Below are 286,416 nucleotides of genomic sequence, written 5' to 3' on the forward strand. Positions count from 1 at the left end.
AGGCTTTCGGGATTTTTTTTCCCTTCTCCTCATGGCTGTCCTTGTTACTATTTTAAATGTGACTCCATCTGGATAAAAATGTGGGCCGCCAAGACCTCTGGGTGGTTTTCGCCTAGCTTTATCTCCAGCCGGAGCTCCGGATGGCCTAGAACGGGCAAGACAGAGGAGGGCAGCTTAAAGGCTGACCACAGGCTCAAGACTCTGTTACACAGCCGAAAGTCTAGTATTCCTACGCCTGATGAGTTTCCTTGTGATACTGCACAGCATGGAGATCGAGGCCGTACACGTTGGGGCAGAGGGTGATGAGAGTACTGCCTCCCTCTGTCTACATTCCCACCCCAACGTTGATGTTGTTTTGGAGGCATGGAGGAAGTGGTGGCGTGTTTACAACCCAGATCCGGTTTTGAAGCTAGGCAGAACACCCCGCTCGATTGCACAATTCAGCTCCAACCCCTCGTAGGTGGCCTCACCTGTGGCTGCTCCCATCTCACGCTCAGGTGGGGGTCCTGAACAATCAGGGCTGCAAAACCTCTTTTCATGTGGCATATGAGGAAACCAGCGCCCGGACAGGCGAGATGACCAGAACAAAAATCACATGGTCACTTGGTTGCAAAGCCAGGACTAGAATGCATGTCTCTAATGCCACTCGTCCATAATACTCCTTTCTGCGGCCTTTACAACCGTAGTTATTTTATTTTATCTATGTGGTTCTACCTGATACTCTGAGCAGTCTTGTGTGATAGATACGGATTAAGGTCCTTTTTTTGTAGATGAGAACATTGAAGCTTGGGGAATTTATTCGGCCAAGTCCTCCAAGTTAGAAAGCAGATTTCCTAACTCAAAATTCAGTGTGCTTTCCATCGTGCCCTGTGGTTACGGGGCATACACAGTCTCTGGCTTTGCCGATTATCCACCTGAGAACGGCCTGGAATGTGGATAACGACCACAGAGGAGGGCTTTCAAGGAGTACATTAACCATGTTTGAGCATTCTTGCCAGGCTTCCTGCATCCAAGTTGCATATCAGAATCAAAATCAGCAAGTAGCTGGCCCTTGCAAATTGCCATCTGAGCCTCAAGCCGGCAGTTTTGTGTGGGAAAAGCGGCTCCTTATCTTCAAATCCACACTTAAGGGACCTGTGTCTCTGTTTTCTGCTGCCATCCTCATGCTGCTGGGACTCTGACACTTGTTCTTGTAGAGAAGTTCTCGTTAAATGTAGGTGGAAAAAAAAACAATAATTGAATCATCTGCACGGTGTTGTGACTTGAGCTGTGTTCTGCTCGTTTATCCTTGGGGGTTAAATGGGGGTAGCAGTGCCTTTGCTGTTGGTCCGGGGAGGCCACAGGGTGGTCCGCTTCTGGTAAGGTGGTCCTGACATCACTGGTCTAGATTGGGGGTGGGAGCTGGCAGTGGTTCCGTGGCTTTCCCAGAGGATAAGTGATCTGCTAGGTGGGTAGAACCAGGTGGTTCTGTGATTGTATTGAGATGGACGGAAAGATGGGGTTCGGGGGGGAAACTGCTTCGGGGAGAAAATGGGCTGGGAAGAGGTAGGGGACTGCAGAACCTGAGGCCTGGTCCCCAGCAAGTCTGGCATGGGGTGGGGAGGGTGGCAGAATGCTGGGTTTAAGGAGGTGAGGAAAGGCTGTCCCTCCTTTGGAAGGGTGATGCTTGGCAGGGGAGGGGGGCCTCTGTTAAGCTAACTGGAGAGGACTCTAGGGCAGGGTGGAGAAATCAAGCTACTGTGGTTTGTTGAGAACAAGGAGCATTTTGGGAGAACTGAACCGATCACCCCCTGCTCCCTCTAAACCAAGGACTGGACGACCGTAGAAGCGGCCTCATCTTTAGCCTTGCTCCTTCTGTCTTTGGTCTTATCGAAACCCAGGATCTGAGACCTGAGCACAGTGAAATATAAAATGGAAGAGAGGAGGCCACAGCGGATTAGGTCTTGACTGCTCCTACGAACCCGCAAATCCATGTTTACCTTGGGTGTGCCTCCATAGTTCCAACAGCGGGAACTGTATCTCCTGGTTCAAAGAGGGTCTGGATCTTTAAGCTGAATTGAGCTGTAACCTGTGTCCTCCTCCCTCTTTTGAGTGTCTGTCCCCTCCCACCCCCAGTGGCAAGCTTTAGAGGCTTGCGGCAGGTGTCGGCCGCCGGCTGAGAGGACTGGCATATTGTGCCCGTTCGGCAGCAGCGTAGGTAGGGTGGCTCAGTGCTTGGTCACCCTGGAGGGTCACAGGCAAGCCGCTGTGCCGGGGCCCAGTGTCAGGCACAGGCATTCACGTGTGCAAGGAACCACTGTATAACTGTGTGCTTGTCCCCTTTTGGGATGGTCCCTGGCTCTTACTGCCTCTGTGCGGGAGCGTATTTACTGTGCTCGGGGCCTGGGCAGTTGAGCTTGATGGAGGGTAGTTTTTGGCTGTGGCCACTTCAAATACGTTTTGATGCCCAGAGTAGTAGAAACCGTGTGAATTTCACAATGGGGGCGGGTTCATCTGGACCGTAATTTGCCGGCTGCAGTGTTCTGCCTTCTCAGAGCTCGTTTTCTTTGGCTCCGGGCTCTCCCTCCGAGGTGGGGATGCGGCGGGGGGCCGGGGGAGGTGGTCGTGCGGCGAGACAGGACCGGGGGCTGTGCAGTCAGGGAAGGAGACCGGTTTAGGGCGACCTCGACGCGACCCTGCGGAGGAGGCAACTAACTCCGGGGAAGACGAGCGAGCCCCACACAACTCTCGACCGCCGCAGGGAGGACGACGCGGTGCGCCCGCCGGCGGGCCAAGGGGACGCACGCTCGCGGGCGCTCGCTGCCTTGACTTCCCCATCCCCGCGCGGGGGAGGGGCCCGAGTGGCGCCGAGGCCGCCGAGCGCAGAAAGTGCGCGAAGGGGGGGACGCGGCTGCGAGCCGCACACGTGACGGCGCCGCGCCAAGCCGAGCGGGACCCGGCGGCGGCGGCGGGCGCAGCGGGGCGGCCCCGAGCGGCGCGGGCGGCCTGGAGCCCCGGGAGCGGCGCGCGCGGCCCCGGCCCAGCCGCCGTCCCGGCCTCGCGCTGCACATTCTCTCCTGGCGGCGGCGCCACCTGCGGCAGCGTTCGCCCGAACATGGCGACACGGAGCAGCAGGAGGGAGTCCCGACTCCCCTTCCTATTCACCCTGGTCGCGCTGCTGCCGCCCGGGGCTCTGTGCGAGGTGTGGACGCAGACGCTGCACGGCGGCCGCGCGCCCTTGCCCCAGGACCGGGGCTTCCGCGTGGTGCAGGGCGAGCCGCGCGAGCTGCGGCTGTGGGCGCGCGGGGGGCCCCGGGGGGCGGACGAGAAGCCGCTCCGGAGGAGACGGAGCGCTGCCCTGCAGCCGGAGCCCATCAAGGTGTACGGACAGGTGAGCGGCTGGTCACCCGCCTTTCTCCGGCTCTTTCCTCTCCCCGCACTTCCTCAGCCCCGCATCCATCCTCTGCGGTGGCCTCCCAGGTGCAGGCACCACTGGGGACTTCCCGGCTTGCATTTGTGTTTTCCCCCCCTCGCACGAGTACAACCGTCAGCACTTGAATTGCATTGATCTTTCCTTCTTCCTGTCGATTTTAGCAAACGTCTGCCAGGTAAACTCGCGGGGTGCTGTGCACATTTCCCCGGGGTGGGGGCACACCGGCGTAGTTTCCAGCAGGTAGAGGAGGGGTGCAGCTTCATTTTACATGTGGCTGAAAAACGGGGTTTCTTTAGTGTGTATCGTCAGTTGGCAGTGGAGGCGAGGACCCTGCAGTTGCAGGATACTTACACAGAGCAGGCAGGGGAGGGGGTTTCTGCACCACAATTAAGGTGGGCCAACCTGAAAGCTGACTATCTTGCCGTGGTCAGAGCAAGGGGTGTGCGTGCGTCTGTGTGTTTGTGTAAGGGCTGAATTTTGTTGTTGTTGGTTGCGGGGGGTGGGGGGGGTGGTCTATCCATTCCACCTCCCCCTTTGAGATACTGACTTTATTTTTGGACAGGGATATTAACTCATGACACTTAGGGGTTTGAAAGACTGCAAGAATTCGGTGGGCATTATTCAGTAACTGATTTATGTCTATCCAGGCAATGGGTTTATTAGCTCGTAAGTAACATGAATTTCACTTTTATGGCCAGACTTACTGCTAGGAATAGCAAACCGAGTTTGTGGGGGTTAGTATCAGCATTGGCGAAATTAATTTGACCATGTTCTTTGCCTCATGAGACTCCCAGCCCTGTGGTTAAGATTGACATCAGAGCTGGAAGGTCAGTGGTGGGGTGGGGGTGGGGGTGGGGGGAAAGTGGGGCCAGAGGAGATGGCAAATTGCACGATTTCTAGAGTCAAAATGTTCCCATTTAAAGTAGAAGTTAAAAGATGAGTCCGAGTTCTGCCTCCCTTCACTGATTTTCTTTAGCCATGTCTTCAGGAAATAGAGAGAGTTAAATATTCAACCCTTGAAGCCAGGAAGAACCTTATAAACCACCTCACTGATTGTGCCATTTTGCCGATAAAGAAACACAAGCTGAGAAAGGTGAAGTGACTAGCCCAAGGTCACGTGGGGCAGAGTTGCCTGCTGTTTCGTTTTTTGTTGGCATTGTCCCGGTGACCTTTGGGTGATCAAATAGTTGTGCTCTCTTTATACAAGGCTTCTTAAATAACTGCTTTCTAAAATTAAAAAAAAAAAAAAAATACGGCTCCAAAGGGGCTTGGGATGGTGGCAAGTGGGTGGGAGCATCTGATTTCCATCAACCATCAGTCCCTGGGAAAGAGTGTGTGCCAAGGGGGCATGTAACTGCTGCGGGCAAGGGCTGCCGGAGCGCGCCTGCTTGATTCGTTTGTGGGTCCTGACCTTCTTCCCCTCTCCACCCCCATCTGAAACTTCTTTTTGTATGTTGAAAACAGCAAGGTCCTTGCTCTCAACTGGGACAGCAGCATCCCCACGTTGGGTGGGGGCGGGGGAGGGGAAACAAGAGATACTGCCTTGTTCATTGAGTCTTAACAGCCACCCAGCTCTGCTGTCTTGAATCAGCTCTCTGGGGGCTGGGAGTGGGGAGGGGTGGGAGTCCATTCTTTCTGGAGCTCATGTCCCCCGCAGCTATAGTTTTGGCTGAGGGAAGAGCTTCCTAGGGGGCGCCCCGGTGGCTTAGTCGGTTAGGGTCTGACTTCAGGGCTCAGGTCACGATCTCGCGGTTCATGAGTTCGAGCCCCAGTCGGGCTCTGTGCTGACAGCTCAGAGCCTGGAGCCTGTTTCAGATTCTGTGTCTCCCTCACTTTCTCTCCCCTTCCTCCGCTTGCGTTCTGCGTCTCTCTCTCTCTCAAAAATAAACAAACATTAAAAAAAAAAAAGAGCTTCTTAGTCTCAAAAATATGCATACAGGTGCCATTTCTTGCTGGGGTTTGGTTTGTGAGGGCTCCTGGGGATGTGGGGCAAGTTAAAGATGAACTGTGTTCTCATTGGGAATGACTCTCAAACCCTCCGCTTTTGTATTTCTGAGCCAACCAGATGGAGTTTGGTTCAGTTGAGGAATGGAGAGCTAGCAGGCGAACTCATAATGAGGAATTCCTACCACGAAGGCCCAGGGCAGTGTTTTTCTCTTCTCTGAGGCCCCGAGGTTAATAAAAGTGGGATTAACTCGAATCTTTAAGGATCTGAGTTAGGTAGAAGGAAGAACTTCCCGGTACTGGGCTATCTGCCTCAAGCATGTTTGGCACAGCCCCTTCAGGCTGAAAGCATGAGAGTCGGTGACTGAAGGGCTTTGGCGCATCCCTCTTGGAGCTCCGGAGTCCCTCATCTATTTGGAATGACCTTTCTAGCAAGGGTGACCATTCGCCTCTGTTTTCCCTGGGACAGACCTAGTTTGTAAGTTGTCTGTGCTGGTTATGAAAGCGCTGCCTTCACTCTCCAGTGCCAGGATGCGGACTATAAATTATATGTCCCTTCTGCTTCTAGCTCTAAGCCAAGTTCACTTCATTCCTCCCCTCCCCTCGCCTTTCAGTTTTTTTTAAACGTCTATTTATTTTTAATATAATTTATTGTCAAATTGTCTAACATACCGTGCGTAAAGTCTGTTCTTGGTTTTGGGGGGTAGATTCCTGTGGTTCATCGCTTACCTCCAACACCCAGTGCTCATCCCAACAAGTGCCCTCCTCAATGCCCATCACCTGTTTTCCCTTCTCCCCCACCGCCCCATCCACCCTCAGACTTTTCTCTGTATTTGAGAGTCTTATGGTTTGCCTCCCTCCCTCTCTGTTTGTAACTATTTTTTTTTCCCCTTCCTTTTAACCTGAGGAATTGCAATATTTTCCCACAGTAGCCCGTGGAAGAGAGTGCAGTTCTAAATCGAGACGGGCGTGCAAATGAGGGAGGGCAGGACATTGTTCATCTCTCACCCCCCACACCCCAGAAAGTTTTCAGTTTAAGGGAGTAGATACAGCAGATGCAAATCCAGGCGTGTGGCCGTGCTGGACAGGAGCAAATACACAATAAAGCGGCTCCAACCCTAAGGTCGGATGTTAGTGGGTTGTGTGATATGGGAGGGCATGGGAGATGGAGGGATAAAGGGTCATCGGGCTCAGCCACTGCAGCTTCTTGCCCTCTGACCTTCGAGTGAGGTTAAGTGGATGCCTGGCAACACAGATTAGGGCTGGAAGCTGAAGCTGTCTGACCGGAGAAGCTGTAGGGGTGACGTTGAGGCCGCCGGCTTCGGGAACAGGGGAAGGAGAGCTTCTGCAGGGAGATAGCTGGCCTGCAGCTGAGAAAGAGCACTGTGTTGGAGGCAATGCCGGTTCTCTTTTTCTCCGGCTCCACTCACCTACGGAGCAAACTAGGCGTGGTTCCTGTGACGATATTCCTCCTCATGTTCTGGAACGTGGGAGAGTGGTTTCCGCCGTGATCCCTTGCGGGCATGTTTGTAATAATAAAATATGGTAAGAGCAGTGAAAACAAGCTGCTCTCAGATATTAGGACTTTTCTGTTCCGGGTTCAGAGTTCCGAGGTTGAGCCCCGCCGCAAAAGCGCCAAGTCGAAGACGGGGGCCTCCATCGTTCTTGCCACACTGACTTTCTTCCAGACTTGACGCCTGCTCCCTGCCTCTGTGTCGTCACGCTTGCTTTTCCTCTGCCTGAGATGGTCTTCTCCCACTCCTGTCTTTGCTCGCAAAGCCCCTGTTCCCTTCTTCGGCATCCAGGGAACACCTCCAAGCATTCCCAGGCAGGCGCCAGTGGGAAGAGCTCTTTTGAACTTGGTTGCAGCACTTACTGCCTTGTGTTATAATTGCTTGTTTGTCTCATTTCCCTGTTTGCTCCTTGAGGGCATGGACCAAGCCTTTCTCTTCTCTGTGGCTGGCACTTGGGAAGCCCTTAATGAATATTTGTGGACCGACTGCCCGCTTGGAAGAGGAGGAGCCCAGAGGGTAGGAAGCACATCCAAGTTACAGAAAAGGTATTTAGGAGGAGGACCATGGCGAGCCCACAAACGGAGAGGGAAAGTGGGTTGGCTCTCTCCGTGGTGAGGGTAGTGAAGTCCTGATTTTGCTGTGCTGTCCTGGGGGTTATGTGGAACAAAGAGCTGGGATTCTGTTGTACAGAAGCTTCCCTTTTAGGGCTATCATGGTATTATTGCTAATGGTATTGTTTTGGGGAAAAAATCCTTTGGAATGAAGCACAAAGCCTAACAGGATTTACAGGTTTATTTTCCTTCCAGTGAGCTCTCTCTTCATAATTCCTGCTTTTTAGAGGCCAGGGAGTATTCAATGTCCTGATTTGAGACTGAAAATAAAGTGTCTGTTACAGCACAAGACCCTGGGACAAAGAGCCTCCTTTGGGGGTGGGGTACTTGTGGCTTTAGATCTCTTTGGAGTAGATCCTTGCATGATACACTTGCTTGGGAAAGAATCGGCGGGTTGATTCTGACGTTAGGAAGCTTGACCTGTTTGCTTCCAAAAGATGAGAAGGCAAAGCATTTGTTGTTTCACGGGGCCTTCTATGTAGGTGAAGAGTTGGCCTGGGGTGTTGGGTTGGGTCGGTAAAGGCCGTGACCTTGAAAAACTTCCTGGTTCCACTTGGCATCTCTTCTTCTTGCGGGCTGCTCTTTGCTCAGGCTCTGGCCACCCTTTAGTTCATTAGGGGCTTGTACATCTTGGGGCACGGTGGGTGGAGGCTGTGGGAGGTGGAAGGAATGGGAGGAAGAAGGGATGGGGGAGGGGCGAGGAGACGGAGAAGTAAACAGAGAAAATGAAAAGCCCTCCAGTGGGTTCATTTAGCCTTCAGTGGGTAATACATGTTTATAAGATACGATTTGTACAAGAATATAGCGAGAAGTAAATTTCCCTCCTTCTCGCGTCCCCTTTTTATGTTTATGTGCTGCCACTGTCCTCAGTTTTTCTGTATGTCTTTCCGGAAACATTCTACCCACATGTATGGCATGTATGTTCAGAAAATTTGGAACTTGCAATATCGATGGCTTTCTGTTATCCATAGCCGCTGATACCATGAGTAATGAGATTCGCTCTGGCTCCAAAATGTTATTTATGACTATTAATGTGCAGTGTCAGAGAGTTAGATAGGTTGTTACTTTTTCTCCAGGCCAGGTGAAGGAAAAGGCAGTCTCGTTTCACTCAGGGCTCCTGCAGGCCAGGAGAGCGGCATGGTAGCTCTTGTTTCTTGGCAGGCTGCTGGAGAGCCGTTCCCTAGGGGGGGAAGAGCCCAGATTTGCGAGAACGTCAGAACGTGGACATCACGGATGTTGGTTTTGCTCATGTTCTTTTTGAGACTATTTTCTTTATATTCCGCAAAATGAAGTCAGTGGTGTGTTTAATAAATTGCTCTGGGACCTGGGATCCAGGAGGCAGGTCCTAAGAGCAAACTAATATCCCACAGCCAAAGATGGATGTTGTCAGGGCATTTCATTGTCATATTTGGGTCTGTTCCTCCTTAGAGGTGACAGCCATCTTTGTATTGCCATCGTTCAATCCCAGGGCCGGAGGTAGATGGAGCCAGTCATGGGCAGACACGGGAACATTCTAATAACCTGGAAAGGAGGTAATCCAAAAAGTAACCGGTTTACCTTTGCTCTGTATGTATTTATTTATTTTCATTTAAGGCACCAGGTCACCCTCCTGGTTAAATTTTGCTTAGGTGAATATTAAAGTGAGTTTGCTTTCTTGAGTAGCTGATCTGTGAAATGGCTGGCATAAACGTGTTCAGGGAAAGCCAGTTTGGCGTATAGAATTTTCGACAAGTCAGATGCCGATAATTGAGAGTTAACCGCACAGAAATCTCTTCAAGCTGAGGTATTACGTTAACTTTTCAAAACATTTAAAAAAAAGAGTTAGTTGTGATGGCAGTAAAGGAGAGCTCGCTACCTTTTGGTTTGAATAATCGAGGGCTAGTATTTCTTCAAAAGTGGTCTGGGCTGCTAGGGGTAGGGCGTTCACTTTGTTGAGCATAGAACCTTCCCGTGTATTCTCGAGGTACGCCCGAATCCATTGGCACATGGCATATTCAGTCCAGCCACGTAGATGCAAAAATCAATTTCCCTCAGTTTAAAATGAGCCACAGTTAATTTCGACCTAATTGATTGGTTTATCGACCTGTGGACCTGGGGCCTTCGAAGAAGTGGCATGGGCAGCCTTCTGGCATTGAAGTGGCTGATGATGCTATAAATCAGAGAAGGCAGGGTCGGTGGCTGATCAGCATCAAGATTTGGATTGTCTCTTACGTTACTGTGAGACCTTGAGGTCTCGATTGTCACGCGAGGCATGCTTTGTGCATTTTGGGGCGGGTCCCCTAGAAATAGGACTTCATAACGATCAGGACCACGGTGGGGAGTCAAAAATAAGCACAAAATTCTGTCATCCACGGGGTCATTGTTAGCAACAGTGGTGACGTCCACGATCATGTCACTGCTCCCAGCCAAGAGCCGGAAGACCCTGTCTTCCTGGCCCCACGGCAGGTCTTCAAACACAGCGCTCTTTGCTAGCCCTTCCTGCGGCGACGGAGACGTTCTGTGGCTGTGTGGTCCAGCGTGTCAACTGGCACAGGACTGGTAGGACTGAGAACTGAATTTATTTTCTTTCACTTACTTTTAGTCAATTTAAGTTTAGGTTGAAACGGCCACTGTTTTAGAAGGCATAGCTTTAAAAAAAAATTTTTTTTTTAATGTTTATTTAGGGGGAGACACAGACCCTGAAGCAGGCTCCAGGCTCTGAGTTCCAAGCTGGCGGCACAGAGCCCGGTGCGGGTCTCGAACCCATGAACCGCGAGAGCACGGCCTGAGCCAAAGTCGGACCTTCAACCGACCGGGCCACCCAGGCGCCCCTTAGAAGGCACAGCTTTAATGGATTGAGGGAGGCCTGCCTTTTGCAGTACTGGGCAACCTCTGCCTCACCCCGGAGAGAAGCCGTGGTGACAGCAGAGGCCAGCACTTGTTTCCGCCACAAATGGCGGGAGCAAAGCAAGAGCCGAGGGCTGTAGCCTAAAGCCAGGATTCGGTGGCCGCCGACTGCCAACTTGGATGTCGGGAGACAGTGGCCTCTCTTCCCCAGGTCGGAACGCATCAGCGGCCACGGGGCGTGCAGTGGGTGCAGTGTTCCTCTGAGAGGGGGGCCCCTCTGGGCATTAGCCACTTGGGTTGTGAAGGCTGACCCCTGGGCCTTCACCTGTGACATGGCCTTGCACACCCAGCTCCCTCGTACCGGGCTTTGCCGGGGTGGTGTTGCACACACCATGCGTGTCTGTTGAGCGGTGCAAGATGCAAGCCGTGCCTCGCCGGTGGGGCCGTCTCCTCCCCGCCCCTGCCCTCCGCTTCCTGTGTGCTTATTGATTTACCTCCGCGTAGCTGGGTCTGTCTTTCATCCCTGCGACCCTGCAGGCTGGCACGAAGACAAACATCACGGGCGTGTGGTCTTCATCACTGCATGCGGCCCCCCCCCCCCCTTCCTGGCCGGCCCCTTACCTTAGCATGCCATCGCTGTTCCTGCCGCTGCAAGCTCTTGGCTCGGAAAATCGGGACCCTTCACGATGATTTATCTCCAGTCCCCGGAATTAGATTAAAAACACAGCTACGAATTCTCAGAAAGGCAGGCTGATGTGATTATGTCCCAAATCTGAATGGCAGACAAGGGCAATAAAAAGATGTACTTATAGGCGTTTTGCGCCGCGCGGGGGCCGACGTGCTGTTTATTATTTATCCAACCCCCTCCCCCCCGCCCCCTTGTTGGTTTTTTAAATGAAGAAAGTAACGTGGCTTCCGTGTTTTAGAAAAGAGACTAGCCTGTTCAGTAGAAACTTTCCTTCCCCAAATAACTGTGGATCAGAGTGTGGGGGAGGATGGCTAGGGTGATTCTTACGTAAAATAAATGTGGGTTTGAGCCAAGGAGTGGGTCCTGAATTTAAGACGCTAGCTGGTACTGGGGTGAGATCCATTTCACTCTGCCGGCGGCGGGGGAGGGGGGGGGGAGGCTGAGGAGTGTTGTGATGGATTTGAACTCTTAGGAAACCTCTGTGCCCAGAAGAAATCCGGAAAAGCTGGGATGATCTCATTGAACCAGGAGGGCCAGGGTTCAAAGCAGCCTTGGGTCGGGGAGCCTGGGTGGCTCAGTCGGTTAAATGTCCGACTTTTGCTCAGGTCATGATCTCACCGTTTGTGAGTTCGAGCCCTGCGTCGTTGGGCTTGTGCTGACGGCTCAGGGCCTGGAGCCTGTTTTGGATTGTGTCCCCCGCCCCCCCCCCCCAAATAAATAAACATTAAAAAAAAATTGTCACGGCAGCCTTGGATGAAAGGCTGGTTTGGAGACTGTCACTGTGGACACTCAAGTGAGTGCCTCTGAGATGAGCTGTATATGGAGTAGTGGTCCAGGTAGTGGAGGACCCTGTTTCTCGTTAGCCCAGGGGATGTGTGCAAGGCAGTTCCATGAGGGTCTGCCCCGGGGACCTGGGAAGAAAGGCCAGTGCTGGCCTGCCTAAGGATCCCCGCAGAGGAACCTGCTGACAGCAGGGTGTGGGGACAGAGTGGAGGTGGGAGAGCAGCCGGTGACACCGTGGGAGCTTTTGGGGAGACGGGAAGCGTTTGAAACCTGTGCTCAGTTTTTTGCATCACAGGAGACGGTGCACCTATGCCTTACCTCATCTGTATATATTTAGTCCCCTGGGCTTGGACAGGGGTGAAAGGCTGGTTGGCTCTGAGCTGGGGCATTGAGCTCGCAGAGAGATGCCTGGGGGGCTTCCCACGGGCGCCTTGCCCTCCTGTGAGCTTAGGGGGCATCTCATATTACCCTGGATCACATCCCTGGATGGGATGTGTTCTCTCTGTCAGCTTCCCCAGTGTGGTAAAGGAGCCACCGGTAAGGTGAGAGCTTGATGCATGATTTGAATGTGGTCCCTTTGGGGCAAGGAAAGTTCTAGAAATCAGTGCCACCTCTGCACTGGAGCCTCGGGAACGGGAGCTTGGGTTACCCCACATTGCGGTGAGGAAGGCTTCCTGGCCGCGAGCTCTGAGCTAGGCTCAGGCGTGTGGCGTTTTCATCATTGTCCTATGTACGATGTCACCGTTGGCCCTTGAGGCCTCAGGATTCCAGCCTCGGTGATGCTGATGTTCATTTTTTTATACAGAGCCATTTTGTGAAGAATGGCTTATTTTGGTGTAAATAACGTACCAACAAGAGGAAATAACGTTTTAGCATTTTGCAGGTTATGAAGCGTATTCACGGGTAACATCTCGTTTGATGCCTCCCTCCCCCCCCCCTTTTTTTTTCCTGTTTGATACTTCTAACAGCCCCATAAAATTAGGAAGATAAGAATTCTTCTCATTTCACAGATGGGTATTTGAAGGCTCAAAAAGATATAGCGACGTACCAAACGTCTTGCCGCTATTAAAATCGTAGAGACCAAGACTGAAAACCAAGCCTCTGACTTGTCTCCAGTTTACTGTGGCACATTTGCCTCTTGTAAATACTCCAGCGAAAGCTTCGCTTGCAGCCAGGGATCCACAGCCTGTTTGCTGTGAACTCTCTTTTCCTCCTGTAAAACCTAGAGATTCATAGAACTCTCCCCTCCCCTTGGCTCTCCTGGTTGTGCTCATTTTCTTCCAGCTTTTCAAATGGGACGGTTCCCGTGTCCCTCCCAGCTCCTGGCTTTTGCTCTGCTCTTCCCCCGGTGTGGATCTTTCTCCTCCATCCCGTTTCTCTTAACTTCTCTCTCTTCATCTTTGTGGTCCCCACTGTAAGTCATGTCTTCTGGGCACTCACATCCTCTCCCCGACCTGAGGTTACGCCCCACTCCCAGAAGTCCTCTGTTTCCTAACACTTGGCATGGCGTCTGCTATATAGTAAGTGCTCAATAAACATTTATGAATGAATGAGGTGGAGGGCGATTTGTGGTGAAGCTGCCAAACCAAAGAGGCAGGGCAGGGTAAGTGCATGTTGTTGAGCCATCCTAAAGAGCTCTTAGAAATGACTTGGGTTCCTAGGTGAATCCTCATTTGCGGTTAGCCCTGGCTTAGGGGGGTCAGCAGCCTGTCCCGGCTGCTAAGCTGGCTCGCTGTAGCCTCTCCCTGTAATGCCCTGCTCTGGGGGCCTGTGGAACAGCACCTCTGACTCTGTCTGTGGACTTAACCTCATCTGCAAAACGTGCCAGTTGGTTTAGATGTTCTCTGAGGTTCTTTGTGGCCTGATATTTTCTTCTTTGTCTTACCACCTGGTAAATTAGGGGCTGCTAATTTTCATGACATTTTTTACAGTTTCTTAGAAATTTTAATTCATTCATTCATTAATTCATTATTTAGAGAGAGTAGGGGAAGGGGCAGGGAGAGAGGGAGAGAATCTTAAGTAGGCTCCATGGTCGGTGTGGAGCCCAACACGGGGCTTGATCCAAGGACCCTGGGGTCGTGATCTAAGCTGAAATCAAGAGTTAGACGCTCAATGGGCTGAGCCACCCAGGCGCCCCTCACAGGTTCTTTTTAAGAGGGAGCCCTCCTGGAATAGCGGGGCTGCTATTGGCCAAATGACAAAGTGGGGTTCACCAGGAGGGGGTGCCACAGATAGGTCAGTGGTGGATAGATTCTTCTAGCCAAGGATCAGTCAGAAATACAGGTCAATCTTTCTGAACTGGTATTGTAAGTCATTGAAAATATGATTATTACCCTTTTGGTAGAGGGAAAGCAAAAGATATCCCCCTACTGACCGACCTACCTACCTCTTTTCTAAAGCGAGCTCATGACCCCGGTGAAGGAGGTGGTAATGAAATGTGTTTTTTTCACCCAGAGTCATTCTTTCTTTGTTTGCTCATCTGTAAAGTGGGCAGCTGAATTTATCAGCAAAGTCATTGATGAGTTCTGTGGCTGAAGCGTCTTGAGCCGACGGAGAAGTCAAATGTGTGAGCTGAGCAGGGGCTCTCTGCAGGGAGTTCTTAAACTAGATCGTAGCTCTCCTTCCGAGGTGGAGCGCCCAGGGAGGATAATGAGCTTTGCTAAATATAGTGAGGACACCGTCCTGAAAGGGGACACTCAGGACACGGAGGGGCCATTTGCACACCTAGCATTTAGGTCATGCAAATGGATGGTTTGACAAAACCTTGTTATTCTTGGGCCTCGGGAGTCTGTCTTTGGTTTCCTCAGGCCTGTCCTATAGTCCAGGGGATTTAGCAGGCTCCTGTCCTCGAAATTGAAGGACAGGGTATTTGCTTTATCCTTCATTGTAGAATTTAAAAAATCCTTCTTCGCATTTCGTTGCTGCTGAGGCGGAGGAGTGAACCAGACTGCCTTGTTTGTCCTCCTCATCCTGCGAGCTGGAAAGAAGCTGTGTAGGAGTGGTGAGGACCACAGGCTGTGGGTGTCCGTCTAGGACATCCCGATCTTTGGCTTTGACCACTTTGAAAGAGGCGATGGCAGAAGAAATGAAAGGAGATGACACGGGGCCTGTTCCATTAACAGCCCCCATCCTCCTGAATAAGCTTCAGCGAGTCTATGTATTTTGACGGTTCTTCGCACCGGTCAGACTTGCAACACTGATTTCCCCCAGAGGGGCTGTGTGTCCTCTTGATGGGGGAAGAAACCATTTACGAGCCTCAACGAATGCCTGGCACCTAGTAGGCCCCGGTGCCTTCATCAGTAGGGGAAGGCCGGAGCGGTCAGGGCCTCCATACAACAAGCAATTTATTTGTCCTCCTTTCTATTTATAACAACCCAGAGCTTGGGGCTGGGGCGGCAAATCATTTAACCTCTTCCGAACGCCAGGGCACCCCAGGGGCCGGGCGGAGGGGGCTGAGAGACAACGTGGGGGTGGCTTGCACTGAGGTGTGCGGGGGTCCTGAGGATTGTTGAGAGCTGGAAGTGGATGCTAGCTCGAGGCTGATTCTCCAGCAGGGGACTGGGGACCCTGGGAGCAGGGACCAGGAGGCCTGTGGGGATGCCGCGGCTCTGCGGATGCTGCTGACGGCCCTTTGAAGGATTGCTTTGGCCAGAGACCCACTCCTCAGCCTGCCTCTTCTATGACTCATCTGACTGTGTATTTTGGTAGCAGGAAAGAAAGAACGAGATGAGTCGAAAAAGCAGTTAAGAGTGGGAGTTCTAGGTATTAGATCAGCACTTCGGAAGTATGATGTTCTTCACAGGTCACTGATACAGGCTTAACAAAAAAATGATTGAGGTGAGGGTGCCTGGGGAGCTCAGCTGGTGAAGCATCCGACATCGGCTCGGGTCATGATCTCGCGGTCTGTGGGTTCAAGCCCCGCGTCGGGCTCTGGGCTGACAGCTCAGAGCCTGGAGCCTGCTTTGGATTCTGTGTCTCCCTCTCTTTCTGCTCCTTCCCTGCTCGTGCTCTGTCTCTCTCTGTCAAGAATAAGTAAAACCATTAAAAAAATAAAATAAAATAAAAAATTATTGAGGTGAAATTCACATAACATAAAATTAACCATTTTATTATTAATTTTTGTAGCGTTTATTTTTTAATGCTTTAATGTTTTTATTTATTTATTTATTTATTTAATTTTTTTAAATAATGTTTGTTTATTTTTGAGACAGAGACAGAGTATGAACGGGGAGGGTCAGAGAGAGAGGGAGACACAGCATCCGAAACAGGCTCCAGGCTCTGAGCTGCCAGCACAGAGCCCAACGTGGGGCTGGAACTCAGGAACGGTGAGATCATGACCTGAGCCGAAGCCGGTTGCTTAACTGACTGAGCCACCCAGGTGCCCCATGTTTTTATTTATTTTTGAGACAGGGAGAGGAAGAGCATGAGCAGGGGAGGGGGAGAGAGAGAGAGAGACACAGAATCCGAAACAGGCTCCAGGCTCTGAGCTGTCAGCACAGAGCCCGACGCGGAGCTCGAAGTCACGAACCGCGAGATCATGACCTGAGCCGAAGTCGGACGCTTAACCGACTGAGCCACCCAGGCACCCCAAAATCAACCATTTTAAAGTGAGTAGTTCAGTGGTGTGTAGGACATTGACAGTGTTACGTGGCCACCACCCCTGTCTAATTACAAGCCGTTTCCATCGCTCTAAACGAAAATAAAACCCCTCACCTAGTAAATGGTTACTTCCTGTTTCCCTTTCCCCCAGCCCCTGGCAACCAGCAGTCTACTTTCTATCTGTATGGATCTACTCATTCTGCATATTTCATGTAAATGGGCTCATGCCACGTGTGACCTTTTGTGTCTGACTGCTTCTACTAGTGTAGTCTTTTTTTGAGGTTTATCCACGTTGTGTCATATATAGGATCATAGAATTGTAACAACTACTCCAGATACCCAAAGACGGCCTCCTCCCAAAAAGAGTGAGTCTTTTTTCTTTTTCAATGTTTACACGTTTTTTTTTTTTAAATGCTTGAGTGATTTTTTTTTTTTCAACGTTTATTTTTTTTTGGGGGGACAGAGAGAGACAGAGCATGAACGGGGGAGGGGCAGAGAGAGAGGGAGACACAGAATCGGAAACAGGCTCCAGGCTCTGAGCCATCAGCCCAGAGCCCGACGCGGGGCTCGAACTCACGGACCGCGAGATCGTGACCTGGCTGAAGTCGGACGCTTAACCGACTGCGCCACCCAGGCGCCCCTGTTTACACATTTTTGAGAAAGAGAGAGAGAGAGAGCGCTCACGTGCCTGCGAGTGAGCATGAGCGAGGGAGGGGCAGAGAGAGAGACACGGGGACAGGGGATCCAAAGCAGGGTCTATGCTGATAGCATTGAGCCCGATGCGGGGCTTGAACTTGGGAACTGTGAGATCACAACCTGAAGCCCAGGCGCTCCAAAGAGTGAGTCTTCCAGTTACCACGAGTTTGGTCGCAGGTACTAGGAGGGGAATGGACTAGATTCATTGCTCCCCAAAGAAGCTGCATTATGGACGCCTGGAGTGTGTCTTTTAAAAAGATGAATTCCTGGGCCCCAGTCAGGGGATCTGAATCCCAGAGTCTGGGGTGGGTTCTGTCAGCTGGGTTTGGGAGCCCCTGATCAGGTGACCTCTCGGGCCTGAAAGAGCTGTCTGTGAGCCTAGTGGAGGTGCGGGGGGTGCTGAAGCACCTCCCAAGTGCTGTTGGTTGTTGATGATGCTGTTTCTGTGTGGGGAGATTTTTCTGGCATGCGATTTTTCTCTGCTTTATGAGGGGAGACCTCAGCCCCTCCCTGCTGCTTTTCCAGCTCCAATTAACTGTGTCTCATTTATCAAGTCTTTTTTTTTTTTTTTTTTTTTAAGGTGTTTCTGCAGGTTTGCCTTTGACTTCCTTTGTAAGAAAGCCCTTGGACGTTGTGATGCTCGTCCTTGGTGCCGCTCTCACCCCTTCACCGCTGTTAGGACTGGTGGAGGGGGCCTCATAAATCTTACGTCCTCTGAGTAGAAAGACTTCAGCAAGGAGCATTGAGACCTCTTTCCTACTCTCCTCACTGAAGGCTTTGTCACCTATTCCCAGTGTGATTTGATTGTTACCTGCCACAGGGGACCGTGCTGAGGTTGCCCAAGTTAAATATTGGTGGGCTCTTTCATCCAGACCCTGAGAACTTGGGTGATTCTCGTAGGTTCCGAATCCTTTATTGTATCGATGTTTGCATACGTTCTGTGTTTATTCCCCTCTGGTTCTAAGGGTGGGAATGTTTTTGGAGGGGAAAGGCTTGTAGCCTGAATTCCGAGGGCACCTGTGTTAGTGGGCTTCTGATCTGTAGATGCTTCTAGATTCTTCCCAGAGGCATGAGCTGGAAGGGGAGAGGTGGGGGACCAGGAAGGCTGGAGGTAAGGCATGAGTTGCTGGTGGAGATTCCAATCTTAGCTGCTTTTTTCCCCTCTAGCATTCTGGGTTAAATTATTTACTTCTTTCTTTTTTTTATTTGTACCTCTCGCTTGATGGTCGCCTGGACTTACCTCTGGGAATGAGAAGGGACATTTTGGAATGACATGTTTTCCTAAAAACATATCAAAGGTCTTTTCTTGAAAGAGGTCTCATTTCCGATAGATCCAATTAGACGCGGGCGCTCAAGAGCCAAAGCAAAGTAGTTAAGGATTAGCTCCTTTGTCATCTTGTCTGCCGGGTTTATGGCACTGTTGTTTTCTGTCTCCCCTGTGACATCTGGGAGCACCTCAAGGAGGGGGTGGGAAAAGCTAAGGCGGTGGCGGGGTAAGGAACAGAAAGGAGAAAGGAGGTGTGGGGAGGGGAGGGTTTTCTGCTGCAGAACCTTGATAGGAAGACAGCTCAGAGGGCACCGCAGCTCAGGCTTGGACTTTTCATCAGCCCGAGAGGTGAGGGTGGTGGGGTGTGTGTATAGGTGGGCTATACAGAGACTACCCAGAGCCCAGGATCCTTCTACGCGCCCAAGACAGCTGAGGCTGCAGAAGCAAGAGGCTTCTCCACGACGTTGCTCTGCAAGAGGGAGCATGCACTCTCCTGACTGTTGGGGGCCGGTGGGGGGGAGGCGGGCGGTGGTTTGCCCTGATTCTGACCATTAACACGAGCTCACGGCATTTTTGTTAGTACGATCCTTGGTTTGCTCATCACACGGAGGGGGTGAAAAATTAGCTCGGGGGTTGGGAGATGCCAGCCCTTGAACGATCCATCGGTGTCTGGTGAAGTAGGACAAATAAAAGTTAACGTAGTTGGTTTTTCATAAAGCGGGACTCTCGGACGAACTGTTCTTTGTTCTGAGATAGATCCTTACTCTGTTTTCGGTGTGAAACTGTCCTTCCTTTAAAAAATGGCAGTGATTGTAGATGGTGGTTATGTTGCTTAAGAGGGCTAACTGCATAACGGACGAGTCCCGGCAGTCCCAGTGGTGTCATTGGGTTGCCCAACTGTGGGGAGTTCAAAATGAGTGTGACTGATTAGGGGAGGGTTTTCTCCTCGGGGACGTGGGCTCCTTCCTGCTTATGGTTCCGCTCACCTTTGGGGCTCTGGAGTCCCGGACGGAGCCTGTAGATGGGGAGGAAGCAGAAGGCTGGGAGGGGGCTGGGGCTAGTTGGCACTGCCACCTTCAGTCGGTCCCAGGCCACACCCCACTGCAAGGCAGCCTGGGCAACAGTCTGCAGTGTCCTCAGGAAGCAGAAAAAACCGGTTCAGAGACCAGCAAGTCAGGCTCTGACTGCTGTTTTTGTTAACGTCCCTACCTGGCAAAACAGAGTTGGCCAACCAATCGTCTGTTGGCTTTTCTAATTTATTTTCATTTACTGGTTTACAGAATCCAGGAGTCTGGGAACTACTGCTGGCAATAATCCAAAGGTCATTTCTGGGGAGTCCTGGAAAAGATTTCCTCACCTGGGACACTCTAAAACTAATTAAATAAAACTGTGCCATGATGTTTTTCTCTTGTTCCTCCTTGTCAGGCCCTAAGGGTGAGCAGTGGCCCCTCTAGGCCAGCCAGCCGGAGCACCCGGGGGCACAGATGTTTGCAAGCACGTGGTCTCTCGGGGAGCCCGGGTGGCTCAGTCGGTTAAGCGGCCGACTTCGGCTCAGGTCGTGATCTCACAGTTTGTGGGTTCGAGCCCCACGTCGGGCTCCGTGCTGACAGCTCAGATCCTGGAGCCTGCTTTGGATTCCGTGTCTCCCCCTCTCTCTGCCCCTCTCCTGCTTACACTCCTGTCTCTCTCTCAAAAATAAATAAAATATTCAAAAAAAAAATTGAAAGCGTGCGGTCTTTCTGGCCTTAGCACTTTTTCTGAATGAGGAAGATATTCCAGTGTTTTGGCTTTAAGCCTTAGGGGGTGCATGTCCTGTGTATGGGTTGGGGATGAAAGTGACCAGAGATTGATTACGCAGAAGACAAGAATAAGCGAAGTCATTGGTGATGCCAGAGAGAGCCTGAGAAGAAGTTTTTTTTTTTTTGCAATCCATTTATATCTAAAACAGCAAGGAATTCGTGTTTCTTTTTGGGGAAGTTGTGTCTGGTGGCATCTGCATTGGTGGAAAAATAGGCCGCCCTGGCCCAGTGTTCCAGATCTAAGAACCTTAGCTATTTGTGAGTGACAAAGGAGTCTTGCTTTAGAACATTACGGCCTTCGCTCCTCATGGGTCCTAATGCCTTTGTTGGTTTGACCTCTTTCAGGTTAGCCTGAATGACTCCCACAATCAGATGGTGGTGCACTGGGCCGGAGAGAAAAGCAACGTGATCGTGGCCTTAGCCCGGGACAGCCTGGCACTGGCGAGGCCCAGGAGCAGCGATGTAAGTATTGGTGGTGTTCTGCACACTCCTGTGCCGCCAGCATGCCCTTTTGGAACCTGGTGGGGTTATCCTGCCAGAAAAAACAGCGGGTAATCAGAGAAGGGATGGGGATACGTTTTACAACAGGGGAGAGACTCTAGAAGGTACTAAATACCCCCTTGTTGGTCGAACAGAGGGCGGTGCGGTCAGTTTTGCAATGAGATCCACGGGATGTGTGATTACTTTTGTGAAGTGATAGGGTATGATCCGGCTCGTTGCGTCTGCTCCACGAAATGCCAGAAGTGCATTCCGGGCGGGGCTGCGCGTCTGCCACGGAGCCCGAGGGAACCCCTTACGGTTGGGTGAGCGGTGTGGAATCCGATTCTTTCCACAGTTGGCTTTCGGTAGCGTTTAATCGTCCAGGTGCTTTGGATGTGTGAGACCAGGGGTCACAGACCCAAAGGCCCACGAGAGACCAGGTGGGTGGCCTCCACATTTACAACACTCTCATGTCCCCCGAGAAAAACGATCTCTCCCGTTTTTCTTGACGTGTGTGGCCTCCTGGTACCCTGTGGGTCGTTTTCCCGCTTCGGTAGAGATACGGGTTCAAGAAGCATTCCCTCATATGTTAATTTGAACATGGTGATTGATCCTTGGTCTCCGTGTCCTAGAGACATGAGGAAGTAGAAGGGATTTGCGTGCTTTGGAGGGGCCTGCTGTCATCGGCCCCGCTATGGTTGCCGTGGAGGGCCCGGCGTCGCCAGATCTGATCTCCGAGAGAAGCTCAGAGATCGGGCTTTTTCTGTGAAAACTGCTGAGTCTTACCAGTTGGCAGCTCATGTGTGGTTTTCACAAATAACTTGGGCGGGTCAAGCACAATGTATGTGAGGGCCAGAGCTCGTCCTTGAGTCCCAGCAGTGTGGCCCCCGCTCCAGACTTCCCCGTGCTGGAAGAGGAACAGCCCCTGCCTTGGGTCAGGGACCGATGTCACCACAGGGTAAATCTGTGGACAAAGAAACACAGTGTGGAGCTTTGTTTCCTGTGCCCCCTTGGCCAGAGGAAACCTCCTGCTGAATTTGCTGGTACTGTCCCATCGGCCTGAAGGATACACTTGTAATTCTTTTTTTTTTTTTTTTTTTAATTTTTTTTTCAACGTTTATTTATTTTTGGGACAGAGAGAGACAGAGCATGAACGGGGGAGGGGCAGAGAGAGAGGGAGACACAGAATCGGAAACAGGCTCCAGGCTCTGAGCCATCAGCCCAGAGCCTGACGCGAGGCTCGAACTCACGGACCGCGAGATCGTGACCTGGCTGAAGTCGGACGCTTAACCGACTGCGCCACCCAGGCGCCCCATGTAATTCTTGAGTATAGATTTGGTCTCAGTGAGGTCCCTCTCTGGGTGTCCACTGTCTGGGTCACATGAGCTCCGAGGTGGGTGACTGGAGGAAGCACTGGGGGCTGTTTCCTAGTGGGTACAAGCAAGGCAGCCATGGACAGGGAGGGCAATAGAAGGGCTGTGATGCATCGCTTTGCCCAGGGTGGCTGCTGGGCAGGGGTGGGTGGGAAAGCACTGTATTGACAGCCAGGTTGGGTGTAGTGCTCTGGAGGACAGCTGGACTTACTTGGGGGCAGGGGCTTCGGCCCCTTTGTAAGTGTGATCAGGGTTTGCAAACACAGATGGCAGCGTATGGATGCCGTCGGTCCCGTGAGGCCCACAGGCACCTGTGGATATATGTATCTCACAGGAAACAGCTCTCTGCCCTACTGTGTTGAGAAGTCCTCCTTAGGGTTTTTTACACATTGAAAACATTCTTTATCTAGATTATTGTTATTATTGTTATTTTTGTAAGGTAGGTAAAAGCCCTTGCTGGACAGACAGGAGCCTGGAGACATTAAGTGGCCTACATGAGGTCGCTCGGCATGTCTGTGGGAGGAGAGCGGCGGCTAAGGAGGCCCGATCACGCGCTATCTGTGTGAGAGTGTCGTGTTTCTGGCATGGCCAACTTGTCTGTGCTTCGGCCCCCAAAGTCCCACATCCTGGGAGCCTCCTCAGTCCGAGGTGGACCGGGATGGCCGGTCACCCCACGAATTGCCACTCTGCCCAAACCCGGGTTCTCACGCTAAATATTTGGGTGTATCTTTCCAAGAAGCCATTGAACAGTCCAAGTGATAAACTATTCTGTAATGAAATACGTGATAAGATTCAATGGAAAGGAAACGCAATGCTTGGAGGTCATAAATAGGAGTGGTAGAGATTTCCCCCGTCTGTATACAGGCTACGTTGAAGCCTTGGCAGCTGGCAGTGAGATGTTCTGATGTGAAAAGTTAATGCAGAAATAATGACTCAGAGGCTGGAGTCGGTGGTGGCGGGATAGGAACGATCCAGACTTTCTTCAAAGAAGACTGGGAACACGGCTCATAAGGCCCCGTCAGCAGGGCAGAGGGAAAGAGCCTGCCCAAGTGAGGGACTGGGTGGGTGTGTCGGAGAACGGCCAAGTCGTACATATTCAGTATATAAAAAAGGGCCGGATCTGAAATCCCGGAAGGTTTGCTTTTAAACAGATTAAAAAAAACAAGACAAAACAAAAAACTGTCCTGATGAACTTGTAGCAAGTTGCATGAGGAATGACAGCTGAATGCCGTCCTTTTCTCTGATAAGTCCGGTCGACGAAAGGAAACACTCGGTGTTTAGGTGTTGTTTCGGTTCGTCCTTCCCACCTCTTTGTTTCTGCCCCGTCCTGACATAGTTTACGACGCACTCGGTGCAACGTCATTGGCCAAAGAGCTCTCCAGAGATAGTGTCCGAGGGAAGATCAGAATCCACCAGCTAAGGTTTTAGCAATGGTAGGACTTGCTGCCCTTGTGCCCAGAGTGGTGCGACATGATCGGTGTCCCCCAGCATTGTCCGAGGAGCGGGGCCAGTACTTGCTAGCTCGGTCACAGGGCAGAACTTGGTAGCCCGTGGAGCTGGCGTGTGGCTGAGCTCTGGCTCTGTAATCAGCCTGCCTGGGTTTGGATCCTGGCTCTGCCGTTCGTGAGCAGTCTGACCTTGAGCCGAGTCATTAACCTTCTTTTGGTCTTCTCATCTGTCAATGAGAGAGTGCTTGCAAAACCTTGCTCCTCAAAGTGTGGTCTGTGAATCAGCAGCCAGGAGTATTTTCTTTTCAAAAGGAAATTTTTTTTTTTTTTTACCGTGTGTTTATTTTTGAGAGAGAGAGAGAGAGAGAGAGAGAGAGAGAGAGTGTGCGCAAGTTGGGGAGGGGCAGAGAGAGAGAATCCCAAGCAGGCTGTGCGCTCACAGCGGGGCTTGAACTCACGAACTGTGAGATCATGACCTGGGCTGAAGTTCGATGCTTAACCGACTGAGCCACCCAGGCGCCCCACGTTGTATTCTGTTCCTTAGGGAGCAGTGCCTTAGAGAAGTCAGAGGGGACCAATCAGTGCAGAAACCTGTGCTTGGAGAAAGACCATGCTGTAGATGCACAAGATGAGTGGGCACAGGGTGTTTGCCCGGATTCGCCTGGAGATCATAGTGGGCAGTGAGTCAGCAGCCTGGTACTACCTGGGGACAAGACTGAACCAGAATGTACCGGTGGGGGTGCTGTGCGGAGACCATGAGGCCATCAGCCTTCTTGGCGTTATCTGTGTGCTGGCAGAGGCCTTTTCTGGGCTTCCTGGGTGGAGGAGGGTGGATAGCTGTGCACAGCCCTCAGCCTGGGCTTTGCCCTATGGAGCTTAGTGTCTAGGTTAATGCAATAGAAATAAGAATTATGAGGACAGGATCGGGGCTCCTGGGTGGCTCAGTCGGTTAAGCGTCCGACTTCGGCTCAGGTCATGATCTCACGGTCTGTGAGTTCAAGGCCCGTGTCAGGCTCTGTGCCGACAGCTCAGAGCCTGGAGCCTGCTTCGGATTCTGTGTCTCCCTCTCTTTCTGTCCCTTCCCTGCTCTCACTCTGTCTCTCAAAAATAAATAAACATTAAATATTAAAAAAAAAAAAAAAGAATTCTAAGGACAGGATAAAAAGATCGTGTTGGGATTGTTCAACCTGGAGAAAGGAAGAAAGGTTGATGAGTCCTTTACAAGAGCCTGGAGGTGTAGGAGGGACCCTCACATACTTAGTCTTAACTTCTAAGGAGTATAAGTCCTAAAGAGATGGGGTTTGTTTGCAGGTGTGTATTAAGGAAGAGCTTTTTGGTAGTGAGGGCTGTTGTACCTCCGAGTATGAAATGGGGCTGAGAATCCCAGAAAGGACCTGTATTTTGTTAAAGTTGGTGTTTTATCCCTTCTCCTGCACTTCTACTGCCCGGCCTGGAGATTCAGCGTATGATCTTCCTCTTGAACAGAGCAACGTAAGTACGTAGAAGAGAACGTTCTCTTAGAAGAGTAACTTGCAAGAGTGGAAAGACCACTGGAACCGGGACTGGAGGAACCCGTTAAGTTTTGTCACTTACTAGCTGTATGACCTTGGGCTGGTCGTGAACTTCTCTGAATCTTAGCTTTTGTGATCTCTTAAATGGAAATAATTCTTCATTCACTCACTGACTCATTGCTGTCATTCTTTTTTATTCATTTATGGGATCCATTCATTTACTTCGCTCTGTGGTATATAATGATACTTACTAATTCGAGAAATCTTTACCAAGTACCTGTGATGTTTCGGGTATGCCGAGGGAGGCTAACCCACAGAATTTTTTTTTTTTTTTTATTTTTTTTAACGTTTATTTATTTTTGAGACAGAGAGAGACAGAGCATGAACGGGGGAGGAACAGAGAGAGAGGGAGACACAGAATCGGAAGCAGGCTCCAGGCTCTGGGCCATCAGCCCAGAGCCCGACGCGGGGCTCGAACTCACGGAGAGTGAGATCATGACCTGAGCTGAAGTCGGACACTCAACCGACTGAGCCACCCAGGCGCCCCAAACCCACAGAATTTTTAAAGTTGAGCGAGAATTTATATTGAAGAATATCATATACTGAAAAAATGCTACCCTAATATGACTTATCATCACGTGTGCTTCTGAGGAGGTAACACATAGGGGATTATCCATTTTTGGGATGTTGGAGCTGGAGGGGGCTGAGTTCCCTTTTTGAGAAGCCATTAGTTTATTACATGTGACATGGGAACCTAACGGGGAGTCTCAGTGTCCATTGTGGGTCAGGAGAATGGAAGGGAGAAAGAACTACTTTATCTTTTTACCCACTCAAATTATCTGCGAACTTCTCAACCTGCTGCATTTCTGAAGCCATTTTTATGGTGGCCCCTTACTGTGGTGCTTGGTAGTTGGGAGCACACATGTGTAAACATGAGTGTTCGTAATAGGGTTTCTTCCACGGTGGCCCAGATATGGGCACAGGCTCTATCTGTGCTCTTCTAACCTTGACATCTAATAAATATTAACGCCCTGTATATACTCTCCGTTCCTTTGTACCTGCCTTGTGTAGTTCATTGTTTCCATGAGTTATTGTTTGCAAATATTTGTATGCTTACATCGTGTGTAAAGGGCCTGTCTTTGTATATCTCGTGCTTAGCACAGTCCTTGCCTCCTGTCAGATCCTTAAACCGTGTTTGCTGTTGCATCAATGGGCCTGGTGGCAATACCCTTTATGGGATTAGTCCAGTCCTTCCTGTTGTTGTTGGGACGCACCTGTCATTTTTCTTCAGCGCTTACCCCAATGCTCACTAAGTATTCTTAATATTGGATTCATCAGCCAGCCTTGTTTTGAATCCTCTGATTATGTTAATTTCACGTTGCATAGGTAGCAAGCCTAGGTGCAAAATACCTGCCGGCTTCTCTTCTGCCATCTATTACTCTAGTGGCTTTGGGATTTCTGGCTTTGGAGGCAAGCAGCCTGGATCACAATTCCACGCTGCTGCTTACTATCTCTGTGGCTTTGGCAAGTGACTAATCACGTAAGCCCCCCCCCCTCCCCCTATGCCTTATCTGTAAAGTGATTTCAATCATTGCATTTGCCACGCAGGGCTGTGGTAAGAGCTACCTGAGATCTTTCACGGGACGGTGGTGCAGGATCTGGCACCTCGTAAGCACACGGCGAACGACAGTTATTCTTCTGTTTTATTACTGTGGTTACTGGGTAGCCAGAGACCCGGAAGCAGGAGAGAAGAAAATACCGCTGGCACGGGCACGGCTCCTGTGGCTGTTCTCCCGAGCTGTATGTAGCATTAGCAAGCGTAGGCCAACTGGGCCAGGGATCTGGTGCCTATGCATTTAACCTCCCTGCATATTTAATCACTCAGCGCTTTCTTTCTCATCTCTGGGGCTACTCTGCGGAGGCCCCGGAGGGTTTTTTTTTTTTTTTTTTTTTTCTTTTTTTCTTTCATCTTCCTCGGTGCTGTAGGAACAGAACTTCCCAGCAGAGGATTGAAGGATTAGATTACCTTTTGGGGACATTTCGACAGATGGCAAAACAAGTTCCCAGTCCCTCCCCTCCCCTCCCCAGACAACCACATTCTATCTGCCGCTGGATGTAATTTGTTAAACACTTAACCCGGCCGTGGGGAGGAGGTCAGCCTCGTCGCCATCCGTGGGTCTCCCCCTGCAGGGGGGTCGTGTCTTGGCCGCAGAAAGGAGCCTGTGTAGCAGGCATTGCCCTGCCGTCCGCCCCCCCAACGTGACTGGACGGAGAGGTGCCCCGCTTCTCCTGTGTGTGTCATCCCTTGGCTTCTGTCGTTTTGTGACACCGGGGGCCTCTCACCCACACTTGGGATCCAGGGCGGGATGTTCACAGGTGGGGTCTTTTCTGCGGCGTTTCTCACCAGCTCTGTCTTCTTTGCCCTCTCCTCCTCCCTAATCCAGGTGTACGTGTCTTATGACTATGGAAAATCATTCAAGAAAATTTCCGAGAAGTTGAACTTCGGCGTGGGAAACAGCAGCGAAGCCGTGATCGCGCAGTTCTACCACAGCCCCGCGGACAACAAGCGTGTAAGGAAGCGCTGTCCCACCCGTTGTGACTTCCTGGGGCTTGATTCCATCCGGGACGACTGCTCTGCTAAAGGGGGGCTGGCAGAAGGACTTCCTTGTCATCTGTTTGCACCTTGGCAGTGACTGTTTTTCTGCCAACCTTGGGAGAACACGGTTGTCAGGGTGGAACTGTGCATAATCAGGCGGGCCAGGTGCCTGCCAGGCGGGATTTCTAGACAAACCTGTCGGGCTAATGCGCAGAAAATCTGCCAGCTAATGAGCTGCCCTACTCACAGGTGGCAAACGCGTCACCCATGTGCGCCCCTCCCTCCCCCCAAACCTGCACCAGTGGAGGAAAGAAAACCAAGGCTGCAGACCTGCTGTGCCTCCTGATTTGTTTTCCCAGCTGGCTGGCCTGGGGCTTTGTTTCTGCAGCAGAACCCCAGGCAATTAGATTTGGAGGGAGCATTGATTTGAGATTGTCCCGGGTCCCAGAGAGGCGGCTGCAGAGGTGGGGAGGACAGGAATCAGGCACCCTGCAAGGTTAGGGAGCTTTAGCTCAGAGGCTTGTATTTGATTGCTTTCTTCCCCACCCTGGTGAGTCCTAGCTCACTTCCAGAGTTAAGACCACTGCTTCTAAGGATGCTCAGAAACCTCTGAGGTAAGCATAGCTGCTGCTTTTTTTTTTTTAATTTTTTTTTAATGTTTTATTTATTTTTGAGACAGAGAGAGACAGAGCATAAACAGGGGAGGGGCAGAGAGAGAGGGCGACACAGAATCCGAAGCAGGCTCCAGGCTCTGACCTGTCAGCACAGAGCCCGATGCAGGGCTCGAACCCACGGACCGTGAGATCATGACCTGAGCCGAACTTTTTTGTGCATCCAGAAAGGAACAAGATCCACAGGCATCTCGGCCAGGTTACACCTCCTCCCTGCCCACCCCCCAGCGCTGGCTTCTCCCATTGCCTGTATTCAAAATATTTAGCCACTGGAATGGCACTGACCAATCAGAACAGACCCAGTCTGGAGGGAGCTGGGTCCTGAAGGCCACGCTGCTGGGCCAGGCATTAACCTTTTAGTTGCTGGATTGTGGACAGGTCCTGGGGAAGGGTCCAGGCCACTGGTCCTTAGGAGGGACCACTCCTGGGTTTCAAGGAAGCAGCTGTTTACTAATGGGTATAGAAACAATGAAAAAAAAATTTTTTTTTAATGTTTATTTATTTTTTAGAGGGGGTGGGGAGGCGCAGAGAAAGAGGGAGCCAGAGTCTGAAGTAGGCTCTGAGCTTTCTGACGCGGGGTTCGAACTCATGAACCGCGAGATCATGACCTGAGCCAAAGTCAGACGCTTAACCTGCGGGGCTACTCGGGCGCCCCTAAAAACATTTTTTTAAGAAAAAAATTTTTTTTAACGTTTATTTATTTTTGAGACAGAGAGAGACAGAGCATGAACGGGAGAGGGTCAGAGAGAGGGAGACACAGAATCTGAAACAGGCTCCAGGCTCTGAGCTGTCAGCACAGAGCCTGACGCGGGGCTCGAACTCACGGACCGTGAGATCATGACCTAAGCCGAAGTCGGACACTCAACCGACTGAGCCACCCAGACATCCCTATTTTTTTTTTTAAACTAAAATAATTATTACCGGTACGTCGTGGTTCCTATCAGTCCTGCCTGATCTTGAAGAAAAGCAGCAGTTAGGAACAAACTCACCTCTTCCCTAACTCCCTCCGCGCTGAGAAACAGGAAGGGGTGCTGGAGGGAATTGGCTCTGTAGACAAGATTGCCGGCCCTTTGCACCACGCTCCCCACTGCACTTGGCCAGGCAGCCCTGGTGCTCGGGGCTCCCACAGTTGACTTCCGTGAGGTGAGGAACCCTGCCCCAGGGTCCAGCTTGCTGGCTGTGCCACATCTCCCACGGAGAGATCCGTATGCCCCCCCCCCCCCCCCCCCTTGCCTCTGGGAATCAAATAACTCTCAGATTACTCACTTTGTCAGGCTGTGCCTGTTACCATGACTTTTTACACATCGCCCCAGAGCTAACTCTCACTGCAGTTGTGGCCTTGGAACCACCCTGTTGTCCTCTGGAATCTTCCTTTTCAGCTCTCTCTGCCCCCTCCTCACCTCCCACTGCAAGGGCACAGAGGTCTGCAAGCAGGTTCTGACTTCCTTCCTGCTTGTCATGGGTTGTGGCGAGCGGCTGCCGGGCCCGCATGCACGTCTCAGCAGTCAGAAGACAGGAAGGATGATGTTCTGGGCTCGCGAAGATGGTTTGGTGCAGGGGGGAGAGGGGCTTTTGAAGCAACAGGTCTGAAGAAGGAGCAGGGCAGGGGCCAGGGCGCTGGGGCGAGCGGGAAGAGAACTCCAGGGGTGGTTGTCAGGGAGTTTGAAGTGCCGGGAGGACGGGGCATGCCCGCGGCCTGGGTGCCCCCTCCCTGGAAGGTGGTACATCTTGGGTTTCTCGTGGGAGAGAGGGACGTGCTTTGCAGTTGGTGGGGAAACAGAAGAGGAACCGCCTTCTTGGAGAACCTGGTGACAGGTGGAGGCCGAGCCTGGAGCAGACTGAGTGGGTTGGAGACACAGCCTTCTCTGCTGAGTTTCTAGTTCCCCAAAGAAGGTGGTCACCCCTCCCCAGACTTGTCAGGAAGGAAACCGTGACTCTCGTTGTGCCCGTTACTTCTGTTACTTTTGCCTTTGTCCCTTGGAAGGCAGATTGCCCCACCAGACCCACCACTTCCTGAGAAAAATCACACAGGCTGGGTGCCTTACTGTTAAGTCCTGGGTGCGGGGCCCAGGCACGTCCCCTGTGTGAAGATGTTAGGGGGGCTGTCAAGGAGTGTGGTTTGAAATGGCTGAAATGACCATCAGCAGCTGCCTGGAAAGGTGAGGATGTCACACAAGGGCCACGTGGAAGCCCGAGGGGCTGTGCACCTGTGCAAGGGGAAAGGAGGTGCTGGGTAGGCGAGCAGCTGTGGTCCAGTGGTTTTGCTTCACGATGGAGATGGAATGGCTCGGGGGGTCATGTGAGTGTCTGGGTCTATTTTTGTACCTGCCAACAGCCCCACTTCCTTCTTCTCAGCCTTGTGTGCTGCCTCCCTGAAGCAGTGCACAGCCCTGGCCACCCGCCAGTGCTGCTGGCCCCACAGTGCCCCTGAGGTCAGCCACGCAGTGTCTGCATACACCTGGGGCTCCTTACAAAAGGCCCCCGAGTGTGCAGCCAGGCTTCCCGGCCTCGAGAGCTGGTCCTCTCTCTTTCCCTTCCGGAGTTATGTTTCTTCATTGCCTCCTGTGTGCCCTTTGTCCTGTCTTTGTGCTCTTGGTTCCTCCCCTCAGAATTGGAGAGAATCACTTGTGCTAACATGGAGGTGAATTCTGTAGCTTTTTTTTTTTTTTTTTTTAAGTGTAAAGTGAGAGAGCGAGCGAGAGAGAGCAGAGGAGGCACAGAGAGAGAGGGAGAGAGAGAATCCCAAGCAGACTCCGCACTGTCTGCAAGGAGCCTGATGCAGGCCTTGAACTCGCAAACCGTCAGATTGTGACCCGGGCCAAAATCAAGAGTCAGGTGCTTATCCGACGGAGTCACCCAGGTGCCCCTTCTGTAGTTTATGTTTCTAGACTCTGTACTTTAAAGAGGAAACATAGGTGTTTGTTTTAATACATTTTTCCAAAAGAGTTTATTTTGAGAGAGAGAGGACAGAGAGAGAGAGAGAGAGAGAGAGAATGAATCCCAAGCAGGCTCTGCGCATGTCAGCGTGGAGTCCGACACGGGGCTCGAACTCACGAACTGTGAGGTCACGACCTGAGCCCAAACCAAGATCTGGATGCTTCACTGCCTGAATCACCCAGGCACTCCACGAAGAAACATAGTTGTAAGCCAAGAGCTGAATATTCAGTGACTGCCGACAGGGTGGGGAAGGTGGGGATACGTGAGGAGGCTCCTGAAATCACATCGCCCAGGAAGCACTTGGTAGGTCAGGTCAGCTCTTCTGGCAGATCTGTGGGGCTGGCCTCGGGCAGACTTGACAGCCAGGCAGGCTGGGGACCAAAGGCAGAGTAGGATGTGCTGTACTTCCTGTCACGTGCACACGCAGCACGGTTATGTAACCACGTGAAGCCACATGTGCCCGAGTGCTGGCTGGAACCCACGGGTGTGTGTGGGGCTGGGGATTCAGCGAGGTTGGATCAGGGAAGTAAAGGCCTCACGGGGTGCTTGGGGTTGGAAATGGAGCTTCAAGGACAGGCATGATTCCAGTAGCTACGTGGACCTGGCAGGAGTCGAAGAGGGGGAACAGGCCACGGGCCGAGACTTCAAGGGGCCGGCGTATGTGGTTCCTGTGCAGGCGGTGGGGAGATTCACTTCTCAGGGGTGGAGCGTTTGCACCGCGGTGCTTTCGGGTATTGGGCAGGTGCTCATCTGAAGATGGTCGTGTTGGCTTTTGGCCTTGAGGACAGTAGGGAGCCACAGCAGGGTCTGAGTAAGGGGGCTTGCTGTAAATAGTGTCTTATAGGGAAATGTGTGTCCTGGCAATATGCGGGATGCATTAGAAGGGGAAAGATTAGAGAGGGGCCGGGAAGGGAACCGTCGTGGTAATACAGGCATGAAGTTGCCCAGTTGCTCAGCCAGACCTCGAATCACCCGCTGAGCGTTTCGCACCCTGCCAAGCCCTAGAAGGCACGAGAAGGACCAAAACCCAGTGCCCAGCACCGGTTTGCTAGTGGGCTCCACCAGTAGGAAGTGGGCCACGCTTGGCAGCACCGGGGATAAAAAAAAAAGGAGAGCGGAGAGTGTAAAAAGGAAAACGTGGCCGGCTGGGTGGCTGATTGGGAGTGGGGGCCGAGGGAAGGCAGCGGAGTGCCACCCGTAATGGTGAGAACTCGGGCCGGGGGACGGGGTCGCACGCACAGAGCTGGGGACGTGGCCGGAAGGTGTGGGAGGGCTCGGTTTTGGACCCGGCGAAATACCTCGGCGCGTTAGAGGGGAGATGCCGAGGAGGGCAGCAGTCAGGGTGAGGCCGTAGATTAAAGGTCACCACACGCCTGATCGTGCCAGAGGAGGGGAGTCGAGGATGGGGTGGTCAGGTGTGGGGCGTGCAGGCGTGGCATGATTCAGCGTTGCCACGGGGCAGGGGAAGGGAGCTGCCCGCAAAAGCTAGAGGAGCGGAGTAAGAGAGGAGGCGCAGGAATGAGCCCCGGGGAACAGTGTGCGACCTCGGCATGAAATTCAGGAAATGCTGCCTCTGTTGGAGCAGGAGAGGGAAGGCTTGGTGGATGGACTGTTCAGGGACGGGCTCTGAACCAGCCAGACACCGATGTAGATGCTGCCTCCTGGGTCACCTTGGCCAGTGAACTTCTCTGTGCTTCAGTGTCCTCGTCAGTAAAGGAGATGACACGAATAGCTAAAGCCCTGACTTGCCGTGAGTACCAGAAGGATGGAATTTGGTAAGGCAGGCACACGTTTGCAACTCAGTGCCTGGCGCACGCTGAGCTCTCTTGACACCTTTTGTTGGATTGTTTGTTTAGAGTAAACCCCGTGCCCCACGTGGGGCTCGAACTCACGGCCCTGAGATCAAGAGTTGCGTGCTCCACCACCTGCACCAGCCAGGCATCCCTGTTCTTGCCGCATTTAGCTGTTATCAGGAACGATAGTAAGCTAATTTTTATTTTTTTTAATTTTTTTTTCAACGTTTATTTATTTTTGGGACAGAGAGAGACAGAGCATGAACGGGGGAGGGGCAGAGAGAGAGGGAGACACAGAATCGGAAACAGGCTCCAGGCTCGGAGCCATCAGCCCAGAGCCCGACGCGGGGCTCGAACTCGCGGACCGCGAGATCGTGACCTGAGCTGAAGTCAGACGCTCAACCGACTGCGCCACCCAGGCGCCCCAAGCTAATTTTTAGATAATGATCTAATAAGCTTAGATAATAAGGTAATTTTAGATAATAATCTAAATTTTTAGATTTTTTAAATGTGACACCTGTTGAAGCCATGGAGTAGATTTCTAGAGGAGTCTTTTTATTTATTTTTATATTATATTTTAGTTTTTGAAAGTTTATGTTTGAGAGAGACAGAGCTAGCATGAACAGGGGAGGGGCAGAAAGAGAGAGAGAGAGAGAGGGAGAATCCCAAGCAGGCTCAGTGCTGTCAGCACAGAGCCTGATGCAGGACTCCAACTCGCGAAACCACGAGATCATGACCTGAGCCAAAACCAGGAGTCGGATGCTTAACCAACCAAGCCACCCAGGTGCCCCAGAAATCTTTTTAAACCGAGAACACTCCCTACCTTAGGAACCAAGATGGTTTCGGAGCAGGAAGATGGGCTCTGTTACTTCTAGGGAACACCTTCGTGCCAGAAATCATGATGGTCCTCTTAGGATCATGACTGTTGTTACAACATTGCATTTGCTTATGGTAGTTTTTGGTTTCAAAACGTTTACTAGCCTCTCTGGTTAGATTGAATTAGGCTCCTGCAGACTTTGGAGTTTTGCATTAGATGCTGTGGAGGAAACAGAAAAACACATAGAGCGTGTTCTTGGGAATTGGGGAGGGAAAAGCCAAAGGGAAAGGAGCAGAAGCAGCGTGCAAGCGAATGCAGAGCATTAGGACGTGCCTGAGCTGTTAGCACCAAAAGGATTCTGAACAGAAGATTGATCTGGGTCAGATGCAGCCAATTAGGGGGCGTGTGCTTGAACGGATTCCTTTGGGTTGTTGATTTCGGGGACTGGCTGGCGCCCGAGGAGCTGGGTCCCTCTTGCTCCGGTTCACGGTGACCCTCTGAGCCGCCCTTGCCCTTGTGGGAGCAGGGAGGCTTTCCTTCAGATCTCTCCTGTGCGTTCAAGGCCTGCCACCGTCTGTGCTTCATGATCCGTTGCCTCAGGCCCTCAAGTCCAGGCTGGACTTTTTTTTCCGCCCGCCCTTGTTGCCAAGCGCAAACTGCCTCAGACTCGGGATGTTCTTTCCCTGTGGACGTCTTGCCCGCCTTTTGCAAGGGCCGGCTCTTCCCTGGAGTCCTTTCTGGTCTCCCAAACTGGAACTAATCTGTGCTCTGTGCTCCTCGTAGGACTCTGTCCATGGTGTCTCACTGAGTCGCATTTTCCCTCGAGTTATAGTTATCCACGGTCGTGTCTTTCTTTCTGCCACTTCGGACCCTAAGGATTCTGTGTTTTCACCGTGGCATCGTACCATCTGGTCCTTGGTGAACATTAAACGCACATTTGTCAGGTTGAATTGCCTCCGTCCCTTCCCCTCGAGAACTCTTTATTTATTTATTTATTTTGAGAGAGAGAGAGGAGTGTGAGTGCGTGCAAGTGGGGAAGGGGCAGAGAGAGAAAGAGAGAGAGAGAATCCCAAGCAGGCTCCGCACCGCCAGTGCAGAGCCCGATGCGGGGCTCGAACTCATGAACCGTGAGATGGCGACCTGAGCCGAAGTCGGACCCTCGACCGGCTGAGCCGCCCAGGCGCCCCTCCCCTCGAGGACTCTTTGGGTTGGCCGTCACTCTACAGTCTGGCTTGTGCAGGGGCCAAGTGGGGTGCCGCCCCTGCTCCCCCAGGCTGTTTCCTGCCGTGCCCCACAGTGAGTCTGCCGTCCCCACTGGCTGCACGGTCCTCCGAGCTGCCCTGTCACCTGGCCTCGTGTCAAGGAGAAGCTCATCTTCCTAGATGGGTGTGACTTTAGGGATTTTCCTGGGAAGACATGCCCCATAGCTGCTCAGAGGACGGAGGGGTAGTGGAAACAGTCCTGTCTGTGTGCAGCAGGTCTGAGGAGCAGGACTTCTGTGTCCCCGCTGCCGGTAGCCACCCTCCGATTGTGACCGAGTGACCTGCCAGAGAGGGAGAATGGCCAAGTCAGCTGAGAGAAAAGAAAGGAAGGCTTGACTCGCACCGTTACCTGGTTAAAGGAGAGCAGTCTTTGGCTCTGTCCCAGCCCGTGCCGCACCCCTTCCTTCCCTGAGCGTTGCTTGGCAAGCACCGGCATCTCCTGGCCCGGGGATGGCGAGGAAGCCGCACGGAGGCCCCACAGGCCCCCAGCACCGCATGCGCTGTGAGAAGCGGGGCTGTGGGTGGCCCTGGCCAGGTCTGCTCTGAACTTGCCTTTTTTTTTTTTTTTTTTTTTTTTTTTTCTTCTTGCAGTACATCTTTGCAGATGCTTATGCCCAGTACCTCTGGATCACGTTTGACTTCTGCAACACCCTCCAAGGCTTTTCCATCCCATTCCGGGCGGCCGACCTCCTGCTGCATAGCAAGGCCTCCAACCTTCTCCTGGGCTTTGACAGGTCTCACCCCAACAAGCAGGTAAAGGAGCTTCTGGAACATAGTCAGGTGGGGCTTCTCGAGTTTTCTGCTCTGCCCGTGTGGATCGTGTGGCCTCTGAGTGACCTCCCCCGGCCCCTCCCTCCCTCCTCCCCCCAAGCTTAGCCTTTGTAGCTATTATTTCACTTCCCATGGCTAAGGAAAACTAGATCTCCCTGGCACTTTCAGAATGCATCCCGGCCAGGGGGTGACGCCAAGCACTTGGCAGGCCCTGTTAAACATCGTGCCTTTCTTGGTGTAGATGCACCTTTGTGGGTTTTGGGGGTAAATCGAAGCTCTAGAAATTAACCAGAGAGAGCCAGCTAAAGAAGGGTGGAGTCTGAGCTCTGCTGGGACCCCTTAGTGAATTTCTGTTCTACCTTTCCCATCTTCTACTGTAAACACACTGATTTTGTACCATTTAATTGAAATGACCATTAAATTTAAAATTTTTCCTCTTCGTGCGTGTGCGTGCATATGCATATGCAAATATAAATGTGTGTGATTTTTCCTCCTTGAACCTGGATTTGAAGGAAAGCAAGATGGGGAGAGAGCCCCTGTAGGATTTATATCTCAAGGTTGAAACTTGCCAAATCGACAGCATTGGTCTGGTCTAATCCTGTGAAGCCTGTAGACCCTGTGGGTTTGGATTAATGATGACTTTTGAATGGCTTTGCTCAGAGGAACCTTGGAACCTTTCTCTTTCTTTGCTGGTTGTTTAAGGAAAACATGATCTGTTTACACTTAACTTGCCTTAGGGAGTAACCTAAGTAAGGCTGGGTCAGTTTACCAGTATAGGTGGATTATTGTTTTTTTGTGGTCCCCTGCTGCTGCTGCTGCTGCTGCTGCTGCTGCTGCTTTTTCTTCTTCTTTTTTTAAGTTTATTTATTTATTTTGAGAAAGAGAGAGAGAATCCCAAGCAGGTTCTGCTCTGCTGGCACGATCTGTGAGATCGTGACCAGAGCTGAGATCAAGAGTCGGATGCATATCCGATGGAGCCACCCAGGCGCCCCTGCTCCGTAATACATGGTCACTAGGGCCAGAGGGGCTCAGGTTCGGTGTTTGGAAGTTCACGGGCTTTGGCAAAGATCAAGATCGGCAAGTTAATTACTCATGGCCATATCCTTTGTATTCAAGGTGTTTCCCTTTGGTGCTCTTTGCCTCTGTGCCTAGCCAGTGTTCTCTCTGTTCCCCTTTAGTCACCATGACCCCTTATGGTTTTCTTTGTTTGTTTCTATGAATATAACTTGTTGTCAGATTGGCTTACATACAACACCCAGTGCTCATCCTAACAAGTGCCCTCCTCACTGCCCATCACCCACTTTCCCCTCTCCGCCCCCCATTAACCCTCAGTTTGTTCTCTGTATTTAAGAGTCTTGTGGTTTTCCTCCCTCTCTCTCTCTTTGTAACTATTTTTTTCCCTCTTCCCTTCCCCTATGGTCTTCTGTTAAGTTTCTCAAGATCCACATATGAGTGAAAACATATGATATCTGTCCTTCTCTGCCTGACTTATTTCACTCAGCAGAATACCTTCCAGTTCCCTCCATGTTGCTGCAAATGGCAGGATTTCATTCTTTCTCATTGCCAAGTAGTATTCCATTGTATATATAAACCACATCTTCTTTATCCATTCATCACTTGGTGGACATTTAGGCTCTTTCTACAATTTGGCTATTGTTGAGAGCGCTGCGATAAACATTGGGGTACAAGTGCCCCTATGCATCAGCACTCCCGTATCCCTTGGGTAAATTCCTAGCAGTGCTCTTGCTGGGTCATAGGGTAGATCTATTTTTAATTTTTTGAGGAACCTCCACACTGTTTTCCAGAGCGGCTGCACCAGTTTGCATTCCCACCAACAGTGCAAGAGGGTTCCCGTTTCTCCACATCCTCTCCAGCATCTATAGTCTCCTGATTTGTTCATTTTAGCCCTTATGGGTTTTTAAGGACACTGTCTCCTAAGCGGGAAGAATGGAGTGTTATCCTTTTGTTTTTACTCTACCTGAGGGCTAGTCTTGAGTAAACTGTAATTTCTGATGATCTGTAAATGGAAGATAAGCCCCAGTCATTTTTTTCTTGTAGTTCTTGAGGTCTTAGTAACTATGGGGAGGAACTTCCCTCCCTGCCCTTGTTTGTATTTGGAGTAATCGAGCTGGCCCTGGTGATCTCTGTCCCTGTCTTCACAGCCAAAGTGTTATTTAAGGTGGGGTTTGAGGGCCAGGCCATTCAGGTGGTGGGTGCTGCTTGGATCCTGATTCCTTCTTGTCCTTTTGGTCTTTACAGCTGTGGAAGTCGGATGATTTTGGCCAGACCTGGATCCTGATTCAGGAACACGTGAAATCCTTTTCTTGGTAAGTCGTCCATCGAAGGAGTTAGAATTACATAATCACCTTTTTTGAGTTCTGGCTCCTTCGTGGAGGACACACCTACCCTCACCTGAAATGCAAAGCCTGTGATTCAGAAAATGCACGCTCCAGACCTGGGAATTAGAGGTGCCAGTATAATACACCCAGTGTGGGAGGTGGTGGGGGATGAGAAAGGAGGGCTATTTGTGAGAAAAGTGGCAGAGCTTTTGCGTTTTTCAAGCCATCAGGGGACTCAGGGAATCTCCAAGCACTTGCATGGATTAGAATTTCTAAAGACCTTCACTCTTCGAGCATGATAACAGAAGTGTGGATTTTTCTGTATAGAAAATTCATTCACTTGTTCATTCATAACTTTTTTTTTTTTTTTTTTTTGGCGTCTGCTGAATATAAAACATGCTAGATGCTTTAGGGTAGACGTTGAATAATTTATGGCCAGAGTTACTAAGGAGACCGCAGCTTAGGAGGTAAGAAAAGACATTTCATGCGCAGAACACGTTTGGAAAGAAGCACGGAAGTCATGGACGTAGCAGGAGAAGCCAGAGGAGGGACACGGTTCTTTCCAGATGGGAAGGCCACAGCTCCGTAGAAAAGCTTGCTGTCGACTGAGGACGTGTGCGGCAGGCTGGAGGTCGCCGGCGGGCGTGGAGGTGTGCGGGCTGGGATTCCAGGCAGGAACAGAATGGCCCGAGGCAGAGATGAGACGCTGTGGTCTCCGGTGGAGAACACCGAGTCTGACTTGTGGACCGTATGTTGGGTGAAGTTTGGGGGAAGGGATGTGGGTATCCGAATCTGCAGTGCTTGGTAAAGGAACTTGGACTGAATTCTGAAAGCGTCGTGGAGCCATGGTAGGGTTTTGGGAAGGGAGAGTGAAGTCAACGGAGCCGCCCTTCAAGAAGTACAATTGTTTCCAGTCCTACTTGTTCCTGATCCTTCACAGTTGCAGGATGCGGGACGCAGCCTTGAGTACATGGATTTGTCCCCGTGTGGGCGAATGTGCAGAAAAGGTTCCCAGAGAAGGATGTGCTGGGTCAGTGGGTCACTCCACCGGTTCAAAGTTGATTCTTCCCAGATAGATACTTGACCTTCGCTGCCCCAGTCAGCTGCTCCTGTAATCTTCCCCGTTTCACTTTCTGGTTGTACAGGGCAAGAACTTTGAGTCGTCACTGATTTCATGTGTGTTTCACGTGTCACATCCCACCTACCAGGAAATCCTGTCGTCTCTTCCTTCGGTTTATATCCAGGATCTACTATGTGGCTGCTACTTTACTCCAAGCCACCATCGTCACTCATCAGTTGCCCACCTGGTCTCTCTGTTGCCACGCCTGTCCTTCTGCAGTTAATTCTCAGTACATGGCCTGGTTGATCTTCCTAAAAACAGGTCTGATCTTGTTCCTCTCTCTGCGTTGAACCTTTTAATATGCACCAACGTTTCTCTCAGGTTAATACCAAGTACGTTCCTACCACGGGGCCTTTGCACTTACTTTCCTCCCTGCCTAGACAGCTCTTATTCAAGATATACGTATTGCTCACTCCCTTACTTCATTCAAGTCTGTTCACATAACACTTTCTAAATGAGGCCTATCTTAAGGATCCTACTAAAACTGCACCTCCTCTCCTGTCATTGTCTGTACCCTGCTCTGTTCTTTTCTTGCGTAGCATTTACCAAGATTTTTAGGCTTATCATTTGTCTTTCTCTCAATAGAAAAAAAGCTCCACAAGGGCAGAGGCTTTGGTCAATTTTGTGGACAGCTATATCCCCAGTGAATAAAGCATTGAGATTGTGACTTTGGTAGAGATTGCCAGATCTTCTATAGAGAGTACCAAATTTTGCTCTCCTCTCAACCACATAGAATGGTGCCTCTCTCCACAGCCAGTATGTTAGGTAAGACATGCTTACCCTTAGTTTGCGTTTTATTGTGAATGAGCTTGAACATCTTTTAGCCTGGTCAAGAGTCATTTTTATTTCTTTTTTTTATGACGGCGTGTCTGTTCACGCCCTTTGCTCTTTTTCTATTGATCGGTTAGTCTTTTTATTGATTTCCAGGTGCTCTTTACATATGTAAGGTTAGTCTTGTGAAACGACATATCACACATGTATGTTCATTTGTATTTATAATTCTTGGTTTATCATTTCTCTTTTGACCTCTCCATGTAGTGTTAGTTATCACTAAACGCAGAGTGGCACATACTGTTTGTGCTTCTGTTAGCTCTTTATTTGAAGAGGAATGTCTTCGAGTTGGTATTGCTTCCTTGGCGAAGGAGGTCAGTCAAGATGGAAGGAGGGGTCTCCCAGCTGAGTATCTTCAGGCGCCCCTGGACTTCCTTTTCAAAGAGGGCAGCTGTTTGTGGTCCTTTTGTTATTTTCCTTGGGCCGCGGTTGTGGCGTCTCAGTGAACTTGTAACCACAGTCTTATCCAAGTATAACCTCTACCCCAGGAATATCACTAGAGCCTTCTTTTGCCGCCTTTGAGTTTTATTTTTATTTATTTATTTAGGTTTACTTACTTATTTTGAGAGAGAGGGAGAGAGAGAGAGAGCGAGCGAGAGCGAGCAGGGCAGAGAGAGAGGAAGAGAGAAAAAATCCCAAGCAGGCTCCACACTGCCAGCATGGTGCCCGATGTGGGGCTCGAACTCACAAACTGTGAGATCATGACCTGAGCCGAAATTGAGAGTCGGACACTTAACTCACTGAGCCACCCAGGCGCCCCTGCTTTGCTTGAGTTTTAAAGGGACGCATTGCCCTTTGATCTGTTTAGGTAACCGTATATCAAGAGGGCAAACCAGCAGGATGACCAAATAAAGGAACATCACACTTGGGAATTTGTATGTTGTACCTTTTGCCTCCGTGCAGATACGCAGATATCTTAGGGGAAAGGACCGGCTTATCTTATTTTAGATAATTACACGTCTGGTGTCAGGGAATTTCAGGCTATTTGGAGGATTTCCCCCTAGGATTTCCCACAATATGTGAGAGCGTAATCTGACCTCTCTGCGAATAATGGCACATACATTTGTTCAATAACGCGTGGCAGCCTGGGAGCAGCAAGAGTCAGGAAGACCAATGATCTATGTAATCCAGAGCTGGAGACGGGCAAGACAGGACAGTGGGAGGGCTATGGGGGAGGGACTCAGAGGTTCCCGGTAGAGCATCACGAACGGGTCTTCCGTGAGGCCGGGTGAGGCCAGGTGACCGCGCTCACAGATGGGAGCAAGCCTCTGCATTTTCATTCCAGTGAGGGCAAAGAGAACCGGAAGTAGTGGAAGGCAAAGGAGCGGAAGCTTGTAGGTGGCCTGGCTTTCGGAAACGGGAGGTCCAAGGATGGATTGTGAAAGAGAATTGGGAGAAGAGTCCCGGCTCGTTCTATCTCTAGATACCGCCTGCTGCTTTTGTTTAGGAAAGAATAATAGAGGTGAGCTCTGTCTCAAAATAATCTGAGTCAAGGTCCCTTCCTCTCTGCCTTTTTAAAAATATCTAGCAGCTTTGTTTTAATTTGCATATCCTCTAGGGTAGAGGAAGTACTTTAATCAGTACTTCTAATTGTGGAAAAGCAGAGAACATGCCACAGCACCCCCACACATACGCACCCGGAGCAGAGCGTCTGATGATCCCACATTGGGACCAAGGCTGCTGGCTTCTCCAGTGCCCTGCTGAGACTCTGGATTGTGGGGCCAAAGTCAAGTCTTCTGTTTTTTTCTCTTGCTTATCTCCTCCTTCCTCCCTTCCTCCTCCCTGCTTGCTTGCTTGCTTTCTTTCTTTTAACATTTATTTATTTTTGAGACAGAGAGAGACAGAGCATGAACGGGGGAGGGTCAGAGAGAGAGGGAGACACAGAATCTGAAACAGGCTCCAGGCTCTGAGCAGTCAGCACAGAGCCCGACGCGGGGCTCGAACCCACGGACAGTGAGATCGTGACCTGAGCCGAAGTCGGACGCTCAACCGACTGAGCCACCCAGGCACCCCTCTTTCTTTCTTTCTTTCTTGGAGCACATACTCTTGACAGTTCGTCTCTGAAGGAAGTCTATATCAGAGACTTCATTATCCTGAGAGCCATTGTGAATATGGCCCTGTGCAAAGACAGGTACAGAAGCGAGTCCTGCCTTTCCTTGGCCATCACTGCGTCCTCCCTGTGAAGCTCTCGTCCCGGTTCTTCTAGTTATTTCCCCCACATGTTGAATGGTCTGCCTGGCCTGGGGTCTTGGGAGAGTTAGGAAACCTGGGGCAGGTTCATCGTCCTTCCAGCTGTTGTTTGGGGCCTTATTTGGGGCGGGGGGGGGGGGACCCCGGTTCAGAGATTCTTCTCGAGGGAGTTTGATCTAGTCAGCGTTACAGTTTTTAAATAGCCTTTGTACCGTGGTCCACAGGTTGCATGCAGCAAGGTTCGGGTCAGCTGGGAGCCCTGTAGGACAAAAAGAAATCTAAGACGTGGCCTTTACAGCATCTGTACTTTCTCTAGGAGGCTCAGACACGTTATGGTGAACAATAGATTACAGTGAATAAAAGGCACCACTGTAAGAAGCACCACTGTGTCAAGTCACGAGAGTGATTCCAAAATCCACCCACCCAAAGCAGCTTTGTACCTTTGTTTGAAACTCAGATAAAATTCATACGAAAGGCTTGAAATTGAACACTGCGCGGATACGTTGCCTGGGTTGGGAGAAGGGTGGAGAGCTTTGCGGGGGAGGGCTTCCTGGAAGAGGTGCCTTGAACTTGACCTCAGAAGATGAATAGGATTTCGGAGTGCAGATCAGAGTGCATGCAGGGAGCATCCCTGCAGAGGGGTGCTCTGTTGACAGGGCACGGGGAGTGGGGGAGCAATGAGCTCTGTGTTTCTGAAGGACCTCGGCGAGATCAGTACGCGTGGGAAAGAGTTTGTGAAGGACCCTCACGGAACGTGACTTTGCACTGGTTGGATGATTCCCGATTGCATGGACGGGTGACAACAGCACCCGATGGACAGAAACGGAAAGGGCAGGGTCCGTTAGCAAGGCTAGACTCACTGGTTCCTCACGTGGTTTCTTCTAGAGCTGTTCTTCTGAGCACGTACCGTCCTGGGGACACACAGTCTTTCATTCTCTGGGGTTCATAACTTGGGGCCAGAAACCGCCTGACAGCCTCAAGCAGTCCATTGCTTATTGATTCCGAAATAGCCCGCCTTTTACTTTTTCTTGTTTTCATTCTTCTCAAGCATGGCCAAGGCTTGCCTGGAACCAAACCCAGGGCGCCTTAAAGAGAGCAGTGAAAAACTTGACAAAAGAGTATCCTGGGTAGATCCCCACCTTCATGCCCTTCAACTCCCGTTGGCTGTCTGCACAGAAGAACCTCCGTTTCTCCAATGGTTAAACGTGGAGATGATAGCAACTGCCCTTTTTCCTCTAGGGGTGTTGATCCCTATGACAAGCCGAACACCATCTACGTCGAGCGGCACGAGCCCTCTGGCTACTCCACGGTGTTGCGAAGTACAGACTTCTTCCAGTCCCGGGAGAACCAGGAAGTGATCCTGGAGGAAGTGAGAGACTTTCAGCTCCGGGACAAGTACATGTTTGCTACCAAGGTGGTGGTAAGTTGAAGGCACTAAGGAATAAAGTCCCTTTGAGTTTCCTTTCTGAGGTTTGGCATGCTGTGGTCCAGCAGGTGAGTTTACGCAAGCAGGGACTGGATTGGGGCGCCCACGGGAGCTCGACTGAGGGGCACCGGACGTAGATGGAACCTTCCCGTGGGGCTTGGACGGTCCCGGGAGGTTGGAGGAGGTGGAGACGCTTAGACAACCACTCAGGGTGTCTGTGGGGCCTTGGAATTTGTCTCCTGGTAGCAAAGCCTCCTTGTGAAACACGCGCTTCTTTGATGGGGCTCCTGGGTGGCTCAGTCGGTTAAGCATCCGACTTAGGCTCAGGTCATGATCTCGCGGTTCATGACTTCAAGCTCCGCGTCGGGCTCTGTGCTGACAGCTCAGAGCCTGGAGCCTGCTTCGGATTCTGTGTCTCCTACTCTCTGCCCCTTCCACACTCAACGTTCTGTCTGTCTCTCTCTCTCTCTCCCAAAAATAAACAGTTAGATTATTAAAAAAAAAACAAACAAACACAAACCTAAACACATGTTTCTTTGACATCCCAATTAAAAGAACACAGAAAGGAGAGGTGGGGCTCAGTGGTGATTTTCTTTCATCTCGCTGCCTGATTCCTTTCACATTAGGGTGATGTCTTTGGGAATTCTGGACACATGTTAATTTCCATGGCTAATAGAATGTGTAGTCACTGGCTAGTGGGAGTTAATGCTCCAAGAAAAGCAGTGATTAAGCTTCCAGCTGTCAGTAAGTAGCTTAACTTCTCAGCCTTTGGGAAGATCGTCCCCTTGATTTGATGTGTTGGATGGAGCCAGATGCTGGAATGGAGGGCTTGCTCATTTAAAGGCAGAGTTGATTATTTAACAGGGCTTGCTTTGCCTCTGTGTCAAATTGTAGGTTGCAACCTCACTGCCCTTGTGTAAAGGAAGAACCTGCCCTGCCCCAGAGCAGGCTGGGCTGCTCTTTCTGGAGTGCTATAAGCTTATTTTCTCAATGGCGGCCATTCCCTCCTTGACCTCAGGCTCTGAACATGGCCTCTGGCAGGCGATTTCCTTTCCATCACACTTGACCTTAGGGACTAAGATCAGGTGTAATATTTTCCTCCAGGTTCTCACTTACTTGTATGATCGGTAGCTGGCCAGGCAGAAGCAGGCCACCCCACCTTGGGAGGACTTCGGGGTGGAGAGAGGACTTCCCCCGCAAGGAAAGCAGAGAGTAAAGGTTGAGGTGAGAAGATGTGGGGGGCTAGAGGCAAGAAAGAGTCCGCATTACCTACTTTGCAAAATTTATTTTTATGTTTTTAAACACTTACTCATTTTTTTGAGAGACAGAGACAGTGCAAGCAGGGGAGGGACAGAGAGAGAGGGAGACACAGAATCCAAGGCAGGCTCCAGGCTCTGAGCTGTCAGCCCAGAGCCCGACGCGGGGCTCGAACTCACAGAGTGTGAGATCATGACCTGAGCCAAAGTCGGATGCTTAACTGACTGAGCCACCCAGGCGCCCCTGCAAAACCGCTAAAATTATGGCAGTTTTTCTTCTGTCAAGCTGTTTGCATTGGGTCACTTGTTGGTCCTTCCTTTCCTGCCTTGTCTGTCACTTTCTCTCACACACGCACAGTGGCCATTAGGCAGGCACCCTTGGATTGTCCTGGGCAGAGGTGTGGTGAGGGGAGCTCAGGGTGAGAAACCAGGCCTGAGAACTGATTCCTTGTGACATGTTCTTGGCCCTCCTGAGGTCCCGGATTGTTCCCAGTCTTTCAGGGCTCCTGGATCTTTCCTGTGTGAGTTCCTTGGGCCTGAATTTATTTATATGATTTTAATTTCCTTCTATTGACCGAGTTGGGGCTGAGGTGGAGCGCTATTTTACGTCCCTCTCACCCCTATTATTTCTGGGTCTCACACCCAAGAGCTGAAGTTATATCCCAGCTGGAACTTTCTGTGCCCTCCACGCGGACCTAACAACTATGTCTGTTCTCTCTCGACACAGCTGCTTTGCAGACTGCTGGCAGCAAGTTTATTGTTAGTCCTGGCCAGTGGTCAGATGAGAGGCCGTGTCTGTTTTGTTCATCACTGATGTAGTACCCAGCATGCTGCTCGGTGCTTGATCCAGAGCAAGCGTACAATAGTTGAATGAATGCCATCTTTGACTGTCTAGTTTAGAAAGCATAGGCCAGTAGATTATTGTTGGTGGGGTAGGGGGTGTTAAATGATCGGTGTTTTCATTGTCAACTCTCAGCTGTCTGCATGGCTTGATGGTGAGCCACCAGGTTCCAAGGTCAGTGGTGTTAGCTCGAGGCTCTAGGTCAGAGGCAGATGAGGTCGGCCACCCCATGGAAGCGTTTCTCAAATGGCGGTCTTAGGAGCACGCACAGCACCGTCACACAGGGGCACGTATTCCAAATGCAGATGGCAGGACCCAAATGCATTATTTTCTGAGCATTCCTAGGCCGCCGAAGAATCTCCAACATTCGAGAAGCTCTTCCCTGAGGCCTTCTGTCTGCAGATGCTTTCGCTAATAGTCCATTCTGTTGTCCAAGGAACATTGTAGATTGGATGGGTTGATGAGGGAAGAAACACAACTGGCAGTGGATGATAAAATGAGTGTTTTCTTCCTTTGAATTCCTTCCTTCTTATTACATGAGACTGTTGAGCCATGAGGATAAGCAACATTGGACTTGGTTGGATAACCCTATCAGTGGGAGTGTTGAGGTCTGCAAGTATAACTTCTTATCTGGGGTGTACTTAGCACTCGGGCTGCCTGGGTGTGGGGAATTCTGAGTGACCTTAATATTAAATTGATTCAAGTCAAATCACGGAGCTAATTGGAAAACCACAGAAAATTGGTCTTGGATGATTAAGTCTCTTGCTTTTCTCCAGTACCATGAATGATTACAATTCTCTGCCAGTTAGCTTTTTAGAACACGTGGGGACAGCCATCTGGATTCTGGACTGAAGCTGGTATCTGACTCTTCAGCATCCCCTGGTGCCCTGTTGGCCTGGATCTTATGTCATATGTGCTTTTGGTCTGATGGCCTTTGATGTATGTATTTTTATAGTTTACGTATTTATTTTTTCATTTATTTTTGAGAGAGAGACAGAGACAGTGTGAGCAGGGGAGGGGCAGAGAGAGAGGGAGAGAGAGAAAATCCCAAGCAGGCTCTGTGCTGTCAGCGCAGAGCCCGATGTGGGGTTCCAGCTCAGGAAACCGTGAGATCGTGAGCTGAGCTGAAACCAAGAGTCGGACGCTTAACCGACTGAGCCACCCAGGTGCCCCTCCTTTCATATCTTTTTTAACCTAAGTTTAATTTTTATTCCTTGTTTTTTGGCGCAAAGTTCACTTACTTGTCTTCATAGTCCACCTCACAATGATAGGCCGTTAAAGCAGCATCGAGATACTTCTGCAAACCAACTTTGGTTTGTTAACTTGGCAATCTGTAGCTGTTAGGCTCTTGCCGGAAGATATCAACAGTTGCCAGAATGTCGGAGGTGGGTGACAGCTAGCTGCTCCTCTGTAGGTTCACCACCAGCTTACCATGGTCCAAGCCAGGTTCAGACCTTTCTGGCACAAATGTGTATCAGTAAGCAAAGACCCGCTCTGTATGGGCTTGATGGTATTTCCTCTGTTCTTACAGGTGATGCAGACACAATGTTCTAGAGCAGGGATTGGCAAACTATGGCCCTTCCCTTGTTTTTGTCAATGAAGTTTTATTGAAACAGCTATTTCATTTGCCCCCATGTTGTCTGTCACTGCTTTCATGTTACAGTGGCAGAACTTAATAGTTGCATGGAGGTAGGATGGCATACAAAGTCTAAAATACTTCTTTACAGAAAACCGACCCTTGTTGTGGAGGCAAGATTCTGTTACCCTTTGAGTTGGCATCAGGCAACTGGAATCCTCTAGCTTGATAAGTCATAGGCATTACCCCTAAAAGTTTAGGTTACGGGCCTCCTTAAATTGTTATGTCCTTTTCATGCCAACGTATATATCTTTAGGATATTATCGCCAATTCAAATATCTTGCATGCTGCTGATCTCCCAAGACGGCTCATTTGTACTTTCGCTATTCTGACCAACCAACCACTAATTTCACGATTCAAAACCAGTGTCTAATGCTCATTGTGCTAATTTAAAGTCTCTAAGGATGATAGAGATAATGAGAAAACTTAGGAATTGTCTCAGGATTGTGGGCTTCTCTATGAGAAGTTAGCTGACCATAGTTGCGGCGTGAATTTTAGGATAACTGTCCAAAACCAAGCTATCGACAAATTGTTTTAATCATAACATTACTTCAGTGCACGTAAACATAACGCTAGGTATAAGCACTTAATGCTTATAACTTAAGCGCGGCAGTAAAACCCAAACACATTTACAGATTGTAAATAAAACTATAATACCAAGAAGTTTAAAATTAATTTTTTATAACACCTTTATTGAGATATAATTCTATGCCATAAAATTCCCCCTTTTAAAATGTACAGGTTGTCAGTATATTCACAAGGCTGGGTAATGCTTATTGTTACCTGATTCCAGAACAGTTTCATCACCCTCTTACCCCCATTCTATTCTCCTTGCCTCCCAGCCTCTGGCAGCCACATATCTATTGCCTGCCTTATAGATTTGCCTGTTCTAAACTTTTTTTTTAAGTTTTATTTTATTTCTTTGAGAGAGACAGCGCGAGTGGGGGAGGGTGGAGAACTCCGACCAGGTTCCCTGGAAAGCCTGAAGCTCGAATTCATGAAACCAAGAGTCGGGTGCATAATCGACTGAGCCACTGGGCGCCCCGCCTGTTCTGGACGTTTTGTGTAAAGAGAATCTTATCCTATGTGATCTTTGGTAACTGTTTTCTTTCCTAGTATAATATTGTCAGATTTCATCTGGGTTTATTGAGGATGATCAGAATTCATGTGTTTTTAGGTTCATTGCCAGTTCAAATCTCTTGTTGAGCCCCTCTGGGGATTTTTTTTTCTTGTGAGTTACTGTACTTTTCCACTCAAGAATTTCCATTTATATAATTTCTATATCTTTATGGATATTCTTTCTTTGGTGAGATAGTGTTCTCATACTTTCCTTTAAGTTTTGTGACATGGTTCCCTTTAATTTTTAAAAAAAAATTTAATATAATTTATTATCAAATTGGTTTCCATACAATGCCCCGTGTGCATCCCAACAGTGCCCTCCTCCATGCCCATCACCCACTTTCCCCTCTCCCCCCCACCCCCATCAACCCTCAGTTTGTTCTCAGTATCCAAGAATCTCTTATGGTTTGCCTCCCTCCCTCTCTGTTTGAAACTATTTTTTCCCCTCCCCCTCCCCCATGGCCCTCTGTTAAGTTTCTCAAGATCCACATATGAGTGAAGACATGTGGTATCTGTTTTTCTCTGAATGACTTATTTCACTTAGCATAATACCCTTCAGTTCCATCCACCTTGTTGCAAATGGCACGATTTCATTCTTATTGCCAAGTAGTATTCCATGGTATATATTAACCACATCTTCTTTATCCATTTGCCCGTTGATGGACATTTAGGCTCTTTCCATCATTTGGCTCTTTTTTTTTTTTTTTTTTTTTCAATGTTTATTTATTTTTGGGACAGAGAGAGACAGAGCATGAACGGGGGAGGGGCAGAGAGAGAGGGAGACACAGAATCAGAAGCAGGCTCCAGGCTCTGAGCCATCAGCCCAGAGCCCGACGCGGGGCTCGAACTCACGGACCGCGAGATCGTGACCTGGCTGAAGTCGGACGCTTAACCGACTGCGCCACCCAGGCGCCCCATCCATCATTTGGCTCTTGTTGAGAGTGCTGCTATAAACATTGGGGTACAAGTGCCCCTATGCGTCAGCACTCCTGTATCCCTTGGGTAAATTCCTAGCAGTGAAAAAAAATTTTTTTTAAGTTTATGTATTTTTGAGAGAAAGGCAGAGCAAGCAGGGGAGGGGCAGAGAGAGAGGGTGAGAGAGAATCCCAAGCAGGCTTCACATTGTCAGCATGGAGCCCAATGCAGGACTTGAGCTCATGAACCTGTGCCGAAACCTGTGTCAGATGCTGAACTGAGCCACCCACGTGCCCCTCCTTTCATTTTTTTGAATTTATTTATAATAAGGATTTAAATTTTTGTCTCTAAATCTGGCCTTCCTCAGGAATGGTTTTCAGTGACTGTTTTGTGTGTGTGTGTGTGTGTGTGTGTGTGTGTATGGGCCATACTTTGCTATTTGCTTGTCTTGTCATTTTTTTGGTTGAAAGTAAGACATTTTAGATGATATAATGTGGCAGCCCCTCAAAGCAGGATTGTTTTGTTGTTGCCTTTTGCTATTGTTATTGTTGCCTATCTTTGTTTTGTTTGTGAGTTCCCTGCATTCATTTTGTAGTGTTGGTATTTTTCATTGTGGAGGTCTGTGAAATGTTTGATAATTAGGCTTAGCGATCTGCTAATGATTGAATAGAGATTTTTTTTAATGTTTATTTATTTTTGAGAGAGAGATAACGAGCAGGGGAGGGGCAGAGAGAGAGAGAGAGAGAGAGGGAGAGAGAGAATTCCAAGCAGGCTCAGCACTGTCAGTGCAGAGCCCGACGCAGGGCTCGGACTCACCAACTGTGAAATCGTTACCTGAGCCGAAATCAAGAGTCGGACACATAACCAGCTGAGCCACTCAGGCGCCGCTAGAGATTTTCTTAAATTCTTTGGACTTTCTGGTGGCTTTTGCCAAGGGCCTCTGAGCGTGGGTTGGGGGCCTGCTTTCAGTGGCATCTACAACTCTGCCTTAGCCTTTGGTTCCTGTTCCTGTAGAGCCCAAGGTTACTAGCCAGCCGCGAGAGATCAGGCCCTTTTCGCTTCAACCCTCATCATACTCACAGCTCGCAGATGCGTGTGTGTGAACTCGTAGATGCCCCGGGATATTTCACACCTTATCAGAGCCTCTTACAGGCATCTGCTTCCCCCGTTTTTCCTTCCACGCTTTTTAGTTAGCCTTTCGGTAGCTCCGAGTGGTCATGCTTCTCCAGCAGCTGTGATGTGAAACCTTTGCCAGTTGTCACTGTTTTCCGTAAATGACCTGGCTGTAGGTGTGTTTGTGCAGCGAGCGGAGTCAGGTGATATGAACAGAAGGCCTGGGGATGCAGTTTTGAAGCAAGCCATGGGAGCGCTCTGTGCGTCTGTGCTCTCCGGGGACCGCTAGGCTGCTGGTTTTCACAGTTAGGTTTCCACGGCTACCACAGAGAGAGAAGGGGGCGGGACTGAGGCCACGAAGTCGTCTCTATCGCTGTGCTTCAGTCACGCTTCTTGAGTAAGCGCCCCTTGTGTTTTGGTGAGCCTTTATTTAATTTTTAGAACTCTGAGAAAGTTGACGTGGAGAGTTTTCTGTCAGCGTTCCTGCTGCCTTTCGGACACGAGTGGAGTTTGAGAGTTCTTCCTCTGACATGCCGGACGTGCTTCTGGTGAATATTAGCTTCGTGAAACTTGTTGTAATTGTGGGCGTGTTCAAACGTGCACGAAAGAACAGTTTATACCGATAGGATCTCCTCCGCAGGTGCCGTCACTCGGCCTTAGGATTATTTATATTTTTGCGATGTTTGCTTTATTACATTTGCTAATCTCTTTTCGTGGGTGTCTTGGAATATTTTAAAGCAAATCTTTTTTTTTTTAATTTTTTTTTTTCAATGTTTATTTATTTTTGGGACAGAGAGAGACAGAGCATGAACGGGGGAGGGGCAGAGAGAGAGGGAGACACAGAATCGGAAACAGGCTCCAGGCTCTGAGCCATCAGCCCAGAGCCCGACGCGGGGCTCGAACTCACGGACCGCGAGATCGTGACCTGGCTGAAGTCGGACGCTTAACCGACTGCGCCACCCAGGCGCCCCAAGCAAATCTTAAATATATGTATAAAATATATATAAACTCTTATCTGTAAATATTTCAGGATAAACAACATTAACGTGGACGATGATGTTTCCCTGAAACTTTGTTACTGCTCCGAAGGAGAAGGTGGCCGTAAATGCTGTAGCCCGAGAGCTTCTGAATTGGTGTCCCCCGTGTGCCTTGGGGTCCCTCATTCTCTGGCCACTTTTCTCTGTGAAACTTTGAATTGAATAGCTCACTGTGACATCCTTTGGGCTTTACTCAGCAAGAATGCATCATTTATTTAGATCTTTCCTTGCTCTTTTCTCCTTGATGTCTCATTTCCTTTTTTTGCTTTTTTTTTTTAATGTTTATTCATTTTTGAGAGAGAGAGAGAGAGAGAGAGAACGAGTAGGGGAGGAGCAGAAAGAGAGGGAGACACAGAATCCAAAGCAGGCTCCAGGCTCTGAGCTGTCAGCACAGAGCCCGATGCGGGGCTCGAACCCACAAACCACGAGATCATGACCTGAGCCAACGTCGGACGCTTAACCGACTGAGCTGCCGAGGCACCCCTCCTTTTTTTGCTCTTGACCTAATCTCAAACATGAATGCAAGTGCGCCCTCTGAAATTCAGATTAGTCAGATACACATTTATTTTTCCTTGTCAGAATGAAAACACTAAGTGAAAAAAAATCATCGTAAATTCTCAGACCCTATAATATTGGCAATAAATTGAAACATTCAAGTAACCCCGGATGCTGGTGAAAGTGTTTGTGTTGCGAGATGCATTAACTGTGGGCTTTTCAGGAAGGCTATTTCTTCTGTCAAAAATGAAAATTTTGACCTAGGAGCTTTAAGAATGGCATCCTACATATATTCTTATGTAGTTCTGAAAAAGGGAATATATACAAGCATAGTCACCGAAAAGTACTTCTGGAGATAACACCAGTGCCCGTGAGCTGTTAAATGGAAGATGTCTAAGAGCCTCTGTTAACGAAAAAAAGTTGAATTGCGTAACAGTATTTCTATCACAATCTCCTCTGTATATAGAAAATAAAATTGCATGTATCCAGTTTGCACTGTGTTTGGATACTGGTAACAGACTAGAAATGAAAGTGGCTTAATGAAGACAGAGGCTTCTTTTTCTCGCATCCGTGCTGCCTCGAGGTTGGCAATCTAGGGCTGGTATGTCGGTGCCCTGCTGTCCTGGGGGACCCAGCCCTCTCTCTTCCTTTTCCACCAACCTGCCTAATGATTTCCATTCTCAAGGTTCCCTCTTGGTCCGAGACATCTGTAGTAGCCTTTAAGTCTTTATGGGAGTTCGGAAGAGTGAGGACAGGTAGAAAGGCCAAAATAAGACCCCTTCCAGCTGATTCCATCCCTTTAAGCAGACTTCCGAGAAACCCAATACCACATTTCTGTTTATACCCATCGATTAGGACACAGTCACATGGCCACATGAGATTACACAAAAGGCAGAGAACCCTAGTGGTTTATTTGGGGTGGCAGTCAAGGTCCTGGTGCGAAGGAGAAAGGAATCATGGGTGTTGGGTAAATGTAGCCGGGTCTGTCACTATATAAATATGCTTTCAGGCATGATGGCACAGAATACTTCTGTAAGCACCCATGAGAGCCCGTTACCACTGGGTACCCTGGGGAGCAGAGTAGGAGGAGAGAGTGAGGGGAGGGAGAGCGTCTGCATTTTACCTTATATCCGGCTGTACTGTTGGATATTTCTTTCTCAGGAGCACGTTTTACCTCTACAATTGTGGTAAAGAGAAACTCAACAACCACAGAAACCCATGGTTCACTAAGGGAAGTATTAGATCATCTATCTGATAATTCATAGTGTGCCACAGTTTCATTGTTAATGTGTTTCTTGGAGGGAGGAAAGTATTACGGTAGTTCCTTAAGAGGACCTGAGGAGCAAGCCTGAATGTCCAGGGTTAGGAATCATTATGGTCCCAGAAGGAAGTGGGACAGATTTGTTTTGAGGTTTCTTGTGACCTTTGTATTCTGTGACTTACTGCATTTATGGAGTAAGACTGGGCTTGGTATGAGTTCTCAATTCTCCTGCTGACCAACAGTGTGCATTAAGGACACTTACCGGGGGCACTTGGGTGGCTCAGTTGGTTAAGCATCTGACTTGGGCTCAGGTCATGATCTCACAGTTCGTGGGTTTGAGCCCCGCGTCGAGCTCTGTGCTGACGGCTCAGAGCCTGGAGCCTGTTTCAGATTCTGTGTCTCCCTCTCTCTCTGCCCCTCCCCCACTCACTCTCTGTCTCCCTGTCTCTCAAAATTAAATAAACATTAAAAAAAAAAAAAAAGAATGCTTACCTGATGATGGGCCCTGGTGTCACTGAAAAAAGTGGCTCCTTTCTAAGGTATAACCACAGTAGGAAGTAGTAAAACATAAAGCATAAAATAAAAGTGTGTGTTTCACTGACATCTGTGTATTCATGTATATTAATAGGGATTTATATAGGGTAACTTAAATGAATCCTCTGACCTTTATAAATAGCTATAAAATTTTAGTGACTCAAGGAGGGCTTTTGGAATTTATGCCTAATGGTTTTGCTGGGCACTGTTTCCTCGTTCAGGTAATATGTTCTGCGCTTTTAACGATCCTGTCGTTTCCTGTGGCCCCATACGGAGTCCAAGCCATTAACATGGTTTCCAGTGTGCCATTTTGGAAAGGCGGTGTGTTGCGCCTCCGTACCTGGCTTCTGTAAAACAAACTATTTTCAACCATTTGTTCGGTGTGGTTTGAACATATGAGTATATATATGGCTCCGATGAATCAAGAATAACTTCGTGTCCAGCGGCTTGCTTTTCCAGCGGTGTTTATTGGGCATATATTGGCACAGGGGATTCAGTTGTTACAGTTAAGAGTAATTGGTATGTTTCTTACTCTGTAGGAGTTTAAAGTCTGTAATAAACAGTAGCAACATAGCCAAAGGTAAACGAAGCCAAATTAACCCCTTCTGGCTGGGGAATCCCACCGTTCCACTGAGCTCAATCGTCATCTGCGTGATTACGTCCGCACGGAGGGCGCGTCTCCATTTCTGTCCGGATAGATGTGCGACATTTGCTGTCAGTGCTCAGTCCCGTGCTTTGAGAGCTGGGAAAAAAACCCACCTTGAGCCTCTACAGTGGTCCTCCTTTTTTGAATCATTGACTCATTGGAGAACCTGGTAAAAAGCGTGTATCTCCCTGGTAGAATAAATGACAGCATCTACACAAACTATTCGCGTGTGGGTTTACTAGGTTCCTGGACCATTGAATCCCGTCGACAGAAAAATCCTGATGCTGAGCAGCTTCTCATTTTCATAGATGAATAAGCTGAGACCTGGAGAAACTGAGTGAATTCCTGATAGTGATTTCATGCACATTTTCAAGATTCCACAGCTGCACTTTGGTGTCTCTAAAACACAGTGCGTTGGGGCCAATGTCTTGTGGAAATGCCCGGTGCTCTACCCAAGAAAACGCATCCCGGCAAAAACGTTCATCAGTGAGAAGTGGTAAAAGATTGAAAACTAGGAGCAGTGAAGAGTTCCTCAACTCTGTGCAAGTTAAAGCCAGGTGTCACTGAGAAAAAGTTACTTTCTTCTTTTTTCTTTTCTTTTTTTTTTTTAAAGTTTGTTCATTTCTTTTGAGAGAGAGAGTGAGAGAGCTCAAGCAGGTGAGAGGCAGAGAGAAGGAGAGACAGAATCGTAAGCAGGTTCTACGCCATCAGTGCAGAGCCCCATGTGGGGCTTGAATTCATGAACCGTGAGATCGCGGCCCGAGCCGAGGTTAAGAGTCAGACACTTAACCGACTGAGCCGCCCAGGTAGCCTGAAAAGTGGCTCCTTTTTTAAGGTACAACCACAATGGGAAGTAATAACATATAAAGTGTAAAAGGGTGTGTTTCACTGACATCTGTGTATTCATATATATTTATAGGGGTATAAATAGGGTAATCTAAATGAATCCTCTGACCTTTAGAATCTGTAACCTGAAAATAGGGAAAGAACAGGGAATAAGTTAAAAAAATTTTTTTTTAATGTTTAAGAGAGAGAGAGAGAGGGAGAGACAGAGCCTGAGTAGGGGAGGGACAGAGAGAGAGGGAGACACAGAATCTGAAGCAGGTTCCAGGCTCTGAGCTGTCAGCACAGAGCCCGACATGGGGCTCGAACCCACGAACCGTGAGATCATGACCTAAGCTGAAGTCGGACACTTAACTGACTGAGCCCCCCGGGTGCCCCAATGTGTATTTATTTTTAAGAGACAGAGTGCGAGCGGGGGAGGGGCAGAGAGAGAGGGAGACACAGAATTGGAAGCAGGCTCTAGGCTCTCAGCTGTCAGCACAGAGCCCGACGCGGGGCTCGAACCCATGAACTATGAGATCATGACCTGAGCTGAGGTTGGATGCTTAACCAACTGAGCCACCTAGGCGCCCCAGGGAATAGGTTTTATATGCGTGGTGTGTGGCTGACCTCACCCTGTGCTGCACTGGGGAGCTGTCGGGGTTAAGCCTCCACCCCCACTCCCAAACCTAGGTTCAGCCGAGGGACCATCTTCCCTTCCTCCTTATCTGGTGTCAGGGAGTATCTAGTACCTGTCGGAGACCAGTTGTCTGGGATGAAGGTCATGCAGCCTGAGCCGTGGCCTGAAAACAAATGTTGCAAAAGTGTGCATTTGCAGTCACACTGTGTTTTGTGCTTTTGGTAGAAATAGAGGGGTCTGACTTCTCCGTTTTCCTTCTTCACTTATTTTGAGAGGCCAAAACGTGGCACAATTGACATTTCCCCCCTCCTTTTCCTTGGCAGCATCTCCTGGGCAGTCCGCAGCCGTCTTCTGTCCAGCTCTGGGTCTCCTTTGGCCGGAAGCCCATGCGAGCAGCCCAGTTTGTCACAAGACATCCTATTAATGTGAGTGGGGTCTGCTTGGGGGTGGAAAGAAGTGTATCGTCCCCGTGTAGGGTTCGGGGGAAGGGTGTTGGAGGAATGTCCTTCCGTGTAGGCGTTGGATGGAATCCCCCTGCATTCACTTGCTAGATGGGTCTCTGGAAAGAACCATTATGCTTTGGCCATCTTGGTCTGTTTTCTCCCTCTTCCCTGTTTGAAGCACAACTCAACGGGAGCCTTCATTTGCTTTATGTGGAGAGGGATTGGCAGGGAGGTTTGGGACCGGAGTCCGTGGGCTCAGTGTGCCAGTACTAAAGGATTGGGGAGCTAGTGACCACAGTTATTGATGAGGCACCTGCTGTGTTGCTTACAGATGGCCGGGTTCCAAAACAGGATAAGATTTGGGTCCCACCCTTTTAGAAACACACAGGTTGGACATGCGGAGAATCGAGCCGAGGAAGAAATCATATGTAGTCAAACGCTTGACTCCCGCATGTGTGTGTTAGCACGTAGAGATCAATAGGGATGATCAGCGTCGGCTGGGGTCATCAGAGAGGTGACCACAGGCAGGAGGTGGCGTTTAAAAAAAAATTTTTTTTTTTTTTTACGTTTATTCATTTTTGAGAGAGAGAGAGAGAGAGAGACAGAACATGAGCGGGGGAGGGGCAGAAAGAGAGGGAGACAGAATCTGAAGCAGGCTCCAGGCTCTGAGCCATCAGCCCAGAGCCCGACGCGGGGCTCGAACTCACGGACCGTGAGATCGTGACCTGAGCTGAAGTCGGACGCTCAACCGACTGAGCCACCCAGGCGCCCCTTTTTTAATGTTTATTTATTTCGAGAAAGAGAGAGAGTGCATGCGCCTGAGTGGGGGAGGGGCAGAGAGAAAGAATCTCAAGGAGGCTCCATGCACAGCCCAACGCCAGGCTCAATCCCTGGAGATCATGACCTGAGCCGAAACCAGTCGGACACAACCAACTGAGACGCCCAGGCGCTCCGGGAGGTGGCATTTGAAGGCCTTGCCTCTAGCAGCGGGCGTGGTGGCAGGCTGGTAGCTCAGGTGGAGAACATTCTTAACAATTCTTTGCTTTTTATGGGTTCCGCCTTCCTTTGGTACCTTAGAGACAATGCAAGGAAAGGAAATGCACATTAATGTGTATCGTGCTTTGTACTAATGATAGATCTCCTGGGAAAAAGAGGGAGGAGACATTATTAACTACAAAGAGGTTCTAAGGTCATTTACGGAGTCCGGCGGCCCACTCTTTCATGCCCCATTTGCCCGTAAGGGGCTTACTCCAGCTACAGGGCATCCTCAGCCCCTCGAGAGAGAAAGCTGGCCAAGCCTTCACCAAGCTTTGGAGGCTGTCCATGGGCTCCGGGCCTACACCTGTCCTTGGGACATTTGGAAGTCATTACTTTAGCGTCCATAAGGAAAGCCCACTACGCGGGTGTGTTTTTTGACTTGTGCGTTTTTTGGTTCTTGATTCCAAAGGAATATTACATCGCAGATGCCTCCGAGGACCAGGTATTTGTGTGCGTCAGTCATAGTAACAGCCGCACCAACTTGTACATCTCGGAGGCAGAAGGGCTGAAATTCTCCCTGTCCTTGGAGAACGTGCTGTATTACAGCCCAGGAGGGGCGGGCAGTGACACGCTGGTGAGGTAAGATGATGAGTCCCTCCCCTGCTTTCTTACATCGCTGCAGCCCCCACCATCACGTTGGGTGTTCTTCAACGTTACCTGAGCATTTGGACTCACCTGGTGAGTTTTTGGAAAGCCCGATGCCTGGCTTGTGGTGCTGTTTAACCACTTTGGGGTGTGGCTGGGGTAGGGAGATTAAAACAATTTTTGGGTAATGTTTATTTATTTTGGAGAGACAGAGCACAAGTGGGGGAGGGACAGAGAGAGAGGGAGACACAGAATCTGAAATAGGCTCTGAGCTGTCAGCACAGAATCCGATGCGGGGCTCGAACTCGGGAACAGCGAGATCACGACCTGAGCCAGAGTCAGACACTTAACTGACTGAGCCACCCAGGCGCCCCTGGGGTATGAAGATGTTAAAAAGCCCTCGGGGGGATTTGGATGTGATGCCAAGGCTGAGCATGTGTCAACCCCTCCCTGGGTTCCTGTCCTTCAGTTGTCTGGCTTTGTGGTCTCTGAGTCAGTGGGAAGAAGCACTTGGAAAATGTCAAGCTGTCATGGGTAGGCTGGTGTGGGTAGCCATGGGGCCTGGCCTCCAAGTGACTCAGGTTAATAGACATTTTTTTTTTTTTTTTCTTACTGTAATTGCAAACATTACTCTGTGGGTGTCTATGGAAAGGGACCCGTCTGGTGAAGCTGGCTGGAGGGCAGCAAGGTCTGGCTCTGAGGCCACGGCCACCAGGTCAGAGGGCTTGGGATTGCCGTCCATGGTCTCTCATCAGGCTGGTGATTGATGTAGTCACCACTTCTCTCAACAAGGACACTGCTGCTCTGGGCGAGAGCTTGTTCCAGGCACCGCAGTGAGATCACGTGACCAGTGACAAAAAGCCAAAACAGGGCCCCCGTTCCATGGAGCTTTTGTTCTCACTGGGGGAAGACAGAACATAGGCGGATATGTGATTTGTGGGGTGATGGTGAGTGCTGGGAAGCAAAGTGAAGCAAGTTAAGAGGACGGGATTATGAGCATGTTATTTCGTATAGGCTGGTCATGGAAGGCTGTTCTAGGACAGTGACATTTCAGCAGGTGCCTGAGTTATGTGAGGGAGGGAAGAGGCAGACAGCTGGGGAAGGGCACTGCAGGGAGAGGGAACAGCATGCACAGAGGCTGTGAGGTTGGGCGCCGTTGGTTTATTTTAGGAGCGGTGAGAAGGCCAGACTGGATCCAACAGCTGGAGGAGGAGGGAGAGAACCCAAGATATGGGATCTAAGAGAGCAGGGCTCAGATTGTAGAAGGACTTCGAGAGCATGCAGAGAACTTGCTTTTTCTTCTTTCTAAGCGGAATGTGGAGGGTTTTGACCGGAAGATGGACATGGTCTGATTTAACCCAATTACACTTTTTAAATGTAATTTATTTTATTTTATTTTATTTTATTTATTTTATTTTATTTACCATTTTATTTTGTTTTATTTTATTTTTTTTATTTTTTTATTTTTTTTTTTCAACGTTTATTTATTTTTGGGACAGAGAGAGACAGAGCATGAACGGGGGAGGGGCAGAGAGAGAGGGAGACACAGAATCGGAAACAGGCTCCAGGCTCTGAGCCATCAGCCCAGAGCCCGACGCGGGGCTCGAACTCACGGACCGCGAGATCGTGACCTGGCTGAAGTCGGACGCTTAACCGACTGCGCCACCTAGGCGCCCCTTAAAACCATTTTAAACACTGTGAATTGCATTATATAAAGGAGAGCACACGAAACAGAAATGGACAGTGTTATCAATAATTTCAGGTGAACACTCCTGTGACTTATCTTTGAAAGAAGCCATCTGGATGCTGCGTGCAGAGTAGACTCTGGAAGGATTCTGGGAAGCAGAATGGGAAGATTCTGGGAAGCAGTGTTAGAGAAATCCAGGCCAAGTGGGGATTGCTGTGGGCCGGGCCCAGGGCAGTAGTGGCGGAGATGAGGGAAATGGGCAAATTCTGATCCTTTGCTGGTAGATTTGCTGCTCGGCTCTGGAGAGTCAGGGGCCCACTGCTGCCCGGGCTGGGCCATTGGCAGAATGATGCCTGGTGCGGAGTCAGGGAGTCAGGGAGGGCTGGGTGAAGGGCAGGTGTTGGGGAAAAAAAAAGCAAGACTTGGGATTTGGACTCACCAGGTTGGATGTGCCTGTTGGATGCCCACGGGGAGAACTTTCTACGTGGTCTCTGATAGTGCTTTTCCACTCGCTGTTTCGGCTCTTTTGGAGGTGTGTCCTATTTTATGCCTTACTTCCCGCCCCCCCCCCCCCCGCCCCCCAGTACAAACTCACGAGTCATTTATTATTCAGTGTGTGTTAATGTGTTCTAAACCATTCCTACCATGATTCAGCCTCAGATTTTTCTGGTTTGGTCAGTGGCAGGCTCTTTGGCCTGGTTCCTGTGTCCTTTTTGTTTTCTTTTTAAAATAATTTATCGAGGTGAAATTCACATAACATTAGCTTACGTATTACCTGTTACATATATATCAGATGTATATATATCTGATATATATATTAACGTTTATTTTTGAGAGATAGTGAGTGGGGGGAGGGGCAGAGAGAGAGGGAGACAGAATCCAAAGCAGGCTCCAGGCTCTGAGCTGTCAGCACAGAGCCCGACGCGGGGCTCGAACTCACGGACCATGAGATCGTGACCTGAGCCGAAGCGGGACGCTCAACCGACTGAGCCACCCAGGCGCCCCTCCTTCCTTTTATTATAATTAAAACTATAAGCCATTATTCCTCAGGCCTTTTATAGATTCTGGTTTTTTTTTGCCCCCTCACCTTTGAGAGCCTCTGGCTGTGGAGCAGGTAAATCACAGCTTGCGGAAGGTTTCCTTATCCTCCACATTCGTCAGGTAATCAGGATAGAGATCTCAGGGCAGAGCTGAAGCCAGAAGCCGAGGAGAGCGGCTCCCCAGGAGGCAGTAAGCTCAGTTATGTGACCATATGTCCCTGTCATATACACGCACGGTCCTTTATTTGGTCACAAAGGTCACTACCGCCCTGCCTGAGCATACGATCCAGTTCGGAAATTGGAAACAGATTTATGTGTACACTCACAGACCAACACAGGCTCAGCCTTCTGGTCGCTCTCCTCAGATTTTTTTTTTTTTTTTTAAAGTTTATTTATTTTTGGGACAGAGAGAGACAGAGCATGAACGGGGGAGGGGCAGAGAGAAAGGGAGACACAGAATCGGAAACAGGCTCCAGGCTCTGAGCCATCCGCCCAGAGCCTGACGTGGGGCTCGAACTCACGGACCGCGAGATCGTGACCTGGCTGAAGTCGGACGCTTAACCGACTGCGCCACCCAGGCGCCCCTCTCCTCAGATTTTTATCTCATGACTGGAGATCTTCAGAGAAGCTCCTTTGAGTCCAGTTTTGTCACCCACTTCTCCATCTCAGCAAGATGAAATGGGCTAAGGGTGAGTGAGCGGATTAGGTGGGCAGGCTGATTAAGAAAAACAGCACAACACAAAGGAAAACAAAACACTGCACTTCCGTGGTATTTGAAATGAGTTGTTCTTTGAACGCAATAGGAAAAGTGCCAAAGAACCGATCCTAACTTGCTTTGAGAACTGGAGAAGGAGTTCCTAACGGGGTGACCCTGGCACTGGGGGGATGGGCAGGGCAGAAATGTCATGGAAAGTGATGTCTGGGTGGAGGACCAGGTGTGGAGAGGAGATGTCAGGCCTGGTGGGGAGCAACTGAGGAGAACGTCAGATGAGGGCGAGGTGGCCTTGGGTTCTGCAGGGAGGGTGGTCGAGTGGCCCTGGTGCGTGGCCGGGGAGCAGGGGCAGTTGCTGTCGTGAGGGCTAACGAGAAGAAATGTAGGAAAATGGATGAACAGAGGGCGCTCGGGGAGAGGTGAGTTGTCGCAGGGCCAAAGGGGAGCCGACAGGACAGTCTGGGGAGCGTGTGAGGCACAGAGGACAGGTTTCTGCTTGGATCCAAGAGCCAAAAATTCCAGGGGAATGACCAGAGGGAACAAGCAGGGCTCTTTTGATGAGAGAAACCCAGACCTCCCGTATGCGTGAAGGAAGCCAGTGGGGCTGACGGTGGCAGCTTCATGATGATGGAATCCAACACCGTATTGCTGAGGCAAACCGAGAGCAGGTAGATGAGAGATCTTGAACCGATTTCCGAAGCAGCAACCAAAACGTAACTCCAGTAGACCTAAGGAAACCACATGTCAGAATATGTGGTCTCAACGCCCGTATCTTACTTAGGATTGTGCTCCGTCTCTCCCCCTGAGGTAGCTTTGTCAGTGCTTTTTAAAAATGTTCTTTTTCAGGGGCGCCTGGTGGCTCAGTCGGTTAAGCGTCCCACTTGGGCTCAGGTCATGATCTCACGACCAGGGAGTTCGAGTCCTGGATGGGGCTCTGTGCTGACCGCTCAGAGTCTGCTTCGGATTCTCTCTCTCTCCCCTCTCTCTCTCTCTCTCTCTCTCTCTCTCTCTCTGCCCCTCCCCCGCTCACACTCTCTCTCTCTCTGTCTCTCAAAAATGAATAAACATTAAAAAAAATTTTTTCAAAAATGTCCTCGTCTGCCTCAGAGCCTGGAGCTTGCTTCTTTCTGTCTGAGGAGGCCAAGCACCCAACCAGCTCAAGATTTATACAGCAGATCATGGAAGAAAGCACTTCTGTGTTTTGTTTTGTTTTGTGTTTAAACAAAGCCCAGTGGCTCAGAACCCTTCTAAATAAAGGGCACACTTCCAGTTTTGAAAGCCACGTGTGAAGTCTGGTTAGCGCTTCTCCGCGATCTGTCGCATTTGAATCCTGTGGTACCATTTCAGTGCAGAACTGCTTTCCAGTGAAATCAATGTCCTAGCATGGCAGTTCAGGCCTGGGAGGGCTTATTCTCTGCATCGCTGTTACCAAGTAGAACCTCAAGTTTCTAGAACCATCCTCGCTCTGCATATGGCCTCCTTGGGTAGGGATTCTGCTCTGCTTTCTGACAGAAACCCTATGGGCTTCTGTCCGATCAGCGTGTTGGATAATTAGTTGAAAGTGTAAGGCTGTGTAATCTGTAACACCGTATTCCTGCAGATTGGGGTAAAGCCCCAGCTCTTCTGTTAGCGTCTGGCAAGACCAGCTTATTGTTTCCCGTTGGCCGAGGCTCACTGAAGGATTTGCGGTGAATTTGTTAGTGAAGAACTGGGTGGGACCCTTTCATCAGCTTTCTGCGTTGTACTCAGCATTCTGAACTCCCTACCGAGGGGATCAGCATCCTGGCCTTCAAGGTTAAAAAACAGTCACATTAAAAAAACAAAAAACAAAAAAACCAACAGATTATTCAACTGTGACAAGGGACGGGGTGCTGTTACGTGCTACAATATGGGCGAATGTTGAAAACATGGGAAAGTAACCATAAAAAAGGCCACATGTTGCACGATTCCGATGATAATGAAACATCCAGAATAGGCAAACCTGGAGAGAGGAAAACTAACTAGTGGCGAGGGCTTGCCAGGACCTGGGATGGGAAGGAGACGGGGGATGCTTGCCAATGGGTATGGGGTTTCTTTCTGAGATGCTGGAAAGGTTCTGGGACCAGATAGTGATGCTGGTACAACATAACGTTGCAAGTGTACTTCATGCCATTGAGTTCTGTCCTTTAAAACGGCTAAGTTTTATGTTATTTACAATAAAAACATACCAAGGAAATGTCAATTCTGGTTCGCAGCTGTTTATTTTCTCTTACGCAGGTATTTTGCAAATGAGCCATTTGCTGACTTCCACCGAGTGGAAGGGTTACAAGGAGTCTACATTGCTACTCTGATTAACGGTTCTATGAATGAGGAGAACATGAGATCGGTCATCACCTTTGACAAAGGGGGCACCTGGGAATTTCTTCAGGCTCCAGCCTTCACAGGATATGGAGAAAAAATCAATTGTGAGGTATCGAAGCTTTCATCTTGTTTGGGCTTTTAATACAAATTTTTATGTGGCGATCTGCCCTTACAGTTCCCAAACTCAGCACCCAGGCACCCAGGGCTGCCGTGGTGAACTCCCAGGGGCACCTGGGATGTTTTTAAGTTTTTAAGGGAAACACAGGACACCTGATATTTGTTCGTCACCCTGTGAAATACTGTTTTGAGTTAGTTCCTAGTTTCAACATTACTTCATGCTGTATTTCTTTGGGAGGCATCGTTCCTTGGTGAAGCTGGATTTTCTAGCAAGTGGGAAAATCAGGGTGGAGCAGGAAATGACATTGGTATGATTCTAAACTTTGAGAGGTTACGTAGTACCTATCAGGGGCACATATCCCGTATTAAGCAAATGTGGTTATTTAAGAATGAAATAGAAATTTTGTTTTCTTTCTCTTTCTCTTTCTGTGTATATGTATATATGTGTGTGTGTATATATATGTGTGTGTGTACATGTATATATACGTATGTATATGTATATATTTTTTTGAGCTGCTACTAAGTTATTAGAACATGTATACTTATTTAAGTTGCTTGGCCTTAACTACTTAAAAAACAAGTGTTGGTATTTCTTCTGGCCTGAGGCTGCTATAAAAAATTCGTGGGGATACTAACTATGTTGTGAACCAGAAAAGTTTTGGAAACTCTGACATTTAAAGTCCCACATTGATGTGGAACTTGAAAAAAAAAATGCTTTCTTGAATAGAATTTAGGATTCTACAATTTTCCCAATCAGTGGCTCCATCTGAAAAGCTGAGAATATGAAAGGTATTAGTTGGTCTCACTAAAGGGTTCCCCCTCCCCTAGGTGGCTCCTTTCATGTCCCTTGGAAGAACAGTGCGTTCTTGGCTTTGACTTCCTTGGCCTTAGGTGACATCCCACACCTCCACTTTCGCCTTGTACAAGGGATCTGGGGTATATAAAGTAGGTGGGCGGAAGGAACTCAGAAAAACTCGAGTGGCAGCAGTTCTCGGAAAAACCGTAAGAGTTAGACAGTCACCTGGTCTTTTGGGTTTTTGAATTTTGTTTGTCCACGATTGTGTCGACTCTACTGTATGCTGTATCTGTGGCCATTGGGAAATTTGTTTTGGAGGCTCTTGCTTTCCCCAGGCTTCTCGGTTACTCTTCCCTATTTGGCAACAGGTTTCGGCTTACCGCATGGAGTCTCACTTGGGGAAGAGGCAGGATAGAAGTAGATAAGAGACAAACATACAGGTGGTTCTTTATTCAGGAGTGTCTTCTAGATTTGGGGAGTGTTTCGTGAGTCTGTGTGGATGGGGGTGGGCTGCTTTTGAGTGTCCGCTGGGGGTCTGAGCCCTAGCTGTATAGAATTAATGGTGTTGTTGAAACTCAGCTTATTCCCCTGACTGATCTGTTTAGTTATGAGTTGTACAACAGTCGGTCGAGCTTTTCGTTTCTGTTTGTGAGTTTCGGTGGTCAAAGAACAGGTTGGTCGGCACATCTTTCTTTGAGACCCAGCCTAACTTGCTCCAGTTTTCATTTGCGAAACTGCGATGCCAGCAAGGTGGACGTTTGTTAGATCCTTTTTTTTATAAAAACCAGCGTATCTTGCAGACCATGTCAACTTTTACCTATTAACGTGAGCGCACCCAAGAGTTACCCCGTCTAGAACACCAGACGTGGCCGAATGACATTCGACCAGCACATTCTGGCCAAGGGAACCAGGCCTGACCACACAGCAAACGGCTTTGTTTGCAGAACTATTAAAATCCGAATGTGAAGGGGTGGAGGCGAGTTTGAGTAACTCGTTTTGCAGTGGACGTTCATCGCAGGGCTGGTTCTTTGGACGAATGCAGACTGCATCACAATTGTTTTCATGTGGATTTTTAGATCTCATGTGTTGTACATCTGGGAGCTTTATGACTTCTGATCCTTGGTGTTTCCTCTGACGGCGTTGCGTAAATCCTATTTGCAATTGATCTCTCCTGACTTAAACGACGAGTGCCCTGAAATCATTTCATTTCTCTTCGGTCCCAAATCACGTGAGAGTTATCTCTGGGCAATCTAGAGGGAGTGATAGCTTTCGATCTATTTGAGTTGACACTGATTTCTAATGGCCATTCTCCGAGAGTCTCCGAAGGAATGTTTTAATTTTATTTTTCTCTTTTCTTCAGCGGGAGGCATTTGTGTGGTTCGGATAATCGCATCCACCTGGGGTGGGAGGGGGGATGGTGTGGGGACAGCTGGGGCGTGAGTTCTGGTTTCCTCTGGGCCAGATTCCCTTTTCGCTGTGTGTGGCTGCAGTGTCCTCACACGGGCCTCCGTGTTTTGGGGGAGCGGGAGGCATCCTGTCACGTGCTGATGGGGTCTGGAACTTGTGTCCCGTAGCTCGCCCAGGGCTGTTCCCTCCACCTGGCCCAGCGGCTCAGCCAGCTGCTCAACCTTCAGCTCCGGAGGATGCCCATCCTGTCCAAGGAGTCCGCTCCCGGGCTCATCATTGCCACTGGTAGGTCTGCTTTGCTGCTTCTCACTGAGGCCCTGAGCTCTTTGGTTACACGCAGCTGAGTACGCGGTGACCACGGACACCTGCAGTGGCAGGTGCCGTTTGTGGTTTTGAGACGTTCTCAGTCGCTAAATACCACTTCGGATTCCTAGCTGGGCAAAGGCGGGTATCTGACCTATTCTTGAAATTGAAAGTCATTATTCCTCTTGCATTTCAGGGTCAGTGGGAAAGAACTTGGCAAGCAAGACGAACGTGTACATCTCCAGCAGTGCCGGAGCCCGATGGCGAGAGGTCAGCTCCACCCTCTCCCCCCCCCCACCCCCCGACCCCAACCCTGCCCCCAGCCTCAGCCCGTGTTCTTGTTTGTCTGAGAACACGATTGGGCCTCAGCATTTCAGGAACACTTGTGGCCTCAGGTGGAGGTCAATGGCACCAAGTATGACTATGAAATAAAGAGGGGAACCCAGAGCCACACATGAGCGCCCGCTGCGCTGACTTGTGTCCACACCTTGTAATGGGGGCTCGCGATTTTGCCGAAAGATAGCCCTTTGAATCAAAAACAGACCTTTTCTTCCCCCTGCCTTGTAAATGTAACTAAATATCCCAAGAGGACAAAGCAATGCCCAGTTTGCAGGGCCTGGCATGGGGCGGGTACTCAGCATAACGTTTGCAGACCCTGTCAGCAAAGGACGGTGTGGTCGTAGTGGTATCTGGTGTGAAGCTGGCTGTTTTATTTATTTTTGTATCTTTTTTTCATTAAAACTTTTTAAAAATGTTTGTTTATTTTTGAGAGAGAGAGAGTGCAAGCGAGGGAGGGGCAGAGAGAGAGAGAGGGAGACACAGAATCCGAAGCAGGTTCCAAGCTCTGGGCTCTCAGCACCGAGCCCGACGCAGGGCTTGAACCCGAGAACTGGGAGAGCGTGACCTGAGCCGAAGTGAGTCGCTCAATCGACTGAGCCACCCAGGTGCCACAGAAGACTGTTTTTACCTTAAGTTCGTAGAGCTACTTTGGGTCCTTAGGCACTGATCATACCAGTTCTGAAAGTAGAACTCGCTTTATAGTCCCAAAATATTCATCCAGCCTTGGACATTAGAGAATTGCCAAACCTGTTTAAAAAAAAAAAAAAAAAACGAAAAACAACGCTTTCAGCAGCCTCCCATGCCAAGGGGTGGCTTTCAGGGGCACTCTCCTGCCCGTGTGGGGAGCCACCAGGAGATCGCAACAGACTACTGGGCAAGAATTTAACTGAGTATGTCCCGCATGATGTCAGGAGGGATGTAGCGTTCTCAGAAGAGCCAGCATCCTCACGGTGCTTCTTATTGGGGAATGTGATATGTACACGTTCATATTTACTTCTTTATTTATTTTTATTGCTTTTTCTTTGAGCGAGAGAGAGAGGGTGCAAGTGATCCAGGGGGAGACTGGGGCAGAGAGAGAGAGAGAGAGAGAGAGAGAGAATCCCAGGAGGGGCAGAGGGAATGAGAGAGAGAGAGAGAGAGAGAGAGAGAGAGAGAGAGAGAGAAAGGCAGGGCTCACCCAAAGTGGGGCTCGTGTTTATCCAATGAGGGGCTTGAGCTCACTTGATGTGGGACTTGAACTCACAAACCATGAGATCATGACCTGAGCCTAAGTCAGATGCTTAATGTCTGAGCCACGCAGGCGCCCTGTACACATTTATATTTAAATATGTACTATGTGAAGCATTAATAATACCCGACGTTTGTTTGGCTTCTGTACAGTTTACAGAGACCTAGCACCTCTCTCCTACGAGGTAGGGCTTACCATCCTTCAGGCTGAGGGATCTGGGACCGAGACGTTGTGTGTGCGCGTAAATAAAGAACCATCCAGGATGGTGGAGAACATAACTCCGTGTTCGGGTGAAAGATGTCGTTCAGGCCCAGGAGTCAAAAAGCGTGAACAGTTTGGAGTGTGGGGGGCATCCTTGCGCCGCCCCCTTGGGAAGGATTAAACAGCTGGCTTTCCTCTTCTGGGGAGCCAGACCTTCCTTTTGAAACGGGGTGTTCTGTCCTCAGCGGATAGGCTCGTGGTTTGTTTTGGACCTTCTGATGTCGGTGTCCTCTGGGATTTGAACATCTGCGAGTGCTCTCCTTCAGGGTAGAAAGCAGTGGCTTGTTCCTTCTCCAGTGAAGCAGTGTCATCCGGCTAATGCTGGGGCCACTCTTGTGCCTCCTGCCAGGCATGCTTCATGCCCACCAAGAGCAGCCATCGCACAAGGGATCTTATTTTTGGAAGGAGGGGAGAGGAGGGTGGAGACTGCGTCTGTGCGAGCAGGCATCTGAGTGCGCTCAGGCGGTGTTCGCATGGGACAGTCTGGGGGTTTGAAGGGCATGGGTGGTGACAGGGGAAGTGTGAGATAGAGATGCGGTGGGTAGAGGTTGCCCAGAAAATTGGTGATTCCCCTCCCGGTACTCATGAGTAGCGTAAATTCCCCGATCCCGAGTTCTTTTCTGTGCCGTCTTTCCTTACCTTTATTTGTTGAGGACAGTAAACTCTGCATAGGAAAGGGTACGGTTTGATCAGAATTGGTCATCATCCCTAAACCGTCGCCGACCCCACCGTTAAGACAACAAGCGTTTCTGTCCCTCCCCAAAGTATCTTTCTTCCCCCTTCGCAGTCAGTCCATCCTTCTCTTGACCTCGTCCCTGCCAGATTATTAGTTAGCGTTTTCTAGAATTTTATATAAATGGATTCATAATATGCCACCCGTCTGCCTGGCTTCTGTCCCTCGTCATGGTGATTTTGAGGTGTATTCATGCAGTTTCATGTATCAGGGGCTCTTTCCCGTTTTGTTGTTGATTAGCGTCCCACCGTAGGGGTATTCTACAATTTGTTTATCCATTCGTCTGTTGATGGGCATTACAGTTTTTGCCGATTATAAATTATAGCGGTTATAACATTTGATTACGTGCTTTTTTTTTTTTTTTTTAGCTACATATTTCTATTTCTTCCGGGCTGATACCTCAGAATGGAATGACCGGACAGCTTAGTGGGTCTTAAGTTTAACTTTTTAAGGAATTACCAAATTGTTTTCCCAAGTGGATGTAGCATTTTACATTTCGACCAACAGTGTGTGCGAGTTCTGAATGCTTCAGGTCCACGCCAACAGTTGGTATGGTCAGTCTTTTTAATTTTAGACAGTGTGATGAGTATGCAGTGATGTCTCATCACGGTTTTTATTTTATTTTATTTTATTTTTTTTTAATTTTTTTTTTTTCAACGTTTATTTATTTTTGGGACAGAGAGAGACAGAGCATGAACGGGGGAGGGGCAGAGAGAGAGGGAGACACAGAATCGGAAACAGGCTCCAGGCTCTGAGCCATCAGCCCAGAGCCTGACGCGGGGCTTGAACTCACGGACCGCGAGATCGTGACCTGGCTGAAGTCGGACGCTTAACCGACTGCGCCACCCAGGCGCCCCTCATCACGGTTTTTAAAAAATGTTTATTTAGTTTTGAGAGAGGGAGAGAGAGAGAGAGAGCGTGAGCAGGGTAGGGGCAGAGAGAGAGGGAGGGCATTCCAAGCAGGCTCCTTGCTTTCAATGCAGAGTCCTCTTTGGGGCTCAAACTGTCAGACTATGTATGGCCTGAGCTGAAATCAAGAGTTGGCCACTTAACCAATGGAACCACCCAGCACCCCTCATGGTGTGTTTAAAAATTTTTTTTAATTTAATTTATTTTCTAAAATTTATTTTGAGAGAGAGAGAGCATAGCAGGTGAGGGGCAGAGAGAGGGGGAGAGACAGAATCCCAAACAGTCTCCATGCTGTCAGCACAGAGTCCGATGCGGGCTTGAACCCATGAACCATGAGATCGTAACCTGAGCCAAAATCAAGAGTCAGGCTCAGTCTGACTGAGCCACCCAGGCATCCCCCTCATCGTGGTCTTAATTGGCCTTTGCTTGGTGACTAATGATGCTGAGCTTCTTCTCATATGCTCATTGGCTATTTAAAAATCATGCTGTGCAGTGTTCACATCTTGTACCTGTTTTACTTTAGTTTGTTTTAATTAAAAAATTTTTTAAAAATGTTTTTGTTATTTTTTAGAGACAGAGAGATCATCACGCGTGAGCTGGGGAGGGCCAGAGGGAGGGAGGCAGAGGATCTGAGGCAGGCTCTTTGCTGACAGCAGAGAGCCCGATGCTGGGCTTGAACTCCATGAACCATGAGATCATGACCCGAGCCAAAGTCAGACGCTTAACCAACTGAGCCACCCACGTGTCCCACTTGCCTTTTTTTTTTCTTTTTTCTTTTTTTTTTTTTTGATGATTATAGTGGACACCATGTATTGTTGGCTGATAGATGTTACTCCTGACTGTCGAGAAAGTTAGATGAGTCTGGGAGGTCCTGGGACCTTTTCTTTGTGAGCCTGGATAAATCTTCTGTGCCCTTTGGAGCTGAGGTTTTCCCCATCTGAAGTTGGGTAGTTGATTTAGAATTATAAAATGACAGCCTGTCAGAGCTGACCAGGGTCCTTATGTGTCAGCATCGATGATGAGACTGAGGCCCCCGCACGGTGGCTGGACCGGGTCTAGGGCCAGTCTCCTGAGCACCCGCCACCCCTCCTTGTCCTACAGAATCTGCATGAGTGGGTGGGTTTATGGGAGAAGATGAAGTGGCAAGACGGAGCAGGGGCAGCACAGGCTGTGGGCTGGGATAGCCCTGGAGCCATTACTTAATTGTCGAACGGAATTCAAGAGTCGGATGCTTAACTGATTGAGCCACCCAGGCGCCCCTCAGAATACTGGTGACACCCAATGTTGGGGGAGTTTCCCCTCACAAGGAGCAATTCTCCAATTCTCTGGACACCAACTGGATGTCCTACACTTGAGTCATGTCCTACACTTGAGTCCTACACTCCAGCTAGCTGGAGTCAGCACAGACCCCACAGGTTAAGGGTTCAGTCTCGTGAGACTGAGCCCCACCCCACTTCACCTCTCATGCTAATTGCAAGGTACAGGTTGTCACTTATTCTTCTGACTGAGCAGCTTATAAATAGGACGTTCCTATGAATCCCCCCCCCCTCCCAGCCCCGCAAGCTTCTTGGGTTCCATAATTTGCTAGAATGGCTGACAGAATTCAAGGAAATATTTACTTACGTCCATCAGTTTATTATGCAGGATATTACAAAGGCTATAGATGAGTAGCTGGATGAAGAGGTACATAGGGCGAGGTCCAGAAGGGTCCTGAGCTAGGAGCTTCTGTCCTCATGGAGGTGAGATGTGCCAGCCTCCCAGCAGGTGGATGTCTCCATCAACCTGGGAGCTCTTCACATCTTTCAGTTAAGGGGATTTTTTAATTTTTATTTTTGTTAAAAAAATTGTTTTTTTTTTAACATTTATTTTTGAGACAGAGAGAGCGAGAGAGAGCGCGCGCACGCGCATGAGCAAGCATGAGCGGGGGAGGGGCAGAGAGAGAGGGAGACACAGAATCTGAAACAGGCCCCAGGCTCCGAGCTGTGAGCACAGAACCCGACGTGGGGCTCCCAACTCATGGACTGCAAGATCGTGACCTGAGTCGGATACTCAACTGACTGAGCCACCCAGGAGCCCCAGGGATGTTTTTTTTTTAATGGTGGCTTCATCATTTAGGCATGATTGATTATGAACTTAGACTCTCCAGCCCTCTGTCCTTTCCCCAGGGGATGGGGTGGGGCTGAAAGTTTCAGGCTTCTAATCGTGTTTAGCTTTTCTGGTAGCCAGCCCTGGTACTGTCCAGGGGTCCACCGAGAGTCACCTTATTAGAACAAAGGACTCTCCTATCATCTAGGAAGTTCTAAGGGATATAGGATATATAAGATACACATCACTCCCATCAGTCAGGAAGTTACAAGGTTTTTAAGAGCTCTGACCAGGAGCTGGGAATGAAGACCAAAGTACGCAATTTTTTTCATTATCGTACCATCACATGTATGATATGGTATTTACATTGTTTGATTCTTGACTATTATACTAATCTCGAATTACTGGGATAAACTCGATTTAATTATGATATATTATCCTGATTAAAAATTTTTTTTAATGTTCATTTATTTTTGAGAGAGGGAGAGACAGAGTGCAAGCTGGGGAGGGGCAGAGAGAGAGAGAGAGTGAGACACAGAATCCGAAGCAGGCTCCAGGCTCCGAGCTACCCGCACAGAGCCTGACGCGGGGGGTCGAACTAACGAATCGTGAGATCATGACCTGAGCCAAAGTCAGACGCTCAACCAACTGAGCCACCCAGGTGCCCCGATATATTATCCTTATTATATAAGGTTAGGTTTGAGTCGCTAATACTTTGTTACAGATTTTTACATTATTCATGAGAGAGATATTGGTCTGCTTTTTTTTTTTTTTTTTTTTTTGTAATGTCCTTTCAAGTTTTGGTGTTAGGGTTGGGCTGGTGTCATAGAACAAGTTGAGCAGTGGTTCCTCTTTTATGTAAAAGTGGTGTTATTTTTTTTCTTGAATAATTAACCAGTGAATGTATTTTCACTTTTTTTCTGTTTTTTTAAATTATTTTTTATTTTTTTAATTTTTTTCAAATTTATTTTTAGTAGCACATTTTTATTCTTGGGAGTCTTCTTGGGAATGTTTTGGTTAGAAATTCAGTTTCTCTGGCAGATAGAGAACTATTCAGATTTTCTACGACTTGTGTCTGTCTTGGTGAGTTTCATCTAAGTTATTGAATTTATTGGGTTAAAATGACTCAAGGTATTTTTTAATTTTTTTTAATGTCTATAGGATCTGTGGTGATAACCTGTTTTCATTCCTGATATTGATAATTTGTGTGTTTTTTTTTTTCTATTTTGCTTTTATTAGTTTAGTTACTGGTTTGTCAATATTATTGATCGTTTTAAAGAACATGCTTTTGGTTTTGTCTCTGTTCTTTCTTTTGTTGACTTCTGCTCTTTAGTATTGTCTTTAACGTTATTTACTTTGGATTTACTTTGCTTTTCTTCTGGTAGTTTTTTTGGTGTAACTTTAGGTCACTGATTTTAGATGTTTTTCCTAATAGAAACATTTAAAGCTGTAAGTTTTCCTCTAAATACTGTGTTAGCTACGGCCACAAATTTTAGAGATGTTATAATTTTGCTGTCACTCAGTTCAGAATATTTTTTAATGTTCCCCTTTAAAGTTGAGATGTAATTCACATACCATAAAATTCACCATTTTATTTATTTACTTATTTTGTTTATTGGGTGTGGAACCCAATGCAGATCTTGAACTCATGACCCTGAGATCAAGACCTGAGCTTAACCGACTGAGCCACCCAGGTGCCCAAGACTGTTACCATTTAACATAATTATTGATATAGTTGGATTTAGGTCCAGGATTTTATATATGTATATATGATCTTTATTTTTTATTCCTCTGTTCTTCCTTTACTGCCTTTTTAATATTATTTAGATAGTTTTGGCATTCTACTTTTATTTAGGTATGGTCTTTTTTATTATATTTCTTTATATTTTTTAAATAATTTATTCATTTTGAGAGAACATGGGAGGGGCAGAGAGAGAGGGATAGATAGAATCCCAAGCAGGCCCCACCCTATTAGTGTGGAGCCTGACGTGGGGCTTGAACCCAGGAACCATGAGATAATGACCTGAGCCAAAAGCAAGAGTCGGTTTCTTAACCAACTGAGCCACCCAGGTGCCTCTCTTTGTATTTTTTTAGCGGTTACTCTGAGGATGACAACACGTATATTTAATCTTTCATGGTCTTTTTTGAATTAACATTGCTCTTAACATAATGTTACACCTAACCTAAAATTTAGAAACCTTGCAAGCACGTAAGTCCCTTTCTCTTTTCCTGACCTTTTTGTTATTATTCTGTGTATCCCATCCATATACATTAAAACACTATAAGACAGTGTTTTTGCTTATGTTTTGCTTTACCTGTTTTTAAATACCAGTTTTAATGCCAGTTTTAAAGAGTTCAAGGGGGAAAAAAACAGTCTCTCATATTTACCCAGGTTATTTCTTTTGCCCTTTCTTCATTCCTGAGAATCCCTGTAAGCCCCTGATAGGTTTCCCTATGGCCTCAAGAAACTCCTTTAGCATTTTTTGTTGAGCAGACCTATTGGCTACGCATTTTCTTGGTTTTGCTTCATTTGAGAATCTCTGTATTTCGCTTTCCTTCCTGGAGGATATGTGTGCTGGATATAGAATTCTGGTTTGACAGTAATTTTCTCTCAGTGCTTTAAGGACGTGCTACTATCTTCTTGCCTCCCTGGTTTCTTATGACAAATCTGTGGTCATTTTAGTTTCCAGTTTCCTGTATGCAATGCGTCATTTTGTGTAAATGCTTCAATATTTTTTTCCTTATCTTTGGTTTTTAGCAGTTTTCTTGTGATATATCTAGATGTGGTTTTCTTTGCGTTTGTCCTGTGTGGGTATGCTGTTCTTGAGTATGTGAATGTATGTTTTTCACCACATATGGGAAAGTTTCAGCCATTATTTCCTCAGTTTTTTTTTTCCCTGCTCTAGTCCCTTTTTCCTGTTATTCTTGGACTCCAGTTACACATGCTTAGACCTTTTATTATTGTCCTCCCTGTCTGTGGAGCTTTTTTCTTTTCAATCTTTTTGTGTGTGTGTTTTTCTTTTTTTAATTTGAAAATGTTTGTTATGTTTGTTTATTTTTGAGAGAGAGACAGAGTGCGAGCTGGGAGGGGCAGAGAGAGAGGGAGACACAGATTCTGAAGCAGGCTCCAGGTTCTGAGCTGTCAGCACAGAGCCTGCCAGAGGGCTCGAACTCACGAGATGTGAGATCGTGACCTGAGCCAAAGTCGACTGAGCCACCCAGGCGCCCCTGGTGTGCTCTTTAGGATACATAATTTCTACTCTTCTATATTTATTGCCAAGTTCACCAATTCCTCTGTCATTTCCATTCTGTTGTTGAGCCCATTAGTGAATTTGTTACTTCAGATGTTATATTTTTCTGTTCTAAAATTCTTTCCTTAAAAAAGAGTTTCCACTTCTCTGGGAAGAATTCATGCCTTTTGTTCGTTTCGAGTGTGTTTTCCTTTAACTCATGAGACAGAGTTATGATCGTTATTTAAAGTCTTCGGTTATTCTGGCATTTGAATCATCTTGGTGTTGGCCCCGTTGATTGTCTTTTCCCTTGAGAATTGGACACGTTTTATTGATATGCTTGCATGTTGAGTAATTTTGGATTGTGTGCTGGACATGTGAATGAGATGCATGGAATAAAATCTACTGGAGGAATGTCGATATTTTTGTTTAAGCATGTAGTAAATCTGCTCAGATTCAGACTTGAGCTTCCTTTTTGTATTCTGAGGGTGGCAGTTAAAATCTCAGTTCTGTTCGCTAAACCTTTGCTGTGCTGGTTTAGGTCCTGCTGCACACATGTTTGGTTTAGGGGTTGGGCATGAGTTCATATACACAGAATTAGAGGATTTACTTGTTCGACACTTTCCCCTCTGGGATTTCATCCACATTCTCCCAGGCCTGTAGGGGCTTTGTTTCCTGATTCCTTAAGCAGAAACAGTTTCTCCTGAAGGTTTAGCCATCCATCTGGGACTGAGGTATTCCATGACTGGGACTTTCCCTTGGGGCAAAGCCATACCAGGGAACCCCAACCTTGTGGTAGCTTCTCAGGTTTTTAAGTCCCCTACACAAGCCACCTGATTTTGTTTACTTTTCAGCATCCTTGGGCAGCTGATTTTTGTATCTTGTTCAAAGTTTTCAGTTGTAATTGGCAGGGACGATGGACTGCTGTGGGTTTATATAATTACGGTAGAATTCGAACTCCAGTTGGTTAATTGTTAAATTTTTTTAAATGTTTATTTATTTTTGAGAGAAAGAGAGAGACAGAACGTGAGCAGGGGAGGGACAGAGACAGAGGGAGACACAGAATCCGAAGCAGGCTCCAGGCCCTGAGCTGTCAGCACAGAGCCCGACGCGGGGCTCGAACTCACAAACCGCAAGATCGTGACCTGAGCCGCAGTTGGACGCTCAACCGACTGAGCCACCCAGGCGCCCCTCCAGTTGGTTAATTTTTAATCTCTGGTTGGTGAGAGTAGATTTGGGTTTGACTCCTGCCTCTACTGTTTATAGTCAGCTCCTTTAATATGAACCCTACTTTCTTCATTTGCGAAAAAAAAAAAAATTAGGATATGAGAACTTGCTGTCCTATCCCAGGGTCGTGTGGAGCAAACGAAGTAATGGATGTGAATGTGCCCTGAAAACCAAAACATTGTATTCAAGTGGTTGGTGTTGCTGCTGCGTTTTCATGTGTGTGCCCGTGTATGTGTGTGCCTGTGTGGCGTGCATGGTTTCTGCCCAGTCACCTCCACAGCGGTGGCATCAGCGCTGGCTTTTCCTCTTTAGGCACTTCCTGGACCTCACTACTATACTTGGGGAGATCATGGCGGCATCATCATGGCCATCGCCCAGGGCATGGAAACCAATGAGCTGAAGTAAGTGTTTCCGATGAAGCTTTTTCTTTTAACGTTATGCTGTACTCCCCAAAATTTAAGTCTGTGAGTATAAGCGGGTTATCTCTTTACAGCCCTAGATTGTTGACGGCACAGTTTATGACCTCAGCGTAATAACCCCCCATTTCTAATAGGGGGATGATAATCTGTCCTTCCTATCTCAAGGGGGTATCATAAGGAACAGATGAAATAATTTTATTGAGCCTACAAAGGACAGCTCTCTATAAATGTAAATTAATAATGACCAAACAATTAACTAGGGACTTTAACTTGTCTTTCTTTGCTCTGTGTGTGACATAGAGTGAGTGATAATAAAAACAGTCGATAAATGATAATAGTACCTGAGTAATCATTTCAGAATGCATTCTACGTGGTAATCAGTTGACTTCTGCTGTGATCCATTTGGGTTTTGGGATTCATAGGAACAGACCTGGAAGGGACATTTGGGGTTAACTGCTTCATGTTATAAATGAGAAAACTGAGGCTTAGTAAGGTAAGGTAACTTGCCGAGGATTCCCACATCTGTTAGTGACAGGCCGGACTGGTACTCATGTTAAATTGCATTCTGTACTCTTTGCAGATGTATTGCTCTGAAAAGCAAAAATGTCAAGGGTCTGTAAACTCTGCCTGCGTAAGTCTGCTTTTATCGGAACCACTTTGATTATTATTTTTTTTTTTTTTATTATTTAAAAAAAAAATTTTTTTTTTCAATGTTTATTTATTTTTGGGACAGAGAGAGACAGAGCATGAACGGGGTAGGGGCAGAGAGAGAGAGGGAGACACAGAAACGGAAACAGGCTCCAGGCTCTGAGCCATCAGCCCAGAGCCTGACGCGGGGCTCGAACTCCCGGACCGCGAGATCGTGACCTGGCTGAAGTCGGACGCTTAACCGACTGCGCCACCCAGGCGCCCCCACTTTGATTATTTTTGTCTGAGTTAGGACAAAAGTTAGTTTTGTTAACGTTACGTCAGGGCACACGGGCTGTCACTTCTCCCTGTTTTTTAAAAAAATGAGCCTGTGGCTCAGTTGGTTGAGTATCCGATTTCAGCTCAGGTCATGATCTCGTGGTTTGTGAGTTCGAGCCCCGCATCGGGCTCTGTGCTGACAGCTCCCTCTCTCTCTGTGTCTCCCTCTCTCTCTGCCCCTCTCCTGCTCATGCTCATGCTCCCCCTCTCTCTCTCAAAAATAAATAAATGTTAAAAATTAAAAGAAAGTTTATTTATTTTGAGAGAGAAAGGGAGAGCTAGAGCACACATGCACGCATGCTAATTGAGGAGTGGCAGAGAGAGAGGGAGACAGAGAATCCCAAGCAGGCTCCTCTCTGTCAGCACAGGGCCTGACACGGGGCTTGAACCCACAAACCGTGAGGTCATGACCTGGGCCAAAATGAAGAGTTGGACGCTTAACCATCTGAGCCACCCAGGCGCCCTCCCAGTTTTGAGCTGAACCCACAAGATGTATTACTAACGGAGGTGGAGAGGCTTCACTAATCATCTTGTTTAATGCAAAGAAGAAAGCCTTCTTTTCCTTTGCTCCTTTTAGAAACAGGGTTCAGCAGCAAGAGAGAGGTGGGTGGTTTGAAAAAAGAGGTCTTAGCATCTGGTTTCCCCTGTGATGAATTTGCCCTGTGCTGAGGAGCCTGGCCTCAAAGAAGCAGAGAGAAGCCAAGTCCTGGCGTCTGGCTGTTCTCCAGTCCGTATGGCCCTGGTCAGCTGCTTCTCTCGAGCCAAGAGCCAGAAGCCCTGTTTGTGCACAGCACTGTATTCGCATTCCGATTGGTGTTTGCTCTCATGAGGACAGTCACCGAGCGCTGTGCTTCCCACATTTGAGCTGCCATTTATTTACCTAATCGTCCACTTATTTATTTATCCATCAATTATCAGTTCGCATCTCACGCGCTTAGCAAACCTGAATCGTGCCGGGTACTGAGTCTCTAAAAACAAATAAGATGTTTCCCCTCACTCGGAAGGAGTCCATCCTCCAGGACTAAGATCCCCAGGCCAACAAACGGTGTGACGGTTGGGGCACTGCTGTGTGAGACATATGGTAGGGGGCACAGTTTGGCTTCCTGTGCATCCCATGCCATCGTTTGAGTGGCATTCCGATCGTAGAGTCAGTTTCTGGTTCTCCTAGGTTAACTTCTCTGCAGATTCCATTTGCATTCCGGGCTGGCTTCACGGAAGCCGTTCGCGTGCCTCTGGTCCTCTCGCACCATCTGTCGGTGCACCCGTGCTCCGGGAACGCAGTGTCATTGCTGCACCAGCAGGAGCGGCACACGGTCAGGAAAATAAACCTGCTGCCAGAAAATCACCGTGCCTTCCCCAGACACTTAAAAGTGACCGCGGGGTTGTGGACTTGAGGGTTGGTGGGCACTGTGGCACCTTTGTATTGCTCCGGGTTGTTTGGAGGCATCTGTATGGGTGGCTCAGATAAAGCACTTGCAAATACGAGAATATTTTCAGGCCTCCTAGTGACAGGTGCATGTGTCCCGAATATCAGGCTGAGCTTGGCCTAAATCTCTGTAGCCACCTGGCATTTACCTAGTATGTTGCTTTCAGAGGTTTTTGTTTTGTTTTGGTTTGGTTTTTGGGTTTTTTGTTGTAGTGGTGGTTTGGTTTTGTTTTCTGCTCCTCCTGCTTCTTTGCTTTTGACCTGTCACTCTGTGCCATCAGCTTCATCAGAAGAGAAGCAGGAAATAATACTAGAGTGAGTTCATATCCTCAGACTGCGGTGTGGACTTACTGTGATACGTGAGCACGAACAGAGGATTTCTGTTGCAGGTCTCGATGTGTTGGGCCCCTTCAAGTCTGGCCTCCCCGACCACCGTGATCACTCTCCTTGAGTCTCGCGGCATTTATTGGCTGTCTTATTATTTGGGCATTGATCACATATGGACGTCCCTCGCTAGTTACCCTGTCGTTATATGCCTGACTTTTTCAACTCATTAACAAGGTCTTTTGCCCAGTATTTCTATTCTGTAAAGGCTAGCAGGTGCTTAGTCAGTGTTTGATTGTTCAATAAATAGGTCATGCACACTTAGTCTTGCAAGGTTGCCTATTTCTTTACCGATTTATTTAAGCATTTGTTTGTTTTTGGGAGACAGAGCACGAGCAGGGGAGGGGCAGGGAGAGGGGAAGGCACAGAATCCGAAGCAGGCTCCGGGCTCCAAGCTGTCAGCACAGAGCCTGACACGGGGCTCGAACCCATGAACTGTGAGATCTGAGCGGAAGTTGGACGCTTAACCAACTGAGCCACTCCGGCGCCCCTCTTTACTGATTTATAAAACCAGAAGGGGTGCAGGACTGTGGCAGGTGCGCGGCTCTGAGGGGACCGCTCCCACAGTGCTCTGCCTAAATGGCAATGGCTGGAACTCAAGTAGGAGTGGCAGGGGGTGGGGGTTGGTCCCCCAGATATGTGCAACCCAGAGGCATCAGGGCTAGCCCAGCCTACCTTCCTCACTTTTCACATAAGGAAATAATGTGACTTGTCAGTAGTTAGGGCCCAAGCTGGAACTCGAGCATATTTCTGTTAGATAATCATTTCGCGTCAATTACGCGAACATTTGTTGAACACGTGCAATGAACCAGACGCGGTTCTAGGTACGGAGGATGCAGAGGCGAGTGAGGCATCATTCAGGAGCTGCCTGTGCCCACTGTGGCTCTGTTATGTCTCTGAGCCAGCTACAAAGAGAGGCCAGGGGAAGGACCTGTTTCGAAAGGGTGCTTCCTGACACAAAGCCTTGGGGAAGAAAGCCATCATCAGGAACAACAGGAACTCTCGTAAGAGTTTCAGTAGGGACAGAGGTTGGAACATTGCTTAATGTAAGAGTTAGGTTTTTGTTTTGTCTTGTTTTGATGGTGGTTCTTTTAAATTATTCACATCTGGGGTGCCTGGGTGGCTCAGTCGGTTAAGCGTCTGGCTTCGCCTAGGGTCACGATCTCACGGTTCGGGGGGCTTGAGCCCTGCGTCGGGCTCTGTGCTGACAGGTCGGAGCCTGGAGCCTGCTTCGGATTCTGTGTCTCCCTCTCTCTCTCTGCCCCTTCCCCGCTTGCGCTCTGTCTCTCTCTCCCTCTCTCTCTCTCTCTCAAATATAAATATACATTAAAAAAAATTTAAACTATTCACGTCTTTCTTTCCCTGATTAGCACAGATAACTAAGAGTTGGCCATTACTTGTTCAGCTTCTGCCTGGACTCTCCTCTGAGGCTGTTACCTTTGTTATTGTTAATTGAAACTGAGAGCGAGAAGTGGAACCCTATATTTTTTTTTCTTTTTTTTTTTCTAACGTTTATTTATTTTTGAGACAGAGAGAGACAGAGCATGAACAGGGGAGGGGCAGAGAGAGAGGGAGACACAGAATCTGAATCGGGCTCCAGGCTCTGAGCTGTCAGCACAGAGCCCGACGCGGGGCTCGAACTCACGGATTGCGAGATCGTGGCCTGAGCCGAAGTCGGCCGCTTAACCGACGGAGCCACCCAGGTGCCCCTGGAACCCTGTATTTTTTGCTCTCGTGTCTGCACGTCTGAAATGAATAAATCAGAACCCCTTCTGGGGATTCAGCTTCATTCGATCAGCACGTAGTCACTGTGAACCTGCTCAGGGGATGCACGGTTTTCTTGTGTATAATCGGTGTGTTCTTCAGAGAAGGGGCTGCTGTGTTCTTCCACTCTGATAAAACAAAACAAAACAAAACAAAACAAAAACCCAAACACAGGCTTGCTGACTTGATCATGAAGGACAAGATCATTTTCCATTTCTTCTAGGCAGGTTTACCTGCCAGCAAAAGGCTATTCTTGATAGTTTACTAATAATATTTTGGACTCGCCCAAAAGTGTCTTTCCTCACAGGAGATTTTTTTTTAAATTTTTTTTTAAACATTTATTTACTTTTGAGACAGAGGGAGACAGACCATGAATGGGGGAAGGGCAGAGAGAAAGAGGGAGACACAGAATCTGAAGCAGGCTCCAGGCTCTGAGCTGTCAGCACAGAGCCCGACGCGGGGCTAGAACTCACGGACCGTGAGATCATGACCTGAGCCGAAGTCGGAAGCTTAACCGACTGAGCCACCCAGGCGCCCCTCTCGTAGGAGATTTTTGATTGAATAGGGCTTTCCTCCTGGAGCCCCGAAAAGATAGTGCAAAGATTACATCCGGCAGTGCAGCTGTCTTTCTGGACCTGAGTTCTGGAAGCGGCCCCTTGGTTCCAGAATGTGGGAGATGGCAGTTAGCCCGCACGCTTGTGGCAGCATTAAGGCGGGGGGGGGGTACCACTTACTGGGACGGTTGCAGAGAGAGAAATCCCTACCTGCTTCATTTTAACCCTCATGTGGTCTCTTCGGCCTTTGGGTTATAGTGAAGCCGGTGTTATCACCTGTTAATTGTTAAGAAACTGAGTGATGGGGTTCAAAAAACACAGTGCAGTTCATTTACTTTCCTTTAGCAAATGTTAATTAATGCCCCTTCTGTGTGCCAGGAAAGGTGCCAGCTGCCAGGGGCGGGAAAGTGAGGAGGAGGGCTCGTTTCTGACAAAGGGCAGTCTGCTCGAAGATGCTCACAACATCAGGTCATGAAAATAGAGTACGGGGTAAGGTAGAAGGAGCATACAGTGCTGTGGGAACACAGAATGGGGGCCAGGGAGAAGGAAGGAGAAGGAAGCCAGGAGAAGGAAGGAGGAGGAAGAGGAAGCTTGAGCGAGGTTGGTGTGCCATTTCAGGGTTAGAAAGACCTTGGCCAGAGAAGGTCTGGCATGAACCAGGGTGGAAGGTGTAAGCTCGAGTAGTCATAGAATGCAGACTGCAGGGAGGGGGCCGTGAGACATGGGGATTGAGGTCGGCGTAGGTAGGGGCTGGGGGCCGGAGGACCTCCATGCCTCCCCGGAGCGATCAGACTTGCCTTTCAAAGTCGGGGGTCCTAAAAACGCCTAGAGGGTTTTCAGTAGGGGAATGACAAGGCTAGATTCACGTTATGGAAAGGATGGCTCTGGCCAGCTGAGGAGGATGAACGTTAAAAGAAGCAAGAGTGGATGTGAGAGAGGAAGCTGGTGGGGGGACTGAACATTTTGGGGGACAACGTCTGCAGGACTGCTTTTTTTTTTTTTTTTTTTTCCAACGTTTATTTATTTTTGGGACAGAGAGAGACAGAGCATGAACGGGGGAGGGGCAGCGAGAGAGGGAGACACAGAATCGGAAACAGGCTCCAGGCTCCGAGCCATCAGCCCAGAGCCCGACGCGGGGCTCGAACTCCCGGACCGCGAGATCGTGACCTGGCTGAAGTCGGACGCTTAACCGACTGCGCCACCCAGGCGCCCCTGCAGGACTGCTTTTGACTAGGATGACGGGGGACGCTGATCAGACCCTTCGTAGAGGCGCAGGGGACAGTGAGGGGAGCAGGCCCTGAAAGGCCATCAGAGGAATGTGGGTTTGGACACCGTGGGCTGAATTGCTCTGGGCTGTCCAAGGGGAGATGTCCAGCAGGAATCTGGACGTAGTCCGTCATCTGGGTTGGCCTTTCGCGAGTGCTTGAAAGCATTTTTATGGAAGTCCACCAGTCTTTCCTTGAATAATTTGAGTCACGGGCAATCTACCAGATCACGAGGGGCTTCCATTTCACTTTGGGACAGTTTGTTCATGTCTCCATTCGCTCACCGTTTTTATCCATTTATTCCTTTACGAATGGAGGTTCTCAGGTCGGAGAGAGCCCCAATTCTCCTCCGGTTTCTAGCGAGTAGGCTTAGTTCTGCCCCCAGGAGACGCACACAGAGGCCCTTTCCTCCTTCCCCTGAACACCTTTCAGGATCTGAGGCCCCTCCCTGTCCTCCTGTGTGTCTCCCATTCCGTGGCAGGTGGCTCCGGTTCCTGTCCTCTGATGCTGTGGGATCCCGACCCTTCACCATCCGGGTCTCCTTTAGCCCACCTCACGATGTCAGCGCTTTCAAATGTGGGGCCCAGATCTGACCCCAACATGCAGGGATGAACACCAGCGCAGCTCTGGACACCCAGTTTCTGCCAGTGAGAACCCAAGACTCTTTTTACACTTCTGACCGCCTCCCTACCTTTCTAGCTTCTAGTAAATCATCTTGTAGAAACTGAGATGTCCATTTACACGCCATGAGATGCTCAGATTGTAAATCCACCACTCAGTGCTGGAGGATGCCTCGTCAAGATGCAGAAAATTTCCATCACCCCAGAAAATCCCTCTGTACCCCTTCCTCCAATACCACCGCCCCACCCCAGCTAGAGGCAACTGATGGTCCGATTATATTTTTATCACTGTAGGTTACTTCTGCCGCTAGCAGAATTTCCTGTGTTTCTTATCTGGCTTCTGCTATTCAGCATCATATTTTTGAGATACTATCTGTGCTGTGATCTCTACCAGTAGGTTAAGTTCAGTGTCACCGTGAAACCTACAGATCTTTTTTTTTTTTTTCTTATGGATTTTATTAAAGGCATGATTTTCTTTTTCTTTTTTTCTTTTAATTTTTTAATTTGAGTATAGTTGACCTACGATGTTACATTAGTTTCAGGTGTACAACGTCGTGATTCAGCATCTCTGTATGTTCTGTGCTCACAAGTGTAGCCACCATCCATGACTATACCACACTACTGTAATATCATTGACTTGAGACTATATTTAGTAGTAGTACTTTTATTTTATTAAAAAAGTTTTTTAACGGTCGTTTATTTTTGACAGACGGAGAGAGACACAGCGCGCGAGTGGGGGAGGGGCAGAGAGAGGGAGACACAGAATCGGAAGCAGGCTCCGGGGCTCTGAGCTGTCAGCACAGAGCCAGACGCGGGGCTCGAACTCACAGATTGAGCCGCAGTCAGACGCTCAACCGACTGAGTCACCCTGATGCCCCAGTAGTAGTAGTGGTATTTTTAAAGTTTATTCACTTTGAGAGCGAGAGAGTGAGCATGCGGGCAAGCAGGGGAGGGGCAGAGAGAGAGAGGGAGAAAGAGAGAGAAAATCTGGAGCGGGCTCTGTGCTGTCAGTGCGGAGCCCAAGGTGGGGCCCGGCTCGAACTCATGAGACGTGAGATCTTGATCTGAGCTGGAATCAGGAGTTGGACCCTCAACCGACTGAGCCACCTAGACGCCATGAGATTTTATTTTGAATAGGTGCGTGTAGGGTGGAAATGCCACCTTCAGCATTAATGGAAACTCCAGAAGGAAACTAGGGTAGTTAAACATGCAGCATACTTTCCTTTCCTTGCATCTCTGGGAGTACGTAGCTGTCTGTCTCCGCAGATATAACCCAGGATGCCCGTGACTTTCTTTGCTATCGTGTAGGAAAACAGCCTGAGAATGAAGACCACAGAGAGGAAAAATGATCAAGGGGTGGAGAAAACAGACTGAATCCCAGCGACAGCTTTGCCGTACTGAGGGGACTTGTGCCGTTGGACTGCTCACATTCATGAAATAATGCATTCTTTTAATTAATTAATTTATTTTACCTCCAAGCCAGTTTGAATCGTATTGCAACTTCATGATAAAGGCAGTATAACCCTTCACTAGCTGGGTAACCTCAGCAAATTACTTATCTTATGGAGACTCAGTTTTCTCATCCGTGGAAACGCCTCACAGTATTTTTTTTTTTATTTTTATTTTTTTAACGTTTATTAATTTTTGAGACAGAGAGAGACAGAGCATGAACGGGGGAGGGGCAGAGAGAGAGGGAGACACAGAATCTGAAACAGGCTCCAGGCTCTGAGCCGTCAGCCCAGAGCCCGACGCGGGGCTCGAACCCACGGACCGTGAGATCGTGACCTGAGCCGAAGTCGGACGCTTAACCGACGGAGCCACCCAGGCGCCCCTGCCTCACAGTATTTTTAACGTGGTAATTTAAACAAGGTAATTGATGCAAATAATGGAGCGCATTATCTCGACTTAGAGTAGTTTTATTATCACTACTTTTTTTCCTTCCGTATAGCGTTGGTTTCGGGTGTAGAATTTAGGGGTTTATCACTTACGTATAACGCCCAGTGCTCATCCCAACAAGCGTCCTCATTGTGCCCGTCACCCATTTGGTCCATCCCCCACCCACCACCCCTCCAGCAAGCAACCCCTCAATTCGTTCTCTATAGTTGAGTCTCTAATGGTTTGCTTTCCTGTTTTTATCTTTATTTTTCCTTCCCTTCCTCTGTGTTCAATCTGTTTTGTTTCTTAAACTCCACATAGAAGCGAAATCATATGACTAGATTTTCTCCATCTTGTGTCTGAGCAGGTAGGCTTTTGAAACAACATGTGGAACTTTTTTCTCATGTTTGCTTATTCTTTTGATGTAATAAGAAGAGTGTTTTGAATCCTGTTTGGGCATTAATTGCATTACCAGTCCAATTAGCCTTGTAGGCTTTGCACATTTGATGGGTTGACCTTCTATATTGTTATTCATGTCTTTGACTAAAACAGGGAGCAGCGTGGGAACGAGCGATCTCCTTTGGGGTTGGGTTCACACCATATGTTGGAATCAGCACACTGGGACTTGTTTTCCCAGCGGTGAATTTTATCTAGCTCTGTGGTCCATAGAGATCCTTATGAAAAAAGAACGTTCTCTATCATTGCCCTCTTCAAATCAAGGATTATCTTGAGAAAAGGAAGTGGGATTCGATTGTTGTGTTGTGACTTGGGTGTGAAACCATGTGAGCCCCAGCCCTGACTTCTTTCTTTTCTAAGGTCTCTCAGATCAGCTGTTTCCATTCTTGAAACCATTTTTTAGTTCCTTTTTTTTTTTTTAATGTTTATTTATTCTTTGAGAGAGAGACAGAGACAGAGAACGAGTGGGGGAGGGGCAGAGAGAGAGGGAGACACAGAATCTGAAGCAGGCTCCAGGCTCTGAGCTGTCAGCACAGAGCCCGATGCAGGGTTTGAACTCATGAACCACGAGATCATGGCGTGAGTTGAAGTTGGATGCTCAACCGACTGAGCCACCCAGGCGCCCCCATTTTTATGTTCTTAAGGAAAGTAAAACTATTCTTCCTCCTCTGGGCTTCAAGAATCTCTGTTCTTTGTGATTCTTTTAGAGATTCTTATCTGCCATCATATTTTGAACTTTTTCTATTCTCTAGAATGTTCTCTCTTTTGTACTCATTTTCTTTTAACATCCCTGTCTTTTTTTCCTGCCTTGTCCAGTCTGAAGATCATTCTTGGTAAAGATACAACCAAAATAGAAATTGAGTGGTTCTGCCTTTTTTTTCTTCTTTCTATTGTTACTATTTATACCATTGACCATCAAAAGGATGATCCTTTTCTGGTTCTTTATAGAATTTCTTGCTAATACTTTGTAGAATTTACTAGGCAACCAACCCACCATCCCACTGACTCACGAATCTACCACTAATTTTTATAGTTTGAAGCATAATCTTTGACTCCTTTTGGGTTTGTTTGCTCACGGTTGCTGCAGGTTACTTGCCATCCGAATTATAACGGCAATTAACTAGCAGATAAGTACTGCTCTTTAATTTTTTTTGCCTTTGGTTGTATGGCTCTTTTCTTATCGTGAACATGTTTAAAAATCTGAGTTCATCAAGGACCTTTCCGTACAGCCACACATTAATGTCTCGAATATTACCACTTCCCTTATTTAGTGTATCTGTGTTATATTTATATTACAAGTTTATTACATTAATTATATTAAATGACCTTCCCATCCTCTTGAGAGTTTTGACCCTGGGATTCTGTGTGTATTTTTTTTTAACATTGAAAAAACTTTTTTTTAATTTATTTATTTTTGAGAGACAGAGAGAGAGAGAATGTGAGCAGGGGAGGGGCAGAGAGAGAAGGATAACCAGAATTCAAAGCAGGCTGCAGGCTCCAAGCTGTCAGCACAGAGCCTGATGCGGGGCTCGAACTCACAAACTGTGAGATCATGACCTGAGCCCAAGTCGGACGCTTAGCCTACTGAGCCACGTAGGCACCCCTATGTATGTATTTTTATCTGAACATTTTGAATCCTCCAGTCCTGAAGGTTAGGGCTCTGATGGTCTTTCCTGACTGTAGGAATACACAGGTGACTTGGTTTGTTTTCTTGCAAGGCTGTTGTCATTTTCACCCCATCAATACATGTTGTTCTTTAGGGGATCAGAACCTGGTCTAGAGTAGATGTCTCCCTAACTGTTGCAGTGGTAATGTGACTTGCTTCTTCCCCGAAACTCGGAAAAAGCACCGTTTTCTAAATGCGCAGTTTATTCTCAAATACAAGGCTCTGCTTGGCCATGTACCTGCTTATCAGTCTCATCAAAGTGTCATCCCATCAGTCATCTGGGAACCTCTCAAGAAATGGGGTGCTTCATTTCCTAAGGTTATCGGGGGTTCAGGGAGCTCCTAAATAGAATTACGGGGCAGTGTGCAAATGGATGGACCGCCAACATTATCCCTGATAGCTCCCATCCTGTCTGGATAATAGGCCAGCTCTTCCCATTCATTTTCCTTTAAAAGTGATACTCAGCTGTTAGCTCATCACACTGGTACAAGGAGAGTGAATGAGTTAACTTATCCCTATATCTGCTTCAAAATCAGCTTCAACCAAACGCAGTTCAACCAGATGAGGATTTCTCCTCTTTGGAAGATCCGTAGGGGAGTCACTTGGTCCTCGTTGACCTTCTTTATTTATGTTGCCTTGTACACCGCTCCCCACCTCCCATTTAACCCGTGGCCTCTTGCAGAAGTACCCGTTGTCGTCATCTCGATTTGGGAGAGAGTGTTCGGATTGTATGATGTTGTGAAAAGATTTGTGTCAAGCATTCTTTGAGGAAGAAAAACTAAAATCTCAAAAATACAGGAAACGTGAAAGAAAGAGAAATTTTGCACGTAGGATTTAAGAGCGAAGCAAGAGCTGACACTGAAGAGAGCTCTAACTGAGTGGTTTCTCATGTCGAGCATCTTGGCCAGCTTCCTAGGGGGCGAAGCAAGCGTTAGGTATTCCCCATCTCCCTGTGCGCCTCCCCTCCCCCTCAATACAAAAGATCATGAAAAATCAACACAGTTATGTCAGTGCTGCCTATTTCTTTAAAGAGCTTGCTTTCTCGTTCTGCTGTAGCAAGAACAAGTCCTCCTTGGAGACTTTTCTCTGGACATATTTTTCCTCCACCTTAAAAATCTGTCAGACCGCGGGAAAAGGCGGAAGGATTGTATAAAGGACACCCACAGAAGTTTGCCCAGAATCACCAGTTGCTAACATTTGCCAGTTGGCTTTACTTCTGTCATCTATTCATCCTACTTGCCTGTCTGTCCATGTGTCTATCCTTTTGTCATTTGTGGGTTTAAAAAAAAAAGTTTATTTGTTTATTTTGAGAGAGAGAGAGCATGAACATGAGCGGGGTAGGGGCAGAGAGAATCCCAAGCAGACTCCATGCTGTCAGTGCAGAGCCTGATGCGGGGCTCAGACTCACAAGCTGTGAGATCATGACCTGGGCTGAAATCAAGAGTTGGATGCTTAACCTACTGAGCCACCCAGGCGCCCCTTGCTGAGCCATTTGAAAGAAAGTTGTAGCCATCGTGCCCCTTCACAGCTAAATATTTAAAACATGTATCACCAATACATACGGGTATTTTCCTATGCACTCAGAATGCCATTATCACATCTAAGGAAGTTCACATGAGCTCAGTGTCCCTTACACACTGTATTTATATTTTCTCAGTTGTCCCAAGCTGCTTACAGCTGCCTTCCCCCACCGGTCTGGGACGCGGTCAAGGTTTACACATTGCGTGTGGTCGTTAACACCTCTTTAGTCTCTTTGTAACAAGCCTTCCGCCTTTTTTTGTTGGTTTGTTAAGTTTTTCACAGCCTCAGTGTTGTGTTGGAGGAATCCCGACCAGTGGCCATGGAGACCGTCCCACGTTCTGGATTTGTCCGGTTGTACAGAACGGCACATAGATGATATTCTCAACGCTTTATCCGGGAGGCACGTGACGTCAGGTTGTCCCATTGTTAGTGATGCTAACTTTGGTGACAGTCGTGACTCTTAATCCATTGTAAGATTGCATTTCCCCATTTGCAGTGAATGATTCATCTGTGGGTTGATGTGAACACCGTGGTCCCCATGTGAACCATGTGGTTGTAGCGTTCAGTGGTCTTCTTTGCCTGACTCGGTCATTACAGTGCGGGTTATGGGATGGTCGTTTTCCTCATGCTGTCATCGTTTTCAATATGTATTGGGTAGCATTGTAACATAAGAAAAACATCTTCCTCCTTCCCTTTTCTCTTCCTTTCAGCATCATTCGGAGACCCCTGTCGTATTTCTATTGGGTATATAATCTGTTACCGTCATTTTTCTGTTCTTATGTTCAGATTTTCCCAAATTGGCCAGTTGGAGCTCCATCAAGCTGGCTGCTGTGCCCCTTTGCACTGACTCCGTTAGTCTCTTAGCACATCCTTGCTTTCTGGCACAGCCTTGAAGGTTCCCTGCTCTGGCTGTTCCTCCAGAGAGTCCTGGCTCTTATCACTAGTGAATGTTACCTGGAAACCAAGCCCCTGCCCTAGAGACTTTAACTGTAAGTAAGAATCTTCTTCCTCGTCCTTGGCAGATACAGTACCAACGAAGGGGAGACCTGGAAAACGTTCATCTTCTCCGAGAGCCCAGTGTTTGTGTACGGGCTCCTCACGGAACCCGGCGAGAAGAGCACTGTCTTCACCATCTTTGGCTCCAACAAGGAGAACGTCCACAGCTGGCTGATCCTGCAGGTCAATGCCACGGGTGCCTTAGGTAAGCCACTGCCTCCTCGGCCCTCTTCATGGAGATATTTGTTGACCAGGGCACCGGCTTCGATACTCTGTACTCGAGAGAGTCTGTAGCCGTTGAAGGAGACGGACACGTATGCAGTAAGCGGTTGGGAAATACAGAGGTAGTTACTCAGACAGTTCTTAGTAGGAGCAGGTGTTATGTCTTGTATCCTCACTTCCTGTCTAGTCGCTGGCGCATAGTAGGTCTGCGTGTGTGTGCATTGAACAGGTGAGTAAATGAAAAACATCCCTCCACATCAGCAGTTCTGCTTTGACAGACTCAGCGGGTGACTCCCGTGTGAATGGCAGTGTGCCCCATGATGCAGGGACCTCTCAGCCGTCTAGGATCTCATCTGCCGTCTGCTAGTGTAGGCACAGGATGTGTAAGTAAGCAGGGAGAAGTGTAATCCAGAGTCTCTCTTCCTCCCCCGTTCCCTCTGCAGCCCTACTCTTTCCTCCCCCTTCTGCCCCAGCCGACATCATTCCAACTATCTGGAACATCCCCTCTGCTACCCATTCCATTTCTCCTAGTCGAGATCCTTTTCACGGTCTCAGGATCCAATGCACTTGGCCGCTAACATCCCAGCCAGAGGACCCCCCCCCACCCCCCGCCTCTCGTCCGTGTCCAGAACATAAGCCCACCCCTCACGCCGTGAATTAAAACTTGTGTCTGTCACCCTGTTTATATCACTCCCCATCGACTAGATTACAAGGGTCTTAGAAAGAAGAACCTGTCTTGTGCCTTCTGTATTTTCCGCCCACCGAACAGCCGGGGAGAGCCTTGCAGCCAGGGCTTAATAAGTAGTTGCTGATTTGAATGGCATTGAGTCGACGGCTGTTCATCAGTTTCAGGCAGCATGCAATCTGACACATCTATAAAAAAGACGCAGAGTACCAGTATAGACGTAGGTATACTTTGGAGTTCCCGTAGAAGCCACTCTGCTTAAATTCCCAGTGAGTACGGGTGGATGGAGTGGCCGTCCGGGTTGTCTTACCATTTCTCAGCCCCTCCTTCCGTGAATCTTCCACGAACTTTCTTCCAAGCAGTGACAGCGGACTCTGTTGCTCTCGGGCCATTCCTTCCAGGCGTGCCCACCCTACCCCCCCGGAAAGCAGGCAGGAGACAACACCCCTGGGTGACACCATCTACCAACGATTCGGCGTAACTCCCTGGGGGATAGGCACCTCTGATACCCATTTCTAGAAGGCACTGCAGAATCTGCTAAAATATTTCAGAAGTTTAGAGAGTGCCAAAGGTGGCTTGCTGCTTCCCAGATTTCTCAGACGAACGTCTGTGTTTCAGGCGGTACCATTTTCATTTGCCTGGGTGCCTCCTGGCATCAGAGCAAGGTGATCAGAGGCTTGGGACAGTTCCCGAGGTCTGCGTGCCCGCTGAGAAGCACCGGGATGAGCCGGACGTGGGTGGCTGGGCTGAGGGGCGGGGAGGACAGGAAGGCCCATGTGGGTGTCCCTCGGACGCTTCATGCCACGTTTTCTTTTCCTCAGGGGTTCCCTGCACGGAGAATGACTACAAGCTGTGGTCACCGTCTGATGAGCGGGGCAACGAGTGTTTGCTGGGACACAAGACTGTGTTCAAACGGAGGACTCCCCACGCGACGTGCTTTAACGGAGAGGACTTTGACCGGCCCGTGGTCGTGTCCAACTGCTCCTGCACCCGAGAGGACTATGAATGGTGGGTTCTTCCTGGATGCCTGGGGACTGGGTTGTGTCTTCCTCAGCAGTGTTACATACAGACTAGGGCATGGTCCCTTCCCCTGAGGGAAAGAAGGCAATCATAGGAAATATATATTTCCTTTTTTTTTTTAATTTTTTTTGGGGGCGCCTGAATGGCTCAGTCGGTTGAGTGTCCGACTTTGGCTCAGGTCATGATCTTGCAGTTCGTGGGTTCAAGCCCCGCGTCTGGCTCTGTTCTGTGCTGACAGCTCAGAGCCTGGAGCCTGCTTCGGATTCTATGTCTCCCTCCCTCTCTGCCCCTCCCACTCACACTCTGTCTCTCTCTCTCAAAAATAAAGATTAAAAAAAAAAAAATTTTTTTTAATGTTTATTTATTTTTGAGAGAGAGCGAGCGAGCGAGCAGGGGAGGGGCAGAGAGAGAGAGGGAGACACAGAATCCGAAGCAGGCTCCAGGCTCTGAGCTGTCAGCACAGAGCCCGACACGGGGCTCGAACCCACGAATGGTGAGATCATGACCTGAGCCGACGTCGGACGCTTAATTGAATGAACCACCCAGGCGCCCCAGAAATAAAGATTTCCTAAGAATTTTTGATGTGCCAAGAATGGTGCTAGGCACTTTTTATATAGGTTATTCCATTTAATTCTTATAGCTACGAAATGTGGGAGAGGAGTTACATCCTAGGGAAGCTGCCATAGTTTATTTAGGAATGGATCACTCTGGGATTTATTTCTAGGAGGGCGGCTTCCAAAGGGAACACACTGAAGGTTCCTGTGTAAGAAACTCCTTTTCCTTAGAAGCCCTATCCTGTAGGGAGTGTGCTTTTTTTTTTTTTTTTAATTTTTTTTTTTAACGTTTATTTATTTTTGAGACACAGAGAGACAGAGCATGAACGGGGGAGGGGCAGAGAGAGAGGGAGACACAGAATCGGAAGCAGGCTCCAGGCTCCGAGCTGTCAGCACAGAGCCCGACGCGGGGCTCGAACTCACAGACCGTGAGATCATGACCTGAGCTGAAGTCGGACGCCTAACCAACTGAGCCACCCGGGTGCCCCTGGGAGTGTGCTTCTTTATCTGCAGTGAGGGGATGTCAGTGCATATATATTTGTATATTCATCAGTCCTGGAGCAAAGTACCCAAGGCAGGGCTGAGAATGGTGACAGCAGAAGAAATGATGGGCCCGCAGATAACTGTGGCCAGGGAGGGAAAGCCGCACGTACCTTGGAGGAGGCAGGGGTGCTTTTATTGTGATTGTTGGCAGGAAGGAGGAGACTGATTTGGGGCTTGGAAATCAGGAAGTTCCTGGAGGAGGCACTGTTAGAGATGAAAGCGCCTGGATTTGTGGACGGGAGCATTCTGAGAAGATGTGGCAGCACTGGGGAGGCGGAGGGGTGGTGGGGAGGTCATTGGTGGTTTGGTTTGGAGGCCTTGTCGGTATGAAGTGGGGTCAGTGAGGGGAACTGAGGCTGGTAGGTAAGGGTAGAGACAGGGGTGTGGACCTGATGTCTGTAAGCAGCAGAGGGTCTTTGAAGGCTTTTGAGGAGAGTCGCTGATCAGAGCAGAGCTTAGCTTTGGAAGATGATTCTAGCAGTAACACACATAGGGTCTGGGAGCCCACAGGCAGTCCCTGGTGCCTGTATTCCAGCATGAAATCACCCCAGGCTGGGCGGGGCTGTCAGTAGAGAGCATGGGTATCGAACTAAGCCCGTCACTCACTTCTCAGCCGCTGCCGTTCTCAGAACAGCTAAAGTTTGCTTTAGGAAGCCACACTTATCTCGATGAAAGCCAGAAGCCTCTGATACGTTCTAGCCTGAGGTTGGAACAGGGACCTGGGGTAAATGTCGTAGGCTTTGCGAGCCCTGCGGTCCATGATGGTGGCTTGGCGACTGCTTGTGGGAGCACAGAAGCAGCCGTAGGTGGATGGACATGCCTGTGGTCCCAGAAAGCTCTGTTTACAAGAACAGCTAACCAGATCTGGCCAACTCCTGCCCTAGACCCATGCTTCTGAAACTCGAGCGTGCGTATGAATCACCTGGGATCTTGTTAAAATGTCAGTTCTGACTCCAGTTCTGGGGCTCTGTAGCTGGTGCCCTGCTCTGGGTGATCTGAGCTCGCTAATCTGCCAGCCCATCCTTTGAACAGCCGGGTTTTAGACCGTACAGGACGCACATTCTCTGTGAAAGCCGTGTGGTTCTGAGATAACGGCATAGAGCCTTGCAGTGTAAAACCACAGAGCTGTTTGACGTTCCCAGGGTTGTCTGTTCGGTGCCCCTTTGCTACCTTGTGTTCTCTCTTAGATGCCCCCAAATTGTAAATTCTAATCTGAGAGCTTTTGCTGGCCTGAGGTCCCCCGACTGTAGAGGCCCTAATCGTGGAAAAGTTTGTAAGGCTCTCTCTCTTCTCTCTTTTATCCTAACTACTTCAAGACAAAAGGAAGTAATAAACATGTAAGAAACCCTAACAACTCTCCTTTGTTCTTGTTTTTTTTTTCTTAAAGACCCCTGCTGTGCTTTTTCTCTAAAATCTGCTCCCTTTCTACCAAAATGATGACGACAACAGCCAACAACCAGAGGCTGGGTACGCCTTCTTGGTAAACTGGCTTAGCTCCCACCGGTCTCCCACGCTTATCCCAGCTGACTCGTGGAAACCCACTAGGGGCTGAGGGTTCAGTTTGGACGGGGAAAACCACCTGTCTTGCCTCTCACAGAGTTGGGCTTTCGGCCAGATGAGATCGTGAGGGTGATGACCCAGGAAAATGATAAAGGATGTATTGATTTCAAGGCCTCTGATCGTGTAGCTGCTAGAAAGGAGCTGGCTGGACTGTGGCTCCTGGAAACGTTTGGGGGCCTTGGACCGCGGCAGTGAGGATGGGATGGTCTGAGGGAGGACTGTAGGAGGGGAAAGGAGAATGAGTGAGCTTATAGTTTCCATGCGTTAGTTCAGCTGCCAAGTGACAGCTACATGTGAAAGTCTGGTTGCTTCTGACGGTCCTTTCTGACCTCTCTGGGAAGCCCAGCCACTGGCCCATATGTTCCTTGATTTCAGAGTTAGTTTCTTTCAGAAGCTGGGCTTAACCCTCCCAATGTGTGTTCACGGCCTATTAGGCCGTGACCTACAGATTGCAGAAGCCTAAGAACAGGTGCTTTGCCATTGGAGGCAAGTAAATAATGAGGTAATGCTCCACCTAGCCCCCAAAAAGATCGTAAGCAGCCGTTCGGTAAAAATGACCTGATTTAATGAATGAGACGTGTTCCACACAGTAATAAAACTCTCCCTTCTGAAAAATTCCTACAAATTGCTAAATGTCGATTGTGGCGTAAGGAACCCACAGACCACTCAGCCCCGTACCTGTTAACACTTCTTGTGGAGAAAGTGTTTAATAAGTAATTCACTGGTCTGAATAGAGTAAAGGAAGCCTTTCGAATAGAGCATGTCAACGTGGAGAATCTCTTTGAATTCGAATTTCGGTTTTGGGCTGGGCTTTGGGACGTATATAGTGTAACTGCCTCCTCTTGGGGTTGTTCACTGCGGTAAAGGGCAGAGTCACGACTCGACCTAGTGTCCCTGGTTCCTACTCCAGCTCCTCCCGCCCACCCCCGCCCCTGAGCTGAGTATTTTGGCAGAGATGTGGCCCCCAAATTGTGGAAGGTCTCGTGGGCCAAAGTGTTGTGTCCTAAAGTACAGGATGAGACACCCACAGTGATTTTAGGTAGTGGATGGACATGATCTTAAATAACATTGAATCATTCATTTAAAAAAGGTGATTCTTTTAAATTTCCTTTCTAATGCTTGTCAGCCTGTCAAGGAGAAAGTATCACTGAGTGCTGGTAACTCTTTAACATTTGCTAGTCCCTCTTAACAGAGAGAGGGCAGACCCAGGGCCTTTGGGTGGGGAGCTAGATCCAGCTAAAAAAAAGTAATATTATTTTGTTTCTGGTGTAATGATTTGTATTGCCTTTGTCTGTTTTTGGCATATGATTGCGGTTTTCCAGTCGTGGTTCAGATACAAAGTTTCTATTGAAAGTGTGTTAGCATAAAAAAGGGAGTGTTCTTCAAAGGGACATGTTTAGTAACTTAAAGTAAGTTGGTAGGCGGTATGGGAGAAGTCACAAGAGTTGGTATTGACATGCCCCAAGTACACAAACCCTTGGCCCTAACAAACCCCGATTGCCTTTGCAGTGACTTTGGCTTCAAGATGAGTGAAGATCTGGCATTAGAGGTCTGTGTTCCGGATCCTGAGTTTTCTGGGAAGTCATACTCCCCTCCTGTGCCTTGTCCTGTGGGTTCTACATACAGGAGAACAAGAGGGTACGTACCCCAGCGTGCGGGGGACATGTCTGCACTGGGTTTGAGAGAGCAGAGAAAGCCACCTGGGCTCCTTTCGTACTCCAACTGCTTGGATTCCTAGCGGGTCTCAGGTAGCTTGGGCAATATTTAGAATTAGGATGTTTACAAACGCTTCTACCCTCTGTGAGAAAAAAATGCAAACCCGTAAGCTTCTCTGTAGCTCTAGCTATATGTTAAGTCATAAACTTCAGCAAGGACACATCGTCATAGGACTTCGTGGAAGGGATACATGTATACTCTTGCCCGGGACAGTCTTCCCTGTTATCTGGGCTTCCCAATGTAATTATAAGCAGAACCAATTGAGAATGATGAAACATCCTTCTTGTTCTATAGGGAAATGAAGAGATGGATGTGGATAGGAAATAGGTTTCCAGGTATGAAGACTTAATGGCTATTCTTGGATGTGTCTGACCTCTTGCTCTTGGGGCGGGGGGGGTGACAGCTATCGGAAGATTTCTGGGGACACTTGTAGTGGAGGAGACGTTGAAACACGGCTGGAAGGAGAACTGGTCCCGTGTCCCTTGGCAGGTAAGAGGTGGTTTCTTGCCTTTGAGTTCTTGAGACGTCATTGTAGTGTCCTTATGATCTCACACTGGTCCAGTCTTGTGGCCCTTCTAACTCAGTGGTGGAAAAACATAGAAATTACAAGCATCACAGACCTCCCCTTTTCCTCTAACCTTGGTATCCAAACCAAATTTATTTATAGCCTTATGCTTGCATGGGAATAGAGAGTAGTTTTTTGAGGGAAATCCCTTTTGGTCATTGAAAAATGTTTATTCGGCATCTCTTGTGTCCTAGGCATGGCGAGGGTCTTTTGTGTGTTCCTTGGTCTGTTTGTCAGAGTTGGAACATAAAGAAACTATGGCTCTTTGGGAAGTAGCGAAGGGGTCTATCTTAATTTTCATGATAATAATTATAACGAATACTTGAATGGAGTTTCACACATTTAATGTACTTTTCCTTGTGTTGCCATTTTAATCCTTCTCACCACCCAGTGAAGCAGATACTATCATGAGCTCTGCTTTTTTTTTTTTTTTTTTTTTTAAACGAAGAAGCATGTTCAGAGGAGAGGATGAATCGACCTGTTTGAGGTCACGCATCTGGTAAGGGACAAAGTTCAAATTCAGACTCTTAAGCCCCATGCCCTTCCTTGGACATCGCCCCAGTGGCAGATGAGTGTCATTCGCATTATTTTAGGTGACCATTATGCATGCTCATTGGGAAAACGTTCTTTGGAGCGAGTGTTCGCGCCGTAAGGGGACAGTGTGTGGTCCAAACGTGCGTTAAGTTGACTGAGCGGTGATGGCACAGGTATTTGCAACCCAGGCAGGAAACGATGATCCCCTTGCAAAGAGTTCACCTCCCGGCCTCTTTTTTTCTTCCCTCCTATTTCCAGTTCTTGTTCTTGCAGAACTTCCTTATTCCCTGTGAGCCCTTCCTCCTGCTCTTACCTCTCGGTGAAGGTGGATGGTTGGGGCTGCTTGGACCCGTGGTGGTGGTGGTGATGGGGTCTGATGGAACAGCCATCGGCACCCCACTGAATCACGAGAAGCGCATGGCCCTCCGCAGACGGGGCAGAGCACCCCCCTCCATTGCTCACCGCTTGCCAGCGTTTGCCCCGGTGTTTTTCATGCGAAGCTCATTAGTCCCTTAATTTAATCTTCCGTCATTACCAGAGTCATTAACATCCCTCGCTGTGGAGACTTCAGAAGAACACGGCTTCAGCAGATTCCTGCAAATGAGCAGATAATATTCAAATATGCTCCTCACGAGAGCTGTTACTGATGAGGGTTTGGGTTAGTAGGGTTGGAGTGGATTGCTCTCAAGGGCTGGAGTGCATACTTTCATAATAAACGTTTCTGAAGATACTTCTGTGAGGGACAAAACAGTGTGTGGAAAACCATCTGAACTGGTAAGAGAGCTGTTTTCTTTGCTGAGAGGAGAAAATAGAACAGGGACCAAAGTAGAAAAAAAAGCACATTTGTAGTGTAGACCACCTCCTAAATGTAAAAAAAAAAAAAAAAAGAAAAAGAAAAAAGACTCATGGCACAGAAGGCAGGGGCGTACCAGGAAAGGAAAGGATGGTTTCCTAGGGCTGATGGGAACCACAGCATCTTTGTAAAGATTGAGGTAATCTGGGCATCATTTTTTTTTTTTAGTGTTTATTTTTGAGAGAAAAAGAGACAGAGCATGAACGGGGAAGGGGCAGAGAGAGAAGGAGACAGAATCTGATAGAGGCTCCAGGCTCTGAGCTGTCAGCACAGAGCCCCACGTGGGGGCTTGAACCCACAAGCCATTAGATCATGACCCGAGCTGAAGTCGGACACTCAACTGACTGAGCCACCCAGGCACCCCCGGGCACCCTTTTTAAAAATGAAGTCGTCTTCCTTCCTTTATGATGACTAATAACACAGATGTCTAGGCTCTTCCTAGGCTGGGATTGGTCAAGAATTCTGTTCCTTTCCTAAGCACTGAACACCAGAAATGGGAAATGTTCCTCTGTCCCTAATCCTAAGGCAAGTCTTTCTGGACTCAGGCTCTGCTGTAAAGGCATCAGGTGGTTAGAAGGAAAACCAGAGCCCCAGCATGGGGTTTGCAGATGTTGGAGATGCGGGGTGGAAAGCTTGCTGCTGTGAACGTGTCCTCCACGACCCCCTGTGGCAGCTGCGACGAGAGTCCTTGACTTCCCTGTCACGTACGGGTTTGGCAGTTTTCGTCTTAACGGCCCCCTTCACTGGGAATTGCAGTGGGAAGCTTTCCTTGAAAACCAGAAGAAGAGATTAGTTACCCCGTGCTGGCGGCTTAGATATTTTTCAAGTAAAATGAGACCAAAGGAAAAGTAGGCAAACTTAACCTTTATTAAAAATGGTATGTAGGGGCACCTGGGTGTTAAGTGTCCAACTCTTGATTTCGGCTCAGGTCACGATCTCCTGGTTCATGAGACCGAGCCCCACGCTGGGCTCTGTGCTGACAGTGTGGAGCCGGCTTGGGATGCTCTCTCTCCCTCTCTCTCTGCCTCGCCTGCTTGCGTGCTCTCTCTCGAAATAAATAAATAATCTTTAAAAAAAAAAACTGTAGGTAGATTTTTTGGGGGGGATGCATTATCTATCTTCTAGCTGGGAAGCAGGCAGCTAGTCCACGTGAACTCACTGAATGAAGGGAATCAGAGAGAGCGAAAAACGGTCACCCTGCAGGCCTGCGGCAGAGAGATTCAGGTCTTGGTCCCACACACAGCATACTGTCCAAATGGACACGTTAGACGTGGACGGGGCTGTGCTGCTCGTGTCCATCGCTGTGGGAAAATCTGAATATTTTCTAGGCCGTTCCCTAAGTAGAAGAGAGAGAATACCAGCTCCTCCAGTTGACTGGTTGTCTGACATTAAGTAAGTCGTCTCAAACACTCTGGGCCTCTATTTCCGTGTCTTCAAAAAACGACCACGTGAGCATCTCCATTGTAAGAGGCAGCATGTAAAATGTAGGTCCTGGAGCCAGACTGCCCAAGTTCAAGCCGTGGCTCTTCTACTTCCGAGTTGGGTGACCTTGAGCGCGTGAACCTCTCTGCTGTCGGTTTTCTCACGTATAAAATCGAGCTAACAGCCATGCTTCCACCAGGCGGTTGTTACGCCCACGAAACAAACGCCGGAAGCTGGTATATACACTGTGTAAGTATTTGTTAGGTAGAGATAGAATCTTCGGGAATGATCGCGTGGTGAGACGTTTCGTTAAGTATTCGAGAACAAATGTAGTCTTACTGTTTTGGAAACACACTAGGTTGATATAATTGCCCTGTGTCATCGTGAATAACGTTGGATGGGTGAGCAAACAGATTAGCTACGAGTCTCCGTGATGAGGGGTCTCCAGTCAACATGATTATGGTGCCGTGTGATACAGTCCTGTGACGAGGGAGAGCGTGCTGCGTGGGGTCATCATGTTCTCATGTGTAACTTGAAAGACTTCTAGGTCGAGCTCAGAAGCGTGGATGTTGGAGCATGCCTACTGGGGCACCCAGATAAAATAGAGCAAACGTAACGAGGGACACGGTTTGCAGACAAGACAACGGATTTATAGGGGTTGAAGTAGCTTGTCCCAAGTGGAAAGGCGATTCTGCTTTCCACATCTTGATTCCCATGCTTTGCCACTAGATCCATGCCACGGGCCCGTGGCTCTGAGGTTTAGGCATGAGAAGAGAACAGACGAGGCATTCCAAGACCTCCTCAGCACCCCCCAGGCCCACCCTCTCTGTTGCTTTGTGTGTCTGTGCAGAGGAGAATGAGTTCATCCTGTACGCCATGCGGAAGTCCATCCACCGCTATGACCTGGCCTCAGGAGCCACGGAGCAGCTGCCTCTCACTGGCTTGCGGGCCGCAGTGGCCCTGGACTTTGACTATGAGCAGAACTGCTTGTATTGGTCTGACCTGGCCTTGGACATCATCCAGGTGCGTCAACCCTTCGGTCTGCTCTCGGGGGCTACGCCTCGTGATCGCCCAGTCCCGATAAGCCTCTTTCCAAATGGCCCACTTCTAATTCCCAACAGGTATTAGAAATGGGTATTAGAGGGGCGCCTGGGTGGCGCAGTCGGTTAAGCGTCCGACTCCAGCCAGGTCACGATCTCGCGGTCCGTGAGTTCGAGCCCCGCGTCAGGCTCTGGGCTGATGGCTCAGAGCCTGGAGCCTGTTTCCGATTCTGTGTCTCCCTCTCTCTCTGCCCCTCCCCCGTTCATGCTCTGTCTCTCTCTGTCCCAAAAATAAATAAACGTTGAAAAAAAAAAAAAAAAAAAAAGGAATGGGTATTAGAGGTTTTACGTGGTAACTCATTTCAGGGCCGGCTGATGAAAATTTTCAGTCTTCTCTTTTAGCATTTTCTTGCCCTGCCTACTTCTGGTCCTTGTAGGAAGGACAGAGGGAGCCCAAGTCGGCAGTCTGGCTTATAAGGGAAGCCTCACTTTTCCTGCTGGGAAGATTTTAGGACTAGCAGCATAGGATTATTAGTCACTATCGCACCAGCTGCCTCTTAAGCGTCCTTCTGCCGAAGCCATGACCCGTTAATACTTGACTTCTCCGCAGTCCACGTAATTATCCACTTGAGCTATTCCGAACACAGTCAAGAACTGGGAAGTGAGCTCTAAAGATCCCCACACAGGCCAGATAGATAGCCATCTACACTCAAACCCATGCATTTTAAAGGAGAGCTATTTGATCTTTATTCATTGCCCACTTAATCCTTTTTAGAAAAGCAATTCCAACAAGCTTTCTCGGGACTTCCAACCCAATTTTACTGTGCCCGGGTTTTGAGGAGGGTGGAGATGGGGGGTGGGGAATGGGCATTGGGAGGGACTGGTGGGTGGAGCTATCCCAAGGGAGGAGAGCCTCTGAAAACTGACCCAAGAACTCAGAGATAACAGCAGTCTGGCTTCATGTATTTTAAAAGCAAACAAAATCCTGCTTCTCAGTAATCTCCGACCTCATTATTGTGATACGGCATCTTTCAGTAACCAGTGTTCGTAACGCTAATGCCGAGTCATACAGATGATTACGTTGTGTTTAGGTGTTCTGCTGAAAACAGGAAGCGGTGACATGTTCTAGAACACTTTGACCGGAAACCGGCTTCGCTCACGTGGAAAGTTGACTCATCTAAAACCTCGCATCCCTTGCCAGCCAAGCCAGTTTTGAGGAAACGGTTACCATCGGGGGGACCGAGCTGGCGCGGGGTCGTCTGCGTGTTTCACAGCCTTTGTTCTTTTTCTCTCTTCAGCGCCTCTGTCTGAATGGGAGTACAGGGCAAGAGGTGATCATCAACTCCGGCCTGGAGACCGTAGAAGCCTTGGCTTTTGAACCCCTCAGCCAGTTATTGTACTGGGTGGATTCTGGCTTTAAGAAGATTGAGGTACGTGTGTCCCGTGCTGTCCGTAATTAAGCGAGCAGGGGGTGCACCTGGGCCTGGAGTCACGTTTGACACCGAGGTGGCAGCTAGTGTGTCCCACCCACTTCTCTGGAGATTCTTCGAGAATTCCAGAGAATGGGCCAGTGGAGCCTCTGGAAAGGGAAGAAAAGGGGGAAGGTTCAGAATTCTGGCCCTTTGCCGTGAAGGGCCCGTGTGAGAACAGGATGCCTGGACCCACCTGACCGAGATTTCGCGAAGGTGCCCTGAATGGTTCTGTTTTGGCTAACGGCAGCATGTGGGAGTCACCATAATGATAATCATAATAACGCCACAGCATGATTATCGTGCCGTAGTATCAGTGCTCTAGTATGACTGTTGTCGACCAGAGTCATAAAGACAGCGTCACGATCGTGATCGCCATTGTTATTATTAAAGGCAATGAGGACTCCCTGGGTGCCAAGCCCCACTGGAACCACTTTGCATGAATTATGTGATATACTTCTTAAAACAACCCTGTTAACATTGGGTACTTTTTTTTTTTAATGTTTTATTTATATTTGAGACAGAGAGAGAGAGAGAGAGAGAGAGAGACAGAGAATGAGTGGGGGAGGGGCAGAGAGACGGAGACAGAACCTGAAGCAGGCTCCAGGCTCCGGGCCGTGAGCTGTCAGCACCGCGCCCGATGCGGCCTCGAACTCACGAGCAGCGAGATCATGACGTGAGCTGAAGTCGGACGCTTAACCGACTGAGCCACGCAGGCGTCCCAACAGCGGGTGCTCTCATTATCCCATTTTTACCTGTCTGTGCCTTAGCTACCTAAGGCAACGCGAGGGTCAGGAATGGCCTCGACAGCACCAAAGTCATGGTCTCAGAGGCACGCTCACCTCCTGGACGTCACGGCTGAGGCCCATGGTCCCCAGCCCTCTTTGTACTGCCGATGTGGAAGCATGGCACTCGGGTGGCTCAGGGAGGCTCAGAGAGTCGGGAGAAGTTGCCAGACAAGACCCGCGAAGTCGAGAGCCAGACCTGGGTTCGGTCTTTATTCTGGAAGCTGAGTGACTCAGGCGAGTTTCTTACCCACCGAAGCTTCGGGTGCTTCGTCTGCGATACGAAGGTTCGTTTATCCACTCAGTGGTTGGACGGGTGCTTTTTCCTCACGTGCTTATGGGCCAGGTATGGTTTGAGGTGGTGGAGAGACAGCAGTAGGCGAGACACAGGTTCCTGTTGTGATCGAGATTAGATTTTCGTGGAGGCAGCGAACTAATGAAGAGAGAAGTCTGTCAGTTCCGTCAGCGATGCGTCCTCCAGAGAATGTCCGGGGAGGTGGGGGGGGGGGGGGGGAGTGTGATCGTGTGACTGCACAGTCAGGCGGCATGCCACGAGGTGGGCAGGAAGGCCTTGAGGATGTGACATCTGAGCGGAGCCCTGAGGACAGGGTGATTAGCGTCCACCCCACAGCGCGGCTGGGGGAAGTGAACAAGAAGGTGCCCAGTGCCTTGGACATACTGAGTAGTGCGTCTGTCTTGCCCTTCCCCTCCTTTCTTTAATGTGTGTGGTCAGCACTTTGCCAGGTGCTGGAAGGATGCAGTAAAGCGTAAGCCCCCACACAGCACACAACTCAGGTCCTGTCTGTGCAGAATGGTGAGGGGAGTCACCGACAGGAAGTGCCGATGCTCGTTGCTCGAGGCAGGTCAGAGGCGTGAAGCCGAGGAAGTGGGGCCTGGAGGTGAGTTTTGAAGGAAAGACACGATTTGATTATGGGGCAGAGGACAGGCCCAGGAGGGGATATGGTAAGAGCAGACGAGGACGAGGAGTACGTCAGGCTTGGAGACCCACGAGAAGGCCAGTCCCACCCAAGTTGTAGGGGCTGACGTGGAAGAGAGAGAATATGGAGGAAAGAAAATGAACGGTCTGTGGAGGCTCCTTTTTTGTTTTTAATTTTTTTTTTTTTTAAAGTTTATTCATCTTTCGAGAGACGAGAGAGAGAACACGAGCAGGGGAGGGGCAGAGAGGGAGACGCAGAATCCGAAGCAGGCTCCAGGCTCCGAGCTGTCGGCACAGCCCGACACAGGGCTCGAACTCACGAACTGTGAGAGCATGACCTGAGCCAAAGTCGGTCTGAAGCCAGAGCTTAACCAACTGGGCCACCCAGGCGCCCGTGTGGAGATGCTTAATCGTGAGGCGGGAACTTTGAGGATTTGTTTTGTGGACAACGTAGAGCCACTGGTGGCTTTGGAGCCTGGAGTGTCCTAGGTGGGTTGCTTTGTGCAGATCTTCATGCCCCAGACCTGGGGCACAGGCGGCCTTGTGGCTCCTCTGTCAGACCACGTGAGAATTGTCCCATGACCGGAGGAGGGAACAGCTCATTCCGCCGGGAAGTTTCCCAGATGGCGCCTGCAGGGGAATCAGGCAGCCATAGAGGCGCGTGTCTGTAGGCAGCAGCCCCACGGGAAACTGTGATGTGGGCCTTTCAAGGAGCTCACATCCATCTTGGCCTTCCACCCACGGCTCCCACCACCCCCCGCCCCCTTTTTTTTTGTCAGGTAGCTAATCCAGATGGTGACTTCCGACTCACGATTGTCAACTCCTCTGTGCTCGATCGGCCCCGGGCCCTGGTCCTCCTGCCCCAAGACGGGTAAGTGTGGCCCCAGAGGAAGTCAGCATGTGTCGGATGCTACAGCAGACAGATTTTCGTGGAAATGCAAACTGATGGACACAAACTTGTTTCTGATGATTATGGTTGAAATAACCTGTTGACTTCGAGTTTTGAAGCCAGAGCTCACTCATCTGGTCAGGTGACTCTACTCCCTTTCCGTTCCCGAGCATCAGAGTCTCTGCACCCAGATGTCTCACATCTGTGGGGTGTTTTCTCCAACGAAGGGTATTATTGAAAGCAAGTCTCCTGGTTAGACGTGGTCAGGCCTGGTTGGATATCGTAAGGATCTTTACCTGGAGTTTGAGGCATGATGCAAACATTTGATCCCGTCCATCTTTTTCCTGTGCCCCTCCCCCCCCCCCCCCCCCAGCTTGGGTGGGTTCTCTTGCTAACAATTTGTATGCACCTGGGAAATGCAAAGGTGCTTTTTATTAATTTCTTAACTTAAGGAAACATGGCTGAAAGGAAATTCTGGATTAGGTTTTCAGTCCTTCTAATATTTATGATACAGAATTCGATCTGTTTTTTTTTGTTTTTTTTTTGTTTTTTTTTTTTTTTCTTTCAATGCTTATTTATTTTTGAGACAGAGAGAGAGAGCATGAATGGGGGAGGGGCAGAGAGAGAGGGAGACACAGAATCGGAAACAGGCTTCAGCCCAGAGCCTGACGCGGGGCTCGAACTCACGGACTGCGAGATCGTGACCTGGCTGAAGTCGGACGCTTAACCGACTGCGCCACCCAGGCGCCCCTCGATCTGTTTTTTAAGAGAAGAAAATGTATATGTGCCTGATTAAAAACGTTACGAGAACAGAAGTTTATGACATGAAAAATACTTGTTTCCTCCTTTCTCACTCTTAACCCTTCTCGCTCATGCATCCTAGGGGTAGCCATGATTAGTAGTTTCTTGTGTAGCTTTCAGGATTCTCTTTTACCCGTATACAAGCGTATATCCTTAAAACACATGAACACGCCCGTGTGTCAGACAGAGTCGGAGGACATTTGCTGTTCTGCATGTTTTAAAAATACTTAACGTGGTTTGAAGATGACGTTTTCATGTGAGCGCTTGTAGATTTTTCAGGCTTCGTAATACTCTTTTGTGTATACCACAGTCTGTCACTTTCTCTGTATATTGACATTTTGGTGTGTATACATATATATCCACCTAAAAGTGTGTGTATCTATACACACATAATACATATACGTGTACACGTATGTATACATATACGCACTTCCTAGTAAGAATGATGCCGTGATGAATAGCTTTGTATATTGCAGTCACGTAACTTGATTATATCTGTTTAAATTCCAGTAAAGGAATTCCTGGGTCAAGAAGTTAAGTATCTTAAGTTCACAATTACAGATTATAACAATAATGCTGAACGAACTGGCCTTATGTTTGTCGATGGGCTTCTTACCTCCTTGGGGTAGCATGTGGTCCCCCCCCCCCCCCCCCCACCTTTCCCCAGGTCTGATGTGATGTGCATTCTTTCCTGGTTTTGACCAGGGTGATGTTCTGGACTGACTGGGGAGACCTGAAGCCAGGAATTTATCGGAGCAACATGGACGGTTCTGCTGTGCATCGTCTCGTGTCAGAGGACGTGAAGTGGCCCAACGGCATCGCTGTGGATGACCAGTGGATCTACTGGACAGACGCCTACCTGGACTGCATCGAGCGGATCACCTTTGATGGCCAGCAGCGTTCCGTCATCCTGGACAACCTCCCCCACCCCTACGCCATCGCCGTCTTTAAGGTGGGGCCTCCTTTGCTCCCACCTTGGGCGGTCTGTTAGAGCTGGGGAAGAGTGTACCGAGGTGAAGAGCTGCTCTTGTCTTACAGAGATGCTTGTCTACTTCTAGAAAACCAGCTCATTTCTGAATTTGAGACAGTTTCCTTTCCTTGACATCCTTTACGGATGTCACAGTTGCCGGGCTGCTCACTGTTCACATTTCAAAAGATTAAAGGTTGAGGTTGTTTCACAGAAAAATCCCCGTTTGCCCTTGAGTGCCGGTAGTCTGGGCTCCGTGTCATCTCCTGTGAGGCTTGTCCGCCTCGTGCCCTGATGGCTTCAGATGAGCTCTGTACCAGCTGCGTTGCCCGTCGCTTCTGCTTTGACTCTAGAAAACAGAATGGTCGCTTCTCCCCGACGTTGGGAAGCAGATTTCGAACCGAAGGGCTGGACCGTGGGCAAACTTGATTGCTCATCGGGTAGTTTCCTTCGGGCAGTTCCTTCTGTGCGGCTCTTTGGTGAGGTCTGGATAAAACCGCTGCCTTGCATTTCGGCGGAATCTCGATGAGGCTGGTCATTCACCAGTGACCGTCAGGCATCGCCCCGCACGGGCGAACCCCTGTTCTCACGGAGGGTCCAGAACAGGAGACCAAGGAACCACGCTAGCGAGCACAGTTTTCTTTTTTCTTTTTTTAGAATGAAATCTACTGGGATGATTGGTCGCAGCTCAGCATCTTCCGAGCTTCCAAATACACCGGCTCTCAGATGGCGATTCTGGCGAGCCAGCTCACGGGGCTGATGGACATGAAGATTTTCTACAAGGGGAAGACGACTGGTAAGGCAGTGTGCCCCGCTTCATCTTTCTCTCGCTCTGTCTCTCATGGATCTCTAGGAGGGGCTGGGTGTGGGCAATCCCTGCTCAGGCGGGATCTGGCAGCCTGCATCTTTATTGTCACGACAACATGCACATTATTTAATTTCTTCCTAATGACATCTTAATTTCTTTTCTAATGGTACACAAACAGCTGGAAGACAGCGTGTTTTTGCCTGCCTAGCGTGTGATACTTGGTGGGTAATTACACCCCCCTCCCCTGCCTTTGGCCCCTGACTGATTGGTGGTGTGGCTTCTGTTGCAGCTGGAGAGTCCCAGCGGGCGCTTAATCCCCACTTGGCAACCTTACAGGGCCCAGCGCTGTGCTGGGTGTGCAGACAGTTGCTGCCTCCTGATGGGATCGTGTCTTATTCTCTGGTTGCCCAGATGACCTGTTGCTCATTGAGCGCCTGCCTATATGAAGCATTAATGAATGCGTCCCGCCTGCAACTCTTAAGGCCCATGAAGAAGGGGGTTGTGGTTTTTTTCTTTTTTTTTTTTTTTCCCTTCTGTCCTCAACAGTTTTGCCACTGCCTGGCACTTAGTAGGGCTCCGTATTTGTGGAAAGAGGTCATGGAAAAGGAAGAGCTGCCAGTGGATGGAGACAGTAGCTGTCTTTTTTTTTTTTTTTTCCTAATGTTTTTATTTATTTTTGAGACAGAGAGAGACAAAGCATGAGCAGGGGAGGGGCAGAGAGAGAGGGAGACATAGAATCTGGAGCAGGCTCCAGGCTCTGAGCTGTCAGCACAGAGCCCGACGCGGGGCTCGAACTCAGAGACTATGAGATCATGACCTGAGCTGAAGTCGGATGCCCAACCAACTGAGCCGCCCAGGCGCCCCAGTAGCTGTCTTAAAGATTGCTGGCGGAGGCTTCAAGAGCTGCTCCGGTGCCTGTGACCCGCTGGTCCTGGAGAAAGCCTCCTTCCTTATTTCCTGCCCTTTCCGTCTGTATGCCACCCGTATGGTTGGCTCTCCAGAAGAGACGGCAGGATGCTCCGGGAAGAATAGTCCTTTTAAGAAGCACCCTATTTTTCTCAGCAGGATTAAATAGCACCCTGGGTCTGCTGACTCTCCTTTATTGACAAACTGCTAGGTTTCCCAGTTTGAACTAGAATGTTGACATTGTTTGGTAGGTTTTGGCTGGCCTTGTGCTAAGAGAAGATTGTCAAAGGGAAAAAATACGGTTATAGATACCCTTGTTATTTGGGGGAGACCAGTGGAGATAGCATTGAGAACACCCTTAGGAAACCGTACAGAATGCTGGAAATGTAAGTCTGTATTCTTATCCTGCCTTTGCGACTGACCTGTGACGTGGGCGGGGGCAGTACTGGGATCCATGGATCATAGATTAGGGAACGACATCTCAGATGTTGTGAATTTGCTCTCTCAAAGGTCCCTCGCTGGTTTAGGAGCCGGGCTTTTGTTCCAGTTCTGCCACAGAATGTAGGGGTCACTCTCTTCTCGGACGTGGTGCCTGTTTTAAAACAGGGAGAGATGAAGGACTGCTTCTCAGCTCCAGGGGCTGAAACTCAGGGCCTTTGTCTGATGGAGGACCCCCACCCCTGCTGATGGGCGTGGGTAGCAAGCCCAGTGAGTCCTCAGCATTCCTCTGGATTAGCACTCCTTCTAGAAAGCAAGTCTACCTTTTGACAAGCGCTTGTAAGCACGTGTTTGGTGAGCGTTCAGATGAACCGCTGACCCTTGGGCTCTCCCCTCCCCAGTCTCGGCTGGTCACTTGCTTCATTCCAGCTGATGTGCAGTCACCGCCAGGTCCCGGGGGGGGGGTGGGGGGGTGCGCTGGGGGAGCGAGTTTGTGGTCTAAGCATGTGCATAGGTGGTCTCCTGGGGCTGTGCACACGGGCCCGCGAGCCTCACCTTGGGCATGATTTCCCCTTCGTGCCTGAACGCGCCCCCTTCATTTAAACCATCCAGAGTAATTCCGGGAGTCTGGCTGGGGTCTGGACGGAGATGTGTGCCGGTGGGTAGCACACAGACTCGGGCCTGCAGCCTCAGGACCGGTCGCTGCCTTCTCTTTGGTCCTTCCTCCATTTGCCTTTCGGATTTCCTTTTTCTCCTTTGTGTGAGCAGGATCCTTGCAGCCGGCCTCCTGCCCACAGACACAGGGCCGGAGAAGCAAGTCTGTGATCTCTCAGGGCTGGTTTAGGTTCGCTGAGCACTTTTGAAATGACATCTGGCTGCCAGCACTGCCTGTATGCAGCAGGTGCCTCTTGGCCTTGAACTTGTTTGCTCTAACCTGCCTGATTTTTTTGGACCCTGTTTTGCACATTCGTGATCCCTGGTGCTAGTCAATCTTTTTTATTTTTATTGTCAGCTCCTAGCGCACGTAGGACTATTAGCCAAGTGTAAAATAATAATCGAGATGATAACCTACATTTATTTAGGGATTCCTGTGTTATCAGTATCACGCTAATGTGCTTTGTGGGCTTGAATGACCTCAGTTAACCTTCCCCAAATCCTGTGTACTATTAATATTTCTGGTTTGTAGATGAGAACATGAAAGTCAGGCTCATGTTTCTATATCATACGTGTAGTTAAGTGGTAAGAATTTGCCCCGTGGCCTAATTCACTTCCAAGCTTGACTTCCACGAAACTGTTAGGCTCTGCTCCCTCTATCATCTGTTGTTGGAATAGCAGTGCCCTGGTATATGATGGTGATATGGAAGTCCTAGATGTTGATTGATTGTTGTTCGTGATAAAAATTTGTTCACTCCGAGCTTTTGTCCATTTGGGTGATTTTGGTTATGACCAGACGCCTTTCTTGATCTTTGTCCCTGATTAGTTTTCATGTAGGGTTACTGGAATTTATTCCCCACAAAGAGTGCTTTTTTCTTTTTCTTTTTCTTTTTTTAAATGTGTATTTATTTTTGAGAGAGAGAGAGCACAAGCAGGAGAGGGGCAGAGAGAGGGGGAGACAGAATCCGAAGCAGGCTTCAGGCTCTGAGCTGTCAGCCCAGAGCCCGACGTGGGGCTCGAACTCAACGAACTGCAAGATCGTGACCTAAGCCGAAGTCAGAAGCGTAACCGACTGAGCCACCCAGGCGCCCTGAGTGCTTTTTCTTTAAAGAGCTTAGTTTACAAGGCTGTTGATTTTTTTCAGTTGATTTTGCAATGGATTAAAATACTTTGGAGCTCTTGGAATGGTCCTTCAGAGTCTCAGTAATCTAAGGCTTTTAAATACCTGTAGTGAGGGCAAACACTTACTCTCTGAGGTGGATTTGATTCGATCATTGTCAAACGTTTAGATAATTAAGCAAGATAATAGCATTTCTGTGTCCTAAACTGGTTCTGGAGGAATTTTCCAAAGAGGAGATCTGAATATGTTCTGAATCTGCCCAATGAAGGCATCATGGGGCTGTTTGGTCTTTGAAGGGGACATTTTTGGAGATGATGACTGCCATTTGTCCACTCTTTATATCAGATTGATGGTCTTTGTATTGTCTTCCTTGCCCATGCAAGACTGCAGCCTCCTGTATAGAGTCCGTGGCCATGTTCTGGGGGTGGAATTCTGCTGGCTACTCTTTCCATGCTCTCCCGGCTTCTCTGTAGCACCCCATAAGCTCCTGCCCAGTGTACCTCTTGGGGTCAGTGACTGGGTCTGCTTGGTTTGGGGTTTGCCTCTGGATACCGCCTCTCAGACCGTATACATCTCTGTCTAGAACCCCATTTTGGGGGCGCCGGGGTGGCTCAGTCGGTTGAGTGTCTGATTTCGGCTCAGGTCATGATCTCGTGGTTCACGAGTTAGAGCCCTGAGTCAGTCTCTGTGCTGACAGTTCAGAGCCTGGAGCCTGCTTCCGATTCTGTGTCTCCCTCTCTCTCTGCCCCTCCCCTGCTCACGCTCTCTCTCGAAAATGAATAAACAAATAAACATTAAAAAAAAAATTTAGAACCCCATTTTGGGTTCGGTGCTTCTGGCTCTTGCTTCCTTGGGTAGGAACCTTTGCTCCACATGTGAAAGTGTTAGTCATGTTCTTTTATAGGCATAGCCCATGTGAAAACATCATCCTGTCCTGGAGTATTTTTTTTTTTTTAAGTATTCTGTTACCGTTCCATTTCTTGGAACACTGAATGCTGTGTTGTCCTCTGAATACAAAGAACGTGTTCCAGATCATTTTGGAGTTGTTTCGCATTAGTGACAGCTCTGTGTTCTTCCCTGTAGCCTAGAGCATGTGTATTTTGAAAAAGGAATAATCTCCCTTCATGGAACAGATCAGGGTGAACTGATCTCTGGCATTTCTGCTCTAGTCCACCGGTTATTCTGCTGTGGAAACTCTACCTGTAGAGTTGGTTAAATATTGGTAGAACCCTTTTGAATGTTTCATCATATGGATTCTCCTCTGCGAATGTATTTCGTGTCTTTGGTAATGCTTCGTACTCTCTGGTCCTTAGCGTCTAAACAACACTGTTGCTATATCATTGTGACTTTTATTTTTATGCGTGTGCTAGTTAAACACTGATGAAGTGTCAACACATCCAAAGCCACTGAGCATATCATCACCCATATTAATACCAGTCATCATTAACGAGCCCTGTTTTCCAATTGCAGGTCAGTATAGGCAATGACATGGCTAAAATCTTCCCGCATGGAAACAGGTTACCTGGATGTGATTGTGGTCGGTTTGTCTGTCCGTGAGATAGCACAGCTGAAGGACTGTCATCAGCTGAGTTTTATCAGAGCGTTTATGTGTATTTCCCCCCGAGTTTGATGATGGACAGTCACAGCCGAAAGAACACGCTTACATTTCATAATTTATGTGGCTTTTCTGGTGCTCCATAGTTGTATCGTGTTTCCAGCTTTTACCCAGTGGTGTGTGCATCCTCTCCCGCCTTGCCAGAAGGATGTGGAGGGTAGGAAAATCCCTTTCCCCTCATTGTTCATCCACAAAAGTTCTCTCTCCAGAATGCAGCGAAGGATTTTGTGGACTTTCGCCTGGCCCTCTCTGTGGAAAGCTGAACCAGAGAAAAGACCGGAAATAGGGATAGATCAATGTTAACTAGTCCTTGTGTGGATTTATTGCATGACAGATAGCACTGAGGCTAATGGGCACCGTGGCTGGCTTTTTATTCAGCTTGGCCGCTGCACTCGGGTGCAGAGGAATTGAAAAGCAGAGACCCGGGTGTTCGTCTGGGCCCTGTCATTACTCAGGTGCATGTTCTCATTAAGGGCTCTTGGGTCAGAGGAGCAGAAACCCAGTCAAGCTAACTCAAATAAAAAGTGCTAATGGAAGCATAAAGGGAGATTGTAAGGAACCCAAAGAGAGGAAACAGAGGTGAGCCTTGTGGGGACAGGTGCAGGAAATGGTAAAGACACCACTTCTGTCTCTCTCTCTCTCCTTCTCCCTGTGGGACCCTGGTGTGGCCCTTCCCCTCCCCTCTGGAAGTCTGCCGTATTCTCCCGTCTGCCTCTCTGGAGCCTGTTTCTGCACAGCCTTGACCTGCACGGGGTTTGGTTTGTCCTGCCTCACCTTTGACACCCACGCCGTGTGACTTCTCTCCCGGCTCGGGCTCCCCAGTGGCTCTGTTGTTTTTCCATCACCCCAATTCCAAATTCCCAGGAGGAACAGCGGACGCCAGGCCCTGAGCAGGGGTTGTCGGCGAGGTTCGAGCCCCCGCACTCGGCCCTTCCCCTTTCTCTCTTTCTGCGCTCCGCGCCGTCGTGTGTCTGTACGACGAGCAGGTCGTGTTGATGTCAGTATCCCGTTCGGTGGTTTTTTTAACCCGGATGTGGCCGCCGCTTGCCTCCTCTCCAGGAAGCAACGCCTGTGTGTCCAGGCCGTGCAGCCTGCTCTGCCTGCCCAGGGCCAACAACAGTAAGAGCTGCCGGTGTCCGGAGGGCGTGTCCAGCACTGTCCTCCCGTCCGGGGACCTGATGTGCGACTGCCCGCAGGGCTATCAGCGGGAGAACAGCACCTGCGTCAAAGAAGGTGCGTCCCTTCTTCTTTTCTACCCTCCTTCCTCCTCCTCCCTCCCAGTGCTGTGTGTTCCCCACGTTGCTGGGTTATTGAAATTGCCGCGGGTAAGGATCAAATCCGCTAGATACCTACAGACATCCCGGCTCAGGGGCTGAGGCCTGTGGTACTTCAGTCCTCAGTGGGAGTCCCCTCTTTGTCTCCTTCTGCCTCATTTTTATTTATTTATTTATTTATTTATTTATTTATTTATTTTCACTTATTTTGAGATAGAGAAAGAGAGAGCGAGTAGGGGAGGGGCAGAGGGAGAGAGGAGAGAGTAAGAATCCTAAGCAGGCTCCGCACTGTCAGTGCAGAGCCCGACGTGGGGCTCAGACTCACGAACCGTGAGATCGTGACCTGAGCCGAAGTCAGACGCTTCACCGACTGAGCCATCCAGACGCCCTTCGTTCTGCCTCTTCCTTTCCTCATCCACCCCTCCACATCCGGGTTCTCAACTTCTCCTGCTTCCTGTCAGTTGGACCAAACCTGACTTGGAGAAAGGACTGGTCGGACCCCTTCACAGCTCACCTGGGCTCAGCAGCAGCTCTTTCCCACACCCTGCCCGCCCCCCCCCCCCCCCCAACATAGCCCGGAAACATCCAGAGTGTTCAGAATGATGTCGCAGAGGGTCTTGAGGCTTTACCTCACGCCGTGACCAACTGGCTCTAACAGCCCCATCCATTCTTTCTTTGAATGTGAATACATAGATTCTAAAACTTTTCCTCTGAAAACCTCTCTTCGTCTTGCTTTCCTGTCTAATTTGTGCCCTTATCACCTCCGCAGTCTGGCCCTGTATATTACTGTCAGTGAGGGGAACCTCTGGAAGGGGGCCCTGCCAGGAAGCATCCGAACCCCTGCTATTTTCATTCCCAAGGTTATATTTGCTTTGTAATCACGACCTCCCTCCTTATAGCAGCCTCTTAGTCCCGGGCGGGGGAACACACGAAGCGGCCCTGGGGTCCCTCTTCCATAAGAAATACAAATGGAGGGGTGCTTGTGTGGCTCAGTCGGTTAAGCGTCCGACTCCTGGTTTCGGCTCAGGTTACGATCTCACGGTTTGTGAGTTCGAGCCCCGCATTGGGCTCTGTGCTCATAGTATGGAGCCTGCTTGGGATTCTCTCACTCCCTTTCTCTCTCTGACCCTACCCTCCTTGCTCCCTCTCTCTAAAAATAAATAAATACACTTAAAAAAAAAAAAGAAATATGAATGGAAAAAAGATGACCCTGCCCTTCTTAGACCCGGGAGATTCTCTTTCAGGCTCTGGACATCCTCTTCTATCTGTTTTAGAAGGAAACAAAGTTAACGCTAAGTTAACCAAGAGGAGAGGGAAAGGCTTTTCTATATTTTCCATTAGAATGCCTTTGGTTACCCAAACAAGAGGCCAGTCATCACGTGTTCTAGACTCAGTTTACCAAACAACGCATTTTTCTTTCTCCTGTGTGTCACGGGTAGAAAAAAACCTCAGAGTATTGTGTATCCTTTGGTACCTACTTGACTGAAAAATTGAAGATCTATGAATATAGATAATAGTATGTACAGAATACAGATGGCTATAACTATATTGACTGTGTATGCTTTCATACTGTGTAGACATGGTCCCTTAAGCAGTTCCTTGGATGATTAATATTTTATAACGTTGATGGGCTGGTATCTACCCATTGGACCCAACCTGCACCATCACTGTCCTTTTTCATTATTGTAACCACCCCCGGCACCTCTCTAGCTCCCTCTTACCCCTTAATTGTAATTGAAAGAGGAAATAAGGAGGCCTCTATCGTAATGCAGGTGAGCTTGGCACCCCCCTCTCTCCCTCTTGGCCATTTAAGGCCTGTTATTTGAGGAAGAGAAGCGGAAACTCAAAAGAGAAGAGTCTTGCGGTCCAGCAGTAAGAATAATATTGGTTTCGTTTCCTCTTCTACCTGCCGCCGGCGGCCAGAGAACACCTGTCTCCGTAACCAGTACCGCTGCAGCAACGGGAACTGTATCAACAGCATTTGGTGGTGCGACTTTGACAACGACTGTGGCGACATGAGCGACGAGAGAAACTGCCGTGAGTCTCTCAGCTTGGCCGGGCGTCTGGGATGTTGCACGTTTGTGGTTACTCGCGAGGCCGGTCAGCTCCTCCCAGGTGGGGACCTGCCACCCCAGATGGCCCCTCATGATCAGCGATGCCCGTTTAGGCTGACGGGGCTTGGAGAACAGAGAAGAACATGTCTCCACCGCCACTTAGATACAGGTTATTGTTTAACACCCAACCCCCACAGGTGAGGGAACTGCTCACTACAAGGGGTTGACCAAGAAGCATGGCGTGGCTGAAACTGAGCTGCCTGGGGCGTTCGGGCGGCCTGGGCTGTAACTGTGGCCCTACTACTGTGATAAAGCTGTTGACCAGGTGACATTCCTTGATCGGTAAATTCAACCTTTTCAGAGATTGGAAACAGGTTTTACTTTGTATGCCACTCCAATCGGCGGATATCAGCTGCCTGCCAGGCTCTAGAGTGATCTTCCTAATTGACTGATGATGCCTGGTTTGGTTTGAAATGCGGGGCTGTTGGGGCGCCTGGGTGGCTCAGTCGGTGAAGTGTCCGACTTCGGCTCAGGTCACGATCTCACAGTCCGTGAGTTCGAGCCCCGCGTCGGGCTCTGGGCTGATGGCTCAGAGCCTGGAGCCTGCTTCCGATTCCGTGTCTCCCTCTCTCTCTGCCTCTCCCCCGTTCATGCTCTCTCTCTGTCTCAAAAATAAATAAACGTTAAAAAAAAAAAAAATGAAATGCAGGGCTGTTGATAGGTGTGCATGGAAACATCCACTCCAAAGAGTGTATACTTTCTAAGGGTAACAACTAAAATATATGATTGTGTTTAGCAAGGTTTAAAGACGAACAAATAACTACATATCATGGGTAATTGATTTACTTCCAGTTTTTAATTTTTAGTAGCTTCGACATTACCTTGTAAGGAGGTGCTTTGCCTTCTGACAGTGAGTAATACGTTCAGACATTCAGTCAGCAAGTATTTGTTGAGGACTCCTCTGTTCTAGGCTCTGTGCTCTGTTCTAGGCTCTGTGCTTGGCCTCAGGTGATCAGGTGGACAGGTGGTTCAAGAGTTTACAGTCTATAGGGGAGTTGGAAAAATAGAGAGGCAGTTACAGAGGAGCCTGTGGTGGGGACGCGCCATATGCATCCAGGAAGAGCACACAAATCAAACTTGGGTAGGTATTTATGGAGAGCCCTGAAGAAGGGTGGGTGGAGGTGAACCAAGCAGCGGTGGAGGGAATATCGTGGTAGGCAAGAGAACCGCAGGTATGAAAACCCAGAGGTCAGAGTGCGTGGCGTGGGGCATCGGTGACAGGAATGGAGAGTTGGCCTAGGGATGGTCCCCAGAGCAGCAAGGGCCTGTGAGCTTTATTCAGAGGAGCAGTTGGGAACCGTTGAAATGACATGATGAGATTTTTGTCTTTGGAAAGATAAGGACTAGGAAGAATGCCCTGGAGCGGAAGCAGACCAGGAGCAGGCAAGCCAGAAACTAATCCGCAGGCTTCTCTTTCAGATATTTCCCCATGGGAAATCCAGAAGCTCGTTGACCATTTTGTGCTGTAAGAACAGGTCGATGGGTGCCTCCTGGCTCCATATACTCTTCTGGCCCCTGGTGGACGTACTTAGCCAGCCACCTATGGGGCCTGTGCCAGGTTCCCAGGCTGTTCCATCCAGAAAGTAACCTCAGGAGCAGTCAATTCACTGATAAAACTACGTATTTCCCTTCCTGGCTCACAGGAGGTTTTTACTAAACCTCTTCTTAATGATTTTTTCCTTGGTGTCAGTGGTTGCCATTCACACCCAGGGAGAAGAGCTTACTGAATGGCAGATTTGGGAAAACATTAGGCTATCTGAGTGTTTCTTCTTTTCTTTTCTACCAGAGTCTCAGGAAGGTGTGGCGTTTGTGGGGGAAGAGCCAAAGCTCCTTGAAAACTGTCCACATGAACAACAGGGGAGCCTACCTTGGAAAGGACTTTATTACACAATGGGGAGGGAGAGGAGATGCTTCTTAGAATTGGCACATTGGGTGAAGATTGCCAAGATATGATTAGGCTTGGTGGAAGCAGAGAGATTTAAACTAGATGACCTTGTGTCCAGTGATGAGGATTCTACCCTGGGTTTTGGTGTCTACTTGACGGATAAGCCGGGATCTTGTGTTGGTTCAGCGTTAGGAGGGAAGGACCTCCCCCCGTGTTCAGGACTTGACGCTCTCCCGCCCAGCCCGTGAGCTCTGCACGGGCCTCACAGGCTTCCAGAGAGTTCACACTCGTCCTCTGGGTCAAGTTGGCAGCTGGCTCTGAACCCGCCCTGCTTTGGTGTCACCGTCAGCTGGGATTGACCTTCCCGGGACCACGGGACTTACTTGCTGCTCTGTTCTTTCTCCATTCACTCCGCTTGGCCCAAGTCCCGACCAGTCAGATGTGGCAGAGGGGAGGGGTGACAGGGCACCCAAGAGAGTGGTGCTTGTCTGTGCCTGCTCAAGGGGCTCCCTTATCAAGGAGGAGGAGAGCCGCGCTTATCCTGATGGTGGAGGCGCCCCGGCCGAGGGCAGGGCTGCAGGAAAGGGGCAGGCTGTGGCTGGGCAGTCCTGTCTGGGAAGTTAAATGCAACATCCCGTCAGCTGCCAGGGGGTGTGGCAGGGAGGCATCCTGTCAGTTCATCTCCCTCCTGCGCACACACACTCCTGTGCTGGGTAGCTGTCAGGCGCTCTGGGTTTTGACATGAATCCCCTGCAGCCTTGTCATTTTTGCATTCATCCTCTGCCTCCCACCATGAGCTCAATTACAGAGAAGAAATGGAGCCTCAAATAAGAGCTGCTGGGGATGTGTCACGGCAGCGTTGGCTTTTCATTTCACGGCACAGCCCCACCCTCCGCCCCAGGGTTCTCTTCTGTCACATCCTACCTTGTGTGTCAGCTGCTTCCGAGAGCAGCCTTTCCTGGAGGGTCTTTGGCTGGGGTCAGGGGGTTGTGCTCACCTTCAAATAAGTTCTGTTCCAAAGAGGGAGAGGAATCTGTACCCGTTCGGATGCAGTCGGGCAGAGGAAGGACAAGGAAGAGACGTGACATCTGGTGGGAGCCTCTTCTATTTTACAGCCTATCTAATGGGCTCTGGTCCCAAACCTATTTCCTTATTTATTTTCACAAGCCTGTCACAGGGTAGGTATTGTACGATTTCCACATTACAGTGGAGAACACAGAGGCACAGGACGGTTAGGTTACATAAGTAAGCGGTAGATAACAGAACCGAGAGATCCGTATCTAGTCTTTCTGTCATCACAGCACTTGGCCCCATCACCTTATCCTCTTCCTGCCGTGCAGGAAACGGGCTCAAGGAGGTTAAAGTTAATTGCTTGAGGCAGAGGCAGAGCCAGGATTTGAAGCCTGACAACGGGGACCGCGTGCCCGCTGCAGAATCCTTGCTCAACACTCCCTGTGTCATCGAGACGAGGAGGTTCCAGCTTCTTGTGCAACATCGGGCTTCTTAATGGTAGTTTTTCTAGATGAACGTGTTTCTGCCACTTACTTAGGAAGACCCCTCCGTGTCGGAGCGGATCGTAGGAGGTAGTCCAGCCCATCAGTCTCTCTTCCAGCTGGATGGTGGTTTCTCACTTTCCCAGCCCGGTTCCCAACTGGAAGCTGTCTACCGAAAGACACGCTCTGATCTCCCTTGGTTGTAAATTTCAGGTTCTCATGGTTCCCCCCACCTCCCCCCACCGCCGCCCTTGGTTGGCTTTCCGGGGAAATGTTTGTGTTTGGCAGGGGGAATGAATTGTTCCTAACGAGTATGTTGTGTCTCCCATCTTAGCTACTACCGTTTGTGATCTGGATACCCAGTTCCGTTGCCAGGAGTCCGGGACGTGCATCCCCCTCTCCTACAAATGTGACCTCGAGGATGACTGTGGAGACAATAGTGATGAAAGTCATTGTGGTAAGGAGACACGACATCAGGAGCCCCGTTCCTGAGCAGGGTGACTCTCTTTGCTCACTGGGCTGTTGTGGGTTACAGATGCAGAATTTCCTTTCTTTTCCTTTCCTTTCTTTTCCTTTCCTTTCTTTTCTTTTCTTTTCTTTTCTTTTTTCTTTTTTTTTTCTTTTCTTTCCTTTCCTTTCCTTTCCTTTTCTTTTCTTTCCTTTTCTTTTCCTTTTCTTTAAATTTTTTTTAAAGAAGTTTATTTATTTATTTTGAAAAATAAAGAGTGTGCGTGCAAACAGGGTAGGGACAGAGAGAGAGGAAGATGCAGAATCCCAAGCAGGCTCTGTGCCACGAACGCAGAGCCCCGCACGGGGCTCGAACTCACAGACCATGAGATCATGACCTGAGCTGAGATCAAGAGTCGGACGCTTAACCGATTGTGCCACCCAGGCGCCCTGATGCAGGATTTCTGAAAGCGTCTCTGGGTTTATGATATCCCAGCTGCATGACCACCATGGTAGGAATGATTCATTCAAAAAATAACAGCCCCTGCTTGTACCTTGCAGAGGCGCTGTAAGCATGGATATGATAGTGAGGAAGATTTCTAAATGAATTTAGGTGGTTCGTAACAGCTGTATGCGGAACAGACTTGGCCCACACATCTGGGCGGCTGTGAGATTAGCCTCCCGAACACACAGATCAATACCTTTGTCAACGTTTTTTAAAACCAATCTAACTCAGTAAACTCTGTTAGAAGCCCAGCAGATGGTACGAACGTTGTTTGAACATCTGTTTCCCGAATGGAGATTTTTACATTTAGAAAAATTAGCGTGTTGGAATTGCAAGGCGTGATAAGGAGTTCTCTAGTTCAAGTCCTTTCAGTTTCCAATTAAATGACCGAAGGGACATATTTCAGGTGACACTATTAGTTTGTGTCAGAGCAGGAACCCGGAGCCTTGTTTCCCACCCCACGCCCGCTGCTGCCCGGCACCGGCCCTGCCCCGGTTCACGAGGCCTGTCTTGGTGAATGGCTCTGGTACCCAACTCAGCGTTGCTGACTGTGCAAGGAGGAGACATTACACAGTGCACACAGTGTACCAGATTGGAGGGATCCTGGCCATGAAAGGGAAGTGAGAACGGAGGCCAGACGCTGACCCCAGACATCATGATGAGTTGGTGTGGCCGTGCCAGTTCTCTCTGCCCACCCACGGGGCAGGTCCGGTCAGGCTGTGCCTGTGCGTACAGACGGGGCCTGCTATTTTCACCAGCAGGCAGTTTGACCCCAGGGACTGAAATGAAGAGAGCAGGGGAAATGCTCCTAGCCTGGCTCTCTGAGGAATTTTGTGGGATCACGTCATTTTCCCTCATCTCTGTAAACATAGGAAGTTCTGGAAAGCAGTCTTCGGGATCCAGTGTTATTCTCCCTGCATTTCTCCCATCTCCTCCTCAGCGCCCTCAGAGGGGTGAAGGGCACAGCTTGGTAGGAAGGAGACCCCAGTGGTGTCACTCACTGGGCACACGTTTGACCATCCGATGGCCGGATTCTCCCTTCATGAGCTTGTTCATGCTAGTGTCTCCTGAGTCCATCCTGGGGTCTCAGTCCCTGACATCCTCAGAGCCAGGTCCTCTTAAATATCTGAATTCCCAGCTTCACCCTCAACTTGTCTCCTGAATGAGGGCAACTCAGACTTGGCTACCTCTGTTTTCATAGAATCTTTTTTTTTTTTTAACGTTTATTTACTTTTGAGGCGCACACACACACACACACACACACACACACAGAGTGTGAGCAGGGGAGGGACAGAGAGAGGGAGACACAGAATCTGAAGCAGACTCTAGGCTCTGAGCCATCACCACAGAGCCCAACGCGGGGCTCAAACTCATGAACCATGAGATCATGACCTGAGCCGAAGTCGGATGCTCAACTCACTGAGCCACCCAGGCGCCCCACAGAGAAGTTTTAAAACTCCATTTCAGGGGCGCCTGGGAGGCTCAGTTGAGCGTCTGACTCTTGGTTTCGATTCAGGTCACGATCTCAATGGTTGGTGGGTTCGAGCTCCGTGTCGGGCTCCACGCTGATAGCTCAGAGCCTGCTTGGGATTCTGTCTCTCCCTCTCTCTCTCTGCCCCTCCCCCACTTGCTCTCACTGTCTCTATCAAAATAATTAAATAAACTTAAAAAAAATTTTTTTTTTAATTCCATTTGAAAGTTCTGTTTTAAAGGGTAGCCCCAGGGCCTGTAAGTGGTGTTGCCAGGGAAACCTGCTTGCAAGTCTTGGCCAGGCTGCACGGGCTCATTTGCCTCAGGACCCCACCTTTCTAGAGACAGCCGGCCAGCCAACATCCCTGGAGCTCTGCCCACAGAAACTCCCCAGTTTCCTGTGTTTCGGGAGCTCGGCACTGACCTCACGTTCCCCTATCTGAGCATCGCATCCTAATCAGCCCCCTTGGAGTTCTCACTAACCCCTTTCTGAAACCACAGGCTGATACTAGAAGGCTTCTGTTTCTTGAGAAGTCTGCTTTTTGGGCAACTAGAGCATCGCCCCCCAACCTTCCCATCGCAGCAGTCATAGACGGTAGTAATATTTGCAGAGTGCACCGAGAATAACCCTGTTCTTTCCTGGAGGCAACCAGCAGCAGGAGTATCTCAGGGCACCCGTACCCCATTTGCAGCACACTAGCTGGAATCAATCCTCAGCGACCTTGCAAATCCCCGGTGCAAGCCCGTGCTATGTCTGGATAACTGGGGATAATGCAGATAACGCGTGCCCTGCTAACCCTTAGGGGCTCTGGCGCCACAATGGAATCATGAGCGAGGCTTTGTCCCCATGGCTGTGTGTCTGTGGTCTCTCCTGCAGAAATGCACCAGTGCCGGAGTGACGAATACAACTGCAGTTCGGGCATGTGCATCCGCTCCTCCTGGGTGTGTGACGGGGACAATGACTGCAGAGACTGGTCTGATGAAGCCAACTGCACCGGTCAGTACTTCCTGCTTTCCCTGAACGGCACTCGTCTGTATGTGCGCTGGTTAGCCTCGCAGCCCTACATGATCGTAGACTCTAGGCTCTGAGAACTGGACCGTAGACATCAGCCAATTGGCTGCTTCTCCGAGCTGGTCTGTGATGAGCTTGTGCCGATGGGTAAACCAACATCCTGCTTTCTTCATGGAGAAGGTCTTGCTGTGAAAAAAGGATTGACTAAACGGGTATCCTGATACAGTCGGTTCATATTCTGGCTCAAGCTTATTTCTTCTTGACCGTTAATACACAGTTGACAGACTTGGTCCCTTGTCTGGGGACCCTACATTGGGTAGCACTGGACTAGCTCGTGGTTTTGATTTTTTTTTTTTTAATGTTTATTTATTTTTGAGAGAGAAAGCGAGAGAGAGAGACAGAGCATGAATGGGGGAGGGGCAGAGAGAGAGGGAGAGAGAAACACAGAATCCAAAGCAGGCTCCAGGCCCTGAGCTGGCAGCACAGAGCCCGACACGGGGCTCGAACCCATGAACTGTGAGATCACGACCTGAGCTGAAGTCAGACGCTTAACCAACTGAGCCGCCCAGGCGCTCCTAGCTCAGGTTTTTGAATGGGGAGCATCAGAGAATTCCCCAACAGTGAAAGCCTAAAGTGTACTGTGCACCCGTTTGGGGCAAGATTTTACAAAAAATAAAGTTGGAAAGAGCATGAGGATATGAGAGAAAGGCTGGGCGGTGTGATGTGGAGGGAATGTTTGAATTCTTCTGTTGAGTGATGGGTTCACTCATGTTCATTATACTACTTTTTATGAATGAATGAGTGAATGAATGAATGAATGAATGGGGCCCATTTACATTATGGTGGAGTGGAGGAGAACAAAGGAATTGGGAACGCTGTGGAGGGGGAAAACAAAGACTGATCCCACTGCCTGATGAGTAAATTTTCTCTGCAACTTCTTGAAATTCACTCAGTTCTACGTTTAAATCTCTCCAGTGATGGGGCTAAGGTGGTTTCACGTACCCATTTGGTCGTGGTGAGGGCAGATCTGCTTCTTGGCTTTGGTTTTCAATTCACTGTTAACTGCATTAACTTGTCATTCATGCGGTGTGGATCATGGCTCTTGTGGCGGGACTTCCAAGGCCCCTGTCTTAATCTCCCTCGCCCCCCACGTGCCCCACCGGTTCCTACACTGCCCAGCATCTGGGAGCTCGAAGCATGCCTACGAGTGTGTAAAAGCAAATAAAAAGGTTATGTGATCAGATCCCAAATGTAAATAGAGACAACTTGTGTCATGATGCTTTAGTTTAGATTTGGTTCCTGTAGGGCAGAAATGACCTTTGACCCCTTTGTGTTCTCCCACTGCCCAGCCCCTGGGAAGAGTGCCTGTTCAGGGAACTTTTGTCAATTTGGTAATTTACACAACTGCTTTTCTGTAGTCATCTTAGTTTCGAGGTGACCTCCTGTGGCCTTAAAGAGTACATGGCCCTCCCCAAATGCCCTATCGTCCCACAGGATGATCTGTGATGTTACCAAATTCTGTCCCCTTGCAAACTTACCCTGAACTTGCCCTTTGTCCTTTCTGGTGTGATCTGTCCGTGTCTGAACCTCTGTTCTGGGGGCACTGCAGGAAAATGCTTCTCTCCAAACATGGGCATGGCCCGCGGAAGGAGGAAAAACCAAGGTCCGTGAAGGAATTGCCGTCAGCCCAGGAACCACGAGTGCTGTCTGGAAGCTGTGGGTTTGGGTGGATGATTGGGTAATAAATTAGAGGGGTGCACTTGGGCATTGCAGTTTGTAAATTGCAAAATGATTGAACATCTTGTTAGCACAACCGCGTTAGTCAATTTTGTGTTTCAGCAGCATGTGCTGATCTTCCGGGATGAATTATCAACCCGTTTCTATGGGTGGGCTCACCGTAGACTCCTGATTTTCCTCTCTGATTTTTTTCTGGCAGGGCTGTCTAGGGAAAATGTAGAGTGTTTGCACCTCACCTGCTCCCCTGTCCCCATGGCTGTTCTTCCAAAGCTATTTAAAGATGATTCTCCTTCCCTGTCATCTCCGAATCGATGGCAGTCAGCTGTGAGCTCATTAGGATGTATGGCGTGTCACTTCATTTCCTGACCTAACAAATTAAGTCATCTGCAAAGCCAGGGAAAATAGATCGGGGTCGACTGACTTCCTGTTGGTCTCAGCTTGCGTGCAAGGTCTTTGCTCTTCTCCCCCCCCTGCTTTTTCCTTTCATGGGATTGAATTTCCTTTATTCCCTTCTCCCCACCTCCCTGAATGGAATTTTGAACTTAAACTTGATTTCTGTTGTATTAGCGGTTACGCTTAGACATCTCGTGTGTCTTTCTAGTAACATCCGCCTCTCCTCAGAATGCCTGGATTCCAGTCTCTGCACATGGTCCCAAGACTAACAGACTCAGTAAATACTTAGTATTTTAGTTTCACATTTTAAAAATCCTAATATTAGCCATTGCTATTATATTTTCGTAACCATTTATCACTGCTTCTTGTATCTGATGCCTCCCTTCCAAGTACATCCTTCTCCATTTCTTGCAGCAGGAGTCCGTGAGTGGTAAACTCTTTTAAGTTTTGTTTATATAAACGTGTCTTTATTTTGCTGCTCTCAGATCCTGAATTCAGATGGATCTGGGTTTCTGGGTTTGTGGTAATTTTCCGCAAGTATCTTGACGAAATCATTCTGTTTCCTTCTGGCCTCTTCTGTGTTGATTTGATTTCTCCTGTCGGGTGATCTGTTCAAACAACAATCAGACATTCTTTCCTCTCGAGTTATCTGTAGGTTCTTGTCGATTCGCTTGTCTTGTGGTTGGTGTGCAGCTTCCGCCATCTAGGTGTGGAATTATTTTTATTTGTCCTGCTCTTGAGACTTGTTTTCCTTCTCGGGTCTGAGGATTTGTTTTTCATCGATTCTGGGGAACTACAGCCATGATCTTTTCAGCTCTTTTTGCTACTTTCTCTGCTTTGGTCTTCAGCAGTGACTGTCAACCATTTTGTTGGACTGTGCCCTTCTGTTGTTCATGGTTCCTGTTTTAGTATCCCCTGTCTCTTTATGACTCTTTATGACTATCTATAGTCTCGGTTACTTCCTCAGACTTCTCTTCCAGTTCAACAGTTCTCTTTTCAGCTAAATCTAATGGGCTGTTTCACAAATCCACTGAGCTATTATTATTTCCATGACTATATATACATTTTTTAAGCTTATTTTTGAGAGAGAGAGCGAGAGAACAGGGGAGGGGCAGAGAGAGAGGATCCAAAGTGGGCTCTGTGCTGACGGTAAAGAGCCCAATGTGGGGCTCAAACTCACGATCCGTGAGATCATGACCTGAGCCGAAGTTGGACACTTAACCGACTGAGCCACCCCTGGGCACCCCACGACTATATTTTTTATATCTAGAATTTCTGTCTGGTTCTTTTCTTTATGCTTTACGTTATTACTTTTATTTCACTAATCATTGAAGTTATATTGATATTCTCATTTGTGTTCCCTCGTTCTCTTCCTAATAGTCCAGTGCTGTGTGTTGAATATGGCAGTGCTTTCCTACCGCATTAATTCATTCATCCCTTCTGCCCCCCACTTGTATTTGGTTAATAATTTCAATCGGGTATTCCAGAGGGTCCTGCTGAGTCATAGAAGATCTGTCCAAGTCAGAGAGTAAGGCGTGGGATAATGGCCTCTATTAGAAACCAGGATGCTCTAATTTCATGGTCATTTACCCCATTAGCCCATCCATTCTTATAGTCACAGTGAATCCTGCCCCGTGAAGGATTCCTATTTTTCTTCCCCAGTTCTTTAGTCTGTATTAAAGTCCATCTCTTCTATCCCTGTGATTAAAAAAAAAAAAAGTATTGGGGCGCCTGGGTGGCGCAGTCGGTTAAGCGTCCGTCTTCAGCCAGGTCACGATCTCGCGGTCTGGGAGTTCGAGCCCCGCGTCAGGCTCTGGGCTGATGGCTCAGAGCCTGGAGGCTGTTTCCGATTCTGTGTCTCCCTCTCTCTCTGCCCCTCCCCCGTTCATGCTCTGTCTCTCTCTATCCCAAAAATAAATAAACGTTGGAAAAAAAAAATTTTTTTTTAATAAAAAAAAAAAAAGTATTAATTGAACATGTATTATTTACTAGACACTTAGTGTCAGAGAGCTAATAAGTTACTCAGGAGGTGGGAAAATTCAGAAAAAGAGAATGTGTTTAAGCATTGCATTCATACCTGGCCACTTAAAATGAAATTGTGCAAACTGATGAGTCTTCCTGAGCGCAGCTCCTGTGATAGATTTTGGAGATCTCAGACATGCCTCCCAGAATGGTCATTTGGAAACTCCATTAGCACTCTGAAATTGCTTTCAATTAAAAGTGAAATGCATAAGCTGAATAATAACAAGTAGATCAGTATGGTAATGAGCTTAGGCAACAGCATATTTTATGAAAGTGAGCAAGGCTTTGCTGAGGAATATTTTCAAGGGCTGTCAGACTTGGAAAACCAACAGATCAAAAAGTATTCCAGGCAATGGCTGTTTACTGGGGCAAAAAATCATGTACCCTGTTACTCCTCTTATCAGATAAGTATATTTAAAAAAAAGATGTTTAATGGATTCCTTGTACCAAAGGTTGTAAAATATTGAAACTTCCTGTAGACCTGTTTGCATGCTACGCATATATCCTTGATCTTCAGAGAGAGAGGAAGACAGCAGATAATGGACCACCACTTGTGTTAAAGTGGCTTGAAAGATCAGGTTCTTTGTATTTCTGACTGCTGCAAAAAGTAGCCTCAAATTCAGTAGAAATTCTCGAGGGCGTTGGAAGCCAATTTTCCCAACCCTTGAGCAGCAGTTGCCAACCATCTTGATTGAATAAATAACTACAGTATGCACTCAGTAACCCACTTTTGTTTGTTTTGCCTCCTGGGTTGCGCAGACATCCTGTCCACACAGTTCAACTAACAGAGGGCTCATCTATCTTGGTGGTATTATTTTATGTCAGTTGTCAAAAAGGCCAGGCCTGGCTTTCATTCGGCCATGAACAGACACAAGCGGCTTTCTGTTTCAGTGGAGGAAGGGCAACTCTCATGGAGAAGGTGGTTAGTCGTGTTGGTTGGGTTCAAGGCACCCATTCTGCATCTGAGCCAGCCTTTGATCAGGGCTTCGAGAAGTTGCTAACGGACTTCCAGGTGGCCTCAGCCCACGTATGCAGCTAGGGCTGTTCGGTTATAACAATAGCTCTGTTCTACTTGCCTCTTTTGAAATGAGTGTCAGGGACACCACGTATTTATTGTTGGCTGGTGGATGTCACTCCTGACTGTTGAGAAAGGTAGACGAGTCTGGGAGGTCCTGGGACCTTTCCTTTGTGAGCCTGGATAAATCTTCTGTGCCCTTTGGAGCTGAGGTTTTCCCCATCTGAAATTGGGTAGTTGATTTAGAATTATAAAATGACAGCCTGTCGGAGCTGACCAGGGTCCTTATGTGTCAGCATCGATGATGAGACTGAGGCCCCCGCACGGTGGCTGGACCGGGTCTAGGGCCAGTCTCCTGAGCACCCGCCGCCCCTCCTTGTCCCACAGAATCTGCATGAGTGGGTGGGTTTATGGGAGAAGATGAAGTGACAAGACGGAGCAGGGGCAGCACAGGCTGTGGGCTGGGATAGCCCTGGAGCCATTACTTAATCGTCTTTGTGAACGTGGGCGAGTTTCTTCCTTTCTCTGAGGCTGTTTCTCACCTGTGGACGGGGAATAATCCTTACATCATAGGTGGTTGCGAAAAGCAAATGATTTTTTTGGTTGTTGTTCTTAACGTGTACATCTGCACTTGTATAACATTTCCAGACCCACAGAGCCAAGAGATTGCTTCATCAGGAGGCTGCCCCCCACCTTCAGGGCGGCCCCAGGTGCCTAGCTCCTGGCCAGGGAGGAGCTGGGGTGCTCCCCACGCATACCTTTTGACCCAGTGCGGTGTCTCTTTAGTCAGCCCCTGGGTGGTTGGTGGGGGAGCGGCAGTGAGGGCGGCATTCACGCACTCTCTCTCCCCTTTTGCCGGCAGCCATCTACCACACCTGCGAAGCCTCCAACTTCCAGTGTCACAACGGGCACTGTATCCCCCAGCGGTGGGCGTGTGATGGCGACATGGATTGCCAGGACGGTTCTGATGAGGATCCCGTGAAGTGCGGTAAATGCAAACGCTCCAGCCTTCCCCTGGAGCTTCCCCGGTGTCTGCTGGTCGGGAAAAGAGGCCACAGATGGGCCGGGGAGTTCCGCTCTCCCGTTCTGCTGTGCCCACTCTGACAACCAAAGAAGCCCGCCCAGGTTCCGTATGGCATCGCGCAGGACGTAAAGGGGTGTGTGATACGGTCTTCATTGTCAGGCAAGCCGTTTGGCCTCGTTGCTTTTCCATCGCAACTTTGAAGCAAAGCAATGGAAACCAATGAACGCACCCAGAGTGCTAACTGCAGTCACCAAGGACGGAAATTGCCAGGGTTCTGCCAGAACTTAGCCAACGGTTTCTCTATAAATAGCGTACTTTGTGACTGAGAGTTCTCTGTTATGGTCCTTTGGTAAAATGGACCCTTCCCCGAAGGTAGAACATTTTCAGCATAAGTGATTTAGAAGAGAATTCCGAGGTCATCAGTTGCCTTCACAAAATAGCTATGACACGAACACAATGTATGAAATCCTCTTTTATACCAAATATCTTTAAGGTTCTCTCTCCTTATCCTTTCTCTATAATGTCTGTCAGAAACCAATCCCCCGTGTCTCTCCTCTGCTCTCAATATTCTGCTCACAGAATACTTCAACATTTCTTGGCCACCAAATGTGTGTTTTCCGCACTAAGCAATTCTTCAATACCAGCTGGGTGTCCCACAGTTAATTCATTCCTTACTTTGTCTTCCTTGGGATAGTGTGAGACCTTACAAGGGAAGGGTTTGGTCCCCAATGCCGTCCCCCCCGACTTCAGATGCCAGTCACAAGCCTCAAATTGCCACCTGAACTTCTGACCGACCGGCTATAAATCCACATTCCCACGTCCCCTCCCTTGGGTTCATCGATTTGCTAGAATGTCTCACAGAATTCAGGGAAGCACATTTCCTACTTGATTGAAAAAGGATAGAATGAATGTCCTGATGGAAGGTACGTGTAGGGCAAGGTATAGGAAAGGGATGCGGAACTTCCGTGCCCTGTCCAGACCTGTCACTTCTCCAGCCTCTCTGTGCTCAGCAACGTGGAAGCTCTCTGAGCCCCATACGTGTGGATGTTTATGGAGGCTTTACGGCATAGGCATGACTGATCATTAGCTGTCTCCAGCCCTCGGCCCTTCCTGGAGGATGGGGAGTGGGGTTCAAAGTTGTAAGCCTCTGGTCATGGCATGGTTTTTCTGGTGATCAGCCCCTATCCTAAAGCTACACAGGAGTCTACCCAGAGTTGCCCCATTAGAACAAAGGACACTCCTGTCACCTAGGAAATGATACGGGTTTAAGAGCTCTGTGCCACTAACCAGGGGCAGAGACCAATATATCTATATATTTCCTGTTATTTTACATCAGATGTTCCGGATCTTCATGGGATGGTAGTCATTGCACGTCACATACTCTGTTCCTCTCACGTCACCATATTAAACAAAGATGTTTGCCTCTATCTGTATTTTTCTGTAGTTAGCATTTTCATGGCAGATGCATATTCACTTTGTATTTCTCTGACGTGGTTTACTTGGTTGCTTCCTGGTCGGGCATTAGCGTGTTTTTAATTTTACACTGTTCTACGTAGTGAAATTATTCACTTCTTTGGAAACGAAGGTTTAGTTTTTCTTGAAGGTACTCGTTATGATATGTTTTCTCAGTATGGAATTGCTGGGTCAAGGGTTCTGATGTGTTTTCATGATTCTCATTAAGTGTCGCCATATTGCATTTCCGAGTGATTATGCCAGAGGCATCTCTATCGGTAACATAGTGTATGTTTCCCCAAGTCTCCCTTGATCTTACATTTTATCTCTTTAGTTGTTTTCACTAATGTAATAATGAATGGGAGTTTGTCTCATGTAATTTTAATTCTATACTTTTATAGAAAGCTTTTATAGTTAGTGGCATTAAATATTTCCCTGACTCATGGTACTCACTTACTGTTTCTGTTTGATGTCCTTAGAATAATTTCCTAGGCATGATGGCTTTTTAGGGGATGAAAACACATTTTCTTGCCTTACACATGCCCCTCCCGGAGCCATTCTCCTAAGAGTTGGGTTTGCAGTGGCCCGTGACTCACGTGCTAGAACTTACATTTAAGCCTAATGGCCAGCAGCAGCTCTGTGTTCATGAGAAAGGGTTACCTCATACTAAGAATTCTCTGCTAAGTGTAAAACCTAAGATTCTTAACATTTCTAGGATGGACTTTGTCCAAAGGGCTTTGGCTTAGAATTCCTGAAGAATTAAGATGGTGATTTATGAGAGCTTTAAAAGACCAGGGTTTATAATCAGGATTCAGCTCCTCCTTTTCTTTTTTTTTCATTCACCGAAGCTTTTCTTGAAAACATATACTCCGTTTTTTGAGTAGGTAACAGGTTCAAAATGGAAAAAAGGATCACGAGGTGTGGGGGTAAACATTTCTCTCCCCATCTGCCGGACTCTCACCCTGTCCGTGTAGGAAACTTTGGTTGGAGACCCTTGTAGGATGTTTTTGTGCGTATGTAGTGTGTACACATACATTTACACACGTTTAAATGTAGTGTGTATTCTTGTACTGTTTTACACGAATCGTATGCTATGTGTGTTGTGTCTCACCTTGGTTTTTTTTTTTTCACACAACCGTGTATCTAGGACACATTTTTACAGAGTACTAAGTACTTCTTCGGTCCCTTTGTAACAATCTGGTGCTCCAGTTGTACGTACAACAAGGTCTTACAGAGTCCCCTGTTGAGGGGCGCGTACGTGGTCCTCAGGGTATTGCAAAGAGTGTTCGGCGAATAGCCTTATACCTACCCGATTTTCCACTTGTGTGGGCAGATGGCGTTTTTCCAACGGCATCGCCGGCTCAAGGCGCATGTACACTTGCAATCGGGACAGCCGCTGCCCATCTCCCACCCTCCTGAGGGGTGGTACAGACCCGTCCCCTTCTCCCCGCCGCCACGATGGGTGTGCATGCCTGCCTGTTCCCTCTCCGTCATTTCCCTCCGTTGTCGGATTGCATTTCAGAGAAGAAGTGTAACGGCTTCCGCTGCCCGAACGGCACCTGCATCCCCTCCAGCAAGCATTGTGACGGTCTGCGGGACTGCTCGGACGGCTCCGACGAGCAGCACTGCGGTGAGTCCCCTCCCGGCAGCGGCGGGGCGATCGTGGAAGAGGTTGTAGCTCGGCGAACCTTGTCGCTTCTTCGCAGTGTGTTTGGGGATTGGCCCATTGTTTGGAACCGAATGCTTGCTTCTCCTACTCCCCTGTTGCTGACTGTCGCTCGGGTACCATTTTTGGCCGGGGGACCCTCTTACCCTCCGTTTCCTTTCTACTCGTAGAGGTTGTCTCGGGTCACTGGTGCTCCTGCCTGAGTATGCTTTGCCTGGGTCCATCCCTCCCAACCCTAGATTTCTGATGTAATTCTGGAGCATGGCCTGAGCGTGGGGATTTTTTTTTTTAACGTTTATTTATTTTTGAGAGAGAGAGAGAGAGAGAGAGAGAACGAGTAGGGAAGGGGCAGAGAGAGAGGGAGACGCAGAAGCGGGCTCCAGGCTCTGAGCTGTCAGCACAGAGCCCGACGCAGGGCTCGAAGTCACGAACCGCGAGATCGTGACCCGAGCCGAAGTGGGACGCTTAACCGACTGAGCCACCAGGGCGCCCCATAAGCATCAGGACCTTTAAAAAGTGCCCCGGGTGTTTGTGATGGGCAGTCTAGGTTCAGAACTGATGTAATAGTGGAGGAGTGGCAGTCGGGCCTTGGGGGTGGAAAGCCAGCCCGTACGTGGCCTGTCCTATTAACTGAAGTTTTCTGTAAACACAGACACTCCTGCTGCTTCCATGCAACTGTAGCAGAGTGGAGTGGTTGTGGTAGAGACTGTATGACTCTCAGAACCTTGAGAGCTTGCCCCCTGGTTGTGCCGCTCCCCGTTCTCCAGGAAAACAGAACCAGTAGGACGTGTGTGTCACATACAGAGAGACTTCTTTTCAGGAATCAGCTCATGCAGTTTTGAAGGCTGGTGAGTTCCGAAATCTGCAGGGTAGGCTGGCAGGCTGGAGACCCAGGGACAGGCTGATGCTGCAGTTCAAGTCCAAAGGCCATCTCCTTGCTGTGTCCTCAATGGCATTTTGTCTGCACCTGCATCCCTGGTGTCTCTTCCTAGGAGGCCACCGCCCACACTGGGCCAGGGCCCCACCCACATGAATTCCTTTAACCTTAATGACCTCTTTAAAGGCAATTAAAAGGGGTTCTGTCTCCAAATACAGTGACACCGGGGATTAGGGCTTTAACATACTCATCGCTGGGGGTATAATTCCATCCATAACACTGGTCCTTTACAGAAAAAGTAGTAGAGAGTCCATATTCTTTTTTTTTTTTTTTTTTTAACATTTATTTATTTTGGTAAGAGAGAGAACAAAGCCAGGGAGGGGCAGAGAGAGAGAGAGAGAGACAGGAGACACAGAATCCGAAGCAGGCTCCAGACTCTGAGCTGTCAGCACAGAGCCCGCTGTGGGGCTCGAACTCACCAACCGTGAGATCATGACCTGAGCCGAAGTCGGACGTTCAAACGACTGGGCTACCCAGGCGCCCCGAGAGTCCGTGTTCTGTGTGGTGATGAAGATCTCAAGCATTGACGTCGGAGAGGCCTGGGTGTCCATTTTGGCTCCACTCTCATTAACCGTGTGCTCTTGGCAAAACGTTGAATGCTGCCGTCCCCTCTGGTCTTGTTTGGAAAACAGGACAGTAAAATCTCTCATAACATTGTCCTCAGAGTTTAATGTACTTCCGTGTCAGGTGCTCTCACCCAGGGCTTGGCACACAGGAAGTGCGCAATAAATGATGCCTCTTGTGACTGTTTCCCGAGTGCGCGCGCGTCCGGGAGCATCTGCTCAGGGCCGGGGAGGGCCCCACCAGTCCTGAATTGCTGACGCCTTCTCCCCTCCCCGGGCCCCTTCCAGAGCCCCTGTGCACGCGCTTCATGGACTTTGTCTGCAAGAACCGCCAGCAGTGCCTTTTCCACTCGATGGTGTGTGACGGGATCGTCCAGTGCCGCGACGGCTCAGACGAGGACGCGACGTTCGCGGGATGCTGTGAGTGGGCTGGATGGGGAGGTGCCCGAGCCACTGGAGACACTCTGGGGGGAGCGGGCCACTCAGGTTTACAGGTCTTGCTCGAGTGCCCAATCTTGCCCTTCCTGAAAAAGACTTACCTTTGTGGCTTCAGAACTGTTGCTTTTTGGTCGTTGGTATGCGTATAAGGGGGAGACGCCGAAGGTCCGAGGTCTTGGCCCAAGCGGGACCTTCTCCGACAGGCCTTTCCCACGCCCCATCGCTCTGTAGCGTCCTTATCTTGCTCCTGTGGCCTTCCCGGCACTAGTCAGCCCTTGGCACGCTGTGTATTTATTTGCCTGCCTGTCTCTCCCTGCCGGAATGTGGGCTTCACGAGAACAGGGCCTTTGGTTTATTCACTGCCGTAGCCCCATTTTCTTAAGTGTATTTCTTTTGAGAGAGACAGAGACAGTGCGAGTGGGCGGGGGGCGGGCAGAGAGAGAGAATCCCAAGCTCGACTTGGGGCTTGAACCCACAAACCGTGAGATCATGACCTGAGCCGAAACCAAGGGTCAGGTGCTCAACTGAGCCACCCAGGTGCCCCTGTAGCCCCCTTCTTAAAACAGGGCCCTGCCCGTGGTAGGTACTCCTTCTAGTCAGCTCTGGCCACCATCACAGAAGCCCACAGAGACTGGGTGGCTCAAAACCACAGAAAAGTGTTTTCTGACCATCCAGAGGCCACAAGTTTGAGGTCAGGATGTCAGGAGGGTTGGTTCTTCTGAGGCTCTCTTCCATGGCTTGCTGATGGCTGCCTTCTCCCTCACGTGGTCTCCTCACCGTGCCTACCCGTGTCTTGCTTTCCTTTTCTTATAAGGACACCAGTCTTAGTAGATTAGGGTCCACCCTAATGACGTCACTGTAACTTCATCACTTCTTTTTTTTTTTTTTTAAATAATTTATTTTTGAGAGAGAGAGAGAGAGAGAGAGAGCAAGCACGAGTGGGAAGAGGGACAGAGAGAGAGCGAGTGAGAATCCCAAGCAGATTCTACACTGTCAGTGCAGAGCCTGACGTGGAGCTCAAACTCACCAACCATGAGATCATAACCTGACCTGAGCTGAAATCAAGAGTCGGACACTTAACTGACCGAGCTACCCAGGTGTCCCTAATGTGACTTATTTATTTGAGAGAGAGGGAGAGAGAGAAAACAGAGTGGGAGTGGGGGGAGGGGCAGAGAGAGAGGGAGACACAGTATTGAAGCAGGCTCCAGGCTCTGAACTGTCAGCACAGAGCCCGACGCGGGGCTCGAACTCACGAACCGCGAGATCATGACCTGAGCCGAAGTCGGACGCCCCACCGACTGAGCCACCCAGGCGCCCCTCACTTCGTCACCTCTTCAAAGACCCCGTTTCCAAGTACAGTCACCGTCTGAGCAGGCGGGGTGGGGGGCGAGGCCATCGGTTGGCTTTTGCTGTCAAGGCGCCCGGTGGCTGGTCTGTCTCTTGGAGGAGGACGCTTGCCCTTCCCTCTTGTTTCCAAGTGGGGGCACTCCTTCGAACTCGTCGGTGTGGCAGTAACCTGGAACCTTCTTCCCTGCCTAGCCCAAGACCCTGAGTTCCACAAGGTGTGCGATGAGTTCAGTTTCCAGTGCCAAAACGGAGTGTGCGTCAGCTTGATTTGGAAATGCGACGGCATGGACGATTGCGGCGACTACTCTGACGAAGCCAACTGCGGTAAGATCTCGGGCCTCCAGCCTCCTGTCCCTAGCCTCCGGGTCATGGCGACTCCTGTGGTCAAGGAGGGCCACGCTCCGCACACTCCCACGCAGGCTCTGCCTCCTCCGTCCTCAGCACTCGTTCCTGCCAGCTGGCGAGCGAGTCTCCATGTAAGGAATCGAGTCTTGAGGTGGCAGCCTGCCCCCCCAGGAAGTGTCGGAGGCCGGGTCGGGGTGGGGTGGGGGGAGAATGTTTATGCCCATTCCTTCTCTCTCCCCAGCTGGGAAGCTCACATTATGTCTAAGGAATAGGGTAGAGGAATTATGGTAAATATTTCAGAGCGCGCTTCTCTCTCCCCAGGAAAAGTTAGAGATTTCACAGTTTTGGGTTTTGTTTTTTTTTTCCTTAAATTTAAATTCCAGGTAGTTAACATACAGGCTAGTCTTGGCTTCAGGAGTAGAACCCAGTGATTCATCTCTTACACGTGACACCCAGTGCTCATCCCAACAAGTGTCTTCCTTAATGCCCCCGACCCATTTAGCCCATCCGCCCACCCACAATCCCTCCAGCGACCCTCGGTTTTGTTCTCTGCGTGTAAGAGTCTCTTATGGTTTGCCTCCCTCTCTGTCTTTATCTTATTTTTCCTTCCGTTCCCCTACGTTCATCTGTCGTGTGTCTTAAGTTCCACGTATAAGTGAACAGATTCTGCAACTTAATAGAGTCTTTGTCCTTGTTGGGGCATCGTTACTAGTTAGGTCATCCCTTTGGTAAAGTGTCAAAAAGCCGGGCGTTATTTGTAAGATACTGAAGCCTAGTTCAGAGAAGCACGAGTTGGGATCCGGGAAGACGGGCTTCTGTTTGCGGATATGTATCTTTTTGGCTGCCCGCCCGCCGTATCTGGTAGGGTTGTGCAGGCTGCCCTGGGACCTGGGTATCTGTTTGGCCTTTATGTCCACACCTGGTGCCGGGCTAGTGACTGACTGTGGTTCCTCTCCCCCAGAAAATCCCACAGAAGCCCCAAACTGCTCCCGCTACTTCGAGTTCCAGTGTGAGAATGGCCACTGCATCCCCAACAGGTGGAAGTGTGACAGGGAGAACGACTGTGAGGACTGGTCTGATGAGAAGGACTGTGGAGGTAAGGGTCCTGAGGCAGCCCCATGCCCAGGAGTCACCAGCACACTGCCTTCCACCTTTCTGCACAGAATGTCGTTCTGTCTCCTCACTGTCAGGCCGGTTCAGTGATCCGGGGTGGGGGTTGGGTAATAACTCTCTGAGTTCTTTTCTGTCCTCTCCCACTTTGAAAACCAGTGTGGCTGGTTTCTCCGGTTTCTAGGTATTTTGCAGGCCCCGGAAAGCGCTCTGCAGCCTGGCTGCTGCAGGTGTGGTCTTGGGACCAGCGGCCTCCACATCTGCTTGGGGCTTGTTAGAGATGCAGTGTCTGACCCCACCCCAGGCTGCCTTTGAGTCAGAATCTGCATTTTAACAAGGCCTGCGGGTGACGAGTGTGCCTCACGACATCTGAGAAGCACTGGTGTGGAATGCAAGCAAGCTCGTTACCTTCCCTTCTGGCGTTCTCGTCCGAACTGGGTCTCAGGGGGGTGCTGTAGTTGACTTTTCACCAGAACAGCGTTCAGCCTCCGTGGGATGAGCTCTCTCACCCTCCCTGTGCGTTCCGAGTCACCTGCCCTCCGTCAGCCTGCAAAGGCACTGAGCCCCTATTGAGTAACAGCAAACTCGTTCGAATATTAGCCCAAAGCAAGCGCAATAGGATAGGTGCATCTGCCTCAACAAAGGGAAAAGATCGCCTTCCGTTCTGATGCCCCAGTATAAATGTGCGGTTGGAGGTCACGGCTTCCTGTAACACTCTGGGTTTTCTCGCTTGCTTGTGTTTTGCTCAGATTCACACGTTCTTCCCTCCCCGACGCCCGGGCCCTCCACGTGTCTGCCCAATTACTACCGCTGCAGCAGTGGGGCGTGCGTGATGGACAGCTGGGTATGTGATGGGTACCGAGATTGTGCAGATGGCTCAGACGAGGAAGCCTGCCCCTCGCCTGGTGAGTGCCGGCCCTGCCCTCTCCTGGGGCACCTGCTTCTGTGGAGCAGGGCCTCAGGGGTACGCCCTGGGCGCGGCGTCGCCGGGCTCGGTTTCCCCTGCCTCCTGGGGCCCTGTGCTCGGTGGCCAGGCTGCTGCTCACCTCCAGAGCAGGGAGACCCGTGGAACTTGTGACTGGAGTGTCTCATCTCCTATAACCACCTTTTGATCTTCCTGCACGAAGAGGCCAGCCACCTTGCTTCCCACCCTGGCTGTGGTCGGGCCACCTTTGCTTCCTTCTACACAGGAAATTAGAATGGGAATTATAGGGAAAATATTTGTGTGGGTTAACAACACTCTCCGGGGGAGAGTCCGACTTTCCTGCCCACTAGCTGGAGGCCCTCCTACTAAAGGAGGGTAAGCACTGCCATCTAGTGGCCCAACGCAGAGAGGCCTCTGAAGGTGTGGGCAGTAAACCATGTTGCTGGAGGCCGGGGTAAACCCTGACACCCCCTGTCTAGTGCATGCCCTTAACTGCAGGGAGGACAGAGGTAAGGGTGCTGTGTTCTTTCCTCAACCGGATTCTGTTGCAAATTCAGTTTATAATGAGAAAATAGACAGTTGTCCGCCATGCTTCGCAAATCCTTTTCCTAGCAAACTTCTAGGTCAACACTGATTTTCCTCCTTTAAGACTCATCCATCCCATTGCTTCACTGTTTAACATCATCATTTCCTCTTGTCCCGAAGATAGATCCCAACCCTTGAGTCTTATTTTCTTTTTTCCTTTTTTTTCTTTTTTTTTTCTTTTTCAATATATGAAATTTATTGTCCTTGAGTCTTATTTTCAAGGCCCTTCCTTGCCTGCCATTGCTTCGCACCTCTGCCAAGCTGGGTTCCTCCTTCTCATCCTCTCTAGAAAGACCTGCTTCTTCTCTGCTGATATTGTTTCAGCAGGGTTTCTGCCTCACCAGAGACCTCTGTCCTCCTTGACCTTGTCCTCCTCCTACTCCCCCCCACCCCCCATGAAACCCACCATCCATCATGGCAAAGGGAGGCATGGATTTTGCAGCTAAAAGAGACCTTGATAAGCCCTCCATATTTATCAAAGAAAGTATGGAACAAAGACCACCTGTAAGGGAATCACTTGGGGTGTTTTTTTTTAAATATATTTTTCAATTTTTTTAAATGTTTATTGAATTTTAAGAGATATATAGAGAGAGACAGAGCATGGGCAGGGGAGAGACAGAGAGAGAGGGAGACACAGAACCGGAAGCAGGTTCCAGGCTCTGAGCTGTCAGCACAGAGCCCAACGCGGGGCTTGAACTCACGAGGTGTGAGAGCATGACCTGAGCTGAAGTCAGACGCCCAACCTACCGAGCCACCCAGGCGCCCTGCACTTGGGGTGTGTGTAAAAAATACAGAAGTAGGATTTCTGTGTGTGGAGCTCAGGAGCTCCCCATGTGACCTGTAGGTTCACTAAAGTTTGAGATTCTTGGAACAAGTACGCCATCATTTTCCGTCACAAGGCCACCACCATGGGGCTTTCACCGAGTCCTGTAATCGATATAGTTGATATTGATCTCTTTTCCAGTCTCACGTTTACCCATTGTCCTTTTGATCCCTCACTGTGATCTGTCATGTGCTGCTTCCTGGTCGTTTCACGTGTGGGAATCTTTCCTCTCCAAGCGATTCTGTGGACCTTGTATTTTTGGGGATCGTGCTGCATACCGCTTGGAATCCCCACTTTGCCTATTACAGTAATAGGCAAATAGTTAGTGTCCCAAAAACGTTTCTCAAAACAAATTGTAAAAAAAAAAAAAAAAAAAAAAGAGGTATTTTTTACATCTCTGTCCTTGGCCCCCAAGACCCAGCTATCTGGTTAGTGAGTGTCTCGATTCTCCTTCTCTCACAATTGTCTTTTGGTTATCGGAACTGTGAGCAGGGTATTAACAGACTCTAGCAAATTCTGCTTAATCCCGTGAGCAGATTCCTATTTGGATTTTCCATTCAACTTCTGTGATTTCTCTTGCATGTACGTCATCAGGGCAAATTTAATTCAGGTTGTCTCCAGCTCTCAGATCTGGTTTCTTTTTTTTTTTTTTTTTAATTTTTTTTCAACGTTTATTTATTTTTGGGACAGAGAGATACAGAGCATGAACGGGGGAGGGGCAGAGAGAGAGGGAGACACAGAATCGGAAACAGGCTCCAGGCTCTGAGCCATCAGCCCAGAGCCCGACGCGGGGCTCGAACTCACGGACCGCGAGATCGTGACCTGGCTGAAGTCGGACGCTTAACCGACTGCGCCACCCAGGCGCCCCTCAGATCTGGTTTCTTTATTGTGGGTCTCCTAACCGGTCTCGGGATCTTGTGTCTCTCCTGTTTTCGGTTTACCTTCCGAGAGGCCGTATATTGATGCATGATCTTGTCCTCCCCAGTTTGGAACTTTCTAGTGGCCCCCTCACTGTCCAGGCAGTAGTGCTGTGATGTGCCTTGGCCTGGCTTTCTAGCCTCATATTTTACTGCTTTTCCTCATGCACCCTGTTTTCGCAGAGCGGTTCTGGGGGTAGGAGAGGCCCCTTTGAAAACCCAGTTAAAACCATGGAATGAGCCCAATATCCCAGAGTTAGTACCTGGTTTTTGTTGTTGTGTTTGTTAGCTCAGGTTATCATGTGATGTTTGCTAACGCTCTCTCTCTCTGAGGGTAACTCGCCCCAAGGTCACCGTATCAGTGATTTCTCAGCCCCAGAGTTTCTCTGGGCGTTTTCCCTTCTAATGGCCTAGATCTCCCTCTCTGGGCCCAGGTGTCTCCAGGCCCCCTGAGTGCCCCTCCCCTGGGCCTTCACTGTCCTCCTTGGGATTCTGTTTGCCTTTCTCCTGGTTTACATTCACTGCTTCCTGGGTTTCATGTTTTGCTTTTCTCGGTTTACTCCCTTGTGTTGTTGGAGTACATCCTCTGGTAGTTTTGCCAGATGCATGTGGTGGCACAGTGGCCGAGGACACAGAGAGGATAGCCTTTAACGTGTATGTCCCCTGAGTTTGCTGCTTGGATTTGTTGTGCCTGTTGCTGTCGATGCCTGGGCCACAGGTGCCTTGTGGGACATGTTTTCTCCATCCTAAGGACTTGTTTTGCTTCTCTCATGTTGGAGCTTCTATTTTCTGTATCCTAGATTTCTCCCCTCCCCTCCCTTTCCCGTTCAATCCCACTTTTTGGTAGAGCACATTTTCCAGAACGTTCTCAAGAAAGGGAACGTGGGAGGTATCATTGAGGTCTTGCTTATCTAACAGTGTTTTTCTTCTGTCTTCAGATGTGGTTGACGATTGTTGGTCCGGGTTTGGAATTTTATGTTGTCGGTAATTCTCCTTAAGAATTTGGCTCCCCTGCCGTTGAACCGCTCTTGGGAAATTCGGAGTCATTTTGATTTTGATCTTTTACATGTTGCATGTTTGTTTGTTTGTTTGTTTGTTCGTTTTTTAACTCTCTGGAAGCTTGTAAGGTATTCCCTTTGGCTCCAGTGTTTTGAAACCTCACAACGATGTGCTTTGATGCAGCTTCCTTTCCATCCAGAGTGGTGGATGGACGCTGATAGGCTCCTTTATTCTTCAAATTTATGTATTTGAGTTTGGAGAGTTTTCCTTGAAATATTCCATTAATGGTATTTTCTTTTCTGTTTTCTCTTCCGGGAACTCGTGTCATTCATGCATTAGATCTACTGACGTGGTCCTCTTTTCTGTTTTTTTAAATTTCTTTATCTCTCTCTCTCTCTCTCTTTTTCTGTTTTCTGGAAGACTCACCCTATCTTTCAGCTCTACTACTGAGTTTTCCATGTCAGTTACCATGGTTTTTAATTTTAAGAGATTTAAAATTTCTAGTACTGTTCCTTTTTCGTGGCATCTTGTGTTTTCTCATGCAGAAATCTATATTCTTTCATTCTGAGCGTATTAAGGATATTTATTTTTTGAAGTTTTCTTCTTACAAAATCTCTGTTTCCTCCAGATTTTCTGTATTAGGAGGGAAGAGGGTCCGCACTGGTTTTTGTCTTTCATGTCAAAGGTTTTGCCCACATAATCCTGGGGTGTTTGCTTGTGTTTAAGGCTGGGGACGAAAACACTGCTAAGAGATTCCCCACAGCTTTGAGTTTCATGCTTGGGCTGTTTGTTGGGGAACTCCTGATCCCCAACAAGAGTTGGGGTTACTTGAGGGTTTGTCCCCGAGGCTGGTCAGTTGCCCTAGAGAAGAGTTTTTACAGTAATCTACTGCCTAGAGAATAAAGGTGTCACTGCCACGGTTTATGAGGAAGGGGACCAGGGTCCTCGCCTTCAGCAATCTGTGAGTTTAACCCCTTTCTTCAGTACAGCATTCTTGCTCTTAGCTAGGCCTAACCAGCCCTTTTTACCCTGCACATTACAATCCTCCAGTCTTCTGTGGGAGTGACGTACGGGGTGATTGTCTCATGGGGTTAGTAGGAGCAGGTGACTTGGGAATCTTTAGTCTGTCCCCTTATTGTCTTTCTCCCTCTTCTCTCCCAGTTCAGGTATGCCTCATCTGGTCTCTTGGGTCACTTACCACTCTCTGTCTACATCCACCTTCCAAAGTTAGATGCCCACGTCTGGTCGATCTGCCTTCCATAGCCAGAGCTCACCTTTGTCTCCAGGCCCCCATCGTAATTCCCAAAGCACTGTCATTTCCTAAATTTCCTAACACGTTGAGTTGGTTGCTCTTGCCGACCGGGTCCCTCAGTACTGAAAAGTGAATTTAAAAAAAAAAAAAAAAACCAACCTCTTCTTCCAGCAAATGTCACTGCTGCCTCTACTCCCACTCAGCGTGGGCGCTGTGACCGATTTGAATTCGAGTGCCGCCAGCCAAAGAAGTGTATCCCCAACTGGAAACGCTGTGATGGTCACCAGGATTGCCAGGACGGCCAGGACGAGGCCAACTGCCGTGAGTAGTCTCAGAGGGAGGCACTAAATAGGGAATAGTGTAAAATGCAGGTGGGCCTTTGGGACATGAAAAGAACAGGGCAGATTAATCCCACACTCCCCCAAATGATAGCAGGAACGTTTTGGCCCAAATGAAACAGCCACACGGTAAGATGAACACTGAAAATAATCAACAGAGAAGTGCAATAGGACCTTCCTCCTGGGTGAGATTAACTCATTGATTGGTATTCTTTTTTTTTTTTCTTTTTAAGTTTATTTATTTATTTTGAGAGAAAGAGAGGGCTGACGCAAGTCAGGGAGGGGGGTGGAAGGGTAGAGAGAAAGGGAGAGAGAGAATTTCGAGCAGGCTCTGCGCTGGCAGCACAGAGCCCAGCACAGGGCTCAATCCCATGAGTGGTGAGCTCATGACCTGAGCCAAAATCAAGAGTTGGACACTCAACCAACTGAGCCACCCAGGCATCCCCTCGGTATTCTTTAAATAAGTTTATTTAACCTGTTCCAAATTGGCCTTATTCATAAGGATGTTGCCTAGTTAAGAGCCTTAAAATAAAAATGTGCTTCATCTCCAATTTTCCTCAATCCATTAATCCGAGAACCCTATCAAAAAAGGAAAGGAGGAGTGCCTGGGTGGCTCAGTCAGTTAAGCATCTGAGATGGTTGGTTTCAGCTCAGGTCATGATCTCATGGTTCGTGGGTGGGAGCCCTCCATCAAGGCTCTGGGCTGGTGGTACAGGACCTGCTTGAGATTCTCTCTTTCCGTCTGTCTCTGCCCCTCCTCTGCTCATGCTCTCTCTCTCTCTCTCTCAAAATAAGCTTAAAAAAAAAAAAAAAACAAAGGAAATGAGATTAGTATGGCATGATTCTTCTCAGAAAAGCTGGCCCCTGAAGGCCACTGCATTCTGTTCTAAGTGCTTGTTAATCATTTGTTGAGTTATCAGTTTAGGAATCTTCACAGATTAATAGCAACTAGATTCTCAGTTTCTAAAACCTACATTTTGCCACTTTAAAAATGTTGAGACATGTTTAATAAGCTGTTGTTTGATTACATTTTTCCACGTGGGATAATCCTGTGTTGGGGATCTTGGCAGTCTCTTAAAACAATGCCTTTCACAGGGTTTCTCCTTGACCGTTCTATATGAAATGACCCCTGCCCAGCGTTCTGTTATTATTCTTCTCTTTATGTTTCTTTGTAGTTGTTAATCACTATCTAAAATACCAGAGTTGTTTGCTGTTTCTCTTAATAGAAAGTAAGCTCTTTGACGTTAGGTCCTTTGTTTTACACATCACCATAGTCTTAGCATCTTGAACGGTGCCTGATTCTTGGTAGCCCTCCATGAATATTCACTGGATGGGTAGATGGTTGGGTAGAGGGATCAATGGAGGGGTAGATGGGTGGATGGGTGGGTGTGTAGGTGGATAGATGGGTGTCTAGATGGGCGAGTGGGTGGGTGGATGGATGGATGATGAGTAGATGGATGGTGAGTGGGTAGGTGGACGGATAGATGGAAGGATGAATTCCATCTTGAGTTTCTTACCCTAGTGGGTCTCAGACATTTTCTAAATGCTCTAATGCAGTTTTATTTGTAACCAAGTCCCTCTTGCAACTTCCCCAAAGCAAACCAGTTTCTACTCAGCATATAACAGAGCTCTATAATACAGTGGTTTTCCAGGAGAAGGGGGATTATAGTTGGTAAAAACCTCACATTTCCTTTCTTTCATTGCGAATTACTCTAGTAGAGAGCTCTTTTAAAAGCGTAGCTAATTGCAGTCTATACTTCCACACTAGAGACATGCCATCTTTTTTTTTTTTTTTTTTTTTTTTTAATTTTTTTTTTTCAACGTTTATTTATTTTTGGGACAGAGAGAGACAGAGCATGAACGGGGGAGGGGCAGAGAGAGAGGGAGACACAGAATCGGAAACAGGCTCCAGGCTCTGAGCCATCAGCCCAGAGCCTGACGCGGGGCTCGAACTCACGGACCGCGAGATCATGACCTGGCTGAAGTCGGACACTTAACCGACTGCGCCACCCAGGCGCCCCAAGACATGCCATCTTTAATTTGCCAGTTGAGGATGGTTGTTACGACATTCTACCCCGCCTCAACCCCTGGATCTCTTCATCTCTAGCAACATCTCTGTCGATCCCTTATCCATTCCTGTTGCCATCCTGGTTCTCTCGTGAGAACCTTATCCGTTCTTTCTACCTGCGTCTCAAGGTGTGGTTGTCAGAGGTCGATGCGGTGTTTCAGGTAGAAAACGGGATTACTTGTCCTTGTTCTGGAACAGAAGTATTCAACCCTGGCCAATTCTGGTGAATCGCTGTGGAGCTTGTAAATGACTGCATGCACTCTAGATCACTTGACTTCAAAGCTTTTGCTCTTCCCGAAGGCAGGGTCCAGCGGTTACCGTCAAAGAGGCATTCCGGTGCCATTGTGGGGGGTTACTACTCCTCATCCCGGAGGCGTATTTTTTTATTAATTTTTTTTTAATGTTCATTTATTTTTGAGAGAGACAGAAAAAGAGAGAGGGAGCGAGCAGGGGAGGGATGGAGAGAGAGACAGAATCTGAAGCAGCCTCCCGGCTCGTAGCTGTCAGCACAGAGCCCGACGCGGGGCTCAAACCCACACACTGTGAGATCATGACCTGAGCCGAAGTCGGATGCTTGACCGACTGAGCCACCCAGGTGCCCCCAGAGGCATATTTTGAATCAGAAGCTGATTAGTTTGGAGAATGCAGATCCCTTTTCCTAAACACGACAAACCGTTACCACAACGTAGCCCTCCCCTGTGTTGCAGCCACACACAGCACCTTGACCTGTATGAGCATGGAGTTCAAGTGTGAGGACGGCGAGGCCTGCATCGTGCTCTCCGAGCGCTGTGACGGCTTCCTGGACTGCTCAGACGAGAGTGACGAGAGGGCCTGCAGCGGTGAGTGCCACCCCTTGGGCCCTGGGCTCAGCCTCAGCTCTCCCCTCCCCCACTCCAGCAGGAACCCTTGGGCGCCTCCTCAGTCTGAAGAGGAAACCGCTTTTTGCCCGGTTTTGGAGCACCCGTGCAAGTGAGGCTTGTCCTGCCTCTGTGGTAGTTTGAACTCCTCCCCGTGAGGGAAACACTGGTCTCGGATTTGTTTTCTGTGGGCGTCCCACCTCGTGTGGGTGCACCATGCTCCCAGAGCCTCAGGCTTTGTGGTGGGGTGAGCTCAGTCCTTCTGTGTAGAACGTGTCTAGAAATCGTCCTCGTCCTTTTGGGCTGCCGTAACAGAACACCACAGACCGAATGGCTTATAAGCAACAGAAACTTCCTCCTCATAGCTCTGGAGGCGGGAAGCCCAAGATCAGAGCACCCGCGGATTCCATGTCTGGTGAGGGCTCATTTCCTGGATCATAGATGGCCGCCTTCTCTGTGCCCTCTCACAGGGAAAGGGGTGAGGGAGCTCTCTGGGGTCGCTTTTATGAGGATACTAATCTCATTCACGAGGACTCTATCCTTATGGCCTGAATACCTCCCCAAAGCCCCATTTCTTAATACCATTATGTTGGGGATTGAGTTTCAGCATATGAATTTTGGCGGGGGGGACACAAACATTCAGTCTACTGTAGCGGCAATGGATCGTGCTATGACATTGTCCCTGGACCTACAGTATTTTCTGTTGACAAACAGCTTACCCCAGTGCAGACAAGGAGGCGAAATATAATGAAAATTTCATGACCGGATATTTAGGAGACCCCGAGAGAGGTTGTGTAGGAAGGTTTGAACTCTTTTTCTGGAAGGTCTTGAGATGATGACAGTGGCTTGACAATGTGGATCATGATAGGTCTGCCTAGAAATCAAAGGACCTCTTGGGTCCTTTGGAATCCAAGGATACCAACTTTCCATCCCTTTTTTCTCCATCTCTCTAGATGAACTAACTGTATACAAAGTACAGAATCTCCAGTGGACAGCTGACTTCTCTGGGAATGTAACTTTGACCTGGATACGGCCCAAGAAGATGCCCTCCGCTTCTTGCGTCTACAACGTCTACTACAGGTGGGTCCCGTCTTTGCCTCGGGAGAAGAAAACCGTGTCCTTACCGCCACTGGATGTTCTGTAAACCCTTGTGGCGAGCACGGCGTGGCTCCCCGCTCGCTGAGGCAGGCATCCCAGCAACCCCAGGCTGCTTTGACGTGACGGTATCTTTATTCTTTTGGCCAGGGTGGTTGGAGAGGGCATGTGGAAGACTGTGGAGACCCACAGCAATAAAACAAGCATGATATTGAAAGTCTTGAAGCCAGATACCACGTATCAGGTTAAAGTCCAAGTGCAGTGCCTGAGCAAGGTGCACAACACCAACGACTTGGTGACCCTGAGGACGCCGGAAGGATGTGAGTGTCACAGTTAATTTTTATGGAGCGCACAAGCCCTTAGGTGGGGTTTTCAGAGTTTCTCAAGGACGCTTGGCGACGTGGGAACATAATTACACGTGCCTCATACATGCAGAAGATTTGTGGTGAACGTTTATGGTCCCACCCGAGTGGTTGACCATGTATGTATTCTCCTTATCACGTCACGTAATGTTTTTCTACCCTAAGAAGTTAGTTTCGGATTGTGCCCACCGTTGCCTCCTTTGCCTTTCTTATCTTGTTCCCGTCCCTACCTTCCGTCTCCAGGTATTTCCCGGGGCTCGGGATTGTGAGATCATTGTGAAACCATGAGGCACGCCAAGGCTATTGAGGCTAAGTGGTAAAGAAATTTGCCGAAACTCACGTGTCCTAGAGGGTTCCCTGCTTCTTCCCCTCTCACGGTGGCTGACACTGGGTGACTGTGCGTGTATTCCAGTGATCCTCTTTCCCAAGGTTTTGTGAGCGTCTCATTTGCCAGTGCCCGTGCTGACATTTAGATTACGGTTGGAGACATCGCTGTGAACTCAACGCTGGTCTTCATGTCCGTGCAGGTGCCGACATGTGAAATAGATTCAGATAGGCGTATCTAGGCGGGTTGGTATACACACGTATATTTGCACGCTTTGTCAGCTGAGAAGGCCCAGACGGAGAGAGGACTCCACAGTAGCAGTGAGCGCACCTGTCAGTAAGACCCGGGCTTCTGTGCCATTCTTCAAAAAAGGAAGACCTTCAAGGAGGGCTCCTTGAAGAATCCGTTGATTCCAGCACTAGGGCGGGGCAGCTAGGAGATGAGCCTACAGAAAGCAAGGAAGTGCGTGTGTGGGTTACGACTTTGTTAAATTAGCGTTTGTTCAGTAGAGCCCCTGGGGTGCCGGACGGTCCACGGAAGACCACAAAGGAAAATCGAAACAGAGAGGTTTATCATTCGCAGGTTCCCCAGGAAGAGCCACAGCACACCCGAGGGGCCACATGGGCAGGGGAAGGCAGGGTGCAGGCAGAGAGAGTGGCGGGTCCTGGGCACATGCCCTTTTTAGGGCTCCCGGGTGCAGTACATTGGGGTTCCTGTGCTGAGGCCGCATTGGTCCATTCAAGCCAAAAACGGGGTAAAGCTCTGTGGAGCACACCAGGGGAAGGTCCAGGGAGGCAAGGGAGACCGTTGATCACACGTTGAGCAGTTGTGTCAGGAGCTCAGATTTGCTTGTGGCTCTGCAGGCTGCTTTCTGGGGCACACGCTTGCGTGAGGGGCTGATGTCAGTGGCAGACGTCTGCAGGCTGCTTGGCCAAACAAAACGGAGGCTCAGGCAGCAGTGTGGTACTGCTGAGGAGGACCTTGGCGAAGTTCTTGGCGCCCCGGAGCGATCTTTGAAATACCCCATTCGTTGATTTTCTTTCCACAGATAATTAGCTGGGCACCTAGTATGGCTCAGGTGTCAGGTTAGATACGGGAGCTTCGGGTGAATGAGACACAGTCCTGCCCTTGGAGGGCTTGCCAGCCACCGATTGTTGATGAATGCTCACCGCGTCGGTTTGCTAGGGCTGCCATAACAGAGTGATGTGGACCAGGTGGCTTACACGACAGAAATTTATTTTCTCACAGTTCTAGAGGCTGGGAGTCCAAGATCAAGGTACTGGCAGGGATTTTCCTTCTGAGGCCTCTGTCCCTCTGGTTTGTGGATAGTATCTTCCGCCTGTGTGTGGGTGTGTAAGGGGGGATGGGAGGGCCCATAATCTTCAACATTTGTGGCTTATCCACGTGGATAAGTACGCTGCAGTCAGAATGAAGTTTGCCCAGAAGGTATCGTAGCTGGTTTTCCTGTATGGTGGCGTCTCACCCAGCTCTTGAAGGCAGTCACAAGAGAGAAGATCCAGAAATGTCTCGGCCGTGCCCGTGTGATTAAAGGAAAGTAGTTAAAGAGCCTGCTTTGAAGGTGATCCCATTCATTCGGGTGCAGAAGTTCTGCGCCGTTAGAAAGTCTTACTCCTCTGTGGTCATGCCCGTGGTACGAGGGTTGTACGAGAAGTCGAGGCAGCAGGTGCTGTGCTTGGCGGTTAGGATCTCAGCACTGAACGCCCAGTGCCTGCAGGTGATTCTGTCCTGCAGCCCTTGTGCGCCTCACACCTACATCACCACCAACGAAGCCGTGATCTCACGTGTGGACAGCACACCTCACATTCCAGAAGAGAGGATAGGTTTGTCGATGCCAAGGCCAAGCTCACGGCCTTTCCTGGTGGCTTCTTGCCAATGCTGGCTCTAGATTCTTTCTGGTCTTTGTGGTCAGTCTCAGGGAAGTTCCTCCCATTTACCCAACACGCAGATGGGCTTTAACCCTGCGTTGACTCTCTTCTAGTGCCAGACGCCCCTCGCAATCTCCAGCTGTCGCTCCACAGGGAAGAGGAAGGCGTGATTGTGGCCCACTGGATTCCTCCCGCCCACACGCATGGCCTCATTCGAGAGTACATTGTAAGCATCTTCACGTGCGACTGTGTGAACAGGAGATTCTGGGTCTGCCAGCACAGCGGGGTGTTCTGTGTGACGAGCACTTGATTTGGGGTAGCCTGGTAAATAGCGGTCCACCTGTTAGAGGATTTTACATATCACCTCCCTCTCTCCTCCTGCCTCCTCGTCAGGTATCAGGATGTCCCAGACCATTGGGTACCCTGCTGATAATTGTTTCTTCTCGCTTCAGGTGGAATACAGCAGGAATGCTTCCAGGATGTGGGCATCCCAGAGGGCTACCAGTAACGTCACAGAAATAAAGAATTTACTGGTTAACACTCCGTACACCGTCCGAGTGAGTGTTGCACCCGTTTCGGCCATCCGGGCAGCCTTAGAGCATGCCTTTATGAACGACTTACGAATAGTCTGCTAAAAACCCAGCCCCTTGCTCGGGGGGGGGGGGGGGGGGAGGCATCATTTTTTTCAGTCTCTTAAATCAGTGCCACAGAGAACTTGAAATCAGACTTCCCTCAGATAACCAAGAATTTATGGTAAATGCAGCTTTACCTGCTTTTCACCCCGGTTTTCTGCTCGCGTTTCAGCTCCCATACGTCTACGCTTACCACCTTTCTGCTGATCCTTGGCTGCGGGGTGGTACAGAGCTATGGTCACTGGCATTTACAAGCCAATACCGTAGGGATCTTAAGCAATATGTTATTAATACCTTTAGCAGAAAAGAGAGAGATTTTGTGCAGAACATGTTTGTTGGGACCCTTAAGGGCGCACACCGACTCCATGACCCTGATCGTTTCCCCATTACCCTTTTTCATTTGTGTGTCTGAACGGCCCCACGCCTCCACGCGCACACGCACCCCCCCACCCCTGCCCTTGACGTCCATCAGTCCACACGAATGCCGTCATGTCTGCACTGTCACAACCCCCTTTGCCCAGCTTCCTCTTATTAGCCCCTTGTTTCAGATGCTGGGGCCTCTGAGTGTCCCGGATCCCTCTGTGTAGAACGTTTGCCACCCTCATTGCCAGGGTCTCAGCCCCGTAGCCCACTGGGGACCCTCGCTGTATGGTGTACCGCCTTTATCTTCTACTAATTCACGCTCTGATTTGAAAAGGTGGCTGCGGTGACTAGCCGTGGAGTAGGAAACTGGAGCGATTCTAAATCCATTACCACCGTCAAAGGCAAAGGTAAATGATTCCAGCGTTCGCAGATTTAGAGGAGAGAGAAACCCTTCGGAAATAACTTACAGTATGACTGGGAAATGGAGAAGCGTAGATGAGAAATCTTCACGCACCCTCCTTCTGCCCAACATGCACACATTTCCAGGTGTTTCCATTCTGCCTTAGCTACAAAGTTTCTTCGGGTGCCTGTTGAATGTCCTCCTGCCCTGAGCCGAGCATCTCTAAGGATGCAGACGTACAAGACGGATTTCGAAGGCCGTCGCGCCCAGCTCTTATACTCATGCACAATATCCAAAATCAAAGGACTCCTTCCTTCTCGCCAAGGGTACAGAGGATTTTGTCCGTGTCCATTTATGGTGTTTGTAAGATCCCCAGGCTGACCCTTGTGTCTTCCCCAGCGGCGCTGACAAACCGTGTGTAGGTGGTAGTTCCTAGCACCAGAGTCGACCCTAGTGATAGCTGACTGCCCGCCAAGAGCTGGGTACTCGGGAGCACCTGCTGCTCGGCATATATCAGCCCATGTCACGGATGTAAGAACAGATAAGGAAGTAGAAAGAAGCAAAGTCACCTCCCACGCAGTCAGTAAATCGCAGAGAGCTGGGAGCAGACCCTGATCCTCCTGGCTCCAAAGCCTGTACCTTTAGCCGCTGGGCTGCTCTGCTCCCCTTGGGCCGAGACGCGTGCTGCCGCTGCCCTGTCCCGCTTGCACGTGTCCTCGCGAGGAGGGCAGGGGGGCCCGGCTTGGTTGCCTCCGCCCTGGTGTCACTGGTGTTGAGGGCGAGCCAATGAAATAATTGAGGAAGGAATGAATTAAAGCGATTAAAATGAAGGCTTCTGGCATACTTGGGGGAGGCGGATTACAGCCTCATGTTCCTCGGCGGTTTCCTGATCTTAGCCTTGGCACTCGCGGCTTTCGTTTTCTGGACAGAAGCGTCCTATGGGACACGACTGGGGGGCTTTAACCTGAGCCTGCGCCAGTGAGAAACAGGCTGTGGTTTATGGAGAGTCACTATCTGGTTGCCTTTAAAATTGGGGCTCATTGAGATCAGGGCAAGAGGAAGGCAAACTTAGTGAAGCCAGCCATTCTGTAGCAGGGTGCTCTTGGGTAATTAGAACAAAATGGACTGAGTTCACACTCCCCTAGGGTTTTTGCTGTGTTGTCATTTCTCTCTACAAAACCCATCAAAGCATGCTGGCCATACGTATCGAAAAGAAGGGACCCTGGAAGGTCAGCAATAAAACATGTGCCTTGAATTCTCTCAACGCAAATCACACCTGCTTTGGAAAGTGTCTTAAACTTCTTTTGTGTGATTTTGTTGGTGAGCCTCAGCTCATAACAGGTTTTGGTTCAGGCACGTGCAGGAGGTCACGGTGTGCTGAATCAGAAAGTATGTGTTGCGTTCTGTCTGTGATCCTGTGTCCTCGTGACGTAACACACAGGACAGTCAAGTATGCAAGTTGTCATTTAAATACTGTCTTCTGATAATAGTTATCCCACTAAGCCCTTTGGATTATGGCTGGCAGAGCACCATCCGCCATCTTGTGGACAGGCCTTCTGAACGTCAAGCACCATGCTCATCACTTGCACCGAGAGGGGTCTTTTCCCTCTGCCACTTTCTTTTCACACACACCCCTCCCTGCCCCCGGTTCTCAGCTTGGGCTCTGGCCTTTTTGAGAATGCCAGTGACTTACTAGTTCCTTCCTCTGTCCGAGGTGGGACTTTACTGGACACGGAAAGAAAAGGCACATTGGTTGAGTTAACATTAGTATGAAGGGAAGTAAGTTGCCTCCGGTTACACAGTCGTTAAGTGTCTAAAACGGGAACTTGAACTCGGGTTTGCCAGACTCCAGAGGCCACGTGGTTTCCGTCTTGCCACACGTGCATTTACAACTTCTGCCTTACGATCTGGCCTGCTCTCAACTTTTGAAGAGGGCGTGAGGCCGCTGAGACCTCCTCAGTGCCAATAAAGGTGGCGCTTTCTGTGATCCCCGCACGTTTCAGAACCAGGCCGCCGCTGGGCTGTTTGGGGGCATTTACACAGTGGAACTTTTCTGCTCCACCTGATTGCCAGGAGAGCGGGCCGAACCGAGAGGGTTCCGTGTTCGCCGGGCAACTGTGGACCCAACCTCAGCTGCAGGACGACAGCGGTGAAAGAGACGAGTGAAAGCAGCCCAAGAAATGCCCTTTCTTCCCCAACTAAAAAGATCGCTTTGTCTGTCGAGTTGAAAACTGTTCGGCCCTGCCTTCCTCACTTTTCGTCACGTGCTTTCTCTTTCTGAATTCCTTTTTGTTTTCAGTGATCCCACCACCAGATATCCGCATTGACAGCTACAGTGAGAATTCTCTAAGCTTCACCCTGACCATGGATAGTGACGTCAAGGTAACGTTGGAATTTCCAAACAGCGGCGGGTGGGGCTCTCCTTTGTACGGCGCTGGTGCCGCATGGGCCAAATGAGATGAAGAAAAGCGAGTGATTTGATCCAGTAAACCCAAAATACCACAGCCAGGTCGGTTCCTTCCCCCGACGAAGAGCAACGTGAGTCTTTGCACGTAATTGTTCTGCCTCAGCCCGGTGCCTTTTTTTCCTTTTTTTTTTTTTAAACCGTATAATTAAATGGTTCACAGCTACAATGCAAATAAAGAGTTGGTGTTAACAGAATATGTATGCCCTGTAATTTTCAGCTTTATTGGATTTCCTGGTGCTAAGCACTAATGCAGAGATTCCCACAGGGGAAGAGAGAGTCGGATGCCTTAGAAACATGCCCCCTTGTAGCCACCACGCCCCCTCCCCTTCCAGCGCCCCCGTCCGCTCTGCGAGGCCTGTCTGCAAAGCTGGCTCCACCCGGGTTCTCTGCCTGCCTGTGGTTTTCCAAGCTGAGGTCCACCTTCCGTAGCGTTCTTGTCTGTTTTGCCTCGTTTCCCTCCCTGTCTGTGGAACGGTGGTGGGACAAACAGCCTTCAGAGCCCCTTGTGCCGTGTACGGGACTACAGTTTGGGGGCACATGCCCTTGGCTTCAGAGACCGTTGGTGTAAGAAATGGCCTTTATATAAACCCTGTCTGTATGACAGTTTTTGGTCTTGCACGCGTTTTTTGGCTGGTGTCCCATATTTAAAGGTCTTTAGATCAAATTCCTTTATGAGCTCAGGACTTCGAAAAGGTAGGCTTTCCTGATACATGGATAGGTTTGCTCCCGTTAGACAAGAAGAGCTCAAAGGGAGCCCCTTTTGTAGCGACCTCTTGGCCTTGACTGCAAGGATCGCCTGAGCTGAGATTTATCCTTAATTACCATAACGTAATTATCTTTAAAGTTTTTCCTCTTTCTGCCTTTGTGAACTGGCTCTTGTCCTTTTAGTCTGCATCAGTGTTTTTGATTTCATCAAGCCCATATTTTATATTCTACATAGTCTACTGTTTTTATTTTTTTTTTTCAATTTTTTTTTTTAAATGTTTATTCATTTTTGAGAGAGAGAGAGAGAGAGACAGAGCTCGAGCCAGGGAGAGGCAGAGAGAGAGGGAGACACAGAATCTGCAGCAGGCTCCAGGCTCCGTCAGCACAGAGCCCGACGCGGGGCTCGAACCCACGGACCGCGAGATCATGACCTGAGCCGAAGTCGGACGCTTAACCGACTGAGCCACCCAGGCGCCCCTTTAAATTTTTTTTTTTTAACGTTTATTCATTTTTGAGAGAGACCGAGCATGAGTAGGGGGAGGGGCAGAGAGAGAGGGAGACACAGAATCCGAAGCAGGCTCCAGGCTCCCAGCTGTCAGCACAGAGCCCAACGCGGGGCTGGAAGTCACAAACTGTGAGATCATGACCTGAGCCAAAGTTGGACATTCTACCGACCGAGCCACCCAGGCACCCACACCCCTCCTTTTTTTTAATGTTTGTCTAATTTTGAGAGAGAGAGAGACACACACACACACACACACACACACACACACACACACACACACACAGAGGGTGTGAGCAGGGCAGGAGCAGAGAGAACGGGAGACACAGAATCCCATGCAAGCTCCAGGCTCTGAGCTGTCAGCACAGAGCCCGACGTGGGGCTCAAACTCACGAACCACAGGATCGTGACCTGAGTCGAAGTCTTATGCTTAACCGACTGCGACACCCAGGCGCCCCTGGTTTTAGAACTAGGTGCCAGGTAACTAAATATTCAGTGATCGCACACTTGGAACCAGCCTAAAGATCAAAAGAAACAACCTGTCTGCTGTAAGAAAGGAGATGCCGAAAGCAACCATCGTCAAGGGGTGCCTTTTGCGTTTGCTGTGCTCCCTTGACTGTGTACTGTTCCTGTAACCTGTTTCTTCATTCTCGGCAGGTGAATGGCTATGTGGTGAACCTCTTCTGGGCATTTGACACCCACAAACAAGAGAAGATAACTTTGAACTTCCGGGGGAGCATCTTGTCGCACAAAGGTAACACCTTGGAGCTAGTTGGCAGGGAGGAGAAAGGAGATCGATACTTCCTGGTGGCAGAGTTTGTGTGGGGGCCGCCTGGAAAGGGAGGCTCTCCCCTGCCTGCTGTTCTGGGTGGGCAGAGCGAAGAGACTGTAAATGACCCCTGCTTTGGGGGGGGGGGGGGTGGTCCACTTGGCTCGTCAGCCTCCTTCTGTAGCTTGGTGGCTCTTCTGTTGGCTCTTAATGGAAGTTGGAGACTTCAAAGAGGAAAAACTGGAAAGAAGCTAGATTAACCCTCTACCGATGATTTTTTAGCTCCAAAAGAAAGTTCTGGGAGTGAGTTACCTGCACCTCTTCTCTGGCGTGGTTCGCTCCTGCTTTGCTAATGCGAGGTCCACAGGGCGTGGTGCATCGTTGGTATTCAGGGCACGTTTGTTGAATGGATGGACAAGTGACCTGAGCTAAGGGAGGAGGGAAGGAGGTACCCCAGTCCCTCTTATATGTGTGCACCTACTGTGCGCAGGCATTTACCTAGGCGTTCTTTGTAACCTAGGCGTTTTATACAACCCCCGTAATAAATCTATGGGGTATGCTCATTTCATGGGTGAGAACCCAAGGTTCAGAGACAAAGTAGTTCCCTCGGAAGGTGGCAGCTTTAGAACCTGCAACTTTCTGATTTCTGAGGCTATGATCTCATTGTCTCAGTGTCGCACCGATAGAAATTGGCAGAATCAGAAGCAGTAACCGTCTTGCCTGAAATATATTAGGGCTAGCTAGATGCGAGGCACCCTGCCGGATGCTTTTTTTTTTTTTTTTTTTTTTAAGCATTTTATTTTTGAATCCTTGGAATAGTAGCTGCTGTAAGTGTAGTTGTTTTTTTCTGTCTTACAAACAAGGAAATGGACTTCATCTGAATACAATTGACCCTGAACAGTCGGGGGTTAGAGGGCACTGACCCCGTTGAAAATCTGCATATAACTTTTGACTCCCCTAAGACTTAACTACTAACAGCCTGCTGTCGACCAGGAGTCTTGCCAATAACATGAACAGTGAATTAACACACATTTTGTATGTCGTATCTGTTATATACTGTGTTCCTACAATAAAGTAAGCTAGAAAAAAAGTGTTCTTAACAAAATCATAGGGAAGAGCCAACATACATTTATAGTACCAGATTATAAAAAACCCATGTACAGGGGCACTTGGGTGGCTCAGTCGGTTAAGCGTCCGACTTTGGCTCAGGTCATGATCTCACGGTTCGTGAGTTCGAGCCCCGCGTTGGGCTCTGTGCTGACGGCTCAGAGCCTGGAGCCTGCTTCGGATTCTGTCTCCCTCTCTCTCGGTCCCTCCCCGCACTCGTGCTCTGTCTCTGTCTCTGTCTCTCTCTCTCAAAAATAAATAAAAATATTTTAAAAAATAAAAATAAAAAACCCATGTACAGGTGGGCTCGTGCAGGATCCAACCTGTGTTGTTCAAGGGGCAGCTGTAGTTTTATATCCTGCCCTTTCCACTTAACGTAAAGTTGTAAGAATTTTCTAGTCTCATTAAATATTCTTAGAAACAACTTTTTTAAAAAATTTTCTTTAAATGTTTATTTTTGAGAGATAGTGCATGAGCAGGGGAGGGGCAGAGAGAGGGAGATATTTTTGAGAGAGAGACGACGCATGAGCAGGGGAGGGGCGGAGAGAGAGGGAGACAGAATCGGAAGCAGGCTCCAGGCTCCACGCTGTCAGCACAGGGCCCGATGTGGGGCCCGAACCCACCAACCACAAGATCATGACTTGGGCGAAGTCAGACGCTCAACCGACTGAGCCACCCAGGCGCCCCTCAGATGGTCAGCTTTAAAGAAAGTACCTAGCGCCCGTGCAAGTGTGTTATTTGTAGGAGTCATCAGTAACTAACGCTGGGATGAATTTGCAAAACGATGAAAATCCTACAGCATGTGGGGCTCACTTAAACCGAGAGATTGCCTTAAAAAAATAGGGTATTGGGGCACCTGGCTGGCTCATTCGGAACAGCCTGTGACTCTTGATCTCAGGGTCATGAGTTTGAGCCCCACACTGGGTAGAGATTTTTTTAAAAACGCTTAAAAAATAGGTTGTTGTATACCAAGTAACAAATTCTTTTTTTTTTTTTAAGGAAATTTTTAATTTTAATTCCAGTGTCATTAACATCCAGTGTTATGTTAGTTTCAGGCGTACAATATGGTGATTCAGCACTTCTGTGCGTTACGCAGTGCTTACGACAATAAGTGTGCTCTTAATGCCCGTCACCTGTTTCACCCAGCACCCCCCTACCTCCCCTCTGGTGATGTCGGTATGTTCTCTGTAGTCAGACGTCTCTTTCTTGGTTTGTCAAGACACAGATTCTTGACGGATACCTCCAGCTCCCTCCTGACGTCTTCTTGTCCCTGTTTTCAGTTACCAATCTGACCGCTCATACATCTTATGAGATTTCTGCCTGGGCCAAGACTGATTTAGGGGATAGCCCTCTGGCGTTTGAGCATGTCATGACCAAAGGAGTCCGCCCACCTGCTCCTAGCCTCAAAGCCAAGGCCATCAATCAGACTGCAGTGGAATGCACCTGGACTGGCCCCAGGAATGTGGTAAGTCAGCCAGGGTGACCTTTGCAGAGTCAGTGTGGACCCTGCCCTGATGGGAGGCTAGGCAGCAGCCCGAGGGCTTTCTCCTCTGTTAACCACTTCCTCGTTTCTCACCCAAACACAGACCGCTCTCTTGGTCAGTTCTGGATTACCTTCTAGAGGCACCTGCCATCCCAGCCCCAGCATCCCTTTCCACACCTTCACCTGGCATCCGAGAGAAAATGTGCATGCTCTTTGCTGTTGAATAGACTGAGTTTCAAAAGGGGGTCATGTTCCTGTCATGGGGGACCCACCTTGGCTCGTGGGCATGGTGACACGTTAACAGCATTAATAAGACCCTCCAACTCCTCCCCACCTATGTGACCCCCCCCCTCCCCGGCCCCCCCGGCTGCTCCTCCCACATGTGCCTCCCCCCTCCCCCTTCATCCCAGTGTCCCTGCTACACGTTACATAGGTCATTTTTTTTGTCATTATGTATGCATTTTGACTCACTATGATCAGATTTGTGCTTCCTTTTTGAATGTGGCTTTCATTCCCCATACCTCCCCTTTGCTTTTAGGTGGGTCTTCCCAAGGTTCTTGGCACATTTTCACCCCCTCCTGCGTCTGTACCTTGGCTTATGCTCTTTCTCCTCCTGGAGTCCTTCTGTCCTTCTGGTCTGCAGTCCAATCCCACTGTCTTCTACTTGATGCTTTTCCCGTATGAACTCCTGAGAAATGTATAGTTGGTGCCATTCAGAGACCTGTCTCATTAGATACCGCTTTATCCTCGTTGACATTTTCCGTGCATTATTTATCTCCCTAACTAGTCTGTAAGCTCCTTGAAGGGTTTCTGAGTTTGCTAAAGGGAGAAGCCCATAGAACCAAATCTGTAGGCGAGACTTAGTTCTCACCGTGAGTGGTGAGCATAGAAGCCTGAGTCTTGTCTTCTGAGGGCGTCTCCAGTGTGCATCTGGAGCGGGACTGAGCGATGGGGAATGAACCAAGTAATTTGCATGTAATTGTAAGGTCGGCCTTGAAGAAAGGGGAAGTAAGACATCCCGAGAACCCTTTTTCCTTCTCCCACTTGATCCTTTCATCAGCTCCCTGGGGTCCGCGTTCTCAGTTTACCAGTGAGGAAACTGAGGCCCAGAGGGGTGAGGAGGCTCGCCAGAACTGAAGCTGTAAAGCAAGCTCTGGTCTGGCTCGTGTGACAGCTTCTGCTCTTTTGTGGCTCCAGAGCCCGATTCGGAGGCGGGGGCAGAGATGAGATGCCCAGAGCCACGCCCGGGACCCCCCTTTCCCTCGAAGTAGCCTCTCTGCACAAAGGGCCTTTCTCGCTTGCGTACCCAGCCGAGGCCACGGCCACCTTGCCGCACCCAAGCGTGTTCGCGGCGTGGGGCCTAGTGTATGGCACCTTGAGTCGTTACTTGACCTCAGGGTCTCTGATGACACGTGGACTCCGAGAAGTAGCCTTGCTCTGCCTCGTCCTTGCTCCGCGTAGCTTTCCGAGGGCGAGAAGGCCAGTGAAACCACCTGTCGCGAGCTCTCCGCTTCTTCCCGACTTCAGTCCACTGAGGACGCGAGTTCGTCACCCACGGTTGCCCTCTCCACCGTGGGAACTGCACAGCTGCCGTCCATCTCTGGGGCCCTTCTTGCGCCCTGGCCTCCTTGGCTCTTGGAGCCCTCTCTTGGCCCCTGGCCGGAGCCGCCCCACGCCGCCCCACCCCCAGCAGCCACGGGCCTGGCCTGTGGAAACCAGGCCTGCTTCTGAGGCTGGGGGTCCCCACCCCCGTTCCCGTCTTGTGCTTTGAGCACCTTCCTTTTCCTGTTCCTGCTCCATTTGCTTGGCTTCTGACTCCCTGGAGTCCCCCAATTCTTTCTTTCCCCGCCTCCTGCCAGCGTATCACCCCCTTGGGGCTTCCCTTCCCCTTCCCTGTATGCTTTCCCCTCTCTGGCCCTGGCTGCTGAGCAGCTTCGAGAAAACGCACAGCTCTCGGGGCCTCGGAAGTCCCCGCGCACGTCCCTGGGCCGTGCCCTCCGGCCCCACCTCCTCTCCAGACTTGTACAGCTCTCTTCAAGCCCCCGTCTTACCTGCCCATGCGTGCTTTCGTGCTGCCTGACAAAGAAAGCCTCCTCGGCACTTTACTGCCCCTTCCCCGTTATAACCCCCACAGAGGCCATCCCCTACCCCAAGACCATCAAATCCCCCGTCCCTGCTTTAAACTCCCAGTTTTCCACCCACCTCAGCCGGGGTTCAGAGTGGCTGCATATCACAGGGCTGAAAGTGACAGTGGCTTTTACAGGGAAGGTGGAGTCCTTCGGCGGCCCTGGGTTTGTACGGGAGCAGCACGGTTTGATCCGGGACCCAGGCTGCCCGTGGCATCCATCTTCAAGGTCACTGCAAGGTCCTGGAGGGCTGGAGCCACACCATCATCTGTGTTCCAGGCGGGAGGAGAGCTGAAAGAAGGGCTCCTCCCCCTATGTTAATGAGCCCGTCACTCAGGCCCCACGTGACATCTCTGCTTAAAGTTCATTGGCCAGAACTTTGTCACCTGGCCTCCCAGCTTCCGGGGAGGTGGGAAGTGCAGATTTTCTTCCAGGTGGCAAGTCTCACTAAGACCCAGCATTCTCCTAAGGGGGAGACGAAGAATGGGTGTGTTCTGGGCAGCGCCCCATGTCCGCCCTGCTGCCTTCCCTCCTCACCTCCCCCTACAAATGCACTCGCTTCCTCCCCAGTCAGCACTTCCGCTCAGCTCCCCTCTTCCATCCCTGCTTTTCAGGTAGCATGCCCCCTGCTCTCTGGGACCCACCGCCCCCTTCTCCACGGCTCCTGGCGCAGTCGCTCCCTGTAGCATCCCCTGTTCTGTACTGGCAGCTTGTCATTTATAGTCGTGTCTGTTTTTCTTCTCTGCTCCTCCTTCCTCAAAAAAAAAAAAAAAACGAGCTCTTGGAGGACAGAGAGCACCCGCTGTGTTCATCTTGGTGGCCGTGGGTTCGCTGCCAGCCCCAGTGCGCCTTCTCTGTAAATGCCGATGAAATACGTGCTACATGAAGACTTTTCTCTCCTAAGCTCCCCTGCGGCAGGGCATAAACTAGGGATTTCAAGAGGATGACGTCACTGGCCACCGAGCTGATGTCCTCTTCCATCCTCTTGACCAGGTTTATGGGATTTTCTACGCTACATCCTTCCTTGACCTGTATCGCAGTCCGAAGAGCTCGACTACTTCACTCCACAACAAAACAGTCATTGTCGGGAGGGATGAGCAGTATTTGTTTCTGGTAAGGTTCCCGTACCAGGGGGTCCAGAGGACTTTCTGTTCTTTAAGGATGGCTTAGATCCTGGGCGCCTCGCTCAGACCGAGACCGGGGGAGCTGGACGCGGGACTCCAGGATCTGAGTGTGTGAGGAGAGGGTAGTTCCTCTTCTGTGGGCAGCATCAAGTTCCTGCTTGAAAAACAGAACGAATGACCCCTTAACCCACCGCAGCTCGCTGGTGGGGGATGGCGAACTCGGCAAATGGGTCGCAGCAGGAACAGAAACACACGCCACTTTGTCCGACTCCACTTCTAGGAACTTAGCCCACGTACTTGTGTCATGTGTGCCAAGATCTCTGGAGAAAGGTGTCTGGTGCGCTCTTGCTGGTGACAGCAGAAGGTTTGAAACGCGTGGCTGCCAAGGCTGGTTAAGGAGAGCGTGGCTGATCCTTGCAATGAACTACAGGGCAACCCTTCAAAAGACAGAGAGCCCCGTACCGAGGGGGAGGCATCTCTGGGCTCTGTTATTAATGGCAAGAAGCGAAGAGCCTAACGAGCCGTGTAACATTTTCTCATTTGTGTAAAAAAATTAAGAAGAGGCGGCTACCTGGATGCACACGCACGTAGACACGCGTGTGTAGGAGGCACGCGTGTGTAGATCTGCGCTTAACGTGTGCACGGGACACCGGGAAGGAAGCACCTAAGACCATTTCCAGCGATACTTCTGGGAAGATGGATTAGAGATCTGGGATGGGTGGGGAGTTCTCTTACATCCTGTGTCTTCTTTTGCCATGATTGAATCATAATTGGGTACGTGTGTCACTGTTTTGTGGGGGGGAGGGAAAAAAAAAGTCTTAGCATAGACTGCGTGCGTCCATGGGTGTTTGTTTCAGGTCCGGGTGGTGGTGCCCTACCTAGGGCCGTCCTCCGACTACGTTGTGGTAAAGATGATCCCAGACAACAGGCTCCCACCTCGTCACCTGCATGTGGTTCGCACCGGCAAAACCTCGGCTGTCATCAAGTGGGAATCCCCGTATGATTCTCCTGACCAGGACCTGGTGAGCGGGCCGGGCATTCGGCCGGCCATGCGTGCTCTTGGCATGGTTTGGGAGCGGAGAGGGGGTCCTGTGATGGGACCAGGAAAGCCAGCCCTGGTGGCGGGAGCTCAGCAGGAGGTCTCTCCCCCCGTTTCTGTCCGGCCAAAGATGGGGTCCTTGTAGGTGCCTCTTCTTAATCGTTGCCTCTCCATGATTTCCAGCTGCCGTATTGGTTGGTCCCTCTTTCTTCTCTGACTTCTCCCCTTCCCTCCCCTGATCCTCTGAAGCAGGGTTGGCAGACAAATGCCTGCAGGCCGAATCCAGGTCGTTGCCTGCTTTTGTAAATACAGTTTAGTAGAACCAAACTCCTACCGTTCGTGTACCTCTTCCCTGTGGCTGCTTTCGTGTGACACGTGGCAGAGTTGAGTAGTTCTGGTAGAGACCCATTTCGCCTTCAAAGCCTAAAGGTATTTTGTATCTGAACCTTTACAAAAAAGTTTGCTGGCCCCGGTCTAAAAGAAGAGGCATTAATTCTGAAAAACAGCTTCTGTTTTCCTTTGCTCCAGGCTGCCCTCTCCGTCATCCCAGGGGTGGGTGGTTTTATTTATTTATTTTTTTAATTTTTAAAAAATGTTTTATTTATTTAACAACATTTTTTTTAATGTTTGTTTATTGTTTTGTTTTGTTTTTTTTTTTAACGTTTTATTTATGAGACAGGGAGAGACAGAGCATGAGCGGGGGAGGGTCAGAGAGAGAGGGAGACACAGAATCTGAAACAGGCTCCAGGCTCTGAGCAGTCAGCACAGAGCCCGATGCGGGGCTCGAACTCACGAACAGTGAGATCGTGACCTGAGCCGAAGTCGGACGCTTAACCGACTGAGCCACCCAGGCGCCACTGTTTGTTTATTGTTGAGAGAGAGAGAAAGACAGAGTGCAAGTGGGGAGGGGCAGAGAGAGGGGGAGACACAGAATCCAAAGCAGCCTCCAGCTGTGACTTGTCAGCACAGAGCCGATGTGGGGCTCGAACTCACGGACCATGAGATCATGATCTGAGCCAAAGTCGTACAGGCGCTCAACTGACTGAGCCACTCAGACACCCCTTATTTACTTTTGAGAGAGAGAGAGAGAGGGTGCATAGGTGGGGGAGGGACAGAGAGGGAGACACAGAATCCGAAGCACGCTCCAGGCTCCGAGCTGTCAGCACAGACGTGGGGCTCAAACTCACAAACCGTGAGATCTTGACCTGAGTCGAAGTCAGACACTTAACCCACTGAGCGCCCCTGGGGTGGATGGTTTTAGATGCTCTGTTGCTAAGGCTTTCCTTGACTCTCAGCTTCTTCCTGGTGATGGAATCTCCTGCACTTACCACATGGCCCTGTCTTTTCCTCTTGCCTCCATATATGTAAGAAGCAATCTGGGGGAGAGAATAACCAGAGCGTTTTGTCCTTTTATCTCCTCTGACAACATCCCAAGATTATCACAGCTGAGGAGATGCTCTGAACACTCAATTTGGATTTTTCTTGCCTGTTCCAACCTATTTGCTGATGCCACAATAAATGTAACTTTCCCTAGGCTTGTTTTTTGGGTTGAATTGATAATTCTGCGCACAGTTCTGGGAACAAATAGCTGTTCCAGATTTGGACCTGGCCACCCCCAAAGGCTTTCCAAAGAGCAGAGTCAGACTGTGGGGCTCAAAACATCGTTGCTCTGGGTCGCAGCCACTGATGCGCTTATGTTCTGTCATCCACCATCGAATTGCAAAGAGTTAAAAAATGCCAAGTTTCTGATTACCCTTAAGGTCTCTTTTTCCTGTTCTAGTTGTATGCAATTGCGGTTAAAGATCTGATAAGGAAGAGTGATAGAAGCTACAAGATAAGATCCCGCAACAGTACTGTGGAATACACCCTTAACAAGTTGGAACCTGGAGGAAAATACCACGTCATTGTCCAACTGGGGAACATGAGCAAAGATTCCAGTATAAAAATCACCACAGGTAAACAGGAGAGAGATGAGGAGCCCTCTCGCACAGCAAGGTACCCACAGGGCTGCTAGGAAGCCTGTAGACAACACAACATCTGTCAGGATCTGCACAGGAAGTGTCGGTATCCACACCTGGCGGGCAGGGCAGGGTTCCAGGGCCTGGGCTACAGGGTGGTGGCCTGGGGGGACGGCTGTCATTCTCCATATCCTGCATCGCTTTCGCTCTCCTTCTGCCTCGCTGGTTTCGACATTTTTAGGGGCCAAGGGCAGGAATGCCCCAAAGAGGTAGGAAGTGAAACAGCCTTCGCCACGAAAGCCGAGGATGGGAACCTAGGCTGAAATCACAGTGGTTTCTTGCGGCCAAGGAGGGAGACTAAGAATTGGGCAGCGTATTAAAGAGGGCTTGCTGCCAGTCCAGAGCTGGCTCAGCCGTCAGACAGAAAGCGGGTCACGAGCTCAGGTACCTGGCTAGCAGCAGACAGCGTCAGAATGTCCGCGACAGAGGCCCCACTAGGCTGGCGGTGTGAGCAGCGGGTCAGGGCCTGACTCCAGTGTCACTCCAGGGCTCTCTTGTCGGGTACAGCCCCTGGCCCCGCACTGAGCAGTCAGGCTCCTCAGGTCTTGGGGCGGGACCAGGGAGACAGGAAAGCAGACTGCAACCAGAGCAGAAGTCCAGGAAGGCTCTGGAACCGTGGTCCATCCCACCCCCTCCCTTTCTCCCCGACCCAATTTGTTTTCGGCCATCTGTGGCTCTGAGGGCCACTAGAGTGGGTGCTATCCAGATTTGGCCAAAGGTATTATAACGGCAACAAGAGAGATGCCACTTAGGGAGCGTCTACCTTGTGTGAGGCTCTGTACCCAGCAACACATGGGTTCCGTTTCTTCCTTGACCTAGCCTTTCAAGTTGGCGTTATTTAATCTCCCTCTGACCAGAGAGAACAGCGATTCCAATACATACATAGCCACTAACCGCATCCTGCTGAATCTTTAATTTTCAGTTTCATTGTCCGCACCTGATGCCTTAAAAATCATAACAGAAAACGACCACGTCCTTCTGTTTTGGAAGAGTCTAGCTTTGAAGGAAAAGCATTTCAATGAAAGCAGGGTGAGTTCCTCCCTCCTCCACAATGACTTCGGGGGTCTAATGGAAATGCAGCTTTAGACATGGGCTCGTTACCAGCCCGCTGGCGCGTCAATAGGGGGAGAGGGAAAGAAAAGGGCACGGGGAGCGAACTTGAGAACACAAGGGCCATTTTCTGTGGGCTCGCTAATTACTCAGAGGTTTATCCTGCCCGTTCAAGAGAGCCCAGCACTAAGCACCTTTCATTCCTCAACTTGTTTTCCCCCCACAAGACAGGGGAATGGGCCAAGCCCTCCCTGTGCCTTCTGACAGTCCCAGAGCAGGGCCGTGGCTCCCGTGCCGGGGACTGAGCTGCATCCGTGCCGTGGCATCGCGGTTTCTTTCCGCTGATGTCGGAGAGTAAGAAGCGTCTGCAGATAGTCCGTCAACATACAGAAGAGACTGTTGTTTTGTTTTGTTTTTTGTTTTGTTTTGTTTTGTCACTGGCAGACCCATGACTGTCTTCGCAACAGGAGATGGGAGGGAGGAGAAGGGCGAGTAGATCTGCCGATCTGTCACCCAAGGGTGGACGGGTTCTTGAGCGGACCTGGCTTGTCCCCGTTGTCAGCAAAGCCCGAGCTGAACAGAGACACGACAAATCCACTGTGGCTCTTTCGCGGCACAGCGTCGGTAAAGGGCGCTGGGGTCGTAAATGGTCACCCTGTGATGCCAGAAGCAAAGCTAGAGTAAGATTTGAAAATCCTCACAACTCTCCCCGCCGGGACCTATACATGGTTAATAAACTCAAATGCAAAGAAAGCTTTCAAAGCAGTTCAGAAGACTAATATTCTGATTCTGGAAAAGGTACCGGTAACACAGTAAAAACTCCGGCAGCAGTGGGCAAAAGAAAAAAGGATCAATCTCACTGGTGATCTGAACAACAAAGATAGGACCCTTTCAACATTAAATCAGCTAAGTTTGGCAGGGGGGGAAGAGTATTACCAGAATGAGCCGTAGTTGGGGAGATTAGCATGCTGGGAATACAAATTGGTTCAGCCTTTCTGTAAGGCACTTTGGTGATACATGTCAGAAATAAAAAGCGTTCGCATCCTTTGGCCCGGCAATTCTTTCAGGATTTTATTCTCAGGAAACGATGTGCATAAAGAATTTATGTACAAGGCCCTGTTGAGGGCCTTGTTTTATTTCTGATAGCAAGAAAGAGGAAATAACTTTAGTGTCTAAGAGAAGAGGATGTTTAATAGTTAATTAAGTGGATGACCGACGTTTGTATCATTTGAATGTTTTTCTTTGCACCTTTATGTATGTTGCACGCTCTCTACAGCAAACACGTGCTAGATAGAAGCAATCAATGCTAGTTTCTAAAGAAGAATAGAGGGACAGGATTCCAGGTAGGGGGTATTGGGAGGCCCAGTTTGGCAGCCAGTGGTCCGCCTCATGGCCCAGCTTTTAGGTGGAGGTGACAGGTCAGTATTTGACTCCCAGTAGAGGGTTCTGGCATAAGCATATAGAGCATCCTTCTTCTCTCCCCCTGGCTTAGAGTTCAGAGAATAGACAGGTCAATGGAATGGGGACCAAGAGTCCGTGAGTATGCAGTGGGGCCCAATATGTGGATAGAGCTAAGAGAGGAGGTCTTTTTTTTGGTGCTGGTGGGGTGGGAGTTGGTAGCTTTGACACTGGAATATTGGGAGATTATCAGAGAAGTCCAGGAGTCCGTTCTGCCTCCACCCTAATGTTGAAATGTTTTCTAGTCAAGGCCAAGTTGGTCTGGGGCCACCATCAGCCTGGAAGAGCTAGAAAGTGAGGAGCTGGGGAGTGAGCTGTGGGCTGACAAGGAAGTTCCCACACACTGTTCTCCCTAGAAATGTCCTGACTTTTCCAGCCCCGCTGCTGGAGTCCCACCACGACCCGGGTTTATCATGAGTCAAATCCCATTACATTACAGCAAACTGTTGCTGAATTGTTCGGATTCTCTGTTGCATTTCACATTGCTTGAGATGAGTGGACTCTTGACCAGAACTTTGAACGTGTACCAAAATATTTATTAAAATGGCTTTTATTCGGGCTATACTTTTCCACTTTGCAGCTCACAAGTGGGCGTGGTAGTTATTTGGGATGGGAAAATTGCCATTCTCTGAATCCAGTATCTCAGTGGTAATGTAAAAAGATCTAGTAAGAAACCCAAAGTGCTTTCGCGTCTATAAAAGCCTGCAATAAGGAGCTCACATAAAGTTGGAACCAGTAATAGAAGCTGTCAGATTCCTTACTTAACTTCCTGCACAATCTCTCGTGTCCTTGTTTTCAGGGCTATGAGATACACATGTTGGATGGAGCCATGAATATCTCCGCTTACCTTGGGAATACTACTGACACTTTCTTTAAAATTTCCAACCTGAAATTGGGTCACAATTACACTTTCACTGTGCAAGCAAGATGCCTTTTTGGCAGCCAGATCTGTGGGGAGCCTGCTGTCCTGCTGTATGACGAACTGGGGTCTGGTGAGTCAGTCGTGTGGCCACTTTCCATCTTCACTTCTGGGGAAATAGATGAAGGATGTGGCGTGGTCTGATGAATATGTGTCTTTCTTACGCACATTTAAAATATTCTTTTAGGGGGCGCCTGGGTGGCTCGGTCGGTTAAGCGTCCGGCTTCGGCTCAGGTCATGATCTCACGGTCCGTGAGTTCGAGCCCCGCGTCGGGCTCTGTGCTGACAGTTCAGAGCCTGGAGCCCGTTTCAGATTCTGTGTCTCCCTCTCTCTCTGCCCCTCCCCTGTTCATGCTCTGTCTCTCTCTGTCTCAAAAATAAATAAATGTTAAAAAAAAATTAAAATATTCTTTCAGTTCAAAAAAGTCATTTGTGCATCCATGTAATCAGGCACTGATTTATTTAACAAATATTTCCCGAGCCAGGCATGGGGTGAGGAGCTGGAGTTACCGTGTGACCAAATTCTGAATGTAGAGCCTAGAAAAGGGCATAGGTTAGCAGTAGGTTTTGTTAAAAAAAAGGAGATTCTGCTTGGGAAACACTAGGTTAGTGTGAGTGCTACTGCTTGTTGTTTGCAGGACTTCTCAGAGCCTCTAGTATGCTAATATTCCCTGGGATTCTTCCAAGTCAGTAGATAATCTCCTTCCCATAGAGTAACCGATTGTATAGCCTCCCCCTTCGTCTTAGTCGCCAGTCCAGATCAGAACCTGAATTTGGCCTGACATCTTGTCTCATAAACACTCACAGATACCAGTGTTGGGTCATGCCGAGGGCAGAGGTGGGGCAGGGGAGAGGAACCTTTCATTTGCACAGAAATGCTGCTTGTATCGTAGTAGCTTGGTCAGCATTTCAGCCAACGTTTTGCCACTGGTCTTTTCAGTTCCATTTACTCCCAGCCAGGAGCTCGCCGATGCTTAAGCCAAAATCTTGCGTTAGAGTTGTTGTGTGTTCTGTCATGTCATGTTTCCCAGGCACCTCCCTGAGGGAGGACGACCTTGCAGACCGTGTCCCCTTAGGAGAATCATAGCGTATTAGAGGTTCTGAGAAGGTCTTACAGAAAACACACAACAGAAGTCTTGTTAACCTAGCAGTTCCTAAATAGAGCCTCCTTTTTAAGCAAAACCAATTAGTAACTGTGAAATAGACTCTGGGGGGAAAACAACTGTTGCCTTTATAAAACCAAAATCGTCCAGCAGAAAGAATCTCTCAGTGAGGCCTCCATTTTCCACCACAGAAGCAGGGTGGGGGAGGTGAGGGCCCACTCATTCTTGTTTCCTCCGCCACACTGGTTCCTCTTAACCGTTCCAGGCAAGAGCATTGCCCTAGTTTACCACTTCACAGCTGGGGTTACGTTGGGACGTATGAAGTAAGATTCTGCTACGGCTTTTCCCCGTAGGTCAATAACGAAAGAATTTAAAGACCTGCGTCTTGAGTTGTTAGATGAGGCTCGCAAGAAATGGCTGTTCTCTGGCCCATCTGGTTGAGCACCTTGTTGGGATGAACCCCTGGGTGGCTACTGAGTGTTTGTTCCCTCTGAGGCACAGGTCTGTGCCACAGCACCTTGCCCCAAACCAGGGAACTGCCTCAACTCTTCATAGGACAGGGAAGGTCCACTTTGCTTCCTTAGCTAAAACGGACTCCCAAGTTCCATTTTCCTGCCACACTCAGACTTTCCCCAGGAATTAAAAAAAAAAAATTTTTTTTTGACATTTGTTTATTTGAGAGAGACAGAGCACGAGCAGGGGAGGGGCAGAGAGAGGGAGACACAGAATCCGAAGTAGGCTCCAGAATCCGAGCTGTCAGCATGGAGCCCGACACGGGGCTTGAACCCACGAACCGTGAGATCACGACCTGAGTCGAAGACAGACGCTTAACCAACAGGCACCTGCTCCCCAGGGATTTTTAAGACTGGCCCTAACCCAGCAGGGGGATGGCTTTGCCCTCCGGCCCTATTGGTACAAATCTATCTATGCATCATCATAAAGTGAGAATTTGTTTAAGATAGTGGGAAGTGGGCATCATTGTTAGGTTACAGACACCTAAATGGCTTTGCCAAGTGGATTTTTAAAATGTTAAACGTATATGGAAGGGTTCTCTCTCTCTCTCTTATTTAAGTAAGGAAAAAAAACCTCATAAAACTTCATGAGCTGTTAAGTCAGTGTTGCAGTTAAGGGATCTCGTTTGTATCACTCGACGGAGCTTCAGGTAATTGCAGTTCAGAGTGACTTCGGTGCCAAGTAGGGGGAAATAATTGCAACCTCGTTAATTAGTGGTCTGATTTCACATCCTCTTATGTAAGGCCAGCGAGTGGTCTTAAGTAAGAACGCTAACGAAATCAGTGTTGCTACCCCAACAAAGGTCTCCCTTCCAGGAGATTATCTAAATCAACAACAAGGCAGTGATTAGGAGTCTAACGTAATTACCGTATTTGCATGCACCAGGCTCGTGGTCTCTCGGCTCGTGGCACGACGTGGGGACCCAGCCGGCTGTCACGGGCAGGAACTCGTCACACCAGGCGGGCGGTTCGGGTAACCTTTCGGCAAACTCCCCGCTCTCTCGGCGGGCGGCTCTGCTGCCTTTGCGGAGGGGGCTCATGCGTGGCTGTCTTAACGTTGGCAGGTGCGGGTGCGTCCGCGGCCCGGGCGGCCAGGTCTACGGATGTGGCCGCCGTGGTGGTACCCATCCTGTTCCTGATACTGCTGAGCCTGGCGGTGGGGTTTGCCGTCCTGTACACGAAGCATCGGAGGCTGCGGAGCAGCTTTACCGCTTTCGCCAACAGCCACTACAGCTCCAGGCTGGGCTCGGCCATCTTCTCCTCCGGGGACGACCTGGGTAAGTGGGGCGGGTGCCCTGGCTCTTCCTCCCCGCGCGGACCCCCTCCAAGCCGGTGGCCTGAGTAGGAAGTATGGAAGGGCCGATCGACAGGCCCTGGGCTTTCGATACCCCCGAGGTGTCAGCAGGTTTTCGGGAATTCCCAACCCCTCTCCATCCTTCCCGGACCCGGAGGTCCGGCGTCCTTGAAGAGCCCGGTCAAGATCAGGAGTCACGGCTTCCCAACTGACTTCCGTCCAGAGAAGCCTTTTCCATCTGGCTGTGCCCCTTTCCGATCGCTAGGGGCACCTCCCCAGTCATTCTGCTTTTTACGTACCCATGACGTGGTATGGAAGAAAGAAAGAAATACCTCTTTTAAAACGTCTACGTGCTCATTATAATTACGAAATGCTGTAGAGCTAGTGGACCACTTGATGCAATAAGTTAGGCGTGTTTTGGGGTCGTCCCCGAGCGCAGACATGTGGACTGTAACTTTACATGCCTAGTTTTTTCCCTGTAAACCAGCTGTAATATTTTTTTGTTCATAAAGGTATTTGTATATTCCACGATCACTGATCATTTGATATTAACTTTGCTCCCTCCTCTTCTCAGTTTCCTGTCTTGCTTAGTACAAGTATTTGGTCTGCTTTGCGTGAATGGGGCGGGTTCTTTGCTTCCATTACTGGGGGCACAAGAAGTTAATGGTACCACACGGTGATCACTGAAGGTGGATCGTGACTTGGTTGTACAGGATTGTACCGGGGGCCACGAGGGGACATCCTTTAGTCTGGGAAGCTGCCCTCAGATAGCTTCAACCCCTCTGAGGTCCTTTACCTCAGAGCAGTGTGGGTTCAGAGGAGAAAACAGATAAAGAAGCTCACAGTGTTATTGTAGGGTGTGGATAACTCCAATTAGGGAACCTAAGTCACCCGTTGGGCTTTTGGATAGGTCATAAGGTTCTCCTTCCTAAATGATTTCCTTTCTTTCTTTGGTTAAGTTCAAGCTACCATTAAAATAAGCTTGGTCACCCATGGACGGGGAGAAGGTGACCCAAGAGCGTCAAGGGTCAGCTGAGCTCGGTTTCGGCTTAGACCACTGTGCCTAGAGGGCCGTGGTACCGATCTTCCAGACTGGGGCTCGCGACGGTGTTGGGGGCGGCTGGGGCGGAGGGGCGGGTGTCGGGGTTGGGTGCAAGTGCTCTGGAACTTACCAAGGACCGACTGTTTTGCCTTTAGGGGAAGATGACGAAGATGCTCCTATGATAACTGGATTTTCAGACGACGTCCCCATGGTGATAGCCTGAAAGAGCTTTTCCTCACTAGAAACCAAATGGTGTAAATATTTTATTTGATAAAGATAGTTGATGGTTTATTTTAAAAAGATGCACTTTGAGTTGCAATATGTTATTTTTATATGGGCCAAAAACAAAAGACAAAAACAAAAAACAAAAAAAAAAAAAAGGAAAGAAAGGAATGAGTACACTTTGTAGTCATCAACTGTGAACTTCCAACCAGGTTGATTTTAGTACCCAAATTGCTTTAATTTCATATTAATGTAGTCTTACAGGGCTGTGCTTGCTGGGCATGCTTTTAAGTCTGTGAGATCATTTTGATTCAATAAACTGGCCGTTCTTTTTATTTTTCTAAGACACAGAAATGTATTTAATAGAAAAACTTCAAGAGAGGGTGACGGGTGGGATCCCTCCCTCCTCCTTGAAGGTGTGCTCAAACTTTAAATTTCGTTCAGATTCAGTTTACATGAAAGTGTGTGTGTTATAGGGGAAGGTTCTTTCCTGTTACTTTGTTAATTTATTGGGACTCTGTATAAGGCAAGGCTTTAGCGGTCATCTGACACCAACACTGCCCGTTAGGAACCCCTCGCCTTGTAGGGTCGAGGGGTGGGGAGCCGCAGTAGTTTTGTCACCATTCCGGAAGTAATCCATTTTTAGTCACTCGTGTGTCACCTGATGGTATTTGGCAGGAGAGCGCATTGAGTCATTGCTCCGTTTCAGTCAAACAGACAGCAGTTTCTTCTCTTACGCTAACTGAGGGAGTCTTACTATATGCGCCTTTCACAGCTACAAAATGATAACCCTGCTTTATTACACCCCGGTGTCATGGCCCTTGCAAAAAAAAAAAATCACCCGGGTTGTGGGAGAATCCTAGGTCTGTGCCATGATAGATACACTGGCAGATATAGTACCTGCTTTGTCCTTTTTGGCTTTTTTGTTTTTACTCACCACTGAAGAATCTCGAATGTAAAATTTTGTATTTGTGTTGAGGTGGCCACTTACTGTCTTTAAAAATCTACACTGATATATGCAGTCATTTTGAATTGGGTCAGTGCCTTCTCTCTCTCTCTCTCTCTCTCTCTCTCTCTCTCTCTCTCTTTTGTTTCCTTCCACCTGCTTCCCCCATACCCCTGCCCAGTTTAAAGAGTCCTGTTCGCTCTTAACAGAGATACAGGAGATCGACAAATCCAAGACCATTCTATCCAGTTTGCAGGTGGAACAAGACTAGAGTTCATTCTCTCTGTAGAACAAGCTGAGCTTTTTTTTTTTTTTTTTCTTCTTCTGCCTTTAAATGCCACCCTAGTATTCAGTTCATGGCCACTTGATAGGTACGTGGAATCCATTGTGGACTGATGGCCGCCCTTTAGACCTAGCGTCGTAGGCACCAATGTCCGGCGTTGTTGTGACTCCTACCGTACGGACCTCACTGCAGAACCTCTCAGCCGAGAAGCAGTGAGCTCTGGGGATAGTCCAAAGTCATGTTTCTGAATGTGTGTCCTTTACGTGCGAGCTTTGTAAAAACCCCATCTCCTCTGGGATGCTTTACATCACCTTCTCACAAGTGTTTGCTTTCTTTTAACCGAAAGTATCATTCTTGGGTGATAATATAGTTTCGCTCTAGCTGGCGATCGTCTGGAAAACAAAGAGCCAATTCCATTTTTTTCGTTCTAAAAGTTTTAATTTATATATGTATATATATTCAGGGAGGAGCGTCTTAAACTATAGACATGTAGCATGTTGCGTGGGTAAGGCTCCCTTTTATTTTAACACGTGGTGGTCATGACGAGCCTCCTTCCACATTTTCTCCCTTCTTTCTCTCTCCTTTGTTCCTTTTTCAAAGAATGGAAGTTCTTTGGTTTTATCTCGTGTTGTCTTGGGGTTTTGTTCGGAACTCCAAGGCCTACCCCCCACCCCCACCCCCACCCCCACCCCTTTAGTGCATCTCTTTTAGTAGCTCAAAGATGAACAGTCTGGTGGGAGGCAAGTCGTTTAATTGAACCCCTAGAAAGTATGTTTTCTTCTTCTCTTTTTCGGCCAACTTTTTGGTGGCATTTGTGAAAGCTGATATAAAAGGCTCTGAGACTTTATTTTCAGTTATTCTGTAGGCAGGCCTTTGTTTACAGGGCCTGTGTCTCCAGTTGGCAACTTGAGATATACCTGAGCTTCCAATTCTCGTCGCCAGCGCCTCCCAGTGCTTAGCGCACAGTACTGTATAGACCGGCCACCACCCCTCTCCTCGGAAAACGCCACTGTGCTGTTTGAGAAAAAGCAGCCTTTTCGGGCTAGAGTATTTTATATACACAGAAGAGCTAAGTTTCTGAAGACTAAGCTAGGTAGATACAGCTATGTGCAAATTGTATATTTTTATGAACTTTTGAAGCACCCACTCTTCCTTCCCTCCGCGTAGCTTTGTGGGGTTGTGGTGTGTATACGCTGTCTGCAGGAGTCCAGAGGTTGGAGTGACCATAGGAAATGAGAACGCAAACTATGTGCAGCCTTTGAACGTGACCAGATCATTGTCTTCCCTGTGACCAGTTGGAGCCCCTGGTTGTTTGTGAAGAAGGGGCTTTGTACCTCGTTGGAGATGCCACCTCAAAAGTTCACACCGTACAGGAAAAGAGTTCTCTTCTCTCCCAGCGCACACGTTAAGGTGTCAGCAGCCCGCATGCACGTGGACCACGACGGACCACGAACGGACCGCTAAAATTTGGCAGGCAGGGGCACTGTGTACAGAGTTTTCTCCGGAAGCTGACTTTGCCCCTATGGGTATCGAATGCCCCTCGAGTCTGAGGAGACACGGGTCCATGCGGATGACATGACAAAGAGGAGAATTCTGCAGAGGAGTCTGGGGAGAAGCCACGTCTATGCAGGCATTTCCAGACAGGTGAGAAGTTCCAGTAACTCCTGGCTGCCCCGGCATACTGGGTACATGGTTATGATGCCGGGAAACTGGTGGAAACTTGGGACTTTGGGGACAGAGGTTCCTGGGGTTCCATCTCTGCTAGTATCTCTAGGGATATTTGGGTGGAACGGGTGTGGGACGCAGAGCTGCATGCTCTCTCCTGCCCATCATCCCGGCCTACTAGGTTAAGCTACGCTTCAGCCTGTTAAGGAACGTAACCCTTCTCAGCGGCCATTCTGGGGGAACTGGGGAGGGCGATGTTGTGGTGAGGCTCTTGTAGATAACCACCCACCTCCCCTGGGAGAATCTTACCTTCCAACATCCACCCGGCGGTCACTCCCTCTTATAAGATGATAGTCCCGGTACTTCCTTAAGGGCAGAAACCTCATCTTGGTAGGTTTGGGTGGTCGCTTTCCTACTAAGGGGATCATGGTGAATCTCCGAGAAGATTTTTCTCTTCCTTCGGCAGAGTTGGGAGACCCCCTCACTCAACGGGTCCGGGAGAGAAATCAACCGAATACCATCTCCATATTGATTTTCCAAATTGACCCTCAAACCCTGTGCGGAATCTTCACTTTGTTGAGATTGTATCTTGACATTCCTAGCATGTTATTTTTCTTAACTGGAGTGTGTGCTGCCTTTCAGGTACCATTTTTGTGTAATAAAAGCCAGTGCATTAAGTTCATATAGGCTACTTTCTATGCAAGACTGAGATATGGAATAGATAGCAAGAGGTATGCGTAGTCGGGTACATGGACAATGAGCACCTTCTCGGAATGGGAACCACCACTGAACGTGGCTTGAGGGAGGATAGGTTGTGCGTATGTTCCTGCCCACCGATTTTGAGCAGCCGTGTTAGGAATTAAATCCTCAGAGCCAAGTAACCCAAGAATAGTATTTGTCTCATGTACAGTAACGCAAATGGAATAAGTATGAATGCTGAGGGAACATTATTCTCGGATATTCCATGTCGTTTCTCATCTGAAGACTCTTGTTACAAATTATTAGAAACTTTACGCAAAATCGAAAGCATTGGAAGCAAAACAGAGGCCGACTCTGCTCTCATTTAAAGTGAAACACCGTATACTTGTTTCTCCCCGAGGTGACATTAGGCATTTATGATTTCGATTGCCTTGATGCGTTTCCAAATCACCAATTTATGCTGAAGATTTTACTATATTGTTGCACAGTTTTACGATAATTTTTTGTCTCAATGTCAACTTTTTTCACTGAATAAAGATTTAACTGGGTGAAGGAGACACCTATATGAGAACCCACTCTACGCGTGTCTTGAGTTGTTCTTTTTGAGCGCAATAAAGATGGTCTGTACAGTGTCCGGACGCCCTTTTGATTTGCCTGGTTTGGAAGGATGTGTATTGGATAGACGAGAGAACACGAAGGCCTGGGATAATCTTGTTATGACCAAGGTGGTCTCGCGTGGTGGATCCTTGAAGAACACGACGCCTTAGTGTTGGCCGAGGAGCGGGGAGACGTCAAGGCAGCTGTTCTCGCAGTAAATAGAATTACTCCACAGGGGCAGTGACTTCCTTAAAGCTGTCACTACATTTGCTGAGACACCATTGGCTAAGAAGGCAGTTTTCAAGTCTTACGAAAAGAAAGCACAACAGTGTGATGTGCTGTGTTGTCAAAGAGCACTTTGAGGAGGTTCCCGTGGGCAGTGGGGTCGTGCGAAGGATGCTGCCAGCCCCTCTGATGGGTAAATGAATGGCAGGTGGGCCCATCAGTCAGGCCTGGAGAATGTGGAACGGGAGAGAAGGGGAGGCAGGTGTTTCTAATCCAACAGATCTGCTGGTTTGTCGCTTTTGTTTAAACGTTGAGCCAAAAGAGAACCCCGAAGGACTGTCCTTCTGTTGTGTAGAAGAGGAAACAGAGGCTTGGAGAGGCTAAGCAACTGGCTTCGGGAAACCAGAGCATGAATGGCAGAACCAGCCTCCAGTGCCAAGAATTTCTGACCCCACACACTGCCTCCCCACCCCCCACCCCACCCCCGTCACCATTCAGCGTCAGAACACAGTCTGACACGTCGCACCCAGAGGAATCCCAAGGGTGAATTTACCTGGTCGTGACCTAGCCCTTGGGTCTCCAGGTTTAGATAATTTGTCAACACGTTAGTGAGTTCGTCTCTTGTGAGCAGGTGCACTTTGACCAAGCTCCTGAGACCGATCTGCGACAAAATAATGCCCATTGAGTAGCTCATCACGGGAAGCAGTCCTGTCACTTAGAATGTTAGCATGGCCAGTGCATTCTCCCCCTTCCAGGGCCCTCTGCCCAGGAAGCCAGACACAACTAGAAGGTTGCTTAGTAACCTGGACTCAGAAGAAAGGAAATGGGAGGGATCCAGGTGAGAATAGGGGTTGCCCAATAAATATTGAATGAACGAACAAATGATTGGCATGCCAATACAAGAATAATATACTCCATATGAACTTAGTATTTGAAATCTTTGGGTTGCAACTCTGTCCGTTTCTGAGGAAAGTCTTGCCAGTGGGGTCTTGATCCTTGATGTCCCTTCGCCAAAGGTTCCCTCCACCAGGGCTTGGGCACCGCCCATATCTGCCACTGACTCCTCTTTTTTTGGGTTTTGTGGGTGAAGCAAGCTCCCCACCCCCCACCCCTTCACTAAAACATTATATAGCTAATGTTAATGAACCCTGACTGGGTTACAATAAAATCATCCTGGCCTGACAGCCATTGCACCTGTAAGATTATTCTGCCTATTATATGTTGGTTTTAAAGTTTAACTCTGGGAGGGCGTTGTTTTGGAGGCTGGGGGACAACCTCAGGGTAGCCCCCAAATTCTGACTTCATCTGTCAGCTATGTCTCATTCCCCAGTTGACAGCAAATTAAAAATGGAAAGGCACTGCTAAAGGCAGATAGCCTGACTATAAAAGAAAAACTAAGAAAGAAACAAAGGAACTCTCGACGACAATTCGAGGCCATTTACCAAAAAGCCCTATAGACCCCATAGGGCCAGTCCTATACATTAAGTAGCTCACTGGATTAGCATTATAACAGGGCCCTTCTACTGAACCCCTATGCTTTGCCCCTCACTGCTAAACTCTAGAAACAGCTTTTTGCAATTTTAAAAGTGATCCTGTGATTTAGATACGAATCTGTGTTTTAAAAGGTGAGTTACATTAGTCTTAGGGGAAGTAACCGAGATCTCACGTGTGGTAAGTGGCAACAGTCAAGATTTGAATCTGGATTTATTCCATTCTTAAATTTATTTTCTTATTCACACGCTACTTTGCCCTTTTGGTTTCAATATTAGAGGTCTAGAGTAGTAATACTATGTGGTTAGGGAATTTAAGGGCACAGATAATACAATTTTAAAGGATTTCCCCCAGGAAGATTACGGATGACATTTGGAGACATGACGAGATAGACTTCAGTTTCTTTGCAAAATCATATATGTGAAACACAATATTCCCTAAGATGCTAGATCCATGAAACCTTTTCTTTAAAAAAAGAAAAATTGGAAAATGTTTTTGTAAAGAATCCAGCGCTGAGAACCACAGAGAATTCTTTTCCTTTGTGACAACCCAGTTCGATTTTATCAAAATCCCATGCATCTTGGGGAAGGAATGTTTAACGTACGTCTTATTCACTGTTATTTAGGTACACGGTGGGGCACACCATTGCAACATGTTCCAGTGGGGTGATAATTGGGCTAGCACGAGACCATTATGGTCCCAGCAAAAACAGGTAACTGCCATTCTTTTCATCCAGCCCTAACTGGCTTTGATTCCGGTGCCCCATTAATTTTTTCTTTTTTTTTTTTTTTAAAGATTCTGTGTAGGGTAATTGGAGCCTGCAATAATTTACAGAAGAACAATGACGTTAACGCTTTTAAAAATGCTAATGGTACCATTGTTAGAGCTGCAACCTTATTTAATGCCAAAATGACAACTGGTAATGTTTGGGAATATTTGTATGAAAACAATGACATTTCATACTTAAAACTTGGCATCAGCAAACTTTGAGGGAGAAAAAAACAAAACGAAACAAAAAAGGCTTGGATTTAAATGTAAATCAGCTTCTTATGAAACTTGCCCATTGGTTGGAGACCAGTCAGGAAAGCCCTCGGCATCGACGGAATGAAGATCTCATAATTAAAATTTCGTTTTCAGCCTCTCACTAGCAGAAGCCGAACCTGTTAGTTACCCCGGGACTGATGAAGCCTCAGACGGAGCTGGACTGTCTGGGTGTGTGTGCATGTGGGTTTTATGGAATTCTTCATGGGCGGTAGGTGAACAATGCAGGAGCATCACGCTCTTGACTTCGCATGCACGCCTCATTCTGAACCCCCAATAGCTTGATTGCTCCCGAGAATCGGCACTACCGTTGAACGAAATTGTATCCCAACGTATGCACGTTTCAGTGATTCCGGTGAATGTGCTTAAGACCCTGAAAACGCTGCCCCCAAAGGTGGTTCCAAATACACTGTAGCCACGATGGGACTTGACGATGAATGTTAGTAGCAAAGCCAAATTGCGCTCCGGTGGGAATTGTTCTGGGGGTTTCTTATATGCTAACTCATTTAAACCTCACACCAATCGTTTAAGGAGGATATTATTATTCTTATGTTCTAGATAAGGAGACTGATGCACAGAAAGATAAAGAAAGTTGCCCAAGTTCACACCAGCTAGTAAGGGGCAGAACTGGGATTTGAACCCAAGTAGCCCGGCTCCGTTTGGATATGTCTACATTCGGATTTATTTTAACCAGCTAGTTTACCTTTTTAAATAACGCTATTGGGGATTATACTTTTTAATGTTTTTTTTTTTTTTTAATGTTTATTTTAGAGAGAGAGAGTGCAAGAGGGGGAGGGGCAGAGAGAGAGGGAGACACAGAATCCCAAGCAAGCTCCAGGCTCTGAGCTGTCAGCACAGAGCCTGACATGGGGCTTGAACTCTCAGACCACGAGATCATGACCTGAGCTGAAGTCAGATGCTTAACTGACTGAGCCACCCAGGCGCCCCTGTCCCTGCAACCAGTTTTGATAGAGACTTACTCCGAAGAGATGTGGAACCGGAGAATTGTCACTTCATTATCTCTGGCTCACTAAGGGTTCCCCATGAACCGTTTAGTTTCCAAACATGGGAGAAACAGCCATCGATGCCTCCCACCAAAGGAAATAGCATGAACCGACATAGGAGAGTGTAAGACAGATGCATAGCAGAAGACGGTTTGCAAACATGGTTGTCACACTAAGCATGTTTGGTACAGAATAATCTGGCTAGCCAAGAGGGATGTGTCTGGATTCTAAGAGAGAGAAGGGAATGGTCTGAAGATGGCTAGAGCCTAGGTGGTTTGCCTGTGTCTGCGTGACCCGCGTAGGGAAGGAAAAGAGGGAATTGGGAACAGTGCTGGAGGGATTTAGTGTCGGAGGGTGAACTTTTCTCCACTTCAGCTGGAAAGGGAATGTGTTAAATGGCAAGACAGTTACGTGTTAAATTGCAGCGTGTAGATAATGGCAGAGCTAGACGGTAAAAAAAAAAAAAAAAAAAAAAAAAAAAGGAAAATGTGGCGTGAGTCCCCTATTGGAATCCCTTACAAATATCTACCCTCTCCAGGCTAGAGAGGTCTCAAGCAGGAGGAAGACAGAGAATTCTGAGGATTGGGACAGTTCCTGAAGAAGTTAAAGATTAATGTCAGGTCTCAAGCTCCCGGCTGGCAAGATGCAAACCTTCCTGGTCAGTGAGGCACCTACTTGGCTCCTGGATCCTAGAGCAGCGTTCATTCAGGAAGTCCTTGTTGAGCCCGTCCTCCGTCTGAGGTCCTGTATTGGCCATTGCAAGAACAGTGTAGAATATAGCAGATAGGATTCTTGCCCTCTGGCACAACGTAGGATGGAACCCCTGCGTGGCGAGGCCGTCCTGAGTCTCGTGTAGAGGATCTCAATGATTTTATACAAGAGGACACTGCGGCGGAGAATGTGATGTGACTTGCCTCAGAGTTGGGTTTATCAGCTGGCTAACCAGCCTTAGTCTAAAAGTCTGAAGTCAAGCCTGTTCTTGTGCATCTCATGACTACACTGGGGGAGGCAGGAGGCTCCAGTTTGATTCTGAGCCTAAGCCAGAGGCTCCAATTCAGCTTCTAAGAGAAACTCTACCGGGGGTAGGAGAGTGTGTGATGGGAGGCTTACCTAGATTGTATTAATTATGTGATGCATTGTTTCCTCGTGGCTATTGCTTTTTACATGTAGACTTCCTTAAATGGAAGGGACTGTGAATGAAAAAGGATGCCAGGACCCAGATACTGTTCTGTAACTTAACACTGTGGTTTTTATTCTTTTATACTCAAGAAATGAAGGCTGGGGCGCCTGGGGGGCTCAGTTAATCGTCTTGACTTCGGCTCAGGTCATGATCTCACAGTTTGTGGGTTTGAACCCCACGTCGGGCTCTGCGCTGACAGCTCGGAGCCTGGAGCCTGCTTCGGATTCTGTCTCCCCTCTCTCTGCCCCTCTCCCGCTTGCCCTCTGTCTCTCTCTCTCAAAAATAAATAAACTTTCAAAAAAAATTTTTTTTAAATGAAGGCTGATTGTAATAATGTCAGCAAAACATATGAAAAGTAGGCAATCTTTTTATTTACAAAACGCAGAGACTAAAATTTTGAATAGCCCACCTTTTAAAATTTTCCCAGGGCTTCTCAACTCCCTTCCTTTAGCAGAGATAATGGAGTGCAGATACATCTATCCTAACCACTTCATCCCGAAATCTACAATTTAGTAGTAGTTCAGTCTACAGTACTAACTGATACTGAACATTAGCCTCTAAAACATAAACGAACAAGGTGCCCTTTCCTCTTTGGTCTGAACCCCATGGTGGGATTTCTTCCCCTCACCTCACCTTTTAGCCCTGGAAACATTGGTGAAATCAGCCGCATCCTAACAGCCAGGGGGCCTGTTGTGAATGTAGCATCATTCCCCGCAGGACCCCCGGGAGTCACGATGGACTCCTTCCCTGAATGTTTGTCAACTTTGGAGACAGGGGACCCAGCAGGATAGAGGGTGAGAAATACATCCCGGGTCCAGGCTAGCCTCTTGCCATGTGCCATTCTTAATTTACAGAGCAGATCTTTTCTGCTAATCTCCAGGTAGGGAGGGCTATGTGAGGAAATGACACATACCTGTGGCCTCAGGCATGAGATGGCTTATTGCTAAGAAAAATCACATTACAGGATTCATTAGACAATTAATTTTCTGTTTGCAGAGATCCTTGGCCATTGGAACCCTTTGAAAGGAAACCCATTTTGCCGTCTGAACTTGGTAAAAAGTCCCATAACTTCTATCTGGGATGGCAAGATTAAGTTCTCTAAAATTAAAGGCCATATTGTCTACTTCTTTTCTGTTACCCACCTTTACCACACTGCTCTGATTATCTTGGAAAAGCTTGCTCGGTGGACAGATGGATGAGTGGATAATATCTCCCATTTGCTGAGGACTAATTGTATGCCAGACTCCACCATTTCATTTAACCTTAAAACGCCTTGAAGTGAAGAGAACCTCCTCTCATTTTACACAGAAGAAAATAAAGCCCATTTTTAGCAGAGGTCTGTTTGACCCCGAGAGTCTTAACCCCCCACTACACTGGTTTTTGGATGGTCCCAAGTGTGGAATCAACAGTGGGGTTTTTAGCGCTTCCCGTATTCAGAGCCCCAGTGGTCCCAGAGGGGAGGGAAACAGGAAGGAGAAGACAGCTACGCAAGTTGATACTCCTTAGAGCTACTGCGCGCGTTAGAGTGTGGACGTATCTCCACGATGTGGCAAACTTTCTGAATAAGGGCCAGACGGAAGCCATCTTTTGGGGCCTCGCTCATTCCCATTTCAGGCGGGTTGGCTCTTCGCACAAAGGTATAAACAGGCCCGAAGTGGCTGTGGGAGTGCCCCTCCCCCCCACCCCCAGGTGGGAGAGGATGCACAGAACGTGAACTCTCCATTTCAGGGACATAAGTCAACCTCCTCCTGTAGGCGGTCAGCCTGGAGCGGGGAGCTCCGGAGTGAGGCCCAGGGATCTCACCAAAAAGCAGGTGGGCCATTGTGGAGCAAAACCCCCATCATCCATCATCCTGGGTCCTGGTGACACGTGGGGCAGCGTGGAGGCGAAGAGGCAGAAAATACCGAATCTTTGAGACTGGGGCTCCTCCTTCGTTGTATGTCCACAGAGCCTTGAACATTCCTTGACACTTAGTCGATCTGTTGGTTGAGTGAAGGCATGAGTCAACCTGTTCTCGAAGAATGAATCCATGCGTACGAGGTACAGCAGAGAACGGCCCAAATCCCACACGGTCGTGGTGTGAAACGTTTGTTTGCTCTCCTGTGCTGCCGTGGAAACTTCAGCCGTGAAAGACCCAGGGTTGTCCTGGCTTTCTGCTCTGCCGTCCTTTGCCTGGTTTTCTCACTTTGGGTCTCCCCGTGGCCTGCAGTCTGTTCCCAGGGTCCTCTTCTCGCCATCACGTCCGAGGTTCGGGCAGCGAGAAAGAGGAAGAGGGGAGGACAGAAAAGAACCTCAGAGCTGCACTGGCTCCATTCAGAGAACTTTCTCCGCATCTCCCCCTAACAAGTAACGGTCATGTTCCCTTTCTGCAAGGAGTCTGGGAAAGGTAGCTCATTTGTCCCTGGCTCGTCGCCATTTCCAATGACGGAGGGCTTTTGTTGGAAGGAGGAAGGCGAGGGTGGATATTGGCCATACAGGGGCCTTTGCCACACAGCGTCCTTGGTACATACAAGGAAAGCAGACAAAAAATTCAAGAACAGTCCACTGGGGGCGGGGGGTGGAGTAGGGGGGGGGGGCAGGTCATATAGGTCCTCCCTCAGAGGGAGATCCCATGAGCTGAGGTAGCAGCCTGCTTCTGCAATTCTGGCTACGGGACCATGGACCACAAGGGGGAACCCATGACCAATGTCAGCCAAGCACTTCCTGGGCACCAGGAAGCCTTTCACGCAGAATTTCAGCGCTTTCGTTGTGCAGAAACACATGTAGTCAAGGCTCTGGGCTCTGGGATCACAGTCTGAGTTCAAATCCGGACTGGGGAGCTGGAGATTCGGGGTGTGTCTTAACCTCTTTTTCGCACTGCAAGTTCCTCTCCTGTAAATAAGGATCCTTTAGCACCTACCTCATAGGGATGCTGTGAGGATTAAATTAGGTAATTGGGCGCATTAGATAATGCACGTCAAATGCCGTGACTAACAGCATTAGCTAGGAGGCCATCCTCCTCTGTGCTTCCCAGAGCTGCTGGGGGAGAGACCCCCATTCTGCTCCTCTCGGCATCTGGCTGTGGCATGCTATGGTCCCTGGTCGGGGTGGGGGGCTTGGGGGAGGGATCGCTGGCCCCATTGGCAGGGAATGGAGGGAGAGGAGCTCTACTCTCAGGAGGAGCCCTTCTTATTCTACATCTAATCAGCAGCCCCCACACTAAGCAAGGGTGACCTGAGACTAAGGAGGCACCAGGTTATCCACAATCTGCAGGCCAGAGGGCATCAACTTTGCCAAGACCTGTGACCGGGGCAGAGGCACACAGAACCTAGAGGGGTTGAAACAAGCCTTATGTTTGGGGAAATTGGGTGAGGCATCTGGGCGGAGTTGGCGTTAGACCTGGGTCACGTGGAACCAGTAGGCGTTTGCCTAGTGGGGAAAACCTTCTTGTGACATCTTCTAGAACACTACAAGTGTCCTCCAAGTCCAGAGGGAAGCGTGTTGGAGCCACTTCCTGTTATTCTCACAGAAGTCCAGAGAGGCAACGCTGGGTTCAGAGCATCTTGACCATGACCCCGAGCCTTCAGATCTCACCATCACGCATTCTGACCTCCATCCACCTTCTCTGCGTCTTATGGTCGAAGTGCTTATGAGCTTTTCTGAGATGGAAATGTGGGAGGGGTGGGCTGAGTAGTGCCGATCGAGTACAAACATACAACGTTTTATGCACAGACACCTTCTGGAAATTTCTGTGTCAATCTGGTTGTTGTTTTTTTTTTGTTTTTTTTTTTCAAATTCAATAGAATCTTAAAGACATGAGAGGGAGTTGTCATTTAATGGAGTTCAAACCTGCCTCTTTTTATCAAGTGAAGGGTCCTTTTGTGATGCAAATAACGTCTCCCTTCCGTGAGCAGAGATTCTGTCTTGGCTTTCTTTAAATGAGACACACCCCTGTGGGGCAAAACGTGGGGCTTACACGCAGCATTTTAGACATAGCCTAGCATCCACCCCTGCCTTTGTTGTTTGTTGTTTGGTCTTTGTTTATATCAGGTATTATTTTGGCCACTGGAGGGCCCTCCAGATAGAGAATGACTGGAGAATCCCAAATATGCTCCGGAGCCCCGGCTTCAGCTCACACCCAGATTTTTGAGCATGCGGCATTTCTTGCAAATCGGATTTAGCTGGGGAGAGTAGCAGTAGCATTGATGTCCCTTTTATTTAGGAATTTAAGCATAAAAGAAACCTCTATTTAAAAGAGCAGCTTTCGGATTATAGTCTATTTGGAGCTGGAAAGGAGGTGCTAATCTTGTATGTGGAGAGTGATCTTGCAGAATTCAGCACAGCTTAGGAGAGCAGAGCTTTGAACAAAGGTTACTTCTCTGCGTGGAGAGAATCACACCAAGATATACGGAGTGAAGTGGGGCCACAGAATTTCTTTTTATAATGAGGGAAAGAGAGTTGAGGTAGGACTGGAAGAACCGTGTGGAAGGTTGGCACTTTCCACCTACTAGAGCACAAAGTCACAACTGTTGATGTTCATGCCACCTCTTTTCTCCTGCTGTCAGGGTTTTTTTCCTCCCCTATTGTCTGAGTCTAGTTCAGAGATTTTATTTTGCTGAATGTTGACAAGTGACCCTAACTTCTAGGTTCAAAGATGTCAATGCAGCATGAAAAAGTCCACCTCCAGACCCCTGGGGATCAAAATACGGACCTGTTGCAAAACCAGGTAGAAATGGGAAAAAGGGTCAGGGAAAAGATCCAGAAAAGACATATGGGTCAGTGGCCAGATTTCCTCAGTTTATAAAACAAAGAAAATTCATCAAAACTCTCCAGGGCAGATCAATACCAGACCGGAGTAAAATGAAGTCTCCTATTTTAATCCGTTAGGGCCTGAAACAAGACCTGAAATTGATTGTATTGATTTGCATGGTTCCCCTGACCTAGTAATCTTCCAGAACCTTGTGCAGGGCAGTGCAGGTGACTGGCGGACTTGGAGGCAGCTTTGAAGATTACATGCTAACAATGGAAGAACTTTGCGTCTTATCAAAACCGATGTGGGCACTGGGGATACAGCTAGCGTAGGTCAAAATCCATAAGGACTGAGCTGGGTCTCATATTATTTGTCCAGCTGTAGAATGGGAATAAATCTTTTTTTTTTTTTTTTTTTTTGCTGACTCATCCTTTAGATGATAGTTCGGTTCTCAGACCCACCCAGAGGCCAGCTCTTGCTATACTTATGTGGGGGTAAAACGGGAGAACAGAAGGAAATGGGCTCCAATAGAGAACCTCAGTTTCCCTTTGAACTGGGGAGTTTTTGGTTAGGTGGGCAAAAATGAGTGGACAGATTGACTTCAGTTCAAATGAGTAGACTTCTCTGAGAACCTCAGAAGTGGCCAGCAGAGAGCTCAGGCTATGTTCGACAGATGAACGCAAAGGGAGGTAAAGGGACTTCACGAGATCTGCCAGCCTGGACCTTTTCATGTGACCAAGTTCTTTTTCCTTTAGATTAACCCCTCACGGCCTGTGAATTTGGGAAGCACTGTTCCTGAGGGTCTGTCTCAGAATTTTGCTTCTGAGCCAGGGAGTCAAGTACAGGACCCACCCAATTCTGGTTGTGGGTTATAGGATACAGTTTAGATGGTCCCTTAGTGGTGATTTCCTCTGGCAAGGAGCTCCCCAGAAACTAGAGAGAAGGACTGAATTGTTGGGTCTTGGGAGAGAGAGGCTAAGGCTGAAGCAGGTTGACTGAAAGCGGTTATTTAGGGGATTAGACTACAGGAGGGGTAGCTGGGAGAATCAGACTTCTCAGAAATGCCCCCAAACCCCGAGAAAGGGCCGGATCAGTGTCTGGAATCCTCTCTCTACCTCTGAACTCACAGCTGTCATTGTCTCCAACGCTCCCTTGACATTCAACATACATTTTCCTCTGACATATTTGTATTTTTTTTTTTAAACTGTATGACAAATAGTTGCGCTGAGTGAGTGCTGGGCACCTAGCAGGCAGGCAGTAAATATTTGCTGAACGTTGCAAGAAGGCTGTGGCTTGGCTGTCAGTATGGCTCTTATATTCAGAATCCATCCCCGGCGCTCCATTCATAGGAGGCTGGGTGGATCTCACGTTAAAGGGTTGGCCAAGCCCTGCCTGACCAGAATGGTCTCTGTGGATACTGGAACATTCTCAGACATGCTGAGTAAAAGGCATCGGAGCAGGAAAGAGGGATGGCTGGGGGAAGCGCAGCTGGGAGTTTTCCTAGAGACGCGGTGCGGTTTCTTTGTTCTGGTAGGTTTCAGCCAGAAGGAACAGCAAATTTTACTGTCTGCAAACCACCAACGAGCTACTCCCTCCGCCTTCACCTCGTCCTTCCCAACCTGGGAATTCATTTGCTGCTTCTCTCTCCTCCTCCTCTGCCCCAGAGCAGTCCCCAGGGACAAAGCTCTTTGTTGTGAACACCCGAGACAATACGGAAGTGCACAAGCCCCGGGGCAAAATCGGGACCGTCCTCCACGAAGAGTGATCGCCGGGGCAGAGACCCCCCCCCCCCCACCTGTTGCTCTCCCCCTTTCCCCGGGTGAGCGGCAACCTGCATTGTGCTCGGGACGCACGCGTTTCTACACCAGGCTCAGCAGATGGCGCCGGTGAGCAGAGCCGGTCCCTTCCCTCCCCCGCCCCTCCCCGCGGCCAGAGCCTCGCTGGTCTAAAGCGAAAACAGATGTTTTCATCATTTCTGGATCTGGCATGTGACTTGCAGTTCAGCAGTGTGCCGACATAACCCAGAGTTGTGCGTTCTCCTCATCGCCCGCAAAATAAAAATTCTTCAACGAGCCTTCCACCTAAGTGAGCCACTGACACATGATCTGTTTAATCCAAGGGGGCACATGTTTAATCGAGCTCCCCAACTGCAACCCGCTTTGTAGCCCACCTTGGCCCTGTAATTGGGAGGTTGTCTTTTTTTTTTTTTTTTTTTTTTCCCTTCCAGAGAAAAGCCAGGGCAGCCAGACTAGCTATCTTTACACCAAGGGCTGGGGAGAGGCGCTAGCTTTTTAAAATAGCCCTGGTCTGGCTGGCTGGCGAACGCGTCTGCGTGGGAGCCAGTGCGTCCTGAACAAAACAGGAAGGCCGGGCCGGCGCGCCCTGTTCCCTGCGCCCACGGCAGGTGGCAGCATTGGCCCGGGCTGGCCTCCGCCGCTGGCCAGCCCCAAAGCAGGGCCCTTTTACTTTCGGTGGCCTCAAAATTATTAGTTCCAGATGAGTTCTTGCAATTGTAATATTTGGTTTAACCCAATCTGCCCGATTGCGTCAGCACACGTTCAAATACAGCCGTCTGAAGTCTAACCAGACATCAGAGGCATGTTTCAGGGGGTGTCAACATTCCGTACCCTTTGAAAGAATTAAAAAAAAAAAAAAAAAAAGAGCTTGATTTATCCAAAAAAAAAAAAAAAAAAAAAAAAACGACGAAAGAAGGGTGAGCCTGCTTGGGGCTGGGGTGCCCGAGAGGGAGCGAAAAGGGGAAATTCAGGGAAGGCGTAACAATAGAACTTTGTGGGCTGGAGCCCGCTAGAGTGGAACTGGATTTATTTGTTGAACTAGGAAGGGACCTCTGGGCTCTTTGAACGTTAGAGCAAATAAGCAAAACTGGTGGGCATTTGGTTTTCTAAGAGAAGAGCCCCTCAAGTCACGTAGCTGCCATTGTCAGACATAACACACACACTATCTGTCCGCTGCTGGGCCCGGCTGCTCGGGAAGGGGGTGGGGGGCAGCCCTATTTTAACACACAGCTTTGAGGGGTGCCCGGGAGTCTCCCTGCTGAGGATGCAGACTAGGTTTCCTAAGGACACCAGCCTAAGGCCCCAGGGGAACCCAGTTAGAAGACAGAGGCCCTCCTTAAGGCTCCTGGCCAGTGGACCTGCCGAATCCTCAAGTGTCTTATAAACGGCCCCGCTGCCGTCAGGCACCGCCACGCCCTGCTGCTTGACACTGGGGACGCTGGGGACCCTCTCTGGTGGTCTCGGGGCTTTTCAAATGTGTCAGCTGAGGCTGAAAGGCTCTTTGAGCCCTGGGGCGGGGTAGCAAAATAGGCAGAGGCAGTCCCGGAATCTGCTCCAACGACCAGCTAGGAAAGGGCATCTTGCCTCCTCTAGCTGAGATGGAAGACTCTGGCGTCAGGAGATAGTCCCCGTGGGGCAGGCCTCCTCCCCCTGCTTGCACCCCACTTTGGAACCCGTGCACAAATTCTTCTAGCTCCTCTCGCAAGGTTGCAGCAAGCTGCCTGCCAGCCAACAACAGGGAGCCTGGCCGTTTCCCCGCAGGTCTCTGGCTTGACATGGTCCTGATCGAAAGCCGGCACCCGTCTGGCAGATGCTTCTAGCCCTGCGCGTCGGGAGCCAGTGGCTGGCGCTGGCGGCAGGCAGGCAGGCAGGCAGGCGGACTGATCGGCCATCTTGGGGGATGTGGTTGGGCCCTCTCTCCCCTCCTCCCCCCTCCAGCGGCCACCCGACTGCCTGGATTACACGTACGAAGGGTGGTGGGACCTCCGCACAGCTGGTCAAACACCTCCAGAATGTTTAGGGATCCAAGCCTCCTGCCGTTTTCCTTCCAGCTAGAAAAATACATGTGTCCCCACAGGTTGCTGGGGAAATGCTGAGTGCCCGTGGTAGGAGGGCGCCTCGATCCTAGGGGATGCTCACTTTGGAGGAATGATCCAGCAGGCGAGGTGCTCACAATACGTACCACGGATTCCTTACAGCAGGGACAGTTAGGCAATTCCAATATTCCTTCTCGCTGCCACACTGACTTCATTCACTTTGGAGTATCAGCTTTTCAGATCCTATTATCCAGAGGATCTTAACCCTGGCTACTTAAGAATCACCTGGCCCCTACTTCAGAGCTTTTGAAATCAGAATGGAAACGAGGTGAGGGATGGGCATCGTAATTTTAAACCACTGTTCCCCCAACCAGATGATTATAAGGTACGTCCAGACGTAAAATAATAATAATAATAATAATAATAATAATAAATCACTGCAATTCTATTTCAACTTCTCTTGTTTTACAGATGAGGTTCCCAAGAGTTAAGGGGTGCAGCCAAGGTCACACAAGTTCAAGTCCAAACCTGGGATTTCTGTATAAGACCTCTGGCTCCTCCGTGGTGATTGAGCGTTTCCTCAATCTTCAAATCTTTAGGGACTGAGTCAAGCCACCTCCTCTAGGCAGTTTCTCCCGTTCAGTGTGGCTCTCCAGCAACCACACACCTGTGTTGCTGTTGCCTCTGAGAAATTTGGAAAGAACAAATGCTTCCTGAGGAATTTTCAGGTGGTTTTTTTTTTTTTTTTTTCTGGTTTAAATAAATGCTTACGCTCCGTTAGAAATGAGAACCACCCCTCACCGATCTCCCTCATTTATCGCTTCTGTTTCCAAGAGGGATTCACACCTGCAAATGCCTCTCATGGTGACAACGGGTCCGAAATGATCTGGTTTTATGGGTGAGGCAAGCGGGTCCTATTAATGTTCAGTGACACGTTTGGGTTAAATAGATGGCAGAGGCGAGGCGAGCGTGGGGCATCCTACCTGTCTTAGCCCCGAGCTCCAAGCCTTCCTCTTGCCACCCTTTCCCAGGACTCCACACAGTTTGCTTCTGGGTCTTTCCTCACGGGAGGCAACAGGCACCCTCCAAAGTAACTCCATCCTGCCCAGGCAAGGAACAGTCACTGGCTCCTCCCTGTGAAATAAGGTTTCTGAGAATAGGTTTGCCTTGAGTACTTTGAGATCTTCGATGCTTGAAGGTTGAGCGAACTGCCCCTAAGTCATCGGGAACAAGACAGAGAATCCAGATATCGTCATGGTGACCAGGTAAACTTGAAAGGAAGCTTCAGCTTCTCTTCCAGCTCTGACGTTCCATGCGACAATCAGGCCCCGCTCTCTGGGACCTTCCCATCTTCAGTCAGAGACCAAAGAAGCATTATAATTAGATACAGTGTGTGAACCTTGACTGGGTCCTAGATCCAAGGGGAAAAAAGCTATAAAAGACGCTTCTGAGACAATTGGAGAAATCTACGTGTAGACTGCATAGTGGGACGACTGATGATTGTTTAGATGTGATCATTGATGAATCAAGGCTGGAGCGTATTGGTGTTTGTTGAGTAGTTATGCAACTTTTCTGTAGATAGGACATTTCCAAAATAAGGAAGCAAGACACAAAAGGAGGTCTCTCTGTCCTCGAGGGGCTTGCCATTTACTTACCATTTCCTGTGTGCCAGAACGGGCAAGGAGGCCTGTGAATCACTGTATTTAATCAAAGGCAGAACAGAAAGGCTGGCCGGTGGAGGTGTGAGTAATACATTTGGGAAGCTCAGGACAAAGACTGGCTCACCTTCCCTGGGGTGGTGGTGGTGGTGAGGGATGTCTTCCCAGGTGGGGCAGTGTTTGGGTTCGGTATAGAGAGGTGTGTACTGTGTCCATAGGGAAAGGGCCAGAAGGGAATTTCGGGCTGAGGGGACAATAGAAGCAAAGTACAAGCCTGAGATTGTTTGGGGAACAGGGATTAGTCCGGTGTAACCAGAAGATCGTTGGCAGGTGAAGGGATACACCAGGATTTAAAGATTGGTTGCTGTCTGATGATGGGTGGCCTTGAATGTCCCTGCCCCCAACCCTCCTCCCCCCCCCCCCTTCTCTCTGAAGGATAAGAGATGAGCTCCAGCCATTTTTATACTGCAGGTTCAAGCTGACCACGTTCCTACCAGAGAGTCTTGTAGGAAGGAAAAGTTTCCTGCCGAATCCAACAGCAGCTTAAATCCCATGTAGGAGACAAATTCAAACTATGGCTCTCTCAGAGTGAGAGCAACCAAACATATACTTTATTCCGCATCCACAGCTGTCTGCTGTATAACCATCGACACTCAGCTGTCTAGTTAATGATTTTTCTTTAAATTTTTTTTTTCAACGTTTATTTATTTTTGGGACAGCGAGAGACAGAGCATGAACGGGGGAGGGGCAGAGAGAGAGGGAGACACAGAATCGGAAACAGGCTCCAGGCTCTGAGCCATCAGCCCAGAGCCCGACGCGGGGCTCGAACTCACGGACCGCGAGATCGTGACCTGGCTGAAGTCGGACGCTTAACCGACTGCGCCACCCAGGCACCCCAGTTAATGATTTTTCTATAGCAGAGGCCTGTGGGTTCTTTAAAACCAGCATACATGACTCCTCTCTAAAATTTTCCCCCAACCTCTGCGGATAGAATTAGGTGCTCTGGCCTTTTCCATTCCCATTCTTGAAACTCACTCACACTCATCGCCCTTGTTGTGGGGAGCACGGAAGGCCAGTCTCGACAACAGCCGGTCCTCCGCGTTCTCAGAGCCAATCTGCGTAACTTTGCTGCTCACAGCACTTATCGTATTGTGCTGCGAGCGTTTCCTTTGCCCGTTTCCCCTACTAGATCACGAGTTCCTGAAGGGCAAGTACTTTGTCTGAGTCGGCTTTGAGTCTCCATGCCTTAGCACACTCCCTGGTACTTAGTAGGTGCTCAGCAAACGCTTACTGCAAAATGAGTGGGTAAACGAATGGGCAGAAAGAAAAGTATCTTTCGTTCGCATCCAGTCAGGCGTCTGCCCCATTAGTTCCTTACTTGAGTGCCTAATTGAGAATTGACGATTTGCGTAGAAACCGACAGCCATAAATAGGTCACAGAGAGTCTACCTTATTGAAGCGTCGTCTCTGTGTTTATTTGTATTAGTGCGAATTTTAAATATGGCCCCCTAAGACAGTGAGAGTCTCTAGTGGGAAGCTGTTTATCGGATGCATGTAAAAGAGATCAACTCTGCCTTTGAAATCACAGTGGGATTTCAAAATGTATCCACACGGAGCTTGGGAAAGGAGTTGAGTCGTAAACCATAATAATCATAATAACTTTGCTCCTACATGTGGCCCTTTTCACCAGCAGATCCAGCAAATACACGGCAAACACTAATTAAATCACAAGATTGATAGAGCAGTGTTCCTGTCCAGCCTGTATGGGAAGTGCATTCTCATCACATCCACAGGGGCATGGCCATGTCACCACGGTCTCACACGCCAGTAAACTGTGTGTAGAGAGTCAAAGGCACCAACTTCAGAACACAAAGCAGTTTCCACGAAGAGACCAGGCCAGGAACCATGGGGTCTGTTCTGATCACTAAATAACTATCCTTAGTCCGTATAACAGATGGCGGGTAATTGTGTTGGCTTGTGTGTTTTGTCCTGGCAGTGTTTCCTTGATTACTGTTTTCAAAATATTCTCTCCATCCCTGTCCCCACCCTCCTATCTCCCTACCCCCTCTCTCTGGAGGGTAGGAGATGAGTCTCCAGTTACTTTCATGCTGCAGGGCCGAGCTGACCGCGCTCCTACAAGAGATTCTTGTAGGAAAGACAGGTTTCATGCTGAATCAAAGAGCAGCTTAAATCCCACGTAGGGAAACTTGGAGTGGCTTTGGTGACTGATTCCACTGATGACGAATGGACACGGGCGGTCTGGCTGGGCTCAGGGACTTGGCCCTACGATAGCAAGGGATTCTCGACTCTGGGTTCCATCTCCTTAAACCAGAAGCAGAAGAATCCTCCCCTGGCAAATGACTAAGTCTGTGACCAAAGAATCACATTGCCACACCCTCTTCTGAGCGCTATTCATAGAACCATTTTGGCTCATTTCAATTCAGTGAAATTCAGTGATTATTTATTGAGCAACTCTCATGAATAAGACACTATACCAGGTGCGACAGGGGCATGGTATCATAGGTTAGACATGGGTTCTTCTCCTCAAGGCTTTCTAGATCTACACATCCCATCTCTACTCCAATTCTTGTAGGAACACAGACCTAATTTCATCCACAGATTCTATTAGATAAATTGGCATAGGGGAGGGAGATCCCAGGAAATAGGAGTGTGGTATTATTTGAGAGAGAGAGACAGACAGAGAACAAGCAGGGAAGGGACAGAGAGAGAGAGAGGGAGACCCAGAATCTGAAGCAGGCTCCAGGCCCTGAGCTGTCAGCACAGAGCCCGACGTGGGGCTCGAACTCACAGACCTCGAGATCGTGACCTGAGCCGAAGTCGGCCGCCCAACCGACCGAGCCACCCAGGCGCCCGCATTTTCATTATTTGAGTACATTTCTCTTCCCTCGACTCTGGTGCCAAGGGTCCACAGCCATCAGAATGGAGAGTTGAAACTGTGGGCACTGGGTAAAGACCCACTGAAAGGGAGCTGGGCAAGGAAAGTTTTCAAAGTGGCTAAAAGAAGATGCTAGGTAAGCTTTATCTATGAGCTCTCAGGCCCCCTTAGATAAAAGGGAGTGCTAAGTCTGAAATTAATTTTGCTCAGGTTTTCCAGAGTTCTTTCCCGCGGGGGCCTTTTCTTGAGTTACTGGGACTCTAGAAGGTTCTGTGTTTTGTGCTGTAATGAAGAGGCTTCCCAAAAGCCACTTTTCCCGCTATTAATTCTGCCATCCATTGTCCCACCGATTTAACTTGTATTTATTAAATATCTGCTGGGTGTCTAAGCATTGCACTCCTTGCTAGAGGTAAGGGGGCTCCATCCTCAAATACTGGTTGCATCACTTACTTGTTTGTAGAGAGAATAACAGCTCTTTCAGTGGGAGGTTTTGAGGCTTAAGTAAGATAATGCATGTTAGAGTGTTTCCTAATTCTTAACTGCTGCGCTGATGATAGCCATTATTGTTATAGGCACCCTCAAAGAGCTTACAGTCATGCTAGAAGGCCATGAAACACACGTGTGAAACACTTACACTTAGCACATGACTAAACACCTCAATGTCGCAGTGCTTTCTGTCAGGACCCCAATGCTCCAGTGCCCCCTGTAAGTACCCCAATGCTTTAGTACCCCAATAAGTTTCTCAATGCCCCAGTGCTCTCTGTAAGTACCCTATAACTCAGTGCCCTGTGAAAGTTTCCAATGCCCAGTGCCCCGCGTCCCCTACGAGTACCCTAAGGTCCAATGCCCCCTGTGAGTACCCCAATGCATAAGTTCCCCAGGGTCCCAATGCCCTCTGTAAACACCCCAATGCCCAGTGCCCTCTACAAGTACCCTAGTGCCCAGTGGCCTGAGTACCCCAATGCTCCAATGCCCCACATAAGTTCTCCAATGTCCCAGGGTCTTATGCAGTATCTCAATGCCCAGTGCTCTCTAAGTGGCTTGACCTAACCCATATTCCTTCTTCCAACATAAAAATGGGGCAATAAAGAAGGCTGCCCGGCACCTTTCGATGATGTAATGGGTTTTGAATAGCGCCAAATTGTCCTTCGTGCCAACTCAGCCATACAAAGGTATTGCTTGAGCATTGTTTCTACCACTTTTGTCCTCCCAACCGTGGCTCCACTAAGCCTCTGGGGGAACCAATCCCTTTGCTCTAGCCGGACTGGACTGCTTTGCTTTTCAACAAACCCATCTTGCCCTATTCCACCTCTGCATCTTTGCTAATGCTGGACCCTAAAGCTAGAACTGTCTTCTCCTTTCTCTGTGTTATTGACTCCCTTTCTCCGTACATTTTGTCTCAATCTTTGTATTCCCATGGCAACCAGTACAGGGCACGGCACGTGGTATGTGTTCAATAAATATTTATTGGATGAGTGGTTAATTTTGTTCTCCATATTATATTCGAAAAGATTTAATAAAGGGATTAGCTGTAGGAGGCACTGTGCCAGGTGTCCTACTGAGATAATTACATGAAGGATTCCTGTCCCTAAGTAGCTTAACATCTAAAACTGTTAAACAGATATAAACACTCATTTATAGCAGTCCATGATGTGGGTCCTTGACCTGGAACCTATTGACAACTGTCTCTCTTTATGAAATTTCTGAAACTGTATGGGAAAAGTTTGCCTATGTGCACATTTTGCGGAGAGGGTCCCCCAACCGCTCTGAGAGTCAGAGCAGAAGACGTGGTAAAAGGCAGCAAATTCTGGATTTGATTCTGGATTTGTTGATGGACTGGATGACGACGATCGCAGTCGGAGCAGAAGCCAGAATACTCGTGCGTTTTCTATTGGAACAATTGGGTAGATGTCCTGTCACGTACTGAGGGAGCGATTTTGGTGAGGGAGGTGGGGGCACAACTGGGGAGAGGGAAATTGATAGGTAAATAGGAAGTGGGCTGGAGATATCTATTAGGCATCCATATACAGATGCCAGTGAGCAGTTGTATATATATGAAATGGAGCTCAAGGGAAAAGTCTGGGCTGGAGATAGAAATTTGGGGACTGTCGGTATGTAGACGGTACTAAAGTCGCAAGGTTAGATGTCACCCAAGGAGGGGGAGAGAACCACAGAAGAATCCTGGGGCTTCTTGAAATGTAGAGATAGGGAGGAGAAGGATCCAGTAAAGGAAACGTAGGTAGGTAGAAACTGATTTCGGAGGAAAACCGGGTGAATGTGGATCCTCGAAGCTTAGACGATGGTGTTCAGAGAAAATCAGTGGCCAGACGTGTGAAGTTTCTCTCTCACAGACTGCATCACCTTAATGTACTTGTTTACCCGTCTGTTTCTCTGGTTAGACTGAATTTCTTAGGTGCAGCAATCATGTCTTAGTTAGTTTAAAGTTTATTTATTTATTTTGAGAGAGAGAGAGAGAGTGAGCATGAATGGAAGAGGTATAGAGAGACAGGGAGACAGAGAATCCCAGGCAGGCAGGCTCCATGCTGTCAGCGCAGAGCCCAATGCGCGCCTCGAACCCATGAACCACGAGATCATGACCTGAGCTGAAATCAAGAGGCAGACGCTTAACTGACTGAGCCACCCAGGAGCCCCATTGTCTTAGTTATTTCTAGAATCACCAGGATATACGTAGCACAAAGCTGGGCACATAATCAGTACTTGCTCATAATGGAATGAATGGAAAAAAAAAAAAATCTCAAAGGCCAGGCAGGAGAATAAAATGCCCTGGAGGCAGAGACCGCTATGGCGGAGATCAGCATCGTTTCTAACGCGCTTGGGCGACGTGTAGGAGCGGGTGTGACAGGACATGTCTCCATACGGCAGGACGCAGGGCTGTTGCACTGCCATGTCAGAGAGCTGGAGCCTTGGTAGGACACTTAAGCAGCAATGTCATCTGCGCACCAGGGCACTTGGCTGGGAAAGCAACGGCTCGTCCGCCCCCACCATCTGCTTAGCTGATTCCCAGCCCACTGGCTGCGGCGTCGTCACTTACCTCTTAATTACCATCCTTGGCTCCCACCTGGCTTGAGAGGCCAGCTTTGCTTCCTTGTTGCATTTTAAGCTGTGACCCTATGAACCCGTCTCTCCTGGCTGAGGTCGCCTTTGGTTGCCTTTTAGCCAGCCCTTCTGCTCTGAGATGTCCTGAATTTGCCCATTTAGGGGTTCAGAGCAATCTGACAGCCTGGTGGTCCTGGCACCTCTCAGCTAGTTCTGTCCACTCGCGGGCAGTGCCCCCACAGGACAAACTGGCAGTTAGAGGCTTTGAGAGTAACTGGCACGAGATAAAAGCAATTAAGAGGGCAGTGGAGAGTTGCCGGGGACCGGTGGCATAGTCTACCACAGGTGGCCTTTCCAAGTCGGGATGAGGGTAATTACCTGAGTCCTCGATGCTGTGTATAGTGTTCTTATATCCTGGAAGGGATCCCACTCTAGTTGATTAATCTCACCCCAGTGATGCCTGTTCTTCAACTATCTTCCCTCTAAAGGAGTTCAGCTTCCTTTTTTTCCTTTCTCAAGTGGGCGAGGTGGCTAATGGGTTTATGGCATCTTGGTTTTATGGCATGATCCCAGAGTGGAGAGCTTTCCCCAGCCGAGGTGACCCAATTTGCCTCCTCTTAACTAATGCTGTTTGCTGAAATCCCAGTCAATAGAGAACCCCCCAGATTTACCCTTGTCTTTCTGAACTGAGTTGCTTCTGTTCTAGAGGTATGTTAGTCTTTCCCTGGGTGACAGCTCTGGAAGGTAGATTTGTCCAGCACGTTTGTGTGAATGTGCTAGGGAACAGGAGCCTTGATTAAGAAGCCAGCGAGAAAATGCATTTCCTCATTGTATCCCTTACAATCCCAAGGGGGAAGGAAAGAGAGAGGAGTCTTTTTTCCTCCCCTTTTTTGCAGATGGCAATTCAGACTTAGAAATGATGAGTTACCCCCAAGGTGGATCTGGGACTTGAACTTGGCTCTTCACATTCCCACCACAGGGTGGGAGGAGTCACACGTGATTCCTGGTTCATCCTTCTGGGATGAAGGTGGTGGCAAATGGCACCCAGCTAGATCTCTGCCCATCTGGTGTATATCAGAATCTTTAGAGTGGGCAAAGGAGGGAAAAAAAGGGGTACTTTCCAGAAATATATTCATTATACTTTCATCTTTAGAAATTGAATGCTGACACTACAAACCACTTAGCAAAAGCCCTAATGAAAGCTTGACTAATGAGGCTAGGGTTAAAAAAAAACATTGGAAACCAGCTTTGTCCTCGATCTCCCCTGGAGAGCTATGGTCCTGGAGCTGCGATGGCCACTGCACAGCTCAGCCATCATCTCACTGTCCCCCGACCAGTCGTAGAGTCAGAAATAGCTCTGGAGGAGTGAGCCATCATTGGAACTCTTACTACCAAACTGTGGTCTCAGACGGAGTGCATTCTGGTGAATGGGTAAACCGAGGCTGACCCTTGATTAATCACAAAGTCTTCCTAAGCACACGTCTAGTGTTATGCTAGGTCCTTTGTCCAACAGAGAAAGCCCACAAGGAGTTTGCATTCGAGGTAAGGAGTCCAAATAAAAGGCTCGAGGTTGGATTGAGCCACATGACACTACTAGACACGTTTATAAAAAAGAAGAATCCATACGTTACTCATTCGGCATTGAATACTAAATATCTCCTGGGTGCTAAATCTCTTCTATCAAGCATTGAAAAGGTGGGGAGGCATAATAGTCAGATAAGCTATGCTATACGGAAGTAACAACTGTCTCCAAATTCCAGAGCTTGAATACAACATAGGCTTCCATTGGCTGCTCAGGTAACAAACACACCCAACAAGTGTGGTCAGGAGTTGTGTGTTTGGAGGCCCACACGGATGGAAGCTTTCCATGTTGTCCCGAAGACAGACGCGTTCTAAGCGCGTCACATCCGTTAACTCTTTCAATCATCTCAATAAGCCTTTGTTGAAACTGAAGTTCAAAGACAGAAGGAATTGGCCAAGGCCGCACCAACATGTGGCAGAGCTGGGGGCCTCCTCTGGGCTCTCCGGCTCCAGAGTGGGTACCGCTGACCACTGGTTGGAGAAATAGGCCAGGGCCAGATCCCAGAGGGCAATGGACACCAGGCTAATGTGCCCGAACGTTTATCTTGAAGGCAGAGGGTGCAATTGAAGGGTTTCAAGCAGGGCAGCGACATAATCAGGGTGGCAATGAAATCATGAATGTCCTAAAGCCCGAGCGTGATGATAGTGGAGAAGACGGGGGAAGGCTTTGTGGAGAAGTACCCGAAGCTGAGTTCTGAGAGATGAGGGGACGAGGGCCCATCGGAGAGGAATAAAGGGCCTTTGGGTCAGGGGCCACTGATGGTGAATAAGAGAGATTTGAAAGTCAGGCCAAGGAGACCCATTTAGTAGGAAGGAAAGAGACACCGACTGCTTTGAAGACACAGCCGAAGAATGTGTTAAGAGGAGCCCTAGTGCCCTTCACTGTCCCCAGCCCGATTCTAGTACAGGCCCTAAGACACCTGGCATTTCAAAGCCTGGGGGCATTTTTAAAGTAAACCCGAAAGTCTCGTTGTCATTCTTCCAAAAGATCTCTGCACGACAAGCCATAAAATAATTGAAGTCAGGTTGTTGTTTTCTTTTTTTTTTTTCTTTCTTTCTTTTCTTTTTTTCTTTTTAATTTTTACAAGAGCCGTTGCAAAGGTGTGAAATATTAGACACTTATGCATCTGTGAATAAGATTGTAGGCTAAAACGTGTGAGTTCCCGTCTCGGCTAATGAACCGGAATATGGTTTTAATTTTTGAACTGCAAAAATGTTCCGCCTTTTTTTGATGGTCCCTACAGAAGACTCTGTATTTTAATAATTCAGTAGAGCCTAATTACTTTAATTAATCACCTTCTTTTCAGAGATGTCAGTGGGCTTCCTTCCTTATTTTCTTGTTACTGTAGGTACTGCCGGGAGTTTTAAAAAATTTTAAAAGTAATATGTGTAATAGCACAGGTTAACCCTTTCATGAGATCTGAGATGTGCGTCCTTTTGCTTAGAGCACTCTGTCATTCTCATACGATGGGTGAGATTATACCCCAAACTCCTGTCTCTTTTGTCACGCTCCCTGACCGTGACCGGTTAACAAAACTATCTCTGGTCATTCCGTGTCTTAAAAACTGCTGTCTGGAGACAAAAGTAAAATGCTATTTAGAGCAAGTCAATATTTTTGCATCTTTCTGAGTCATGATGAATATACTGGGAATGACAATAGCTTTTATTGTACAATCAATATAATTTGCTTCCCTTGCAGGAAAACATAATTAGCTATAGTTCACACACTGGCAATGAAAATGTGCTCATTTCTGAAGTTTGTTTGTGGGTGGAGAGTGGGGGATGTCCCCTCCTGGCTCCTGCCCCAGGCTGGCTGGGGTTAACTAAGCAGATCACCTAACTTTGGGGACCTTTGTTAGTTCTTTGCGCCAAGCAGTGACGATGCTTTTCTACAGAGTTAATAATACATAAGTTGCATATTTAGAGGTTTAAATTTAGAGCCTGGCTTTGAATACAATCTGTAGCGCTTAAATGACAGTACTGTAATATTGATTTTTCAACTTGCCCCATAATTCTCCCTCTCTCTCTCTCTTTTCCCCACAAAACGGACACCTTATGATTTTTATCCATTTCCCCAGTAAATGGAGAAGGGCACTTAACTGGTTCCTATGTTAAGATATATAGAGAGAAGTCACCATGTGACCTCCCTTCATCTGTCCTGGGACCAGTATGTCCCCCTTGGTGGCTGCTTGGCCCCCCACTCCCCAGTGTGGGCTGGCTGCCTGCAACATCATTGCCGTGCATTTTACACTCCCTGGCACTATTCTCTGGAGCCTCCGCTTGGTTCAGGCGGGGCGGCTTTGTAAGCAGTGTGAGGCTTTATGAGAACTGAGGACAAAGTGAGGTTTGAGTGGAGACCTTGTGTGAAGTACAACTCTCAGGATTCCTGGTAAAAGGCTGCAAGGAGGCCTCCTGTTTGGGGCTCAAGGTTGAATGCTTTTATTTTGAAATGCTGACCGAAATCAGATTTACTCAACCCCGACTTTGGCTTTGAACTGGAGCATACACACGCTACCTGTCACCTGAAGGGTGCAATTAGGGTCTGCACTGGGAGCTGTGTTTTCTATCAGGGCTGAGGGGTGGACGTGAGCAGAGACTGGCGTTTGTTTGGCTGGAAGAAAAAGAAAGGCAGATTAAAAAGTCTCTCTTTTTGTTTTATCTCCTCCCATTTTCTGCTCGTGCCCCACCTTCCATCCCCTCAAATCTCCAATAAGCTCACAAGTCAACAGAAATCTGTAAGAAAGAAATTGATAATCGGATCAATTCTTGCCATGGATCCAATAAAGGCTTGTGGTTGAAAACCCTCTTGGTCCTTCTGGGTCTCCTAAAATCTTCTACTGCAATCAGAGATGTTAATTGGTTGAAACTGCCTGTGGTCTTAGGAAGTGCTCCGATTACAAGGAGAAATCCTTTTATGTTGCTGGATTCCAGCCACGGAATCTCTGAAGTAGGAATCTGGCAGAGGTTGAGCCCCCTCCGGGGTGTAAATAAACTGGCCAGGTCTATAACCCAATAAGAAGTCAATTTATTGCATGTGTATTTCAAGTCACCCTGCCCAAACCCTGCACATTTATTAAAGAAAAGGTGTGGGTTACAGCCGGAGCCCAGACAATGGAATATGGCAAGGGAGGTGGATGATTGTCGACTCTACACGGTCAGTGGAGGGAAAGAGGGGGCCTGCAGGGATCAAAGCTTGTCTTCCTGCCCAAGTTTGCAAGGAACTTTCTAGAACCCAGCAGCTGAGCATGACTGGCACACAGAACTGCTCACTTTCCTAGCCTGGAGGCTGAGACTCAAACGGCTTAAGTGGGTGAATGTTTTATTGCCCGGGTCTGGAAACCCGGGGGTGACATTCTTTGCCTCTCCGCGGGTGCACGTGGTTGTTATCAGAACCGGAGGTTTCGCTGGGCCAGATCTTGCTGTGACCCACAGAGATGCCAGGGCAGCGTGTTGGGAGGCGTCTCCCAAGCCTTAGGCAGGGAACATGCTGAGCCCCTGGTTTACGCACGCGGCGTCCGTTTCACTTACATTGCAAAAGGTTGTTTGGGGGTCACCCGATTGTGATCAGGACTAGAGGACGCATCAAAGCCTCCCCCCACCCCGAAGCCCTAGCTTAATTACGTTTCCTGAACGGTGTGTGGCAGGGTGAGGGTGTGAAATGTGCCTGGTCTCGTTTGCATACTGCTCCAGACTGCCGGTGACAGTGAGCTATTAGTGAAACCCAGGACAGTGTGAACAAAGCTGCCTCTAATGTGCTCATTCTTCAGCATTAGTCCATCGGACAATACTACCCACCTACAACTTAAAAAAATAGACCAAAAAAAAAAAAATAATAAATAAATAAATAACAACCCTCCCGTAAATTTACAGTACCCCACTCTACTTTAACATAGCAAATACAATAATAGTCCAGCCAGAGTCTTTTTGGGGGGGGTGGCTTCCCCCCCCTCCAACCCCTTCATTCTCATTGGCTCCTGCGGAGTTCCAGAGAACCAATGGGATTCCTCTTCTTCATTCATGTCCTAGCAACAAGCCCTGTTCCAATCTTTCTCTGCCAAACTAACACCTGAAAAATTACATCATGAATAATGGCAAAAGCAGCAAGGGCCAGAGAAGGGCCTTTTTTTTTCTTTTTCTTTTTCTTTCTTTCTTTCTTTCTCTCTGTTTTTTTTTTTTTTTTTTTTTTCATCTGCTGCAGAGTTCATTTAAGGTGTTTTCGTCTAGTTTCTTAAAGTGACAATGTCCCGGATTTTTGCCTGTGTGTGTGTGTGTGTGTGTGTGTGTGTGCGCGCGTGTGCGTGTTTCCAGCACATCGGTGAACATATAAAATATAAAATGAGCAGTAATTAAACGTACTGAAAGGTCTTCAGGTGAAGCGAGGGGAAAACATTTCATAAGTTGTGTTTCCTGATCCCTTTAACAGTCCTCTTGCAGGGAAGCCCTCGGAGTGGATAAATAGATTGTTCATATAGTATATTCTTTGGGAAGTGACTAAAATATCCCAAACCGCAGAAGTTGCCCACCCACTCTCCCGTACGAAAATACAGCCCTTCCTGGTGGCTCCTCTCGCTGCGGTTAACTATACCCAAGGCTCTTTGGAATAAAGGGCTCATTCTGTTAAGGGGGTCTTGGAGCCAGGTTAGGAACTGCCTTATGAATCTTTGAAAGGTGTTGGGTTGTCGCGGTGAGGGGCTACAGGGTGGGAGTGCCGTGAGCACGTGTGTGTCTGTGCACGTGCAGGGCTGCAAATGCAGACAGGCAGCTGGGGAAAATGCAGGAACAACGAGATCCAGATGACCAGGGAGGAAGGAGGTTGGTGGAGGAATCAGGAGGGGGAGGTGAGGCGATAGGGGAGGGGAGGGGAGGGGCGGCGGGGGAGGGCGGGGGCCGAGGAGGAAAAGGCTGCTGCGCACGCAGGCTCGTTCTCTCCGAGTGTGCAGGGGTTTCTAATGAAAATGTCCACCCTTCAAGGCAATTTTCAAGACCCAGACGTTGATTTGCCGCTTCCGGCTTCCCCCACCCCACCCAGTCTAGCGCAGACAGCGAGCGGTGAGGCGCAGACACAAAGAACTGCAGCCTTGCGCGCGCCCGGAGAGGGAGAGGGCGGTGGTTAGCACCTGCTCGCGTCCGCGTGCACCGAGCACAGCCAGCCGCGTAGCCCGGACTCCCCCAGTGCTAGGTGCTGAGGCCCACGCACCCTGGCATCCTGGTCTCCTTGTAAGCGTCTGTGGAGTGCCTGTGGCACCGGTGGGAAGGGACCCAGGGCCCCGGAGGCCGTCTCGGGTGCCTTGCTCGAGAAGCAGAAAATAGATATATTTGGTGTCTGGCTCAGACTCGGGAGTTTGCAGCTCGCCTCAGCCATCGCCTTGGCAGCGGAGCGGTTAGAGGTGCTGGCTGACAGTCTGCCTTGGTACTTGTGAAACCGCATGACTATATAAGGCCCGGGAAGCAAAGAGAAGGGTGCCAACCCGAGGGATGGGATGGCAAGGGAGGGGAGAGAATTTGCAGGGGGCTGGGCTGGAGATGTTCCCCTTATCCATCCCCCCCCCCCCCACAAGTTGCAGCAGGGATCATAACTCCTGCAGAAGTTCTGTGACCAACTGTGGAATAATCAAGAAATAATAAAGGGCGGGGAGGGGTAGGAGGGCAGCTGTACCAGGCATTTGCAGGAATAGATGCTCTTTCCCTGGGGGCGTGCATGGCAGCTGTCTCCTCCTCTGTCCTGAGAGTCAGCTGGCTTCAGGGCGGGCCAGGGAGGAGACCCAGAAGTCCAAAGTCTGAAATAGGTTAGCGTATATCATATGCCATGGTAGAGAGAATTTGGATCCCCTAACCCCGAGGGGCAATTTTGGAGAAATAGAGAGCCAGGCAAGCCAGGCCAGTGAAAAGGCAGTAGGGGGAAAGAATGCTGGGATGGCAGTTGGGTGTCTCCTGTGAGTTCTGGCTTTGGCAGGGCGATCCATCTAGAGCAGAGCTTCCCCTCTCCGACCCATTGTTGCTGTTGGAGCATCGCGTCAGATGATTCACCCGCAAAGTGCTTAGAACAGGGTCTAGAGCATACCCAATCACATTAGACGTTCATTATCATCACCACCCACCGGCCTCGTGAACGGATCTGGAACCTTGAGATAGAAGGGGTGCCGTCCCCAACTGCACCCGCCTTGAAGTGCTCTCTACGCCTCCTTTGCTTCTGAGGTGGAGCACTTTTCTGCTTCTCTTCCCACCTGCCGGGCCCTGCTGGCCGTTGTGGTTTGTGGCACCTGTGTCCTCTGGCTGGGCGTCGACTGTCAGTTCTCCCCTGGGCTCTGTCTTGGGCCCCTACTCTTCTGCCCTCGTACCTCTGCTTATGCCATCTCATCCTCCCCGAGTCTTTGATGATTTGTCCCTCCCTGATGGCCGCGGTACCACAGCTCCAGCCCACATCTTCCACGTTTCAGGACTTTTCCAGGTGAGTGTCCTCCAGGTGCTTGAGATTGGGTATGTCTCTCTTGTCCTCCTCCCACCCCCGATCGATTGGAGGTCTGACCTCATCACTCCTGCTCGGGCTCCTCTGAGTTGCTCCCCTCCCAGGACATGGATTTGACCTTCCAGGCTTCATCTTCTGTTTCGCTCTCTCCCTTGCACTTAGGGCTCCTGCCGCACTGACCTTCCCTTGGTTCCTTCAAAATGCTTTCTTCTCCCCCACTGGGGCCTTATAATGCGAAATGCACCCCTCAACTAGATAAGTCCTGCCCACTTGTCCTTAAGCTCTCAACTGGATGGGAGCCTCAAGGAGTCTTACCCTGCCCTCTTTCTTTCTTCTTTCTTTTCTTTCTTTCTTTCTTTCTTTCTTTCTTTCTTTCTTTCTTTCTTTCTTTCTCTCTCTTTCTCTCTTCCTTCCTTCCTTCCTTCCTCTCTCTCTCTCTTTCTTTCTTTCTTTAAAATATTTTATTATTTATTTTGGGGAGAGCACCTGTGGGAGAGGGGCTGGGAGAGGGGGACAGAGGATCTCAAACAGGCTCTGTGCTGACAGGCTGACAGCAGTGAGCCTGACGTGGGGGCTTGGACACACAAACCGCGAGATCATGACCTGAGCTGAAGTTGGATGCTCCACCGACTGAACCACCCAGGCACCCCTTACCCTGCCCCCTTTAGACTCAGCCACGTTCCTTTTTCCTGTGGTCGCATAGAGCGGTACAGCTTCCTTTGGCTTCGAAGTGCACATTCCACTTATTTAATTAGTGTCTGCCTCACCCGAGGTCTGTAATGCCGTAACAATAGAGACTTCATTTTTTTTCACCATTATAACCTTCACTCCCTAGCATATAGTGGGTGCTTAAAGAATATTTGTTGGATAAATACATAAAAAACTCTCCCACCTATGTGCCACCCATGAACTTGATATATATAATTTCTTGCTATATATGAATGTAGAATCCAGTGAGGTTGAGCGCAAAAACCTGTACTTTAGTTCAATTTATGTAATCCTTTTTGATTCTTTAAAAATCGACATTATTGAGGCATACAAACATACCTCGTTTTATTTCACTTGGCTTTATTTCACTTGCAGATATTGCATTGTTTACAAATGAAGGTTTGTAGCAAACCCTTCATCGAGCAAGTCTCTTGGCACCATTTTTTTCCAACAGCATTTTGCTGTTGACACTTCGTGTCTCTGGGTCACATTTTGGTGATTCTTGCAATATTTCAACCTTTTTCATTATTTTTTAAAATTATTTTTAATGTTTATTTATTTTTGAGAGAGAGACAGAGAGACAGAGTGCAAGTGGGGGAGGGGCAGAGAGAGAGGCAGACGCAGAATCCGAAGCAGGCTCCAGGCTCCGAGCTGTCGGCACAGAGCCCGACGCGGGGCTCGAACTCACGAACCATAAGATCATGACCTGAGCCGAAGCCAGACACTTAACTGACTGAGACACCCAGACACCTTAGTGATAAGATATTTTTAAATTAAGGCATAGGGGCGCCTGGGTGGCTCAGCCAGTTGAGCGTCCGACTTCGGCTCAGGTAATGATCTCACAGTCTGTGAGTCCGAACCCTGCATCGGGCTCTGTGCTGACAGCTCGGAGCCCGGAGCCTGCTTCGGATTCTGTGTCTCCCTCTCTCTCTGCCCCTCCCCTGCTCATGCTCTATCTCTCTCTGTCTCAAAAATAAATTTAAAAAATTAAAAAAAAAATTAAGGTATATACATTGTCTTAGTACATAATGCTATTGTATACTTTATAGACTACAGTATAGGGTAAACATAACTTTTATATGCACCGGGAAACCAAAATACTCATCTGACTCACTTTATTGCTATATCCACTATATGGCGGTGGTCTGGAACCTAAGGGCAGTATGTTTGAGGCATGCCTATAATTTATATTTAAATTACATATGTTAAAATATACCATCACATCAAGATATAGAGCATTTCCATCACTTATCATGCTTCTTTGCAGGCAATCTTCAACCCTCCCTGGACCCAGGCAACCATAAATCTGTTTCTGTCAATATTGATTAGTATGGTATTGCCTGTTCTAGAATTTCGTGTAAAGAAATCATACAGAATGTATTATTCCTGTCTGGTTATGTTTACTCAGTATGTTTTTAAACATTTTTTTTTTAACATTTATTTATTTTTGAAGGAGAGAGAGACAGCGTGAACGGGGGAGGAGCAGAGAGAGAGGGAGACACGGAATCCGAAGCAGGCTCCAGGCTCCGAGCTGTCAGCACAGAGCCCGACATGGGGCTTGAACCCACAAACCAGGAGATCATGACCTGAGCTGAAGTCAGACGCTCAACCGATTGAACCACCCAGGCGCCCCTACTCAGTATGTTTTTGAGATTCATTCATGGTAGCACATGGGAGTACTTTGGTAGTTTGATCTTTTTAGTGAGGAGGAGTATTCCATGACAAGCATAAATAAAAATATCTTTATATATTCATCTGTTGGTGGACATTTGGGTTATCTCCAGCTTGAGTTATTATGGTTAAACCAGTCTCAAACATTTGTCTACAAGTCTTTGTGTGGACATATCTTTCCCTTCTCTTGGGTAAATGCCTAACAATAGAATTATGAAGCCATAAGGTGAATGTATGCTCAACTTCATTAGAAACTGTCAGTTTTCTAAGGCGTGGTCTCATTTTGTTCTCCTACCTTTGTGTCCATTTTTAAGTTGGTTGTTTGTGTGCATCTTCTTATCCAGTTGTAAAAGTTCTTACATACGTATTTATTACACCCATATGGAAACTTGTATATATGGTCTGATTCAAGAAGTATGTATATTTCCCCCTCCCCCTCCCCCCAGCTTGTGGCTTTTTCTTTTATTTTCTTAACCATATCTTTCAAGGAACAGAACGGAGGGGCGCCTGGGTGGCGCAGTCGGTTAAGCGTCCGACTTCAGCCAGGTCACGATCTCGCGGTCCGTGAGTTCGAGCCCCGCGTCAGGCTCTGGGCTGATGGCTCAGAGCCTGGAGCCTGTTTCCGATTCTGTGTCTCCCTCTCTCTCTGCCCCTCCCCCGTTCGTGCTCTGTCTCTCTCTGTCCCAAAAATAAATAAAAAAACGTTGAAAAAAAAAATTTAAAAATTTAAAAAAAAAATTCAAGGAACAGAACGGAAATACTAACCTTTCGTGGAGTTTAACTTACCGAGTTTCTCTTCTAATGCTTTATTTGCCCTAAGAAATCACTGCTATCCTAACATCATAAAGATTTTCTCCTGTTTCCTTTTAGAAGTTTTGCAGTTGTAAATTTTAGGTTTTGTTTCATGATCCATTTGAGTTACTTTGTGTGTGTATGAAGGTAAAGTGAAAATTTTTTGAAAAGACTGTTTTTTTCCCAATTGGATTACCTTGGTAAATCAACTGTGTGAATTACCTGACCAAAATGTCAAAACTGACCAAAAATCAACTGACCAAATTATATGGGGCTCTATTTCTGGAGGCTTCGTGCTCTCCCCTGACTTGTATGCCTGTCCTATGTCAACAACACCCTGTGTTGTTTAGTGTAGCTTTATCATAAATCTGAAATCAGATAATACGAATCTTCCAACCTTGTTCTTTATCTAAAATTATGTTATATATATTTTGGTCTTTTGCATTTCCATATAAATTTTAATTTTTTAAAATGTTTAATGTTTTTTATTTATTTTTGAGAGAGAGAGAGACAGCACAAGCAGGGGAGGAGCAGAGAGAGAGAGGGAGACACAGAATCCGAAGACAGGCTTCAGGCTCTGAGCTGTCAGCACAGAGCCCAACGTGGGGCTGGAACTCACGAGCCGTGAGATCATGACCTGAGCCGAAGTCAGACATTTAACCGACTGAGCCACCCAGGCGTGCCCCGTCCATATAAATTTTAAAATCAGTGTGTCAAATTCTACAAAGTATGTAGGTGATTATGCGGTTTTCTTCTTTATTTTGTTGTTATGGTAAATGTCAGAGGTTGAACTTCAAATGTTAAACTAATATTGCATTCTTGGTATGAATCCCATTTGGTCATGATGCATCATCATTTTTATATGTGGATGAATTTAATTTGCTAATATTTTGTTAAGATTTTTGTTTTAGGATATTTGTTAGAAATTTCCTTTTCTTATAAGTTCGTTATTTAGTGTTGGCATCATAGTATTGCTGTCCCGTAAAAGGAGTCAGCAAATGTTCCCTTTTATTCTCTTTTCTGAAAATTTTTGTGAGATAGGTATTACTCTACCTTATAGGTTGGCTAGAACTCACCTGTGAAACCATATGGGATTCGAGTTTATTTGGGGGAAGGTTTCAATTTATTAATTCAATGTATTTAAATATTTTTTATAGTTTCTCATACATTTACTATTTCCCTGCTCATTTGCCTTCAGCTTCAACTTCATTAACTTTTTTTTTTTTTTTTTAAGTGCAGATCTACTGGCAACAAATTCTTTTAGTTTTTGTTTTGTTTTGTTTTGTTGTTGTTGTTGTTTTAAGAATGTCTTTATTTTGCTTCCATTTTTGAGGAATATACTCAATGAATATAGAATTCTGGGTTGATTGGTTTTCTTTCAGGACTTTAAAGGTGTCCATCTGGCTTGCATTATTTCAGAGGGAAGAACATGGGCGTTGTTACTTTGCTTCTTTGTTTTTAATATGTCTTTTTTCTCTGGATGCTTTTCTAATAATCTCTTTACCTTTGACTTACAGCAATTTCATTATGATGTGCCTAGTTTTCTTTCTTTATTCTTTATTCTTGCTCTTTGTTGAGTGTCTTGGGTCTTTGAATTTATAATTTCCATAAATTTGGTAATTTTTCAATTATTATTTGTTTAATATTCTTTTATGCTTCCTCTCTGGGACTCCAATTACACATATGGTAGATTGCTTTATATTGTCTTAAAAGTTACTGATGTTATGAGCATTTTTTTCCCAATGCTTTTCTTTCTTGGCTTCAGTTTGGATCATTTCTATTGATCGTCCAAAAGTTCTTTGGTCTCTTTTTCTGCAGTGTTTACTATGCTATTAAGGAAGTCCATTTAGTGAATTTTTCATTTCAGATATAATTTTTCAGCTCTGGAAGTTTCATTTTGCTTTTTTCCCTTATATCTTTAATTTATCTCATTACTTTTATGTTTTCCTTTAAATCCCCAAACATTTGGGGGCACCTGGGTGGCTCAGTCAGTTAAGTGTCCGACATTAGCCTAGGCCATGATCTCGCTGTTCCCAAGTTCGAGCCCCGCATCGGGCTCTGTGCTGACAGCTCAGAGCCTGGAGCCGGCTTTGGATTCTGTGTCTCCCTCTCTCTCTGCCCCTGCCCAACTCGTGCTCTGTCTGTCACTCAAAAATAAATAAACATTAAAAAAATAAATAAATCCTCGAACATCTGTATACTCGCCATTTAAAAACCTCCTTCTGCTACCTCCATTCTTTCTATATGTTCTGCCATTGTTTTTACCGTTTGGTTTTTTTTGTTTGTTTGTTTTGTTTTGCTTAACTGGTTAGGGGTTACATATCCAGCAATTTGTGGTGTCGGGTGTCCCGGTGGTATTGGAGATTATGATTGTAACATTGTTGAGTGTGTAGATTTTGTTGTCTTCCTTTAAAGAGTGGTGAATATTGTTTCAGCAGCCACTAAGTTGCTTGTGAATCAGTCTGATCCTTTAGAGACTTTAAATAATTTTAAAAGGTGGATCTAAAATAGCATTTGCCCTTGGGGTAGTTTTACCATGTTTCTAAGGTGTGACCCTTCTGGGTTCTCTACAAAATGCCCCAAGGTTCAACAAACTCTCTCCACGCTGGCTGGTTGGAACTTGGCTATTTCCCAGCCCCATGTGAGCTCTAGAAATGTTTCATTTCAGATTCTCAGTATTTGTTATTTGCCTGGCCTCATAGAGTTTCTTCCCGCGCATGTGAAACTTAGTACTTAATGAAAGACTCAACGGGATCACTGTGCAGATTTCTGGAACTCTTTTCCTGTATAGATTCCTTCTGTACGGTATTCTATTCCACAAATTCCAGCCGACTCTACCCACTCAAATTTTGATCTCTGCTTCCTCAATTCAGCGAGACCACTCTGCTGTGCTTGGACTGCTTCCCCCTCTTCTAAAGCTTTGGAAATACTTTCAGATGAAATACCTAGCCTATCACAAGGCTCATCTAGTTTGCATCTCTATTTTCAGGGATCACACTCAGGCACTGCCTGTTTTATGTCTAAAAATCATAGTTTCGTTGCTTGTGTCTTGTTTTCTAGTTATTTACCACAGGAAGGCAGGCCTCGTATCAGTTATTCCATCACGGCCATTATATATTTTTAACTCGCTTACCTAACAGAATTCTCATTTTGCTTCTATTTCTCCTAAAGAAATCACCAAAGAGAGTATAACACATTACCAAAAATGAAGATATACTATCTCTGTATAATCACATTAATTCACCCGTTTCATAATCTTTTCCATACAAGAAATAAGATTAGTGGATTTTACTTAGTCTCAAGGAACCCATGCTAACCCAAAGATACTCCCTCTTTCTCTTCGTAAGTCATCTGTTCCATGATATTTTCTAGGATTCTGCGAGAGTATATTATGTTCACTATTAAGCTGTTTCCAGGATTGTTTTTTAAAGTATGAAAGCATGTATCTATTTCTGGTCTTTTGACACAATAATGTTTATAAATAATCCCTATTTATGTATAGGGTGCTTGCTTACTACGTTCCTGGCAGCATGCTAAGTATTTTATATACATCATCCTTTTGAATCATCACAATACTGTTAGTTTCTTCTATTATCTTCACTTAGTAGATGAAGAAACTGAGAATAAGAGATGTGAAATAACGCCCGAAGACACACAACTAGAAAGAGGTGAAGCTGACGTTTGAACCAAGGTGGTTCACTTAGAAAGTGCCAGTTTAGGGGCACCCGGGTGGCTCCGTCGGTTGAACGTCTGACGTCGGCTCAGGTCATGATCTCATGGTTGGGGAGCTCGAGCCCCGCGTCGGGCTCTGTGCTGACAGCTCAGAGCCTGGGGCCTGCTTCAGATTCTGTGTCTCCTTCTCTCTCTGCCCCTCCCCTGCTCGCACTCTGTCTCTCTCTCAAAAATAAACAGATGTTAAAAAAATTGAAAAAGAAAAAGAAAAAGAAAATGCCAGTTTATCCATCAGACTATCTTTACTGTCACCTTTCTCAATCTTCATGATTGTCAGAATTTGTGTCATGATAAAGCGTCTTTATCCTTCTTTGTTTTTGTCTTTTTTTTTTATGTTTATTTAGTTTTGAAAGAGAGAGAGAGAGAGAGAGAGAGACCACCAGCAGGGGAGGGAAAGAGCGAGAGAGGGAGACACAGAATCTGAAGCAGGCTCCAGGCTCTGAACTGTCAGCACAGAGCCCAACGCGGGGCCTGAACTCGTGAGGGGTGAGATCATGACCTGAGCCAAAGTCAGACGCTTAACTGACGGAGCCACCCAGGTGTCCCAATCCTTCTTTGTTTCTTAATATCACTTGTGATACCCAAGGAATGGCAAATATGAGCAATAGTATGGGGACCTTCAGCGCATATCGAGTATGCTTTGATTAATTCGTTTAATCTCTTTCTACTCTTAGGGCATTGCAGGCAAACGGAGTGACGTGTAGAACAACAGAAGCATGGAACTGCAGAACTCGTTAATTCAAATGCAACATGGCGAGGTTCCATAGCAACCCACGTGGACGTTGTGAGGGTAAAAAAGGAGGAAATGCATTTTACATACATAAGGTACTACTAACAAGAATATGCGTTTAAAGTTCCTAGATGCATGCCACAACAATAACTGTGGTATCTGCCTGGATTTCATTAGGGCTTGTCCTGCGAAGAGTGTAAAACGCTTAAATATATCATAAAATATTATTGGCAGTGGTGTTAGGAGAGGAAATTAGTCACCAAACAAAACAGACAAGAAAACCGTGAAACCTGACAAGGGCAGTGTGTTGGAGTTAGGGGATATCCAACGGAGGGTGAGATCAGCCTCACCCAAAGAAAGGTGAGAATTTGCCTGACAGATGGGAATCCAAAGAGCGGGAGGAGAGGGAGCTCGTTCAAGTAGATGGAACGACATGTATAACCATGCGGGGGCATGAAACGGGCCACATTCTCTTTGATCGGTAATTATGCCTATACATAGAAAATTGCTTAGACCATTCAGACAAGTTTGAGGTCTTGGTTTTCTCTCTCAACGGGTTTATAACGTAACTGAATAGGTCAGGTGCAAGTATGGAAAGAAGATATTGACAATATGTGATGGAAGCCTGATAACATAAATTTCGTCGGATGAATGAATGATGACAGGATGTGCTGAATGCCAAATGGCTGATGCCAACTGTGAGATCTTCAAGGGGCACAGGGCAGGGGATATTCATTTTTGGATGAGTGCTATGACCTGACTTCTTTTACCACTGTCATCCTGCTGCCGGGTGGAAAATAAAATATAAAAGGGAGGCAGGGATCTTGTTGGAAGTTGTTAGGCTGATGTGCAGAGAGGGCGGTGGCTTGGATGAGGGTGATGATGGCAGAAATGGTGAAAATTAGGTTCTGGATATTGAGAAAAAGGTTTTTTAAGTTCCTTTATTTTCAAATGAAAGAAAAATTTATTTTCAAATGGGAGAGTTCAAATGGAGGGGCAGAGAGAGAGAGAGAGAGAGAGAGAGAGAATCGCAAGCAGTCTCTACACCACCAGTGTCGTGCCTGATGCAGGGCTCGAACTCACAAACTGTGAGATCATAACCTGAGCTGGAATCAAAAGTTGGACGCTTAACTGCTTGTGCCACCCAGGCACCCCCGATGCTGGATATTTTTTGATGGTAGAACTGATGAGCTGGTTTTGAAGTGTGAGGAGAAATGGAGAGGGTGTCAAGGTTGTCTCTAAAATTTTTGGCCCAGCAAACCAGTTTTTGGCATTTACTGAGATGGAGATATCTCGGGGGAAAATAGGCTGTGTGTGTGTGTGTGTGTGTGTGTGTGTGTGTGTGAGTTGAGTAATCTGATGACTAGAAGCAGCTACTGGATTTGCCAACACAGAGGTCACTGGTGACCAGAACAATAGGACAATAAGAGCTTGGACGAGAGTGACCGGAAAGCCTAGCAGAAGATGGTTCTGGAACAAATGAGAGAAGAGTAGAGACAGCAAGTATCAATACTTATTTTGAGGACTCCCATTGTAAAAGGAAGCAGAGGAATGGGGTGATGTGGGGTCAAGGGAGTTTTTAATGGCGGGGGAGATGTTCCAGTTTGTTCATAACTTTTTGGCTGATGGGAATGGCCCATTTGAGAAGGGGCTTTTAGGGAGAGAAAGGGGAGGTTTGGTTGAGTGAGGGCGAGAAGGGAAGGGGTTGGCCTTGGAGGCAGGAGTGGGGACAGCTCATTATGGTAATAGATTTGGTATGGTAATTTGGTGGTGGCCTTGCAGAAGTTCGCTTTTGATTGCTGCCATAGCAGTGAAGTAAGAAGCAAAATCACCAGTGGCTAGAGGAGGGGGGGAGGGGACGGTGGGGGTTTGGGAAGGAGGGTGGTCATTTTGGTTTAGCTCGCGTTGAATTTGATGAGCTGATTGATCTCTCAAATGAAACTATTTGACAGGCGGTCAGAGCAGTGCGACTACAACTCGTGGCGGGGAGGGGGTGTCTCACTCGAGAGAGAGCTGGGTGCCGTGTGCAAACCTGTGGGAGCTGTACCCCAATGGTGGCTGAATTCTCCAACAGGCAAATACAAAGGAGTAAGCCTCTCACCTGCCCACAGGCTGGGGGTAAGGATAGGAATTGAGAATTCGGTAAAGGAGGCCGAGTCAGGGAAATCGGCCTGATGCTCAGGCCCCCCTCCCTTGCTGCTTTCTTCCCTCTCTTTCTGGAAGTGGGAAGGTCACTCAGAATTGCCGCGGGCCTGCCATGCGCCCACCACTGTGTTGCATACCCTTCAGTAATTCTCGCAAGAGTCCTGTTACCGTGTTACCGTTGCTCCTGTGTACAAATGAGGAACTGAGGCCCAACAGGCACAGATGAAAGGGGTGAACCGGGATAGGAACCCTGTCTGTCATCTCCTTTCCATTATCTCAGAGAGGGAGAGAAAGTTCCATGAACACACAAAATGCTTCATTAGCTCCTATACGGCAGCATCCTGAAGGAGTCACTTCTGACCAAGTACGCTATGGGTTATGGATCACGGTGAGTCTTTGCAACAAGAAAAAGACTCCCCATCTGGGTGGACTTGGCCTTTCAGGCGCCGGCTTGGTGCGCAGTTAGCATCGCTGAATGGTTTAGAGAACGGGGATCCTCTTTTCTGGGGACCCTGCCCTGAAGGGTGTATGGCCTGGGGATGGTACAGGCTACATTGCAGCCCCACCTCACCTCCTTGGCCCTAGGGATCAACTCCGACCCCTATGATCATCCTCAATTTAAAAATGGGCAACATAGCTCAGAAAGGTTACGTAGCTTGCCCCGGTCGCACGTGTACCGAGGGGCTGAATCAGAAACTTGACGCAAGTTTTCTCTCTAGCTTTGGAAGCCACACGCTTAGCATTAGGCAACATGGCCTCTCTTGCCTTGTCGGAGCCAGGAAGCCTCCCCGGATTTATAGTAGGAAGAAGGTGCTGGCTTCGCTCTACCCTCCCTTCCCCCCCCCCCCACCCCTCCCCCCGGCCATCTAAGCAGACCTTTATTAAGCGTGTCCTTTGTGCAAGGGATTATGGATAGGGTGCCGTGGAAGGCAAAGAGCTGAGCAAGCAATCAGAGCCTCCAGGTAAAGTCAGGAGGATGGTTTGCATCTGAGCGGGCCTGGGGTTATTACCAATTTATGTAGAGAGGACATAGGTTTTGCCGTGGTTTGCTGCTGTCTTGAGGTACTTGCTTTAACAGCCTGTTGGAGCCAAACGGCCGGCTCCCAAATGTCTCCCTGGAGTATGGAAAAGGGGCTGTGCAGCTGCATCAGGACCCACATAGGCAAGCATCCGGGTATGGCATTCCTCTTTTGAGCAATTTTGCCGCATGGGCTGGTGGCCTCTGGATTTGCCAGTGCGAGGGATGGGGACAAATGTGTGTTCGAGGCAGCCTCTGGCCAAGGAAGGATGGGAGACTGAAGCTGGAAAAGTGGCTGAAGCCTTCTCTGCCCCTCACTAGCAATGGGAGTAGCTTGCCTTGGTGTCCTGCTCTGTGAAATGGGATAATTATATCCCTGCTCTGTCTCACTGTCTATAAAGAAGATGTGGGAGCTTACATAACACATGTGACGGTGCTTTGCAAAGGGTAAGGTATAAATAAAAGCGTTACAGATGATTCTAAACAGCAGCCAAATAAAATCACTTGGAATGTGTTTTAATTCTTAGTTTAAGGAAATAAGAGCTCAGGCTAACACTAAAAAATTAAAAAAAAAACAATCTCGTGGCGTATCTTTTATTGATGCCCAGGGTTTTGAGGCTCTCTACCAGCACTGTCCATATAACGAGAACCACATTTGTAATTTAAAATTTTCTAGTAGACGCATTAGAAACGTAAAAAGAAAGAGCCGAAAAATGTTTATTGCTATATCTTATTTCACCTGAATGCATCTAAAATATTATCATTTTGATGTTTAATCTCTATAAAAATTATTCATGAATTATTTTACATTCCCTTTTCACACTCAAGTGCTTGAATTTCAGTGTGTATTTTGTGCTTATAACACATCTCAGTTTGGGAATTAAATTTTCAGTGGCTAAAGTACAATGTAGTCCTACCAAGCGGTACGGTTGTGTTTAACAGGAAAATATTTCACTCTGTTTCGGTTCCTTAGTTCCCCGGGATGTGTCTCCGGTCAGTGGGCATATTGGCTTGTGGCTACCGTATTGAACAACAGAGCTCGCTTGCTTGCTTTTTTAGTGTTTATTTATTTTTGAGAGAGGGAGTGAGGGGGATTAGGGGCAGAGAAAGAGAGAGAAAATCTCAAGCAGGCTTGGCACTGTCAGCCCAATGCGGGGCTCGAACTCACAAACCGTGAGATCAACACCTGCGTCGACACCGAGTTGGATGCTTAGCTGAATGAGCCACCCAGGCGCCCCGTGAACAGTACAGCTTTCTGTCAACTGACCCCTCTTTATTCTAATTTATGTCACATTATGTCCTACTATAATCAGAGACTTTCCTGCAATGTCCTGTGAACATAGCATGGTAACTGGGGCTCCGTTTTTTCATCTGTCCAATGGGGATACTGAGAATAGCTCCTCACATAGGCTTGTAAGATGTCAACAAGATTACTTAAGCGAAGTCCCAACAGCAGGTGCCTGCTGAGTAGTAGTAGGTACCAGCAAATATGAGCTTCTGGTCTTGTTTTTCTAACATCATTGTGAATTTCTTCAGGGCAGGACCAGAGTGCTCCCGATCTCCCAAGCATTTCCCACAGTGCTGAACTCACAGTTCAAAATAAACACGTACATTTACATTTTTTGATTGATTGAGGTGGCCTCAGAGGTGTTCCTAATGGCCGGGGGAGTTCCACTTGGATTTAAAAAATTGAGTGTAGACAAAACACTCTGTGAATTCAGTGGCACACAGGTAGTTAAGAATCGACTGTGAGGGACACATGGGTGGCTCAGTCATTGAGCATCTGACTCTTGATTTCAGCTTAGGTGAAATGATCCCAGGATTGTGGAATCGAGTCCCCTATTACAGGGCTCTGTGCTGAGTGTGGAGCCTACTTGAGACTCTTTCTCTCTCTTCCCTCTGCCCCTCTCCCCTGCTCGTTCGTACTCTCTCTTTCTCTCTCTCTCTCTAACAAAGAAAGAAAGAAAGAAAGAAAGAAAGAAAGAAAGAAAGAAAGAATTGACTGTGATTTGCCCTCATATGGAGTTCATCAATTTCAAGTTACTTTATGTTAAATTTTACAATAAGTTAAATTTCCTTTCTTTAAGCAATGCAGTCAAATTTCAAAATTGTTGGAAAATAAAGGAAAGAAAAAAAATCTATACTCCCAATCAGAGTTATTCCAATATTCTTTTTTATTAAAAAATTTTTTTTAATGTTTATTTATTTTTGAGAGACAGAGACAGAGCATGAGCATGAGCAGGGGAGGGGCAGAGAGAGAGGGAGACACAGAATCTGAAACAGGCTCCAGGCTCTGAGCTGTCAGCACAGAGCCCGACGCGGGGCTCGAACTCACAAACCATGAGATCATGACCTGAGCCAAAGTCGGATGCTCTACCGACTGAGCCACCCAGGCGCCCCCCCCCCCTTTTTTTAATGTTTATTTATTTTTGAGAGAGAGAGAGACAGAGAGACAGAGCATGAGCAGGGGAGGGGCTGAGAGAGAGGGAGACACAGAATCCGAAGCAGGCTCCAGGCTTTGAGCCATCAGCCCAGAGCCCGATGTGGGGCTTGAACCTACTAACTGTGAGATCATGACCTGAGCCAAAGTTGGCAGCTTAACCTACTGAGCCACCCAGGTGCCCCCTCCAATATTCTTCATATGGGTTGCTAGGTAGAAAAGAAGCCGCCTTCTCCATTTTATAGGTAGTGATACTGAGACTCAGAGATTCAAGAAGACTGCTCAAGTTTACGTCAGAAATCCGGGTGAAGACACAAGAGAAAGGTTAGGTGTGCTGACGGCCCCTCCCAGTGTGGAACCGACAGGTCATGGTCGAGCAGCCCCTCTTCCCGGAACCACTGCCTTGAGTTTCCATGATGGATTTGAATTCGAGTGCGAGGCATTACTAAGAAATTGCATTGCCTTTATTTTCATTGCATGTTTACTTGCCTTCTAGGATTATGTCAGGGTGTCTTAACATCAATAGAGAAGGGGAAATTTGTAAAAACCGAATGGCGATGGCGTTCAGTTGCATCTTTGAAAGGAATCTGGATTCAGTTAGATCATTGAGGCTTTGTTTGACCTTAAACAGCTTTGACAGTTGAAATTTGAGATTTTAACCCCTCCATAAGGCTGTTAAACCAGCCAGAAAATGTGGAGCATTTGAGAGATTCCGCAGATGGAGGGGACACAAATGGGTTGAAAGGAACCCAAATGCTGGTGCTGGGGACACAGGTGCCCGTGGCAAGCGGGGCGGGGGGGGGGGGTCGACATACCTGGGGCAGCGAATCCCTGGAGCTCCCTAAATGATGAGGCCCTGGGTCTTCAGCTCTCTCTTTCCTCAACGTGCACCGGCCTCCCTGGCACTTCCTGTAGAATGGCTTTCTAGCACCTGGGCATCTGGAGCGAGAGTCGGGAGAAAATCCTAACAGAGCTACCTGGCTGTGCTGCGTGCAATGTGCTGACTTGTCCATTCAGTGTGTGCTTTACAGCCTGTGGTGCAGGCAGAATGGGCAGAGGGTTCGGAAGCAGATTCAGATGACATCCCTGGTGGGGGGCGTCTTGCCTTGTTTTGTGGCTATGTGACGGGGGTCAGAGAGGGGCTCGGGCTGCTTGCTCCTCACGCACCAGTCTAGCGTGATGTGAATAATCCCAGGTGCCCTGTACCAACAGGCTGATCTGACACCATCTCTGAGTTTGGTTTGCTGATTGTAATTGTCATTTAGGAGCACAGGCGTCCTGTCTACAAAGGGGACGGAGAAGTGGCACAAACTCCAAATCCAAAGGCTGGTTCTTACCCGCGTGGGCGGTCCTGGTGGCACCCAAACCTGTTTTCACACAAGATCCCTTCCCCAGGCTTCAGACTTTTATGTTGTTTCCTCGGTGGTGGCCTCTCCTGGGTCCCTCTGGCCTCCTTGCCGGGAACCAAGTCTCAAGGATTCCAATGTGACCACCACGGGTCACTTTATCCAAATGTAGCTTAAATATTATGGCAACGAATGGTCTTTTGCTACTTGAGGAACTCGGCACCTGAACGGATGTGGTCCCAGGTGCTCAGGTGTCATTATGGCCACTTCCTGATAGGGCAACAGAGAGCTCAGAGAGGGGAACCAGTCGGCTCAAAGGGGCACGCATGCAGGGCAGGATTGACCCCGACCCCCCAGTGCACTCCCTCCCTTCTTGCTCTCGCCCGGATGTGATCGTGACCTAGAACTCCAGGGCTTGTGGCTGGGGCTGTCAGAACACTCACTCAAAGCCTCTCTGGGGCCTTCCCTCTCTTGCCCTCCAGTAAGCGGAGCAGAAGCTTGCAAAGAGCTCGAATTTCACTGGGGGATGGAGTGGCAGGCAGGCAGGCCTGGCTGCAGTGGTAATTTGTCTGGTTTACTAGGTCAGTTTCCTGTCAGGGCTCACTGTGGTTGAAAATTATTGTGGAGCCGGTTTCTTATTGACAGAGGCTTTATAAGCCCCCGGTATGTCTGTTCCGGCTTCCAGCCTGGAAGGAGCTGCTTCGCCACAACCTCTGAGGCCTTGCTTCTGTCACTGAGGGCTAGATATGCTTTTCCGGGGTCACCTGTGATGCCGCGCGCAGCATCAGGGCCTCGATTGGGGGCTTCCCCGGTTTGGGGCTGGCGCTGGCTGTCCTCAGCTCCCTTGCTGCTAAAACACCACAACTGTCTTTTTGGAGAGAATGTCACTTGATTTGTATTTTTGTTTGTTTGTTTAATGTTTATTTATAGTTGAGACACACGCGCGCGCACACACACACACACACACACACACACACACAGCAGGAGCCCGGGAGGGGCAGAGGGAGAGGACGCAGAATCCCAGGCAGGCTCCAGGCTCCGAGCTGTCAGCACAGAGCCCGACGCGGGCCAAACCCACAAACCGTGAGACCTGAGCTGAAGTCGGATGCTCAACCGACGGAGCCACCCAGGCTCCCCGAATTTCGCTTGATTTGTAAATGTAATCTATTGTCCCCGTCTTCTCCCTTTTTCTCTGTCTGTGAGCTGTCCTGTGCTGTGGCCAGCCACATGTGGTTATTGCTTCCTCGAAACGGGGCTAGTCCGAATTCAGATGTCTCCCGTGCGTAAAAAACACACTGGGTTTCCAAGACTTAGTACGAAGCAGAAGGTAAACTAGCTCGTTAAGTTTTTTCCTATTAATTACGATGAAATGATAATATTGAAACTCTGTCGGGTTCCGTCAGAAATTACCATGACTTTCAGCTGTTTCTTTTTACTCTGTTAATGTGGCTACTGGAAAAACGTTGACCCGTGTGGCTGGCGTTCTATTCCCGTTGGGCAGTGCTGAGCTACACCAATTTATTTTCTCTACAGTGCAGATTACTCCTGTGCCCCTGTTCGCATTTGAAAGGCCTGGACCCACACTTCTGGTTCCTGTGTGACTTGTTTCTTGCCTCTACCTAGCTTCAGACTTCTTCACCTCGTGCTAATAATACTGCCTGTGTTTCCCGCATCTCATGAAATTTTATATGGGGAAGGGAACGCTTTGAAATGTGTGGCGCTGGCTGTAAGGAATTCTCATTTTTATGAGAATAAAAGGTGGTAACGGCTGCCACCTATAATAGAGAAGCCAGCATGTCTAGGATTAGTTCTCATCTTCCACCCCGTGCAAGGAGAAGCCGGAGAGCCTTTTCCTTCCTAAGAGTTAGGAACAGCGGTCTGAGAGAACCGGACTGTCTTTGGGTTCACAGTTCCCAGAGTAGAACTGGGGGAGTAAAAAACAAAAAAAGGTCATCGAACCGGGGAAGGAGACCGAGGGTTGCTGGCCTTTCACTTCTTTTGTTCTCGTTCTTGGCCGTCAGAACTGAAACTGATGGGCAGTTGGTGGAGGGTGGCCTCTGCAAAGTGGCCTGATCAGATTCCTGAGCTTCTAGGTCATTGAGCAGGATCGCGACTGGCCGGAGCCATGCTACTCCCTCCTGACCTTGAAAGGTGTGACCAGTGGACTCACATTCATTGCCTCTGTAAGCCTCTATTGCCTCTCTAGGATGTACTGGGCATTGGTCTGATCTTTGTGAGAATTTGGTGAGCCAGCAAAGGAGTGAAATAGAGGAAAGAGAAGAAAAAAATCTGTGTTTCTTTTTTTAATTTTTTTACTAAAAAAAAAATTTTTTTTTTTTTTTTTTTTTTTTTTTTTACATTTTATTTATTTTTGAGACAGGGAGAGACAGAGCATGAACAGGGGAGGGTCAGAGAGAGGGAGACACAGAATCTGAAACAGGCTCCAGGCTCTGAGCTGTCAGCACAGAGCCCGACGCGGGGCTCGAACTCACGGACCGCGAGATCGTGACCTGAGCCGAAGTCGGCCGCTTAACCGACTGAGCCACCCAGGCGCCCCAAAAATCCGTGTTTGATATTAGTGAACAACAACAATAAAGAAGCCAGAAATAGGGACGAATGTAAACTACTCCCTCCCTTCCTGTCCCCTTCGCCTCCTTTTGATCCTCAGAGTCAAGCCTCGTCCCTGGCACTCGTGGATCTCTGCAAAGGAACGAATGAATGGGTTGTTTGTGTCAAAATAGACACGTTCATTTGTAAAATAAAACGGTTTGGGGTGTTGTGATTTCTCTCTGCGATTCCCAAGAAAGCTGCCAGAAGATGTCAGGCATCAGTTTGGAGCAAAGCGGGATTCCGAAGGTACTCCATGTATCGGTAGGAAACTGGAGAAGGTGAACTCAGCCTACATGTGTCTGATATCAGAGATTTTTCTGAGGGGCTGGACGGAATTACTTCTCTGTAATTACCATACAAACATAATGTTATATAAACATGGAAATGCAATCATGTTATATATATATACACATATACATATATATATATATATGTATATGTATATATATGTATGTATATATGTATATATATATATATATATGTTTTGTTTGCCTTGATAGCATGGTCTTTCCTTTCTGTTGTTGTTTGGGTCCTTCTCCATCCAACCACTGTGTCCGTTAATACTGCCTTCTCCCACGTAACTCGTATTGATACCCTGATATAGGTCTTTCCTCACTTTTCTCTGTGTGTATATAATCACAGACACACATCAGGTGCCCATAGCATTCCTTTTGTCGAGGTGTATTTTAACTAAATGGAATAAAATAGTATTGCTTTCCTTATTCAATGGTACTGCACGGAAATTCCACCAAGACACAGAGCTCTAAATCAGTCTTTTTCGTGACTGTATAATATTCCATTGTGTGGATCTATCATCGTATCCTAACCTTCTCCTTAGCAATATGCCTGTTTGTTCCCAAGTTTGTTTGTTCGTTATTGACCTTTTGAACAATGTGTGTCCCTATGCCTCCTTTTTTTGTTACGGGTGTTTTTATTTATGTTAGCTAAGTTCCCAGGAAGAGATTACAGAGTATATACGTACTTTTTAATTTTAATAAATATTACAATTTTTATAATTTTATATTTTATATTTATTGATAAATATATTTATTTATAATAATTATTAAAATTAAAATACTTTTAAATTTTAATAATATTTTCACAGTACTTTCTGAAAAGACTGTAACAGTTCTCATTTTCATCAGCTGTGTAAGAAAGTACTCCTTTGCTATACCTCCAGAAGGGTATTTTTTTTTTTTTAAAGAAATTCCTTGCCAGTATGATAGATATAAATGAATAACTTATTGCTCTAGACTGGGAGTCATGGTGGGGGGGTGGACTCCTTCTCAGAACACTGTTTTTTTAACAGGCAGAATAAATTACATGGGATCACAAAGAAAACTAATTATATCGAAATATAGTTCTCAAATATCAAAAAACCTCCAATGTACAATATAGACGTATGTGTGTCTCTATTAACATATTAAATAACACAGTCTAGTTGCAGGGCTCATAGCTACCATTAATTCAAAGAAGTGAAATATAGATGGTATTTCAACATATGGGCCACAGCGGTAACATGCTATGGAAAGATCTGTAATGGAGACAAAGTCACAGGTACTGCTCACATGACTGTGGTTTGTCGCCTGCACTTGTGATTGAACATAAACTCTACAATTCAGCTGGAAATGAATGAAACTAGAAATGTCATGCTTTTCCATGCAAGCTCATAGACTGCCCAATATCATCCTCAGGCTCCTTGGGGCCTCTCCGTACTGTAGGTTAGGTAGGTGCCCCTGCTCTAGACTCTCAGAGAAGAGACTTCAGAGGCTGTCCGATTCTCCTCTTTCATTTTACCGCAGAGCAAGACAGTATCCTAGAGATCTGAGGTCAGATCTCGCAGCCCCCTTCCTGGTATTCTTTTGCCCCCAGTTTTCCGTCTCTCTAGGGAGGCCCACCCCAGCGGATGAGGTTGGCTTAGCCTCCTCTGTTTGGCTCCAAGTCCCGGCTAGACCAGTGGTCGGGAAACTACAGCCTGTGGGCCACGTCCAGCCTACTGCTGTTTCGTGTCAATAAAGTATTATCAAAACACAGCTGCATCCATCCGTTTTCGTATTGTCGTGACTAGTTCCTGTGACGATGGCAGCGTTGAGTGGTTGCGACAGGCCACAGGGGCCACAGAGCCTACCATGTTTACTCTCTGGCCCTTGGCAGGAAAAGTCAGCCAGCCCCCAGCTTAGACCCACAGGTGATGTGTAGTCTGACCGCCACTGTGCCTTAATGCCGCCTCTGCCAACTGTGGAGCTGGGGAGCACAACGGCACCCTTGTTTTAGGGACTTTGCATATACTGTTCCCACCCTCAAGAATGCTGACCCCTCAGCCCCCATTCCTGTGATTTCACTCCTTCCAAGAAGCCTTCCCTGATCAACCCCTTTCCTCAAGTCTAGTTTGCCGGCCCCTAATGCGTGCCCCTTGAGTGCCCACCTTGACTAGCACTGGCCATGTTTAACTGTAACTGTCTAGTTGCCTGTCTGTCCCCCACACTAGATATAAGCTCCCTGATAGAAGTTCACTAATATATCCACAGTATCTGGCTTTACGGAGATGCTCGAGACATATTTGTGGGCTGGCTGGATGAATGAATGAATGAATGAATGAATGAAGTAGGTGGAAGTTTATCCTCAATGGCCCTTACAGTTCACTACTTTTTTTTTTAAATTTTTTTTTAATGTTTATTTTATTTTTTTTGAGACAGAGAGAGACAGAGCATGAACGGGGGAGGGTCAGAGAGAGAGAGGGAGACACAGAATCTGAAGCAGGCTCCAGGCTCTGAGCTGTCAGCACCAGAGCCCAACGCGGGGCTCGAACTCACGGACTGTGAGATCGTGACCTGAGCCGAAGTCGGCCGCTTAACCGACTGAGCCATCCAGGCCCCCAGTTCACTACTTTTTTATCCTTCTGTCTTTCCCTTCAAGGACAACCTATCACCACCCTGCTCTCCTTTAAATGGACTCACTATAATCCCCTCCTACTATTGACATGTGTTTTCCAGAAATAACTTGATAAACTTATTCTTAAATATCTGATACAGATTAATGTAAGGGCCACGAGAGCACAAATCTTCTCTATGTTATTTGCCCCTTTTATCAAATGCCCAGTACATACATGGGAGTGTACAAAGAAGGTGTTCGGGAGATATTTTTCCAAATAGATTAATGTTTGTGGTAGCTCAAGTTTGGCTTAAACCAAAGGAATACGTCTCTAATTGTGGAATTTTTGGTGTGAGAGGCCAAGTTGGGAAATATTTTTGGAAATAAAATTTCTTCTCTTGTGTTTCTGAAATATCGCTAATTCAAAGACTTCCCCTCCGCTTAACTGTGAAAGGTAGACTAGCATCTTAGGTGTCAGGGTAGGGGATGGAAATGCTAGAAGAATGTGTATTAGGAGAGGTCTGAAAACCCAGGGAAGGTGGGTTTTTGTGAGAAAGTCTGGTATCTTTGTGGCTGCCCTATCTCAAAATTCTTTCAACCCCGGATGCACAAAGGTTAACCTTTTTGATGTTTATGGGTAGTCTTGACAGCCCAGCTTCTTTTTATTTTAAATGTTTACTTTATTTATGTATTTTTTTTTGAAAGAGAGAGAGAGAGAGAAAGAGAGAGAACAAGCAGGGGAGGGGCAGAGAGAGAGGGAGACACAGAATCTAAAGTAGGCTCCCGCTCTCAGCTGTCAGCACAGAGCCCGACGTGGGGCTCAAACCCATGAACTGTGAGTTTGTGACCTGAGCTGAAGTCAGACACCCAATTGACTGAGCCACCCAGGCGCCCCGGTGACAGCCCAGCTTCTGATCCCCAGTTCTAGCTCTGCTCTGGGGCCACCCTTGCTAGCTCTGGATGAGGGAGTAGAGTTAGTGTCTCATGTGCCGGGTGACTAGAAGTCCCCCTCCCAGGGCCAAGGTGCCGTCACCGGTGCCTTTGGGGGCTCGTGGTGCCTCGGTTTGGGGTTGCTCCTGGCCATGCAGGCTGCTGGAAGGTGCCACCTGTTATGGCCCAATATCCCGTTTTCCCCATACCGGGCTTCTGTCTTTCTCCAATGGCCTGTGTCTGTGCTGGTAAAGAGATCTCACTACCCCTTTAAAGTGCCAGAGAAGTTGGAGATCTCAGCAAAGTTTCCAGATCTTTTGCAACCTTCAAGGGGGCTAGAGAGCTGATCGGGTTCCTGTCCTAGCTAGAGAGGGCCCCTGGTAGTGAGAAGGGGGGACGTGAGAAGTGGGGGGAGTGAGGAAAACGACAAACACAACTTCCACATCTCTGCTCTCTCTGGACCGCGGCTGGGAAGGATAAGGTAGATTAGCGAATAGTGTCCCTTTTCCCACAATCACTGATTCTCAGGTAGCTTTTCTTGGGTGGAGAGGAAAAGACAGATTCTGTGTAGATGTAAGGCCTCTGGCTCGATGGGCCCCTAACACTCTCTTTCTTTCCCAGTCCCCTTCTCCCTTTAACCAGCCCGCTTGAGAAAATATTCCGGACGCCCCACAGTTCTAGTCCTTGCCCTGCTTGAGAATCCGTGAGGATTATCTGAGGTCATTCGGTCTTGACCTTCTAGTGCCTTCTTGCCCTGGGCAGCCAGTCCGTGGCCTGGGTCCATAAAGCCTTCCTAAAATGTCCAGGTGGTCTGGCCTGCTGTGCCACGTAAATGGCGTGTGCCAAAGATGGGAGCCTGGCCCCGGCAATGCCTGTAGCAAGTCAGCACAGGAAAATCACGTAAGAGCCACAAACTTCTGAGTCCACAGGGCAGCTACAAATCCCTTCTTTTCTGGAACGTACCACCAGCCCAGGGATGGACTGTGACGAATATTTGGCCTCAGGCAATGCTGGAGCCTAGGGAATGCTTTAGATGCATGTGTGTTTTCTCACAGAATTATAAAGCCCAGCAGCTCCCGGTGCCAGAGCTCGCAGAGAGTTTCTGTGTTTTTCGACTATTCATTAGTGATTACATACCCCCCTGAACACCTGCAAAACCGATGCATAAAGCGAGCATTCATGGACTTTGGCAAGGCCTTCATGGGAACTGCGGAGCATGGGCCACGGTCATTGTATCTCCAGATAAAAACATTCTCTTACCAAGGAGGCCTCTGAAAATAGAAGCAGGCTGCAATTTCGGTTCGGCACCACGGGGTATTAAAAAGAAAAGTGTTACTTCACCTCGTCTCTTTATAAAGTCAGCACGCTGCGGGGCCGCGGCGTCCCTGGACAAACTCTCTTTCAGGGACCCTTTGGGGAGTGACAAGAGGGGGTGGTGGGCGCTGCGTGATGGGGCCAGAGGACGGCCCGGCCGTCGGTGCCTTGTGGCCTGTTCTCCTGCACGTTATACTGATTTACAGCAGGATAACAGGAAACACGGAGCCTGGGTGGCCTTCTGTGTAATCCTGGGTGACAGATTGCTTCTGCCCCTTATAAAAACGGTGCCATAATTAATCCAAAAAGGCCAACGGTAATAAATAACCATTAAAAGAAATAGCATCTTGATACAAAATATGGCGGTGACTTTTAGCATGGGTCTCTCTCACCGTTATTTATTTATTTATTTATTTTTCTTGCAAACGTTGGCTCTTAAGTGACAAAATGGCTGCTGCCGGCACAGGAAGGCTCCGGAAATCGGGGCTGGGGGTACAGTGGTGAAGTCTGAGCTGGCTCAAGGGGCAGAGCCCAAGTGTCCTCAGAAGGACGGTGAGGACCATTTTACAGGGTAGGGCAGCTGAGATTTCTCTAGGCATCAGAGACCCCAGGCTCCTGAAAACGTAAAAATATTTTGTCTATAGAGGCAAAAAGACGTTTATGTTGATTCACTGTCAGATGAAATTGGCTGGCCTGGATAATTTAGCAGGGTTTTTCTTGAGTGTGGGTGGGTGGATGGGGGGGGGGGTGGCGGGTAGGCGCGGGGTGGGAAGAACAGGGCTGGGGAGGGCCCCAGATCGCCCCTCTGCTCTGCCTGTGTAGACAGCCTCCAGTGGTCAATTAGCCTCCTGAAGTGCCTCATTCTCCGATAACAGCTTATCCGCTAGGAGAAGCGACGCTCACAGTATGTTTTATCCTCATACATATAAACACACATCGTCACAAACTCATTTAGGTTAGAAAGGACTTTTAATGGGACATCTGGCTCTCTTCCACGACTTCTTGTCAAGGCAAAGTAGATTCCCTTGTTAATATCCTGTAGCAACCACATGGATGTCTAGAATCTGTGGTTACGTAGAAATATTTTTTGCCTCTTGCTATCGATTCAGCTGGTACAGGGAGCAAAAATAAAATAGTTAATCCCAAGAAATGACCGCCAGAATTTCCATAGATATCATCACCCTGAAAGGTGGACGAAGCTTAAGTGCTGGCAAATAAGGGAAGCCAGGATTCTTAACAGAGAGTCATGGTCAGGGTGGCGGAACCGACTTGTAGCCGTGAGTAAAAATCCTGCTCTCCAGTTGGGGGAGCAGTGGAGTATAGCGGCTGAAGTATGGACTCTGGAGTGGGACTCCTCGGGTTTGAATCCCAGCTCGGTCACAAACTACCCGTGTGAACTTGGACCTGAATTTTGACCCCTCCGCTTTTCTGAGTTTAAGTGACTTCCTCATCTGTAAAATAGCATCATAACCGTTGCTAACCGCAGAGGGTCACTGCAAGACTTAAACAAGTTAACATGGACAGAGCACTTTAAACGCTGCCCAGCTATATTGATGTTCATCGTCATAAGTTAAATTATCCAGATCATTGGTTATCGCTAAAGAATCGCTTGTGTCAGGGTGCCTGGGTGGCTCAGTCGGTTGAGCGTCGGACTCTTAATTTTAGCTCAGGTCTTGATCTCGGGGTCGGGAGATCGAGTCCCAAGTTGGGCTCCACGCTCAGCCTGCTTAAGGTTCTCCCTCGCCCTCTCCCTCTGCCCCTTTCCCACTTGCACGTGTGCTCCCCCCCACCTCAAAAATAAATAAATAGAAATCCACCTCGAAGGGAATTTTCTGTATTTAAAGGAAATCAGAGATGTTAAAGACCTGGCATATATTTGGCACTCAGACCGTTGTATCAGTATGAGCAGTGGTACCTCACCAAAGATCTCAGTGGATTATTTGGGGGAAGTAGAATAAATAAATAATGATGACGAGTAAAATGGGAGAATTTCATCAGCCGCGGTAACATCGGACACACGGAAAAGGATGCATCCATTTCTATCTCCTGGTATCAATACGTAAGCACGGTGATACGAAGCAAGCTATTATTTAAATAATTCAGTGTGTGGGGGGCGCCCGGGTGGCGCAGTCGGTTGGGCGTCCGACTTCAGCTCAGGTCACGATCTTGCGCTCCGCGGGTTCGAGCCCCGCGTCGGGCTCTGGGCTGCTGGCTCAGAGCCTGGAGCCTGCTTCCGATTCTGTGTCTCCCTCTCTCTCTGCCCCTCCCCCGTTCATGCTCTGTCTCTCTCTGTCTCAAAAATAAATAAACATTAAAAAAAAATTTTTTTTTTAAAATAGTAAATAAATAAATAAATAAATAATTCAGTGTGTGTAAAAAGTCGATACAATCAGGTCTCTACCACGTCTTGTGCTTTCTCACAGCAGGATTTTTTGTTTTGTTCCAGATAATGCCCTAAGCTTCCCGGTGTATTTTGCATGGAGGTAGCCATGATCTGCAATCTTGAAAAGAGAACAGCTAGATTGTACAAGATGATTTCTTATTATCCTGTTCGTGTCACCTGTTAACTCGAGGCTCGATTCCGCTCCTCCCGCAGTGTAGACTCCATGTTATGGTAAGTGGGGAAGGTTGTCAGTTACCTAATAATGATAAAGCTCTGGATAATTTAGGCAGGATAAAAAGCTTGCTCTTTTCTGGATGATCTGGTTAATTATCTGGTTAAATTAGGTTAAAACCTTTTTGTCAGGGGGGCCTCTAATTATCTGGAAAACCAGGTAACTGTGTCCTTTTAAGAGCCTTTAGGCTTGAATTATTCATCGACAGAACCCAGCATCCCGGGGAGACACCCAATTCTTTACCTGCCGTTTTGTGCATGGATTTGGATGGAGACTCTTCTGCTGTTCTATTTACAGCTTCTTGTCGATGCAAAATATTCCAACCATCTCCATTTTTTTTTTTTTCCTTTACAAAGGAGAGATCCAACTTTGAGCTGTAAGGATGCTGGTGCTCCACTTGGAGGATCGGTAGCAAATTTTCCCAAGAGACACAAACAAACACATACATAACCGGAATATCAATGAGGTCTTTTTAGAGGAGACACATTAAAATGCAAGGCAGGAGATAATGAGATAAGCAGCAAGTTACAGGTTTCTTAATTCTAGCGTGAAAGGAGGGGGGACGGGGGAAGAACAGAAAACCCCAGTAAAGTAGCTTAGCACAAGGATCTCCTGGGCTTGATGTTAAGCTTGTATGTGTGTGTGTGTGTCTGTTGGGGGGCGGTGTTAGGGGGTGTTTTCGCCATCATCTCAGTGACATAAGTGGAAATGGAAAGAATTGTCTTTGAGGTGACAGGAGAGATATTAAAACCATGCAAATCTTTTTTTTTTTTTTAGATCCTGGTTTATGTCTGTGTCCCACCTCTACTAGCAAATTTCTTTTTTTTTTTAATTTTTAAAAAACATTTATTCATTTTTTTGAGAGATCGAAACAGTGAATGGGGGAAAGCCAGAGAGAGAAGGAGACACAGAATCCAAAGCAGGCTCCAGGCTCTGAGCTGTCAGCACAGAGCCTGACGCAGGGCTCGAACCTATGAACCTTGAGATCATGACCTGAGCTGAAGTAGGACGCTCAACCGACTGAGCCACCCAGGTGCCCCATCTGCTAGCCTATGTCTGAGTCAAATATAGGACATGTCTTCTGGTTATAGCTTGACTCTATCCTGGCTATTCTGGGGGAAAATTGTTACCATTTCTTGAGAACAGACGATGTAGCAGGCATAGCGCTGGCAGCTTTGACCTCATTTACAGCATCCCTACCACAACCCAGCGGGGTGATGTTATTGCCCCTCTGGTGATAGATGGGGAGAGAGGCTTGAGAGTTATTGCTCAAGGCTGGGAATCAGACCCAGGTTACCTGGACTCAAAGCCAGGCTCTTAGCCACAGCGGCATTCAGAGCCTCCAACGTTATGTCCAGACAAATGGTCTAATTGCCCGGCTTCAGTCTGGCCTAGAAAAGAAGTAGGACAAGAAGTAGTCTGGGGCTACTTAGTGGAAAGGCAAGAGAGAGAGCCCTTGACTTCTGGCCAGAAAATCTGAGCACCAGCTAGCTGGTGGCTTTGGGCAAGTTACTTAACTTCTCTGAGCTAGTTTCCTCACTGGTAAAACTGAGATACGACTACGTATTTTTCAGGGGGTGTTTTGAATCTTAATTGATGTAAATGAAAGCACAGGACTACTTAATTCATGTTTAAAAAAAAAAAAAGTTAGAGAGGGAGGGAGCCAAAACCTAAGAGACTCTTAAAAACTGAGAACAAACTGAGTATTGAGGGCACCTGTTGGGATGAGCACTGGGCGTTGTATGGAAACCATACAAATGTGACAATAAATTTCATATTAAAAAAAAGAAAAAATAATGGAATAGCACGGTATAAAAAAATAAAAATATAAAGTTACCCCCCAAAATAAATAAATAAATAAAATAAAAATAAAAACCAAACCAATAAACAAAAAACAAGATTGTAAGTCCAGGAGGAAATCAGGCTAAATATTCACATAATTAAAACAAAAAATTTTTTTTTAATGTTTCTTTATTTTTGAGAGCGCAGGGAGGGGCAGAGGGAGAAAGAGACACAGAGTCCGAAGCAGGCTCCAGGCTCCGAGCTGTCAGCACAGAGCCCGACGCGGGACTCAAACTCCCAAACCGCGAGATCCTGACCTGAGCCAAAGTCGGCCGCTCAACCGTGCCCCTAAACATTGATATAAATTAAAGTTACCTCCTCTTTTCAGTAAATGGTGTTGGGAAAACTGGACAGCCACATGCAAAGGCATGAAACTGGGCCTCTGTCTTACACCATCCACGAAAGTTAACTCAACATGGATTAAAGACGTCCGTGTAAGACCTGAAGCCACAAAACTTCCAGAAGAAAACATAGGTGGATAAGCTCCTTGACATCCATCGTGGCAATAATTTTTTGGATTTGGCAGTAAAAGCCTGGGCAACAAAAGCATAAGTAAACAAGTGGAACCACGTTAAACTACAAATCTTCTGCACGGCAGAAGAGAACACCAACAAAATGAGATTTTGCAAATCATATATCTGATAAGGGGTTACTACACATAAAACATATAAAGAACGCAGACAACCCAGTTGCAAAATGCCAAACTATCTGGTTCAAAAACTTAGAACTGCCATGTGATCCAACAATTCTCCTTCTAGGTATTTATTCAAAGAATGCAAAAACATGGGGGCGCCTGAGTGGCTCAGTCGGTTGAGCGTCCGACTTCGGCTCTGGTCATGATCTGGCAGTTCGTGAGTTCGAGCTCCGCGACGGGCTGTGTGCTGGCAGCTCGGAGCCTGGAGCCTGCTTCGGGATTCTGTGTCTCCCTGTCTCTCTGCCCCTCCCCCCGCTCATTCTCTGTCTCTCTCTGTCTCTCAAAAATGAATCAACGTTAAAAAAAAAAAGAAAAGAAAAGAATGCAAAAACCCTAACTCGAAGAGCTATCTGCATTCCCACAGTCATTGCAGCATTATTTACAGCAGCTAAGATATGGAAACCACCTATGTGTTCACCAAGGGATGCATGGATAAAGAAGATGTGATATATGTTACATCTATAATATATACAGTATTACTCCGCCATAAAAAAGAAGAAAATTTTGCTATTTGCAACAAGGATGGACCTTGATGGTTATCATACTAAGTGAAATAAGTCAAAGACAAATACCATATGAGTTCATATGTTGAATCTAAAAAAGCAACCCCCCAAAACCCAAGCTCATAGATACAGAGAACAGATTGGCGGTTGCCTAGAGGTGGAAGGTGGTGGGGGGGGGGGTGGATGAAATAAGCGAATAGGGTCAAAAGGTATAAACTTCCAGTTATAAAATAAATCAGTCCTCAGGGTATAATGTGCAGCACGATGACTATAGTTAATAATACCGTGTTGCATATGTGAAAGTTGCAAAGACAGTGTATGTTAAAATTTGTAACTACGTATGGCGACAGATGTCAACGAGACCTATTGTGGTGATCGTTTTTGCAATCTCTACAAACGTCGGAACGTTATGTTGCACGCCTGAAACAAATACGATGTTATATGTCAGTTATGTCTTCATAAAAAGAAAGCAGAAAGGTTTACTTCCTCTCTGGGCCCACTGTTACCACCTCAGACTAGGCCCATAATCTCACCTGGACTTCTGCAACATTTTCTATCAACTTCACCTGCCTGTAAGCTTTGTCTCTCTCTCTCTCTCTCTCTCTCTCTCTCTCTCTCTTTTTAATGTTTATTTATTTTTGAGAGAGAGAGAGACACGGATTGCAAGTGGGGGAGGGGCAGAGAGCGAGATGGAGATATAGAATCCAAAGCAGGCTCCAGGCTTCTAGCTGTCAGCATAGAGCCCAATGTGGGGTTCAAAGCCGATGTCAGATGCTTAACCGACTGAACCACCCACGTGCCCCAAGCTGCTATCAAACAGAGCATTCTGAAATTACGGTATGATATTGTGACTCCCCTACTTAAAATCCTCCAGTGGCACCTCAAAGACTATGGGACCAACCCAAATTCATCACTGCAGTGCAGATATGGGTGTCTCCATGATTTGGTCCCTGCCCCCTTTTAAGCCCCTTTTCCTGACATGCCCGCTGTATTGAGCTGTGGTTTCAAAAATGAATCGTAATCTTTCCTACATTCAGATCTTTGCGCACGCCGCGCTCTCTTTTGGGAATGGCTTCCGGCTCAGATTCATTCACTTCTGCTCCAAACCTTCGCTGATTTTTCTAGCCCAGAGTTGCTACATCCTCCTCTCTGTTGCAATAGCCAGAAATTTCCCAGATCGTGGCAATGGTTTTCTTACACGTATCTCATCTGCTAGATTGAGAGCTGCTTGAACCCAGGCTCAGGAGGATCTGTCTCTGTAGTCCTAGCTACATATCCTTTATTCAAGATGCTTCCTACATATCCTTTATTCAAGAAAGACTTTGGGGCGGGAGTGGACAATGGACCAATTAGGAGAAGGCTGCAGTTGTCCCGGGGAAGAAATGGCAAAGATCTGGACTATGAGGTAGAGGGAGATCTGGGTTTCACCTCTCTCAAAACCCATCCCCTCTGCATTGATTGATCGGTTGGTCAAGTGGGCACGTCCTCTGTTACCTGCCTGTCCACAGATATCGCTTGAAGCACAGCTTCCCCCCCAGAGTGGAGGAGCTGAGGGGCACCTGAGTGGCTCAGTCGATTAAACGTCTGACTCTTGATTTCTGCTTCAGTCATGACCTCACAGTTTGTGAGATTGAGCCCTGAGTCAGGCTCCGTGCTTTCAAAAGAAAAAAAGAGTGGAAGACCTGAACCAGGTCAGTGGCAAGGGGATGGGAAGGGAGGAGTGGGTTCAAGAGGTTTAAGGGATTATTGAAAAGTAGAATTAAGAGAAACAATTGTATGTGAAGGTCAAGGTAGAGAGAAAAATCCAGCACGAATTATCCCAGTGAGTCAGGCAGGAGAGCATGCTATTTCCACCTTTAACACAATCTATTTGTTATTCAGAAAAAGGGAAAAGTAACTGCTTACGCGTGGGTCATGCCCAAGCCAGTCTGAAGGCTTCAGAACTAACAGGGTAGCAACAGAGGCTGAAAGGTGGTCATGTAGAAACCGGAGGTCTGCAGTAAACTTGTGCTGGGTGAGCTCAGTCCTTCACAGAGGAGGAAGAAGAAGGGGCTTAGAGGGATTTGGGTTTCCTACCAGGGCAGAAAGATTTCTGATCCTGTCATGGCTCGAATGACAGAGTGGTCGTTCTGTTATTCTAGTCGGTGTCAAGGTGAGGGTTCCCTCCAAATTCCCTCTGGTTTTCTCTCCAAATATCTGGCAGTTCTGGAAAGGGCAAAACGTATTTATTTATCATTGTTACGTTTATACTGAGAGCATGTGGCTGTGTCTAAATGGGCGGTGTTTAACAAAGGTTAGTCTTTTCTATATTTTTGATCAATCTGATGACTTTAGGGGGATGGTAGAGGAAGCCACTCAGAGGTTGTATTTCACCAACCTCCAAATTCAGTTTGCAGATGAGAGAACGGAACCCCTAAGTTTGAATGGGCTGCTCCCCAGTAACTGTAGTACCAGAAATGCACTTCCCCCACCCCAGCCTTCCTATGACTCAGCTCTTGTACGTTTTTCATTGTTCCCTGCTCTCCTCCAGCCTTCACAACCAAATGCCTTCAGGATCAGAAAGCTGACACTCCAGAAGGTATGGCAGTTGGGTAAATGGTTTGAAGTTTTGGCTACCCACCTTGGTTTAGAAGACAGGTCTTGGTTTTAGGAACTGAACACCAATTTCAGCTTCAAGGAAAAAGTCTTCTGTGTCCAGATTTCCTACGCATTGTTAGAGGGTCGAGAGAAAGGCTGTTCGTGTTTTAGACAGAATGGACTTTAAAGCAGTGGTTTCAATGTTGACTATATATTGGAATCACTTCAGTGCTTAAAAATTCCCGATGCCTTGGTCCCACTCCAGAATTCGTAATTTAGTTGGCCCGGGGGTGCGGTGCGGGCCGCCCTGGGATTTTTGAAATAGCCTCACGTGTTCCCAGGACTAAAACCAAGGCTGAGAACCACTCTCTGGGATGTCTCGGCCTCCATTAGCTCTAAACAGTTCACAAGAGCTGTTGGCCTCACCTTGTGCAGGGGGCTGTTGGAGGCCTTGACGCGGAAATCGGAATGAGAACAAAGAGAGAGGAAGTTAAGACACAAGAAAGTATTCAGAATAAAGGTTCCTTATTAACCAAACCCAGTAAAGGAGGGAAAAGATGTTTTCATTTCTGCCAAAGGCCATATGCGAGTGCCTGTGGGGGAAAGCATATCCATAGCTTTGTGACTGAACCAATAATTCATATCTGATTCAGAAGCTGACGTTGTTGGATTATAGCTCTACAGCTGTTCGTAGTCTCAGCCCAGCCTTTCCCAACGGGACTCATTGTAGCAACACATCTCATTTATAGAACTCATATGCAGGGGCCCAGAGACCCCCAAACTGTAAATTAAAACCTTGTGTATATTACTTTGGTGAATTCAATTCCGAGGCATTTTGGCTTCTCCAAATAGGCCATTTTCACTAGAAAGCGGAGGGGGCCGGGAACACAATGGAAAGGAAGGAGGTCTTTTGTATTCACCCTTCCTATTTCTGGTTGGAGATCTTGACGCGCAGGTCAGAATGGAAATAACTTCTGATAAAATGCTGAGGCTTTGGTCAGGCGTGGTACTGGCATGCCATGGCGGGGGGAGTAGGGTGGGAAAACAAGGGAGCAGGAAAGACAGAAGGATGGAAATTTGGAGCCTGAGTGTTAGACCTAGAAAGTTCCTTGGAGACCACCTTCTGGTAGAAGACCAGCTCAAAAGGTATTTATTCTTAGAGGCTTTTCTGGAGGAGGGCTTTTTTTCCTCCAAGTTGACAGTAGGAAAGGAAACTGAGACCCAGAGAGAGGACATGTCTTGACCAAAGTCACACCATTAATTAGCGGATAAGGTGGCACTAAGAGCTATGTGTCCGGACGCATCATCCAGTGTCCCTCCCTCTTACCAGGTTGCCTTCGTGGTACTTTGGTGGTATTAAAGGAGACCTAAGGAGAGAGTGTTCTAGGTACTATTGCGAAGACTATTGCGAAGCCCATGAATCAGAAAAAATGGCCAGGAGTTTCAGGTCAAGAGAATTTTCCAGGCTTGTCCCAGATAAGATACTCCTAGGGCTTGAGGGTGATCCAAAAGTGGGGATAGATGTGGGGGACATTTTAGAGGGTGAACGAACCAGATCAATGACGTACTTACTGGATTTTGAAGAGGAAAAAGGATAGATCGGGCCGGGAGATGATGACTGTCTCATCTCCATGCCCCACAGATCTGCATGTGTCCCTGTCCAGTGTGTTGACTTAAACTACTCAGGTAATGGCTTCTATCATGTAGTTAGTTCTTCTCTATTTAGAACCAGACGTTTTCCTCTTGTCTCATATTATTAAGGAATCAAGGACTACCACCATCGCTCTTCTGCTTCCTAGGGTTTCCACTTTCATTGCTGTCCTTGATACTGTTGCTGATGTGCTATTTGGGAAGACCAGGCATTTATGCCCCAAACAGGTAAGTCCAGAGAAGTTTTCTCCCGCTCTTTCTAACTACCCCCACTCTACCGTATGTAACTGAAATTTATTTCTTAAGCATTTAAAGGAGAGCTTGCTGTGTACAAAGTACCATGCCGAAGCTCAAGGGCCAAAATGAAAAGCATCGTGACTATGCCAAGAGTTCAGGCAGTGGGAAGACCGTGAAAATCGGGGCACCAGAAGTGGCCCTGTGGAGGAAGCAGGTTTGAATCGATGCTGTGCAGGAGGGACATGGAAGGCCTCAGGGCAGGAGAGACAGCTTGAGCAGAGACGTGGATTGGGAAATGTTTTCGACATACTGGATGATGGTGGCCGGACCAGTGGCGAAAGCCTTTGGGAAGAAGGAAGTAGGGACCGGATCGCTCCTTGGGCATTGACTTGCTGTCCAGGTGTCGAGGCATAGCAAATGTGTTGGATGGAGCCATTTGCACCTTGTTCTAAACTATGTCACAACCCACACTTTGCACCAGTGGGATGGCTGGATGAAATTCTACTGCATCCTACGTCCGGCAAAGTGTGACTGCTGCTTTTTGGTCGGTGAACTGAATGGGTGGGAGGTGAAACCTCTGCACTTGGTCGCATTAGCACCTTGCTCCAAGCAACTCAGATACACTTCACAGCCTCCCCCCCCCCCCCCCACTCCCTTTTGGCCTGTGACCTGATGCATCCTCATAGATAAAAAGACTTCTAACACGGTCATTGCTAAGTGAATGGTTTTGAAATGAGGCCCATCTTGTGTTTGCTATCTTTGCGTCTGTGTTTCCTACTTGGAATTTCTTGGCCAACCACAGCCAACCACGCTGTGACCGACTCACGTCGGAAACACAACTGTTGGGTGACTGACTCTATCGTCTTCCTGCGAGACACCCTGCAGTTTTAACAGGCAAAACAAATCGGAATGAGAAGGGGGTGGCGAAGAAGAGTATGAGGGTCTGGGTGGTTTTTGGTTATGGGGCAGCCAAACAATTCCAAGTTAAACTTCTATGGTAATGTTCAGGGACTTCTTCTGAAGCTCACTCTGCCTCTTGATGATGGTGGAGTCTTACCCAGTTGGCCTCAGACAGTAGACCACGGGCTGACGTGGTTTGTGAATTCTATCTCCGCATGTCTCTACCTGGGTCTGGGCAAGGAGCTCAGGTTGGCTGTAGGGATGATAACGTGTTTTTCTTGCCCGACCTACTACTCACCCTCCAAGGCCAGATCGCGAGTTGTTTCTGCCACAAAGCCTGTCCCCATCGCTCCAGCTCGCTGAGATCGTCACCTATTTAAAATTCATAAATCTCATTGTCTGTACCTCTCACTTGCAAATAATTGCATATTATCTTGCCAAACCACTTGTCACGTTGTCTCTTCTCTAATGTAATCCTTATGCTGGTACTTACATTGGATATGTTGATGCTTTGTTCCTCCAGATTGGTTGCAAGCTCCGTGCGAGCAAGGGGCAGACCTACTGGTTCATTGTATATATAATCATGTTACTTTGCATTTCTCTGGCACTTTAGAGCTTACGCATCTATTACCTTATTCGCGCCTCACAATAATTCTGTCAGTTTAGAAGAGCCGGTGTCGTTAGTTTCCTCATTTCCCAGCCAGGGTAGCCTGGAGTTAAGAAGCATAAAATGTTTTGCCCAAAGTTACACTGTCCCATATTTTCTACGGGACAGGGCCATCGGAGATGCTCAATCAGTATCATTGATTTATCTGTTCATTAAATCCGGGCTCGGTTCCGCCACCAGTCTGATGTCTTAAGTAATAGGTTCTGAATTTGGGAGAGACGACTGGCTGGGAAAATCTCCTGAACTGACTGGCTGAATAGGCAACCTTCTGCTTCACCCTCAGTGTTTGAAATGCGCTTGGTAAATCAGGACAACACAGACAGATGATAGCTCCGATTTTTACCATGTGTCCCTCCTCCCTGTTTTCCTCCGGAGGATGTTGCTGAGAATCCCTTTTTGGCTGCTTGCTTTCCCTCTCCTTTTCACGCTGCCTGGAAAGACACAGGTGGGGGTCATGAAACAGTGGGTTTTTACATTCTTCTTTCCAGATGTCATCTATTTAGTTCTTGCAATAATACTTGGCAGCCATATTCGATGTTAGAAGTGTAAAGATTACTTGAAACCATATGACAGAACGGTTTTTCTTATGGAACCGACTGTTGAAAGAGGCTTTGGTAGTAAAAGTGGCACAACAAAAATGGAATTTGTAAAGGGGGATTTTATACCTTTGACATTTCCAGGAGGAGCCTGCCAACCTGAGAAGGACCAAAGTGCATGGTCCTAGGGTCCTAGGGTCCAAGGACCTAGGGCCCTTTCTGCCTCAGTGTGTGCAGCACAGAGGGAATCCAAGCGTGTGTAAATTAGCCGCCCCTTCCTGCCCCCCCCCCAGCGCCCCCCTCCCTGCTCCCACCCCCTCCGCGTCCCATTCTGTCCTTGGTGTATTCAGACGAAAGTAAAGTTTTCAATTTGTCGGAATTACCTGAGAAGTTGTAAGGATAAATGAGGTGTGAAAGCACTTTGAAAGTGGAGAACTGCTTTGAAGAATCCAGACCCAGTCTAAACAGAACCCCCTGTACTTTATAATCCAGGAAGAAAGCCGACAATGACAATGATTAAAATGAGATTGGGGAAGAGGTAGAGGAGAAGTGGGCTTCGAGGGAGTGTGTCCCTGGGTCAGAGGCAGCTTGGGGGCAGAAAGAAATGCTAAGGAGTTCCAAGATTTGAACCCAACCGTCACTTGCGTGCGCGGTGTAATGGGGATGATTCATCAGATGTCTGTGACTGTGTTTCCTTATCGGTGAAATGGTGATAAGCTTTGTAAACAGAAAGGCGCTATATGAAGGTAAGGGATTACAGTTGTTATTTAGAACAGTATCTTGCGGCTTTGACATGGGCTTTTATGAAGTGTGTTGTGGCTTTTAATGTTCCCATGGATGGTCCAGGAACCACAATATCTACAGTAATTAAGCAAAGACTCAGTTATGACCATTAGTTACTGTTTTAGAAAGGGAACCGATGACCTTGAGAAACCGTGCCCCAGCATTCCCTCAAAGACCCTGGCTCTTTCTAGGAAGATCTCTTCTTGACTTCTTGATCCCAGACATGCCCTGACTTTCCCTCCACCTCTGTGCTTTGGTCCATCCAGTTCTTCAGCCTGGAGGTGGGGTGGGGGGGTTCTGCTATAATCCTGTCCGGTCCGCAGGACTCCCTTGTGTCGTCAGTGAAGACTTTTTGTGAAGTCTTTCTTGGTGAATACCAAATGGTAGTGATTTGGAGTCTCTGCAAGGTGCCTGGTCTGGGCCACATGGTAGCCTTCAGGGCCCTGAATCAAGGATTTGGTACGGATTCAGAAAACAATTGGTGGCTGATGATGGGCTTCTCACCAAAGAGATTCAGAAAGGGGTTCTTAATTAATTTGTAGTTTGTCACAACATTAAATCCACCAAAATAGTTCATTCCCCTGAGCATTCTGGCTACTCCAGACCGCTCAATACAAATCATCTTTAATGTGTCTGGGTATTTTGTTGACTTTAAAAGAAGACGCCCAACTTGGCAAATTCGGAGACTACAAAAAACTTAAAGAAGAAGAGTATAATAATAATAATAATACAACATTGAGATACTGTGTTCTATTTTTACTGGGTATGAAAGTTTTGAGATTAAATTCTAACATATAATTTTACGACATTTTTCACTTAATAGAATATCAGAGGCATTTTCTGTGCCATTAAAAAATTCTAACAAAGGATATTTTTGATGACTACATAATGTTCCATCATATGGATGGGCCATAATTTACTAAACCATTACCTTCTATTGCTCATTTAGATTAGATCCAATTTTCATTTATCATAAATGATTCGTACATGAATATATATATTTTTCAGTTTTTTTAACGTTTATTTTTGACAGAGAGAGAGACAGGCAGAGCATGAGTGGGGGAAGGGCAGAGAGAGAGGGAGACACAGAATCTGAAACAGGCTCCAGGCTCTGAGCTGTCAGCCCAGAGCCCGGCGGGGGGCTTGAACTCACGGACTGCGAGATCATGACCTGAGCCGAAGTCGGACACTCAACTGACTGAGCCACCCAGGCGCCCCTCGTACATGAATATATTTAAAAATATCTTTGTGCTTCACATTTTTCCTTAGGATACATGGATAGAACTAAAACCACTAAGGCACAAACTTTTTTTAAGCCTCTGGGTGCATTTTCCCAAATTATTTTCCAGAAAGACTGAAACAATCACATCTATTTTCATTAATGGGTTTTAGAGTGCCCATTTCATTGTATTTACTCTACATTTTATTACTTCAACTGTCTGACCAACTTTTTTAGAGGGTGTTTTGGATCAACCGTGGTTTGTTTTGTTTTGAAAGAGAGAGAGAGACAGAGAGACAGAGACAGAGAGAGGGAGGGCGAATGGGGGAGGGGCAGAGGGAGAGAGAGAATCCCAAGCAGATTCCTTGCTCAGTGTGGAGCCACTCAGGGCTCGATCCCACGACCCAGGATCATGACCTGAGCTGAGTCAGACGCTCAACTGACAGACCCCTCTGGGCACCCTGGATCAATCTTGTTTTAACACATGATACTTATTTAATGTTAGTCATTTATTTCTGGAAGGTTTTGGTGAAATGATAGATGTCATCTTCTGAATTGATGTGCGGTGCCACTAATACAATCCTGGTGGGTATGACGTTAACTCTAAATAATACAGACCTTAAAGTGGTATGCAAGTATGCCCTTTTGTGCTGGTGGCTCTTTTATTTCCCAAGAAACAATAGAATTTAGGCAACTCACAGATCTAAGAAGATGTCTACTGCAGCAATTTAGGACGGAAACAGTCTTCAGTAAACACAGCAATGTAAGGACGCGGACTAAAATTGAAGGATAAATCGAGCACTTATTAAAAATGAGAGAGGAGATTCAAGCCCATTGTGTAACTATATTAGCAATGTTTTTTGCCTGCGGTGAATTAGCAACTCAAAACTGAAGGTGTGCGTGTGTGTGTGTGTGTGTGTGTGTGTGTGCATATACACTATTACATGTGTCTGTATCCATTTATTATTATTACTTGTATTTCTTCTAAAGCTTTTATGTCATTATTTTCTTTTCTTCCAGGTCATAAGGGGACCACTGCCTTCCGAATGAATATGAGTATCTTCATGGAAAAAATATTTTGAGAGGAAAAAAAGGTTACTGAATTTATTACTTTTTAAAATTTTTCTTAAGTTTATTTACTTATTTTTTTTTTGAGAGAGAGAGAGAGAGAGAGAGAGAGAGAATGAGAGTGTGCGGGCAGGGAAGGGGCAGAGAGAGAGGGAGAGAGAGAGAATCCCAAGCAGGCTCCACACTGCCAGTGCAGAGCCTGATGTGGGGCTTGAACCCACGAACCAGGAGATCATGACCTGAGCCAGAATCAAGAGTCAGACGCTTAACTGACTGAACCACCCAGGTGTCCCCAAACCACTGAATTTATATCAGAAAATCCAGTGGAAGTGATCAGGACAGCAAAGTGGAATCACAGTTCTTAGGAGCAAGAGGGAATTAGAGATAGTATAGTCCAACCCTTCTTTTTATAGATGAGGAAATTGAAGTCTCTTGAGGTTAAAATAATTCATCTAAAGAAAGAGAGCAGGGTGGGTCCAGACATGGGTCTCAAACCCAGGTCTCCCTGTTTCAGGTGTAGTGTATTTTCTACAAAACCACTCTGTCTCTCAACAAGTAATTTTGTTAGCAGGCGGTATTGCACGGAGATTTGTGAACTCTTCTTTATATTTGTCAACTCAAGAACTTTGGCTGGGTGTGCGGAATGGAGAACCCTTTGTTCTATTATTTATGGAGACATCACAGAACAGCCGGTTGGAGCTAAGGAAGCACCAAAATAATGTACCAGGTGAGAATCCTCCCTTGTTCTCTGAGATCCTGATGGCGTACCCCAAAAGACATTTTATCACTGGTAATTCTGCGTTGCCATTTGGGACTAATCAGAGTGAAATCATGCGCTGAATCATTGAGCTTTGTTATATTTAACACAACTGCTACCTCACCTTCTCCAAATGCATCCAGTGTGAATGTTATGAGTAAGGACAAAGATTTTGGATGAAAGGGTTATGGATTCACATGAACATTAGGCATCAGTGGGCTTGTCTCCAGGAAGCTATTTGGACTGAATGACCAAAAGGCTGGGACCTGGTTTCCTGGAGCAAAATGAAGAAGAAAATGACAACAACAGTTCGCATGATTTAGCGTTGAGGTACTTAATAACAGAGCAACATGAGGGCTTTTCGAGGTGGTTTGTTTTGTTTTGTTTTGTTTTTGTTTGTTTGTTTGTTTTTGCTTCAGTAATCAACATTACTTCAACAGATTCTTGTTCAGTTTTGGTTACAAATATCTCTGTCGAAATTTTCATTCATAAAGTTAAGTAGACAAAAGCAGGCATGCCATACTTCTAGCACTATTTCTGTCCCCTGTCCCCATTCCTGACTCTCTGATCCACTTCCCTGGCTTATCTGAATACGTTTGTATCTCAAGTCTTCCTGGTAGAGACGTGACCTTTGTTGAGTTTCCATCCTAAGGGGAGAAGAGCAAAGAGGCCACAAAAAAACTAATATTTTCCTTTTGTATAACTCGTCTAATTTAATTCCCGATTGCCACCCTCATTTCCATCTTCATTTTTAGGCTAACCAATCAGAAGGCCATGGTCCCCCTTGGCTGCCTGTTTATCCAGACACCGGAAGAATTACTCAAGACCTAACTTTCTTTTTATTGCACTTCTTAGGAGTACCAGGTAATAAATCAATTGGGCAAGGACAGATACAGAAAAGCAATATTTAAAATGACTTATGATGTAAAAGAGATGACTTTGCTATTATGTTTTATCAAAGGCAGCCACTAACAAGCATAATGTAATTCACAATGCTTAAGCAGGGTGACTTTAATTGCAATGGTCATTAAATTCACAGGACCATTAAATGCATTAAAGGAGGGAGCCAGTGAGCTATCATGAATGAAATAAGGCCCCCACTCACCCCACTTCACCCTATTTAACTGGAATTGAACTTAGTCCGGGTCTCTGATATGTCACAACCCTTGACTTCCTCTCCTCCTTTCTCTACAAAGTTGCTGTGGCTGTTTCAGAACAGCTCAAACACAGAAGCATTCAAGGGGAAAGACAGGCAGACAGAGGTATTATCAAACGACATCGAAATGCACTAGTGGATTAAATTTTGCCTATTACGTTTTATAGCATTTTCAAGTTTGAAGTCTACTCACATCTAGTTTTGATAAGTTTGTCATCTTCAGAAGCTGACATAAGAAAAGAACTACTAGCATCAAAAATTTCCGTCTCCCCAGTAATGACAGAAATGTAAACTGAAACGTATCAAATTGATCAAAACTAGAAACACAATGATTATTCCTATTGGCAGGAAGTCGTCACTTTCTCACCTTGTTGTGGGACGTTAAACATGAATAAAAATTTCTGGAAAACTCTTTGGTACTGTGTATCAAAAAACTTAAAAAAGTGTTCTTATATATCGACTCAGAACTTGTGTATCTAGGAAATTATCATCAAAAACGATGAAGATTTAAGTATAAGGGGAAACGTAAAAAGAAATTGGAAATAATGCCCTAATTATCCCACACTAAGAGATTGAGTACATAAAGTAACAGAGACAATAAATGAATATTATACACAGATTTAAAGCAGTGTCTTAGAAGTGTACTTACTGAGAAGGAAAAGACATTAACGACATAAAGTGATGAAATGTGTACCACAAAACCTTATGAATGGCATGGACCCATTTTTTTAAAAATGTATTTTTTTTTTTTTTTGAGAGATAGAAAGAGAGCATGAGTGGGGAAGGGGCAGAGGTAGAGAGAGAGAGAGGGGGGTGGGGAATCCTAAGGAGGCTCTGGACATAGGGCTCGATCTCACAACCATGAGATCATGACCTGAGCCAAAATCAAAAGTCAGAGGTTTAACGGACTGAACTACCCAGGCACTGCTCTAAGAGCATATTTTTAACGCATATCTACCTTTACATAGAAAAGAGTGGGGATTTATGTTCGTTTTTTTTTTTTCTCTTCAATTTCATCTTTCAACATTCATATCTTTTCACCCTACTGTTCTGACATATTGGGGTTATTTCAGGGTTGTTGGTTTTTTTTTAAATTTTTTTTAACGTTTATTTCTTTTTGAGACAGAGAGAGACAGAGCATGAACAGGGGAGGGGCAGAGAGAGAGGGAGACACAGAATCTGAAACAGGCTCCAGGCTCTGAGCTGTCAGCACAGAGCCCGACGCGGGGCTCGAACCCATGAACTGTGAGATCATGACCTGAGCCGAAGTCGGATGCTTAACCGACCAAGCCACCCAGGTGCCCCTATTTCAGGGTTGTTTTTACGCAAATGCTCTTTCTCTCTTTTTTCTGGGTCTTCTAGAACATTGTTCTCAACTTAGAACACTGTCTCTTCTGTCCTCCCTTTTGCACAACCACCTCAAGCTTGGCCCAGGTCTCACATTAAATATTTTCTACTCCAGAAATCCTTTCTTGACCTCTCAAGTCTGAGCTGGGTTCTCCTTCAACTCCTATTCCTATTCCACAGTATACCTTTTGTATCATTGTAAGGGCCTGTTTACTTGTTTGTATCATCCATTCTTTCTGGGAGGACAGACTGTATCTAGATCCTTATCTATATGTGGTCGTTTCTCTTCAAGATGGCCACCATCAAGTTCTTCCCTTCCTGTATCTGCGTGCCACACCCCCTGTGGAAAAGTGAAGCCTATTCCTTCCCTCACTTTGAATCTGGGTGGGCTTTAATGATTCCCTTTGACTAAGAAAATGTGGTAGAAGTGATGTGCAGGGACTTCTAAGTCTTCCAGTTGGGTTTCTTGGAACACTTGCCACGGTGAAGTTGGTCATCTCATAAGGACTACAAATACTGTGAGATAGCCGTGTTGTGAAAAATCCAAGCAAAGTGAAGAAGCCTCAGAATATGAGACATCCTGTGGAGGGAAGGTGGGAGGGGGAATGAGAGAGCAAGATAGAGAAACAGATGGAGAGAGGCAGAGAGAGGCAGAGAGAGATAGAGAATGGCCAAGGAGCCCTGAGGTTCTAGACATTTGAGGGAAGATGCCACCTTCGAAGTAAACCCTCCAGCTCACCACACCAACAAATGCCAAGTGCATCCAGCTCAACCAGTCCCAAATCCTTGACTCTCAAAACTCATGAGCAAAATTAAATTGCTGCCGAAGCAACTACATTTTGAGATAGCTTATTACATAGTGATAGATAACTAACTGTAACATCAGCCTGGCATGTATTGAGCCTTCCATAAATATCTATTAAAGGAATGCATAATGGGAGTTTTTACTTCATTCCTCACCCCACCCACTTTCTTGTTTCCTTGTCATGTGAATCAACCATAAACCATAACATCTTTTCAGTTTCAAGAGATCTGAAAATGGCAGATTATGGCCAGCTGACCAGAGAATATCTCTGATTTAGCCCAGTTCTGCACAAGTGTCCTAAATTCTTTCTGGCAGAGTAGCTTTTCCATGACAGCCTCTGTCTCATGGAGAAATGAATACTTATCTGAAAGCCTAGCGCCAGGGTAGAGGGAAACGGACACATAGTACTTGATTTCTAATCTCCGTTTCTAAAACTTCAAATGGTCCCTGGAAGGGTCTATCAGTTCACCTTAGCGTTCTCTGAGCTCATCATTGCCTGTTATTTGGGGAAGAAAAAACATTATGCCCTCTTTTTTTTCTTATAGCACAGTCTCAGGTTCTTAAGGTTAAGAGTATGGAAGGTCTTCATTTTTGTTTTAAATGAGCTTCTATAAGTTGAGAGGAAAATACCTCCTGGCTCATTATGACGTGGCAGGGAGTGGGGCGTTGTACTAACATCCTTCACATGAGTGTTTCTTTCCAGTCTGGGCCACACCTAGGTTTTGTTTATGAAGCCGAGGGAGAGCAATTACTGTCAGTGATGTTTCTAAACTAGGTGAAGCATCTGTGTCTAGGATGAATTAGGTGTCCTGGATGGATGGAGTGAAATGCCCTTTAGTGACAAGTGGAGGATTAACTAGATGGTCTGGGCTAACACTTTTTAACTCAAGAATTAAGTGGCACAAAGGGTTTCTTCTTGGTGGGCTGAGAGCATTGAGGGTCGTTCCAAATCCTACCATTTTTGATCCCATTATTCCATAGGTATGTCCCTACATTCTAGATCCTCTGAGAACAAAGTAACATAAATGGTGAATAAGCGAATTCATGAATGGATAAATGAATTCGATACATAGCTTTACTTTTTTATGTGGTAAAATATGCATAAGATTTAATATTTTAGCCATTTTTAAGTTTATAATTTGGTGGCATTGAGTACATTCACAATGTTGTATAACCATGACCAGTGTCGTATTTCCAGAACTTTCCAACATCACTACAACTTGATTCTTAAAACACCTCTCGTAACTATTCAAAGGCTGTTTATTTTTTCCTATTTCTAGATTCTAAATGTTTGATATAGCCAAATAACTGACTTTGGGATAAGTGCCTTATTTTCAAAATCCTCCATGGACGAAATCTTTCAGAAACGTGTTCCTTGGACTTCTCAATGTAGTGGTCAGGTCGGTGGTTTTAAATCCTCTGAGAAGAGTTAGCATCCAAAAGCCTAACAACGGCCGGGACACCTGGTGGTTTAGTCGGTTAAGCAACCGACTCTTGATTTTGGCTCAGGTCACGATCTCACATTTTGTGGGTTCGAGCCCCGCATCAGACTCCGCGCTGGCAATGCAAGCCTGCCTGGGATTCGCTCTCTCTCCTCTCGCTGCCCCTCTACCCCTCTCAAAAATAAATAAATACACTTAAAAAAAATGAAAAGCCTAACAGCTGCAGTTGGCGAGTCATTCAGATCGGTTCCGTACTGGGGGTGAATATTGCTGTCTGCTCAGTGCCTATTCTCCTGCTGTCCCTTGCTAATGAACTCTGCACCCCTGGCCACAGGGCGATTGTGGTGATCATGTGGTCCAGGCGGGCCGTTCCTAGTACCTCACTCACAGACCACAGTGATTGGTCCAAGGGATGGGCAAAAGATCCAAAACCATGTTTGGAATTTTTGTCGGGGGATTTTTCAAATTTCAGTTGGGAGAAGAGGGCCTTTATTTACACCTCTGGTTTTAGAGCATTTGGGATACAAAGTTGGAGTAGCCAGCAGCCATAAATACCAGTCTGTTAGGTAAGATAGTTTGAGAGAATAAATCTAATGTTCGGAGGGAAGCAGAAATGAGAGATGAACAGAGAGACCTTTTAGAACATTTGATCCTTGGTTTAGTTGTCCCTAAGGCCATGTCTCCCCCTGCCTTTTATGCTATTGGATTATTATTAATCCCCCCCCCTTTTGCTTAAGTTGTTTTGAGTTGTGTTTCTGTCCCTTGTGACCACAAGTCCTGGCTGAAACAGCAGGGTTTAGAATTGTAGACAAACTAGATATTTCAATCAATAATATAGATGGAATCAGTGTTGGTACCCTGTGAGTTTATGGGATAAACCCATGGATAGTGTTTCCCATGTTCATCTACCCACAGGTCCAACCATCGGCTCGTCCAGCTCCGGTCCCATGGGGATCACATACGTGTGAGTACAAAGCGACATTTTATTGATTTATTCTTATTTTTTTAAATTTTATTTGTTTTTAATTTGAGAGAGAGAGAGAGAGAGAGTGAGCGAGCGTGAGTCGGGGGGAGGCATAGAGGAGAGAGAGAGAGAGAGAGAGAGAGAGAGAGAGAGAATCCTAAGCACGTTCCACGCTCAGCGTGGAGCCCAACACAGGGTTCCATCCCATGACCCTGGGATCATGACCTGAGCTGAAATCAAGAGTCGGACATTCAACCGACTGAGCCACCCAGGCGCTCCCAAAGCTACACTTTAAATTGCTATAATGTTTTCTGTCTTCTGAGATCTTCATTGGCCCAAATTGTTAGCACGCCATTGCAGGGAACGGAAGGCACTGCATCCATTTAAGCAGTAAGAGATTTAATGAAAGGACTTGGGTGCCTCTGGAATTGTTGGATGTGCTGCAGGATCGCGCGGTAGGGTGGGCCTCCGGGAATAAAACTGGGCGATTGGTGCACCCAGGGAGTGTCTACTTGTGCCACAGTCAGAGAGGAATCAGGAGGCTACCCCTGGAATCAGGAAGCCGCTCCAGATGTCTTCATAGTTGTCTCTATTACCCTTAAAGCTGGTGATCAGGAAACTTCATTCTGTTGCAGAATAATCCCAGTCTCCACCGCTGTCCTTTGCTAGTGGCAATAGCAGAATGTAGGAAAATGGATTTCACCTCACTTCCACCTTATGAATCTTGTGGGGGTATCTAAATGCCTATCATGTTAACTGGGTAAAAGAATCTGTGTTTAGAACAGAGGCGGGGTAGGGGTGCCTGGGTGGCTCAGTTGGTCGAGCGTCCGACTTCAGCTCAGGTCACGATCTCACTGTTCATGAGGTGGAGCCCCACGCCGGGCTCTGTGCTGACAGCTCAGAGCCTGGGGCCTGTTTCGGATTCTGTGTCCTCCTCTCTCTCTCCGCCCCTCCTGTGCTCACACTCTGTCTCTGTCTCTCTTTCAAAAGTCAATAAACATTAAAAAAGAAAAGAAAAGAAAAGAACAGAAAAGAAGAGAAAAGAAAAGGAAAAAAGAAAAAAGAAAAGAAAAGAAAAGAAAAGAAAAGAAAAGAAAAGAAAAGAAAAGAAAAAACACAGTTGGGATAAACCTGCTTTCTGTGCTGGTTAGACCCCATTTTGCATTTAGTTTTGGGGTAGCCTACTTCGCGAGGGGAAGAGATAAATAATGTATTTGGGGATGGCAGACATGATGATGGAGAAACCAAAAACCTTGTTATGGAAGGAGTAACTGGGAATATGTAGCTGGGAGAGAGAAGACTCAAGAAGGCTCTCCCAACTTTTGCTAGATATTTGATAGGCTAAGTTCTTCATGGTCCTTAAGGGTAGGATGAAAACTATAGGACAGGGATTTTAATGGACATTAGGAAGAAATTTCTACTAGCTAGAGCTATGGAATGTTCTGGAGTTTTCCAACTCCAGAAGTACCCAACCATTATTGACACGACAAGGTAGCAGGGATGTTGTGGAAAAGATTGTATTTTTAGATATTAGAGGTTTGAATATGTTTTCATTATGAAGTTGGTTAATTTTGGCAAAGTTCTTCCATTTCCTCAATTTTCCTGGGTCTATATTGATGCTGGGTTTAGAAAGAAATGAGGTTGAACACAGCTTCTCTTTCAGGACCCAAACGAAGAGCTTATGAAGGCGGGTGGCTATGAGGAACTCAGAAGAGAGGGAGAACATGGTTGAAATAACACCATCAGGGGTTAGAGAGGAATAAGAAATAGCAGTACCTTCCCCCCCAAATATTTTAGGAATATATCCTATGGGGCATTTGGGCAAGATTGGGGTTTGACTGAGGGCTGTAATGGGGTTTGTTATAAATAATCGTTACTGGATATTGAGATATATATCATTTAATACAACGTCTTTTTTGAGAGCCCTTTGATTTTCACATGAGGACAATGAAGCCTGCAGAGGCTACATGACTTGTCTAAGGATACTGAGTTACAAAGGAGCAGAGCCAGGGTTTGAACCCTAGAGCTCATGCTCACGTACTTCATGACAACATGTTCCTCGTCCACGTTGGCAAAGAATAAAAATCCAGCTGATAGTGGAGCCTGGGCTGTTAACAATCTGATCTACACAGCAGGGCCAAGAGTGGCAGGAAAGACAAATACCAGAATCACATGGGCAATGAACCACCCATATTTCCTTCCATAATAGGGATAAGACCATCAGGTCTACACAGAGCCAAGGAATGCTATTTTTGAGACATCTTTAATAACTTATTTCAGCACCATTTATTCTAGTCACAGTTGTTCATCCATAAACTAGAAATAAAAGTAATTGCCTCAAAAGGTTCATCCGAGGATTCATTAATGTACGTAAAAGTGCTTGCCTGAAGTGGGGTTGCTAAATCGAAGGGAGGTGACCGAATTCCCAAACCAGAGGCTGATTTGCCTTTAAGGAGATGGTCTCAGTCTTAGACCATCTAGTCGGTTAGAAGAACGATGGAATACGAGACATTTTTGAATTCTGGGTAGGTCTTGATTAAAAAAAAAAGAGGGGGGGGGGTGGAATTTCACCTGTGAGTGCTATTTGAGTCAACAACTCTGTTATATCTTTGGATATAACAAACAGGCAGGGGAAGTAGGGAGTTCAGCTTGTATGCAGTGAGTCTAATTTATTTTCAGGTTAAAACACCTCAATGTAAGGCCAAGTGATGTATTTTTCTGTACGGTCACTGTTTTCATAAAAGAGTAAGTAGGCAGCTTGCTTATGTGATATGATCTGAAAGATACCGAAAGGCCTTCTGTCCTTCCATCTTCCCTCTCTCCCTCAGATGTAGAATCTGAAATTCCATTTTGAGAAGCCTTGGGTTCAAGCAGCGATTCTCAAACTTTGCTATGTATCAGAGTCGTCTGAAGAACTGAATTAAAATTTTGGCCCTGGGACCACAGGGTCAGGCTCTGGGGTTGGGACGCAGGCAACTGTACGTTTAACTAGGTGAGTCTAATGCACAGCAAAATTTGAGAAACACCTGATGAAGGCTGTATATCTACAGAAGTCTCCCATTAAATTCTCAGTTTTCTCTCAGGGAGTTGCCATGGTTCTCAGATTACAACTTCTTATTCCACTAAATACCTCCTTTTTCTCCTAACACCGTTCTTGCCAATATCATCAGTAAAGGTCTTTGTTGTCAACTGAAATGGATGCTTTTTGGTCTTTCTATATTATGATACTTCTCCTTAGCATTTGTTGCTATTTGCTATTCCTCCTGTCTGTATCTCTGAGATAGCAACCTCTCCTGGTTTTCTGCCTTACCTCCTTGACTGCTCTTCGGTCTACATAGATGGCTTCTTCTTAGTTCAACTCCAAACACTCTGAGTTCTTCAGGGCTCATAGTCAGGGCCTCTGCTCTTCTCTCTATACTCTTCTCCTGGACTCAGGTGCATAACGGCCAGCAGTTACCAAATTTTTACCTCCTACCTAGTCTTCTCTCCCCAGCTCCAATGTTGCACCACTGGTCAACTTGTACCTACCTGATAAATCCACTTGAATGTCTCATGATAATCTCAAACTCATGATAATCACTGAAAGTGATTGTTGGACTCCCTGCCCACCCCCCCATCTTTCTCCAATCTATACTTCTCAAGAAATAGTACCGCCACCCACCTAATCACTCAAATTGGAACGTAGAGGTCAAGATAATTCTTACTTCTCCCTTATCACCCACATCTGCTCCTTCAACAAGTCATGTCAATGTCCTCTCAGATGGTTCTTGAATATTCCCCTCTCCCTATCTACCCTGATCACTATCCAATAAGCCAGCATCCTTTCCCTCAGACTCCTTCCTGGATCCCTGCTTCATCTCTTACCTCCTTTACATCATTCCCAAGAAAGCCTGAACATTCTTTTAAATAACTCAGATACGTCAGATACTTTTTCACCTTAATCTATTCAGTGGTGTCCCACTGCACTTAGAATAAAATTGATTCCTTACCTGGGTCTTCAACGCACCCATTAATTTCACCTTCATCTTGGTCTATAAGGCCCTTTATCTCTGACTCACTACATTGCTCACAGTATTAACGTCACATTGGCCTCCTTTAAGTTCCTAAAAAAAGTCCAAGTTCTTTTCCTCCTCTGGGCCTTTTCTTCTGCCTGGAATGATCTTCACCTCAATGACTGGCTATTGCTCGTCTTTCAGAGCCTTGTTTAAATTTTGCCTTTTGTAATCATGCTCTCTGTTATTTTCCATTAATTTGTCATAGTGCTTTGAATTTTGTAATTGCTTATTCATTCATTTGCTTATTGTCTGTCTCCAACTCTGGAATATAACTCCATGAATTTAGGAACTATGTGTACATGTCCAGCTTCTATTTTTTTAAAAAATTTTAAAATTAATTTATTTAGAGAGAGACAAAGAGAGTGAACAGGGGAGGGAAAGAGAGAGGGAGAGAGAGAGAATCCCAAGTAGGCACCATACTCTCAGCATAGGGCCCAATGTGGGACTTAAACTCATGAACTGCGAGATCATGACTGGAGCCCAAACCAAGAGTCGGATGCTTAATCAACTGAGCCACCCAGGCACCCTACATATCCAGCTTCAAAGAGCGTCTGGTGTATGTGACTTGCTCAATAAAAATCTGCTAAATAAAATACGGAAACAATCATAAAAATGTTAAAAGAAAATATAGGAGAGTATTTTAATTTTCTGGAGGTTTGAAAAAGTTTTTCTAAGCATAGCATGAAACCTATAAGCCATCATGATTGACCAATTTGACTACATTAAGCATTTAACATTTCTGTATTACAAGAATCGAAACGTAAAAAATCTTTGCAAAGCATTCAAAGGAATTTCTTCAAGTCAATAAGAAAAGATAAGTAAACCAATAGAAAAATGGGCTAAAGATACAACTCATAGAAGAAAAAAATAGCAGTCAGTAAACATATTATAATAAATATTCTCAAGTTCACTTTTTAAAACATTAGATTCTTATCCTGTTGAATTAGCAAGAATTAAAAAAATGTATAAATGTTCAGGTCAGGTATGAGTGGAAGGCAGTTAGGTTTCATACAGTAAAGTCAACCACTAATAGTCAACTTTGTTACATGCATTGTACATCAGTGTAACATTTTTATTGAACAATTTGGCCATATCTGTTGAAATTTAAGACGTGCCTTACCTTTGATTCAAAACACTGTTTTGAATTAGAAATTTTAGGAACTCATCCTAAAATAATACTTTGACGATACACAGTATATATTTATATATGGATATATATTCACATATGATGTATATTCATATATGTCATATGTTTAGTTTGGCTTTTTAAAAATAAACAAAAATGGAAAACCATCTGATTATGCAATTAAATAATGATACATTCATACAAGGAAATACTATGCAGCTGTTAAAAAGAACAATGGTCTAGATGAATATATTCTGTTTGGGAAAGATGTATTTCTTGATTCAGTGTTAAATCGAACGGATTTAGCTCAATGGCATGTGTAGTAAGATTCCCCCTCCTTTTTTTCTTTTAAAAAAAGACGCAAGCATTTATAAACTGCAAAACTATGTTCAGGCATGCATGGAAAAATGAGAAAATGGCTGAAAATCTTAACCATGACTATATTTGGGAAATTGGATTTGGAAAACTTTCCCTTTTTACATTGTACACTTATGTTTCACACATTTATGAATTGCTTAAAAGTTTTTTAACCACAAATGTATATTGTTCGGTAATGAGAGAGAGAGAGAGGGGAGAGGGAGAGGGAGAGGGAGAGAGAGGAGAGGGAGAGAGAGGAGAGGGAGAGAGAGGAGAGGGAGAGAGGGAGGGAAGGAGAGGGAGCAAGAGGGAGAGGGACAAATGATCACTGTCTTATGCATTTTGCCATCATAGTTGGGGCTGACTCACTGGCCGCCTGGAAGGTCAGACCACTTGGTCAAGAGTTCAGGGGTTGCGGCCTTTCCCCTCTCTCCCTCTCCCCCCAAGAAGGGGAGGCACTTTAGCATCGTATGTTTTTGTAAGGATTAAGTGAGATGGAGGCTGTGAAAAGCCTTTATCAGCCATGAAGCTCTTGCAAATTCAAGAGATGAGTATCATAATCAAAGTCCACGTCCCACCCCAGGCAGGGCTGGCCGGCGACTGCAGAAAGTCCCCCCCCCCCCCAACCGCGCGCGTGCTCTGCGGACACCCGCAGTCCCCTTCACCCAGAACATTCCTCAACCGCATCCCCCCTTCGCTCCGCCTGGGCCTCTCCGCGAGGGAGCCGGGCCTGCCCCCCGCTCCATCCCTCCACCCGGCCCTGGCCCAGCCGCTTCCCAGCAGAGCTTGGCTGTTCCTTGAACTTTCAGTGTTGGTTCGATTTCCTCCAGTGGTACCACATGCTGCTGTGCAAACAGAGCACGTGGCCGGGCCAAACAAAGGAACATGTGTGCTGCAAACCATCCCCCTATCACGGGAGCGCGAGCTCGGCCAGGAGAGGGCCCGGCCGGCGCGCGGTAAGAGCCGCCCGGGCTCTCCGGAAGCGGCGGGGCGGGGGCGGGGGTGCGGGCAGTAGGGGGGGCGGGGGGGGAGGGGGCCCGGGAGGGGGCGGCCCCGCGCGCCCGCCCGCCCCGCGCGCCCGCCCGCCCCGCGCTGCGCCCCGCGGCCAGCGCGCGGCCGGGCCCCGCTCCCCTCCAGCTGCTACGATTGCATTTCACCTCCGCCGGGCTGCTGGGGGACTGGCTGTACCAAGATCACTCTCCCGGGATGCCGGCAGGGGGAGGGGGCCCGGCACCGTATACAGCTGTCAAAACGTCTAGGGCGGGAGGCGCAGGCACATCTGCACGAGCCGGTCTCCGGCTGGGGGGCACACGGGGAGCGCCTCCAACCTATCAGTGTAATGGCGAGCGGTAATTGCATTAGGATTAGTTATCTCCTGCGCTCTGCTCATTAGCCCGGAGGATGGCTCGCATCCAGCGAGAGGGTGGCGCGCGGCGAGCGAGAGGATGTGCGCCTAACAGGTCGCGATAATGAAAGACTCGCTCTCCCATAGTTCGCTTCCCCCCGCCGGCTTCCCCTCCCGGCCCCCGACTCTCCTCCTCCGTCTTCCTCTAAACCTCATTTCCTGACTTTTTCCTGCAGGTCTTATGAAATGAGCAATTTAGGGAGATTGCAGTGACAACAAATCTCGACTGGCTGGAGGTGGGGGAGGGATGCCGCGGAGGGCGCGGGGCTGAAATGCCCGAGTCGGAGGGAGGGAAGAGAGCGGTTGGCGTTTTCTGACGCCGAGGCCAGGGGCTCGGGAATGCCTAGGTGCGTTTCCAGGCTGGATGGTTCCGGATACGTCTTCACTTCCTTCTCCGGGTGATGCCTAGAACCAAAGGTGAAAGGGAGGGGCGGCGATTTCCCGGGATCCGGATCCCGGGAGCCCCACCTCTGATTGCGCCAACTGCCGGGGCCATACCCACCCACCCGGGCTGAGCCTTTTGCTCCTCGCCGTGTAGCCCCGGGGCCCTCGGGCTGGCATGGTGGACGCAGGACCCAGAAATTTTTTTGTTTGTCGTCTGCCCTGGGAACAAGGACCTAGTCATTTTATTCTTCACCGCACCTAGCTCCCTGGCATACAGAAGGTGCTCAAAAATTGGTGATGGACAGTAACAAGTCATTAAAAAAAAGGGGGGGGGGGTAAAATCATCCTCAATCTAACTCAGTTTTGATATAAAACTTGACTGGCAGGAGGGCCGACTTCCTAGCAATGTGACCAACCACAGGTAATCTCTTTCCAGTGTGTTCTTCTCATCTGCCAAACAGGATTGATAATTTACCTATAGGCTTATTTACGCACGTGTGAATCACCCCAAACAGAACTTAACGCATAGTAGGTGCTCAGTAGATGTTAGTTCCTCCGCACGTCTTGCTTTATTCAGCCCTAAGAGGGGGATTAAAAAAAAAAAAACTCTTTGATGTCTCAGGAGGAGGTAATTAATGTTCTCTTAACCCATCTGAAAGGGCCAATAGAGTACAAAGTTGTTTTATAATTAAGAAATGTATCAAACCCTGTGCAGGACTAATTGCTGTGCAAATTTGATTGAGGCCTGTGAGAACAAGATTGCCTTTAATGGGTTGTAGCGTGGGGGACTATTTAATATTCTTCGGGGAAGTTCCAATGCGCAAGTCTGAGCATCAGAGATTGCATCACCAACCATTAGAAGCGCTACTCAATGGTTTAGAGTGAATACACCAGGGCTTTGCTTAAATAATTATTTTGAGACTGGAAGGTTTATTGAGAGTTCAGGGTTCAGATTTAGAAATGTCAGAAATAGAGTTTTATTTGTTTCCATTGCACATAATGAATTGCCCTTTAAATAATGAAGCAATGAAAATGCCAAGTATCACATACTCCAATGGATTGCCAAATGTTGAATTAGGCCCCCGTGAGGGTGAGGCTTCAAAGCCACAATACATTAGAGAATTGGGGCATTTACTATTTCTACAGAAATCATCGATCCAGAGGGAACCTGGTGAGGGCACACCCCTCACCAAGTTTACAATCTAAACTTTTTCCACTTCATCTTTAGTATGGTGGGACTACCTGGCCATCTTTGTCATTGGGCACCTGGAACAGTACTTTGCAGAGGTGGCCACTGAGAGAAGCTACTGAAACAGCCTATGTATGGGTGTTCCATTTATTTGCATGGAGGAAAATATTCTTCCCTAAACGGTAAGGCCACGTGTACGTCTTCAAGTTGGGGTCCCTTCCTTGTGGACTGAGGTCACTGGTTCTGCTTCTCACAGATGAATCCAAAGGACTGGAGTGGCTTAGCCTTGGGGACACATTTTTCTCCACTACCCACAGGGCCTCAGAACACCTGCCCTTTTCTTTCTTATACCCCGCTCTCTCCGTGTCTTCTTCATCTTCTCCAGATAAGAGATTTCTCTCTTTGTCTCTCGGGCTAAGTCATCCGTGTTTCTCCTGGACTTCATTCATCTGGGGTTTTGTCCCTTAATTACCATTTTTCTCCCAAGTATGTGTTCTGTTTCTTTTTCACTGGAACTTTACTCGGTTTACTTCTGCTGCCAATCACAGCGCAGCCTCCTAGATATAGCAAATAAATGTTCGTTTGAACATTTGCTCTTTTTCTGATATCTTTTCTAGTCTTCTGTGTCCGCATCTACTGTCTCCATTGTGACGTTGTCCAGTATTCCTGTAACCCCCTGAAATCTGACTTTGCCTTTGCCTTCTTTTTCTTTTTTTTTTTTTTTTTTAATGTTTATTTATTTTTGAGAGAGACAGAGACAGAACGCGAGTGGGTTAGGGGCAGAGGGAGAGGGAGACACAGAATCAGAAGCAGGCTCCGAGCTGTCGGCACAGAGCCCGATGCGGGGCTCAAACTCACGAGGCGTGAGATCATGACCTGAGTCAAAGTCAGAGGCTCAACCGACTGAGCCACCCAGGTGCCCCTTGCCTTCTTTATTTTGTTCTACCAATTGCAACTGTTAGTGGTCCATTCTAACCCCACCCTTCTTTGTTTATCAGTGTCTCCTAAAGACCCTCCGGGCACATGTCTTGGGACACTTACAATTCTAAGTCTTTTGTAAATTTCTCTGATTTCCACCCTCCCCCCCCCCCCCTTTAGGTGCTCTTGGCCTCCCTCCCTCTTCTTTCTCCCAAAATACATGCATGCCTCAAAAACCACAGCACACATTTATCGAGTACTTACGGTGTATTTGAATGCTCCCATCAACCCTGCAAGCAAGGTACATTGATTATTTCATCTTTAAAGGAAGAGCTGAGGCTTAGATAGTTGGTAGGTACCAAATCCTGGTCTGCTCTGTCTGAGTCCAAGCTCTTCGCCTGGTGACTGTCATGCCCTGGGTTTGGTTCTCTGCTCTCAATCTCTGCCCCTCTATTATTGCTGGGCAAACCTCACCACGTCTGCAGCTCCCGCTTGATCTCAGACCCCTGAAAGGTACCATACACATTAGCTAACCATCCCCTTCTCCTTCCGGACTGCGACACAACCCATTTCCCAGGGCCAAGACTTGACCCTTGGGAGAGCTTGAGCAACTTCCTTCATTTCGCTCTGACTCCCTGTCGATGACCTGACCGCATAAAGTGGAGATGTCCTGAGTTTAAATAAGAAAAGAGATACTTACATTCATGGGTGGCAAAGCGAGGCTCTTCAGCAAGTAGTAGCTGTCATTATTCCTTTTTATCTCCCCAACATTCTTGGTAAATTTCTGATTCTGTGCCTTTGGTTATGATCTCCTCCTTATGGAACTTCCCCTTTCTGTGTCTACGTTGATTAAAATACTCCCAGTTCGGCATGCTTGGGTGGCTTGGTCAGTTAAGCATCCAACTCTTGATTTCGGCTCAGGTGATGATCTCACGATTTGTGAGACCGAGCCCCACATTGGGCTCTGTGCTGACAGTGCTGAGCCTGCTTGGGAGTCTCTTCCTTTCTCTCTGCCTCTCCCCCACTTGTGCTCTCTCTCTCTCAAAATAAATAAATTTTATGCATATGTGTGTGTGTATGTGTGTATATATATATATATATATATATACACATATGTATATGTATGTATATATATATACATATATATGCGTGTGTGTGTGTATATATATGTATATATATATATACACACACATACACACACACATGCATATATATGTGCATATGTGTGTACACACACACACACACACACACACACACGTAGATATATATAAATACTCCCAGTTCTTGGAAGTACATTCACCCCATTGCTTCAGTGATACTGTCCAGCTCCCCTTGAAGGGGTTTTTCTCTAATTTTGGTACTTAGAACAGGTACCATGCAAATCACCCCTCAATTGTAAAGTGTCTTGGGTCATCCTTTACTTGCTCCAGGCCTTCATCCCCTCTCAGCCAACCACCTTGGGGTGCCCGTGAGAGCACCAAGCACCCAGCAGGCATGGAGGAAGGTGTGGAAATACTAAATGGATAGAACAATGGGTTGAGGGGGAGGGAAGTAAGTGTATTAAACAGGAAAAGTCGGAGAGGGTGTCAGACATCCCCTTTCTTCCTTCCTTTCTGCCTTTCTTGGACAAAGTAAGTCCTGCCTTTCACTGATATCTTCAACAAGCACAATCAAAGGATGTGATCAAACCTAACTTAATTTTGTTTCCCACTGCCCATTCAAAGTTTATTCAGTCGAGATAGTTTTTCTGCCCCTGGATATGGGTGGGTCTGACCATTAAAAAAAACTATTAAGGTGTAATTTACATAAATTACATAAACTATTAAGATGTAATTTACATAAAATGGCCGGCACAGATCTTAAGTTTGATGAGTGCAATAATTGTATACACCTGGGAAACCACCTCATCCCCAAAAGATCTAGGACATTTTCATTTCCCCAGAAAGTACCCTCATCCCTCTTCCCCAGGTGTTTATTTCCCACCACCTCGAACCCATCCCTGCTTCCAGACACAACCCTGGTATTGATTTCTTCCATAATATGTTAACTTTGCATGTTCTAACTTCCTGTCACTGGAACCACTCAGCATGTTCTCATCCCTCACGCAATGATTTTGATATCCATCCATGGGGTTGCCTCCATCTGTAGTTTGTGTATTCCCTTTTATTTTGTACTGCATTGTAGTATTGTGTAGGTCTGTTTCACTTCGAGGAGGTATTGTGTTGTGTGAATATACTTCTGTTGATCCACTCACCTGGTAATTGACACTTGGGTTGTTTCTAGATATTTGCTCTTATGAGTAAGACTGCCATTAATGTGTCTGTGCAAGTCTTTTTTTGTGGGCGTCTGTTTTATTTATTTCAGGTGGATACCAGGAGTAGAATTGCTGGGCCATAGAGTAGATAGACGAATGATGAAAAATATTTCCATTGGGAAGTTGGTCCATAGAGCAAGAGAACTGTATGGCCACAGTAGACTCACTTCATCAGGTGCTCTTGTGGGTCTTAGTTTTTTGTGAGTATTTTTTTTTCTTTTCGAACTCTGTGGCTAACTGAATCCTCATGTTGCCAGCCATTTGTCTACTTTTATTAAGTGTTTACCGAGAATCTCCCAAGGATCTGGGTGATTTATGAACTTGGAATTGTTTCTTATGCAGTGGCCTTTGACTTATTTATGCAGGTTTTTTTTTTAAGGGGTTGAAATGCTGTAGAGGGATCACTACACTTCTTAAGAGCTCTATGAACCAAAAATGACCAAAGATGCCCACTTGACGGTTAGAGAAATTGAGGCACAGAATGGCAGCAGAGAGGGCCATAATTCCTCTGCAGACTAGACCCATCTAAAGTGTCCTGATGTGAGTGTGCACCACCAGACTGAGATGTTCACTACAGAACAACGGAGCAGTTGGCATGATAGGCCACAAGGTCCCATTGTGTGTGTGTGTGTGTGTGTGTGCGCGCGCGCCATTGTTTTTCTGTGGCACCCCATCACTTCCCTCATACATCACAAAGCTAACGCTCCATTTCCTCTGGGGTAGTTTCACCCTGGTCCTGCAAATTAGTAACTCCCTTGCGATACACTCCAGATGTAGGATATTTGGCTGAAAAATACGATAGCCAAGTTCTGCAACATCACCGCTATGATCTCACTGGTTCTTTTTTTTTTTTTTTTTTAATTTTTTCTTTTAACTTTTATTCATTTTTGAAAGAGAGAGGCAGAGACAGAGTGGGGCAGAGAGGGGCAGAGAGAAAGACGCAGAATCCGAAGCAGGCTCCAGGCTCTAAGCCGTCAGCACAGAGCCTGACGCAGGGTTCAAACTCACTAGCTGTGAGCTGAAGTCAGACACGTAAGCGGCTGAGCCACCCAGGAGCCCCTCACTGGTTCTTACACGTAAAGCAGAATTTGGTCTTTTCCTGTATTCAGATGAGAAATCACAGGAAATCAGCCTAAGCGTTGGGAGAGGAGGGTTGGTGATTCACCGGTGGGGATGGCATCCGGCCGTGTGATGGTTAATTTTGTGTGGCAGCTTGACTGGCTGGGCTCCAGGGTGCCCACATAGTTGATCAAATGTTATTCTGGTTGTGTCTGTGAGGTTTCTGGATAAGGTTAGCATTTGAATCAGTAGACTACATCAGATTGCTTAATGTGGGTGGGCCTCGTGCAATCAGTTGAAGGCCTGGATAGAACAGAAAGGCTGATCCTCTCATGAGTAAGAGAAGACACCTACCTGATTGCCGTAAGTGGAGATATTGGTCTTTTCCTGCTTTTGGACTTGAACTTGAATGAACACACTGGCTCTTCTTGGGTCTTGAGTCTGCTGGCTTCTGGACTGAAACTACACCATCAGCTCTCCTGTGTCTCCAGCCTGCAACTGTATACCTTGGGACTTCACAGCCTCCATAATTGTGTGAGCCAACTCCTTATTTGTTACATGTAAAATAACTATATATATTAATAATGTATATTGCATATAAAATTTAATAGGAGATATGACATATATACATATATATATATATATGGAAGGGCATTGTAGGAAAAGGAGTTTCTTAAGTAAAACAATTTTCATGGTGGGGCATGCAATCACTTCCACTGAATAAGTGTTCTCTTTCTTTGAAATTATTCATGCCCAGAAAGATTTTTTTTTTTAAACTTTTGTTAAGTATGCCTGGGTATTAAAAAGTGGTGGTCTCTGAGTGGTGGAGAAACACATGATTTTTATTATTTTTCTATATATGTAATTTCCAGATTTCTGTGGGTCACTTTTTTTGAATAGTAAACTGTTAATCTTGAGATGATTATAGATTCACAGGCAGTTGCAAGAAATAGCACAGCGTGATACCATGTACCCTTGGTCCATTTCTCCTCCAGGTAAGTAACATCGGGGAAAGCTATTGCACAATATCACAACCAGGATACTGACATTGATACAGTCAAAATCCCATCATCCCAGGCTGTCAGCACAGAGCCTGACGCGGGGCTCGAACCCACGAACTGTGAGATCGTGACCTGAACCGAAGTCAGACGCTCAAAAGACTGAGCCACCAAGGCGCCCCCATAGTAAGCATTTTATATGTGTGGAATCAGACAACGTGCAATGCTCTGGAAGTTCACCCCATTGTTGTGTATATTGGGTATACAACAACCCACGTTGTTGTGTATTCCAGGGTATGGATATACCACATGTTGTTTAACTATTCAGCTACAGAAGGACATCTGGGTGGTTTCCAGCTTTTTCACTATTAGGAATACATTGTTATGAATAAAACTGCAAAGAACCTTTGTGTCCAGGTTTTTGGTGTGAGTATAATTTTTTATTTCTCGGGGATAAATGCCTAGTATTGCATTTTCTGAGTCATATGGCAGTTGCCTGTTTGGTGCTTAAAGAAAGTAGCAAACTCTTTCCCAGACTGCCACTTTATACCCCACTGGCAACATATGAGTGATGCAATTTTTCTGTACCCTCACCAGCTTGGTGACGTGTATAATGTTATCTCACTGTGGTTTTAACTTGCATTTCCCTAATGGCTAATATATTTTCATGTACTTATTTGCCATCTATATATTCTCTTTAGTGAAATGTCTCTTCGGGGGTTTTGCACATTGGAGCGTTTGGGGGTTTTTGCTGTTGAAATCTCAACAGATTTGAGAGATCTTTGTATATTCTAGATACTAGTTATTTGTCGGATATGTCGTTTTCAAAGATTTCTTCCCAGCATCTAGCTTGTCTTTTATCCTCTTATCTTTCACTAAGCAAAGGTTTGTAATTTTGATAAAGTCCAACTTATCAATTTTTCCTTTTATGGATTGTGCTTCTGGGGTCCAGTGTAGGGTCTCTTTGCTTAGCCTAGTTTCCGAAGATTTTGTTCTTTTTCTTTTTTGAAGGGGTGCAGAGGGAGAGGGGGAGAGAGAATCTTAAGCAGACTCCATTCCGGCTGACAGTGGGATCATGACCTGAGCTGAAATCAAGAGCTGGAGGCTTAATGGACTGAGCCACCCAGGCACCCCTGTCCTATTTTTTAAGTTTTATACTTTTCTATTTTTTTTAAGTTTTATACTTTTTTTTTAATGTTTAAGCTTGTGATCCATTTTGACTTAATTTTTTTCAATGTGTATTTATTTTTGAGAGAGAGAGAGCAAGTGGGGAAGAGGCAAAGAGAGAGGGAGACACAGAATCCCAAGCACACTCCAGGCTCTGCACCGTCAGGACAGAGCCCGACGCGGGGCTCAAACTCATGAACTGTGAGATCATGACTTGAGCCGAAGTCGGACACTTAACCGACTGAGCCACTCAGGTGCCCCACGTTGACTTAATTTTTGTTTAAAGAGGGAGATTAGGGGCGCCTGGGTGGCTCAGTCGGTTAAGCGTCCGACTTCGGCTCAGGTCATGATCTCACAGTTCATGGGTTCGAGCCCTGCGTCGGGCTCTGTGCTGACAGCTCAGAGCCTGGAGCCTGTTTCGGATTCTGTGTCTCCCTCTCTCTCTCTCTCTGCCCCTCCCCTGTTCATGCTCTGTCTCTGTCTCAAAAATAAGAAATAAACAGTAAAGAAAAAAATTAAAAAAAAAAAAAGGGAGGTTAAGTTTATGACGTCCTCCTCCTTCTCCACTCCTCCCTCCCCTTCCCCTTCCCTCTCCTTCCCTTCTTCCCCTTCTCCACTCGATTACTTTGGCATTTTTGTCAGAATCAGCTGGGCATATTTGTGTAAGTCTGTTTCCGTGTTCTTTTTCTATTCCATTGATCTGTGTGTCTACTCCCTCTGCTAGTATCAATCTTGATTATTGTAGCCATATAAAAAGTCTTGAAAATAGAGTCGTATTTTATTCCCTCTTTTCAAAATTGTTTTAACTATTTAGTTTGCCTTTCCATGTAAGTTTTAGAATAATCTTACTTATGGCTGCCAAAAAGCCTTTCTATGATTTAGTTAGGAATTACATTAAACCTGTATATAAATTCGGGGGAGATGTGACATCTTTTACTATGTTAAGTTTTCAAATCCATGAGAACAACGTGTCACTCATGTATTTAGATTTTCTTTGATTTCTGTCATCATTGTTCTGCAGTTGTCAACATATAAGCCCCTGTACATGTTTTGTTAGATTTGCACATAAGCATTTAATTTTTTTTGAGTGATTGTAAATGGTATTATAATTTCAGTGTCATATATTCATTGTTAATGTGTAGAAATAGAAAAACATGTTTATATTTATGTATGTATAATATATAAATGTATAAAATATATTTATTTATAAATATAAAAATTTATGTTCATCTTGGGGCGCCTGGGTGGCTCAGTTGGTTGATCTCTGAGGTCATGATCTTTCAGTTTGTAAGTTCAAGCCCCGTGTCGGGCTTTGTGCTGACCGCTTGGAGCCTAGAACCTGCTTCAGATCCTGTGTCTCCCTCTCTCTCTGCCCCTCCCACACTCGTTCTCTGTCTCTGTCTCAAAAATAAATAAAACATTAAAAAAATTTTTTTAAATTATATTCATCTTTTATTCTGCAATGTTGCTGAAGTTACTTATTAGTTTAGGAGTCTTGGACAAACATTCTATCTGTAAGTAAAAACAATATTATTTCTTCTTTTCCAATTGGTATGTCTTTTATTTCCTTTTCTTGCCTACTGTGTTACTGCATTTAGAAATCCCAGCACTATGTTGACTAAGACTGGGAGCAGATGTCCCTATTTTATTCCTGATCTTAGGAGGAAAACATTTAGTCTTCCACTGTTTAATGTTAGCCATTGGTTTGTTGTAGATGGTCTTTATCAAATTTAGAAAGTTCCCTATTTCTGGGGGCGCCTGGGTGGCGCAGTCGGTTAAGCGTCCGACTTCAGCCAGGTCACGATCTCACGGTCTGTGAGTTCGAGCCCCGCGTCAGGCTCTGGGCTGATGGCTCATGATGGCTCAGAGCCTGGAGCCTGTTTCCGATTCTGTGTCTCCCTCTCTCTCTCTGACCCTCCCCCGTTCATGCTCTGTCTCTCTCTGTCCCAAAAATAAATAAACGTTGAAAAAAAGAAAGTTCCCTATTTCTGTTTTTTTCTCAGAGTTTTTTTTTTTTAAAGAATCATGAATGGGTATTGAATTTCATCAAGTGTTTTTTCTGCATTGATTGATATGATCATATGATTTTACTCTTCTAGTCCATTAATATGATGAATCACATTGATTGATAGTTGAATATTGGACCAGCCTTGCATCCCTGGAATTAACTCCACCTGGTTGTGATGAATACTTCTTTTTATTAATTGCTGGATTCTATTTGATGATATCTTGTTAAGAATTTTTGTGTTCATATTCTTGAAGGATGTTGGACTATAGTTTTCTTTTTTTGTATTGTCTTTGACTGATTTTGTACTGTCTTTGACTGATATCAGAGTGATATTAGCTTTATAAAATAAATTGTAAGGTGTTCTTTCCTCTTCTGTTTTCTGGAAGAGATTGTTTAAAATTGGTGTCAATCTTTCTTTAAATGTTTGATAGAATTCTCCATTGAAACTAACTGGTGCAGGGGCGCCTGGGTGGCGCAGTCGGTTAAGCGTCCGACTTCAGCCAGGTCACGATCTCGCGGTCCGTGAGTTCGAGCCCCGCGTCAGGCTCTGGGCTGATGGCTCAGAGCCTGGAGCCTGTTTCCTATTCTGTGTCTCCCTCTCTCTCTGCCCCTCCCCGTTCATGCTCTGTCTCTCTCTCTGTCCCCCCCAAAAAAATAAATAAACGTTGAATGAAAAAAAAAATGACCATGTGTCATTAAAAAAAAAACAAAAAACAAAAAAACTAACTGGTGCAGAGATTTATTTTGGGTGAATTTCTTAGTTATGAATCCAATTTCTTTAATAATTATAGGAATATTCAAATTATCTACTTAATATTGGACAAGTCGTGGTAGTTTCTGTTTCTCAAGGTATTGATCCATTTCATCTCAACGTTATCAAATTTATGTGTGTAGTAAGTTTTGAAATCAGGAAATGTGAATCCTCCAACTTTGTTCTTTTTGAAGATTGTTTTAATGATTTGCTGTCTCTTAAGATTCTGTATAAATTTTGGGATGGGTTTTTCTATTTCTGCAAACACATTGTTGGGATTTTGATAGAGATTGCATTGAATTTGTAGAAGATCACTTTGGGTGATAGTGACATCTGACCAATGTTAAGTCTCTCAATCCATGAACATGGGATATTTTTCCATTTATTTATGTCTAATTTCTTTCTGCAATGTTTTGTAGTTTTCACTGTATAAGTCTTTTACCTTCTTGTTTAAGTTCATTTCTAAATATTTTTGATGCTATTGTAATATAATTGTTTTTTAATTTCTTTTTCATATTGTTCATTGTTAGTGTATAGAAACATAAGTTACTTTTGTGTGCTGATTTTGTATTCTATTACTTTGCTGAATTCATTTATTAATTCTAATAGTTTTATTCTGATATGGAATCTTTAGTATATTATACATATAAAATTATAGCATCTGTGAATAGATATATTTACTTTTTTCTTTCCAATTTGTATACCTTTATTTTATTTTCTTGCCTAAGTGCTCTGGCTAGAACTTCCAGTACTATGTTGAATAGAAATGATTGAGTGGGCATCCTTGCCTTATTTCTGATCACAGAAGAAAAGCTTTCAGTCTTTCATCATTGAGTATGATATTTGTTGTGGGGTTTTATATAGCTTTTATCATGTTGAGGTAGTTTCCTTCTGTTCCTCGTGTGTTGAGTGTTTTTATCATGAAAGAGTATTGAACTTATTGAATTTTATCAAATGCCTTTTCTGTAGCAATTGAAATGATCATGCGTTGGTTTTTTTCTTCATTCTATTAACGTGTTGTATTACAGGGTTGATTTTTGTATGTTGAACCATCTTTGTATTCCAGAAATAAATCCAACTTAGTCATAGTATATAAATTCTTAATATGCTGGTGAATTCGGCTTGTTAGTACTTTGTTGAGGATTTTTGCATCAATGTCCACAAGGGATACTGGTTTGTAATTTTGCATTGTCTTTGACTCTGGCATCAGAGCAATTCTAGCTTCATAGAATGAATTTGGAAATGCCCCCTCATTTTCAATTTTTTTTGAGAAGAGTTAGTGTTCTTTAAAAGGTTGGTAGAATTCACTCCTGAAGCCAGCAGGTCTGGGCTTTTGTTGTTGTTGTTGGGAGATTTTTAATTGCTTTTTTAATTTCCTTACTAGTTATAGGTCTATTCAGGATTTCTATTTCTTCATGATTTAGTTTTGGTAGATTTTGTATTTCTAGAAATTTCTAGAAATTCGTCCATTTCATCTAGGTTATCTAGCTTGTTGGCTTATGAGTACCTTAAAATCCTTTTTATATCTGTAGTTCCAGTAGTATTGTCCCTACTTTCACTTTTAATTTTAGTAATTTAAATCTTATGTCTTTTTTTGTCAGTTTAGCTAAAAGGTTTGTCAATTTTATTGCTCTTTTCAAAGAACCAACTTTTGGTTTTGTCAATTTTGTCTGCTATTTTTCTATTCTCTATTTCATTTATCTCTGCTCTAATTTTTATTAATTCTTTCCTTCTGCTAGTTTTAGGTTTAGTTTGGTCTTTTTCTAGCTTACTAATTTTTAAAGTTAGATTGTTGATATGAATTTTTTCTTCTTCTTTTAAACTCATCACTTTCTTTTTTTAAGTTTATTTTCATTTATTCTTTATTTTTTATTCTTCTTAGAGAGAGACAGAGAGAGTGCAAACAGGGGAGAGGGGCAGAGGGCGGGGGGAGAATCCCAAAGCAGGTTCCATGCTCAGTGTAGAGCCTGACATGGGGCTCGATCCCATAACACTGGGATCATGATCTGAGCTGAAAGCAAGAGTCAGAGACTCAACCAATTGAGCCACCCAGGTGCCCCAGTCTTTTTTCTTTGTTAATGTGAGCACTTTTAGCTATAAATTTCCTCCTTAGCACTGCTTTCGCTGCATCCCATAAGTTTGGGCACCTTGTGTTTTCCTTTTTTGTCTCAAGATGTTCTAATTTCCATTTTGGTTTTTTATTTTACCCATTGGTCGTTCAAAAAGTGTATTGCTTAATCGTAACAACTTTATGAATTTTCCAGTTTTTCTCCTTTTATTGATTTCTAGCTTCATCCCATTGTGGTCAGAGAAGATATGTTGTATAGCTTTTGCCTTTAAAAATCGATTGGCATTTGGGGCGCCTGGGTGGCTCAGTCGATTGAGCGTCCAACTTCGGCTCAGGTCACGATCTCGCGGTCTGTGAGTTCAAGCCCCGCGTCGGGCTCTGTGCTGACTGCTTAGAGCCTGGAGCCTGTTTCAGATTCTGTGTCTCCCTCTCTCTCTGACCCTCCCCCGTTCATGCTCTGTCTCTCTCTCTGTCTCAAAAATAAATAAACGTTAGGGGCGCCTGGGTGGCGCAGTCGGTTAAGCTTCCGACTTCAGCCAGGTCACTATCTCGCGGTCCCTGAGTTCGAGCCCCGCGTCGGGCTCTGGGCTGATGGCTCAGAGCCTGGAGCCTGCTTCCGATTCTGTGTCTCCCTCTCTCTCTGCCCCTCCCCCGTTCATGCTCTGTCTCTCTCTGTCTCAAAAATAAATAAAAACATTAAAAATAAATAAATAAATAAATAAATAAATAAATAAACGTTAAAAAAAAAAGTAAAAATAAAAATAAATAAAAAATCGATTGGCATTTAGTGTTGGGGGCTAACATGGCTTATCCTGGAAAACGTCCCCGTGCACTTGAGAATAATGTACATTCTATTGTTGTTGGGTAGAGTGTTCTGTTTATGTCTGTTAGATCTTGTTAGTTTATTATATTGTTCAAACCCTCTGTTTCCTTACTTCTCTCCAGTTGTTCTAGCCGTTATCGACAGTAGTCTATTAAACTCCTGTTATTACTGTAGGACTATTTCTCATTTCAGTTCTGTCAATTTTTGCTTCATATATTTTTCTGGTCTGTTACTAGTGCTTATGTGTTTATAATTGTTATGTCTTCTTGCTGTATTGAACCTTTTATTAGTATATAATGCCCTTCTTTGTACTTGTGACCTTTTTTGGGTTTAAAAATCTGTTGTGTTTGATATGAGGATAGCTACCCCTGCTTTCTTTTGGTTACTTTTTGGTTTGCATGGAACATCTCTTCCCACCCTTTCACTTGCAACCTATTTATAGATCTGGATCTGAAGTGAGTCACTTATAGACAACATATAGTTGGGTCATGTGTTTTTATCCATTCTGCCAATCTCTGTCTTAATTGGAGTTTCATCCGATTCTATTTCATGCGTTTCCATTCTAATTATTTTACTTTTGGCCCTAAACTTTCTATTTAATTCTTTTTATCCTGTGTTTATTTGAGGGTTTCTGGTGCTTTCTTTTTCATTCGTTTTAAGCATGTCCATAATTGTTCCCGGAAACATGTTTATCGTGGCCTCTTTAGACTTCCAGTGTCTCTGTCATTTTGGTGTTGGTGTTACCACCTATTGATGTATTTTTATGTATTCTCTTGGCAATTTTTCTGGCTGTTGGTACAATGAGGAATTTCCAGTTGAAAACTGATCACATTTGTATATGTTATGATATTCTGGATCTTAGGTAAACATTCCATTTTAGCTGGCTTTCTCTGACACTACTTCAAGAATGGGAAAGCAGGCCCTCTTTTTTTTTTTTTTAATTATTTTTCAATGTTTATTTGAGAGAGAGAGAGAGCGCGCGCGCGTACGAGCGGGGGAGAGGCACAGAGAAAGGGAGACACAGAATCCGAAGCAGGCTCCGGGCTCCGGGCTGTCAGCACAGAGCCCCACGTGGGACTCGAACCCACAAACCATGAGATGATGACCTGAGCTGAGGTCGGACACTTAACTGAGTGAGCCACCCGGGTGCCCGAGGGCCCTCTTTTGATAATGCCTGGCAAAGGCAAATGCACAGGTTCCTCACCGAGCCTCCATTGACATCCAGTGGGGGGATCCTTGTCATAGCTGGCTGGGAATGGGAGTTCTGGCTCCCCACTAATACCTCCCAAGCTGGCTGGGAGGGGTTGATGTGCCTTGTTACTGCCCTCCATCCGGCCACACTGACACCCTGGGGAGGTGTCCTTATTACAGCTGGGCAGTGGTGAAAGTTCGGACTCCCCACCAGTCCTCCTCTGATACTACCCCAGTGGGGATGCGGAGGGGTGCCTCAACAGTCTGGGTGGGAGTGGAGGTCCAGGCCCCCCACATGGTCTCCTGTGTCACTGTGGGGAGGTGGGGTTACTGCCTGGCAGGGATAAAAGGTGCAGCTTCCCACTTGGTCTTTTGTGACAACGCCTGACGGGGGTGGTGGGTGCCTCACTATAGCCTGATAAGGATAGAAATCTAGGTTCCTCGCTGGCCTTTGCTGGCATGGCTGGGGGTAAGGCCACAGTGTTCTCTGTGCTTTTTGGCAGGAGTAGAGAGATTATTGTCTAAAAGTTTTCCATCTTGCTTGACTGCCTCTTTCCTGGTCCCTTGGCTAGGGTGCACAGGCTGCTGTGGACGTTATTTTTAATCTGTGCCTGTTGCCGTGTCTGAGGTTTTAGTTTCTTCAGCTCCAAGCCTGGCATATACGAAGCAAAACGAAAACCCAGAGAACGCAACCCTGCCTTGTTTCTTGGGTCCTGAGGCCCCTAGCCGGGCTTCTGCCTTTTCTCCACGTTTTAGAGTCTCGTGTTTGTGTCACGTATCACGGCCAGGCTCTTGTGTTGTAGTTTGTGGGAGGAATAGGGAAACGGGTGCCCACTCTCTCTTCCTGGAAGTGGAAATACGATAAGAAAGAAAAGACATATTTTTGACAAAACAAAAAGGCTTAAATTGCAGCTAGGCGTGTATGAATAAATCAAGGAGCGTGTGTCTGATTTAATCCAGAAGGAATAAAATTGGTGACCATGGTAGTGGGTGATGATTCACAACAGCCATATTTTATTGAGCACATGGGCATACTTTGTACCATTTTTACGAGTCCCCACAGCAAACCTGTGGAGCCAGCATTATTCCCATTTCACAGTGAAGTAAACTGAGATCCAGAAAGTTTCAGAAACTTTTCCCCCCGATGTTCTATACCTAATGAATGAGACAGGAGGGAAGGATTCAAACTTTAGCCTGTCTTGGCCTAAAACCTGAAATCTCTGTGTTTCATGCCCCCTGTGGGCTTCCTTTTACAAGAGAAATCCCGGCGAATGGGAAATGTACAACGTGACCAAGCAGCCCCCGGTATCCGTGTTTTGTAGAAAGCACCGAGGCCCCCTGGAAGGGAGCTGTTTTTGCCTCGACTACTGATGGCATTTCTACAGAACTTGTATTTTATATTACTTCCTTGAACAACTTTGAGATGGGGGCGTAAGCCAGACTCACTGAGGAACAGATGGGGAATCTGTAACTCAGACAGGTCAAGTGACTTGTCTAAGACCATATGGCATTTAATGCTGGAAGGAGACCTGGGAGAAAGGTCTTTGGAGTCAGGAGCCAGTAGGCCCTCCACCAGCCCCCAGCGCGGTTTCCAGCTTGGTCTCTGCACTGTGGCTTTGTTGGTACTAAGGTGTAGGCAGAGTCGTCGGCTGCAGTTAAATCACGGCCTCTCCTCCAGCAGCCTCCTGGCTTGCGCCAGTTTGCAGACTGTATCTGATGGAAACCTTATGCCGAACAAAAAAAAACAAACCTGAAAACCAGACCCATCTCAGTATCTGCATCCGCTGGATAAACATCTCTAAGACAGACGCACAGGGAGGCCAAACTCCCCTTGCCAAGTTTTTAACCTAAAGTTTGGAAGCCGTCTGCATTTTCCGTAGAGCAGTAAACTATTTTCATTCCTTTTACAGGGAACGGCTCCTTATGGGGTGATAATTTACTTTTAATCTCTCTTTCAGGGAACTGATGATTTTGCCTTCTTGCCTGATAAAAAGTTGTGGGTTAAAAGAAAAGGCCCATTTTTTTTTTTTTTTTTTGAAGTTTTCTTCTTTCCCATCTTTCCTTTTTTTCCCTTTTGAAAGCCTGCTTTGGGAGTCTTTGGAGCCTTGCCTCTTTATTCGGAGAGAACTTGGCTCCTTCCTGGTGCCCCCATTCCTCTGCCGAATCTAATCTGACTGTTCTATTTATAATTCTTGAGCAAGATGAATCTCGTCTTTGTGTTTCTTTCTGAGCAACAGAGTCCCCTCCCTAGGACTACAGCCATTTAACCTCTACAAGAATCTCTTTAATTTCTCTGCAGATTGCCAGAAAGCAGGCAGCTGAAATCCTAGCAGGTCCTGGATCATATCAGACCTGCTTTAAACTGGCACCCTTCTCCATCCCCCAACCTCCTGGGAGTTCGTTTGGGAACAGGGTTCTGCACAGAAATTCCCAGCAGCCCTCTGGCAACGCCAGTGTGGTCTGGGAAGTCTGCTGGGGAGGGGCGCACTCTGGAAAGGGGAGAGGTTCTAAGAGGGAAGCCCCGCCCATTTCTGACCTGCCTTGATTCCTCCCAGATCCCTCAAGGCTTATACAGACGTTATGTGGTATTTACCTCTAAACTTAGGTTCATCACATTGTTTTGCCTGGAAACCATCTGGCTGAGCCCCTCCTTTTACAGAGAAGACAATGGAAGCCACGAGAAGGAAAGTGACCGACCCAAAGTCACACATTTAGTCAGTTCAAGAGTTCACACTGTAGAGTAGGTACCCCACCTGGACCTCCTTGAACTTATGGAGGCATTATTTTAATTAAGTGTATCCACTGCAATTGAATGCCATTGAAAAAAAATGCATGCTATTTTTTATGCCTAAAAAAAATTTTTTTTAATCTTGATTTATTTTTGAGAGAGAGAGAGAGAGAGAGAGAGAGAGAGTGCAAGTGGGGGAAGAGAGAGAGAACAGGGAGAGGGAGACACAGAATCCAAAGCAGGCTCCAGGCTCCGAGTTGTCAGCACAGAGCCCGACGTGGGGCTCGAACCCACAAACTGTGAGATCATGACCTGGGCTGAAGTCAGACGCTCAACCGACTGAGCCACCCAGGCGCCCCTATCATTTATGCATTTGTAACTTTTACGCATCTTCTAAATTCCTCTCTTTGTTCCCTGTCTCCCATACTTCGTTGGTACCCGTTTGTATATCCAGTACAGGTCTTTCTGTTCCCCGGGGGTCTTAAAAGATGCCCTGGAATATGACTTCTGCAACTGGGGTTTGAGAAGGACGTGATGAGCTTCAGAACCCGGAACTGGAGCACGCACATCACTGGGTTTCATGGAGGCCTGAAAGCTCTGAGGGGCTTGCTCAGAAGGCATAGCCAGTAAGTAAGCACACCGGGGGCTGGAGTCTGAAACCCACCCTCTTCCTATCCAGTGCATTCTACCCTCCTCCCTTCCTGCTGGCTCTGTGCGGCTCCCAGTTCTGACATGTTCACATAGACAATTTGCGTTAGTTAGGGCTCGCTCGGAATAACCAGACTTCTAGCCTGACATTCATTTGTAAGAGGAGGACGTACCATCATGCTTGTGAATCCAGCCACATTTTTATCCTCATTTGCTGTGAGCTTCCTTGTAAAGTTAAATGAGAAAGGGCCAACAAATTTACTTTGACCTCCAGAACATCGCTGGTCTTCTTACCTCCTAAGAGAAATTAAGATGGTCTTGTATGTTTTTAAGGAGCAGGAATCAGTGTGTCCCATTGAACGTATATAAGCACATTTACCCCTTAAAACTACCGAGACCCATTTGAACGTAACACAGATGCTGCTTTAAGCCAAGCATAATTAGATTTAATTCATACTGAGATCCAGGTGGAGCAAAGTCTGTAATCAGTGGCTTCCTAACCTTGTAACTGTCTCAGTGTCCCTGCGTCCCTCTTCCCGCGACATACCTTTTGCTTCCGGTTCTAAATTCTTTGTGAAGCACGGTGTGGTGCACTTTCTGGAAAGCACCCAAAGAGAGGAAATGGGAGCTTAAATATTTTGAAAGAACCCACTTGCTTCGCTGTAGGCTCCAGCCTCGCTTATGGTGGAGGTATTGCCTCCAGTTAATTAAGGATATGAACATCCATTTAGTACACGGAGGGAAGGGAAATTATGTTCCTTGAGGGTCTAGTAAATCTCAGACACTGTGCTGCATTTGTCATACGCATTTTGCTCTTTTAACCCGCACGGCCTCTCTGGTGAGCAGGTATTGTTATCCCCCTTTTACTAGTAGAGAAATTAAAACTGAGTGAGATTGAAGAAATTTCTGCCTAAGGCTATTCAGAATAAAGGATTTAATCTGACACCAACACCAGTTACTATTATGAACGTTCTCGTATCTTGTGGAGTACGTGTGAGAATTTTGGTGTGTGTGTGTGTGTGTGTGTGTGTGTCTGTGTGTGTTTGCGTAGCAATGGAACAGCTCAGTCCTGAAGAGTGCGGGGCTTCAACATTGGGAGACGTTGCCAAATTGCTCTCCATAGTGACTATTTATAGTCTCGCCAGCAGTGTTTAAGAATTCTTATTCCTCCATATCCTTGCCAACGTTTGATGTGATCAAGATTTTTAATTTTTTCCCTGGCACCACTTGGTATGTCATTGTGGTTTTAACTTACATTTTACTTGATTACCATGAGATTGATTGTCTTTTAGATGTTGTGATTATTGCCCGTTCAGGTTTCCTTTGTGCAGTGCTTGTTCATCACTTTTGCCACCTTTTCTTTTTTCGGTATTGTGTTTCTTATTTCTACTTGATTTGTAAGAGTCCATATATATGGATATATATGGATACACATACACACACACACACACACACACAGACACATATATATTCTGGATTCTTCTAATCCTTCTATAATTATATACGTGTTAAATATCTTTTCCCAATCTACAACTTGACTTCTTACTTTCTCAACGATGGCTTATTTTTTAAGGCAAGCTTTATTGATCTATAATTTGTATAGTCACAAAATTTACTCGCTGTAATGGACAGATTGATGTGTTTTAAATAAATATATGGTTGGACAACCATTGCTGCAATTTTAGGGCAGTTCCGTCACCCCTAAAAGTTTCCTCTTGGCCATTGTCAGTGAATCTCACCTCCTACCCCAAGCCCGAGGCAACTACTGATCTGCTTTGAGTCTCTAGTTTGGATTTTTCTAAAAATATCATATACCTGGAAGTATACAGTATATAGTCTTTCATGTCCGGCTTCTTTCATCTAATATAATATTTTAGAATGTCATCCCTGATGTTGCATATACAACTACTGTTGTTCGTTCCTTTTTTACTGCTGGATAGTATTCCGTTGTATGGCTCTATCATTTTGTTTATCCACTCCAATATTTGTATGGTTTACAGCATTTAACTATTATGAATAATTTGTTATGTACATCTGTGTACAAATTTCTGGGTAAATGTATATTTTGATGTCTTTCAGGTAGATATTTAGAGTGGAATTGCTGATTTGTATGTTAATTCTGTGTTTAACACTCTTTAAGAAACTGCTGAACGATCTCACAAAATGGTTGTACCATTTTTCATCCCCATCAGTTTTGTATGTATATTTAAAAAATTTTTTTTAAGTTTTTTAATTTATTTTGAGAGAGAGAGAGAGAGTGAGCACAAGTGGGGGAGGGTCAGAGAGAAGAAGAGACAGAATCCCAAGCACCAGTGTTGCAGAGCCTGACGCAGGGCTTGAACTCACGAACTGTGAGATCACAACCTGACCCGAGATCAAGAGTTGGACGCTTAACCGACTGCACCACCCAGGTGCCCCCAAAGTGCATGTATATTTTAAAAGTGGGCATATTAGGGCTCCTGGGTGGCTTAGTTGGTTGAGCATCCAACTTCAGCTCAGGTTGTGATCTGTTTCTGAGTTCGAGCCCAGCTTTGCGCTCTATAGTGACAGCTCAGAGCCCGAAGCCTGTTTCAGATTCTGTCTCCTTCTCTCTCTCTGCCCCTCCCTGGCTCGCATTCTGTTCCTGTCTCTCTCTCTCTCTCTCAAAAGTAAATAAGCATTAAAAAATAAAAAAATAAATAAAAGTGGGCATATAATTTGAATAGACACTTCACTGAAGGAGATATGTGAATGGCTAACATGGAAAGATGCCCAGCATTATTAGTCAGTAAGGAAATGTAAATTAAAAGCACAATGAGCTAACACTAAGTCCCCACCCGAATGGCTATAATTAAGACGATTAGCAACACCAAGAGCTGGTGGGGGTGTGGAAAGACAGTTTCCCTTAAGGTGTGATGTCACTAAGGTATATGCTGAAATTTTTCGTTCTTACTTTAATTTTTATTTTGACTTCTTAAAGGTCACCCCTGTGTCTGCATTGCTAGCGGCCAGCCAATGATCTGGGCAGAGGCTGTTCTGGATCCAGTGAGGCTTTTACCCTGTGCTAAATGATCTATGAAACTAAGACGTGCAACCAGTTCCCAAGTCTCCCATGGATTTTATCTCCAGACTTCCTTGGGTCTCTCTTGCACATGTGTGTAGTTTTGCAGTCACTAAGGTATGTGTGGGGAGTCTATTTCAGCGCTTCTATGGCATTTTCATTTCCTGGATCTCTCCATTAAATTTCGGATTGGTCTATCACTCACCACAACTAAGGTGGCAATCTTGGACGAGCAAGCTGTTACGGGTTTCCCTCATTTATTTCCTATAGTTCAAGCCGTAGGAAATTCTTATTTCCTATAGAATTCACCACTTTTAGTTGGAAAAGCCCCGGGTGTTTGCTCCCCATGTCACCCCTCCGACCACCATCATGAATTGAACCTCATCTCTCTGGCAGCAAAGCTCCTAGTTTTGCAGCTGGCTAAGCACTGGCAAAACTACAAGGCTTACCAGTCAAACTGGGGCAAATAGATTGAGCAGCCCCAGGCAAGAAGACCACAGACCCCTCTTGTTCTCACCCAAAGTTCTAGCAGCTTTTCAAGAATAAAGCTTTCCAATTTATTATCTACCATTGGTTGATTTCTAGGACCTCGAAATGATTGATTTTGACAATTTGTCCAGTGTTGTATGTATTTTGGAAAAACTGCTTCATCCTGCCACAGTCAAAAGCCCCTCTAATGATGTCTTTTGAAGTGCAAAATATTTTGATTTCAATATAGTCCGATTATGCTTTGAATCTTTAAGGAATTCTCCTGTATCACAAAGCCATAAACATATTCTCTTGTAATTCTTCCAAAACTTTTCATCTTTATATGTTTGTTTCTATTATAAATGGCTTTTTAAAAAGTTTATTTATTTATTTTAAGAGAGAGATGGGGAGGGGAAGGGGCAGAGGGAAAGGGAGAGAGAGAATCCCAAGCAGGCTCTGTGCTGTGAGTGTGGAGCCCCATGTGGAGCTCAGTCCCACAAACTGTGAGATCTTGACCTGAGCTGAAATCAGGAGTCAGATGTTCAACCGACTGAGCCACCTGTAAGTTGCTTTCAATGGGTGTGGGATAGGGTAGAAATTTTCTTCTTTACTCATAAGGATGAGTTACCCTAGCTCCATTTATTGAATTGCCCATCCTTCCCCCCACCCCCCCCCCGATCGACAACATTTCCTCTAATATATGTAAAGTTTCCTCATATATATGGATATATTTTTGAGCTCTGTAGCCTGTTTTTGTGTGTGTGGAAGTTTTTTTATTTGCCCATCCCTTTTCCAACCCTACAGTGTTAGTCTTGAAATCATTTAGGGCAAATGTTTTTTAAGATTGTCTTCGCCTTTTTTTGGCCTTTTGCTCTTCCATACGATTATAGAATTTGGCTTCTTAAGTTACATGAAAAATTATATTAGGACTTTGATTGGAATTTTTTTTGAATGTATATATTAGTTTAGGAATAATGGACATATTTAAGATATTGAATATTCTTATCCATGAACTTGGTACATCTTTCTATTTGTTTAGGTCATTTATTTTTTCAATGATGTTATATCATTTTGTCCTTAAGGACTTTGTACATTTTCTGTGAGATTAATTATTTGGTTACTTTATTTTGGGTGTTGTCAATGGCATTTGCAAAATCACATTAACATTTTTTTGTTTAATTTATAAGGTAATTAATTTGTGTATATTTATGCTATATACAACAATGTTAAATCTACTATTTTTTCCTATAGATTCTTTTGTTTTATTATTTCATAGAGCTAATCGTGTCGACTGCAAGTACTAACAATTTTTTCTTTTCAATTTTTATACCTGCTGTTTCTTAGACTTTTCTTACTGTCCTGTTTAGAACTTCTATTATAAAGACAGACATGTTGATGTGGGAATTTCTGCAACTTTCCTATAAAACTTTTAACATTTGATCATTAAAAATGACGTATGAGAGAAGTTTTTGGTAGATGTAAAAAAATCCCCTTGTATTCTTCATTTGCTAAGTTTTTTTTTTCTTTTTAAATTGCATGGGTGTTGAGTTTTATCAATTTTTAATATTTTTTCCTGTATCTGTGGAGCTATGAGTATTAGCATATGGTTTTTCTCCTTCAGTCTATTAATATCATGAATTATGTTACTCAGATTTCTAATGTTAAGCTATATGTGAATTCCTGGCATACACCCAACTTGATCATAATGCCTTTTTTATTCATTGCTTGATCCGGTTTGCTACTAATTTCCCTCATATTGCCATATCTAAGTGAGTTAGGCCTACATATTTTTTTCATACCATTGATTATTTCAACTTTTCGAATAGTAACATGCATGTTATCGATTACTGAATGGTTCATCCTATTCAACACCTCTGTTGGGGAGCCTGGGTGGCTCAGTTGGTTGAGCGTCAGACTTTGGCTCAGGTCATGATCTCATGGTTCGACCTCCAGGTTGGGCTTTGTGCTGACAGTGCAGAACCTGCTTGGGATCCTCCCTCTCTCCCTCCCTCTCTCTCTCTCTCTCTCTCCCCCCCTTCTCTCTCTCTCTCAAAAATAAATAAACGGGGTGCACCTGGGTGCCTCAGTCAGTTAAGCACCGGACTTGGTTTCAGCTCAGGTCATGATCTCGTGATTTTGTACATTCGAGTCCCACATCGGGCTCTTCACTGGCAACAAGAGTCCTGCTTAGGATTCCCTTTCTTCCTTTCTCTCTGCCCCTTTCCTGTTTGCACTGTCTCCGACTCACTCAAAATAAATAAAATAAACTTTAAAAAATAAATAAATAAACATAAAAAAAGACCTCTTTTTGAGGGTGGGAGCAGTGGAAATGGGGCATATGCAGAAGACAGGGAAAAGAAAAAAGGGGAGGATTTAGGGACTATTTAGAGTTGGGAAACAGGAATTTGAATACAAGTGCCACCACAAACCAAGAGAAGGAAGTGAGCATCAGGAACTGTGGATAGTAAATATGGACGATAAAAAAAAGTTAAGTTTACGTTAAGATATGAGTTTGAGATGTTGAGATGGCCAGCGAAAACTGTCCAGCGGGCAATTAGGAATTTGATTTCGAAACTGCAAGCTCATGGCTGGAGGGACAGCCACGGGAGTCATTTGCAATAACCAAACTATGTGGGTGGATGAGATCATCATCTGAGATGAGCACACAGGGAAGAGGGTAGAGGATGGGGCCTTGAAGGGTGACCACAATTGGGAGGATGGGGAAGGAAGGAAAAAAGAAGCTGTGAAGGAAAGAGCAAGTAGGAAACAAAAGTCGCAATTTTCTGAGCTAGGGCTCCAAACCGGAAGCGAGAGCGGATGGAGACTGGTACCTCCTCGTTTAGTTCACGCAACCGAGAAAAGGAGACCCTTTGCATTTCTCGAGAGATTTTTGGAGGAACCATTCTTAAAAACCTGCCTCTTGTGACCTAGAAAAACAGATCCCGTCCCGTAGATCAAAGGTAGTTATATATATCCTATCATCCACTGGCCTCAAGGTTATTTGCCTTTTCAGTTATTTAGCCAGTATCATGCAAACTCGGTTTAAGTACCACCTTGGATTCAGATCATAGATTATCTACTTTTCACCGCAAATATCGTGTAGGCTATGAGATCTTTTAACCTTGCCCTAGACGTAGTTGGTAGTATGGTCTGCATGTAGCATGTCCTTGTTAAAAGGGTTGATAGAAAGCATCTTTCTCATGTCACAGATGAGAACATTCAGGACCAGAGAGGGGCAGTGACGTGACCCGGGTCACTTGGGGAGTTAGAGGCAGAGCTTGGATCAGAGACCAGGTGGATCTCCTGACTTGTAGCCTTTGTGACCCAGAACTTTATGAGGATCAACGCGTGAATTGCTCTTGCCAAAGACAACACTCTGTTCTTGAACTAATAATCTGTTCACTTTATCGATAGCTGTTTCCTTAGTTATGAGCTGTTTATCCAAATGGGATTTGCTGGTGACTACAAACACACGGTGTTGCATTCAAACTTTTTTTTTTTTTTTTATGTTTAAATGTGTTCTTTGGATATACAGAGGACCCATAATGGAGATATTTAAATAACTTTGCCATTATTGGCAAACAGAAATGTCAACCGAGGCGGGATCCATTAATTTGTTGATAAGTGAGTCACTGGGTGAGTCCTTCAGCCTCATATTAATAATCTTTAATTCATCCTTCTTGAAGCACAAATTCAGTTCCTACAAACATATAAGCTAACATTTGTACGGCTTATTGTATTCACTAGACTGGAAGCTCTTAACACATAATATTCTTTTATTCAACAATATTTAAGGAGTGTCACCCAACTGTGTGCCAGGTACCAGGGACGCAGCAGTGGGCCAAACACACCAAGTCCCTTCCTTCAGGGAGCATATATCATAGCAGCAGAGGGGTAGACGATGCATGTGCAGACAAACGGTGTTTTTCTCAGTGACAAGAGCGATGGGATAGACAGTGACCAGGGGAGGAGTGGTTCTACATTGGTGTGGCAGGGAAGGGTCCTTGCTGCAGGTTGGTTCCTTGGGAGGACAACTCTGGATTGGGGATCACCGTATAGGGAGGGTATCGCGGAGCTCTCTTTTCGGATCAACACCCATGCGGGAGTACAGGAAACAGTATTCGCGAGAGGGAGGAGTTGGGCTGTTACATGGTCACAGCAAAACCTCAGCCTCCGGAGCCACAGGGAACTTCGCTGCGACTCTGTAGTCGGAGGCAGAGGGCTGGCCTCTAGACCCTCTTAGTGGCCAGTGTTGTACATGCGCTGAGTTGGGGGGTGAGTGGGTGAGGCCTTGAATGAGGTGGGCAGAGGAGGGCAATCTACGAAAGGGCCCAGCTGTGAGCTGTCGGTTTCCGACACACCCAGCAGCTATGGGCATGATGCTTGAGTCCTGAAGTGACGTGTCACAGCATCCACTATCACGCCTCTGGGCAGGGGACATTTGAGCTAAGACCGGATGATGCGATCCCTTTTAATCGTGGGGTTGATATTGTGACTTATCCCCCTTTTGCCTCTTAGAAGCTCAGAGAGGTAGAGTGGCTCTGAGTCATACAGCTAATGGGAAACAACCCGGGGCTTTTTCTAGGACCTGGCTGTGTGTGGTTCCATTTAGGCCTATACCTGTGAAAGTACCATCGGCAGGCATTTCTGTAGGCATTTCTGCACTTTGATGAAGGTTTTGGGTGCCCTGCCAACAGCATAAAGGGTAGGGTTCTGTGCCTTTCACTGGGAGGCATAATGGTAGGGCGAGCCCCGAGGCCATGTTTATAGCTTTGTTCAAATAAATGATTAGACATCTTTCTGCAAAATAGATCTTCAGAATTTAGAAAGTTTTCAAATAATATGCTGACAACTTAGGTAAAACCAAGTGGAACAAATATCCCTAGATGTTATGTGCTCCAAAAGTCAAAAAGCTAACCACAGCCATGCCAAACATCTGCAAGTATTTTTAGCCTTCTAATCTGTAATCTTTTTTTTTTTTTTTTGGTTTCAAGTACGTGTGGAGAACACCGGGTGTTACTGTCAATTGCTCCAAGTTTGTTCCTTGCCTGGGTTTCAACCTGTGTCCCATGTCCTTCCTGTCTAGGCTGGGCTGCAGTCAGGCAGTGCCTTAAACGTCATGTTCCTTGGCAATTTTAATGTGCTTCTGTAGAAGTTATTTCATCCAGTCCTCATAAAAATACTGGCAGGTGTGGATCTTTATTCCCCTTTCACCAATAAAGAAACTGAGTCCCCAAGAAGTTAAGTGCCACGGATGCGTAACTTGAACTCCAAGTCCTTGGGTTATAAGTCTACACAGTCTTGCGGCGCCTGGGTGGCTCAGTCGGTTAAGCGTCCGGCTTTGGCTCAGATCATGATCTTGTGGTTCACGAGTTCAAGCCCCGCGTCGGGCTCTGTGCTGACAGCTTGGAGCCTGCTTCAGATTCTGTGTCTCCCTCTCTCTCTGCCCCTCCCCCGCTTGTAGGCACTCTCTCTCTGTCTCTCTCTCTCTCTGTCTCTCTCTCTCGAAAGTAAATAAACATTTTTTTAAAAAAGACCACATATTCTTTCTATTACTTCTCTGTCTACAGAGCTCTGAGCTGGGTTTCTGGGGCGTGGGAGTGGGGATCTGAGAGAAAAAAGAAGGCACAGCAATGAGGAGACAACGGATTAGCGTTCTTAACTATCTGGGCCAGTCATGAAACTTCCTTAGGCCTTAGCTATCTCACTGGAGAAGTGGCAGAATGGCACTAGATTCTTTCTAGGACTTTTCTTGACTCGAAGCTTCTCTGATGTTAAGGAAACAGAGCAGGAAAACCAAAATCAAAACAGTAAGCAACAACGACAAAAAACAACCATGCTACCCCAGGTCTGTGGCCGCAACCTTAACTCTATAGCAACTCTTCCTTTTGCATTCTCGCCATTGACTGAGAGCCTTCATTGTGAACACTGCTCAGGTAGCTGCTGATTTCCTGGGACCAATGTCACTATTTTACACATAATGGCGAACAGACTGGAGAGATCAAATTAAACCCATTTCCACTTTAGGATGGGAAATTTGTTTGGAACAATCAAGAGGGTTTGGAGCAGTAAGCATGGGTTTTCAATTGCCATCAAATGGCAAATTGCTTAGTGTCAATTGGCATTAAGTGGACTGATTTGTACCCAATTAATACACCGCGGTTGGAAAGGAAGAAAACAATTGCCTTTAGCTAGATCGTTCTTCTCTGGGTTCTTCCTGCATGGAGCTCCGAGCAGTTTGCAGACATTCTCTTTTATTCCCATAAATCCCCTGCCCCTGTGAGCCACATCCTCCCCTGTTGGGAAGGATGGACCTGGAGAAGCTCACTTAACTTTTTTCATGCTCCAACAGTCCCATTTAGGGAGTGGCTACTATAGGACCCCTGATGGCAACACAGCGTTGGTGGCATGAGAGAGTTAATGCAGCTTTCAGAAGCCTTTCCTTTCCAACTAGAGCTTGGGCTTGGCCCTGGAGAAAGCTGGCCTCCTGGCCATTAGGCTGAATGATGGGGCCAAGCCACTCCCAGCATTCACTTGGAAGACTCCCGCTGGAGAATCCGAGGGATCAGAGTAGCGCTAGGGGTGACAAGTCAGATGCATGACGACTCAGTGTCTCCGCAAGATCTGACACCCCCCTTGGCTTTGACAGACCATCGCAGAGGAAATACAGGTCACCCGGTCACTGCCAGCTGACATGTTGGCACGCGGAAGCCCAGCGAAATCCATGCTGCAGAGATTCCCCAGATGAGAGAAAGCCATGTGAGCCCTCACTGGCCAGTTGGAGCTGGATGAAGAGGGACAGTAGTCTCCATTTTCACATCCGTAGATTTTATGCTCCCTTGGGTCGGTGATTTACATTTATATGGACTCTTTCAAACTCTGGGTTCTAAAATGGCTTTGCTGGTTTATATGTATAGGGCACCACTTTGTATCAGCAGTTGGCTCTGGGTGCATTAACAAAACCTGACCATCTGCCTTTAAACAAAAGCATGTGGCTCAGTTTTAACTTGGTCGTTTTAAGCCATACCTTACTTGAATGAATTCCTCCGGCTGCTTTTGTTTTGTTTGGCTGTTGTTGTTTTGTTTTGTTTTAAAGGCACATAAACGTGAGGTATGGTGCCACTGGATGAACCCTTTAGTCCGACTCCCTTTGGATGCAAGGTAGTTCTGTTAGCTGTCCTTCCCCTTTGATTTATGTATGAACATAAAGAGTCAATATGACAGATAAAAATACAGGCAATGGCTCCCTCCTTCCGCCTAAGCCCCCAGAGCATTTTCCACTCTTTTCCATGAATTTGTCCGAAGAAATACCTGATGAGGAAAGAGAACGTACGTGAAAATCACTTAGTGAATGGCTAAGCTCCATCCGTAAGGGTGTTACTAGACAAAGAAGCAGCCTCTCGTAGCAGAAAGATTTCTGCATCTGCAGTCAGAAGGCCTAGATTTGAGCCAAATCACTGCACGTTAGGAGCAGTGAGATCTTAGTTTCCAAGTTTAAGTGGAGATCTACCGATGCTGTTTGCTGAAGACAGGTGTTGAGGAGCGATGCACATCTGCCTGGGGCATCAGTCGTCAGTGACTGCCAGGGTTGGTTTGGCTGTTTGGTTGGCAGTTTTGGCCCTGTCCCTTTCTCTCTCTTGGTTGGAGAGAATGACTTTCCCAAATAGAAGAGGGCTATTCTTGGATCACAGTTATGTGAATAGATGGAAGGCCTCTGACAAGGATTGTTGTAAGGACCAAATATGACAGGATATACAACAGAGACTTCCTACTTCTGAGAGGCCCTACAAATGCAACCAGATCCTCACGCAGGAACTTGCTGGAATCCCTGTTTTCCCTGGAGTATAATTCCCGAGACTGCTCGTGAGTCTAGCTACTGAACCTAAGATGCTGTCTCTCTACAAAGCTTGAAGGATCTCTGGAAACATGAATTGTTGCTCATCATAGCCTCTCTCGTAGTAGACTTACTCACAATGTGCCACCGTGTCCCTTAGAGTTTCTCAATCTGGGCACTACTGGCGTTTTAGATCAGATCGTTCTTTGTGGTTAGAGACTGTCCCATGCGCGGAAGGATGTTTAGCAGCGCCTGTGGCCTCTACCCACCAGATGCCAGCAGCACCTTCCCTTAGTAGTGACAATCAGAAATGTCTCCAGACATTGCCAAATGTCCCCGGGGGGGGGGGGGGGGTGCAAAATACCACTCCTGGCTGAGAACCACTGAGTTAGACTGTGAGATCCATGGAAGCAAGTTTTAGTCTTTGTTTTTTTTTTTAAAGTTGTATCCTTGCACCAAGTAGCATACTATCCAGCCTTAGTAGGTGCTCAATAAAAAGTAGTTGGGTGAAATTTCAAACTGAAAATTTGACACTAGATTCTTTGTCTCCCTGTCTCTCTGCTCCTCCCCCACTTGTGCTCTGTCTCTCAAAAATAAAATAAAATAGGGGCGCCTGGGTGGCGCAGTCGGTTAAGCGTCCGACTTCAGCCAGGTCACGATCTCGCGGTCCGTGAGTTCCAGCCCCGCGTCAGGCTCTGGGCTGATGGCTCGGAGCCTGGAGCCTGTTTCCGATTCTGTGTCTCCCTCTCTCTCTGCCCCTCCCCCGTTCATGCTCTGTCTCTCTCTGTCCCAAAAATAAATAAAAACGTTGAGAAAAAAAAAAAAAAAATAAAAAAAAAAAAAAATAAAATAAAATAAAATAAAATATAAAAAGGGGCGCCTGGGTGGCTCCGTTGGTCAAGTGTCCGGCTTTGGCTCAGGTCATGATCTAGTTGT

General features: G+C 47.4%; 1 protein-coding gene and 2 long non-coding RNA genes across 6 annotated transcripts; 2 read left to right on the top strand and 1 right to left on the bottom strand.

Moving 5' to 3' along the window:
- The first annotated feature begins 2,617 nt into the window (after positions 1-2,617).
- SORL1 (sortilin related receptor 1) lies at positions 2,618-175,698 on the top strand. 4 transcript variants are annotated; one of them, XM_045483203.1, is made up of 49 exons: positions 2,622-3,370; positions 20,485-20,601; positions 27,396-27,521; positions 35,619-35,780; positions 38,058-38,125; positions 43,518-43,698; positions 56,343-56,444; positions 57,910-58,079; positions 63,781-63,973; positions 66,352-66,469; positions 66,684-66,757; positions 76,812-76,900; positions 90,438-90,616; positions 92,140-92,326; positions 96,505-96,633; positions 97,115-97,200; positions 100,936-101,108; positions 102,424-102,555; positions 105,096-105,187; positions 106,712-106,958; positions 107,631-107,769; positions 113,574-113,747; positions 115,712-115,825; positions 119,615-119,737; positions 122,580-122,699; positions 128,744-128,869; positions 131,880-131,987; positions 133,812-133,943; positions 135,501-135,632; positions 136,615-136,749; positions 137,513-137,668; positions 142,436-142,585; positions 145,378-145,509; positions 146,481-146,607; positions 146,773-146,942; positions 149,309-149,421; positions 149,648-149,752; positions 150,525-150,597; positions 152,890-152,972; positions 154,922-155,018; positions 157,421-157,605; positions 160,743-160,862; positions 161,731-161,895; positions 163,693-163,867; positions 164,853-164,959; positions 167,238-167,430; positions 170,037-170,249; positions 171,464-171,562; positions 173,927-175,698. In XM_045483203.1, the coding sequence occupies exons 1-48, from the start codon at positions 3,095-3,097 to the stop codon at positions 171,529-171,531; spliced, it is 6,636 nt and encodes a 2,211-aa protein (XP_045339159.1). In that variant the 5' UTR covers positions 2,622-3,094; the 3' UTR covers positions 171,532-171,562; positions 173,927-175,698. The 4 variants fall into 4 exon arrangements, with proteins under 4 accessions (XP_045339162.1, XP_045339159.1, XP_045339160.1 ...); XM_045483204.1 differs by having other exon boundaries at positions 173,963-175,698; XM_045483202.1 differs by having other exon boundaries at positions 171,464-175,698.
- On the bottom strand, positions 116,670-119,633 carry LOC123600814. The gene is made up of 2 exons (XR_006713830.1): positions 118,785-119,633; positions 116,670-116,886 (listed from the first exon to the last, which is right to left on the bottom strand). It is a non-coding gene; the product is annotated as an uncharacterized LOC123600814 (long non-coding RNA).
- Positions 175,699-242,428: 66,730 nt separating the features above from the next.
- Positions 242,429-249,011, top strand: LOC123602368. Its single transcript, XR_006714464.1, has 4 exons — positions 242,429-242,504; positions 243,101-243,205; positions 243,991-244,099; positions 248,901-249,011. It is a non-coding gene; the product is annotated as an uncharacterized LOC123602368 (long non-coding RNA).
- Positions 249,012-286,416: the final 37,405 nt, after the last annotated feature.

This window comes from Leopardus geoffroyi, chromosome D1 (assembly GCF_018350155.1).
Source record: "Leopardus geoffroyi isolate Oge1 chromosome D1, O.geoffroyi_Oge1_pat1.0, whole genome shotgun sequence".
Taxonomy (NCBI): Eukaryota; Metazoa; Chordata; class Mammalia; order Carnivora; family Felidae; genus Leopardus; species Leopardus geoffroyi.

Excerpts from the sequence above, each read along its gene's own strand:
- SORL1 (XM_045483202.1), top strand. The coding sequence starts at position 3,095 with ATGGCGACACGGAGCAGCAGGAGGGAGTCCCGACTCCCCTTCCTATTC. Across the intron at positions 106,959-107,630 it reads ACGCCATCGCCGTCTTTAAG|AATGAAATCTACTGGGATGA; the intron begins GTGGGGCCTCCT and ends TTCTTTTTTTAG. Across the intron at positions 149,753-150,524 it reads ACACTCCGTACACCGTCCGA|GTGGCTGCGGTGACTAGCCG; the intron begins GTGAGTGTTGCA and ends TGATTTGAAAAG.